Genomic DNA, 288,358 nt, shown 5'->3' with positions numbered 1-288,358 from the left:
TGCTTACACCAGAACTTTACCCAGCATCAAGCAAATATGAATGACTTAAAGAGTGCATGTAGAATTGTAGAAGGATACCACCCCCAAAAAAACCCCACAACCCAACAACTCTTTGAAGATCCGGTTTCTAGCTCTTACTGCTGCTAAAGTTTCAAAGTCTGAGACAAGTGCCTACTAAGGCCAAGAAATAAGATGGTATTGGAGCACAGATGTATTTCACATTCCAAGGTCCTAAGTCCTGTTCCTCTGTCACTATGACTACTACAAAATATACAGGGACTATGAGCCAGATGTTCATTACTATAAATAAAACACTGGTGATTTAAAATGCAGCACTAAAAATCTGAGTAAACCATGTATACAGAATGGCACACCCTGAAACAGAGGGTTAAAAAGTACAAAAATCATAGTATTTCAACACTGAAATTGCCTTCTAATCAAAACTGGAGTTTGGTGGAGGAATAGCAATGGCCTTCAATATAATATGCCTTTGATCTTCCATTTCTACATGAAGGTTTAAGAACATCCTCACTCCACAACTTATTTATTCTCAACTTCTAAGGCCAGTAGGCTGATCATAGGATTCAGTTCATGTGATTCTTTTCTGTCAGAATTAGGGGCAGTTAGATTGCATGGATTACCTGGTTTACAAAAGATGTTATCTGAATGGTGGAAGGGAGGAGGGCTGGCTCACTTCATCAGGTAAGGAGGGTGCCAGCCTCAGTTAATGCACGAACTGGATCCAAGTCAAAAGAGAAAAGAGAAAGCTGTCCTGCCGTAGTTCAGCTGGCAACAGAGAAACCCGAGTTCAGCAAAGTGTGTTGTCTAGAGTGTAAGAATGGACCTGAGGGGGCCCAGATTCAAATTTCCCACTAGGCCATGAAGCTCTCGCTGGATGATATTGGACAAGTCCCTATGTCTCACACTCACCAACCTTGCAGGATTGTAGTGAAGGTGAAACGATGGAAAGAGAACCAGGAACTTCACTTTGAATTAAATTAAATTAATATTAAATTAAAATCAATCATTATCACCACTGACAATCTCTAGGTGACTCTGGGCCAATACATTATCTCTAAGCCTACTTCTGAGTTGGCCTCTTCAAAGTTAACTGCAGGAATAATCCCTATGTAGCCTACACCATCCTGAACTTCTTTAGAGGAAGGGTGTGGGATATAAAATGTAAGAAACAAAACCACGGATAGAACCAAAACAGTGAAGGAGCAACCCAAAAGACACACGCAATAAAAACAAGGAACACCTATATTACAGTCCTCTTTAACTTCATGAAGGATTTATCACCTCCAGCTTATTGTGCAGAAATCTCTTTAGAAAATATGCTGTATGATGACTTGGACTGCAATGTAATCTCGATTTGAGTCTTTTATGAAGTCACACCTATATGACTGGATTTTTTTATGTTTACCTCTGTCGCTTGCCCAGTCATATAAACCACAGCCCCAGAGTTTATACATGCCAAGATCCACCCAAGACGTTTCATTTAACCATATGACCCAGTTCCGCCCTTTCCTCTTAGGCGTGTGGATTGCTGGTCTCTCCCACTCCTGGTGGTGCATTTATTATGCAGGTGAATGCTTTCCATAAGTGACCCAAAGGACTGAGAACTGAAGGGAGACTCAAGTAAACAGAGAGACCCAGAAGACTGTCACATCTAAAATTCCTATAGGCCCTATTTTCCATGGCTGGTTTGAACTAGGATTATACATTTCATACATACAAAGATCAGCACTGGACCTTTCAGCACTCACATTCCATTTCTGCTTGAACATAAACTACTTTGTGGCGGGCTCAAAGACATGAACTGTAGATGAAGTTCCCCTTCATTCATTGCAGGAAGTCTGCTGTCTAAGAAAACTCAAGTGTCTAAAAGCTTAGCTGAACTGTCCTCCTTAAAACACAAAAAGAAAGGAAAATCAGCACTTTGTTCTAAATTTTAAAAGGCAGTTTCCTTTTTTACACTCAGCTATTGGACCTCTCCCCACCAACACCTCATTATCAGCCAGATAATTATTTGATGTGGATATTTACAAGTCTCAAAGAGACCTAATTTATACCACCTTAGAAAAAAATAGCAATGACCTAGTAAACATGTTGTGGATCCAGACTAGCAGTAAAATCCTCTACCCGAAAGTTATTCCTAGGAATGTAGGTATAACCAAGGCTGTTTTTCAGCCGGAACTTGCTGGAACTCAGTTCCAGCACTTCTCAAGTGGGCGCCCATTGCCATTATAAGAGAACATCGGAGGCGTTCGTGATGAGTTCCGGCACCTCTTTTTCTAGAAAAATAGCACTGGTATACCTGATATAGAATTGTAGCCTCTATTTTAATTGAGCTTAGGACCCATGGGAATCAATGGTACAAGTCAAGTCCTAATTTCAATGGAAACCAAGTTCAACTAACTACCATAAGTCTGGATCCAGTCCAATATATTACAGTATTTACAAAAAACCCCGCTTATTTTTAAAAACGAGAAGTGCAGCACTCAGTTCATGCTTGGATGCCATCATGAAAGCTAAAATGGGACCTCTGTGTTCAAAGACCTTCTACATAGCATTTGATGCAAAGAAAACGAGGAGAGAAAAGTTGTTTCCTTCATGCCTTCCTTTACAGGCTTCCTGAAAGCTTCTGGCTGGCCACAGTGGGAAGCAGTATACTGGTCCAGGCAGACTTTTGGTGTGATTCAGCATAGCTCTTCTAAAGTCCTTCTGATGACTCTGATTACCTGCCATGGGCAAGGAGGAATTGTTCCTTGCACAAACAAGTCAAGCTACTGAAGGTCTTGCCACTGAAGCTTGTCAAAGCAAGCTGTGGCTGAGATGACTTGGTTGGGCCCGCCTTGAGTAGCTTCTGTTCCCCTCCCACTCCAACTTCAAGGGAATCTCACAGCCAATGAAAAGGATGCTTAAGTTGTGATGGCCACACTGAAGTAAGAATGCCCACTTGCTTAGCCCCCCACCAATACTAGCAGGAAAAGTCCTTTCCATTACAGTATTTCTAAAGTGGCAGCTGGGGTCGCCAACCTCTTTGGGCCCATATGTACATCTGGGATTTTGAGAGAGCCACCACAGGGTCACTCCCCTCCCACCCCACAGACAGAAAGTATGCACATCCACACACATACTTAGGTCCTATGTAAAAGTCAGATCCAGTGGTACTAAATCTGATCCTTTTGAACTTGCATGCTTCTACACAGCCCCACCCACCCCCATAAAAACCGACCATCATATTAAAGCTTACATCGGTAGACTGCATAGTAAGAAGCTCCCATGCTTGCCAAAGAAATATTGATCCATGATACAGATCCTTGTGCCAGCAAAAGCAGCTACGAATCACAGAATACCTCCATGGATGCAGAGATGACCTATGATTTGGTGGTGCTTTTGCAAGGATCCCTGTTAAAAATTATGAGGCTCCATAAATATCCATGTCTCAGATTCGTGTTCTTGAACCAGATCAATGGAGTCAACATAGATATGTGATCCCCTAGCTGATGGAAGATGGGGTAGAAGGATCCTGTGAAAAGATTGTGCCATTTCAGGAGGATCTGCTTTACTGGATCCAACTAATACACATGCGTACACATACACCTTCTCCCTGGGCTCCATTCTCTTTCTCTCTCCTGTCTCTTGCACCCCTCTTTGTCCTCTATCACAGTTTTCCCACCTCCCCTCCCCTTCTTTCCCTTCTGCCCTCTCTGTCACTCTAGTTTCTGTTCAGATGCTCAAATGCCAATCTGAGCCTTGAAAACCTGTAAAAACTGAAACAGGAAGTGGGAGAGAGCACCACCTCCCACTTCATTTCCGCATATTTTTCAAGAGAAGGAAAAAGAAAAGCCACCTTCTTTACTTCATGATGGCAGGAGCAGGGACCTTCCTGTGGACACCACAGGAAGCCCTCAAGGCTGACACTGTGTCCATGGGTACGACATTGCTAACCCAAGATGTATAAAACCAAGGGCAGAGTGGTTATCCTGGAAGTTGAGTAAAGGGGGAAATGGTGGGGCTGAATAATCAGTCCCGTCTACTCCCCACTGCTGAACAATTGGAAAGGGTTTGGAGAGGGAGGGGCAGGTGATGATGATTATAATTTTTAAGAAACAAACAGAAAACAATACATGCTTCAAGGACTTTTCTTTTGGCATAAGTAAGGAAACCTTCACTAAAGTTGGTAATACTGTACTCCAGTCCCCAGAATCACATAATTCAGTTCCTAGCTAGGATAAAGGAAGCCACTCTTCAGGGCACACTGCCAACCTTGCAAGGATCAACCTGGAACACCTGATTCCGCCTACTCTCATACTACTTCACATGGGACAGATAACTGCAGTTCCCACCCATCATATCTCTTCTCTCTCTCTCTCTCATTCATACACACACACAACACACACCCCTATTCCCAGCACATAACACTCCTTCCTCCTTTCATGACTTTCAGCCCTTCCATGCCCTTTCTCAGGGTCCTGTCCCTCCCCTTTAAGATGCAGAGTTCTTACTTCCAGTCATTTGTCCTTTATTCTGAGGCAGAAGCAAAGTCAAGTTTCCCAATACAGAATTTCAGAGCCTAAAAATAGGAAAGACTGCAGTTTTCTTGAAACCAAAATTGTGCTAGTTCCAGCTACTACCTCGAACTCACATAAACAAGTTTACCTCACTTATGTTAAAAACTAGCCTGGTAACTAAAAACACTTTACATTTGAGGTTATTTACTTTCTAAGCAATGTCAAACTCCTATACCCCAACATCTGTATGATTAAAGCCTTTCCCTGTAGAAAAAGGAATATATAAGAATGTTGATATATATCCCTGAATAATGTTGATATATATCCCTGAAAGACTATAGTTATATTGTCTTTATAGTTATAGTTATAGTTATATAACAACTATAGTTCTATGCAAATGCATGCTTTTAAATCAGTCTATTCCTTCAGCATCTCTAATCCCTTCTTGAACTGAACTGCCTCTCACTTTGCGGCATCCTTTACTGCAATCTGTCCTGTTAAGTCTTTGCAAAAGCAGTTCCCAGTAACCAATTCAGCAGTTAAACTAAGTTAACTACAGCAGTAAAGCAACCCTTTTACATTGGACACAGCTGACTGTCCTTCACTAAATATTATGGCATATTATACAGCATAGGAGATGGAAGGGGGAGGGGGGAGGAGGAAAAGGGACAAGGGGTTTCGTTTGTGCCTTTTGCACAGTATTTCCCCCCCCTCTTCATAAACAACTAAATATAATGGACAAACCTGACCACTCCAAGCGCAATACAGGTTACATATCAAACTCCAGTTGTGGTTGATCATGCAGTCTAAAAGCCTGAACTGGGCCATGAAAGCCTATAGCGCAGACTGCATCTCTTCTCTGACTCAGCTTTTGCCCGTGTAGTACTAGATCTGTGAGCTATGCAGTGAAGAGATTCAGGAAAGAGGACCTCTCTCTCCCTCCCGCATCTGCCTAGTCAGCAAGACAGCTGACTGCAGAGAGCGCTTAAAAATCCAGGTAGGTGGTGCCAAGTTAGGAAAGGGAGAATGGGAAATCCCTGAATATTTTAGGATCATTTGCTACAGCATGTATTCTATACAGCATGCTACTCCCTGTGTTCTTTGCTGCAAATTAAGGAAATTGCATCAGAACTCAGTGCAATGTTAAAGCTGCAATTTCATGCAAACTTAACTTGGATATTCAACTCAAGTGAGGCAGTTTCAAACAAATACCACCTAAGATCTTGCCGTGTATTTTAAATTAAATCAACTGTAGGCTGCTTTCGTAAATTCTGAATTCTCAAACTATTGGGACTCAAAACAACAATCCAGTCGAAAGCACTATGTAAATGCTATTATTATTATTATTATTATTATTATTATTATTATTATTATTATTATTCTATCCCCGGTGGTTCTGCAAATATCCATGCAAAAACCTCCAGTTAGATGGCATATACAGAAGGAGAGATGAACCTTTTGAAGGGTAATCATAATGTTACTCTTCCCAGTTACTATTAGTATAAAAGTGAAAACTGCAAGAGAGAAAATGGGAAAAGGGAAAGACATTGTGAATGAGGCAACAGAAAGACTAAAGGGAAGGGAGTAGCTCAACTGGGACCATGTTTCAGTGCAATTCCCGCCCGCCCCCTCAAAACTACGGTACATAAACTGAAAACGTGTTTTTCCTCAATATAGGAAAGACAATTCTGGTTATCTAGTGATGAAAAATGCCTCGAGAACCGTAAAGCCAACACTGGACTTGTTGCCTGCCTATTCTGGTTTCCCTTCACAACCACAAAGTTAGGATTAAATATGATCTGACCTGGGAAATACAAGTCATGGCATTTTGGCTCTATAACAAGGTCCAGCAGAACTTATGAGCACCGGTAGTATTGGTTCTGTCTATGGTTAAACCATCATAAGACACAGAAAGAAATATGCCAAAGCACAAATGGGGAACCTATCTGTGCGCCCAGGACCATTTCCACCATTAGAATAGAAGCAATATGGACCTGACAGCCTTACGTACAACGAAATCCCTCCTCCTCTTTCCATGAAGTTTTAAAAATAATTTTAACATGGTATGTGGGACAAATCCAATGCTACAAAAAATAACCAATTAAAAAGAGAATATGTCCTATTTAATTCTTTAAAAACAATAAGACATTTTTGTTAATGCCAGTACAATTATTGGACATTGCAGGGTGAGGGGGACAGAGAACTCCTAAGAGATGTTTTTTAAATAGCTTTTTGTTGACTCGCAGCCATAGTCAGGGGTAGGCAACCTAAGGCCCGTGGGCTGGATGCAGCCCAATCGCCTTCTCAATCCGGCCCGCGGACGATCCGGGAATCAGTGTGTTTTTACATTAGAATGTGTCCTTTTATTTAAAATGCATCTCTGGGTTATTTGTGGGGCATAGGAATTCGTTCATTCCTCCCCCCCCCCCCCAAAAAAAATATAGTCCGGCCCACCACATGGTCTGAGGGACGGTGGACCGGCCCACAGATGAAAAAGGTTGCTGACCCCTGGCCTTAGTGGAGGGCAACAAGCTCTAGCCAAGGTTTCTGCACACTACAGGCAAATACTAGGTAAAGGTACCCCTGCCCGTACCAGACTCTAGGGTTGTGCGCTCATCTCACTCTATAGGCCGGGAGCCAGCGCTGTCCGCAGACACTTCCGGGTCACGTGGCCAGCTTGACAAGCTGCATCTGGCGAGCCAGCGCAGCACACGGAACGCCGTTTACCTTCCCGCTGGTAAGCGGTCCCTATTTATCTACTTGCACCCGGGGGTGCTTTCGAACTGCTAGGTTGGCAGGCGCTGGGACCGAACGACGGGAGCGCACCCCGCCACGGGGATTCGAACCACCGACCATACGATCGGCAAGTCCTAGGCACTGAGGTTTTACCCACAGCGCCACCCGCGTCCCCAGGCAAATACTACCCAATATTAATTTGGAGTTGCTTTAGTTTAATTTCCCAGCAGACAAATTGGGGTGGGCTGGGCCTACCTACAAATATATAATCATATTTGTTACTGACTGCAAAGAACAGAGAATTGCCTTTTCCTTTAGGAACAGGAAACCCATGCTCACACAGAAACAGCACATCAGTCATTTCATACCAAGGTCACTGTCACACTGCAGAAACAAGAGGGGAGGGGGAAAGAGAGCGAATGCTCTTATATGCCTGCCAAACTCTTTCTAGGTAATTTTCTCCTACAGAAACGCAGAGTAAACAGTTTTTACATTACTGCCTGCCAATGAATAGAAAGGGAAACAGGCAAATGTCTTCCAATGCCACTACCACTTGTGAACCTTACAGTACTGTAAGCAACAACCTGTGCGACCAGATACAAGCGCCATTATGGGCCACTTATAGACTTTCCAAACTTTTCAGGTTGGTGACATACTTTTTAAACATGCATCACTCTCACATGCCAATTGTGAAAATCCAGTTGTTGCGGAGTGTGCCAGGGATGTGGTACATGCTAGACGGCTGTGCTAGGGAGGAGATGACCGCTGGATCCATATTCAGAAGAGTACTATATGCAGTTGGACACAGCCCATCATAATGATTCTGGAGAATTATTGGCTCTAAGGGCCAAAGTGCAAGGGGAGCCACCAACCCCACAATTTGCACTGTCAATAAAGGTTGCACTGAAACAAAGAGGACCATTTTGAAGATGCAAATTGAAGCCCACTCCCCACGCTACCACCAAAGCTCTGCAATGTAAGATCTTGTTGCTTTGTTGCACTTATTGGCACCACTGTACCAATGATCTTCACACATTACTAAATCATGCGTTACCTCCTCCCATGCAAACCTGACCATGCATTTAAGGTCATTCCTCAGGAAAGCTCTCCTTGATGAGGTTCACCTGGTATCTAACTCGTCTGTCTTTTCAGCACTAGAGGCATTCTAGAATGGTTGAGCCGACTTTTATTTGGCTGCTGTGATTTTTACTGTTAAGCTGCTCTTACTGTTTGCTAAGTTTTTTTATTGTTTTCAACTGCTTCACTAGATTTAAGTAACATAATAATTGGGGTGTAGTATAACATTTTAAGATAAACATACGAGTTGGAGCTCAAAGGATGCAGACTGAAAATGTCAAGGCCCTATCACTTTGCAAAGCAAATTTGGTAAACTGGACAATGTAAAACCACTATTTATGGTTGTCATGTCACACTTTCACATGATGGCAAGACCGTGTTTCAAAATTTAAAAACCCAGGGAAAGCCAAGCTGCTTAGACCTTCCTAAGTACACGGGACACTACTTCCAGGATTGTTTCTGAATTGTCCGACTGTCCCTTGCCATGCTATTATCTTGGACACGGACTTTGTAGAGACAGTTGATGGGAAATCAGAACTGCCTTGTCTTACTGACTGAGACATTTACGCCTCTGCACTTCTGGCCAATGTCTTTCTGCTGAGTCCTTTTGCAATGTTTACTGTGCTAACTGCTCCAGCCTCGAACAAAATGCAAATGTTACCACAAGCTATCTCTACCAGTTATCTATAGCACAGCCTGCAACACTATCCTCAGTGTAACAGATCAACTCCGTTTAAACTTAAGACCTCTGGATGCTCTAATGAAGTCAAGGATTGCTAGAAGAGTGTTGCTGCTTTCATCTGATCTTCACCAGCACCCAGAAACAAAACAGACTGAATAACTGAAACTCATAAAGCAACTGGAGAAATGGTGTTTTTTTAAAATCTCAGGATATTGAATATTCGGTTATGTTAACAGAAAAAAGGGACGCGGGTGGCGCTGTGGGTAAAAGCCTCAGCGCCTAGGGCTTGCCGATCAAAAGGTCGGCAGTTCGAATCCCCGCGGCGGGGTGCGCTCCCGCTGCTCGGTCCCAGCGCCTGCCAACCTAGCAGTTCGAAAGCACCCCCAGGTGCAAGTAGATAAATAGGGACCGCTTACTGCCGGGAAGGTAAACGGCGTTCCGTGTGCTGCGCTGGCTCGCCAGATGCAGCTTTGTCACGCTGGCCACGTGACCCGGAAGTGTCTGCGGACAGCGCTGGCCCCCAGCCTCTTAAGTGAGATGGGCGCACAACCCTAGAGTCTGTCAAGACTGGCCCGTACGGGCAGGGGTACCTTTACCTTTTTAACAGAAAAAAGGAGATCTGAAAGAGCCTTCTGAAATGAGGCATGTCTGTCACATTCTAAACTCACCGAGAACCCTAAGCCACTTTGGAGTAAAGGCAGAATACATGTGTAAGAAATTAATGAACAAGTGTGGCAATCTGAATATTCACCTTATGGTGTAGGTTTCATTGACAGATGCTGGCAAGAGTGCTTCTTTCGCCTTGGCAATTGTGCTGGGATTAGTAAACCATGTTCGGCACGGCTTTCACACAAGAGTGTTGGCTTTGACACCCACAAGTGCCCCAACTGTCAGCACCAAGAGACACTATGGGATAATGGTCTGCACAACAGACTGCTTTTCTCTGCTTAAAGCTGTCATCATGGGCCAGTTCCAACCTAGAAGATCCCCCAGGGGGTGCTTTTGAAACTATTCCGTTTTGCAAAGACTTGCAAAATAATAATAATGTGTACATATTTAAAGGGCATGTGTTTACACAGCGGCAGGTAGACAGAAAGTAGTTAGAATTAAATTAATTATAATAATAATAATGTGAATTATGAAAGAAATATTTTTAATAGATACCAGAAGGTGACCAGAGTGCCTAACTGGGGGGAAAAGACATATTAATTTTGAATACTACCTTGCGTATGCAAAAGGAAGGCTTGGCAAGAATGTATGAGTGTTCTTCTATATTCACGGCACATAAGAAAAAATATACGGTACTTTTCTGAGGACAACAATGGGGAGAGAGCATTAAGAAGTGCTTGATGGTCTTGAAAACCAAAGACTATATATTCAACCCTTTTCCAGTGATATCCTTGAAAAAGATCCAAAACCTGCATTTATTGTATAAAATGCCAGATACTGCCATCAAACCAAGAATGTAGATGTGGCAACTGCAGCTACAAACTATTAATTCAAAGTATGCATAATCTGCAAAAGGAAAATACCAGATACCACTGATGCACACAGCTCTCAAAAACAGTAGATTTGAGCTCTCACTACTAATTGAATTTTACAGGCACACAAGACTCCCAGGAATGCGGGACATCCTCCCCGAGCCATTCTACCACCAGGGAGAGATCAAAAAGGCACTGCCTTGTTAAAAAACACTGGGGTTGTGTTTTATATTCTCTATTTGGATTGTTCTGCACTGGAGCCTGATAAGGACTTCATGATTTTGGTGTTTACCTTCTGAACAAAGAGAAGCTGGTCTTGAACATTACTGGCATTTCATTACACATTACATTTGCTATGGGGAAACTTTCAAGTCTTTCCCAACTTTAGTAACAAGCCACAGAGACTAGCAACGGTGGCACTAGGATTATCCTTCTTTACAGGAGTCACAGTGGATCAGTTTAAAATAAAGTTTCCCATTTTGAAATGTAGGCATTGTATTCAATGTTAGTCAACCCATGGAAATTAATAGATGTGACTAGGTTAGGTCTATAATTTCAACTTGTCTTTTCTAAATAGAACTTAGTTGAATACAATCCTATTCTAAGTAATATTTAAATTATATTACTCTGTAGCTACATAAAGCATTTCTAAAACTTTTGGTCCCATAGCCTGTGCGCCATTTGCACTGCAGAATTAGTTTGTTAAGAGTAGCCTACGTCAAACTCGTGATCTCCACATGTTTGAACTATAACACCCATCAGTCACATCCACTTTAGAGACAAGAGACAGATTTGTTTGGTAATGTACACATTCAAGAATCTTAATTTAACATGATCAGTTACTTGAATGATGCTGCAATTTCTATGCTTGCCCACAACTTATGCGCATTTAATTTGGTGCATTCAGCTTTAAGCGTGTGGCAAAAAAAATTAAAAAAATTAAGGAGCAGAAAGGGGGTAGGGTTAGGGGGGAACTGACTTTGGCAATACCACCCGACATTTAATCCAGTAGGTTTTGACTATACACGATTTTGGCTTTAGACCCGATCCCCAGAACGTAACACCCACTTAAGTTGCTGGCTTAAAGTAAAGATACCTAGGATCAAGCTTTAAGTGTCCAGAACTTTCCACAAACAAGTGCTGGAATTTACTAGACAAATCAATGATATGGAAAGTAGGTATCCATGTTGTTTGGTCAGCAGCCATAAATATTCATTATTTAAGAACTAAGCACGTTATAATATTCAGATACAAGTTTACCCATACAGACCTCCACTGATGATCCTGACAATATACAGAATAAATAACTCTTGTGTCTGAGATCACTAACTAGTCCCTGGACCCAGTAGTCCAAGGTATGGGACAGTTTGCATGAGCTGAACACACATGGCGAACCCTTAAGTTCATGTGCTCCTCTCACAACTCTCTTCATGCACGGCTAGGTAGACAAGTTGTAGCCATCTTTATTCTCAGTTTGCCTTAAACTCAGTTTGTTGTTGCATTGGAATTAATGACCATGGGTTTTTTTGTTTTTTACTAATTCTGGTCAGTTTCAAAACAAGTCCACATAAAACCATGAATTATGAAGGTGACTGGCTTAAACCAAGCATAGTTGGTGTAAACCACAATCTCCAGTTCAGCTCATTTTAATGTTGTGTTTTTATATTTTTCTAACCCTCTCTGGGAATTTATGGTGAAGGGTAGGTAAAAGAAATCCTGTAAGATAGAGAGATAGAGATAGATAGCATAAACAAGAAGCCATGTAGAAAACATGAGTTTTTAAGGAAGAGACTCGAAGGAAGCAATGGACAAATGCTTTCTTAATGGCATACTACAAAATGTTCATTAAGTCAATGTGTGAACCAACAGCTATTAATATCCCACAGCTTGTATTAAATCTTGAACGCAGGACTAAAGCAAAGCATTGCAAAGACTACTAGGTTAAAGAATGATAGGACTGAACTGGATTCTCTCTCCTAATATTATGAAAAACTACTTTTCCAGTCCATCTTTGGTTCAGTTTCTAGTCCTTAGCAAGCTGGCATTAAGCAACTAAGCTCCGAAGTAAACATAAGCTCCCTGGTGTGTGTGTTTGTGCTACCTAGGGAATGCGAACATTACAGTCCAATCTACAAAAACATGGCAAGAAATCCAGCAGATAATAAGCATGGAGTGGCGGGGGGGGGGGGGGGAGGACCCAAACAATGAACTGCAATACATAATCTACAAAGCATGAGAGAGAAAGATCTAAAGGGAGCCTGCAGGAGCCTTTTATTGAAAGAGACATCAGTTGACTTGTCCGCAAATTGATGGCAATCATGTCAATTAACTTACCCAATTGCTTTGCCACTGTTTGAGCAGGAAGCTTTCCTCTCTTCTTCTCCCTGCCCTCCCATGTTCAGAATGCCCCAACATCAAAGCTGACTAGCTTTGTTTCAGAGACCTTTTAAAACTATGTGCATTCCATATGTGAAATGATTCACCTATTCGCAGCTGTGGAACTTGCGGGAGGAGGGAGGAGGGAGCTGGCTGTGGCAGGGAAGTAGGTTGAAAGCAGTAAGGGATCAGTTGAAGCCTACAGGAACAAAGCATTAGAGAAGCCCACAGAGGGTAGGTAACATTGACAAAGCCTGGAATTCAAAGGTAGGTAAATCTCAACTGCTTTATTTTATTCAGACTTGACAATTAGAACTATGGTCTATATGGCTTTAACTGGTTCCAAATGCAAACACTCCATTCAGGAGCATCTATATTTCTGTTATTGAGAGTTGTTTTTTAAGTGAGTACAGTCGTAGCTTGGACCCCGAACACCCTGGAACTCGGACATTTCAGCTCCCGAACGCCCCAAACCCGGAAGTGATTGTTCCGGTTTGCAAACATTATTTTGGAACCTGAATGTTCCAAACATTCCGACAGAGCTTCCGTGGCTTCTGATTGGCTCCAGGAGCTTCCTGCAGCCAATCAGAAGCTGCGATTTGGTTTTCGAACGTTTTGGAAGTCGAGTGGACTTCCGAAACAGATTCCGTTCGACTTCCAAGGTACGACTAGTTATAGGCTTTGCTGAGGATCCCAGACCTACACAAAGTTTAACCTGCAAGTGCCCCCAGCAAGGCCTACCTTACTGTGGTCTCACAGCTACAGACAGCATTGCCTAAGGAGGCCTGCCTGAATATTATGAGGATGAGGATGCCACGGCACTTTACAAAATACAAAAGGGCATACATTGTAAGTCCTTGTGGGCAAGGGTATGATCCAACACACCAGCCAGAACAAAGGGAGGTGTAAAAGGAGAAGAAGTATTATTTTTCAATGGCACTTACTTAAGGATAAATTGCAGAAGGATAAAGCGACTAAAGGAACATAACAAAAGATTTCAGGGGAAAGGAATGTTCTCATGTGTTATAGATAACTGGAAAGGGCCTTGCTGTTCCAACCAAGCTTTCCAGCAAATTACTAGTTAAAATCATTATTCCTGTGACTGGTGTGTGATTTTTACTGCAGTTTTTGCTTAACTTATTGCAAAAAAATATATGCACTTTAAGCACTGTTTTAAACTCACATCTTTTTATTTCAATTTCCGGGTATTTTTATTTTATTAAACAGAATACTAACATCTCTCTTATTTTACATATGCTGGTCTATATTGGACTTGAACACTGTTTTTTAATCTTAAATTGCTTTGGGATGTTTCATAGGAAGCACGCATATACATATATGCAGATAGGGTAGGAAGTTAACCTTAAAGCCAACTACCAATTCACTACTTCTCTTTACAACTGGATAGAGCCATTATAGAACACCCATTGGTGTTCATCAAATAGCCTCACCTGTCTGGCTCACACATCACAGTAAACCAAAGGATGGCTTACCATGAATGAGCAAACATGCTGGTCCCTGTTGCTAAAATCACAAGAGCTCTAGTTTAGTGTTAAGTTTTACATGAATGGTCTACTGATTGGAGAAGCCACATCTTGATAAACTCTGCATTTATACAATCCTTAACAGTGTAGGAGGGTCTGGACTTGACAACCCAAAAGTGTTTAGAATCTCTTTTTTCCAAAGACTTTTTCATGAATAAGGCTACTAGGAGGTAAGCCCCAGTGAAGTCCAGAGGTCTTACCACCGAGTAAGCTGCAAATCTTTGCCTATCAGACAAGGCAACAAGAGCTTGAGGGAAAGAGGTGAAGTCTGCTACAGTTTTTAGACAACCAGTTCTTAAATTCTTTGCATGTGTATTTTCTACCGTTCACATATTTTTTTAAAAGAAAGACACTGGAATTCAAACCACTAATCATATGTCAGAAGTGAACTTTTGAAACTCTTTACAACCCTCTCTCCTCTAATCACCTGCCCAATGTTTTTTGACTTCAAATGCGGCTAGAGTAATTTAAGATATGTGTTTTGTGACAAACATTTCAGTTCAATGAGTAGGAAATATAGCTTGCATTTTGAAAGCAAATTTAAGACCTTGGCTGTCATTGGAATTTATTCCCCTGCCCAACAGGAAGCAGTTTAAAAGTGTATGAAGGGGAAATTCCCACAACCTAGCATTATGTCTCATCATGATCTGCGCCCAAGAGCCAAGTTTTATAGAACCAAAGATGTGTTCTTCAGACTTCTCTAATCATGGCATTTGGGGGTATCTTGTTTTTTGTACACCCAAGCTTCCCTCCCTCCATACACACACACACACACACACACACACACACACACACACACACTGCACTATGGAGAAACACAAAATACACACATACTTTCCCTTAATTTCTGTTAAAGCAAGGGCAAAACTAGGCTTTCTTTCACCCAGGTCAGAGACCCAGTTTGGTACCCCACACGTGCATTTGTGTACACGCAGACACATGCAGGCTGGGAGCCTCAATGGCACCCCTCTGGAGGCTTTGCCCGGGGCAAAAAAACCTGGCTAGCTCCCCTGTAGCCATGGCACTGATTAAAAGGTGCTTGGAAGTCTGCAACTGTAGAAAGTCTGTGACTCAGTGACACGAACCAGGTAAATTTCTTGCCTCTGAGTCCGAAACTTAATGAATTTTCTACATGACTCATCTGCCTATAGCTCACATGTAGCAAGTGCACGTACGGAGAACACTGCTTTCTCAGTTGCAATGATTTCACAAACATTTAATGGGCTAGAAACATTTCTGGGCTTATTTGCAAGGTTGGGGTAGGCTTTTCTTTTAGGAATCTTGTAACATAAAAATGCCCCCAAACTTGCATCCAATTATGCATAAATTATGGCTTCCGCCCTGCGAATTTTAGTATGCAGATAGCTGAAAGTGGGGAGGAAGAGGCTAAACTTCTGCTGGTGGAGAAAAAACATAGGGGTTTTATTCTTTACAGAGGGGTTTATAACCTGCAACAGCTATAGCTGAGCAATGTGCTTTTCTAGATCCTGTTTTTATATTCCCACTTGGTATTGCTGCTTCTTTAAAGGCGAGTAGAAGCTTTCAGCAATCATCAAATCATATTCCTCAGGCAGTGCATCTGGGGACAGGCCTAGCTATGCAAGCTTAGCTAGAGCTGCCCACCTTGATTTCCATCATAGCCTCACTGAACCCAAAGGTACATGCTAGCCAAAACTCTGCATTTATTCACCCTAGTCCTTGCTTGGCATCCTTTTTCTACTGACTTGTTTACACTTCGTAGGAATCTTGCTTCATTCCGCCATAGAGGCTCTTTGTTTAGATTTTTGAGGAGAAACAGTTTTAGTTTTGAAATAATGCATAATGGGAATTATATTTGGTCTTCCGTAAGCTCCAAAGACCCTCCTATTAAAAAAAAACTTGATCTAATGAAGAACCTCTCACCTATGGGGCTTAATTTCTCCTCAGAAGTTTGTACCTTCTAGAATTAACTCCTGCTGCTGTCTGCTACCCTAGGTTATGAAGGCTGCTAAAAATCCACTTGAGGTCCTGAAATTAAAGAAAGGGAGGGGTTGCTATTACCACAGCAACTAAGGAAGCCTATTTACAAAAGCCAGTGAAGATTTGAGAACCGAGGAAGCAGCCACTGTCATCCCAGTGAAACTGACTGCACTAATTGTGGGAGGATGACCTTCCTCAACATCTCTTCTGTAAAGCAAATGGAGTTTTTTCAATGAGATCCTGCAAAGCATGAAGGTAAATGAGAGGAAGAAATCCATTATCAAACTGGCATGCAACAAAGTGTTGAATCTTCAAGGTAATACAATAGGGAAAGGTAAAAGGGTAAAGGACCCCTCAATGGTTAAGTCCAGTCAAAGGCGACTATGGGGTTGTGGCGCTCATCTCGCTTTCAGGCCAAAGGAGCCAGCATTTGTCCACAGACAGCTTTCTGGGCCAGCATGACTAAACTGCTTCTGGCGCAATAGAACACTGTGACGGAAACCAGAGCGCACGGAAACAGAGTTTACCTTCCCGTCACAGTGGTACCTATTTATCTACTTGCACTGGCATGGTTTTGAACTGCTAGGTTGGCAGGAGCTGGGACAGAGCAACGGGAGCTCACTCCATCGTGGGGATTCGAACCGCCGACCTTCTAATCGGCAAGCCCAAGAGGCTCAATGGTTTAGACCACAGCTCCATCTGCATCCCATACGATATAGCTCAGTTGGTAGAACATGAGACTTTTAATCTCAGGGTTGGTTTTGAGCCCATGGACAAAAGATTCTTGCACTTCAGGTGTTGGACTAGATGACCCTCATGGTCCCTTCCAACTCTATGATTCTATTATTCAGTACTTGTAGACCTTTTACTCATTCTGTTTCTATTCTTTAGGTAAAGATGAAGAACTCAAAACTTAATGGTTAGCCTTTGTTTTGCCTTTTACCAAATAATGCAAGCAACATCAAGGTAGCAACAGTTCAGTATACTTTTCCTGAGCAGTGGAGTTTTAGACTCCTATTAATGAGTGTACACAATGTAATAAACTCCCTCACAGTTTATTTCTGCAATTTGCCACCAGTATTAGAAACAGGTTACACATATATGAGGGATGCGGGTGGCACTGTGGATTAAACCACAGAGCCTAGGACTTGCCGATCGGAACATCAGCGGTTCAGATCCCCGCGATGGGGTGAGCTCCCGTTGCTCAGTCCCTGCTCCTGCCCACCTAGCAGTTTGAAAGTACGTCAAAGTGCAAGTAGATAAATAGGTACCGCTCTGGCGGGAAGGTAAACGCCGTTTCCGTGTGCTGCTCTGGTTCGCCAGAAGTGGCTTAGTCATGCTGGCCACATGACCCGGAAGCTGTAAGCCGGCTCCCTCAGCCAATGAAGCGAGATGAGCGCTGCAACCCCAGAGTCAGTCACGACTGGATCTAAAGGGTCAGGGGTCCCTTTACCTTTACACATATATGAAGATTAGCAGGTTTGTTAAAAGGACGTGTATTTCACAGCATTTGCTTAAAGTCTTGGACAAAGAAAGGCAAGCGGCTAATTATGCAGACCAGCATCACTTAAGCTTTATACCAACTGCAACCTCTCCTGATTGGAGATAACCTAGCCACGGCTACCCATGCAATGATAACATCCCATTTGGATTATAGCAATGTATTGTACACAGATCTGCCTTTGAAAATGGTTTGGAAACTTCTGTGTAGAGTGCTAGTATCTGGAGTTTTGACTGGCACAGTGCCTAGGAATCATCTCCCGCCAGAAATTCACAAGCTGTCTCTTTCACTTCTGGACCCAATTCAAAGTGCTTCTGCTCGCCTTTAAAGCCCTAAATGGCTTGGAGCCCAAGTATTTGAAGAAACACTGCCTTCCATACTAGCCAGGCCACACATTGAGGTCAGCAATCAATACCCTTCTCCTGAATTATATATTACAGTGGTACCTCGGGTTAAGTACTTAATTCGTTCCGGAGGTCCGTTCTTAACCTGAAACTGTTCTTAACCTGAAGCACCACTTTAGCTAATGGGGCCTCCTGCTGCTGCCGCGCCGCCGGAGCACGATTTCTGTTCTCATCCTGAAGCAAAGTTCTTAACCTAAAGCACTATTTCTGGGTTAGCGGAGTCTGTAACCTGAAGCGTATGTAACCTGAAGCATATGTAGCCTGAGGTACCACTGTATTTAAAACAGGGGTGAAGAACCTGTGTCCCTCCAGCTGTTGGACTCTAATCCCCATCACCACTGAGCACGGCTGTGACTGATGAGAGTTGGAGCCAACAAAGCAGAGATTTCTCATCCCTAGAACTGGTAACATGCCCTTGATCAGAAGAAAAACATCATTATTATTTTCCTCGCCTTTCTACTTGCATAGGAGCTTATGATGTCTGCATTTGAAAACACCACATTTTAAAGGGGTAAAAGTTATCTATTTATTACATTTATCTTCCATCTTTTTCCCAAGGAGCTCAAGGTGACATACATGGTTCTCTTTCTCCTCATGTTATCCTCACAGCAACCCTGTGAGGAAGGTTAAGCTGAGAGATAGTGACTGGCCCTATGTCACCCATTCATCTTCATGGTCTTCCAGGTCTTATAGTCCAAGACTCTAACCACTACACCAAAGGGACACAAAATATAGGGTCTATATGTACTTTTGCTGGAATTCAGGAGAATCTACCACCACAATATGCTTTCCTAACTCCTTAGTTGTTTCTTTATATGAGATGCTGCACTCAAACAACAGTGCAGCAAGACTGCCACAAAGTTATCTAGTACAGTACAGTAGAAACAGAAGTACAGTACATACAATACCTTTGCGCAAAGAGTAATGAAAATCTAGACAGTGTCATCACTCTGCCAATGTGCAGCTTCAAGGCCTGTCCACACTTAAACAAGCTTTTTCTGAATTCCAAAATATTTACATTTCAAACAGCGATACTGGTACAATTTCCACGTAATAGTGGCTAGCGCTTGTTTTCTTCAGAATTGCAGCCGGCAAAACCTGAGTCCAACCCTACCGTATAAACACAAGTTTCCAGACAAGGACGGCACTGCTCCACTACCTGTCAATACTGGTTTGGATCCAGACTAAGCTGAATTCCACTGAACTCAGTGGGACTTCACATAACGATGGCTGGATTTTCACATTCATTTCAATGGGAAACTAATGGGCAACTAAGGAAAGCTGGATCCCAACCATTACTTTTCCTTGCCGGGATTTATATAAAACTTAGGCTGCAAACATCAGGCTACATGTTATGGAGCAACGTGATCTTCCTCTCATCTGTCCTCTCCTGAATCTGCTGCTCATTTTAAACCATACATTCTGATGGCAGAAGTTACTTGCTTAAAACATGTTTCATGCCACTACCATCTACTCACACCTGTGTTTGCAGGACTTATAAAAACCCCCAGGCAGGAGCAGCAGTCCTTTGGAGTGCAATCCTTTAATGTAAATGTGGAATTGGGAGTCAATGTTTTGCCTACAGAAGTGTGCTGGCAAAATTTTGACTCCCAATTCTATATTCGCATTTGTTTGTCTTCCCACGTGCAGATACCCATCACAGAAAGATTCTAGAAATATAGTCAGGAGGCAGTATCCAATGAAGTAGTTCCATGAGCATACGAATTCTTGTCTGTGCAACAGAATTCTTCCTCCCTTTCCTCTCTCCACACATTCCTCCTATCTGTTCTGGGAGTTCCACCAAGCCCTTGGACAGAGTGTGCACAGGTGTATGGGGAGAGGAGACCAAACAAAAGTGCTGCTGTGCAAATGGGAATCCTTGTCCTAATGGAACTACTTTGCTGGATACAGTCCACAGTGTATCACTCAGGCTCTGTATAAAACAGTAAATGCCAGCCAACCAATTTTTCTTACGTCTCTGCTCATAAATTCAGGTTACAGTACGCCATGTGAATTTCTACAGTTCACCTATTAACTCTCAAACAGGTACAGGGCCTCTTTTGAAGCTGCCCCCCAAATTAATAAGTCTCCCTGGAAAATTTGAACAGTTTCTTCTCTACTTTCTGCAAACAAATAAAAACTCTGCTGTTTTAGTTATGTCCTTTGGGAATTAACCGCTCAGTGTAATGTTTTGGTCGCTGCCGTTTTCAGTTCTATTATGTTTTTAACATTATTGTTCTGTTAATCATTGTAAACTGCTATGGAGATTGGATGAAGAGCTGGATGAAAGAAAGAGAGAGAGTGAGAGAGAATACAATATCTACTTGCCGCATTTAGCTAAGATGTTGGACAAACACACTTTACTGCAGATAACTTCCATCTAAGCATTAGCATGTCCACATGAAAGTTAATGCAAAAGCATTTTCCTGAGCACCACAAAAATTTAAATCAAATCTTGAATGTATGTATGAAGGAGGGAAAGACAGGCAAAATGTAAAAAAAGCACAAAATTACAGCAGCAATAAATGCAACAAAAGCTATCTGCATGCTAACATACCCAAGAGAGGATCAGCTACAGGAGCTCTGGAACCAGATCAGGAATTCTGATTAACTCTCTGCTGTTGGCAAAGCAGAAAGTACCATAGCTGTCATAGATCAGAAGGCTATGGTGAATGCCACCAGCATATGGAACATTTTTGTAATTCATTTCTTTTTGACACAAGAAGTTAACTTCCAAAACAGAGAGTCAATCCAAATTTTCTGAAACACATGTGATGGAGACCCCCAAGACTGCTCACACTGAACAACTTCCAAGAGCACAACAAAACTTGCTCTCCCTCTCCTCTTCCCACACTGACCCTGAAACTGCTCCAGAAAAATTGTGGGAAACCCCAGAGCACATTGGGGGAGGTGCCACATAGGAAGGGAGAAATCTATTGCGCTCCTGGTAGTTGTTCCACATGCATAATTATTTAGCTGGATACAACCCAAGGTCTGAATCAAGCCTGTTTAACAAGTGACAATTTCATTCCTAGCACCTGTCTATCTAGTCAATTAACAAAGAGCTATGGTCTTTGGACATTTTGTTATCACCGTATTGGCCCAAATATAAGGTGCAGGCGGGACAGGAAGGGAGCGATATCGTAAAAGTTTGTAAGGTTTAAGCCGCACTTTAACTTTTCACAGTCGGAATTTCGAAAAAAGTGTGGCTTATATTTAACTTTTCACAGTCAGAATTTGGGGGGAACACTGCAATTACCTCTGTCTTCTGCAGACTCTATTTCAGCTTGTTTGATTTCAGCCTATCAAGCACAGTCATGAGACAATAATTCAGAACAGAGAATGTCCCTGAATGCTTTGATAACACAATGTAGAGTTGAGAGTCATTAGTACAGTGAAAACACCCTACAACAAGGCTCCAGTCCAGATCTTCTGTCCCAGCGGCTTCAGACTGGTGCTAAACAGCCCTGGTGAAATATAGATATAGATACACACACACACACACACACACACACACACACACACCCCTTGCTGAATACAATCAATCCCCAATGGTCCAAACTATCCGTCAGTGAAGGCCCGCTGGAGTACATGCCAAGAGAACTACTCAAGAGCCAGACCCATCGGTTCTCTTAGATCAGTGTTTCCCAACCTTGTGCCTCCAGCTGTTTTTGAACTACAACTCCCATCATCCCTGACTAGCAAGACCAGTGGCAAGGGATGATGGGAATTGTAGGCCAAAAACAGCTGGAGGCACAAGGTTGGGAAACACTGTCTTAGATGTTCAAGGTGGGGGTTGATTCAATTTGAATAGTTAAGAAATCCAGATTATCAGGATGAAGAATTTTTTCCATCAGCTTTCAGATGCAGATCTACCAGGGCCTGACTGAAATGGGTTCTAGAAAAGTGTTATCCAGAAGTGGAGTTACTCTGCAGTTACTCAGCCACCATATGTTCAACTTCCTTCTCTAAGACAGTGGAAGATTCAAAAACAGCCCTAAAGCTGGCTAGCTCATCCCTGTCTTAAGATGATTTTATTAGTGGGTGCATCACTGCTTTTCTTTAAAACATAGGAAGGAGGATATATTACTTCAACCAGCATGCCAACATCCCACAAATCAGGCTCCAGAAGAGCTTGATATATACATTAGGCAATACTTAACTAATTATGCTAGCAACTTGTCCTGTAATATCAAAATGTGTACAGACTTATATTACCGTATAACCCCTTGACCAAAACAATGCAAAAATTATCAAGGAGTGAATGCAACACTCAAAGACTCCATCTGACTGGAAGTACAAACTAAACTAAGACCCTTTGCCATTCTCTTGCATATCAACCACCTTTCATAAGGTCTTAAATAAATGAGCACGCACTAGGGCTGCACTCCTATGTACATTTCCTTGAGAATATGTCCCACTAAACCGAGTAGGACTTACTTCTGGGTAAACATGCACAGACTTCCGCTGCAACCTTTAATTTGCCAAGATCTACTTGAAACCTGCAATCCAGAAATATAATCAGCACCACAGGGGTACAGCCCTCTTTCAGCAAATCCAAGTGAGGAATGTACAATGCAACGCTAGTTTAGAAGTAGAGCCAAGACTTTTACTTGGTTTTTGGAAGACTTATTACTGAAACTATTTAAAGTCATTGCACAATTCCTCCCTTTCAAACTAACGGTAAGGTCACACAGGTAATGTTTTAACCACAAATGAAAATATTATTTGGTTTAGGTTCTAGAGGCATAGTTCCTTGAGTACTTGTAGTTAGAACTGGTATATCATTTACTGTCACAAGCAACAGTGGCTGGGAAAACAGAATAAAGAAATAAGAAGCAATACTATTATATTGAAGGATGTAAACTTGGGACAGCTAGCAAGATTCAGATACTGTGCAGGACTTATTGTCCAAAGTGGTTTACTCACCGCAGTACTGGATTTGCCTCTTGCATCTACTGCAAATTGAATGTTCCCTAGCAGGGAGAAAAGAATGACTATGATAACAGAATGATTCCTCCACACAACTGGAGTCAATGGTGTGAGCAAGGAAGCTCCACCACTGCCTACAGCAGTCAAGGAAAAGGGACACAGTCACTCTGGAAAGTTTCAATCTCCTATCTATCCAGTAGCTGTTGGGGCTAATTCTGCCATTTCATTCACAGGCTACTTGTGAAAGACCAGCAATTTAAGACATGGCATTTAACAAGCTGTGTCTGTGCAATACTTCTGACACTGCCTGGCCTCTAGAAGATGATATTCTATTCTGTACTGGATCTTTATTGGGGTTTTTAATTGCAAAATTGTTCAACATTGCCCCTACATAATTCATTGGGTAGGAAGTTATTAAACAAATAGGACTGAGTCCATGATTGAGCCTATGATTAGGCCCATTTGGAATAAAGGTATGCAAAACTAACCTTAAACTATACTAAGGAGCTCCTAGACGTATGTTCCAACTCAAGGTATGAAAGTCCACATCTTGAGTAAGCCTCTTGCTGACTCGTGGGTACTGTATTTTATCTATTCTAGTGCAAATACATTTGACTCATCACAGTACTCTTTATGTTGAAGGTGAAAGGGCCTCTTCACAGCCTGATATGATACGGATGTGGTCCTGATAACCTCCGGGTGTTCCAACACGAACAATAGCTAGAGTCAGAATAGCCATTCATCCATTGAAATATGTAAGAGAATCTCCTTAGTAGACTGCTTTTAAGCAGAGAAACATTTCTGCAAGAGTTGGGAGATGGGTCTATCCTTGAAGTGCTCAAGACGTAATTGTGCTTAGAACAGAAAGTATACAAGGCTTTTGTTGAATGTACAAAATTGCTAGCAATTTTCATGATAGATGAAGGTCACTGGCCAATACATAATTGTGTTTGTTTTTTTATGTTGCTCTGTTTCACAGAGCCTAAAACAGCTTGTAGTTTTAATTAGTATCAAGTGTTTCCCAGCGTGATCAAGAAACAAAGTGAGCACAGAGTAACATAGGGGTGGGGAAGAGAATAAGTTATTAAACCACTTATAATCACTAAAATGTCCTGATAGCATTGCTGCTTTACGTCAAATCCTGCCAGTTCCACTGGCTTCGCTGGGGTTAAATCAGCTCAAAAGAAAATATTCCAACTGAAATTGATGGTTTGATATGAAGTCCCAGAGGTATTTGCTCAGTGTACTTAGCAAGTCAAGACCTTTGCTGGCATTAGAAAAGAAGTCAATTTTGTATACAGCATTCTAAGTCAGGGATGTGGTCCTACAAATGTTGCTGGACTACATTTCCCATTATCCTCAATCATGGACCTTGAAGGGCTGAGGCTGACGCATGCTGGAGAGTGATAACATCTGAGGACCAAAGGGTCCCTGTCCCCATGATATATACAGCATAAATCCTTTGGGGTGTTATGCATATACTCTCCTATTTCTAGCTTATACTTTCAGTAACTACCGTACTTAGGAAAATGTCCAAGTAAGCAAACTCTCCACAGCAACAAACATTTAAAACTGTTATTTTAGAGTAGCTACATTTGTGTACATAATTTGCTACAGCTTCTTCTAAGTGCAAAATATCACTATTGAAAAGGTAAACACAGAATAAATTGTCAGCTTTGGAGAAGAGCATGAGAAAATTATGGCACACAAAGTTTATGAATAATCCAAACTGCATGCAAACATATTCCAGAGGGGAATTCTAGTCAAGTGATAACATCCATTTATCTTTTTTTTTTTTTAATAGGAAAGGACAAAGTAAACATGAAAAAAATCAAAGTTTTAACACTGGTTTAGTTACTTAAGTATTTTGTTTACTCTTGGGGTTTTTTTTATAGGAAGCGGCAATTTATACTTGCATTTGTCTATATTATTCTTTGTAAATAAAATTATATTTATTTTAAAAAAGAAACTGATAAAAGATGGCAATTGTCACTTTTTTTTTTTTGAGAAAGTAATGCTAGCAGTTTTTAAAACTGGCATCTTTTGCCAAAGCACCATTTAATTTCCACATAGTTGCTCTACAGAAATATACAAATAAATGCACATTGAAACTTACTAATATCAAAGCAGTACAGTATTTAAATGCAAATGAAGACTTAGCTGGCAACACAGATTCTCTATTCTCAAAGGAAATCCTTGTCAGTGTCCAAAATGAACACTAAGGGCCCCCCCCCCCCATGCAGCAGGCTGACCTGAAGTGACATAGCAATTCCATTTGCTAGATTAGTGTCGAGTCTGAGGGGAAGATTGACGAGAGGTAAACATACAGAAAGCTCAGTGGTCCTTCCCCCATTGCCAAGGTGCTATTTCAGTGTCACATAAGTGCTATGAAGCCCTTTCACGACAAGCTACTTTTCTCCTGATAGTCATTGTGACAGTCCTTGGACACACCTGTCTACGTAAACAGCTCGTATGCATAAAAACTACATAATTTTAGATACTGTATTAGTATTATATATTTTAATGTAAGATCCTACAGTAGTAGCATATTACTGAATATGTACAAAGTACACAGTCTAATTTTGCAACTAGGAAAATGAAACCAAGAAAGAGCCATTTATCACAAGAATAGGCCTTTTTGAATCTAACACTGAACTAATATTTAGCATAGCATATCCAAAGATCAAGCTTTCATCTTCCTACCACCTCCTTTCCCTCTCCCTCCTCTGTGGTGGCCTCAAGGAGTCTGAAAACTTTTGCTTCCACTTCTAAACTACCTAGAAGGTAAAAAGGTAAAGGAACCCTGGACGGTTAAGTCCAGTCAAAGGCGAATATGGGGTTGCGGTGCTCATTTCACTTTCAGGCCGAGGGAGCCAGAGTTTGTCCACAGGGAGTTTTCCGGGTCATGTGGCCAGCAGGACTTAACCGCTTCTGGCACAAAGGAACACCGTGACAGAAACCGGAGCGCACAGAAACGCCGTTTACCTTCCCGCCACAGCGGTACCTATATATCTACTTGCACTGGTGTGCTTTCGAACTGCTAGGTTGGCAGGAGCTGGGACAGAGCAACATGAGCTCACTCTGTTGTGTGGATTCGAACTGCCAACCTTCTGACCGGCAAGCCCGAATAGCTCTGTGGTTTAGATCACAACGCCACCCGTGTCCTAGAGCACCTTGTTACACATGAACCCAGAGAAACGGACTAGTTTAGAAGTGGGTGCTTCTGATCTGCTCTTTGCAGCCAAAGGAGAAGAGGAGGAAGCACATGAGTGATCCAACACAACTGTCCAAGTTGGACCACAATGTCTGAAATGCAGCTGAACTCAATACCGTTACAGCCACACAATCTACCATTATAGATGATCGCCCCCAGGAGCAACTAATTACCAACATGTTACAGGAAGTCTCAGACAATGACTGGAAACTTCTGTTGTTGAGTTCCAACCCATCTTCATCCCATTCTTCATACAACACATTATTTCATTTATGCAGGCAGCTAAACAGAAAACAAGACTTGCCTATCATTATTTTCTGAAAAATGTTACAGAGGGTGCATTCAAACAAAGACACTAGCCCTGTATGAAAGTTTGCAGTCCTACATGCATTAACTCATGAATACATCCCACTGAAGTCAATGGGACTTGCTTCTGAATAAACCTGCAAAGAATCAATTTGCATTTGCAAACTCCTAGTTTCAGAGGATGTGCATTTAAAAACCAACAACGTGCATTCCTAAGGTCCAGACAACTTGTGATTTTTATCACATGATGTGTTAGCACCACACCACCACCGCAAAAGTAGCCATGTGAATCAGTCAACATTTGCAAAAACATTCTACACTATCCAACAGCAGTTCCCAAGGGAGTCCTCCTCCCCGCCCCGCCCCCTAAAAAAGCCCAGCAGTAAGAGAACTAATCAATTCCACCAGCCAAGGTGCAGGTATATGGCTAGAATTTTATCTCAGCTGTATTGTGGAGGAAGAGATATGGATTAACTCTCCATCACTCAGTAGTGTTTGGGATGGGAGGGGATAGAAAACCAAGACCAATTAGGTCTGCATGAATAGTGAGCCGCACAGAAATGAAATGGTTCTGAAGTTGGTATATGAATAGTTTCAGTACTAATTAGTCCTCCTGTAATTAAGAATTTAATGTAAACACCTCCTGAGTTTGAATGAGTCACAACATCCATTTTTAAAGACTATTAATGTCTCCTGTCATCACATCACCAGCAATAAAGCCATGAAACTGAGTTTAAAGACAAGTATAACACATACATTATAGTAGTTATCCATATACTTTCGACTGCATGGCTAATTATATTCATAAATGAAATTCCATCTGTTGCTCCATAGTATGTTAGAGATTACCACATTGTGAATGGAATTGCATTATATAACGCCAAAACATTGCACAGTATGTGGGATTGTTCTGAAGTTGTTCTAGATTGTTTTCACATCTGATTCATACACATACAAATGTAACATCCAATGATAAAATGTGAGGATATCCCAGAATTCTCCTCAGCTTTCCAGAAAAAAACACTCACACCATGCCAGACAAAGCCATGCTCCTATCTGTGAAGTAGCTCAAGAGGAACATGTGAAAGGCACCCATGAGGAAAGCGTGAGCTGGTTTGCACTACACACTAAGCCAAACCTTGCCTTAGTTAGACCACACAATGTATGGCCTCTCAGAGGAGCTTGTAGCCACTCTGCTCCTTCTTGGCCCTTGTGGACACTGTGCATGCAAAACTAAGTCCTTAGCTACAGCTCGTGCTTACTGAGGGGTGAGTTTAATCATGTGTCCCAGTTTGGACAACACACACTCAAGCAAATTGTGGCTTGGCACAGCACAACGGCTAAAAAGAATGGGGATGCTGGAAGTGGCTGCAAGCTCCTCTCTAGGAGTCTGCATGTTTACATGGTCTTGCTTAAATTGGTTTGGCTTAGCATGCCCTGCAAAGAAGGACAGTGTATTCAGACTCCCACTTTTAAGTCTGTCTGGTTCACTGTTCCTGGGAAATTTGTTAGAAGAAATTTCAGAAGGCCTCAGACTTGGTCCCTTTTCCTTTTTCCCTCTCACTGTGGGATGAAACAAGATGAAGAGGAGATCCCTTGCCCTGCGCAGAGAGGAACATGGACAACTGCATATAAACTCAAAAGTGGCATACAGTATAGTGAAAAGCAGATGTACACAATATACCTGTCTTCTGTTCTCATATTTAACAAGAAACTCTGAGATGCAACAGCAGCAAACTATAGTATTTGCCAAAATGTATTATTGTCAGCACTGGACTAGTTCACGCATCATGATGCCTAATCACCAAACCGTGGCGGGGCAATCAAGAGCATCCCCCCTTTGGCTCACAGGCATCCTTCGCCAGAAATTTTCCACTCTTCCTATTTCGGTTAGTATTACCAGTGGTTCAGTTATTACATGACAGAACCAGCAAGAGCAGTTGACCTCTAAATTAAGGGACTGAAACAAGAATTAGAAGCTAGTTTCAAACTATGGTTAACAGTAACCAGATTTATGGAGGTTCAGACACAATGCTTAACCATAGTTAGCATTAACCCCAAAGAGAAAGGGGAAGGGAAGGAGTAGTGTGCAAGCCTATGTCTGGCCACCAGAAAGCATGATGCCTGCTCTGCATCATTAAATTTTACTTAAATAAGAAAATATTCAAGTAGAGTTGTCATTTCACAGAAGTATATTGTATGCCTACTCTGTAAATGTCGTGACTATTCAGCGTACAGAGGTGCTAAGGTTCATTCATCCAAACTGTGTTCCAAAATCTGTCACTTATGCCATAAAATATGACCTCAAAGATCAATTCAAACACCATGTTAAACTTGACCATAAAAACACTGAAAGAAGTGTCCATATCTGTTGAAAACTATACACCATTCCCGGTGTTCTCCGGTTAAACCTACCCTACAGTAAGCGATTCCAGTTTTAAACTGAGGTACTGCTAAAAAAAGCTGCATTAAAATTGATATCCCCCCCGCAAATGAAAATAAAAAGTCCAGTAAGTCCACCTTGGAATTGCTCATTTTGAAGAACCAACTAAACAGCCAGCTCCACTGTGAGGGTCCAGCTCCAACTGAGTTTGGTAGAAAGGTGTACTGCTCTATTGGTGCCATAGAATGAGGTACACAGAACAGGAAATGCTGTTTTTGTTAATGAAATGCAATCTTTATTTAGGATATAAAAACTCTGCCAAGGTGGAAAGACAGCCATACTGCTCTCAACAACCTAAAGTGTCTCTATGAACTGTACCGCTTGTATACACTCATAAACAGGAGCTGGTTCAATGAAAAGGTATCATCTTACCTATTTTATATGCCTCAACTCGAAGGGATTCATTATGGTTTACCATGCTAATGATAGGCAGATTATAGGAATGGTCTCAGAGAGCCCAGGCTCCCACATCTTCTATACAGTGCACGAACTACTGAGAAATAATTATCAATCGTAGCTGTTTCTCTTCATTCACTGCTCTGCTTTAATGTTCTCTCTCCCTCCCTCTCTCTCTCTCTCTCTCTCTCTCTCTCTCTCTCACACACACACACACACACACAAACCATTAGGGGAGAGGGGTAGAATCTATTTCTTGCTATCATTTGCAAAGATCACTGAATGCTAAGCCACAAACAATAACCTGTTACAGTTCTCCACCAAGTTTTTCTACTCAGAACTTATCCAACTGCACAGATATATTAGAAGGCACACTTAACAGAGGATTGATCTTACAATACCACGTGGCACTGTTATATCAAAGCACTCGGGTAAGCCAAGGACAGAACAGTAGATTAAAGGCTCCCCTCTTAAATAAACACTATTTTTAAAAAGTGTCAAATTCCATTTCTCAAAAAGGGTATTGACAGCAATGCAGTTACAATTCACTTATATATTAAGCAAGGGTATATATAGCATAAAAAAATGACACAGAGGACACTTCCACCTCACAAGGACTTACACGCATGGGGCATGAAACTTTCACATACCATATGCTCCATATAAACACAGACACAGCACGATACTCCAGCATGCCTCAGTCCATCGGAAACCCTCATAAAAATTTGAATAAGAGGAGTCACCTTTGATGTGTAGTGCAGAACAAACACAGCGCTGGCGGAGATTTAATGCTATTAGTACTATTAATATGGAGCCTGGGATGAAGGGTTGAAACAGGGGCCTTTCTAAGGACACGCTATTAGTCTCGAACGTGCAGTGCCACCCTTAAGGCATTAAAAATATACAACTTTCCAAATTAAAGATGCACATAGGAATATCCCAGGAACAACTCTGGACAGGGGAGCAGAGAGAAGAGGAACACTGTCTATAAAGCCCCTACACACTGGAATCTGCTGGAGCTGGCCTGTAAAAGCGAAATATGTACACACACACACCAGGAGGGGGAAATGGAAGAGTGTCATTCAGGGTCTTAAAACACACACACACACACATATATGCATACACACGAAGACTGCGCCGCCCTCACCCCCCCCCTCAGATCAATGGGACAAAGGGAAGGGGGGGGGAGAAGTAGGGAAAGATTAAGGGCTGTTGTTTCCAAAGGGATTTTTCAAAAGACAGCAAAGATCTCGAGCAGTTGGCTCTCTATGGAAAACAAGTCTCTTTTCAGTGAGGAGGTGCGGCGAGGGAGACTCCCCAAAGTCGTAAATGGGGACGGGCTGGGGGGGGGGGAGAGAGAGAGGAAGAGAAAGGAAGAAAAGAGGGCTTCTTTCTCTTCACACCACGGCCAGGTTGGGGGCGATGGAAGACGCGGGAACAAATCCCACCCTAAACATTGTGAGGGAAGGGGGGAGAGGCGGCAGCGCCAAACTTTCTCTTTTTCCCGCCCCCTTCCCTGCTACCCCCCCCCCTTCCCTCGCTCGAGGGTCGGGGGCGGCCGCCAACTCCTAGCGTCCAACTCCCGGCAACTCCGGGACGGACGGGCAGGAAGGGAAGAGGGAGGCAGGCAGGCAACAGGGATGGGGCGGCCATTAAAGCCGCTCCAATCCAAGCCATTCCCCGCGCGCGGCGGCTACCGCCCCTGGCTGGCTGCTCCAGCTCATAAACACGGGAGCAGCGCTCGCTCGCTCGCCCCCTCTCGCCTCTCCCTCCGCCGCCCCCCGACCCAGCCAACGCCGCTCGGGCCGGACTCGGGACCCGCCCTTGCTCCCCCCCCCTCGGCTTCTCCTTCTTCGCCCCCTGCCTACCTGGCTGCTGCTCCTGGCGACTTCGGGCGGCTGGGTGTCTCCATCTCCCCCGGGTGGCCCCGCTGCCCGACGGGTCGCCATTATTTCATTTCCCAATTACAAAGGAAGCACAGATCCGCCGGAGTCCACATTGGAGGGGGGACGACGCATCAAAATAAAATTTAAAAAATATCTATGGGGAGCGCGGAGAGAAGAGGAGCGGGGAACAGTTTCCACATGCACCGAAGAGAGCAAAGCCTCTCCCTTTTAAGACGAGCAAAAAAACAACACACCACCAACCATATAGAAGTATAGATATATCCGCCTCTTGGTGGGGGAACGGCAACAAAAAAAGAGGAATGTGTACACAGATCCCAGCCAAGCCCCGTCTCCACGGTGGGGTCTTTGGAGAGGGAGGGAGGGAGGAAAGGGATTCCTCCCACTTTTCAAGGAGCTGCGAGGAAGGCGGGAGGAGAAGATCCCGCCGGACTTTTCCAGCCTAACTCCGAAAAGTCCCCCTTCATCGCCCCGGCGAGGAGAAGAGGAAGATGTGTCAGTGGCCCGGGAAAAAGCCGCCGCCGCGCCTCCTGCTGCTGCCGCCGCCGCCACCCGCCCCTTGTTAGGCTAATTGCACTGGCTCGTCATCTTCCTCTTCCTCCTATCCAAAGCCCCAGACACAAGGGAGGAGAGGGCGGAGGAGAAGGGAAGCGCTGGCCGCCTCCGCCTCCTCGGTATAGACACACACACAGGAAAAGTGAAGAGAGGGAGAAAGTTGGCCGGGAAAACGAAGCGGGGCGGGAGGGCGAAAGATCCCTGTCCCCTCCCTACAGCGGCGGTTTTTCCTTCCAGCCACCGAGAGAGAAAACAGGATCCAGTGGATGCTGTCAAGGGGACCGGATGATCGCTTATAAACAAGCCTCAGGAATTGCAGAACTTTTTTCTGCCCGATCCTACGATGCATGTGACACGGAAGTCTGCCTTGTGTGCATACGACTTGCAGGCGTTTGAGTCGGTCGAGCCCAGCCAGCAACCTGAGGCGCCAAGGAGGAAAAGAGCCCAGGCATTTGGGCTTTCCAGGACAAATCGAGGTGCGAAGAAGAAAACCTGTCTTTCCTCCCGTACAAGCTGCTCTCTCCCTTCCCAGGCTTGCTTCCCACATGCCGCGCGTGCTTTTACTTTCTAGAACTGTTCCTTTGGGGCTGCTTTTCGGCGGAGGGCGCGCCTGGCGTTGCAGGGTTGAAACAGGGACCATTTATTTTGAATGCAGACATCTTCCTAGGAAATCGTATCCTGGAATAAGCCCTCGCTCTCCAGAACCAGCTCTGGCGGCATCGCAGCGCCTAATATTATCCCTTTTTTTTCAAACGGAAGCAAAGCGCGCGCTTCTGGAGGTTGTCCACACAATCGTTGGAAAAGCTGGCGTTGGTTGTGCTGAGACACCTACGACGCTAGAAAATTGGTTTATTTATTTTCAGTGAGGAAAATTGAAGAGCACCCCCTCCCTTCGCTCCAATGCACTTTTTTTTAAAAGGACTCTATTACAGTGTCCCACCGCCTCAGGCAATCGCGGTGGTGCCAGCTGCACCCATGTCTGGCTGCCAGCTGGGCGCTGTGTTCCCTTGATGCTGCTTTTGGGAAAGAGCAGAGAGGACGGTTATGCTGCCTTCTGCCAGCACAATGCCTGAGTTCCTCAAGCCGCTGGCCTTCCTGGGAAGGGGGAGTGCTAGAGGTTTGTTTTTTTTTAAATAATAATAGTAATAATAATAAAGCAAAGCCGCAAGCACACACCCTCCCATTGTTTGCTGCACACCACGCATGGTCTCTAGTCAATCTGTTTCCAGGCCGAAACAGCCCAGGCGCGGCTTGTGCAAACTCCCCGGAATTAAACAAACCAATAGGACTCTCTCTCCTCCCAACCCGAGCTTGGCTAGGCACCACCACACAGCGGAGGAAGAGCGAAGTTCCTGCTCTCTCCACTTTTCTTCTCAGCACGCAGTTCCTGCGCCTCCGCGCTAGGAAAACAGCAGGGATGGTCCCCTGGGACGCGGTTGCCGCCCAAAGTCCCCGCAGGCAAACGGCTGGCACAGGACATTATTGGCACAGCAGGCCTCGCCTCTGGGTTCCCTCCTCACTCCCGGCTACAAAAACAAATCTCTCCAGAGGCTGTATAAGGCCAGACCCTCGTGGGGTCTTGACACTCGGAAAATCTGCACAATTCCCCCAGGGCTAAGTGTATAGAGAGGCGATTTTTTTTTATTTTTTTTTTATTTTTTTGCTCCGGATTAATGACTCCAGAGTATGTGCACACCAGCTTCACTTGAACAAGCTCCTGAGGTGCTTTCATATACAGTGGTACCTCAGGTTAAGAATTTAATTCGTTCTGGAGGTCTGTTCTTAACCTGAAACTGTTCTTAACCTGAAGCACCACTTTAGCTAACGGGGCCTCCTGCTGCCGCTGCACTATTTCTGTTATCATCCTGAAGCAAAGTTCTTAACCCAAGGTACTATTTTTGGGTTAGCGGAGTCTGTAACCTGAAGCATATGTAACCCAAGATACCACTGTACAGTGGTACCTCGGTTTAAGAACAGTCCTCTTTACGAACGATTCGGTTTACGAACTCCGCAAAACCGGAAGTAGTGTCCCGGTTTGCGAACTTTACCTCGGTCTAAGAACAGAATCCGAACGGTGGAAGGGCACCGGCGGCAGGAGGCCTCATTAGGGAAAGCGCTCCTCGGTTTAAGAACGGACTTCAGGAACGGATTAAGTTCGTAAACTGAGGTACCACTGTACTCTCAAGGTGGAGAGGGTGTGTGTCTTTATTTGACAGAGAATGACCCTTTGTTTGAAAGGCTGCCCACCCAAGCCAAGTCTGGCTTGAAGACCAGGTTTAAAGAAAAAGACCCCTAAGAAAGAAAAGGGAGGATGGGGCCTTCAAGTCCAACAGCACCTGGGAGCAAAACTGAGCAGGCACACAGGTCTCCTGGGCACAGTCTGCCCTGCTATGGGGAGATGCATTTCTGTTTTAATTATTAAAAAAATCATTTCTAAATGTGCATATATAAGTACATACATGTGTACCTAAGTCTGCATGCAATTAAAAGAAAAAAGAAAATCACTGTCCCCCTATTGTGGGGGGGATGTGTAAGTAGCCACCCTGTCTCAAGGCCAGTCCATGCAATTCTGATTATGGAAGTCATGGGGTAAAGTGGACCAGAGGGAAGACTTCCACCATTTCATATGATGAAAATTGGATGGATATATGTGTCACAGGAGGCCAGAACTCTTCACACACCACTGTGCATAGTTGATACATGTGTGGACTTCCACGATCTTTCCAACCCCTTTTCAGATGTAGAAGGACTGCGGAGATCAGCAAAAGGAGCCTTTCAGCACCTTAAAAGAAATGATGGCATAAGCTTTTGTGGTCCACTTCATCAGATGTATGGAGTGTTATCCTCCTCCTCCACACACATGTGTACAAGAAAATAAATTGTACAAGGCGAGGTTAGATGTAAAGACAAAAACCTGTTAGGTTAGGGAGCTGATATCAGAAAGGGTGTCAGCATCCAGAAACCAGTAGAGGAACATTTCAGTCTACATACTCTGGAAATTGCTATTCAGAGGAAATTCAAAATAGATTCCAGCATGAAATAGTTGTAATGGAACTAGTAACTAAATAGGCTATTATTTTGGGCCTGAGTACAGACAATGGTTTCCTGTCCTACTACAAGTGTTTACATTTACTCAGCTATTATAAGATATTGTGGTCACCAATTACTGGTATTATGAATGGTCACTGCTTATTTTGCTTATGTTTCACCTCCAATGGAATTGTCAGACTATCTTTTGCCTGCTGACAAGCCCTGGCTGTTGGGCTGGGGGTGGGGGTGGGGAGCAGGGGTGATTGAATATTGACATCCTTCCTTAACCAAACGGTGAGGGTGTTGCAGTCCCAATATTCAACCATCCTGAATCAAGAGGTAGAACAGAAAATTAAATTTACGAGACAGAGATATTTCGAGTCGGCCAATAAAATGGGGAAGCTACTTGCTTGGCAGCTTAGGAAAAGAAAGAAACAGAACGCGATCAATAAACTTATCATAGATGAAAGGGTGATAGAAGATCCAGAGGAAATTGAAAAAAGATTTGTCACTTTCTTTGAAAAGCTGTATGAAAAAGGAGAAGAGAGCAGGGCTGAAATAGAGAACTATTTAGACCAAGAAGAAAGGAAATTCCTTTCGGAAGAGGACTGTACACAATTAAATAATGTGGTGTCTGTAAAAGAGGTCCGAGATGCTATTAATAAGATGAAAAGTGGGAAGTCCCCCGGCCCGGACGGTCTACCTGCAAAATACTATAAAAAATTGATAGATTTATTAGCGCCGGTCTTGATGGAGGTAATAAACAATACCCTCCAGGAAGGGAAGATACCTAGCTCCTGGAAGGAGGCGTACATTACATTAGTCCCCAAGAATGAAAATGAAAATGAAAAGACAGATATAAAAAACTACAGGCCAATTTCACTTCTAAACTGCGACTACAAGATTTTTGGTGATATTATGGCAAGTAGACTTAAAAAATTATTGAATAAATACATACATAGAGATCAAGTGGGATTTTTACCGGGGAGGCAACTGAGAGACAATGTCCGGCAAGTACTAAATATCATGGAGTATTTGGAGGCTAGACCAGACGTACCAGCGGCCCTGGTTTTCGTCGACGCGGAAAAAGCCTTCGACCGCGTATCTTGGGAATTCCTACTACAAAAACTTGACAAGGTGGGTATAAGGGGTCCCTACTTGAAGGGTATTAAGGCGATCTATACAGAGCAGCAGGCCAGGCTGATTGTTAATAATAATCTGACTAAATATTTCCCGATTAGGAAAGGCACAAGACAGGGCTGCCCCCTATCACCTTTACTGTTTATCTTAGTGTTAGAAACAGCTGCAAATAAAATAAGAGCGACCCAGAATATCAAGGGAGTAAGAATTGGAGAGAAAGAATATAAGCTAAAAGCCTACGCAGATGATCTGGTCTTCTTTTTTGAGAATCCATTTGAAACCACCAGTAGAGCGATAGAACTTTTAGAAGATTTTGGTAAACTATCCGGATTTAAGCTAAACAGGGGGAAAACAAAAATATTAACAAAGAACTTGACAATCCAAGAAAGATCACAGTTAGAAAAACAGGTGGATATTAAAATAGCAAACAAGGTGAAATATCTGGGAATTTGGTTATCCCCAAAGAATATTAATCTGGTAGAGGACAATTACAATAAATTGTGGAAGGAAATTAAGAAAGATATGAATATCTGGCGTAGACTGAATTTATCCTGGACCGGGAGGATGGAATCGATTAAGATGTGCATTCTCCCGAGACTGCTATTCCTATTTCAAAACTTACCAGTTATAAAAGGTACCACCTGCTTTAAAAACTGGCAAAGGGTCTTAACTAAATATATCTGGCAAGAGAAGAAACCTAGGGTGAAATTTAAATATCTGACAGATGCCAGGGAAAGAGGGGGTTTTGGTATACCAAACTTAAGGCTTTATTATGAGGCGGCATGCCTACTCTGGATAAAGGAATGGGCCACCCTGAATGATACTGACCTATTAGATCTGGAAGGATTTGATTTAAGATTTGGGTGGCATGCCTACCTTTGGCAAGGAAAAGACAAAGTTCATAAAGGATTTTATAACCATATAATTAGAGGATCACTCATAGAAGTTTGGAACAGAAAAAAAAAAGTGATTGAACAAAATACCCCCTGGTGGCTCTCACCCGTGGATATTATTAAAATAAAGAAACCAAATATGACAGGCAAAAGGTGGACATATGAAGATCTATTAACCAAATCAGAAGAGGGGTGGAAATTAAGATCACAGGATGAACTGAAAGAAAAAATTAAAGACTGGTTCCATCTACACCAAGTTAGTGCAATATGGAGGGAACATAAGAGAACAGGCATGGGAGAAAATAAATCTAGATTTCAAGTGGAGATTTTGGAGAGTAATAATAATCTACTGTCTAAAATGTATAGGCAACTGCTGGAAAGTGAAAATAAGGAAGTGCTGATTAAAGAGGTGATGATTAAATGGAATAAAGATCTAGGATATGAGATAGGATACGACAAATGGCAAACATTATGGAAGAGAGGCATGAAATTTACCGTATGTGCTGACCTGCGTGAGAACCTTTACAAGATGATGTACCGTTGGTACCTGACCCCGGTAAGATTAGGGAGAATGTATAGAACAGCAGACAATACCTGCTGGAGGTGCAAGGATAAGGTGGGGAGTTTCCTGCATATTTGGTGGACCTGTGAGGAAGTGAAGGGCTTCTGGGGACAAATTTATGAGGAGTTAAAGAAAATCTTGAAATATAACTTCCCCAAGAGACCAGAAGCGTTCCTCCTAGGGATGATTGGGGAGGAAATAAAAAAGACAGATCAGACTTTTTTCCAATACGCCGCCACTGCCGCGAGAATTCTAATAGCAAAGAATTGGAAATCTTCAGTAATACCCACAATGAGAGAGTGGCAGTTGAAAGTGTATCAATATTTGGAATTGGCGAGGCTTACACAATATATTAGGCGAGAAAATTCTATTAAAAAGGTTGAAGACTGGTCCAAATTCATAAGTTATCTTGAGATTAATTTGAGAATTAATAATTTAACGGTAGATGATGGCTAACTCCTACGACATGTAAAAGAAAAAGAAAGTAACTGCAGAAGAATAATGTAAAATCTTTAATCCAAAGCTGAGGCAAATTGGAAGTCAAATGTGTGTAAGAGTATGATTGGAACTTTTTTTTTCTTCTCTTGAGTCCTTTTTTCTTTTTTAAATTTTTTGATGTATGTGTTTTTTAAAGTGCTGTTTGTATTGTATTTCTGTATTTTTGTATGTTTGTGTAATGTGTATGTGATTTAATAAAGCTTATTAAAAAAAAAAAAAAAAAGAATATTGACATCCTTCCAAGGATGTGAGGTCTGGTGGAGGGCATGTGGGCATGGTTTGGGGGAAACAGCCTGGCAGGCCAGAGATTCCCCACCCATGTTCAAGGCCCATACATAGAGGATAGCACTTCATACATATGATGGACTAGCCCACAAAAGTTTGCAACACAATACATTTAGCATGCCTTTTTGCTGCAATAGATTAATTGTTGGCATCTGTCTACCTCAAGACAATGGAGTGCACTTCTGGAGGTGAAGTCAAACCACTGTTTTAGCAACACTGAAGTGCCTCTCTGGGTAGCAAGCCCGGGCAGTGTATATGGAGGTCCTGGGCTGCCAAGATGACAAGACCCCTGCCCCTCAGCCTCGCTGATACGGCCCAAAGGAAAACAGAGCAATATGTTTGGCACCATCTTAGCTACAGGGGTTGCCAGAAAGAGGCGTACAAGGCACCATCCAACCATCTTAGGGATTCCGTTCCAGATCTGTGTAGCCTTTTCTTCTCCTGAAGATATCCCACAAAGTAGTGGACGTTTAGGATCAGAGTTTTCCTTCTCCTAGAAGAGCTACCTTCCCAGGCTGATGAGCCCCATATGCCCCATAATTTCCCTCTACAGCACATGTAGAAACTGCCTTATTGGCCGTTGGACCTACTATGGGTCTCGCCCACTCAGTCTGCCGGAGCCTGTCTTTGTATGCAAGGGAAGTCTCTAACTCAGAGGGTTTAGGATCCACCAGCTACCCTTGCCTGGTTTAGCCATCTAGTCGAAGCTGTTCCTGGGGCACTTATCCCCCTAGTAACTGTGCTCAGGATCACACACTTCTTCTACAGTAGTGAATTTAAGCCTCACCTCTTCCTGGCCTTGAATTCCTGATCCTATCAGAATTTGGATATACAAAGCAACATAAGACCTACACATTCCCTGTAGCCCCAAAATGTCTTTCCCTTCTATCTGTTGCACAATTATCAATCCGGAATCCTACAACAACTTCCAAATCCTCAGGCAAAAGGAAGGGATTAAATTAAACCTCCACCTTTTCCACACACACTCCTTTCTCTCTTTCACAGCAGCAACGTAAGCCAATTCACCTCAGAAAAGTATATTGGAAGAACGCAGGTGCCACATTCCTCAAGAGATTTTCCCCTTCTCGCCTCAGGCACCTGCAATTTTCAGGTAAATCTGATATCCCTCTCATAATGTAGCTTTAATGAGGCTTGGAGGTCTCTGTTCATTGGTTTCTTCCAAACAGAAAACAAGCCTAGCTTTTGCAGCTCTACCTTCCCAGCGTCTTTGCCAGAAGGAAGCAGCCCACAGTTCCCCTAGACCAGAGATGGCTAACCCGTGACCCTCCAGGTGTTGCCAGATTCCAATCCTGACCCAGAGGTCACGCTAGCTGATGGGACTGATGGGAACTGCAGTCCAGTATTATCTGAGAGAGGCACCAGACAAGCAGGAACAGGGAATTCCTCGACATTTTGCTGCAGGGATTCACCACCAGAACTACCCCCCTGGGATACCACAAACCACTTCTGATTAAGGCAACAACAGAAGCAAAGCAAAGCAACCCTCTCCAGCCATCTAGCATTCAGATTTGTGTTCAGGACTCATGAGACATTCTAAGAAATGTTACCATCTGCCAAACAGCCCTATAGCCTTTTTGAAGCAACGTCTGAGCCACTTAATTTTGCCCTGCCATTGTCCATCTTTCTTCTTCCAAGGTAAACTGTTGCAAAAGGAAACCGGTTATAGAAATACTTTGGAAAGCAGGGCTTGTACAGTGGTGCCCCGCAAGACGAATGCCTCGCAAGACGAAAAACCCGCTAGACGAAAGGGTTTTCCGTTTTTGAGTTGCTTCGCAAGACGAATTTCCCTATGGGCTTGCTTCATCTTGTATTCGTCTTGCGAGTCTTGCGATTTTTTCCCGCTCCCCCCCCCTTTTCTAAGCCGCTAATAGCCGCTAAGCCGCTAAGCCGCTAAGCCTTTAATAGCCGCTAAACCGCTAATAGCGCTAATCCGCTAAGCCGCTAATAGGGTTGCTTCGCAAGACGAAAAAACCGCTAGACGAAGAGACTCGCGGAACGGATTATTTTCGTCTTGCGAGGCACCACTGTATTTGAATAATCTCGGTTACTTTCACTAACCCTGGCAATAATTATTTCCATTTTTCTTCTTGTAAAAAAAACACCCTTAAAAAACAATGACAACAAACAACTCACCTAAGAGTAGGGCATGGCTGATTTGTGGGTCCCAATCCACCAATTGAAGACCAGTGCTATAGTTAGTATAGACTTAAGCAAAAAGCCTCTATTATATGTATTTGTCTGTAGGGACCCTTGGCTCAACATGCATTCACACATACAGAAGTAGTGTTTTGTCAACATCCCTGTTTCTGATTCTGAAGTTTTCATAGGGACATTAATATATGTTATATTTGATCACCCCTGCTTTGAGAAGCCAAATCCTATCTCCAGAGGTAGGAGGGGCTAGTCATTAACACCAGCAAATTTCACGCACTCCATATCTACTTCAAACAGAGTGGCCAGGTAAAAAGCCTTAGAGCATGTCCCTTCTAAAAACTCACATTCAGATGAAAAATATATTCTATTGAAAATGAACCTGTTGCTAACTCTTTCCTCCGGCATCCTGTTGATTTACAGCTATGATTTGATTGCATCTGGACCCTGAGCCTATTAAAACATACACCAAATTGCACTGACTACTGATTGCCCCTTTCGAGTTTGTAGGAAGCCTCCAGCATAAGCAACCTATTAAGCCCAATTTACATTTCTCCCCAAGTTCCTGTGGCAGAAGTTCTGCTGTGTGATGGACAGAAATTCAACAGGGGGAACCTTTGCCTGGTGCATGGAAAACCTGCAGTTCCACTTGCTACAATAGGTGGAAAGAGCAGGTAGAAGAAGTTACTGCAGCAGCATCTACTGATGATATAATTTTTAAAAGGATGGTGTAAACTTACTAGTTCCAATCTGGCCATTCTTCCTGCTCTCACTTCCTGATCAAGATTACACCGTTAACAGCAATGTCCTTAACTCTGTACGTTTTTGCTCAGCTTCTAAGTTGAGTCATATAAGACTGCGTACACACCATATATTTAAAGCATGTGTTTTCTCCACAAAGAATCCTGGGAACTGTAGTTTACCCATCACAGGGCTGCAATTTCCAGCACCCTTAACAGGCAGAGGGCCTTCTCGGTAGTGGCGCCCGCCCTGTGGAACACCCTCCCATCAGATGTCAAGAGAATAAACAACTATCCAACTTTTAGAAGACATCTGAAGGCAGCCCTGCTTAGGGAAGTTTTTAATGTTTGAAGTTTTATTCTGTTTTTAATGTTCTGTTGAAAGCCACCCAGAGTGGCTGGGGAAACCCAGCGAGATGGGCAGGGTAGAAATAATAAACTATTATTACTATTATTAACAAACTATTCTTTGGGTGGGGTGGAGAGTCACAGGTTTTAAATCTTTGGTATGTGTGCAACTTATGAGGAACAGAGATAGGGAACCTGTTTTCCAGTTGTTGGACTCAGGGAGTTACAGCCCAACCACATCCAGAGTGTGAGAGGTTCCCCACCCTGATGCGGATTTTGCAGGTTGAGAGTGAGGCAGCAGCATACATTGTTCAGCATGTCTGAGTGACTCATCTGTCTGTCGAAGAATAAAGTGCCCAGCTGTGTGGATTAGTGTATTTAATGAACAGAAATGGGCCTTCATGTTGGGCTCGCCATCCTTGCACCAGCATTGTTTGGCTATGCAGATTGCAATGTACAAAGATTAAATGTGTGTTTTTAACTGGCACAGATTAAAGAACCAGGCATAATGTGTGGTATTCATACAAGGAATATATTAATGATTAATTACCACTCTGCACCAGTTCTATGTCAATATGCTACAGGCTTTGAATTAAAAAGCCGCAAGCTGCGCACCAGAAGTGCAATCAGCAATCACACAATGACTAGGCCTCTCAAGTGACACCGGTGAACTAAAAGGCAAGTTAATATAATGTTTTCAGCACAACTCCCTGCCTGCTGAAACAAGGCACATTCAGATGTTGGCAGCGCTGATGAATTATTGACACCTAATAGTGCTCAGCATTCTTTAAAGCAGCTTAAGGCTGCAGTTCTGAACATGCTTACGAGAGAATAAACCCCACCGAAAAGAACAGCACTTAGGGACCCACTTCAAAATAATAACAACAACATAAGGATGCTGCTGTTCTGACCCAGCATAAGTCAGCAATAGTGGTCCCAGCAGCTGAAGACCAGTATCATTGGTCCTTGACCTGCAGTAACGTCTCCTGCTTGTCAGATGGAAGGTGCAGGTAGTTGTGTGCAGAAACAAATCTCTTACTTCGGCATGGCTGCAAGGCAGCCTCTTCCACTAAGGTAGTAAAAGTCGCATCTGTTGCTCTGCCTGCTTTTGCCTCTAGCTATAGCCACTTTTGCCTTTGGCTCGGGCTCCAGAAGTTTGTCCTCAAGGTAATGTGGCCCCTAGGCTAAAAATGGTTCAGCCACCACCACTACCTGCCCCTCTCTTAGACTGTTAAATTGTAAACACTGTGTTGTCTCTGAGTGCAAAGTTGGTATTATATAGACGACAGACAGATATGTTAATAGCCTACAGATCCTGGCAGTAATTGGCAATCCTACTTGCTGCTATCAATGGGACATACGTAAAAAAGTGTGCACCATGTTATTTTAGAGTTGGGGTCTTTCTTATTTGAAATTTTCATATTTGTTTCAAATATTTGGGATGTGTGTCTAAAATTCCTGCGCTGTCTAGTAAAAGGTTTATCATCATCATCATCATCATCATCACCAGGCCCTTGCTGCTTATGATCACTGGGATCAGAAGCCAGAACCCTTCATGGCTCCTCCAATGTCTGCATTTAGGAAGACAGTTAACATTTTTGAGTGCTCCTCAATATTTTGGCTGATGCAAGTTTTGTCTGCCGTTTTATGCTGCTTTACTCTTCACTTTATTTCACGTTGCTCTGATCTCCTTATGGAGGAAGAACAGGGCACAAATGATTTTAAATAAATAAAGTGAACTATGATGCACCATCTTATGCAGCAGAATCTCACCAGTGTGTCCAGTGATAAAACGGACAAGGTCTGTGAGACATCAGGAAACCGCTCAGTAACAGACCAGGGTTCCAAAACCACGACATGCAGAACAGCAACAGAGGAACCTTCAGACCCCCAGATGTCACTGGGCTACAACTCTCACCCTCTCTGACCACCGACCATGCTTGCTGGGGCTGGAGTCTAACAACCTTTGGAGGGCCATAGGTTCTCCGTGCCAGATGTAGACGGTGGTACTAGAAACTGGCTCTCATAATATGCCCGCTGTGTTCTACAACCAGGAATTATCCAAATTAGGAGACAATAATTATTTCTGTCCCATATGATGGGCTAGTTGCTGTTGCTGTTGGAAAGTTCACAAGGTGCTGACCCTCCTTTCTAGGCCAGAAGTTTTGGTGTTAATGAAAGCGATCTTATGTGTTTGTTCATCAGATGCTTTCCAAGTTGTGAATACCTCTGTGCTGGCCCTTCCTCTCCCTTCTCTATATCAGCAAGAAAGATACCTGGAAGTCTCTTATTTATGTTGTGCTCAGTTAGTTAGCTGCATTAAACTCACAATGCATAGTTTTGTTATTGTGGGTTTTTATTTTGCCCATTCTTCTTTGTCCTCCTCAGTCGTGACAACTTACTGATAACAACAGTGATGATACAGATGACCATGTTAATCTGGAAGACATAGTTTATGGATGCTTTTTACAAGGTACAGTTTTGATGAGTGCACATTGCTGTTATATGGCAACTAAAATTGTATCTTTTGATATACATGCATATGGCAGGTAGAGTCAGTTGGCCCTACTTGCCCAAGGTGTATTTTCACATTGTTTTTGCATGATGTACACAAGGCTAAACAAAAAATAAAAAAATCCATGCACTTTAAACATTATGGCTAGTGACTAAACAGATTTGTAATTGTCAGCACTTGTAGGGCCACATATTTTCTTCTGAGCTTATTTTTGTTATATTTCAAGTTATATTTCACCATGAGGGCTAGAAACTTCACTTTAATTGAAAATGAAAGTAGGAAATTCTCTCATTAATGTTTTACAAATGATTGGGGTTATTACAACCTCTACTTTTTTGTTTGCTAACACATAAAGTTAACTTCACATTGTACTCTGCCATCTGCAGGACCAGAAGGGATTGATTTTGATTTCCTTTGAATTTTTTTGGCAGCCACCACTTCCTCTCTGGAGTCAGATCATAAACAGCGCAGAAATCTTGATAAATAATTAGCAAATAAGTAAATATTAGTGTTGCTAGCTATCATTTGTGATCCATTTCATTCAGCATGGCAGCTTTTTTCTTTATTTTCTTTTTTAGAAAGGGAAGATACGTACCGGTATATAAAAAGTGTGCTAATGCATGGTTACAAAAAAAGTTTATACAAGCCGTATTTATTTTCGACAATATGTCCCTGACAATTTGTTGAAGGTAGAATATAAATATCTAAATAAATAGCAATGACATAAATAAAATTATCTAGAAGTAAATACAAGAAAAACATAGCATCTTCGCATATGGAAAAGACTTTAAAAACAACAACATGCAACCAAATATTTGGCCAGTTAAATTCCACCCATAAGAGTTCATGGCTACTCAGAAGCCCCATTAAATACAATGGTACATGCTCCCATGTAAGTGAGCAGAGGATTTTAGCCTTCCCCACTGCCATTGCTTGTTCAGCTTGTTGAACCTTGACTCTTTTCAAACACAATATCCAGCCCTCTGAGCTTCTCCAGTCCACTTGGTCCCTGCCCAGGCTGCTCTGCAGAGGCTTTCCCATCAGCCCCTTCTTTTAGGCCTCTTGTTTTCTTAGTTCTGTGTTTCCTTCACGCGCCCTCTCAGGTTCCTCCTTTGGCTCTCTGCCTGCCTGGGACCTTTCCCTGCTCAGCTTCTTAGCATCCAGCTGCTCGGCCGCTTTCCCTTTCCCAATCAGAGTGATGGCACGGAGCCTCACGATGGAAAGGACACAGCTCAGTGAGACAACATCAGAGGTCCCAGGTTCAGTCCCCAGCATCTTCAGTCAGGAGTGGAAATGTCCTCTGTTTGAAACCCTGGGGAGCTGCTGCCAGCCTGTGCAGGCAATCCCAAGCTAGATGGATCAATGGCTTGGCTCAATATAAGGAGCTCCCTACCTTCTTCCTATCTTACATACATGTTATTTGTATGCCGCCTTTCCATAGTTCAAACCATGCTCAATGCAGCTTACAGCATGAAAAAAATTGCAGAATTGCAACGTAACAAAGGTAAAGGGACCCCTGACTGTTAAATCCAGTCGTGACCGTCTCTGGGGTTGCGGCGCTCATCTCGCTTTACTGGCAGAGGGAGCCGGCGTACAGCTTCCGGGTCATGTGGCCAGCATGACTAAGCCACTTCTGGCGAACCAGAGCAGCGCACAGAAACGCCGTTTACCTTCCCGCCGGAGTGGTACCTACAGTATTTATCTACTTGCACTTTGACGTGCTTTCAAACTGCTAGGTGGGCAGGAGCTGGGACCGAGCAACAGGAGCTCACCCCGTCACGGGGATTCGAACCGCCCAACCTTCTGATCGGCAAGTCCTAGGCTCTGTGGTTTAGACCATAGCGCCACCCACGTCCCATAACAAAAGTAGTCATAAACAATAAATAAAATGTCAAAAATACACAACCAAATTAAACAATGTCCACATAAATCACAATTAGATCTAAAATAAAGGTATCTATCATCTATCTATCTACAGTGGTGCCTCGCAAGACGAAAAGAATCCGTTCCGCGATTCTCTTCGTCTAGCCGTTTTTTTCGTCTTGCGAAGCAACCCCATTAGCGGCTAAGAGGATTAGCGCTATTAGCGATTTAGCGGCTTAGCGGCTATTAAAGGATTAGCGGCTAAGCTGCTAAAAGGCTATTAGTGGCTTAGCGGCTTTGAAAAGGGGGGGGGGAGCGGGGGGAAAATGGCGAGACTCGCAAGACGTTTTCGTCTTGCAAACAAGCCCATAGGGAAATTCGTCTTGCGAAGCGCATCGCAAACGGAAAACCCTTTCGTCTAGCGGGTTTTCCGTCTTGCGAGGCATTCGTCTTGCGGGGCACCACTGTATCATCTATCTATCATCTATCTATAACACCAACCCTGCAACACAATCGCCTAAACTAACTCCAGCCCAGAGGGTAGAACAGCCTCAGTTTTTGTAGCTGCAGTCAGTTGTTAGGGGACCTGCCCTCCCAAGTCAGATGGGAAACGGCCTACAAGGTAGGGAGCAAATTTTCCAGGGCTCCCAGAGCTCCTATTTGTTGGGCTCTGGGTAAACATATTCTTAAGATCCCTTTGCTCTTAATTCCTCCTTCCTTCAGGTGTCAGCCTTATTAAAAAAAAACAAAATATAACTTAATATTCACAGAAGGCAAAGGAAGGGTAAAGCCACAATCCCATGCATGCTTATCTGAGAGGAAGCCCCACTGAGCACAGTATAAGGCTAACTTCCACGCATAGGATATGACTGCTAGATGCAGGGCAAGCATTTATTCAACAGGACTAGTGTCAATGAGGCTGTGGCTGAAAGTTACTGATATCTATGAGTAGAATCTCGGGCCAATCGATTACAAATCTCCCAGTGACTTAAATGCAGCCAGGATTTCACCCAGCAGTTATCTAATTACATCTTACATTTGGAACAGACAATACGCTGAAAATCAATATAAGTGCATCAGAAGCATTTGGATGTGCTCATCTGACAGCTGCTTCCGATATACTATATTCCACAATAAGGCAATTTAGCATCATGATTAATGATGTTGTGCTGACAATCAATGTTCTCTTTTTTTCTGAAGCATCAGAGGCCTGTTTGTTCGTGCAGCAGCCTGGGTAGCTGTAAGTAATACTTTCCCTTTCTCTGGCCTCCGCTGCAGTCACAATTCAACTACTTGCTGTTTAAAGCCAATTGATTTGTAGTAACTGTCTTACGATGGAATCCACTTTTGTATTTTATTTTAAGGATTTTATTAAACAGAGTCACTTCATCTGTCTCAGGGATAGGGAATATTCCCCCGCTATGGGGCTGCATTCTCTTGGGGGTGATCTGTAGAGGGTCACATGTTCAGGAGGGGCAGGGGTTGGAGCAGATGGTAGGAGGGGCCAGAACCACCCCACATGCTTTCTCTTTTAATTACACACACCATCCAACCATTTATTCAGACACACACAAGCAGGCACCCCATTCATTTAATTGTTCTCCCCTTTCTCACATACCCTCATCCTTCCATTCACACATGCACATGCCTGCATATCATTGATCCCTCATGTGCACACACAAACACACACATTTTGCCTCCTCCTTTTCTCTCTCTCGTTCCCCCTTCTTTCTCTCATTCTGCCCCTAGCTGCATTGGAACAGCTCCAAAGGAGGAAAGCACATTATGTCCACAAGCAACTGGCTCATTTGTCATAGGAAGTTTGCTTCATTTTCTTAGCAGTTTCAGTCAGTCACTTGTAGATATATTAGTGAAGTTATGATAGACAATACCTTTAACTAGTTATATACCCAGCCAGTTGCAGAGCTACAATTCTCAGAGTTGCCTGGGAAGCGGAATTGACTGCTAAATCACTCTGATAATTGTTGCTTTTTGGAAGGAAACAGGTGTCTCCCAAGAAATTTTCAACGCACTTAACAAATGTCAGTTTCCAGAATTCTTTGGAGGAAGACGTCGCTATTTAAAGTGCTATTATAGTGCTTTCAGTGTAGGGCTGCCATACACCCAGGTTTCCCCAGGAGTTGGCAAAATGCGCAGGAAAACCCGGCTGTATGGCAACTAGGGCAATTTTTATGGTGCAAACAAGGCCTTTGCATCAGGTCCTACTTGAAGATTTTCTACTTTGTACCATCCCTTAACCAGGGACAATTTTGATCGCTGGCTGCTTTGATTCCTTTCTGTTGTCTCCCCACATGCACACATGGGTGAGAAAGACCTTTACCCCAAATTGAAAGAAGAGGGCTTTCCATAAAAGTGGCTCAGCTTGTCTTTGTGAACAGCTTCTTCCAGGCAAGTGAAAGGGTAAGGAAAATGGAGACCCAGGCTGGGCTGAAGGGTAGCAAGCATTCCTCCTCACTCCTTACCGAACCCTCTTAGTTATCTTAGCCACCCAACTTCTCCTGCCATCCAGGCTGCCGCCAAGACCATGCAACCAGGGCCACCATATTCTTCCCTGTTTCTGGGTCATAGTGGCCTGTGATCAAGGACAGCAATGCTTTTAATTATGCAATGGAGATAATTGCAGCCGCCACACTAATTCTCTTGGGATTCTGTGCCTGTCTAATACCATCGGATGCAGGAGGTTTGAAAAGGCAAAACGGGGATGAACAAGATGGGGAACCAAAGGATCTTTCCATCTTTGCGGAAACACGAAGTCCCTTGGCAGGGGACCAGGGGGTGAAGAAACGCATTATCATCCCCTATTGACCAAATATGATTCGGTATTCCAGAAAGCCAAATGGCCTCCTACTCGCTCCCGCCTGCCAAAGTCTACAACTGCCTACACTTTTCTTATTAAAGGCGCTTGTTTCCTATGGCAACACCTCACAATTACTTCTTGTGAATATGAATCCACACTTGCAAGGCAGGGTGCTGGCATTTGAGGTCAGCGTTAAATTGAGCATTTGCTTCTACCAGGAAAGAGCGCACTACCAATGCATGCACCCTACCCCTTATCCCAGCTCAGTGACCAGGGCCAGCATCAGGGGTCAGCATCACTGGGCACCTGCCAAGGCCCATGTCCCCGTAAGGGGCCCAGGGCCAATACCTGGAGCTCCTCCTCTTCCTCACTGTTATTTCCTGTTCACAGCTTCAGCCTAAACAAGTGAGCAGTGGCAAGAGTGGAAAGGGGGCCATTTTCCTCCAATTGGCTTGTCCTTTCCCAGAATGGAGGTGGTGCTGTGGTCTAAACCACTGAGCCTTGGGCTTGCCGATCAGAAAGTTGACGGTTCGAATCCCCGCGATGGGGTGAGCTCCCGTTGCTTGGTCCCTGCTCCTGCCACTAGCAGTTCGAAAGCACGTCAAAGTGCAAGTAGATAAATAGGCACTGCTCCGGCGGGAAGGTAAACGGCATTTCCATGCGCTGCTCTGGTTTCTCCAGAAGCGGCTTAGTCATGCTGGACACATGACCCATCTGTCGGCTCCCTCGGCCAGTAAAGCGAGATGAGCGCTGCAACCCCAGAGTCTTTCACAACTGGACTTAACTGTCAGGGGTCCTTTACCTTTTTACCTCCCTTCTGGGCAGCTGTGACAAATGTGCTCAAGGAGAAGGCAAGTGAATTGGCTGTTGTGACAACACCGAGAAAAACAGAGTTCACTAAGGACAGCTTGCTCCAGAGCCCCACAGACCCAAGAACCAGCATTGTCACGTTATGCACATTTCACCTAGTATCTCCTTCTACTGCTTCTGCTTCTTCCAGGGTGCTGTGATTCTTCTATAAGTGTCACAAGGGCACTCTCACATTACAATCACAGTATCTGCCACTTCCATTTTGTCTTCTTAAGGTGCTTTTTGTTTAAAAGGACACGACAGAGGTGTACAGTGGCACCTTGGTTCTCAAAATTAATCCATTCTGGAAGTCCGTTCCAAAACCAAAACGTTCCAAAAACCAAGGCATGCTTTCCCATAGAAAGTAATGCAAAATGAATTAATCTTTTCCAGTCTTTTAAAAACTACCAGCTGAACATGAACTTTACTATCTAACGAGGCCATTGATCCATAAAATGAAAGTAATAAACAATGTACTGCAGTCACACAATCAGTAGCTGAACTGGGTTCCACACAGTCATAAACGACGACGAAAAAAGAGCTGCAAAAACAAAAACACAAAATAAACAGCAAAAACAAAAAGACCTCAGTGTAACACTCAAAACGAAAGTGTGGCACTCAAATCAGAAGTGTAACATTCAAAACGGATCACGTTTGGCTTCTGAAAAAAGTTCGCAAACCGGTTTGCAGTGTTTGGGTTCCAAGTTGTTTGAGTACCAAGGCATTTGAGAATCAAGGGACCACTGTACATGTATCTGCTGTATGGTGCAAGATACATATACATAATGCTTGAAGCTGTAACTCAATGAAGCTGAATGGTGGACGATTCAGACAAAAGGAAGTACTGAGTCTTGCACGTCTACATGTGTTATAATGAACATTATATGATAAACTGACATAAATACTGAGTCATTCCTTTGTTGAGGTTAATTAGCAACATTGACATTGTGCCAATTAATGCATGCTTGATATTCCTACTCAGTTTCACCTTCATTAACAAATGGCAAGGAACGCTTTGTACATTCACCGTTGCTCCACATTGAGATGGAGGTTGATTTAAACCCTCCCCTCAAATAGCATGTATGGTATTTCTCTCCCACCCTTAATAATATTTATCCCAGAGCAGGGATTATACACATATGTACACTGTTCGGTTTCTCATTACTCGGTGACATAATCATCAGGCTTGGCTCACAAGTGCATATTCACACTTTTTTCTTCTTCTTAACTGATTATCCTACACTTGATGATTCATAATTGAATGTGTGAGCCGACGTCCTTGAAAAGCACCGTCTGAGGTGTTATGAAAGTCGATTATTTATTCAGTGCTCAGTTCATGCCACCCCACACAAATACATATATTACTTGATTGCTTGCAGAACAATCTTATGGCTGGGGATGTGCGGGCACAGAGCTCCGCCTCTGGTCTGCTAGCAATTGCTCTGCAGCCCTAAGCCACCTAGAATTCAGGAAGGGAAGGGGGCCAAACACACACAAAAAGTGGAGCTGGAGGAGCTATCTCCTTCCTTGTTCTCTCCCATTAGAGCCAATGGGAGAAGACTACAAATACCAGGTTTTATGCTGACATAGCTCTTTCATTAGGGACGCGGGTGGCGCTGTGGGTTAAACCACAAAGCCTAGGACTTGCTGATCAGAAGGTGAGCAGTTCGAATCCCCGTGATGGGGTGAGCTCCCATTGCTCGGTCCCTGCTCCTGCCAACCTAGCAGTTTGAAAGCACAAAGTGCAAGTAGATACCGTATTTTTCGCTCTATAACACGCACCCGACCATAACACGCACATAGTTTTTAGAGGAGGAAAATCCGTAGGCATGCCACCCGTAGGCATTCCCTCCATAACACGCACAGACATTTCCCCTTACTTTCTAGGAGGAAAAAAGTGAGTGTTATGGTGCAAAAAATACGGTAAATAGGTAATAATAAATTAATAATAATTTTTATTTATATCCCGCCCTCCCCAGCCAAAGCTGGGCTCAGGGCGGCTAACAGGCGGGAAGGTAAACAGTGTTTTTGTGCGCTGCTCTGGTTTGCCTAAGCGGCTTAGTCATGCTGGACACATGACCCAGAAGCTGTACGCTGGCTCCCTCGGCCAATAAAGCAAGATGAGCGCCACAACCCCAGAGTCGGTCACAACTGGACCTAATGGTCAGGGGTCCCTTTACCTTTACCTAGCTCCTTCATTTATTTATAAAAGTACTTCTGTGCCACTATAATGGCAGTGAACAATGTGCAAAATTAAATACATGAACTCAGCTGTGTGTGTGAGCCTATGGAAATGTTCTGCCTGTGTTGCGTTTGCTCTGTGATGATTCTTACATGCAAATGTTGAGACTCGGTAACACAGTAGTGTGTTGCGACTCGAGAATCACATGTGTGCATGAACCAGTCCATTTAATCAGCTGGGGAAGCACATCAGATGTACTTCAGAATCAAAGCAGCACATTTTCCAGACACCCCTGCTGCGGAGCGACGCAGAAAGTTGTTTCTAAAAATGCTTCTGAGATGTCACTTGGAAACAGGTTGCAGTTGGGGAACATTTGCTGTCCCGGCCAACTCCTTGCATTTAAGCAGGATCACTGATGAGCTACAGCTGCAGGGTGGAGGCCTTTTTAGACGCTCCAGATTCAATTGCCAAATATAATGAAAGAAGGATGACTTCCAGCTGATTGTTGATTTTAATGCGACAGAGGTTTTGCAATGTGAATATTTCAGAGGCCTTGAAACTGGACTGCAGGAGCACCAAAAGCAGAACAGAGGCCGCTAGGAAGGAACAACTTGAGGCAAAAATTCAGGAGGAGGGTAGGGGTGTAACAAACCATAGTCTGCAAAATGCTGACATGAAGATGAACAGCACAGGTATGGACATGTGAGCAGCAGAAGGATAAGGGGGGAGAGGAAGAGAAGAAAGATCAAGTTTACTTTAAATCTGGCTTCTAAAATGGCACATTCTGAATCGGCTTCACTGGATCAGGCAGCTTTCTTTGTGTATCACAAATAGGAAAAGCCAAATCTGTCAACTTTGGTTTCTCTTAGTTTCTCATTTTTCCAATTTTAAATTCACTTCTTATATTCCCACATGTTCGATCTTTGTCTTTTTAAAAGTCCTTCTGAGAATTTATCACCATCTGAGTGAGAATTTCTCTCTCTCTCTCTCTCTCTCTCTCTCTCTCTCTCTCTCTCTGTATATGTATACAATTTATCCTAATACACACATTTTTGCAAAGCAATTTCCCCCAATAAAATGCATTTTTGTAAGTTATTCCACTAATAAATGCATTTTTTATGCACACCTGAATATATGGGTTTTGTACCTTTTTTTTTTTTGCTGGAGAACTGGATTGGAAATTTCAGGGAAGGGCAAATTCTGAAGAATGGCTTTGTTTTGGTTCGGATATTGCTTCAGAAAGTCGATATTAGCTACATTTGTCTTAAAATGAAAATTGAACCAATTTTTCAAAGTAAAAGCTAAGGTTTCCAGGAAGCTGAATTTCATGGTCAAACCATGTTACATCCAACATAACATTCGTACATTGGAAAATGCTATATACTAAGTCAGACCACTGGTCCATGTAGCTCAGCACTTGTCTGCTTTGGCTTGCCCAGCTCTTCAAGGTTTCAGGCAAGGTCTCACCTGGAGATGCTGGGGATTGACCCTAGGACCTTCTGCATTCAAATTCAAGTGTTACTTGAATTTACATCATGCCCTTCCTCCCAAAGGAGATCAGAGCAACAACCAACCAAGTAGTAAAAGTTATGCTTGTTGTTGTTGTTTAGTCATTTAGTTGTTTAGTAGTGTCCGACTCTTCGTGGCTCCATGGACCAGAGCACACCAGGCATTCCTGTCTTCCACTGCCTCCTGCAGTTTCATCAAATTCATGTTGGTAGTTTCGAGAACATTGTCCAGCCATCTAGTCCTCTGTTGTCCCTTTCTCCTTGTGCCCTCCATCTTTCTCAACATCAGGGTCTTTTCCAGGGAGTCTTCTCTTCTTATGAGGTAGCCAAAGTATTGGAGCCTCAGCTTCAGGATCTGTCCTTCCAGTGAGCACTCAGGGCTGATTTCCTTAAGAATGGATAGGTTTGATCTTCTTGCAATCCATGGGACTCTCAAGAGTCTCTTCCAGCACCATAATTCAAAAGCATCAATTCTTCGGCGATCAGCCTTCTTTATGGTCCAGCTCTCACTTCCATACATTACCACTGGGAAAACCACAGCTTTAACTATACAGATTTTTGTCCACAAGGTGATATCTCTGCTTTTTAAGATGCTGTCTAGGTTTATCATTGCTTTTCTCCCAAGAAGCAGGCATCTTTTAATTTCGTGACTGCTGTCACCATCTGCAGTGATCATGGAGCCCAAGAAGGCAAAATCTCTCACTGCCTCCATTTCTTCCCCTTCTATTTCCCAGGAGGTGATGGGACCAGTGGCCATGATCTTAGTTTTTTTGATATTGAGCTTCAGACCATATTTTGCACTCTCCTCTAACACTGAAAAACAGGAACATCTAAAAACTAGAAGAGCAGATCTGATGAACAATTCAAAAACAATTTTTTTGCTTTAGGGTGGACACTACTTTGACAATGTCCAAAGCGGTTTCTCCCTTTAAAAAAAGAAGCTCTTTCTGCAAGGAAGTCAGCATTCAGGCCAGAGTGCCAAGACAAGGTAAACCAATACCACACAAGGAACAGAAGGCAGTTGCTACTGACTGCCAGCTTGAGTCTTGCTGAAGGAAACAGACAAAACATAAAGGGCTCCTATTATTCCTTTTCATTCCTTCGCTTCTTCCACAATCTGATCCTAGCTTAGTAAATGAGGCCCTGCGCACCTGGCATGGTGGTCAGATAACGGCTTCCCTTTCCACATATTAAATCTAGGTTGGCGAAACACACACACCCACACAACTCAAGACCAGCTTTAATCCATAGTTTCAGATCTGGGTTTGGTGCCTGATTGCAAACCATGGTTTATCAATCTGGATATCATGACAAACTGTGGTTGCCCTTTGCAGATCATGATTAGGCATTATGATGGAACTGGCCCTATGTCAGAGACAACAAACAGCACCTAATGTTGCACTGTGTAGCCTGACATTTTATTATGGGGCAATGTGCACATACATATTCATGACTTGACTGTGGAAAACACTGTTGACTTGTATATGCCACTGACTGAAGTGCTGCTGGGATCTGCAGTTGAATCTTACTTCAATACTGCTTGCTCTTATCTGTTCCAGCATCTGCCGCATGAGGCAGTCACCTCACTCTGCCTAACAGTAGGGCCATTCTTGGGGATGATGATCCCTTATCCCATTGCTACCTCCTTTTCCATAATTCCCTTTGTAGTCTGTCACTCAAGGCAATTTCTCCTCAGCCAGGCTCTAATACTATATTAATGGGTCATGGTAGAGTAATAATAATAATTTAATAATAATTTATTATTTATACCCCACCCATCTGGCTGGGCTTCTCCAGCCACTCTGGGCAGCTAAGTTAAGCTTTGTCTCCAGTTATTATCGGTTAGAGCGAGGACTCCACACTTTAGCTTATGAAGGCTACATTCACTTTCCAATACAGTTGTAGGTTAACCTATTTGAGGATAAATGGCCTCTTCTTCTGAGCCTACAAAAGTGAGTAATCCTGCCTTATATTAAAGAAGAACTTAACAGATACCAAAAATGAGCAGAGCTGGAAGAAAAACATCTGGGAGGGGGTGGTTGAGGACAAATGCACAGGGTGCAGTGGCAGGCAGAGGGAGGATTCAACTTCCCACATGCCTTGTAGTTGCTGCTGCTGCTTATTTTACATTATCCAGCGACCATTTTTCAGGTGATTCATGCTTTCTCACATTTAGAAGCCCAGCCCTTTTTAGTAAAAAAAAGATTTGCATCTTATACTCAAAACACTGTACAACAAAATCTTTCAATGTTACAATTGAACTGCAGTTCTCCTATGTTTTTGGGCCCTAAGATGACATTTTCACTCAATGCTGTATGCTGTGCCATGAATGTTCCAGAAGCTTTTTATCATAGAACAGCCGCTTCATTAAAACCCTAGACTTGCTGGTTCCTTTCTTCTCAATGCTAGGCAGCCAAATCTTATATAATATATCACACAAACTTTCACTATGGCATGACTGCCTCATAGCTGTCCTAGACTAAGCAAGAGGGCCAATTTCCTAATTCATTTATTTTCTGGCACTTGACGATTGCAATTTTGGGGGAGGTGTCATGGGTGTCTAGGAAGGTCCCAGCTCCTTCCTTCTTCTAATTCCAGACTCACCTGCTGGGCTCCATGGTGTGCTTTGAAAACACGGGACAATCTCCTGATTTCTGGAGCAGGTTTGCATTTATTTCCACTGAGGCTGCTATCAATCAGCGTGAAGCAGAAGACCCTATTGCAGAACACACAATACTGGGGCTTGATCAGTAAGCATCATATTAGCATTTCAACCTATCCCTGGAGGGATGAGCACTTTTGCAGCTGCAGGTTTGGCAGCCCGTTCTCAACTGGCCCTTGAATGAGGCATATTATTTCATTTCGGAATAAAGGAAATTGCGACTGAAAGGAGCTTTTACATCATCAAGCAGTCGAGCTCGCATGCTCCCTGCTCGCTCCCCCGCCATGACCTCCCCAGGTCCAATCACTTCAAAACTGCCCTCCACTTTCTTAATTCTCCCGTTCTTTGTCTCATCCAGTTGAAATGACTCGGGCTATGGATCCCCCACCATTTCCCTCGGGAAATTAGTTCACAGTCTAGTAGTCCTCACTGTCAGGATTTTTTCTTTCTTTCTTCCAGATATTTGGCCTCCCAACACATTTTTCCTTTGTCCATATTCAGCTCATTATTTCTGCTGAATCCTCCTGGTACTGTATCCTCAACCATTCCTGTCTCTCTCCTTTATAGCTCCCCCATTCACTTGCTCTTCATAAAAACCTGCCAGCTTTGGTGTTTATTTATCATTCTTACCATTTACGTGAAGAATTGACATGGGGGGACAGACATATAGGATAGCTGGGTCCTTTGTCTGGAAAGATTTCCTAGTCTGAGCCACTGATGGGAAAGGGGAAATCTTACGATTGTTCAGTCATTAAATCCAGGCCCACTTAAATGGGCAAATGTCATCCCTTGCCACCTCCAGAGTGATTATAGAGGATTTCTGGGCAGCTGTCCCACTATCTGAACCCTCCCCTGTAGTTGCTTCCTGAGTACTCCCGCAATTGGATGCTGTTTCCTGTACCTTTCGCCTAGGCCCCATCTGCACTATAAATCTAAAGCATCATCATACCACTTTTAAACAGTCACAGCTTTCCCTAAATAATCCTGGGAGTTTATTAAAGATGCTGAGAGTTGCTAAGAGCCTCTCCCCCCCCAACCCCCCCTCTCAGAACCACAATTCCCAGAGTTCCCTAGAAATAGGTATTAATTGTTGCAGCACTCTGGAAATTGTACCTCTGTGAGGGGGACCCCTCACAACACGCAGGATCCTGAACAGACTACAGTTCCCAGTATTCTTTGCAGGGAAGCCATGACTGTTTCAAGTGGTGTGATGCTGATTTAAACATATTAAAGTGTGCAGATGGGGCCTTGGGTGAAGAAATCTTCCACATGAGTTTTAATCAGTTTATAAATATCAATCAAGATAAAAGATGCGGCAGAGCCCTGTCAGGTTTCACATGCACTTGGCCCTTGCCGACAGAAAGCGATGGCTTGTTTGTGTGAATTTGAACAGGTCAGAATCTTAGCATCTGAGGCAGAGCTTTAATTATCCTCCCAGGCTCCGTAACAGACGTTCTTTGCTGGTCATCAGCTGTAGACTGATCAGAGGTGCAAATGCCAAGGTTGATTCTATTCGGGAAGGGATGGTAGTAGAATGGATCTGAAGCATGTGAGAGCACAGAGGACAGAAGGGGCTCAGCCAGGGATTGTGAAAGCACCATGGGTTATTTCCCTCGCCTTCCATTCCCCTGTCACTGTGCCACTATGTGTCATGTACATAATCTTCTATAAATTGCCCCCAGATGCCTTCATAATCCCCCAGCCAATCTCTGGGTTTAAAGACCATCCTTTCACTATTGTGAAACTCTTTCATTTCTTCAATCCACATTTGGTTTATTTTCCCTTCTAGATAGAAGTATCCCAGCAGTTCCCAATTTACACTTTCCACGATTTTCACATGTGGAGCACCCATATAATATGAAAGGGGGAGGGTGCGTTTTCTGGGATAACTTTTTAACGTCCTATCTCTTTACTGAAAATCAGAGAAAGCAGTGTATGTTAAAGGGAACTCACAGTACTGTATATACTCATTCCAACCTCAAATTTGCCATATGTACCACATTTCTTGAAAAAGGATTAGACCAGGGATGAGGAACCAGTGACCACTGGTCAGGATGATGGGAGTTGGAGACCAACAATATCAGGTTGCCCTTCCCTGCATTAGCAGGTTTTCTATCAACCTGGTGGACTCTTAGATGGTAGATTATGGGCAGCTGTGGCCACTTTCCCCCCTCCTTCCTGAAGTGGGGGAAGAATGGATTCACAGCCTAGGCTGTGCCTTGGACCAGGTGCATTATCAGTGCTTCCTCGATATTTTGCATGGGCATGGGTTTTTCCAATCTAACCTGGAATGCTACATTAATAAAATAGTTAATTTCTACCTGCAGAAGGGAAAATGTTTATTATGTGATCATGACACAAAGTGTGGGATAGTTGCATGAAGACCCAAGAGTCCCTGCATTTCTCAAAAGTTGATTATAGAGTCATCATGTTACTGTGGAAGGAGCTGCCTTATGTATTTAGAGTTCACTATAGGAGGTGTGAAATCCCAGACACTTCAGGTGGTGCTGTGAAGCTACATCAGAATATAGGGGTTCATAATTGGCGAGTACATGCAGGTCCTGATATCTACCTGCTTGTTATGTGAAAATTCACTTATCCAAACAAAGAATTATGCCCAAACCTCACTATACATTCTACAGATATCTGAACAGCCTGCATTTCACTCACCTCTTTAATTCTTGTTTGTTTGTGCTTCGCCGGTTGGTGGCAGCCATTTGGGGGCAGAAACCAGGCAAGGAGGGAGGAAGCAAGATCAGAAGAATCAGAGAGCAGGAGAGATTGGACAAATCACGGAGCAGGAGACATCAGACAAATCAGGTTTTTCCTTTGTCTCTCCTTGGCTAATTGGCTGTCACTGTTTCAGGAAGAAACCATTGGAAAAGTGGGGTGATAAATCAGAAAAATCCCGGATTGAAAATGTCCCCATAGAAATCAATGAAAATCCTAGACTCTTTATGTGAACACTTGCCTGATGAACAATTTCCAGGGAACACATTGTGTTTGGTAAGCGGGACCCCTAGCGTGTTCCATTTTTACTTTGTGCTTGTTCTTTGATCTTGTTGTAAACCACCATGAAATCAATTTGGATGAAAGATAGCGTATAAATACCAAGCAGACTAATTTTGTTGTTTGTGCTCAAAGAGAGGCCTTAATTCAGCTGCCTTTACCCTCTTGCCTACTCATGTGGCATGCCGGCCTCGTTGGCTGCCAATTTCTCTGGTAACAGCTTGCAAGGTTTAGAGAGAGTACCTTGCAGATGGCACTGCGCAAGGATCCTAGAGTGGCTCCTTTTCCAGAGCGGCTTTCATTTGCCCAATATGGCAATTGTCACCAAGAAAAAGCTGCTCCAGACCAACACTGTTTTGGAGACATATTTGCAATCAGTGCCTTTTTAGTGATAGATTAGCATATGCTCTTGCAGCTTTAAATCAACAAAGAAACAGAATCCTTGCAGTAGTGGCCCTGGAGTTGAAAGTGCGTCTGTGATCATCCCACACTATATTTCTCCTAGGTCTGCTTGTTCTCCTATCTGGAAAGAATGCATTTGCTAGGAAACCCTTCTCTCTGACACTGCTGCCACCCCCACTGTCATGGTCCGGTTCACGGGCGATTGAAGTCCTGGCAGGGTACGTCAGGACCAGGGGCAAGATGGCGGGGTGGGAGCAGGAACTGGGGTCCAGGAGTCAGGAAGCCAGGAGTCCGAGGGTCAGAGAGCTGGGAGTCAAGAAGCCAGGGGTCCGAGGATCAAGAAGCAAGGAGTCACGTAGTCAGGGGTCCAAGGATCAAGAAGCAAGGAGTCAAGAAGCCGAGGTTCAAGGATCAGGAAGCAAGAAACCAAACATAGCAAGGCAGGAAGCGTTTTGCTGTGGCAAAGAGCTGATGGGAAATGCTGACCTTATATCCCTTCCCAGCTCTTGCCGCCAGGTGCTATGAGTTACCAATTGGTCTCACCTGTGAAGCCATGCCTTGCCTCTTCAGAACAAACTTAGGAAGGCCCCAGTCCTGCAAAGTCCTATTGGTCACAGGGCCTGGCTCCTGCACGCACACCTACACCCACCCCTGGGGAGAGGTCCATAGGCAGCTGCCTTATTCTGAGTAGACCATTGTCCCAGATATCTCAGTATAGTTTTCACCGACCGGCAGCAGCTTTCCAGGGTTTCAGGCAGGCCCTACCTGGCCTTACCTGGAGATATCAGGTATTGAACCTGGGACATCCTGCGTAACACTGAGCTATGGTCACAAGGCAACATCTTTGGGACAAACTTTGCCCGGAGTTTTCTGGTCATAAAACTCCCTGCCAGAAAGAGTGACTTCACCTTGCCTCAGGACAAGGTTGGAGAGCCGCCACGGGAGTCTAGGCAGTGCCAGAGAGTGAACTCATTGAATATTTCTGCATCTCTCTGGATCTCTCAGGTATCTGAAGAAGTGTGCATGCACACGAAAGCTCATACCAAGAACTAACTTAGTTGGTCTTTAAGGTGCTACTGGAAGGAATTTTTTTTGTTTTGTCTCTGGAGAGAGACAGCTTGGGCTATTTTGCGGCGGCAGCTCCACGAATGTACCCAGACTTCCTTCTCCCTTTCTGTGCAGGAAACACGTTCTTACTTCTGGTTCCGTTTACACAAATAGAAGTAAACACCCACCAATTTGAGACTTTGGCTCGTCTCCTTTTTGGATGTGGAGCCAGGTGTCTGCTATATTAGGATTGGGCTAATATTCTGTGCTTGGATGTCCCAAGTCAAGCCCAAGTTAGGTCAAGCAGCCATTCCCTCTCGTGTCAAGAACGCACTGGGCTACTGGATCAAGACATGTGCTTGATGCTGGTAGCGTTGCTCATCTGCGTGTCCAATAGCCAGGGAAGGCTTTCCAACCGAAGGCTCTATTTCATAGCAGATCTGTTGTCTCAGCTTTGGGAACAAAGCGTTTGGGCACGCTGGTGGGTACAAAGAGTTCCTTGCTTTGCGCTCAGCATGCCAGCAAGCCTTTCCACTCTGATCAAGCTGGACACAAACCAGAAGCCTCTTTTAAAATAATGAAAATTAAATTTCCATCTGCTTTCTCTGCTTCTGTCAGTCTGTAAAGTAGGTAAGAGAGCTGATAACTGTGTAAGGGTGGATCCACACCACACATTCAAAAGCACACCCAATGCACATTTAAAGCACATGGTGACTTCCTGGGAATGTCCCCCCCCCCCCCGCTCACAAAGCTAAAACTTGTTGTTGTTTAGTTGTGTCCGACTCTTCGTGACCCCATGGACCAAACCAGCACCCTTAACAAACTACAGTTCCCACAGAGTTCAGGGAAAGGCTGTAGCTCAGTGGCAAAGCATCGGCTTGGCGTGCAGAAGGTTCCAATTTTCTTTTTCTTTTCTTTTTTAATTTTTAATAAGTTTTTATTGTTAAAATAGTTCATCATTAATACACATATACAAGCATACAAACATACATTTCATACAATCCTTAAAAGTGTTCAAACATACTTACACTCAATCCCACAAATAGAAGGTTCCAATTTTCAATCCTGGCATCTCCAAGGAGGGCAGGGAGAGAACCCCGTCTGGAATCCTGGACATCCTTGGCCTATCAGTGTAGACCAGCGGTTCTCAACCTGTGGGTCCCCAGATGTTGTTGGACTACAACTCCCATCATCCCTGAGCTCTGGCCTTGCTAGCTAGGGGTGATGGGAGTTGTAGTTCAACAACATCTGGGGACCTACAGGTTGGGAAAGCCTGGTGCAGAGAGTACTGTGCTGGATGAACCAATCACCTGACTCAATATAAAGGCAGCTTCCTATGTTCACTGGATTCTTTGGGGGAAGTTGTGTGCTTTTAAGTGTGTGGTGCAGATGTCAGGGAAGATAACTTGGCAGGGAAGGACTAACAGCCACCAGCCCTGCTCCAGTTTATCCCCCTCCTATGCTGCCGTTACCAGTAAGGGTTGTCCGCTCATCAGACTCCAAGGCATCCTCCTCTTAGACCAATCTCCTCCTCCTAAATGATTGCCCCTTCTTTATTCTTTTAACAACTCTGGGTTAGATAGTTAGATACTGACGGGTCCAAGGTCACTGAGGTTGCTTTTATGCTAGAGCCCTTGGGGGAAGAGAAGAACCTAGGAAGCCCCGATGAATCAGAGCAAAGGCCTATCAAGCATCCTGCTCTGACAGATGCCAACTAGATGCCTATCAGAAGCTCACAGGCAGGATAGGAGTGCAACAGCACTCTCCCATTCATGAGCCCCACAACCGGCATTCAGAGGCATCCTTGCTCTGACACTGGATGCAACATACAGCCATCATGACTCGCAGCCATTGGTAGTCATCTCCATGGATTGGTCTAATTCCATTTTAAATCATTATTATTATTATTATTATTATTATTATTATTATTGCTACTATTATTAATGCTGGCTATAGTAATTTCTGCTACTGCTATTAATGCTCTTGTTGATAATAACGATGGTAATAATAATAATTAATAAATTGCATGCTACCGTTTGCACACCAAAGGAAAACGATGCAATTTCCCCAGAGTACCTTGCAGTGCTCTAATAACAGCAGTGGCTTGAATTCAGAGTTTGATCTTCTTCACACATGCCGTATGTGCTCTTCTGCCCTGTTATTCGCACAGTGGGAACTAGTACAGGAGCATTTGTGCGTTGGGGTGGGGAGGCTCCTTCCAAGACTCCAATTGGCGGTACTTTCCTTCGGCTGCAAACACCCCCGCACTAGGATGCAACAGCCGAGGAGGAGGAGGCGGAATCAGGAAAGGAAACAGCATAGCCAAAGGGAAGTGCTTCCATTTGCCAAGTTTCTCATTCATGTTCTTCCTTCTGTGGGGCACCTGCCATCATGCAGTTCCCTACTCTGCCTTCTGAGCTGCGGCAGACCCATGAATAAGGTTCACTAGCAGAGCAATCCTGAGGTTGGATTCCTGGCTGCGATGGGGATGCAGGCAAAAGGCACAGGAACAGAAACTTTACACCGTGCCAATGTAGTGATAACAGTGGCACTGACAGCAGGCTGTGCTGGCCAAATGCCGATGTTAGGCAGCGTTGATGGCATGGAGAGGAGCACAACTTAATTGCTTTTGCCATGCATGTTTTCATCATACATGCTGTCTGGGTTGGCAACATGCATGCACACGCTGTGTTGCGCATCTCTCAGCATTGTGGACAAGAGTCACCCGTGTGTATTTATGCAAGACTTGCGGTGCCTATATGTTCTTATTGCGAAAGCTGCATGTATCCTATTGTGTTTGCAGTTATTTATTTATTGACTATTACTCTTTTTAGAGCACCCTTCACCCCAGAAGATTCCATCATGTGCATGATTTGCATGCAAGCCCTATATGTTGAGGAGCATGTTATCATCATTTATGAAAGACACCAATCAAAGTATTTTTTTTATCAGAATTGCAAGGCAGAATCATGGGGAAAGGATACTTGGGACACAACATACAACAATAGATCTGGACTGCTTTGTAGATTGAAGCTTCCCATTAAAAATATAGCCCTTAAACGAGTTATAGATATAGCTGTTTTGGATAGTGTTTGTTTTGTCATCCTCAGTCATTTTCTCCCAGATAGCTTTGGGATCCAGCCAACTGAAGGATGAATGAGTTGAATTAATTGTCGAAAGGGAGCACTCCAAAATGCTGATGTCACTTTCGTAGATGCAACAATCCTGCTTTTATCTTTGGGGGCAGGGTGTGGAAGGATGTCAGCTATTAGAGAGCAAAAGAGGGAAATCAGAGAAAATTGGATGGCTGCAAAAAACAGAGAAACATGTTGTCCATGACGGTTTATAAAGAACATCCTCTCGCCTTATATAATCTGCCAGATGTTGTTAAATTGATTGGAAGAATAAACACCCTCCGACTAGTTCATGAGTCAAGAGATGCAACCATGATTGAAAAAGATCACTTGGCTCTGATGGTGACAGCATTTGGTAGGTCACTGGATACAAGTGACTCAAAGAGATCACGGGGACTAGGAATAAAATGTATAAACAGTTGTGATCTCCCCCACTTCACTTTATTTATTTTTTCCCATATTTTCTAAAACAACCATTAAAATAATTGTATGCAGTGCATCAGACTAAAATGCAAGATGAAAATAAAAATATATATACAAACAAAGCAAAGATAGATTCCTGAATCAGTATTATCTGTACCATTAATCCAGTTGCTTGGCCCAGAGTCTGTGTCAGAGCTGGGTCATCACTCCTAAAACCCCACATGGTTTAGAACCTAAATACCTCTTAGGTCACCTTCTCCTGCATCAATTTGGCTAGTCCACTGAGATCACCACCCTGTGGTCTTTCTCAGGATGCCTGGGGTTGGGTGATAACAAGAGAAACTTTTCAGCGTTAGCGCCTTGCTTTTGAAATGTCCTCCCTAAGGAGGCTTGTCTGGTACCCTCATTGCTTTCATTTAGCTGTCAAGCAAAAACATTACTTTTCTCAGGCTTTTAAGAACCAATAATGCAAATGTTTTTTTTATTTTGTGTTAAAATAAATTTGAATTATTTTTAAAGCCTGAGAATTTCTGCATGGTGGAGAAACTGCCACCCTGTGAGGCGAGTAGCATTTCTTCCTTTTTCCTGCCGCAGTCAGGTTTTCAAAAATACAGTACAGTGGTACCTCAGGTTACATACGCTTCAGGTTACATGCGCTTCAGGTTACAGACTCCGCTAACCCAGAAATATTACCTCAGGTTAAGAACTTTGCTTCAGGATGAGAAGAGAAATTGCATGATGGCGGTGCAGCAGCAGCAGGAGGCCCCGTTAGCTAAAGTGGTGCTTCAGGTTAAGAACAGACCTCCAGAACAAATTAAGTACTTAACCTGTGGTACCACTGTATGTCCCTCCCACTAACTGCAACGGGGGGGGGGACTATGTCAGCTCCAGGGCTGGTGTAGCTCTTGCAGTTGGTCTGGGGAACAAGGATGCGTAGATTTCTGTGAGTCATCGCCTTCCCCAACGTGCCCTTGGAACACACCACTTCAGGTTCCATCATGGGCAGTGTTTCTACCTACAGAACAGCAGTGGAGCTTGCTGCCACCACACCAGGGCATTCCTGACATTCCTCCTTTGCACTGAGATCTCCCTCTGCTCATTCATGGAGGAGGTGGCTATCCATGCTTACTAGCTATGATGGTTATCCTCTGCCTCCACAGTTGGAGGCAGGAATGCTTCTTGAATACCAGTTGCAGGAAGCCCAAGAGGGGAGAAGGCTCTTATGCTCATGTCCTGCTTGCAGGTTTCCCATAGGCATCTGGGTATCTGTGAGAGCAGGAAGCTGGACTTGCTGGACCATTGGCATGAACTTACATGCTCCTCCTATGTGAGGGAGACCTGTAGGATCCAATGAACCCAATGCCACCCTTCCAGAGAGTTTAGGATTGCTCTCTTAGACCAGGCATCCCCAAACTCGGCCCTCCAGTTGTTTTGGGACTACAATTCACATCATCCCTGACCACTGGTCCTGTTAGGTGGGGATGATGGGAGTTGTAGTCCCAAAACAGCTGGAGGGCCGAGTTTGGGGATGCCTGTCTTAGACAGATAGCTGAGTGGAAATTGTTTTCTCTCACAAAGGAAACGTGCAGAAAAATCTATCCTCAACCTCCCGCCCCGCCCCCCATCTGTATATGCATAAACATGGGGCACTGAGAGCAATTAATTACACAATGGTGGAAATCCCGTAGTTACTTCAGTTTATTTTATTCAGCTAGGAAAAATGTACAGGCCACAGCAGAGGTACACAGGAAATGTTTACATTGGTTTTCCCCAAAACACTTGTGTACATTGTAAAGGCTTCTATGGGGTGTGCAAATCTGTGCTGAAGAAGAGGCGAATCTCTAATATAGCAAAGCGCCCTTACTGTTTATTAGTGTAAAGGAAACTGCAGTCTAACAACAATAGGCCCCATGCTGTTCTGAACAAAGCTGCTTGCATTCGATTTTTATATTTTTGCACTGGCTTCCTTTAGGAAGTTATTGAGAGCAGTTTGTATATAGCACATAATGGCCTTCTTCCAATGAGTGCAACAGGTAAATGAGAAAAATATATTTTGCAGATGATTTTGCAAAGGAAACGGGAAACCTCAAAAGCCCGGAAAGCTGAAGATGCTTTTAATATGGATTTGAGTTTTGATACATGAAATGTTTCCTATCTTCAGAATATTCTATATTCTATATTCATAGATAGATTAATTGCTTGTGAAAAAAACAGGATCATTAAGAGAGAGAAAAACATTTGAGAAAGAATATACGCCATCTAAGCAACTCTTTGTACATGATTAGTTTCGGTTATGGAAATGTGCACTCATAGAGGGTCTTGGTTTTTTTGTCTCATCTATGACTTTCCTATGTTGTACACAAAGGATGCCGTTTGGGAACCCAAGCTTGGCTGCTATTGTTTGGTTCCAATTAAAATTCAGTGTATTAAACACAGTTGAGTACATCCATGCATTCATGACACACCATCATCTCCCCTTGAAAGGTCAAATCAAAAGTGTCTCGCAAAGATTCATTAAGATTCAATGTTATTATACTGGAGCTCCATATGATTTTGGATGAATGGGTAACAAAGGCTCATCAGAAACACACCCATAAATACATTTATTGAAACCGACCCACTGGGGACTTTATAGATTCACATGCTCACATGCCTCTGCAGTGTGGGACTAGATATGAATTAAAACCAGTTACCTTCCTAGGGAACATATTCCTAGGAAACACAAATGGCTTAAAGCATGCTTACTCAAAAAAATAAGTCCTTCCATGCGCAATGAAATTTACTCCCTAGCAAGTTGTGCTTAGGACTGTAGCCCTAGAACAATGAATCACATATGAGTGACTCTACACAACTCAATCCTTATTTCGGACATTGTGACATACCGGTATATTGCGATGTTTCGCTGGCGATATATCATGATGTTGAAAACCAGATATCACCCTAGTCCTAGTCACTGGGTGACTTAGGGGCAGTCTATATTGTTCAGCCTAGTCTACCTCACAGGGTCACTGTGAGGATTAATGGGAGTAGAGGAGAACCATTTACACTAGTTCCTGCTCCACGGGCAGCATCAGCTTTTGGGATGTCAACTGATAAGGGATCAATCAATGTGTACCCCTGGGGGAACCAGCACACCATTAACATAATGTATACAGTGGTACCTCGGGTTACATATGCTTCAGGTTACATATGCTTCAGGTTACAGACTCCGCTAACCCAGAAGTATTACCTCGGGTTAAGAACTTTGCTTCAGGATGAGAACAGAAATTGTGCTCTAGCGGCGCGGCAGCAGCAGGAGGCCCCATTAGCTAAAGTGGTGCTTCAGGTTAAGAACAGTTTCAGGTTAAGAATGGACCTCTGGAACGAATTACGGTAAGTACTTAACCCGAGGTACCACTGTTTTTGATGTTTTTGATGTATGATTCAAGAATCTTGTTATACCGCAAAACAGAACCTTACTGACAACAAAACTCAAGATACAGTAAATGAGCCAAGCTACCTTTTATAGGTTTGCCCAGGGCAACTGCGTGTGGCCATGATGAACAGACGGATTAATTTAGAGCACGATTATTATATAGTCTGCACTTTTGCATGCCACTGTAAGCCTCCTGAAAGCCAGTGTGGCATAGTGGTTAGAGTGTTGTCCTAAGACCTAGGAGACCAGGGTTCAAATCCCCACTCAGCCTCTAAGTTTGCTGGGTGAGTCTGAGGCCAGTACATTCTCCCTGAGCCTTAGCTACTTCACAAGGTTCTTGTGAGGATAATGGGGAACATTTTTCAGCCTACTAGGGGCCTTATTCCCTTTTGGGGGAACCTTTCAAGGTCCACATGCTTGTGATGGGTGGAGCCAGAAGCCGAACTGAACGGAGCAACAAACGTGCATTTTACTTCTGTAGAGCAGACTAGTTCTTTATGCACACTCACACTCCCCCCTTGTTTTCCATCCAGGCAAACATGAAGCATTATCAGAGTTCAAGGGCACATTCCAGGCAGGCGAAAACATTTGGGTGCAAAGAAGTGCTAATACATTTGCAAAGCTAAGCAGGGTCAGGCATGGCTCCAAACTGGATGGGAGACGGCGTGTTGAGATTCCTGTGTTGTATGGGGTTGGACTAGATGACCCTCGGGGTACCTTCCAACTCTATAATTCTATGATTCTAAGAGCTAGTGAGGGGGGTGAACTGCGGAAAGAGGGTGTGGCTTGCAGAAAGTCCCAAGGAGCCGACAAAGGTGTCTGGGGCTATGCTTGGTCCCAGGGCCTGCAGTTCCCCATCTCTGAGGTACACTAAGCTTCTTCAAGAAAGCTTTAAAAGAAGGGCTCAGAAGAAGGCACAGATAGGTTACTGGAGAGATCTGGAAGCAACAAGATGCACAACTGAGAGGCACAAAGCTACGGATCCTTGCAGAATGGCTTTGTGACTAGCGCAGCTGCCCTCACTATGTTCACAAAGAAGATTGGAGCAAGGTAAGGGACAAGCAAGCCAACAAATAAATGCCATCTCACTTACTATCTCATAGTAACTAATTATAGTCCTAACTAATTATAATGAATTAACTAATTAGTTGCTAGCTTATAACACTAAATTATATGTATATATAAAAAGATCATGACTTCTCGGTCTTTGCCTTGTCCAAGTTCTGCTACAAAGGAGATGAGGGTGGCAAAGGCTCCCCCCCCCCCTTAGAAAGAAGGGGCCACTTTTTAGTCCAGGCTGAATGGGACGGATGTCTTCAGGAGATGCTTCAAGGGGACTGTCAGTTTTCCAGTTCAGGCCAGCCGGTTATTCCTTAGACTCTGTATTTGGCTTTGCCATGGTTATTGATAACACATATGTGCTGAAACGAAAAGTTTTAACATCACAACCCACAAAGTCAACCAACAGCGTTTATGGAGGAGCCACATTCTGCACTCTGGTTGCTCCAGTGTGCTGTGTCGAGTGACAGAAATAAATCACATTCTCCCACTGACAGAAATAACGCTGCAAGTATGAGTGCTGGAAAAGGTGTTTATCTTATGTAATGGATATTTCCATTCTCCTCAGAGCTGCGTGAAGAGGAGAGGGTGAGCCCAAGGCTTCCCGCAGCTAAACTATGGTTTAGCATTATTCGTGAAGCAAACTATTGTACATGAAGGCAGGCAGGAGAAGGATTAAAAAGCACCATGCGCTGCAGAAGTAGGGTACAAATTTTTACTGTTAGCCACAGAAGAGGAAACCCAGTTCTAGTTTGGCTGGGTTCGAAAGTCATAGTTTATAAAACTGTTTGTTTTTGTCAGGAGGCAAAGAGCGGGAGACACTTACATTTAGATCTCTGAAGTACTCATTGTAGTCTAAAGCATAGCCCACCACAAATAAATTTGGAATTTCAAATCCATAATCTGGAAGAGAGAGAGGGCAAAATGTCTGTATTGTTAAAAATGCAAACCCTGACACTTCCTTTATGTAATAGTTCACTGACCTGGAAATTGTATACAAGAGCCAAATCCCAGTGACTGTGAGTTTGGGGCTCTGAGATGGGAACACTTTACTGAAGCTGAATCAGAGCTGTCTAGATGTACCCAATTAGGCTATATAAAGGACCACAATTCTGTATAAAAGGAATCCTGTTAGCTAATATTGAGGGGGCAAAGAAATATAGAGCTTGCTAACTACAGCTCTTACCCAAACAGAAATGTGTCCCCAGGGAAGTTAACTCCCAAATGATTTTTCTGACAGCTTCAAGGAACAATCTGCAGTTGTCTGCAGCTGGGATACAGTTGGACAACGTAGGACTTTGAAGCCACAGTGTGTTGTATCTTGGCCAACAGACATGCTAAGGGCATTTTTAAAAAAAATAGATTTATATACTGTCCTTCATTATAAGATCTCAGATCTCAGAATAAAATGCAGGGTGTTGCAAGGAACACCCGCTGGGCAGCTTTTAAACTTATCTGAAGCTGGTGTTAAACTGCCACAATTTAACCCCAAACACTCTTGGAAACAGAAATGTTGTGAAGGTTTCTTTCTCAGCCTATAAGCAGAGTTGCAAGGTCAAGCTTGTGATTCTTGACAGTGGCACAACTCTGAAATCGGTTTTAAAAGGTGGTCATTTCCCACGCCGTCTCTCATACATGTCTACAATGAAATAGGGACAGTGGAGGGGAAGCTTTTGTCCCTCCACCCCCCAATTGATAGTTCTGATCAAGATGGCACTTCCATTGTTTAGACGCTATTCCTAGCATCACTTTTGAACAACACCCCAAGGACCGGGTGTGTTACGTCTTGCCTATTTAATGAAAACAGGAACAATGGAACATTTTAGCTACTTCACAATCAGGAAGCAAAGAAAATCCACAGGAGAGCACTTACAGTCCGGTCTGTATCCATTAGGCTGAGATGTTCTTTTCACCAGCAAACTATCATTAAATAAATAACAAAAATGTGTGTGTTTTTTTATTGTAAACATTTTTAAAATGGGTTTGTTCACATAACTCCTAAACATTTTGGCTTGGTTGGATGTATTCTTCTGTCCCCGTCTCTCATTTCCTTAAAGCCTGTACAACTTGCAACCTGCTAAGCCTGGTGCCCCTCTAAAATGTTGTTGGACACCAACTCCCAACAGCCTTAGTCAGCCTTGGCCAATGGACAAGGATGATGGGAGTTGTAGTCTAACAACATCTGGAGGGTACCATGTCCTAACATTAAGCTGAACCACAGCCCAACAGCCATATATTATGGCCTCCCAGGTCAGATAATTGTCCATCAAGCTCAATATTATCCACTATTTTGATTATGGTCCTTGCTCAAGAACCAACCCCATTCCCTGTTTTGACACTCCAAAGACAGGTAGCAAAAACAAGAGATACATTGAGCCTCTGATGGGTAACCATGCATGGCTGGTGAGTTCTGTTTAGCTTGGCAAACTCCCCACCTCACGCCAATTTCAGCAGAAGAGTAAATGAGTGCACTTCCCCTCCATCGGAGATGTCTGAAGACTCATCAAGGGCAAACCCAAAAGGATTTCCTTTCTCTTTCCCTTAGCAGCTGAGTCAGCTGCCTCTGCCATCCTCCCATAGATAAAGAGACAAGCTTCTGAGCAGTGGCCTGCACAGTAGCCTCTACATGCTGTTGGGACTACCATTCCCATCATTCCCAACCACTGGCTGTGCTGGCTGTGGTTGATGGGACTAGTAGTCCAAAACATCTGGAGGGCATCATGCTATCAAAGGCTGCTCCACCCAGAGATGTGGTCCCTCCCAAATACTACACTTACCTTGCCACCTTGACCATCTTGGGTTTGCATTTTTCAATTTTGCTGAGCAGAGCTCTCATCGTTCTTCCAGTTCCAATGATATCCTTTGGAAAGCATAGAAGCATAGAGCTGTAGAGTTGGAAGGGACCCCTGAGAGTCATCTAGTCTAACCCCCTGCAAATGAAGGAATCCTGCCCACAGCCCCTGAGTGGGCTCGAACCACCATCCTTCTGGTTAACAGCCAGACGCACAGACCCATTGCACCACAGGAGCACGAAAGGTAAAAGGAGGCTGGTGTGTGTGTGTGTGTGTGTGTGTGTGTGTGTGTGTGTGTGGAGTTAGGGCATTTATTTATTTATTTATAAAAAATATTTATATGCTGTTTACTCATATAAAATATCAAGGTGGTACACAACAATATGTGCAAGTATAATAAAACACCATTAAAGATAATGCAAAATAATTTTCACAGGAAGTTGACAGTGTAGTAAGAAGGAAGAAAGTTTAAACCAGCTAAGCCTTTGTAAGATGGAGGACAACTTAAAGTCTTCCGAATGATCTCAGTGCTCAAGCTGGGATATAAGCCTTAAGGCATCCTGGACCCAAGTTTTTCAGGGTCTTCGTATATTATTAACACAAGAGCCTTGAAACTGACCTGGTTAGCTAATAGCAGAAAAGTTCTGCAACATCAACACCATTTTATTATTTTAATTTCTGGGGGGAGAAGGGGGGAATTAGCCTCTTTTGGGTCTTTTTCATAGTCCAAAAAAAAAAAAAAAAAAGTTGTCACAGCCTTTAGCTAAACGGCTTTCGAAAAGCACTAGCAAGGTTTTTGTTGACTTCACGGGATTCTTTGTATATCTGCACCTACATACATTAAGTGGTACAAGACATACTGTACCCAAAAGGACCACCCCCCATTTTAGTCAATCCAAATAGATGAACTTACCTCCACAATTAATACATTCTGAAACACAAACAAACAAGGGGGAGAAAAAGAAATTTGGTTAGGCAGGAGAACAAAGTGAATCGACAGCAAACCACTAGCAGAACGGGAGTCCATGTTCTCTGGGTCTTCTCCAGGAGGAGGAAAAGGGAGATCTGATGATGGAGAGCTGCAAGGGTGGCCCCAGCTAAGCCAACCAACCAAGTACTGGGAGCAAGGAGAGTCCCTGTCCCCAGCAGACAGCAAGGGGACGCTCCCTGCTTCTGGCCTATACCTGCAGCGCTGACCCAGTTCTATCTTTCTTGCAGTGAGAGTTGACATAGTCTCCTACCAGGGAAGGGGAGAGGAAAGAAAATGGGAATAGTTTCATTCCCACCAGCACAGCACACACACTCTGTATGGAGAACGTTGAAGGCCCAACCCCTGGCCTCTCCAGCTAAGAAACAACGTAGCTGGGAAAGCTCCACGGCTGGAAACCTTAGAGCTGTGTCATGAAAGAGCAGCCAACACGTAGGGCTAGGTAGACCAATAGCTCAGTTCAGTATAACTGTTTCATATATAGGTCTGCCAACTGGCAAGCATTAAGAACGATGGTCTGGCAAGTGTGTGTGTGTTATTTACAGGGATTGGCAGGGGGTGAGAAACCTGTGGCCAACCAGATATTATTGGACTTCAACTCCCCTCCTTCCTGGCCATTGGCCATGCTGACTGGGGCTGATGGGAACTGGAGTTCAACAACATCAGGAGGGCCACAGGTCCATCATCTCTGCCAGCAGGAAGATACACAGCTTTTAGGCAGGGCTCTGCTCCCTGAACCGCCAAATTCTTCTAGACTCTGTCTACGTTCCTGCTCCAATGTAAGCTACCAGGTTCTTGCACATTGTATTTTTGGACTGACAGGCTTTTCCCAACGAGGTCCACCTGAGATCTTTCACTTTCCTCGGGAAGTTTTCAATAATTTTCAGGGTGCCAGAACACAAGTACTGCTGAACCTGCTGTTATGCTGAGTCTCCATTCGCCTCTTCATCTTCTCAGCCCTTCTCTCATGTAATCTTGGCGGTAAGTCCTAGAAGATCTGCTCCCAGCCTTGCAGGCTTTTCCCATCTGGCTTAGGAGGGTGGGGCCCGGACTGACTCCAGCTGCAGAAGCTGAGACTGCTGAACAGACTCTTGGGTTGAGGAATTGTTTAGAGGTTTGGGGGAGGGGGTGCTGTTATTGATATTATTTTTTTGATGCCTTTATTTTAATCTTATTATGATTTATGTGGAAATTGTTCAATTTGGTTGTGAACTTTTTGAGGTTTCATTTATTGCTTATTAGTAATTTTGTTATGCTTGTAATGATGTACGTTTTTTCATGTTGTAAGCAAGCTTGAACTATGGAAAGGTTGCATACAAATAAAATTAGGTATGTATGTATGCCTGGACTTCTGATCTAACTTTGCACACCTAAACTCTCTTAAAGGAAATGCCTCATCTACAACAGTTCAGTTTTATTTCTGTACTTGCCAAAGGCCAGAGCAGGAATGCAAAAATACAATACATTAAGCAATTAATAACGGAACCTGTTATCTTGCAAGTGTTTTACAATGGACAAGAGACAAGCCAACTCAAAATAGCATCACGAGATTTAGATAATGCTAAGGCATAAGTTGCTGAGCAGAGTAATATTCTTGACATCTGTTTGCTAACCCCCCAAAAATCTATCTTTTGAAGGTCTGGCCACTATTTCCTTACTTGACAGCAGCTGGGGAAGAATTTTGTTTCTTATTTGATATGAGAACTGGGCAATTGAAAAGAGAATATACAAAATCCTCAAGATCCTGATGTACTCTGATTGACAATAGGCTTGTATTAGTCTTGCTAGTATGTCTCCAAGCAACTAGCTTCAGAACCTAACTGTGTACTTGAGATCTCCCAAATCCTACTTAAGCAATATTGAATAAATATTTAAATGCATTACTACTGCCTTGGATGAGTGGGCAAAGTTAAGTCTTTGCTATTGCAAATTCTTAGGTGAACCATTTTCATCCCAATGTCTGCAGTTTTCTGAATCCTCCCTGTTTTACTTCTGTGGCTCTCCAGATGTTGGGCCGACAACCTCAACTACCCCTGACCACGGGCTCTGCTGGCTGATGGGAGTTGGTGCCCAACATCTGGAGGCTCCAGGTTACCCACCCCTGCTTGACCCACTCTATATCTCAAATTCAACAGCCCTATAACGTAAGCCAGCAATACCACCTCTATATTACTGGTGGGGGTTTAAGAATGGCTCGTCAATGCGTTCTTCAAATGGTGCAAGCCCCTAAGCTTCTCAAGGCCAGGTAGTATGAGACATCCCTGGAAAGGAAGACCTCACATCACGAACAGTCCCAATGAAACCAGCACACACTTGCAGTGTATGGCATCAGATAATGTAAATTGTGACCTTGGAATGGCACAGTCCAACTTTCCATCGCTAACAGCCAGGAACCATCAGCACAAGGGTTATTTTGGTGGATCATCATCTTATCTATCATGCAATATGGAAGTCTTCAATTAACTACAGCTTCATCTCAATATGGTTTCCAGCTCCATAACAAACCAGATTTTCATTCTGATGTTATTTAGATCCTTGCTAGTTTTAAACCTGATAATCCTGAAAATGGGAAACTATGGCTAACTCCTCCCTGGTTTAACTGCAGCATCCCAGGAAAGGCAGAAGGGTCTGTGATCATACGTACAAGTTTATTCAATTCAGTATCTTGGCTCGTTAAACCGAGATAGGATCATCTAAATTAGGTCATTACCTTCCAAACCTGTTTACATGCTACTGATGTGACTTACACGGTGAAATGTGACCTGTAATTAGCTGCAAATACTCAAGCCATGAGATAATAATACTGCAATATTAGCAAATGGGGGAGGATAAGCTAATGAAATATTTCTAAAGAGAAACAAAAAACTGTAGAGTTGGAAAGGACCACAAGGGTAGAGGCATTAATACATAGCAGTGAATACTTCAGAAGTGGTTTTCTGTCTTCCAGATGGCCAGACATATATTTTCTATTCGCTTCAAGCTTCTTTCCACAGGAAATCAACCTGCAGCCAATGACAGGCTCATGTGCAGCTGGTGATAATTCTTCTGCCATGTTGATAAACTAGAACTCTATTTCGGTAGTCCTGTAATAAATCTAATAACATGGCGCGTCCACGCTGTAAAGTTACACAATCTTAACTCGCCTGCCTTAACAGGTTTTACAGCAGATCGCTGCTGTTGACTTTGGTGAAAGAATTATATCCAAAGTCCTCTTCTCAACTCCACCCTGATGCCTGGCGTAGGCACCACTTGTTGGGACTCCTTGGGCTCCAAATGCCAGAAATCCTTGCAAAAGGAGGCTGGAAGGTCCTGCTCTTGGCCAAGCTTACAAGCAGTTCCTTGCTGGAGCACAGGAAAATGGTCTGATTCAGACATAACAACAAGCCATGGTTTGGTACGGCAAGAACAAGAAGTGCAAGGTAAAGCCTCTGGCTGCAACTTGTAACATGAAGGGCTGCCTTCTTCCATACAAGCCGCCTTGGATGTTGAGAAGCAGCAGCTTGTGGGGAGCGGGCAGCTGTAATGCTGGTTCTCCAGAAAGTGGATCACTGATGCTTACCAGGAGGGAGAGAGAGAAGGGTGAGGCATCAGAGAGATCAGGGCAGTACAAATTGAATTATTCTGCAGAGGTCCTTTTCTCTGTCCCAACAACTTCTGATGCATGTTTGGTGGGAACTCGAGAAAGCGCCTTCTTAGTAGCTGCAAACCAACACTTTAGGAGACCAGGCTTTGTAATCATGAAGAGTGAACACCAACCATCTCTGTGTTAATCATTATATGGTATTAATTGTGCCCGCATCTGAACCTTACAAATCTAGTTTTGCATTTACCTAGAGGGGTGTTACTCTAATACTGCTTCATGAACAGCAAATCTGCTTGTGCTAGATTTGTGCCTGTTAAATGTAACTGGTTGCAACTTCTTTTCCCCTAAAGCATTCAATATTTGCACAATAGACAGAAATCTCTTTTCTACTGTGGCATCTCTACCCTCGGAAAAGATGCACCCATTGAATTTTTATCTACCATTAAACTGTTAAATGTGCAGGGTGCTGGTGGGCAAAAAGTGGTAGTCCTACCTATATCTGAGAAGGCTATGTTGTTGAGGCTATAAGATATATCCAAGAAGGCTGTGATGTTGAAGCTGGGGGCTAGCAAAATGAGAATATTTCCCTTTCTATAAGGACAATGAAGGAGCAGAACTGACTTATTCATAATACAATACCAAGGCAATGGAACTGGAGTTGTTGCAGTTCCCGACATCCAAACTGTGGCCAGGGATCAGGCAGTTCAGCCATAACCATTTAATGGAGGATATACTTTCAATGAGATTAATATATATATGTTTATAAAGTAATCAAGAGTGGCACCATGGAAAATATACTGGCTTTGCTCCAGCCGAAGTTAGTTGCACTTTTCCCAATGAAATCTATCTGCAAACTTCAGTAGGACCCAAGTGTGACTAACTTAAGTCAGGATTGATCATAACATGTACAACTGTAAACATGTACAACCACAGGCTCTCAAAGCCAATTTTATATACATAAATTAATCTGTGATGTGACAGCAGTATGTTTTGGGGAAATGATTATGGAGGTTATCAGTATAATATTTAAGCTGCAACGTACACCTAAATCTTCCTTATATTGACTTTAATTACACTGAAAGCAAATCACCAATAAGGTTTCATGCAGCAGCACCTTATCAGTGAACATCAGCAAAATAGTCTGAAACTGAACACAGATAAAAGGGCAGTGAATAGCTGGATAACGTTTGAGATTTGATAGCTTTTGTGTAATCAGCCGTGTACCAAAAACCAGGCTCAAAATAAAGCTTTGGAACTATGAGTCTGGTAATGAGCAATATAACCAACTTACTGAATACAACCAAAATGGTTTTTGCCAAATGGATTTCATTTACAATTGTGTGGGGTGTCTTCACAGTTTCTGGTCTTGCCTCTGCATTTTATTTTTGCTGTTCATGTTCAAGCCAGGCATTTTGTTTAATCATTCCAGAGCCATTCAGATAATTCCATGTTCGTTTTTACAAAAATCTGTGCACCATGTTGTGTTGGGAGGTGGCTGGTGTTTTTTTAAATCGCAGAATCAAGAGACCAGGTGCAAGCCATGCCACCTCCTCGCTCACAGCTCATCCTCGCACTGCAGTGCTACTAATAAACGAAAATGAGTCAGCAGATGAATCAACAGAGTGGGATGATACAGTCAAACACACACCAAAACTCACATCAGATATGGCTAGTTATATAAATCAGAAGATTTCACTTGATTGAATCTTCACAAATTGCAGTTCCGGAAAGGTTTTAGTGGGGTGGAAAGTTTCTAATAGTAGGTGGAGTTCAGCATTGGAACAAAGAGCTACTCTGCATCACCTGCAGGTCCTACAGAGGTTAAAGGTAAAGGTAAAGATACCCCTGCCCGTACGGGCCAGTCTTGACAGACTCTAGGGTTGTGCGCCCATCTCACTCAAGAGGCCGGGGGCCAGCGCTGTCCGGAGACACTTCCGGGTCACGTGGCCAGCGTGACATCGCTGCTCTGGCAAGCCAGAGCCGCACATGGATAACGCCGTTTACCTTCCCGCTAGTAAGCGGTCCCTATTTATCTACTTGCACCCGGGGGTGCTTTCGAACTGCTAGGTTGGCAGGCGCTGGGACCGAGCAGCGGGAGCGCACCCCGCCGCGGGGATTCGAACCGCCGACCTTTCGATCGGCAAGCCCTAGGCGCTCAGGCTTTTACCCACAGCGCCACCCATGTCCCTGATGTTGCTACAGATGTTGCTGGACCCCAATTCCTGTCATCCCTGACAACTGGCCATGCTGGCTGGGCTGCTGGGAGTTGCAGTCTAATAACACCTGGAGGGTTCCCTACCTCATTCTACCCTTAGGCAGAATGGGGCAATTGTCTCAGGTGGCAGATGCTGAGAGCTGCCCTGACCTCTCCCTGCAAGCTAGCAGGTGCAGTGGTGGATCTGTCCCGTCACCAAAATTGAAGTAAAATTCAGCTGCCTGTTTCTTTGGCTTCCCTGTACGTGTGGATGGCCACCCTGCCCTTGGCCTCGGGTGGCAGAATGTCTTGGGCTGCACCTGAGTACCAACTGAACATCTTTTGGGACTGGGATATCTGAAGGTCTGACTTCGTCTCCCATACAATTCTACTCTCTTTCTGAGATCATCTTCAGAAGCCCTCTATTGTATCCCAGCAGCCCCTGAAATACACTTCATTGGGACCCGTGACAGGTCCTTTTCTGTGGCCGCTCCTAGGCTGCTGACCTCTCTCCCCAAGTAGGTGTGCTTTGCCCTCTCCTTAAATCGCTTCCAGAAGCTAGTAAAAGATTCCTTTTGGTTTGTAAGGTATATTAGTTTTTATGTGCATCTGGTTTTTTTTCTTTTTAAACAACCTTTGCTGCTGCTAGTGTATTGCTTTTTTTTTTTTTACTGTTGTCTTAGCGTTTTGATGTTTTTAGCTTGCTAATTTATGGTGTGAGCTTTGAGTTGCCTTGAGCGAGCACAGATGGGAGATAACGGTTTCAAATAAAAGAACAGGAGATTTGCTGCACAGTACTATACACCCATTTGCCTGGGGCAAGCCCTATTGGACTCTGTGGCAGTTACTTCAGAGTAGACATGGTTACATTTGCACGGTGAGGCTGCAATCCTGCACACGCATATCAAAGAGTAAGCTCTGTTGAATATAGGCGACTTCTAAGTAAACAAAGGAACATTGGAAGATGCCTTATACTGGGTCAGACCATTGGGTCCATGGAGATCAGTACTGTCTGCATCGATTGGCAGTGGCTCTCAATAATTTCACACTGGGTACTCTCGCAGTTCTACCTGGCGATGCCAGGATTGAACCAAAGACCTTGGCCATCCTCTGCTGCTAAGACACAGCCCTTCACACAAAGAACAGCACTCATGTATTCTGTATGTTCTACAACTGTGAGCTAAGGGTCCTGCTAGCGCTGCTTTAATGGTGTGTAGTAAATATCAGATTAAGCTGTTTCCCCCCAACCCCTCATGCCACTCTCTTAGGTATGGCAGAGTTCAATTTGCAATAAACCCCCCACCACCAACCCTATATTTATCTCCTAATTCAAGAACATATGTCTATGCAGCCTAGATTGGTAAGAAGGATTAAAAAAGAGATAGAGAAAGAAATCTGAATCAGAACATCCAGCTCCATTGTGACAGCTCCAATAAGATCAGTAACCTTCATGCTGCTAATGATGAACAGAAGGCAGATGCTCCATGATGAAAGATGATACATGTGGGCCCTGCTGGCTACACCTCAAATTGATTCTCCCTTTTCCCAGTAGCATCCCTTTTTTTCCTTTTTCTTTTTTGGTTCTGCTTCAGAAGGTGTTGAGTCATCTCATCTGCTGCAGAAAATGTAACAATGCTAATTATATCTGCTGAGGGTGGGCAGGTACTTGTCAGCTGCATGACAATAAGAGAGCCAGGCAAGGTGGGCTTTCGAGAGGTGGAAGAATTCCGTCAGGAAACAGATTCCCTGCAATCAGAGCAGCCAGATGAAGCTGCCAACTTTCTCTCTCCTGGGCAATTGCACAGGGAAGTGAGGTTTATTTTATTTTTTTACAGACCCTTCCTAAAATCTGACATGCCTAATGGTGTCCTTCTCGTGCTCTTTGTTTGGGCACAGACTGGGCTCTTTTCTCCCCAAATAAGAACCATGTTTGCAGGCACTATTGTCATGGACTGGTTGGATGCAGAGGAATGGTAGGAGGAACAAGCTGGGGAACCACCAAGGGAAGAAGGCTCAGATCCCGAGGAGGAGTGGTGGGAGAACAATGAGAGGAGACTGGGAAGAGGAGGAGTCAGAAGATGAGGAGGGAACAGGGCTCAGTGAGCTGGCAGAGTCTGTGGCAGAGAGCAGTCCAGGATCAGCGGCAGAAGCTGAAGCAGGAGGGTGGGAGGAGAGAGGCCAAGAGGCAGAGATGAGTCAGGTTGGTGAAGAGTCATGGGTGTCTCCCTCTCCTACTGCAACAAGCTCCCCTCCCCGCTTGTCTCCCAGAATCAGAAGAGGCATGAAAAGGGCAGAGGAGAGGTTGGTGACATGCAGACACACTCTCTGGTTGCTTGGAAAAAAGCAATAGATTGCTGGTGAGGAACAGCACTTAGGCAGCTGCAGGGAGGTGAAGACCTTCAGTCTCAGCAACTGCTTCATGCGAGCAAGACCTACCAGAGATGAGTTGCTGGGCTCATTAGGCCTGACACTCCTGTTTCTGCTAATGAAGCGTTAACTCCAACTTGCACAGTGTGATTTACTGCTGGCTCACTCCAGACAACTAAACTGCATAGGTGGTTTTCATAGTTTAAAGGTTCACACTCCCTAAGTAGGATTCTCAAAAGGAGTCTGAATCCCTGGGTTCATATCAAATATTGGGAAAGCAGACAACTGGCTATCTGGCCAGGAACTGGCTGGGAGGAACTAGGATCCAGGATAGCTTGAGTCACTGACTAACCTTTGGAGGGGGTATTGTATATAAATGATGGCTGCAGATCTGGCACAGGAGGCCAGGAGCTCAAGCTAAAAGCTCTGCAAGTTGGAGTTCTGAGGCAGGGGTGGGGAACCTGTGGCCTTCCAGATGTTGTTGGGCTCCAAATTTAATCCCTAACCAATCCCTGGCTAGGGTTGTAAATTAAGAGTCCAACTATTTCTAGAGGGCCAGAAATTTCTGGAGGGCCAAAAAATCCCTGTGGCTGCCCTAAGGTTCACAGGGTGCTGGACTCCCAATTCCCATCAGTCCCAGCCGGCATGGCCAGCAGTCATGGATGATGGGAGTTGTAGTCTAGCAACATCTGGAAGGCCGCAGCTTTCCCACTGCCACTCTTGCTGAGAATATTTCTTGCTGAGACTTTACTAATGCTAAATCTACATGTCAAGTAGTTTCACGCACATAAAAAGTGTGTTTTCTATGACTGTGCTCTACACAGGACATGTTTTTCCTTCATCAAATATAGCCACAAAGGGGCTGGGAGGCTGACTCAGCAAATAACACCTTCAGGGACAAATAACAGTGTTGGGGAGACAATTTAATGCAAGTACATGGCATGAGAGGAAAGAACTAAAGCAGATCCCAGGGGATGCTTCTGTTAAAAAATGTGCTATCTCCTAAGTGTGGTAGCTGAAACATACTACTAACCTAACTGTAGTTTGACCTCCAGCTTGGGCAGGTAGTTACAGGTGAGGGGAACCTGTGACCTTTTGGATGTTGTCGGACTCCAACTTCAACCAACGCCACCCAGCATGGTCAGTGGTCAGGGATCATAGGAACTGCAGTCCATCCCTATCTTTCATATTTGTATATCCCACTGTTGTTTGAGGGCATTTGGCTGGCACACTAGGAATGCCCCAGGGGGTCTCTTTCTCCACACTGTGGCAGTATACTTTTGAAGTCTTGTTGACACCGAAGCTTTCTCGCTAACTGCTGACAACAAAACCCAGCAGGGTCCTTTTTTTTGTACCAAGTAGATCTTCAAAATTAACCTTTCAGGCACAAAACACCATAGAGGTAGTTAATATTTAGCTCCATGCAGCTTTTGATTCCTTAATATATCTCAAAAGTTGGCTTAAAGCCTCTTTTTAGAAAATGGGGGAAAAAGGAAAGGTTTTCTGAAAAAGGATATTAAGCTTTATCTAATCCTGTCAGCTGGCATTATTCAAGTCATCTGTAAGCAAGGATGAAAATAAACACGTCGAGTTTATGAACCGCGTTCTGTTTGTGGCAGATTTTCAAAGGTTGCTCAATGTTGAACAACGAGGATATTTATAATAAACCTGGTACATTTACATAATCTTTGTAAGGAACACACGTAATGTCCTTAGTAAGACTGGTAGGCAGATGTGATGGGGGACTGGTGAGAACCTGCTAATTCAGCCTTGCAAGAAATTGCAACCTATGCTCTGTTTGCCAGCACTGCTAATGAACATATGAAGCAAGTTTATAAAATGGGGGGTGGTTCACCTGTGGACCTCTAAATGTCAATCCTTGACTACTGGCTACACTGGCTGAGGATGATGGGAATTCATCAACATCTGGAGACCACAGGTTAGCCACCCCTGGGCCAAATGGAGAGAACTGCTGTGGGTGTAGATTGCATAACAAGCTACAGCTGCTGAAATTCCCCTCTTTTAGATCCAGAAAGCCTTGCCTCTTTTAACACTCAACACTGCAAATCTAATCACTGGTTCTGGTACTAACATACTAATCATGTAACAACTGACATAATACTGATGCGCAATAATTCTCACAAACCATTTCTTATACCACCCAGCAACATATAAAAGAAAATCAGTTTGAGTTGCATTTCGCTATTTTAGACAGTACTGGCGACAATGGATGGCAGATACCGTATTTTTCGCCCTATAGGACGCACTTTTCCCCCTCCAAAAATGAAGGGGAAATGTGTGTGCGTCCTATGGGGCGAATGCAGGCTTTCGCTGAAGCCTGGAGAGCGAGAGTGGTCAGTGCGCACCGACCCCTCTTGCTCTCCAGGCTTCGCGGACCTCTCCGCAAGCAGCGGGAGCCCATCGCTGGGCTCCCGCCGCTTGCGGAGAATTGCCTGCATGCTGAAGCCTGCGCGCGCTGAGCTCAGCGCGTCCAGGCTTTGTGGACCTCTCCGCAAGCAGCGGGAGCCCGTCGCTGGGCTCCCGCTGCTTGCGGAGAGTTGCCTGCATGCTGAAGCCTGCGTGCGCTGAGCTCAGCGCGTCCAGGCTTCACGGACCTCTCCGCAAGCAGCGGGAGCCCGTCGCTGGGCTCCCATGGCTTGCAGAGAGCTACCTGTTTGGGGGCTGGGGTCGGGGGAAGCTCGGGCTTCCCCTTCCCCTGCCCCGCGCCTGGGGGAAAAATAATTCCCCCCCTTTATTTCCCCCCCTAAAAACTAGGTGCGCCTTATGGGATGGTACGTCCTATAGGGTGAAAAATACGGTAGCTTTTGTTAAATAAATCATGAAGTTATCATGCAGTTCCTTCAATAAGAGAAAAAGACACTGAGATTTTGGTAATAGGACAATTTATTAAAATGTAATTGATTAATCTGTTAAAAGCCAGATGATTAATTAACTAAAAGTCTTTAATCAGTTACCAGTCCTACTATTAACACAAGAGTAATTTCACTTGGAGTGTGAATTAATTTTAGTGGTTTCCTGCCCAAATTCATCCCGAGGCTTGCCGTTTTGATCACTTTCCCACACAGACCATCTGCCTAATGAAATAAAGTCATCCTTCCTCCTCAAGTGATTCAGCGTATAACTAGGCCTGGATTAAAAGAGTCTTGTCCTTGAACAAAAATATTTTATTTCCCCCTTTTTTAAACATCAGTATGTGCATGCAGAATGGGGGAAAATGAAAATAAATTGCTTATCAGCCTTCCAGCACATAAAAAAATTCAAACCATTGACAAGTCCCATGATTTACCATTGTCAAAACCAAGGTGCTATTAAAATATTCAGGGCCAAAACAAGAGAATTGCATTCAATTTGCCTTCGCCTTTGAAAACAGAAGCTGTGGGAGAGCAGAAGCAGGATATGGACGATGGTGTATTTTTTTTTGGGGGGGGGGGGTTTAACCCTTCCCTCCTATGCTGTAGTCTCCTCAAACGTGAACCATCTCATGTTGCCATTTGTGCTGGGTGAAAAGCTGTAATTGATGGTAGATTTACTCATGGGGAGAATAGCATGACTGCAGGATGGTTGGAAAGGGTTAACCTATTATAGTTAATAGAAGGCGGGGGGGGGGGCGCCTCCAGGCATATTAAATGCAATCATGCATTCCACATATTGTCTTTTTTTGGCCCTCTGAAACACAGGATTATATCTAGGCAAAACAATATTTCTAGCTGCCCCTTTTCTAGAAGCAGCTATTTTGCCAGCTTGAGAAAAGCAAAAGAAAAAAGAAAAGGCTGTTGTTTAAATTAAATTAAGTGGACATAAGTACAGTACTTGAAAGAACTGGCTGAAATGGCCTTTATGCATGTGTTGAATCGAACATTTACTTTTCAAAAGCAGCTTCTCAGTTATCTAGTGACAGTTTATGACAATGTTCATGCTGGGTTATGCTGAAGCAAGGCACATAATTGTTTAACAGGTGCAGGAAGGTCTGTTGGGGTGGCAGGGAAGAATGCTCCAACTTACCTGGGTGTGAGCACTACAGAATGCAATGGCACTTAGACATGCACCGGACTGAGCTGTGAACACTCTGTGACAGGTGAGGCACCTGTAGTCCTCCAGATTTTATTGGACTGCAACTCCCATCATCACCAACCTGCTGTCAGGGATCAGGGGAGGTGTAGTCCAACAGTATCTGGAGGGCCACAGACTAGCCAACCCTGGGTTAGCACTTCAGTTTTGCTTCTGCAGAATCCTGGCTTGCTCTGATATACAAACCGGAGATTGTGGTTGATCACAAACCCCATAACCCATGGCTTGGAACTGGCTTGTGTAGAAGCTCATCAGAGCTTGTGGTAAACTCTTATCTCTGGTTAGTATGCCATGGCGAGCCAGGATTCTCTGAAAACGAAACTAAACGCTACCAAATTTCTCCACCTGGCTGTGCAAGTCCACTTCAGGCATGTAGTGCTAATGACAATTTACTATTATGTGTAGACAATGCCTTTTCCTCCAGGATGCGGGGCTAGAATCCTTTTCGGGATATTTATCAGTAGCTCACATGTTCACTGTCAATAATATCCAGTTACAAAAGAGTACGTATTTAGCTCTGATAGTAGTTGTGGACCCAGCTGCGATTCTGCACCCTTGGTCATGCTGAAACCAAGGTGACTGTTTCTCTTTGCCCTGCCTTTCTCGGAGAAGGTAATTATTAGCATCTTGCTTCTTTTGCTTGTCTCTAGGTTTTGTTATTGCCCTAATCATGCTATCTTTGAATCTCAGTGTTAGTCCGATCCTGGTGTCATAATGGCCTCGTTTTATTTAAAAATCTTACAAACCTTTCCAGCCAGCTTTGAGAAGTCATCTCCCCCTATGATCTGTGTATCTTGCATAGACTGGTCATTCTGAAAAATAAAAGTAGATCACATTTTACTTGCACTCTTAACTTTGACAAATATCTTCATCCCTAATGAGTTGACTGTGAGCTAGTACCCAAAAAGGGCACACAGACCAATCTCAGTGAAACCTATTTCTATAGAACTATTTATTGTCTGTTGTTATATCTTGCTCAGGGCAACTAACAACTATCCTTAAGACCTGATAAATATACAAACCCATGAAATAGAAATAAAGGTTACAATAAATCCATACCAGCAATATACTCTCAGTATCAGTGTGCAATTAATCACCAAATGCCTGGCAAAATACTTTTTATTTTTTAAAGGAGGCACCTAAATACTATGACTGCAGTGCATGGTCTAATATCAGGGAAACTTTTTGGGGGGGAGGGTGTTTTCAGGTTACTATTGGAATATTGATTACTGTATTATGTAAATCACCCTAGAAGTTTTATTGAACAGAGGACAATAACTGAAATTTATAAGAAGAGTGAGGAAAACAGAACATCTTACTGCTGCAGAAAAATATGTGTTTTCTCTAACGTTTCCAAACTAGAGAAAGTGTGTGTGTGTGTGTGTGTGTGTGTGTGTCCCCCCAGGTAAAACCACCAATAAGACATCTGTTTTGGGAACAAGACTCTTCTAGACCTACAGAGTAATTAATAGTTGTAATAAACAAACAAGCAAAGGGTCTTTTGTTTACTTTAAAAAAATAAAATGATAAAATCCCTTTCAAAGACTTTGAAGTATACTTCCTTTGCATTTTAACACTCTTGGCTGCGGCAAGAACTCTGCTGCTGGCAAAGAACTGCAAAAGTGAATCCAAGAGTCTTTCAAAGCACAGGATTATACTATCCAATAAGAGAAGTTAAGGATTGTATAGCTGTGAACTGGCAGCTACTGGGGAAACTGCTATGTAATTCTTGTGACCATATTTGCAATTCCTGCCAAAGCAGAAGAATATTTTGCCACAATGGAAGGAACAGATGTGCAAATGAAATCAAAGCAAATGCCTGTGTATTGCATTAGCTGCCTTTCATAAGTGACATTATATGAGTAGCTTTAATATGTTGTTGCATATCATCCTTAAGTCCACCAGCGCTGGTTGATACTCTCTTTTCTTGTGTGATTTCAATGGGTGAAATCCAAGGTTGCTGTTCTGCTTGTCTTATAATCCAGTGGAGGCGTATGAATAAGAGAAAGAGGTAATTTTCTGCAATTCCCTCTCTCCCCTGAAGCCCCCACCCTACCTTCCATGTTCTCCCCTGAAGCCCCCAACCCTCTGGAGCAGATTTTCATGGAGCTGAGAGGGCTGCAGCAAGAACTGGGGGTGGGGGTGGGAAATGTCTCCCTTTCTCACATGTTAGTGGGCACCTCCACTGGATCAAAAGTAGCAACACTGAATTCCACTCTCTATATTAATATTTTTTTCTTGAAGGGCCTTTTCAGTGGTGACCCGCTGGTTAAAGAATTCCCTCCCCAGTGAACTGAGCCACGCCTCTTCTATGCAAAGCTTTAAGCATACCTTAAAGTGTTCCAAATTGGTTTTTCCTTAAATGTTTTAAATTTGAAACTGCTAATTTCGTTTACAGTTGTCTTATGCTATGTTTTTGAACTATTTCTGCTTGTGCCTTAACTCAGTTTCAATATTTTTTTGCTGAGCCTCCTCCGTTTTTATTGTTACTGATGCAACAAATACAAACAAAATTTATTAAATTTATAAACAAAAATAAAACAATCTCAGTAGAAACTAAAAAGCCCTTGGATAGATTACAAGGATACAATAAAGTTAGTCATCTTAACATCAATGATAGTTAAATGAACCGCATTTTCATCTTCCAGGCACTGTACGGATGTTGTTTGGTGATTTCAAGTGCATTTTATATTGTGTTATGTAAACTGCCTTAGAGGGCTGAAAATACAATAAATAAAAAGTTTAGCAACCTAAAATTGGGATTTTATTCCATCATATTTAAAGGTCAACTTGGACTCACAACTGTCTTCTAATGGTATCAGCGAGGGAGATTCAATTTACTGCCTCCCTGATGTCCTGGACTCTAGCTCCCATCAGCATAAACAATAGTCCAACACTGATTGGGAGAGCACTGCGCTAGCTTCCTTCTGAGCTAGACAGTTCATTCCCATGCTTTTTCAGAACTTTAAAGACGATATTGAAAAAAAGCAGTTCTTATCACCAATTTTGTATTCCAGTTAAATTCAACATATTGCCATGAATCATTATGTACTGCTCTCAAGCCACTTCACAGTATTTTGCTCCACAATTCATCACAGCTCCCCGTGACAAATTGAAGAAATTGCCATCAGGAAACATCTTTTAAATCTGTTCTGAAAACTTTATAGAGGGCAGACATCTAACAATGGCTGACCTATGAAGATGAGTGGAACCCAGGCGATGGAGAGGCGGGAAAGGAATCAATCTTTATCTAAGCAAACCTTCATCTATGCTCTCTGACGTTGCCAGAACTCAGGAATATCTGGAGGCGCCGTGGATGACTTCAGGCTTCCCTCTGAAGACGGTGGATGCATTCTCACCATCAAATCCTGGCTTATAAACTGTGATACGCACAACCTACATGCTCCCTTTGCACAGGCAAGTATACGAACCAGGAAGCTTAAGCTACTTCAGCTTCCCGTTACGTCTGAACTGGCAACTAGGGTAAATAGCTTCCAAAGAAACCAGGATCTAGAAGCCATATTTTATCTGTTAACCTTGGTTTCCTGATTCAGACATCATAGGAATATGGTTACCTGTAGCTTCGTAGCTTACACAAACAAAGTGGCTGTGAAGCTCGTGCATGTCTTGGCTTACTCAACTGACATTTCATCATGCAAATGTAGCCACCACAGCAAGCTGGCTGGGAAAATTTAGTGAGCTTGAATCCAAGTTTCCAGCAGCAAGTCTCCTGTGCCTTATCATCTATACCATCAACACTCTGCTTCATCAGCAAATTAAACTCTGTGGCTCAGTTATATCCTCTAGATTTCAGTACCCACATGGAAACTGTCCGTTGACCCTTCAAACCAATCAAGACGCTACAAGACTTAATAAAACAGTAATATCCCAAGTCAGGTGCTCAGTTGGTCCTTGGCAGATGCTGCTAAGTGGACTTGCTCCATCCCTCTCATTTTCCATGCCTTTGTGCTCTACAGCCTGATCCACCATAGACCACACCCTCTGCCTCTGAATCTTAAGCCTGCTTGCCTGGGATCCCCAACTGCAGCCTGTCTGTGAACTTAGCTGAGGCCTCACAGATACAGTCATACTTTGGAAGTCGAACGCCTTGCTAGTAGAACGTTTTGGCTCCCGAACATCGCAAACCCAGAAGTGACTGTTCCGGTTTGTGAATTATTTTTGGAAGCAGAATGTCCGATGGGGATTCCATGGCTTCCAATTGGTTGCAGAAGCTTCCTACAGCCAATCAGAAGCCGTGCGTTGGTTTCTGAAGGTTTTGGAAGTCGAACGGACTTCCAGAACGGATTCCGTTCGACTTCTAAGTTATGACTGTATTCTGCAGGAATGCATCCATGGCAGAGACCTGTGGCAGGGATAAATGGACTGCCTCTCCAGCTGCAATCATGAGAAACATCACCAGAAGGTTGGTTGAAGCCTTATCCCCTTATCCTGTACTTAATAAACCTCCCAGATAAATGGAATTTCGAAGAACAAAACCCAAAAGCAATGTTTAAAGCTTTCTGTATATGCTCCTTTAAGTACCGTAGAGAGAAATTCCCAGCATGTTTCTTGAGCCACCTTCTCAAAGCTTCCATAACAGCAGCGACTTTTAGGTTGCCAATTCTTCCAGTATTAGATCATGTCTTTTGAACTGGGTGGGTTAGTCTATTATTACAGTCTTCCTTTTCTTTTCTGGAGGCCAGAGGGATCTTGAATCCATCTGAAGCTACATGTGCAATGAATTGGGTGGTCTCAGGAAAGAGAGGAGTCCCACAAACAGGGCTGCCGATGTGAAAGTTGCACAAAGCAGCACACATCTGCCGGCTTGCAGTAGCTGAGCAGAAAATGGAATCTTTTAAAAACGGTTCTGGCAGAACAAAGGCTAACTTAATAATGGCACAAATGCGGCTGCAATAAATTTCCAGCACTCCGCCTCGTTAAAACTATGGACGGGCCCTTTACTACATCCCTAGTTGCCTATCATCCGAGCTGTTATACTCGCGCCCTTCCTCCCTCAGAAGAAACCTGTTGATATGGTGCTCCTAGAAAGTGCAAAAGTGTGTGTGTGTTTTAAAGTACATCAGGTTTGGGATGTGTCAACAATATAGATTTTTATAGACCAGCTTTTATTCATCTTCACTGCATCACAATCAGTCCAAAGCACAGCAGCTGTCAGACACTCTTGGACAAGGCCTAAATTAGAAGAAGACCATCTCCTCCTTTCCTTGTGAACCTGCCCATCCATTGTATTCAGCACTGCCTTCTTGCATCCATGCCTTCTTGCCTTCAGAGTTGTGGCTGGATGGGACATGGGGCAGGGCCTTCTCAGCTGCTGCACCCATGTCATGGAACTCTCACCCTAAAGAGATTTGATTGGCCCCCTCCCTTTAAAAGGCAAGCTGAAAAGCCTTTTAACATTTTCACCATTAAAAATTGGTTCGGGCTAAGTTACTGTTGTTGTGATCCATCCTATTTTGCTCGTCTTTAATTATATTTTTTAAACCTAGGGTTGTTGTTTTTTGGTTTTTGATTGTATTAAAAGCTTGTTTGCACAATCCAAAGGATAACTGTGTCTGCTCCACATACAGTTGTACCTTGGATCCCGTGCGCCTTGGTACTCGGATGTTTTGGCTCCCAAACCTGGGAAGTGGCTGTTCCAGCTTGAGAACATTCTTTGGAACCCAAACGTCAGACGGTGCTTCTGCGGCTTCCGATTGGCTGCAGGGGCTTCATGCAGCCAATCAGAAGCTGTGCTTTGGTTTCCGAACATTTTGGAAGTTGAACGGACTTCCGGAACGGATTCCGTTTGACTTCCAAGGTACGACTGTATTCTGCTGAAGAGCACGTGTTAGGTTAGTTTGCTTAAAAGCATGGACCGAATGAATTTCTCCAGCACCACTGGTTGTGACTCACATATTAGCCTCCAGTCAATGCTGGAAGAATGACAACAATGTGCCCAGACTTATGCTTGCTCCTTGCAGAAAAGTCTTAAGTGTCCCTAAGTGTGTACACACCTTCATTTATTTTTAGCATGTTGGGAAGCGTTTACAGCAAATTCCGGATGAAACATTTCATGAAAATGGAATTTGTATACTCATCATGCTTCAAACAGGAAATCTCCTTCCCTTGAACCGGACCCCAAGAAAAGATCTGGCGTAATGGACAATGTGCCATGATTAATAGGTGTTTGTAAAGGATGCAGCCCTTTTTTTTTTCTTTGGAATTTTTTTTGTTGGACGACTGAGAACACAACAATGAAAGTGCAGCTCCCAGAATGCCCTGGTGGCATCCTAATTCTAACAGAACTCCAGAGCTGTTTTGTCTGAGCTGTGACATTTCGTTGGCCTTATCTGTTCTTAAACACTTGAAATAAATAAAGGAATCAAGCAGCAGGGTGCATTTCAATTTGGTTTGTGTTGCTGATTTCATGATAGCCTCCAAAGTTAAGTTATCAATAGCTAAGTGAGTTGGGTTTTTAATTGTTCTGGTTAAGCGTGGAAGATTGTCTAAGGGGGGGGGGCTGCAAGTGTGGGTCTTTAAACTGAATGTTTCAAAGTGCATAATGCACTCGAACAATGCATGGAGGGGAAATAGAAGCTGTGGTACAGCAAGAAGTTTCTTTTCAGCAAACCCCCCTCTGCTTAAGATGTGAAGCTTCTCCTTTATATTGGCAAGTATTACAAACAACTGTCATAAGGGCTAGTTTATCAAATGGGGGTGGACCCCAGAGCAGGGAAAGCACAAATAACTATGCATACTTGGTTCTGCTCAGCCTTGAAATAGCCAAATTATAGGTTAGAGTTACCCTGTTTTTGTTTCCTGTCCTTTATATCTGATTTTTATTTTTGCGGTGTAAGTCACTGCAAAAAAAAAAAGCAATTGCCATATTTTTCGCTCTATAAGACGCACCAGACCATAAGACGCACCTAGTTTTTGGAGGAGGAAAACAAGAAAAAATAATATTCTGAATCTCAGAAGCCAGAACAGCAAGAGGGATCGCTGCGCAGTGATCCCTCTTGCTGTTCTGGCTTCTGGGGTAGCTGCACAGCCTATATTCGCTCCATAAGACGCACACACATTTCCCCTTACTTTTTGGGAGGGAAAAAGTGAGTCTTATAGAGCAAAAAATACGGTAATTAAATCTAACGGTAGTAGTAGTAGTAACAACAACAACAACAACAACAACAACAACAACAACAACAACAGTACCGCAGGTGCCAATCTACTCTATCGGCTAATATTGCACTCTTATCAAAATGCTCATCCCAGTGCCAATCCAACTTGCTGCCCGTCTATGCATAGATGGAAAGAGTGTTAATAGCAGATTTGCAGAACGAAGGCCTGGCTGATCTTGTGCGGCTTTTCAACCGCAAGCAGAAATTATTTCCATCCTTGATTCTGGGTGACTACAGCTGAATGGCGCTTGCAGATGGCCGGCCGTAACGCTGCACAAGGCGACTGGGCCAGTGCAACTCCAACAAAGTGAGATGTTTTCTAATGATGAGTTCTTTCAGAGCACAGAAACAATGTGATATATTGTGTTTCTCCACTCTGCTGTAGATTAACCTTCCACCCAATGGCGTCACTGCGTGAGCAGTTTCAGCCGGGGTGGGGAAGGAGACAGAAGACAGACAGTTTTTTAATGCTGTTCAACCACTAGCAGAGAAGATTTAACCTCCAAATTTAATTACATGAATGAAAAGGAGGATGAGCAGGATTATCTGCCAGATAGAGCAGCTCAGTAACCCTGTGCCGTGAACCAAGCACATCTGATAAATCCAAACTCCCTGAAAAGTACAGTTTTCTCAGATGTCTACCAATAAAAACATCTGTCTCGAATGGGGGGGATTGAGAGCCCCCGCTTCTTAATTTGCAGCTGAACATGCCTTTCCACTTGATGACAGCTCTATTTTTGCAGTATAATGTGCTCCTATTGATATGGGTTGGCCAGATCAGTTGTTTTTTCTCCTGTTAGGTCAGGGAGGTTTCTGCAAAATGATGTTCATGACGGCATAAGAAGTTGGACAGTAACACTGAGATCCAGTGCTGAGGGCCTTCTGGAGGCTTCCTCGTTGCGAGAAGCCAAGTTACAGAGAACCAGGCAGAGGGCCTTCTCGGTAGTGGCACCCGCCCTGTGGAACGCCCTCCCACCGAATGTCAGAGAGAAAAACAACTACTAAACTTTTAGAAGACATCTAAAGGCAGCCCTGTTTAGGGAAGCTTTTAATGTTTAATAGGTTATTATTGTATTTTAATATTCTGTTGGAAGCCGCCCAGAGTGGCTGGGGAAACCAAATGGGTGGGGTATAAATAATAAATTTATTATTATTATTATTATTATTATTATTATTATTATTATTATTATTATTATTATTATTATTTAGCAGAAGGTGTGCCTAAGGCAGGAGTAGGAAACCTGTGGCCCTTCAAAAGTTGTTGGACTCTGACTCCCATCAGCCCTGCCAACATGGCCAGTGGTCAGAGGCAATGACAACTCAGCAACAGCTGGCGTGCCACAGGGTTGGAGAAACTTCTTCAGCCCAAGTGTGATCTTCTTTGGGCTGCACAACAGAGGTGGGGGTGTCACCAGACTCATGTCACTGTCCGGCCTCGCATGCAAGAGGTACGATTGCAGTTCAAGGTCGCAGTCCATGCAACTGGAAGAAGGTGCAGAACAAGGCTGGTGACGGGCGTGGCCTTGGGAGCATGACCTGGGAAGAGTTCTGAGGGCCATACAGAGAGGATCAGAGGGCCACATTTAGTCTCTGGGCCCGAAGTTCCTCACCCCCAACCTACAAAATATTCAGATACAGACCATTTGCCTCCTAGGGCAAATGGATAGCAGGTTTCCCTCCAGGATAAACATCCATTAACAAACATGCAAATCTGGGTGATTGTCAAGGCAACACTTTTTTTAAGAGCAGGGAATACTTCTGTCACAGCAGAAAGCAGAAGGTACCATAGTTCCTGTTGTGAATGTGCTCCCCCCCCCCCCCGACATAGGAACAGAAGCATCTGTAGAGAATAGTAGGAGAATTGTGTACTAATGAAAATGAATATATATTGTTTAAAATTCACGCTCTGCGAACATTAGCATACTTGAAATTATTTTGCCAGAAGACTAAAATCATTAAGTTCATGGCTTCCCCTTTCCGGAAATTCATATACTGCAGACAACACATGGGGGTTATTTTAATCCCACAAATAACTTCTTGAGGGGGGGGGGGGAAGCTAGTGGAAAAACAAAGTAAGCACACAGTTATATTCTGTCACACACACCCATCAACAGTATCACCACTTTCAGCTTGACCTCAAAGCCCCTTTGCAGAGACACAAACCTACAGTTTACAGTGCAATTCTATGCATATTTACTCAAAAATAAGTCTCAATGAGACCAGTGAGGCTTAATCCCAGGTAAGCATGTAAATGACGGCAGCTTCTCAGGAGAAATGTAGAGAACTGTACTGCTAATGTCACATAAGATGCATGGCAAAATATATATTTTTTTTTGTTACTGAAAATGCTAACTCTAAGGTTGCTTATAAATACAGTAATTCTTTTAGAAATCGCAAGAACAGCTCTGTTGGATCAAGCGGCAGCCAAGCAGGTGTCTCTGGGAAGTCCACAAAAACAGGGCCTGCAGGCAAAAGCTTCCTAACACAGAAACTGGTATTCAGTGGCCTGCTGCTCCTGAATAAGGCATTTAATTATTACCACTTATGAATATACAGATATGAATGAGCCTTGGGTGAGTTTGGAAATAAACAACCATCCTACTTGGGGAATTCAGGTACTGGAACCATTCGAGGACTGAAGTGGAGTCAGGTACTGAATCTAATCCTGGCGTAAACCGTCTCAGGGGAATGACGAACGGTGGTGGACAGCAATTAAGATACCTGAGCAGAAAGACCTTCTAGTTTACCACAGGTGGAGGAGGTGCATCAGCATATAGGCCATGCATCATCCACATACCCACTGAATCAATAAATATGTAATTGCATCTTTTCAATAGAAAGTTTAAAATGTTGGTACTAAGGACAAGCTGATACTGAAAGTTAGCAATTTTACATTTATATCCCGCCCTATATCCTTTTGCCATACAACCCAAAGCAGTGTTTATGTGGTTCCCAGATGATACCCATCAAGGTGCTGGCCAGACCCACATCTGCTTAGCTTCAAACCATACCCTGGGTCAGTTGCAAAAGCCGGGGTTCAAGGAGCAAGGAATGCTTGAGATCTAGGTTTGTGAAGAATGGGCCATGGACTGGAGAGGAGACCTAAACTCCAAAATAATGGAACCAGAAGCATGGGGACAGTCAGCAGATGGAGACATGAATACTACAAAGTGCATTTGTTCTCTGAAAGCATGAGGCCCTCTGCCTTCTGACCACACTGTTCAAGGTCCTTTTCAGTTCCTGGACATCTGAAGGCTCTGCTATCCCAACTCAAACTAGCTCAGTGTTTAATCACAAGAACCACTTATGGATGAGGCACATGAAAGAACATGGAATTGGATATGTCGTGCTGAAATAGGCCTCCTTGCTGCTGCCGCATTCTTGAACTAGACTGAATAGGCTCTTTCTGGCTTATGCCTTGCAAGGCGGGGTCCCCATCTGATCTATTTTAAATAACAAGGCCTGAGAGATGCCAGCAGAGGATGTCATAAAATTCCTTGGGAGAAATTATAATGCTTCTGGGCTTGCTCCAATTAACAATGTTCCTTTTCCAGAGCTAAATGAAAGGAAATGCTCTCTAAGCATTGTCATTCATATAGGAACAAAAACAAACAAACCAACCACTATATACTTTGGAAAACTGTTTCTTTTCTTAGTCTGTTCTCTGAGCATTTGGATCCTTAAGATATACCAGTTGCTGGAAATGACAGGAGGGGAGAATACCCTTGTTTTCAGGTCCTGCTTGCAGGTTTCCCAAAGGCCTCCGGTTGGCCACTCTGAGAGCAGCATGCTGGACTATATGGGCCCATTGTCCTGATTCATTTGCATGATGGATGCTGAGATCAAGAAGCAGGTATCTGACTATATTTGGATACAAGTGGATGCCATTTTGAATCAAGACGGCAGGCTGAACCTTCTAAAACTGCAGTGATTTTAACCACTGGTTTCAGAACTACCTTGATTTTTTCCTCCTTCTTCTTAGAATTCCCAAGCAACACTTTCACTAGTTAATATTTACGGCTGCGTGAACATATTGGGATCCTCTGAAACATCCTCTGGGTCTTGCATTCCCAAAGGGATTGCTGCTATTCCTTCAGTGAAATAGCCATAGGCTATAGACAGGGTTACGCGTGTTAAAATTAGAGCATCTACACCAAGGGGACTTTATTCTTATTGTTTGAATGTATACCCTGCCCATCCTCCCACAGGGTGGCAAAAGGAACTTGTACTATGGGAACAAACTATAAAGAAAAACAACGGGATCCTATGGCCTGTGAGCCAACCACCCCATTTGAAAGGGTACTAGAATGAAGGCCTGGTCTACATATACACTGAAAGGTATTATGCATATTTATTCTGATTCTTCTAAGATGGGGGAGGGACTTTATGCAGAACACTGAATTCTCACTCTCCAATGAAACCTGTAGGAACACTCCCACAAACATTCAAGCACACTTTTGCAGTCATATAGCTTAGTGTGGGGTTAAGCAAACATTAGTGCACACCAAATGTTGTTGGGACTCCCAACTTCCATCAGCCCTAGCCAACACGGGCAATGGTCAGGGATGATGGGACTTGTATTCCAACAACTTCAGAAGAGCATCATGTTGGGTTACCCCAGGCTTAGCAACTTCATGTTTTTAAATGGAAAACTAAGAATCTTAGGATGCTGAATGCTCTTTGCCTAATACGTAATACACACAGCCCAAAATACAGAATCATGGGCTTAGAATGGCTCATGCTTTTCTCCTGCCATATTGCAGCACTTGTGGAAATTGATAAACTGAGAGTCTAATTAGAAAACCATGCCCATCGCATATTTTGGTCTAGCCAGCCATAGCTGAAATCCAACATAGCAGTAACAACTTGGTCAAGAACCACCTGGCGTATCTTCCAGATCCACCTGTGGATGTAGATCCACTGGCTGAAGACCTAAGTGAGCTTGTCTGCTTTTCTCTTCCTCCCAAGGGAGATTGCCCCCAAAAGAATCTGTGCCAATAGTCTGGTTTAAACATCACATTCCCAGCCCAACAAGCCATGATCAGGAATGAACAAGTGCTTGTGTTTATCCCAAGGACCTGACTTCACTGAAGACTTCCTGATTTGTTAAACCACAGTTTGCCATAGCACCCAAACTAGGAAACTGTGGTTCAAGCACATCCAACATACCAGGGCTGCAAGCAGTGGTTAAAAAGAAAATAAAAAAACACACACACACATGAATAACAAGTGCAGTTTGGTCCCCATCCTCCCCTCCATTAAAAAAAATAATAATCAGATCCATGCCTTTCCCTCAAACCGCAGGGCACCTCTCAGTTCTTCCCAACCCCTAACAGTAACCTTGCCCAGTTCAAAAATCCCCAATATGTTATAATAATAGTCTTGTTTGGCTCTTCTTACTAATGCTGAAGCAGCTCCTACCAAAACTGAGAAAAGGAAGGTTTCCTTGCCAAGAACCCCTTGCCAAGGCTTGTACTGCAGGGCCAAATTCTGCGCTAACTGGCTTCTTCTACTTGGCCCTCCCACCCATTTAAAAAAACTCATCTTAAATTAGTGCAAACATTGGCTTCAGGGGTGATGGGAATTCACTCCACCAGGCAGGCGCCAATATGTAATTAATCCACGACCGCATACTGTGAATGAAGACAATACAAATCACCACTTTGACCGCAGATATGAAAGCACAGGGAACAGAATGCTTGACCTCGTCTTCTTCCAAGGAAAAGCCTTTAACCAACTGAAATAGTGGAGATTCTCCTGTAACCCACAGAGCAGGGTGAAAAACACACACACCCATGTGTGCGTTTTCCTACAAGGAGAGTCATGAGTTCAATTTTCCATGCCAATTAGGTATAGATAACTGGCAAAATGCACTGAGCATACTGACTGAATGCCACTAAAGGTTAGCAAGCCTTTTAAGTTTCTCTTTTTCTTTTTCCTACTGGCCACGAATTAAGTGAGGTTTCCATAGGCTGCATTTTAGAAAATTTGCTGCCGATCTGCTTTTAGTGCGGTTATCTCGCTTGGGAAACGTCCTTCAGCCTGAAAAGAGCACACACTTACTCCCATTATAAATGAAACACTGAAACTCGTCTAAATTAGCAGTGGAACATCTAGCAGTAATCAAGTGTCCCTTTGGATTGTGCTTCCGTGCCAGGAAACCACAATGGATGGGCTCCCGGTAGGAAGTCATTACTTCATTCATAGCTGCAGCATCTGATTCCTCATAATGCCAAAAGTACAAAAACAACAATAACCAACAACCAAAACCAAGCACAGCAACAAATCCCAGCAGCCTGAGCCTATAAATATTTATTCCAAAGTTAGGTGGGAATACTGGGTGGACAAGGACCCTGGAGGCAGAGCGGAGGTAGGAAGCAGGGTGAGAAGCGAATAACAAAAAGGGAATTCCAAACAGAACAGAGAAGCGTATTAAAGAAAGAGTTGGAAATGGGGAAAGTGGAGCATGGGGACTGGCAGTGGGGGAGGGTAGACACATCGCAGGCAAGACCAAGGGACAGGAGGACTGTGTACCCTTGGCAAGAAGTGTGGAGACAAAGGACCTTTGTAGGTTTGGTGACTGAGAGCCAGAGAGGGAGCTCAGAGGAAGGGCAGGATTACATATATTGACTTGAGCTCATCACTTTTGAAAAGGAAAACTTGATCTGCAGAGTTCTAGCGTAGCCCACAAATTTATTAGGAGTTTAAAAATGGCCGAGTGTCTTATCAGTCTACAGCACGGAGAGCCAACATGGTGCCCTCCAGATGTTGTCAAACTGCAACTCCCATCAGCCAATGGTCATGGATGAAGGGTGTTGCAGTCCAGCCACATCTGGAAACCACGACCTTGGCTACCCCGATCTCAGTTTACCAAAATCTGAACTATTAGCTGAATGTAATCAGATTCCCTAAAAGGTTCAGGCACAAAGCCCGTATTGTTGTATGTTTTTCTCAAGTGTTTTCAGGCATGGATCCTTCTGTCTGAGACAACATACCGCCGAAAATGAAAAACTGTAAAATAAATTGCAAATAATGGAATGTAGGAAAAAAACCCAAGCATATAATATCAATGTATTTGGTTGTGTGCACGTATCAATGCACCCATTGTGTATCTTGGTTGTTATTCAGTAGGGAGGTCACATTTTTAAAATTAGTTTTGTTCTGGATACCATAAATAATTGTGATGAGTTTCAAAGGATTAAGCAAGCTAGCTCAAACCACATATCTTCAACACTTTCTACCACATGATTTAGACATCAGCAAAGCAACTTTCTTTTGAAGATTTCCTATAAACACAGGAATGAACAAAGAGTTACTTTATTGATAACAGAAGTTGAAAATGCCATTTTCAAAGCTGAAACACATATTCGACAGTCACTACTAAAAATATTCTTCTAGGAGACCATATAACCATTTTTTTCAAATTGCCTGCATCACTTCTGTAGAAATACAGTGAAAATTTATTTAAAATACCCAGTCACATTTAGCAACTTTTAGACGAGGGCTTCTCTCTAATATTTTTTAAAATATGTAACAATGAGGGACCTGGAGCCCTCCAGATCTTCTTAAACTCCAACTCCCATCAGCCCCAGCCAGGATAGCAAATGGATGATAGGAGTTGTAGTCCAACAACATTTGGGCAGCTACAGGTTCTTCGTGTCTGCCTTAGTTGGTGAGAGACTGGCTGAATTCAGACATGCATGCCAGAATGAAATGCAGAAGTCTTCAGTAAACCATAGCGGTTACCAGGTTTTGGAAAAAAGCCCAGATCGTCACCTAACTTCAAACCATGGTTTAAAATCCTGACTCATTCTGAAGCCTAAACCACAGTGGCTTGTTTGGTCCAAACAGGAAAACTATGGTTAACTGAAAACTCTTGCAATTTGTTCAGGGCTGCTGAGAAGAAGGGGTGGGGTGGGGAGGGCTGCATGACCAGGAAAAGGCTCCTGTATATTGGGCTTATTAAGCAAATTATTCCCAAGCCCCACTGACAGAAGTAAGAATGCAAGTGTCTTCTGGATCAAGCCAGAGCCCACCTCGCCCAGTAGCCTGTTCTTACGGTGGTCAGTCAGATGGCTATGAGAAGCCTGCAAACAAGACCTGAGTGCAACAACACTCTTCCCCTGCTGTGGTTTCCAGCAACTACTATCAGAACCATAGTGCCCCTTACAGTTTTAATGTAATTTTAATCTTTTGTTGGAAGCCACCCAGAGTGGCTGGGGAAACCCAGCCAGATGGGCAGGGTATGTATAAATAAATTATTATTCTTATTATTCTTATTATTCTTATTATTATTATTGAGGCAGAACATAGCCATTGGGGTTAGCAGCCAAACAGGAGCTGCACAAGAGCTGTAGTGAGTTCTTGTGCAAACTCCCATTCAATTCAATGGAGCTTGCGAGGAAGTTGCAGCTGACTGGAAGCTGCAAAGAAAGCCCTGGTTTCACCAAGTTCCAGGCCGAGTGTCTGAGTATAAACGAGCGAGAAATCCACGATGATGCTTGAGGATGGAACTGCAACAAGTATTTCCCAGTTTTGATTTCTAGTTTTCACCTTGCAGTACTAGCTGTGTAGACATTTTCTCTCAAAACTTTTATATCGTATACTCTGTGGTTCTTCCTCCTTCCCGGGCGATTCTAGCCCATCAGGGATCACACAGTGAATGAGGAAAATGTCACAATCTACGTAACCAATCAGATTGAGCTATATAAAGATGTCACTGAGGGCAAGTGAAGGCACTTGAGATTAAAAACAATACAAGCCTGGCACCAGAGCCATAGCATCACAATACAGAGCTAGGTCAAATAGATACACATAATGATTGCCCCCTTCCCTCGTCTTCTCACTATGGGTCACATTGAAAGGTGGGGCTGAAGAAAGGCAGGAGAATATATGGTTCGTCTGATCATATTTTCAAAAATCAATTTTAAAAAATAGGCAAAGAAAGTGGAGGGTTTCACAAATGAACATGAACAAAGGAGTGCTGAAAATCTTTTCAAGGGTTATGGGCTTTTTGTGGGGGGGTGTTTTTCAACTGAAATTCTTTGCAAAACCACCATCCATGAGCAGTTTTGGCTCTAGCTGGAATTTTTATATACTTGTGAAGGCAGATGGAACCTCCATCGGCTCAGGCGGTACCTGCCATCCAAAAGGACTCCATTTGCATGCACACAAAGAAATTATATTCAAACTGCCTGCCCCCCTGCACGGCTTTTGAAACTGTCCAGCGCTTGCCTTTGTGTCCGGTATTGAGAAAGCAGGAGAAAGCCTGGCCGAGTTGCGTTGTTCTGATGTGTTTGCTTGCTGTGGGTTGCAGCCAAGGCTTTCTGTCAGGCTGTGTTGGTAAGGTAGCAAGCGTTGGCAGTTTCCAAAAACCTCTCCTTGCACACAGGAAGAAAAAAGAAGGCGGGGGGGGGGGGGGCTGCACTAAAACTTTGTAGCGTATTTCCTAAGCGGTTAAATCCAGATTATCTCCCCCACCCTGCTTCCATTTACCATTGTCTACGATGAACTAACCTGTTAGCCATGAATGCTGAACGTGGAGCAAGAAAAGACATCAGAATCCCACCAGTGTTTACAAGACTTGGACATGGCTCTCCGAGACAAACAGTTGGAGACAGAAGAGAGCACAGCTGCATGGAAAGGGAACAGAAAGCAGCAGGACTCCCTTAAGGAAAAGAGAGAGAGAGAAAGAGAGAGAAACAGGAAATGGTTAGTAAGGGGGAAGCTGGAAGAGAATGGCGGGGTTGGGGAGTAAATGCGTTCAAGGAAAACCACTACCTGGCCCCAGAAAGCGAATTAGATAAAAATAAAACTGAGATGTTAAAATGCAATGGAAAAACAGAGCAAGGAAAGCAAGGAGGTTTGATCCCACACAGAAAAATAATGAAAAGCAACTGAAAGGGATATCCATAACCAGGCTGATACCAGCATTGTTTCTGGTTGATAATAAATGTGTCCATACAACCATTGGTGCAGAAACTGAACACAGTCCTCCACCACCCTGGAGTTGGCAGAAAATAGGATGCATTCCTGGGGAGTGTAAGATTGCTATCTTCACCTCCTGCCCAGTGTTGGGTGCAGGGCAGGATTTATGAGGTGGTGACCCAGGTGACCCCTGAGAAGACAAGGGGAAGAATCTGTCTCCAGCTATCTAGTTAACCAGTTGTCTCATTAACCATAGAAACCATGAGCCTGGATTTCGAATGCAACACTAAGCCAAACTGTGATATAGCACTCTGCAGTGCAGCAGCACTGGGGAGGAACGGCCATGATTTTGACAGCAAGTTCCTCCTTCGCGCTTAGCCATAGTTTGGCTTGGCGTTAGATGTGAACTGCAAGACCTACATTGGCTCCCAGTATGTTTCCAAGCACAATTCAAAGTGTTGGTGCTGACCTTTAAAGCCCTAAATGGCATCGGCCCAGTATACCTGAAGGAGCGTCTCCACCCCCATCGTTCAGCCTTAGGTTCAGCTCTGAGGGCCTTCTGGCAGTTCCCTCACTGCGAGAAGTGAGGTTACAGGAAACCAGGCAGAGGGCCTTCTCAGTGGTGGCGCCCGCCCTGTGGAACGCCCTCCCATCTGATGTCAAGGAAATAAACAACTATCTGACTTTTAGAAGACATCTGAAGGCAGCCCTGTTTAGGGAAGCATTTAATATTTGATTTTTTATCGTGCCTTTAATATTCTGTTGGGAGTCGCCCAGAGTACTGGGGGAAACCCAGCCAGATGGGCAGGGTAATATTAATATTAATATTAATGTTTTATTATTATCATTTACTGGGACAGTGAATGTGAGTGTGGGGTGTGTGTGTAAACAACTGGAATCAGATTCATATGTGCAACTTTCTAACCCTATTATGACAGAGATAAGCATAAGAAGAGGCTACTGGAAGAGGTCAATACCCCATCTAGTCCAGAATGCTGTTCTCACAGCAGCCAATCAGATGCTTGCGTGAAGCCTGAAACCAAGACCTGAGCACAAGAGCCTTCTCCCCGACTGCAGTTTCCAAAAACTGGCATTTAGGAACATCCTGGCTAGAAGCCACTGATCATAGCTGCCAACTTTTCCCTTTTCTTGCAAGGAATCCTATTCGGAATAAGGGAATTTCCTTAAAAAAAGGGAAAAGTTGACAGCTATGCCACTGATAGTCTTTACCACCATGAATTTGTCTAATTCTCTTTTAAAGCCATGCACATTGGTAGCCATCACTGTCTCCTGTGGGAGTGAATCCCATAGTTTAACTATGCACTGGGTGAGTAAATGTACTTTTTTTTTTTGCCTGTTCTTAATCTCTCGACATTCAGCTTCCATTGGGTGTCCACGCATTCCAGTGTTATGAGAGGGAGAACAAGTTTTCTCCAGCCACTTTCTCTCCATCGTGCATAATTTTATGCTCTTCTATCATGTCACCCCTTATTTGCCTTTCCCCTAAACTAAAAAAGGCCCCAATGCCGCAACCGTTCCTCCTAGAGGACTTGCTCCATCCATCATTTGGGTTACCCACTTCTGACCCTTTCCCAACTTTCCCATTTCTCTTTTGATGAGGTGAGGCAGCCAGAATGGTACACAGCATTCCAAATGTGGCTGCACCCCATAACAGCATTAATGATGTCAGGAATCTTATTCTCAGTTCCTTTCAATATGATCCCTCAGCATAGAATCTGCCTTTTTTTCCACAGCTACTGCATGGTGCGTTGACATCTCCCCTGACCTATTTGCTACAGCTCCAAAGTCTTGCTCCTAGTCAATTGCTGCCAGTTAACACCTCGTGAATGTACCATATATGTGAATTTAATATTTTTTGACATGCATCACTTTACACTTGTTTACAATGAATTGTGTTTGCTATTTTAAAGCCCATTCACCATTTGGACAGGTCCTTTCAGAGTTCTTCAGAATCCTTTTTCTTTTCTTTTAACAACCCTGAACAACTTAGTATCATCAGCAAACTTGTTCACATCACTGCTTAAAAAGCACAGGTTCGAATACAGATCTTTCTCACCTCTTCTTCCCTTTGGCAAATGACTGTACTGTTGAAATGGCGACGAGATCGCACTGGCCTATTTATTCTGAATGTTTGTATGTGATGCCAATACAGTGGTACCTTTGGTTACGTACTTAATTCGTTCCGGAGGTCCGTTCTTAACCTGAAACTGTTCTTAACCTGAAGCACCACTTTAGCTAATGGGGCCTCCTGCTGCTGCCGCGCCGCCGGAACATGATTTCTGTTCTCATCCTGAAGCAAAGTTCTTAACCCGAGGTAGTATTTTTGGGTTAGCGGAGTCTGTAACCTGAAGTGTATGTAACCTGAGGTACCACTGTAAAGGTTTGATGATGATGATGATGATGATGAATACAGATCCTTGGGGGGAGGGGGGAACACTTCATTTTCTGTGCTCTATCCTACTCTTTGCTCCCTGCTAACTTAACTAGTTCCTGATCCACAAGAACTGTGGATGCAAATTGCATGGTTGCAAATTGTGCCGAGTCGTGAAATGGACTATGAATCCAATAAAAAACAAGACATCCCAAAACCTGAACACAGAGAGGGGGCTGGTGGGGATGTTCCCTGCATTTGGTCTGGGGCCAGCCCTGTGGGTGGGATGCTTCTACCTTCCTGTTCCTTCTATTATAAGGATTCACGACAAAAACAAATAGTTCGCTGTAAAAAATGGCAAAGATCCAAAAGTGCTGCTCTGGTTTGCCCAAGGGGCTTGTGCTAGCATGGTAGAATTGCTCACATTGTTTCTCCAAACATCTGTGGAACCACATGTCATATCACAAACTGCTTTAGAAACTCCTCCCTGTTCCTTAGCCATTTGCTACTGGGTGTGTGGATGGTGCTGTGTAAGAGAAACAAGTGTCAGATCTCAGTCCCACCTCCACCACTCATGGACCCAGTTCCACGCTTTCTTTGGATTTTGGCTTGAGTCTTGCTTCAAACCTAAGGCACATCTATGCTGTGGTCTTAAATAGGCTTAAACAGAACTAATTGACCCAAGGGACTCTGGGGATAGTTTCCCCTCTTTCTCTCTCTATAAAGCCAACATTAAAATTCTGCAATGATGGGTGGGGTATACATAATAAATTATTATTATTATTATTATTACTATTATTATTATTATTATTATTATTATTATTATTATTATTATTATTATTATTAAAAATGGAACTTTGTGTTGGCTGGTTCAGTTTCACTGAGAGAGAAGGAATAATGGATGCAATAAAGCTGTAGTGGAGTAAATCATTTAGGATCCTTAAAAAATCAACCAGACCTTAAGTTGAGTGTGTCATCTCCCAAATTCCTGTTCTGTTCACGAAAGGAGAAAAGTTAATTCATTACATTACATCAGTTTATTCATTGAAGCCTGCAACAGCAAAAACTGGGAAGGTTGGACTTTGATGCTTGCCTTTTAAAAAAAATAAAAATCCATGTATACAAACTGTAATCAGACCACATTCAACTCACAATGTTTTTTTTTTCTTTTTCTTTAAGTAAGCAAAATCATTACTTACCAGGTAACTTTTCAGTCTGACAAAGTCAACTTTCATGGAGATGAACCTTTCTGAATTTCTACTGAGGTTCTTAATATGCTCCACAAGGTCAGCACAGAATTTGTAGCCACCTTTAAGTACACAGAGAACTACAATGTCATTGTATCCAATGTCTTGCATGATATCTTTGGCCAAACATTCTGTCCTAAAGCAAAAATTAAGGATAAATATATGGTAAGACTTGGGATTTTTCAATGCAAGTATATTCTATGGTGCAATAAAAAAATAGTAAAGTTCAAGGTCTCATTTCAGGATTCAACTTCAGGATCGGTTGCACCAGAATGTGGGTGGAGATGGGCGTCTGAATGTGCATCCCATTTAAAGTAATTTGGTGCAAATAGACTACATCGGTATTCAAATGAGCATCGCCACCCAAATTCTGGTGCAACTGGATTTTTTTAATGTACAAATATTAGCAACATATCAAGGCACATGTAAGGAAAAAAACCAAGTTCCATGTGTGCAGGACAAGCAAAATAGCCAGAAAGCCTAGCAACAAAGTTCTTGGGATCTTCTGTACTTATTTTATTTATTGCTGAATTTATATGACTTCCCTTCGGCATAAGCAACAGAATAAACACACACACACAAACACAAAATTAATTAAAATATAGTGGAAACCATAGAAAGTAGCACAACACTTTCCTTCCAAACCAACCAGTTTGGAGTAGAAAATAGAACAGAACTCAACCCAGTCACTGGAAGACCAGGTTTACAACACTCTCTCTTTAAATGCAAGTTGCTTCTAAAAGACCTGGGTGAATGAAGAGGTCTGCACTTGGGCACCAAAAGGAGACCATAGGGATGGCATCAGGTGAGCCTCTCTGGGGTAACTATTTCACGATAGGGGTGGCACCACAGATACGTCCTTCTCTCTAGTTGCAAACCCTACTCAGCACATAGAGGAGGGTCTCTACAGAGGATCTGAAGGTCCAGGTGGACATAACCCAGGTGAAGGTTATCCTTCTGGTGTCCTGATCCAAAAGATCCAGAACTCAGTAGAATGCTCACACATATTTCACACACAGGCAATCATTTCATGAAGGGTGTGTGGCGATTTCTTGGCAGCTTGTTAATTTTTTTTGCTGCGGAAATTACAATTGCTCGCTCACAGCTGAAGTTCTTTTCCCACACCTGCTAATTCAGGCATTTAAAATATGTTGATTACCCAGTAAGGGGATTAGTGACCTCTGGTTGCTGTTATTTTTATGCAGAAGGAGGTGCTGAATTGTCTTTTAAGATCTCCTCATTTTCCTAACCCTTTTGCTATTCTGAGGACTACAATGTGCACCTTGAATGATTTCCAGTGACATTCTAGCCCTGAAGCTATTTCAGCTTTAGCATTCAAAACATCTCGGAAATTAAGTATTTAAACTTTATTCTAGGTGACAGCTTAGCAGTTAACAATCCCCAGCTACGAATAACAAAGATATAATTTGCCAGAGCTTCTCATTAAAGCTCGTATTTATATTTAAAGGTAGCTGGCTAGAGTGTTGGGTATGGATGCGGAAAATGCAGGTACAAATCCATATTCAGCTATAAAACTCAGCTCTATGCCTTTGGAATATAATAGTCTCTCTGAACAGCCTACTTCACAGGGCTGTTGGATGGGTATAATTGCTGTTCTTCCTTGGACGAAGAAGAAAATACAGATTAAATTATATATATATATTTATTTATTTTCTATTCCACATTTCCTCCAAGGAGCTCAAGGCAGCATATATGCCCCCACTGCACCCCAACATTTTATCCTCGCAACAATCCAGCTTAGAGACAGTGACTGGTGATGTGTCATTCAGTGTACTGAATGGCTGAATGTCTTCCGGTCCCTAGTCCTACATTCTGTCCCCTAAACCAACTTTGAAGAAGTCTCAGTTAAGAACTTAAGAACTTATCAAGCTGAGTGCTGAAAGGGTGAAAAATGAAAGTGGGCAAGCCACTCTAAACCATGGTTTGCCTGTTGTACATCTAGAAGCTCCAACCATGGTTAGCACAGGCCACATAAAAATAGCCATAACATCTGAATGTTAGCTTGATGCAGAATAGTAACCGTCTCATTAAGAAAAAGGGTTACATTTTCTTCCCAAGGGGTACTCAAGGGCACATAGTACCAGCACCTTTCTCTCTTTTGGTTAAAAATGTGACACTTACTGTAACAACATCATGGTGAGTACCGGCACCTATTTTTCTAGAAAAAAAAGCACTGGTTACAGGTATCTAGTTTAAACAAGTCACAACTTGTACTTATTGAGCACAGGAAATGAGAAAAGCTTGGAAGCCTACTTTTGGCATTAATTAGTATATAAATAAAACAAGATGTATATGAATAAATGAAATAATCAAAGAACCAAGACTTAAAAATCTGTACCCATCCATGCAATACCAGGAAAGTACCCTGTCTTTACCAGAGCTGCATAAATGTGTCACTGAGTCCACCTTCTTGAATGGGTATTCAGCATCTCCACCCTAAAGAGTTATGTGGAAAACACATCTCCCCAATTTCAACTGAGCTTACATACCAGTAACTGTGGTAACCATGGTGCAGTTGTGGCCTACTCCCAGCCTGTCTGTTTAAACACTTCCAGGTCGCTCAGCTTCCATTTCCTAGCAGTTGGCAGTATAATTATCCCTTTGAATGTTGGCCATAGTCCGTTGTCTCTCACTGTTCTCTTGACCAGCCATGATACTACTCATGAGGAGACCAGAAGCTTGTTTGTAAATAATTGCATTGGGTTACACAAACATGGACTGTTTCTTCAGCGTATTCCATATGCCCTTCTGCTTTCTCCTTTTGGCTCCCTAAAGCCTGGTTTTTAATGAATCCTCTTAAAATTAGCTGCCAGGGGGCAATGTGCATTTGCGACTGCACCATGCCTAGATGTCTTTAATTTCATGCTGCTCATTCATGCTGAGGGGGAATTGGAGGAAAGCAAGAAGGCCCTGCTCCCTTAGGGGCAGGTCTGGGGCTGGATGCTCCCTCATCTTTATACTCCTAACAACATAAAGAAGAGCCTGCTGGATCAGGCCCAAGGCCCATCTAGTCTAGCACTCTGTTCTCACAGTGGCCAATCAGATGTCCTCTCCCCACCTGCAACTTCCAGCAACTGGTATTTAGGAGTGTGCTTCCTTGACTGTCTGACAGCACCCTAAAAAAGCAGAGACATCACCTTGCCAACAAAGGTCCATATAGCTAAAGCTATGGTTTTCCCAGTAGTGATGTATGGAAGTGAGAGCTGGACCATAAAGAAGGCTGGTCGCCGAAGAATTGGTGCTTTTGAATTATGGTGCTGGAGGAGACTCTTGAGAGTCCCATGGACTGCAAGAAGATCAAACCTCTCCATTCTTAAGGAAATCAGCCCTGAGTGCTCACTAGAAGGATAGATTGTGAAGCTGAGGCTCCAATACTTTGGCCACCTCATGAGAAGAGAAGACTCCCTGGAAAAGACCCTGATGTTGGGAAAGATGGAGGGTAGAAGGAGAAGGGGATGACAGAGGATGAAGAAGAGAAGAAGAGTTTGGATTTGATATCCCGCCTTTCACTCCCTTTTAAGGAGTCTCAAAGCGGCTAACATTCTCCTTTCCCTTCCTCCCCCACAACAAACACTCTGTGAGGTGAGTGGGGCTAAGAGACTTCAAAGAAGTGTGACTGGCCCAAGGTCACCCAGCAGCTGCATGTGGAGGAGCGGAGACGCGAACCCGGATTCCCCAGATTACGAGACTACCGCTCTTAACCACTACACCATACATGAGATGGTTGGACAGTGTTCTTGAAGCTACCAGCATGACTCTGACCAAACTGCGGGAGGCAGTGGAAAACAGGAGTGCCTGGCATGCTCTGGTCCATGGGGTCACGAAGAGTCGGACACGACTAAACGACAACAATTCCTTGACGGTGGAACACAGCCGTTGTGGCTAGCAGCCATGAATGGCCCCATCCTCTGTGAATTCGTCCAATCCTCTTTTAAAGCCACCCAAGGTGCTGGCCACCACTACCTCTTGTGGGAGAGAATTCCACAATTTAACTACATCCTGTGTGAAAAGGTATTTCTGTTTGTTTGTCCTGAATCTTGCAGACCTTGCCTCAAGGTCAGAGGGGAAAGCAGAGCTGGTAATAGCATAGTCCAGCTGAGAGAGAGACGGGAACTTATTCCTGGTCCCAGGCTAGGAAGAGAGCAAGCTTTTAGGCTTCCTGTTACAATAAGCATTACAGCTTAAATTGGGGTGTCAATATTTTAGCAAGCGTTATGTTCCTACCTTGGGAGGAACTGAACATGTAGCTTTCATAAACATCATACTCTCAGACCCTCACCTGTCCACAATGATCCCATGTGGTATGAGCACATAGTCAAGATCTCCATAGTAGTGTTGTGGATATGTAAACAGTTCCAAACTATACCCAGGCCAATCATCTGAAATCTGTAAAAGAGATAAAATGTTCATTAGAAACTTAATTTTGATTGCATCATCTGTGTTTAAACACCATTTGGCAATCGGTTTAGCAGAAGCAGTCATGTAAACCTTAGCAAGGCTTGATCCTTCAGCACAGAGGTGGGGAACTTGCAACAATCACCCTAATTTCATGTTGGGAGGGAAGCCCAGAAAGGGGGGGAGACAAAAAACACTGAAACTAATGGAACCCCTATGCAAGTGATTAGGGACATGGGTGGCGCTGTGGTCTAAACCACTGAGCCTCTTGGGCTTGCCGATCAGAAGGTCGGCGGTTCAAATCCCCGCAACAGGGTGAGCGCCCGTTTCTCGGTCCCAGCTCCTGCCAACCTAGCAGTTCAAAACCATCCCAAAAAGTGCAAGTAGATAAATAGGTACTGCTTCGGTGGGAAGGTAAATGGCATTTCCGTGTGCTGCTCTGGTTCCCCAGAAGCGGCTTAGTCATGCTGGCCACATGACCCAGAAAAACTGTCCGCAGACAAACGCCGGCTCCCTCAGCCTGTAAACCGAGATGAGCGCCACAACCCCAGAGTCAACTGTGACTGGACTTAACTGTCAGGGGTCCATTTACCTTTTTTTATGCAAGCAACTGATTCACATTTCTGGCAAACTGATTTGCTGCTCTCCTGTTGGTTTGCTGGGCAAGGAGAACAAAGAAGATTTGAAGTGGGGGGTGGGCAGGGAGTGAAAGAGGAGAAAGGGGTGGCCTTGCCCATCCCTGTCCCTCCTCCAACCCACTGCCAGCAGTGGCGTTTTGTGGCATTCTCAGGGCTAAACACATTTCTTACGGCTTAAGCTTTTGTAGACGACAGCCCTCTCCCATCAGATGCAACCTGATTCACCTCTTGAAGTGGGCTGTAGCCCACAAAAAATTATGCCGTAGCAAACGTGTTTGGTCTTGACGGAGCCATAAAACTCTTTGTTGTTTCTGCTACCCCTCTTCTAAAAAAAAAAATACGAGAGTGAAAAGTTCTCTCTGGCTTCAAGTCCTAGCAAATTAGTCTTTGGGCATGCAGCGACAATCTATCTCTCTGCAGGAATCTACTTGGGTTGTGCTTGGAAGAGGGCCTTTGGCTCGCTCAAACATTCTTCTTCACCTCAGACAGAAGGTAGCGAGTGAACCAGAAGATCACATGGGGATCACATGGTGCTTCTTGGGCCTTTTCAGTATTCTAGCAAGAACAGGGAGGACTACTTCTGGCCTCCAAGCATCAGTATGTGCTCTGTTCTGAATGCATTCTGAACTAGCGCTGGAACATCCAGCCTTGGCTGAGTTTCCCTTGGACAGCTTTCACAAGAGGATACTGGAAAGGATCATTTCACGGTTCATCTGGGCAAAAGTTGAAAGTTAAAATGTCATTTTGTCCGTAACTGCATGACTGCGGAAAACAACCCTGCAAAAGTCTATGGGTTAGTCCCTTATTGCTCGTCCTCGTTTTAGAGTGAGCCAGTTGTAGGAAAGCTTCTCCTTTCCACATGTTCCAAAGATCTCAGAAGCCCAGTCTGCAGTAACTCACAGGAGAGCTTTTAGTGTGGCTGCCCATGTTCTGTGCAAGCAGCATTCTTGCCAAAATGTGACAGGCGTCCCACATTCTGCCCTTTCCGGAAACAAGTGAATACATTTTTGTTCTGACAAGCCTTCCCAGCAGGATGAAAGGATCTTTGCCACAGGTGTCTATTTGGGGTGTGTGTGTGTGTGTGTGTGTGTGTGTGTTTTACTTTGCAGCTATTTTCTATATTGTTTAAAACTGTTTTTATTGCATTTTGTACACTGCCTTGAGATGAGCATGGAAGGCAATGCATAAATAAAAGATTGACATTTGTCTGGTAAATCAAATGCAGTAAAAAAACAACATTACAGTGGTACCTCGGGTTAAGTACTTAATTCGTTCCGGAGGTCTGTTCTTAACCTGAAACTGTTCTTAACCTGAAGCACCACTTTAGCTAATGGGGCCTCCTGCTGCTGCCATGCCGCCGGAGCACGATTTCTGTTCTCATCCTGAAGCAAAGTTCTTAACCTGAGGTACTATTTCTGGGTTAGCGGAGTGTGTAACCTGCAGCATATGTAACCTGAAGCGTCTGTAACTCGAGGTACCACTGTATTCTTTTTTTGGAATGGTAACATAATCACCATAACAGAGTTTTCTACAATGTGCCAAGACATGTGGAAAGGAGCAACATATCCTTGCACTCTAGGCAGCTCTTGTGGGGAAATACATCTCATTCCCCTAACACAAATCTTCCATTCTGTATCAAGTACCGTAAGATCTTTGCTATATGTGCCCAAATTCCAGGACTCTTGGACAGTTTAAAGCAAAGGTAGCCAACATGGTGCCCTCCAGATGTTGCCAGGCTTCCCAAATCGTGTCAGCTCCAGCCACCACAGCCTATGATGAGGTTTGGTGGGAGCTGCAGTCTAACAACATCTGGAAGGAACAACACTGGCTAGCTCTGGTTTAAGGAAATGAACAGAAGTGTCATAAAACACTGTGGGCATGTATAGAATACTGCCAAAGCAGAGGTTTGCTTCCTCCTTCTGTGACCCAAACACTTCTGTCAATCTAAGACAAGGCAAACACGGGAGACAGGGGTTCAAGGGAAGCCCTTCAGAAAGGCAGAGAAAGCACATAAGAGCAGGCTTGCTAGATCAGAACAAAGGCCTATTTTGCCCAGCATAATTTCCCTATAGTAAGTGGTATCTATACCAGGTGCAGAAGAAGGGCACAGTCCCTCACGTACATGTAACTCCTTTTTGTCTAGGTCTGCCAGGTGGGTGCTTAGGGTCAAGACTGTCTTAGGCTATTAACAACCAGTAAACTGGAGACATGAGTAACAGTAAAATCCTATGCATATGTGCCTGGGAGTAAGCAACATTGTCCAAAGTAACACTTTTACTTCAGAGTAAACATGCCTAGGACTGGGCTTAACGATTTATTTATTCAGAAGGCAGCTGTGCTTGTTACCTGCACCCTGAAGAGTACATAGGAATAGAAAACAGTTAATGTTTGATAAGAATGCACACCTTAAGATTGCCTAGCTGTATCTTAACATTCTTTTAAGCACACCTGTTGTGAACCTGCTAATCCGGGAGGCTAAGCAATACCAAAACCTTTCCCCCCCCATGCCGTAATTATGGCTGCAGGTGAGGTAATACATTCTGCTGGCTGCAATTAGGGATTGCTATGCACAAACATGAACATTTTCATATACAGCACCTAGTGCTAGGACGACGCGTTGCTGTTTTTTGGGTGGCGGTGGCTGCACTGAATGGATTTCTACTAAGCCAAGACTATTTTAGATGAAATTACGAAGTTGCAGCTGCGGCATTTCACTCTTAACGTGACAAGGAATCTAGAGGGAACAACTCTCCTCTAACCAAAACTCGTATCAGAAGCCCCAACGAAATCGCATCCAAAATATTTGTGTGTGTGTGTGCTAGCAATAAGGCTGCTTTCCTACACATACTTACCAGGGGGAAATCCCAATGGAAAACAGTGATAACAACATGCATCATATTTCAATGTACCGGAATGCATACTCGCGCAGCCCAGTTCCTATCTATGCACGTTGACTCGGATGTAAACCCTAACTGGGTTCAATGGGGGGGGGGGCGGTATTCTCCCAGATAAGCGGGCTCAGCACAGCAGACAGGGAGTGAGCCCCATCGAGCGCAATGAATGACTAACCCGCTTGCAATTCAAATATTCTTTTGGGGGGGCGGGCGGGGAGCGTTTCATAACAGGAGGGGGGGAGCCGCCATAAAGGGCAGGGATTGGATAGATGAAAGGGAGGGAAAGGGGTTAGCTGACGGAAGCGGATGCTTTAACTGCAGAAGGGAGGCAGCAAAGCTTAGGATGCGGGAGCAGGGGAGGGGGAGAAGGGATTTTTATTTTTATTTCATTTTATTGCATTTACCACGACCCCTCGGCCGCTGCTTCTCGGCGCCTCCGCTGCGTGGGTCTTGCTGTTTAGCCCGGCCATCTTCCGAAAGGAGGTTGGCGAGAGCCTTGAGACGGAGGAGGAGGAGGAGGGAAAAGAGGCGGCGCCTCGCTCGGGAAAGAAAAGGAGCCTCCGGCCGCTGCCGCGAGAAGTTGAGCCTCTGCAGCCTCGTCTAGATGCGGCCCGCGCCGTCGTGGCTTCGGCAGAACTGCTCCCAGACATCCACACCCGCCCTTAGGGGGGTTTCTTCCAGCTGGCGCAGAGAGGGGGTGATGCCTCTCAAACCACCTGCCTTTGGGCAGGGCTTGCTTTTACCTCGACGGACCAAAAGAGCTGTCTGTCCTCGGTTTCAGCCCCGGAACCTTTTTTCCCCTAATGCCCGCGCTCGGGCCTGTTAAGGAGCCTCTCCGTCAAGGATATGGTGGCTCCCTCTCCGCTTAAAATCTGCTACACTAGGGTAAAATCTGCGCGTTAGGGTAGTAGGCTGAGAGAGGAGGCACTTCTCTGTGGGAGCGCAGTATTTGAACCTGGGTCTAAGGAAGCCTAAAGCCTGGGAGACCGCTGCCTTGGTTCTAGGTTGAAAGGAAGAAGAGTGGGGTATAAATGTAAGGAAATGAGTATGTAATATGATACGCTTACACGCTAACCTAGTTATGCCCATGTGGCCCTCCAAACCCCTCTCAGCTGGCTACACCTCAGCCACACCTCACCAGCCCTGCCCTGTGTGTTTTTGCCTGTCTGGAATTCGCCCTTGAACTGGCTTTCACAGTGCATAGCCTCTTAGATGCATGCTTATTGGGCATTGATTTCACTGGGACTTAAAGGTGTCTCTGAGTCTGCAATCTTAGACACATGAGGTTGGATCCAGGCTGATTTAACTGGGGAATGAGTTTTATTGTACTTAATGGGGCTTCTGAGCAGACGCAGGATACTGTGTGCAGATGGTTCCCACTGACATCAGTGGGACTTAAGTCATGACTAATTTGTCCCATTAAGTATATTAGGACCTTAGTTCATGTAATAATATTAATGCCTGCTTAGAACTCATTGGGTTTAACAGCACTTTCTCCCAGATTGCAGCCTTTGTCTAAATCTAGCCCATAGATTTCAGGTGAGTGTTGCACAACATAAACCAGGGAGGGAGTGGGAGAGACCCTGTGGTACCCTAAAGGCTAGCAAATATAGGATTAACCTCCGTGGACCAAAGACCACTTCATCACCTACATAATGCACTGATGGCAACCGAAGACAGCCTTCCATGCACTTGATGAAATAATCTCTTGTCCGCAGAAGCTTATGCCAAATCAAATGTGGTAGTATTTATTTATTTGAAGCATTTATACTCTACTCTTCAGCCAGAAAGTTTCCGGAGTGGTTTACTGATAAATGAAAACAGCACATCTGCTGCCCTCAGGTTTACAGTCTGAAAAGATGGGACACAAAATGGAGGGGGGGGAGGTTTGGGGAGAAAAGACGAAAACAAACAAATTCTTAATGTTACAACTTCTTTAGACATAACAGCTGGGATGGAAACTAGCTGTTTCCTAAAAGCCTAGTGACCAGGCAGTGGTTTGCCCTAGATCACCCATTGATTTTATTGGCTGGGTGGGCATTTGAACCTGGCTTCCCAGATCCTAGCCCAGTGCCCTAACCACTGCACCACACTGGTTTTAATTTTAGCATTACACCACTTTCTGCTTATCAGTTAAAAGCAAACAGTGTTTTGGGGTGGAAGAACTAAAGCCAAGGGAAAGGAATTAAGCCTTTCCCTGTGTGCTGCCTATGGCATTTTTGAAACAAACAATAGTTGTGCATTGAATGTAACATGTAGCTTGCCCCTCGACCTCAGGTTTACCATTTCAGAGCAAGTAAGGTCTGCCATTGGCTCAGTTAACACATCATAGGTAAAAGGTAAAGGGACCCCAGACTATTAGGTCTACTCGCGAACGACTCTGGGGTTGCGGCGCTCATCTCGCTTTACTGGCCAAGGGAGTGGGTGTACAGCTTCCGGGTCATGTGGCCAGCATGCCGAAGCCGCTTCTGGCGAACCAGAGCCGCGCACGGAAACGCCGTTTACCTTCCTGCCGGAGCGGTACCTATTTATCTACTTGCACTGCCTGCTTTCGAACTGCTAGGTTGGCAGGAGCAGGGACCAAGCAACGGTAGTTCACCCCTTCGCGGGGATTTGAACCGCCAACCAAGCCCTAGGCTCTTTGGTTTAACCCACAGCGCCACCCACGGCCCTTAACACATCATGCCAATATATAATTATTAGTGGTTTACTGTGAACAAACCAATAAGCTGCTCTAGCTCCTCCCTGCTAGCACAAGGAAGAAACAAATCATTATGCCTGGGTGAGTATTATGTCTGAACCAGGGGCCACAGTTTATTTCACCCATAGAAACCACAATCAGTAAGCCAAGATCAAACCTTCACAACAGACTGTGGTTTGTTGGGAGTGAAATACCCCCTCTGCTCCTACCCTACACACTGTTAACACTGAGATTGTGGTTTATTTCCTTTGCGCTACTAAATTATGGTTTATTGTGACATGCAAACTGGGCCATAGGTTACATGTAGAAAGTCCCAGGTTCTAAAGAGCTCACATAGCTTTGGGCCTGAAATATTGGGAGACTGACACAGGTTAGAGAGAACAAGGATCTCGAGCACCTTCATATGTTCATAATTGGTGCAAGTCAAGATATACCAAACAGCAATGAGAACAGATTGTCCTATAAAAACAACTTGACATTTCTTCTTAGTATTCTAATGAAAGAAAGTATTCTAATGAAATCTCAATTGTGTTTATTCACCTTTGTTCCTTTTGCTATACTGGCAAGGGCACACAAGCCAATTGAAAAACGCTGCCAATCCCATCGCTGGCAGTTCTTTTACATATACATAAAGATAGAACAACATTCCTAGGATTCTCTAAATGCATTTTGTCAAACTTCCTGGAGAGAGAGAGAATTGAATAAGAATGTTTTCCATGTGTCTGTAGCTTGAATGTTTTTCATTACAGCAATTCCCCCCACCCCCCAGTAATCAGCCATGCTGATGACCTTTATGAAAAGTACACATCTGTTTTAAATGGAAAGAGATATGTCCGTTCCATATGTTGACTTGATAGATGCTTCCATGTGCATCAAGTAGCAAAGAGCATCCTGTTCCACTGTGGTGTTCAAAGACTGGCAGGGCACAACACTGGCAGCATAAGAAGAGGGAAAGAGCAGCACCATTAACACTTGGATGCAGAATGAAGGGGAAACAAACCATAGAGCAGCTGTCCTACTATTATTTCTGAACCAGCAGCTTGTGGTTGCTAACAAACCATGGCAGTGAAGACTAGGACAAGCTCGCCAATCACAATTTGCTTAGAAGAAACAAATGAGCACGGCTTTGGATGTAACACTAAGCCAGCCTTTTCATTGTTTGCTTCCTCACTGAAAGGTGCAAGTGTGTGGGCTAAATACAATGGCACATAGCTCATGCACAAATTAATTTGCCTAGCCTTGGTTAATAGTCAGTGTTATAGCTGAATGTATCCTATGCATCTTTCGGCAGTAGCGCTGCAAGTCATTTTTATTCAGCTTGGATTTTGGTGAAGTATAAATGGGACGCGGGTGGCGCTGTGGGTTAAACCACAGAGCCTAGGACTTGCTGATCAGAAGGTTGGCGGTTTGAATCCCCACGACGGGGTGAGCTCCCGTTGCTCGGTCCCTGCTTCTGCCAACCTAGCAGTTCCAAAGCACGTCAAAGTACAAGTAGATAAATACGTACCGCTCCGGTGGGAAGGTAAACGGCGTTTCCGTGCGCTGCTCTGGTTCACCAGAAGTGGCTTAGTCATGCTGGCCACATGACCCGGAAGCTGTACGCCGACTCCCTTGGCCAAAAGCGAGATGAGCGCCGCAACCCCGGAGTCGGTCACGACTGGACCTAATGGTCAGGGGTCCTTTTATCCTTTACCTTTAAGGGTACAAACAGCCCGTGGGATGAATTGACCTATATCTAATTACTTTTTAAAAATCCATTACAGTATTCTGATAAATGACAGAGAATTATTTAACAAGGCATTGATTCTTATTCACTGCCCAGTTCCCACCCTGAAGTGAAAGTAGGAACAATCTGCCTTGTCCCAAGCTGCTGAGACACATGTAACACTAAACTATGGCATAACTATGGTTTGTTGAACCATGGCTTAGCGCTATGCCTGAGCCCTGCCCAGCAGCTTACGTATGGTTTTACTGCCAAGACCATGATCTGAAGCCATGATTACAAATCTTCACTTGTTTTAACTATAGCTTGACATTATGCGGTATTGCTTCTTTAACCGTGGTTTGTTTGACCATCCCACACCAGGAGCTCACTAAAAGACAAAGGCATGAGACAAAAACAGCTAGAAAACAAAAAAACCTTTGGAGAAATAAACCATGGTTTGCTTGATCATTTGCAGTGCAGGTTGTGTGATTTGTTAAACAAACCGTCCTATGCTGGTGTATATGAACCAGACAATTAACAGGAATATTTGCAATTCCAGGGACTTTCTGTGAAGTTTGGTGAGGATGTCCTGTATGTGATTTAGGACACAATCTAAACACCATTGGCAGGGCTTTGCAGGGGGGGTGGAACCGCTGTCATTTCCACAGCCCAGCTGTTCGTGGTAGTTGCAGTGGAAGGTGGGAGAGGACTGAGCCCAATTGCTGCTCCAGCTCCAGGCTCTCTCAGCAACTGAATCTGATCAGGATTGATGCTGTTACGTGATGGCAGTGGGATTAGCTTGGGATGCAATGGATCCCAGACTGTCTCATCCCCTCACTGTTTGGGGGCTTTCTGCTAGCTTTCCACAAGCAGGCTTTCCACTCATCCACACATTCAGAAGCCACTGGGAGGCAGGTTGAGAAGGCAGAGCTGAGTGGAAGGATACCGTAATTCAATCCAACCCTGGCAGAAGGGAAATTTAGAATGCTCTGCAAGTCTGGAAAATGCACAGCCTAGTACAATGCCATTTGCATTGTATACAGTGCAGTTAATGTGTGAAGCAGAGTTCATGCCTCACTTCTAACCCACAAAAAACCTTAATGTTTTGGACTTGTGATGACAAAGCTTGCTCACATTCCCATGACCTTAAATGCAAATGTGGTTTGGGAGTGCTGTAAAGCTAGACAATTTGGCAAGATGTAGGAGCTGCAATGGGTCTAACTTTGTCTTGTTCACTAAATCTTGTAATACTTTAATCCTGGAATATACCTGTTCTTTGAGCATGCCTTAAACATCAAGTGCTTTGGATTTATAGAGCTGCTTTGGTGAGCATCACATTCCATTTACTGCCCCTATTTTCACCTTTAAAGGAAGATTACACTGTTTCCTGGCTGTTGGGTAATGTAGAATCCAAGCCACAAATAGAAGGAACTTGGAGCTTTGGTTAGCAACTCTTTATTATACATTTATTTCCCATACTCTCTTAATTTATCATCTTATTTGAATTATTGCTGTACAGCATGTTACATGAACAATGAAACTTTCGGGGTGTTTTTTAAAAATAAAGTATAGGTCACTGAACAATCAGGAAATAAATAAATAGATATATTTATTTGGGGAAAAAATAGATATTTTAAAACTTTCAAAAATAAAATATAGCTAAAGTTCTACCTAACTTGTCAAAACCTAAGTATTCATCTACAGATGAATATATGGGCATATAGTGAAAGTAGTATTTGTTTTCATCTCAGAGGATTCCCCCCCCGCAAGGATGCCCTGATCATTTGTTTGCAATATAAATAATTCTGTGTTTCTCAATTGTCTGAATGTCATGTTCCAGCTGTTTCATCTCTGCTTCCAGCCTTTCTTTGTGAAGTTTCTTTGGTAGTGTATCTATTTCAACGGAAAGGCTTTGGAATTGGTGATGCACGTCTTCCCAATTCTTCTTGAGACCCTATTTGGAGTATAGAAAGAGACGAATTAGTATACGGCAGCATTATACAGTAACACAACAAGGCTGCAATCTTATACAAGCCCTCTGGGAAGCCACCCTATATTCCTACATGCATTTGCACACCATATATACACGCATACAGGTACATACATCAGAGCACACATACAAATGCAGGTACACATAAATACATGACTAGAAGACACATACTAGGGACCTCTCTGCCCAGTTTAGCATCAGAGAGGGGTGGGGGAACTGAGCCCCCTCTGCCTCTTCACACTATTGATCTGAAGAGTGGGGAAGTTGGTGCTTCCCTTCCCATTAAGAGGCTGGGCTTATCTCTCTGCCCAGCCCAATGCTGTGTTGTTACTTGATGCAGATTCTGCTACTGCTGCAGGAAAAAATTGGTACATGTTGGAGGGACAAAAAAATAATAATAATTGCTTAACAGTTCAGCCTGCAGGGTAGCAGTTCACCACCCTGCAATGCATACTTAACACTGGAATAAGCCCCATTGATCTCCATGCAATTTTCTTCTGAGTAGATATACATATATATAGGACTGCAATCCTATACTCCAACTTGGAGACCTCCAGATGTTTTGGACATCTCGTATTATCCCTATCCACTGGCCATGATGGTTGAGACTCCAGAAACAGCTGGAGGTCACAAGTTTGAGAAAGGCTGCTATACTCAGCTGAGTGTAAGCTAAGCTCCACTGAACTCAGTAAGGTTTTCCTCTGAGTAAACATTTATAGGCTCACAGTCCTATATACATTTTCCTGGGAGTGAGGTGCACTGAACACCATGGGATTTACTTCATATTAAACATGCACAGATTGCTTTGCACAACTGTATTTTCCGCACACTGTAACTTAAAAAAAACACAACTCAAGACGTTGGCTACCGATTATTCTTTAAAGTGGGACAAAACCTTCTGACATGCCGTTAACTGCATTTGGGCTCCACAGTGGTCCACTACTGCTGATGCAATGAAGTGTGTGATGATATGGAATCTAGCTTCCAGAAAAGACTTTGTAAACATTTCTGTCACATCCAACTTGCTCAGTCCTGCAGATAACTATTCTAGAGCTCCATCTAGTGAAAATCTACCCTTCTTAGTTGCAATGCTATTCATAAAGCCTTTCCCATTCGTGCCTGTACAAATGTATCTTTTATGCCTCAGTCTGTCTAATTCAAGTCAACCCACATACCTCAAGAAGACTGTCCCTGTCTTCATCAGAGAGCCGTTTCATGGCTTTTTGTCTGAGAGTTTCCTTGACATAGGCATCATACTCTTCCTGGGCTCTCTTTACTTCTTCATTTCGCCTAGTTACATATTTCGGAGTAATGCCGTAATCCTACAAGAAAAATGCACCTTCCAGATATTCATATACTTTTGTTGTTGTTGTTGTTGTCGTCATCAACAACAAAGACCCTTATGTAATATAACTTTTTTTGCTTTTCTTTTCTTTTTTTAGAAAGAAAAAGACTACTTTGAACTTTTTCTCATTAATCCTAGTATATACTAATAGTGCACTCATTCATTTGGGTATGAATCCTTATGTAGCCAACAGCAGCATCTACATGCAAGTGGTACATATCAACAGGCATGAGGTTTTGCAAAAGTACCAAAACACCTTTAGAAAATAAATACAAAAATGGAGAAACACACACTAAGCCTATAAAATTTATGGAAATGTTGGCTAGGGACCCTTAGACTTCAGAACTATAGATTCACAGTGCAATCCTCCTATGCATACCAACTCAGACATAAGCCCCACATAATTCAATGCTGCTAATTCCTAGGTAAGTAGATACAGGATTGCAGCCTTAGCAGAAAAATTATTCCATTTCCTATGAATAATGAAGCATGCAGAAGGGGGGTGTAGCTGGTACCCTTGTGGGCAAAGGGACTGATCTGGAGATGGATGGGATTCTCCAGTTGATCTGTTGTTGCTTTTAAATACATGTGACTTCAGTTATGATATTAAACATCTAACACCTTTTATAAAATACTCAAAAATATCCCTACTTCTCATTAATGTCCACTACTTCACTTTGGCTAAAAATACTAAGATTCCCAACAAAGATATTCAGGGTCAGGCACTTCTGGTTTCTAAAAATTTTGCCTGTGCCCTAAGAACATCAGAGGAGCCTTCTGGATCACACCAATGGCTCGTTTGGCTCACTCAGTATTGCAAATAAGTGAGCCTTATGTTGCAGTCCTATGCTTGGGAGTTGATATTGGCACCTGTCTGTCTTGGGAGACAATGGAGGAGTGCGCCTTTGGGGGCGAGGTCAAGCTGCTGAAAGGTTGCAGTGCCTGCTGTGACTGTAGAGAACAATGTGGGAGAGACATGTCTTGTTGCAGATGAAGGTGTCTAGTTGTGCTGCTGCAGATGTACCACTGCGTTTCTTCTCTCTGTGCTCCTTCAAGCAGTCTTTTCTCTTTTGGTCACTGCTATGGATACACAACTTGACTGCCTGTCTCCAGGCACTGTGGTCGTCCACAAGGGATTCCCACAAGGCAAATGGGTTGATGTTGCCTGGGAGTAAGCCCCATTTAAGTCAACAGAACTTATGTCTATGGAGGCATGTATAGCATTTCACTGTTAGTAAATGCACCACATCATTTTGATAAGGCATACCTTTTTCTTGAGATATTTTGGAACGAGTCCTGAAGTTTCAAGGACGTATTTGTCGCCTTGCCGCCGGTCAACACAAGCTGGTAGAGGTTTCTTAGGCACTCCCATGATGACATTAGCTGCATTTGTGCTTATGAAATTCTTTGAACTCTGAATTCCCATGAGTGGGTGATCTGACAATTTAGGCACACCTGGTTTCACTTTCTTACCTCCTTGATGTTTATTTCCTGTTTTTTAAAAAAAATAAAAAGCCACAAAATGAATTACATTTTTTAAAATGTTCATCTACGTGGCACAGGATTCTGCTAAGTCTATGCCTTTAATTCAACCTTCACCTTTGCCTCCAATTTTCTGGATTCTGATCTTTCAGCCCTAGACAGCTCGTTTCCTTATGACACTTTGCATCATACGGAGGATTATTTTGGGGAGCAGCAAGTATAAAAAGTGATGTGTAAGAAGGGAGAGGTGACAGCTCACGAAGGACTGGGTAGAGAGGGACTTGTCATGTCCTGGATGATAAATGAATAAAGTAACTGCTGTAAACTATCAAGATCAACAATATTTAAGCCATTGCCCAAGACATCCCAGTGAAGGGCAAAAGATACATTTCAAAATAGTTGCGGAAAGAAACAAAACAACTTGATGACATATTGCCATAAAGGCTTAAAAAGCTAACTAAATGTACATTTAAAAACCAAACTATATTGTGCTTCAGGAAAATACCCACACTCATTATTTTGAAAAGTTTCATACCTTTTTTTGTGTCGTGTGTAGTTGGAGGGAGGTGAGTTCTTGTCTGCTGCTTTTATAATTAGTCTATGAACATTTTAAGTGTTTCTTGTTCTTGTTAATTTTTTTGTTTTTTTGTTTTGTTTTCCCTAACCCTATTTTTCATATTGCATGTCACACTGAAACTTTTTTTGTAGTAGGTATCTAACAAATAATAATATTAGAAAAACATTTGGAGTCAGCAACACTGAGGCTCCTGATTACTTGGGATCCAACTGTAATGCTCCTGGACTTGTCACAATTCCCAAAATCTATTTGTGAAAACAAAATGTCACATTCTATAACCACTCTTTCTGACAATATATACATTTATAAGCAAACACTTCCATTTTAAGCACTATAAGGGGACTTCAGTGGAGATCTCTATTGAATAGCTGAGCTTTCCCAAGCATGGTGTGGATTGGCCAACTTAAGGCAGTGTTTCCCAACCGGTGTTCCGCGGCACACTAGTGTGCCGCGAGACGTTGCCTGGTGTGCCGTGGGAGGGAGGCGGGCGAGTCGGGCGGCGAGAGGCGGGGCGGCGGCGGCGAGGATCCGCGTCGAGCCGGGGGCGGCTCCGCGGTGGTGGTGCCGAGGTTACTCTCTCCATTCTCCCCTCACACACACACACACAGGAAATAACACAGGATCAGCTGACAGGACCCGGCCAATGGGGCGGCGGCGGGGCAGCGCGCGCAAAAGGGAGGAGCGCGAGACAGCGGACGAGGAGGAGGCCGGCATGTCCGGGCAGCAGCAGCAACAACAGCAGCAGCAACTCCCGGCGACGGCTCCTCAAGCCCCGGGCAACCCTACTCCCTCACCGGCCTCGGCCGCCCTCCTGCTCCACCCGCCGCCGCCTCCCCCGCCGCCGCCGGCCACCTCGGCCCCGCCGCCGCCCCCTCCTCCGCCCGCTATCGCCGCCACCACAACAGCCGCCGACGCCTCAGCTGGGCCCATGCGTGCCGGGAGTGGCGGCGGCAGCAGCAGCAGCAGCAGCGCCCCGGCGCCCTTCCCTCCCAGCATGACGCTGCGCACTGACGTCACGGGGTGCCTCAAGATTTTTTTCATCAAACAAGTGTGCCTTTGCCCAAAAAAGGTTGGGAAACACTGACTTAAGGCTTCCTTAAAATATGCAGACTTGGCATGATTAACAAAAGCCTTGATGTCTAGCCTTGCACATCCAGATCAGAGGCAAAAACCAAACAACCAGCCAACTAACATATGGTCCTTAAAATCACTAGAACAGAAGTGCCCATGTGTCCAAGAGAATACAGAAGATATTACTGGATGTTAACCTGGGTAAAATTGTAGTGAAGTTTTACGTGGCCTGGGATACTCATCAATGTGGTATAGTCAGAATATTACACTAGGCTTAGGAAGACTGGGATACAAATAACTACTTAGCAATGGTACTGACTTTGGGCAAGTCTTTATATCTTCCGGGGTAGCCATTAGAATAAAAAAATGGGGGGAGGGGGAGAACAACGCTGAGTACTCCTCAGATAAAGGATGAGATTAAAATGAAATAAATATCTAGGTTTAGGTTTGGCAGGCTTTCATTATATCAGCTCCCTGCTCCCTGTGTTTAGCAGTGACCATCTCTGCAGGCAATCCTTATATCTGCTGCTAGAAGTAGGGCTTTTACAGCAGTGGCCCCAAGTCTGTGGGATGATCTCACTCTAGAACTGAATACTTTTTACTTCTGGTGGAAACTTCCTAGTGGAAGTTAATACCACACATCCTTTCTCACGAGGCTTTGGAGATTTCTTCTGAGAATGAATTGGAATGGCTGATTTCTGTTCTTGGCTGCTTTGTTTGGCTGCACAGTTTTTATCTTGCATTTACAGATATTTTTACATGATTTGTTCTTTCGCTTTGTACCAAGCCTTATGAGGAGTGGCTGAAGGTACTGGGTATGTTTAGCCTGGAAAAGAGGAGACTAAGAGGAGATACGATAGCCAGCTTCAAATATCTTAAGGGCTGTCACGTGGAACATGGAGCAAGCTTGTTTTCTCCTGGCTTGGAGGGTAGAACTTGAACCAATAGCTTCAAGTTACAAGAAAGGAGATTACAGCTAAACATCAGGAAGAACTTTCTGACAGTAAGAGCTGTTCAGCAGTGGAGCGGTCTCCTTTGGGAGGTTGTGGACTCTCCTTCATTGGAGGTTTTTAAGCAGGCATTGGATGGCCATTTGTCATGGATGCTTTTGTTTAGATTCCTGCACTGCAGGGAGTTGGGATTATATTCTACGATTCTATGCACTGGAAAAAGAGACATACAAATGGTATACATTTAATAAACATATACAAATTAATGAAACATACTCTGTGGTAACTTTGGTTCCTTTGAATGTTTCTGAAGGAAGTCTTTTGGATTTGGCACCTGGACTTTTGGTGGTCCTATGGTTTTCCACGGTGCTTTACTTTGCTGTATTGTATTTTTTACATACGTTTTCAATGTCGATACATATCTTTAGTGAAGAGAAAATATACACACAATAATTAGAGCTGAAAGAGAAGCTACAGGCTATTCCCCCCCCCAACAGACCACTGTCTTCTTGAGCACTATCCCTTAATGACTGTTGTCTATCAAAGTAAAAAAATGAACTATTTGAAAAGAAATAATATTGTTCTGATCTCATTTGTGCCTGAAATCAGCAACACCCATTGACCTGGTTCACATGACACAGTAAGCCAAACTATGGCTCACCAGACCATGCAAATGGGTCTCAAGAGGAGGTTGTAGTCACCTTGCTCTGCCCCAGTCTTCCCAACTCCCGTGCAAAGTTTGTTCTTGGCTGTAGCAAGGAATCATAGAATTGTACAACTGGAAGGAACCCCAAGTGTCACCTGGTCCAGCTCCCCACAATACACGAATCACAGCTAAGGAGAGTTTATAACTACAAGCCCAGGTTCAGGTGACATGCTAAGTCAAAACTGGGCTTAGTTGAGCACAGTGTGGGAGTAATAAAGACTGGGAAGGAAATAAGTGACTGTGATACCTTCACATGGTCCCATTAAGCCATAGCTTGGTATTATACACTGCACACCTATCCAGAGTTAAATCAACAGTGGAATAAAAGTCAGCAAAAATAGGGAATTGCTGTTCCAAAGTGATTCTCTTTACTGGCTTTGAAAACACTGTTTCTCATTCATTTTATCACTTTATAGTGATTATATTGAATTTCTCTCTTGGTCTACCATGACTTCAAGTGGTTTGGGTCACATGAATGAGAAAGGCCTAACATTTGCCTGAGCTGGTGAAATTAAATTGCCGTATATTCAAAAAGACGTGTCCATTGTATAATTCTGCCATTAGTGGTTCACGCAATAAAAATCCTAACCACATAAGACAGAGCTGGGGAGTGTTCTCTTTGACTGCAATTTGCAGCAATTCCTTATATATCAGCCACACTAGTATGCTATGAGAGGATACGAAGCATATCTTGAAAAATTAAAAAGATGGAAAAGAAAGGAGAACAGCATTAAATACTAGGAAGCAAAAAAGAAAAAGGCAAAATCTCAAAATTATATTTGAGCTTTCACACGATGTAAAAGTCACTTCCAGAAGTATAGTGGATTACAGTGAAACTATAGTGGAATATAATGCAAGTTTAGCACTCATTTCCATATTATTTGCTAACAGATTTTTTTCGGGAAGTAAATAACATAGAAATGAATAATAAACTTGCACTATATTCCACTGTAGTTCCAGAAGTATTCTGTCGTAAAAACAGAATAAACTGCCATGTGAATGCACCCAAATGTCCCTTCTCAATTCCAAGGATGTAGTATGATAAAAGGTAAAGGTAAATGGACCCCTGACCATTAGGTCCAGTCGTGGTTGACTCTGGGGTTGCGGCGCTCATCTCGCTTTACTGGCCGAGGGAGCTGGTGTACAGCTTCCAGGTCATGTGGCAAGCATGACTAAGCCACTTCTGGTGAATCAGAGCAGTGCATGGAAACACCGTTTACCTTCCCGCTGGAGCGGTACCTATTTATCTACTTGCACTTTGACGTGCTTTCGAACTGCTAGGTTGGCAGAAGCAGGGACCGAGCAACGGGAGCTCACACCGTCACGGGGAATTGAACCGCCGACCTTCTGATCGGCAAGTCCTAGGCTCTGTGGTTTAACCCACAGTGCCACCATTATAGGAGACACAAAATTCATTTGAGCAGAAAAATTATTACAACACTTTCCATAGGAACAGGTCAATCACTGATTGACAAGTATAAAAGGTTTGTCAGAATGAGTCCCAAGTGTCCTTACCCACATACCTAGGTGCCTTGCAAGACTTATCCAGATTGTAAGGTAGAAGGTTGTAAATGCTCTCCTCCATGCACATTGCTGCCATCTTCACAGTGATACAGTGATACAGTCTGCAGATAATTCAAATTGCCAGACTTCTAAAGTGAACTGTCTTAAAATATCTGTGTCTGTGGAGGGGATACATTGATTGAAAATGTATTGTAACTGTATTGTAACTTTTGAATATTTTTTTTTAATTTAAAAAAAATCTTTTAAAAAGTGAACTGCCTGTCACATTTTGTCTGATAAACACCATTCCACCTCTCCTTTTGGTTTTTCTCCCCGTATCCCGTCCCCCAGGCACATACTTCTTACCCTCCCCTTCCTTCTTTTACACTCTATATTCTTCTCGTTTGCACATTCCTCCTTGGCTGGTCACTATTAGCCTTTGACCTCAACATTTCAACCATCCCAGTTCCACGGTTTGCCCTAGTATTGCTCACATTATCACTCCCAGCCTCCTCTCTAGGTCTGCACAGAGTTGACCCTGGGCCAGAAGTTGTTGGGACAGCCTCCACCAGCACGACCAGTGATCAGGACCGCAGAGAATCGTCCAACCACATCTGCAGCACCACGGGTTTCTCACCCATTTTTCCAAGTAACGACATCACATGCCGAGTCTCTACAACCTAACACCTGAATTGTCCTGCCAAGTGGGTGAGGAAGGTCTTATTGTACTTCTGCACTTGGCTGAGGAAACCCATGTATGACTTCCCCAGAGTTATGTTAAACCTCACCCTACGGTAGCTTGGATAGTTTTAACACCATCCTGCCAAGTGATCGGGCGATGTGCTTTGCCACACGTCAGCTGCCATATGTGCAAGATGTATGCTGCACAAGTTAAAAGCAGCTATCGGAATAGGCTTCAGAAATGCTAGAATGCAATGTCAAAGCGCGTACAATTTTTTTATATATATTACGGGTCATGGTTCCCAAAAATACACAAATGCTTTTCGTTCAGGGTCTGGGTTTAAAAAAACCCTTCAGTTAAAAGGCTGTCAAGGTGACAGATCTGGGAAAGGCGAGGCTTTGGGGAGCTGCTGCTACTGCTGCTTATCTGAACAGGCAGAGATGAGATTGATGATAATGATGATGATGATGATGATATCTTAGCCTTTGAGATGTTGTTGGATTACAAAACCCCACTTCGCCAAGAAGCTCACTGGGTGACTTCGGGCCAGCCACTCTCTCAAGTTGACCTACCTCGCAGGGCTGTTGTGAAGTTAAAAATGTGTGAGATTTGGACCGCCCCCCCCCAAAAAAAAGCGTGTGAGAGAAGCACGTGCGGCGCTCTGAGCTCCTTATGAGAGAAGGCGGTGTATCAATCTACCAACACGCAAGGAGTCCAGGGCGAACGACCTGCCTGCCTCGCATTCCCACGCGCGCCGTCTGCACCCGCTCAGAGCCCCTCTTGCTTTCCCTGCTCCCTGCCCGCCCTTCCCATCCCTTCCCCGCCTCCCTCTCTTCGCCTTACCCCGCTCTCCTTTCTCTCCTCCGAGCCCTTTTCCGCTCCCGTTCGAAGCCTCCTCGGCTGCCGCGCATTAGAACGAGCGGCACTGTTTGGTCGCCCTTGGAAACCACCGCTTAGCAACGCGCGCGCCTGTTTGTGTGTGTGTGGAACGGGAGAGAGGCTTTGTGACGCCATTTCCGGGACTGTGCCGTGAACAATGAGCGAAGCCGGGGAGGAAAGGAATGGCGCGCAGGCGCAGCAGGGGCTGGGTGGGAGGACGCCGCCGTAGAGATACTGCACAGAGATAGGAAGGAGGACGCCGCCGGCGTGGGAGTTCGCGCACGCGTAGTAGCAGGTAGGTCTGCCTGCATGTGGTTAGAGAGGGGCTGGGTTGAGCAATGGCGGAGAGGCGCTTTATGGGAGGGCAGGGCTTTTAATTTTTAATTTTTTTTCGCGTGCCTTGAAACGGATTCCTTCCTTCCTTTTCGGATCCATGCTACGTGCATGGATCCTTTCCCTGCTCACGAGGAGCAGCCGCCCCTCTGCTCTTGGCAGCGTTGGCAGGGAATGGGGGGAACGGGTGGGTCGCCCTCTGGTTGCCCTGAAGGGAGAGACTCGGTCCCCATCCTGCTCGAGGCGCTGCATTGGAGCAGGAGCCTCGCTCCCCACCCACTGACGAGACCGGGGGACGCCCCATATCTTGAAGAAGAAGGGGTACTCTTCGTTGCTTTGTTTCTGCTGCAGCGGAGAGAAGAGTCGCTGGCGGGCAGGGAGCAGGGTCGCTGAATAAAGTTTAAAGGGTGTCAAAATTGTGGCATGCATGAGGTCTGGTGGGCCCGCCGGCATCAGATGCACCACGCGAGTAGGCTGACATTTGCACACATGGGAAGAAAGGAGGGGGAAAGCAGCAGAACCCCAAAGCAGTAAAGTGCAAGAGGCGCAACCCGTGGGTTTCTTACGCAGAGCTCGAGATGTATACATGAATGCATTCACAACTGCAGCCCAGTAAATTGGCAATACAATAAATTTGCTCAGCAGAGCTAGGCAGATCCCAGTGGTGGTTTTTTTTTTTTTTAAGAATCAAAAAGGTGCTGGTACACAGTTCTTGAAGTAAGTGCCACGCTTTTATCATTTGGTGTGGGGGATGTTGGAGGCAATAGTCCTCTGAATACCATTTGTGCTCAAATTCTGCTTGTAGGCTTCACCTAGGTATCTGGTTGATCAGTATGAGAATAGAGTAATGTACAGTGGTACCTCGGGTTACATATGCTTCAGGTTACATACACTTCAGGTTACAGACTCTGCTAACCCAGAAATAGTGCTTCAGGTTAAGAACTTTGCTTCAGGATGAGAACAGAAATCATGTTCCGGCGGCACGGTAGTAGCGGGAGGCCCCATTAGCTAAAGTGGTGCTTCAGGTTAAGAACAGGTTAAATACGGACCTCCGGAACGAATTAAGTACTTAACCCAACATACCACTGTATTGGACTAGGTCGTTTGTCTGATCCAGCAGACTCTTCTTATGCTGCTTGATGTCCTTTGTAGAAGTGTGGGATGTAAATGTAATAATAACTAAAACGACATTTGAGAAGATTCACATGTGTTGCCTATGGAAGAAAGCTGGCCACTGCTGGGTGAGAAGCAGTGATAACTAAGACAATTCATATTGGTTATGATCACATTTGAATTAATACATTGACCCTTCACTTCATTCTTGCCATACTTCTGTTCTTCCAGCCTTCTTAGAAGTCGGATTCTGCTTTGAATTGGGGTCATTGCTACTGGCATTGCTAGGTGCAAGTTATAGAAAATGCTTTGCAATTGCATTCTGATTGTTTAATATAGTAACTGATGCCTGCACAGGAAGAGGAAGAGAATTGCAAGGCAATTCTCAAATCACTGGATATTTTTAAAATTTTAATAAATGAGTGCTATTTAAAGCTTATCCACAAATTCTGTTTTCTCTTTTATGTTGTACAACAGCTAATGGCACAAAGAAGTATTGGAAATACCAACTTACTGCTTCCATGTTACATCATAGTTATTGTAATCATCTATGCTGCATGGCTAAAATATGTATTGAATTGCTCATGGCAATCTTATTTTTGGATGTTATTTGCCAGTTTAAAGAGGGGAAGCAATTGGTTGCTACTAAAGAACTGGACTCGGGTGGCGCTGTGGGTTAAACCACAGAACCTAGGACTTGCCGATCAGAAGGTTGGCGGTTTGAATCCCCGCAATGGGGTGAGCCAACCTGGCAGTTCGAAAGCACGTCAAAGTTCAAGTAGATAAATAGGCGGGAAGGTAAACGGCATTTAATAATAACAATAACAACACCCTAGTGGTCCCAGGCCCTAAGGAAGTTAGATTGGCTTCAACCAGAGCCAGGGCCTTTTCAACTCTGGCTCCGGCCTGGTGGAACGCTCTGCCTCATGAGACCAGGGCCCTGCAGGATCTGATTTCTTTCCGCAGGGCCTGTAAGACAGAGTTGTTCCGCCTGGCCTTTGGCTTGGAGCCAATTTGATTCCCTCCCTCCCTCTCTTTCTTTTTTCTTTTCCTTCTCCTCCTGCAATGAGGCTACATTTTAATATTTTAATGTTCCATTATTTTAATGTTGTATTTTATTTTTGTTTTTAAGTTGTAATCATTCTTCTTGTTTTTATTATTGCTTGTAAGCCGCTCTGAGCCCGGCCTTGGCTGGGGAGGGCGGGGTATAAAAAAAAATATTATTATTATTATTATTTCCGTGCGCTGCTCTGGTTCGCCAGAAGCGGCTTAGTCATGCTGGCCACATGACCTGGAAGCTGTATGCCGGCTCCCTTGGCCAATAAAGTGAGATGAGCGCCGCAACCCCAGAGTCGGTCACGACTTGACCTCATGGTCAGGGGTCCCTTTAACTTTACCTATGTCTGACCTGAGACCGATAGATATTCAAATTTTTCTTCAACAGTTTTGTTGCAATGATAATGTAATGGGAAAAAACCGTTTGGGGTTTCCAAGAGGACATCACTCAGATCTATGGTATTTTAAGGGCAAATCCTTGGGATAGATTTGAATTCTTTGGAATCAGAGCTGTAGAAATATTATTCAATTCATTGCTTTCTGGTTAAAGTAGGTCAGCACACATTACTGGAAGTGGGGTAGCAGTGCCTTTACGGGAGCTTTATGTGTACCTACATTAGTATTCATGGGCGTAGCCAAGGGGGAGCAGCTGCCCCGCAATCAACAAAAATACATAGCAAACTGAGGTTCTGCCCCCCCCCCCACAAAAGGCTTGCCCCCCCCCCCCCAATCCTGGCTACGCCCATGTTAGTATTCATCAAATTTCAGCCTGGATCTATTTCAGCGGGGCCACATTGGGTGTGTGACAATAACTGTATAAAATATAATACTTTTAGTGTACAGTAGTTCAGAAAACCAGCCATGTCCCAGAAGGCCAGTGTTCTACATAGATGGTGAATTGCAGCCATGTTTTTCAGCCAGGGAAGGGCAAAGAACTGTGAGTTAAATATTTGCACTGGCACAATCACAGTCATGGCCCCACACCGCCGAAGGACTCTGCTGATTTCTGGCCCAGTCACCACTTTTCGTCTGTTTCTCGCATGTAAATCTAGGTTTCCCAAAGGAATCAGCACATATTCCTGTAGAGAGACAAGCTGCTGCTGAAGAAGTATAAGCTCTGTGGCCTGCATTCATTTGTATACATCAGCTAAATTTTCTAAATAAAAGAAAGTAAGCAACTTAAAAAGAATAAAGTTACAGTTAAAGCACATTGGAGGTATTCTAGTAATGCAGTAGAACAAACAAAATCACTACAAATATTAAATGTAGAGGTCACCATGGAAATGTAATTAAAAAAATATGTTTTTATGCCTTTATACCCCACCTTTCTTTCATCCAAGTAGTGACCAGCCCAGCACTGCTTCAACAAATTGTTTCATTTGCCTTCAAACCATAACCTGGGACTCATTGCAATTACTTATCCATCAGGAAATGCACCTGAATTTTTATTTTATTTTTTAAAAAAAGCTTTAGCTGGATGATGGAATAGAGTTGGGGAGAAGATTCCTGCTCCAAGCCCCAGAAGACTTGGAAAATTACAGAAAAAGTGGGAGCATGGAATATGGAAAACAATTGCTGTGTGAATGTCGTACTTCTCTGTTATGCTAGTTGACTATAACTAGCAGGCTTCCATCCCTGCAGATGCTGTTGGCCTACAACTCCTTAGCCATTGGCTGTGCTGGCTGCAAGTGATAGTTGTAGTCCAACAACCACTGGAGGACCACAGATATCCCTGCCCCTGTGCTATGACTAGAATGGAGGAGTCCCTTCAGGACATTTATGCCCTCTTGTCTTACAGGCTGCATACAGTGGTACCTCGGTTTAAGAACAGTCCGGTTAAAGAACAATTTGGTTTATAAACTCCGCAAAACCAGAAAGAGTGTCTTGGTTTGAGAACTTTACCTCAGTCTAAGAACGGAATCCGAATGGTGGAAGGGCACCGGCGACGGGAGGCCTCGTTAGGGAAACCGTGCCTCGCTTTAAGAATGGTTTTGGTTTAAGAATGGACTTCCGGAATGGATTAAGTTCGTAAACCGAGGTACCACTGTACTTCTTATTATGGAATAAACATGTCAAAAGATGCCAAGGGGCAAAAATGAACAGTATAAGATGGTGAATGAGAATGGTTCTTCTGGCACCATTAAAGTAGCTCAGCAAGTGAAGGAAGCTTAGTTTGTCTAGAACAAAGTGGGAAACTTGCCCTGCTCCAGATGTTGAGCCCCAACTCCCATCAGCCCCAGCCAGCAAGGCCAGTGATTAGGGATGATGGGAGTTTCCCAAAGCATCTGGAAGGTACCAGATTAGCAAAGGCTACATTAAACTCTGCTTTCACCAAAAATATTTTACTTGCAAGAGCTAAGCATCTAGCATTACCAGAATGCAGGATTATAGTGGTACCTCGGGTTACATATGCTTCAGGTTACATACGCTTCAGGTTAGAGACTCCGCTAACTCAGCAATAGTATCTCGGGTTAAGAACTTTGCTTCAGGATGAGAACAGAAATCGTGCTCTAGCTGTGCAGCAACACCGGGAGGCCCCATTAGCTAAAGTGGTGCTTCAGGTTAAGAACAGTTTCAGGTTAAGAACGGACCTCCGGAATGAATTAAGTACTTAACACGAGGTACCACTGTATATTCAAATTCAAATATCTTTAATACGGTCAGTGACCAGAAAGCAATTTATAAAAAAGAAATATGACATTAAAAGTAGTATTGTGCTACAAATAACAGTAGAAATATGGCCAATTCACAGAATTGGTGCTTATATTTATGGCCAGGTTTCGACTTTTAAGGTTTTAAAAATTCAATTCAGGTGTCACTACTGTTTATTATCGTTCCTTCGATGTTTACAATTTGAACTCCGTTGTTGACGTCATTGCTCGTCTTATTCTTGTTGCAATGTAACAGTACTTTGCCACGGACGTACCACTGTATATTGTTTTCAGGGCCAAATTGTTTTAATTTTGAAAAGGCAAAGCATACGAGGTTTTCCTAGTCTCCTGACTTGAAGTGTGCGCACTGTTTGCTTTGTGGTACGTGTTGACGTCGCTGTTGATTTCCCTGAGCAAACAAAACGAATCCACTCTTGGCAACGTGTTCATGTTCTGGGGCTGGAGAGAGCCCTCTTTGCCCGGTGCTTGTTCTTCTGTTGCCTCTGGAGAGCAATTGCTTGTGCGGCATTTGCTTCACTCTGATCTTTCTCTTTTATTCTCCTCCATCTAGATTGAGGCTTACAAAAAGAAAAGAAAGCCGTACGTGGTTGCTGCACAAGAGCACGTCACAGATGCCATTTGCCTGGGCTTATTATTATTTTTTTGCAATGCCTGCTCAGACGATAACGGGACAGAAGTGATCTACTCTTGCAACCGTAAGTTATGTAACAAAACGATTGGTTGGTTGGTTTCAGAGGAAGAAAATATATTTGGATGCAAAGAAAGGATTTTATATAAATGCCTAAAGTGCACTCTGGCTCCATTTAAACGACTGGAGAAGTCTTGACATTCCAGTGGGAGTTGAATTGCACTCTTGGGTGCTTTTGTTTGTGCGTTTTATTCATTGTAATCAGCTGTCACCTTCTATAGGTTTGCCATCCTCTGGTAGTTAGGGTTAATGCGCCCCTAATATTTCATTACATGTGCAAATAAAGGCAAGGGGAGGGCAGGGGTGGTACAGTATGTCTAAGAAATGGAGTACACACTGGTGTTTCTAGCAGCCAGTTTTGGGAGCTCCATTGAGGATTTTTTATTGATTCTGAGAACATTCCCTGCCTACAGCCAGTGCCTCTATTGAGTATTCATTGTAGGTGTTAGAGGTGGTTCTGTCCTGTTCTGCTTGTGGCTCTTAGCCAAGGAAACAGTTAAGCTATCCTACGCACAGAAAATGAACTAAGTGTAAGGATTTTATGCAGGAAGGCACAGAGGCTTGTTTTTTTAAGCATGTGGCTTCTTTTCAGAGTAGAAATTTCACAACAAACACGCATGCTTTAAAGGGAAAACCTTTCCCCTCTGCACAGATTTCACAGAAGGTGGAATTCAATAAAATCCTCACCCATTTATTTGTCATGATCAGGTCACAGAATGGGTGAGTGATCTTGTTTAAAAAAAACCCCAAAACGTGCTCCCCTAAGATGGGAATGGAGCAGTCAGAAGTGTCTTCACATTCTAGTAATTATTTTAAATGTCAAGTGGCTAAGGTTTAAAGTATTTCTGGCTCACTGGATTTTCCCTTCCTCTTCCTTTAAAGCGTTTCCTTTCCTTGTGAAATTGGCTCGAGAGAAAAGAAGAAGATGTTTCATGTGGTCTGGAATCGGCATCTAAAGCTAATGACTCGCATCGTGGTTTCTGATGTGTATTTAAAGTTGATTTTTTCAAGAAGCTTTGCCCTTGCACGGACACCATGGATGTCTAGGCATTCTCTTGTCGGGGACAAGAATATTGTCCTGATGGGACCCCCTGGAGCTGGTAAAACGACAGTGGGGAGAATAGTAGGGCAGAAACTAGGCTCCTGCTTCATAGATGTGGACGACGATGTCCTTGAAACAACCTGGAACATGAGTGTGGCAGAAAAATTGAAGGATGTTGGCAACGAGCAATTTTTAGAAGAGGAAGGAAAAGCCTTGTTAAATCTTTCAGCATCCGGAAGTGTCGTTTCCCTTACTGGCTCCAACCCAATGAATGCTGCCAGCATGGAGCACGTGAAGAAAAACGGGGTTGTGGTCTATCTGGACGTACCGACACAAAGCATCATGGATCGGTTGCAGTTGATGAAAGTAGACCGTATTGTGGGGCAGGGGCCCGGAACCTCACTGAGAGACATCCTCCAGTTCCGCAAGCAGTTTTATAAGAAGTGGTACGATGTCCGTGTGCTTTGTGAGAACGGAATTACAGCCGACGCTGTTGCCGAGAAAGTGCTTCATGCAGTGAAGCGGTACCAAGACTCTGACTCAGATGGCTTCATTTCCACCAGGAGTCTAAGATGCAATAAGAAGGTTGAGCTAAAAGGCTCTGTGAAATATTTCAGCGATGTTCTTGTTGAGGGACTGGCGCCTGATGGTGGGCTTTTTGTTCCTGAGATGGGGCTTCCAGTATTCACTGCAGGAGAATGGCAACATCTACTAGGGGCAAGCTATGCTGAAAGAGCTCAGGTTATACTGGAAAGGTGCATACATCCTGCTGATGTGCCTGCTTCCAAGTTATGGGAAATAGTTCAGACTGCCTATGGACAAAATTTTACCTGTTCTAAAATTGCCCCCGTTAGGCACCTGGCAGGCAATCAGTTTCTTCTGGAGCTGTTTCATGGACCAACGGCTTCATTTAAGGATTTGGCATTGCAGTTGATGCCCCACCTGTTTGCATATTGCATCCCCCAAAGCTGTAACTATCTGATCTTGGTAGCTACTTCCGGCGACACAGGAAGTGCCGTCCTGGATGGTTTTAGTCGGCTTAAGGAGACGGATAAACAAAGGATTGCTATGGTCACCCTCTTTCCCCAGGATGGAGTTAGCCAGATTCAGAAATCACAGATGGTCGGCTACCAGGAAGCAAACACAAAAGTAATAGGTGTCAGATCGGATTTTGATTTTTGCCAGTCTGCCATCAAGCAGATGTTTACCGATTCAGATTTTACCGGCTTTCTCACTGTGGAATACGGGACAGCGTTAAGTGCAGCAAATTCTATAAACTGGGCTCGCTTGCTTCCCCAGGTGGTCTATCATGCCTCTGCCTACCTTGACCTTGTAGAGCAAGGCATCATTTCCTTTGGGAACCCCGTCGATGTCTGTATTCCCACAGGGAACTTTGGCAACATACTAGCCGCTAAGTATGCGCAAATAATGGGGATCCCTATACGGAAATGTATCTGTGCTTCCAATCAAAACAACGTCTTGACGGAGTTCATAAAAACAGGCCTGTACAATATAAAGGAGAGGCGATTAATGCAAAGTCTGTCACCGGCAGTGGACATTTTGAAGTCTTCCAACCTTGAACGACATTTGCACTTGATTGCTAATGGGGACGGGCAGCTGGTGACGCAACTGTTTAGCAGTCTGGAGAATCAGCGCTGCTTCCAGTTGCAGGAACACTTCCTGGACAGGCTTCAGCAGGATTTGGTGGCTGATTGGTGCTCTGAGGACGACTGCCTGGGTGCCATTCGCTCTGTGTTCGATACCACAGGCTACATCTTAGATACGCACACAGCTCTCGCAAAGGTGGTTGCCGATCGACTGCAAGATAAAACTTGCCCGGTGATCATTTCTTCTACGGCTCATTATTCCAAATTTGCACCTGCTGTCCTACAGGCATTGAGGATTGGAGAAATCAAGCAGACTCCGTTAAGTCAGCTTCACTTGTTAAACTCTTATAACCCTTTGCCTCCGGTCCACAGGGGCCTATTAGAGACTCTGAAAAAGAACGAGAAGCAGCAGTACCAGGTTTGTGCTGCTGACATGAACGTCCTCATGGAACACGTTGAATCCTTAATACAAAACCACTTCATGAAGGTTTTCTAACTGTAGGCTTATTTGACATTTGCCTCCTATGGCGCTTTGAATATTTCCCCTCCTCCTCCTCACGCATTCACCCAAACGCATGTTTTAATAAATGCTTAGTAAACACAGTAGCTGCCTTTTAGTGACTATATACTGCCAGATATTTACATGCATGAGCACTGAATGCGGTGTAAGAAACAAAACAAGTATTGTTGAAAAATAATAATGTCATATTCCCAAAGGTGAGATCATTGTTTGGAAGAGAAATAGAAAAGGTTAGCATGTGGTTCCCAGGGAAGTCCTGTTTTGGATGCTCAGTATTGCTCACACGGTCTTGCAGCAATTCTCCAGGGTTTCTTCCTGCCCTATCATAGAATCGTAGGGTTGGAAGGGGCCATGAGGGTCCTTGTAATGCAGGAATCTTTCACCCAACTTGGGGCTCGGACCCGTGACTCTGGGATTAAGAGTCTCATGCTATACCGACTGAGCTAATGAGAGGAGGAAGAAGAACCTAGGACCTTCTGCATGCAAATGAGATGTTCGAAAGCACATCAAAGTGCAAGTAGATAAATAGGTACCGCTCCAGCAGGAAGGTAAACAGCGTTTCTGTGTGCTGCTCTTGTTCGCCAGAAGCAGCTTAGTCATGCTGGCCACATGACCCGGAAGCTGTACACCAGCTCCTTCGGCCCATAGAGCGAGATGAGTGTCGCAACCCCAGAGTCGTCTGTGACTTAACCTAATGGTCAGGGGTCCCTTTACCACTGAGCTACAGCCCTTCCTCAGATGTTTCTGGTTGGCAGTGGCGTAGCGTGGGGGGTGCAGGGGGGGCCGGCCGCACCGGGCGCAACATCTGGGGTTAGGGCAAATCCACAGGTTAGGGGGCGCAAATCCACGGGTTAGGGGGCGCAAATCCACGGGTTAGGGGGCGCAAATCCACGGGTTAGGGGGCGCAAATCCACGGGTTAGGGGGCGCAGATTACTTGCCTTGCCCCGGGTGCTGACAACCCACGCTACGCCACTGCTGGTTGGCCAGGGAAGGAATAACAAATAGTTTTGGGGAGATACTTTGTGCAACACTATTTAGCCGTTAGCCACAAGATGGCATCCTTAACAGTTTGCTAACAGTAGTTTACTAATAATAGGGTTGCCATATTTCAAAGTTGTTTAGCTTTTTTGGGGAATCCTCCCCCCAAAATAGTGTTTTTGCTGCTTTTTACATCATGTTGCCATACATTACATCATCCAGGTTTCCCCCTGACATTTTGCCAATTTGGCAAAATTGCCCCCTGACGCCATTTTTACAACTGGAAACCAGGACACGTCAGGAACTTTCCTGACGTATGGCAAGCCTACTAATAGCATTTCAAAGTCTGGACTTGCATTAAAGGAATCTTTGAGTTATCCATAATAGCTAAAAGAAATACTTATAAATTGGGGGTGGGGAAATTCATCCCAATTCCTTAAAAAGTGGGAAGAAGAGAATGCAGAGAAGTACCACACACGTAAAATATTGTTGGGCAAAATCCTTTGGGCCAGCTTTAACACTGGGAAGCTCTTCCTCAGAGCAAACAAAGGTCTCTCAGATGGGTTGTTATGCCATTATAGTGGGGTCTGAGTCACTGGTGCCATCTCCCAGCGACCCGAGCACCCACAACATTTTTGCAGTGGGTGCCTATGGGTGCCCGACCTCTGCCATGACCACTGCCTCTGCGGGCTGCCTGCAACATAGCATAATACCCAATTTAGCATCAGCTGACAGCCATAGAATTGTAAGCTGTTCTCATTCTCTAACTTCCTCCGTGTTATGAAAGGAGCTTGAAAGCCTCATTATTGCCTCATCCAATTGTGCGGTGCTCCTACAGACGATGCCATTTCTTTTGCTCTGAACAAAGTCCTAGAGCAGCAGTCGCTTGTGTTCCCCTCTGCATTACACCATGGGCACACACACCGGAGCAGCTGCCTGGGGGAGACAGTCTCTTCCAAATGTCTGCATTGCCACTGCGGTCTTAATGAAATAGAAAATATTAAAACTGCCATGCAAGAAGCCACCTAAGCAGCCGTCGTGCTTTGCTTTATTCAAATAAGCCTAGGTAGCATATTATGCTCCTCCCCTGCCCTGTCTGCTTGGGCTGTGCCTGCTCTTGGGAGTCCAGGGAGCAATGAAATGGATAAGGGTTTTTTGCTCTTGCTTGAGAGAGCAGGAGGCCTGTCAGTTCCAATCCCCCTGCCAGCTTCCCAGAGCCAAGGTGGCGGCAGGAGTGACGGATGTGCTGACACATCCGTGGAGCCGCAGAGCTCTGATCTCCTTGGATCATCCGAGCTCAGAATGTAGGCCTTTTAAGCTGTTAGGAACGTCTTCGGCGATTAGTGGCATCTAAAGAGATAGGGAGGGATTTTTAAACTTGCTAGAGAACTATTTTCAATCGGGGTTTGTTAGATGGATTGTAAATGGGGAGATGGTCGTCTATTGCTCAGTCTATTCCTCTCTTTGCCTTGTTAATCAGTCAACAGACATGAAGCATTTGGTACATAAATAGTTGGTTAAGTCCAGCCAGAGGGGGGGAAAGAGGGGAAGCAATTGGTTGCTACTAAAGAACTGGACGCGGGTGGCGCTGTGGGTTAAACCACAGAGGCTAGGACTTGCCGATCAGAAGGTTGGTGGTTTGAATCCCCACGATGGGGTGAGCTCCCGTTGCTTGGTCCCAGCTTCTGCCAACCTAGCAGTTCGAAAGCACATCAAAAGTGCAAGTAGATAAATAGGTACCACTCCGGCGGGAAGGTAAATGGCATTTCCGCGCGCTGCTCTGGTTTGCCAGAAGCGGCTTAGTCATGCTGGCCACATGACCTGGAAGCTGTACGCTGGCTCCCTCGGCCAATAAAGCGAGATGAGTGCCGCAACCCCAGAGTAGGTCACGACTGGACGTAATGGTCAGGGGTCCCTTTACCTTTACCTTTAAAGAACTGGGGGGTGTATCTGCTATAGATTTGAAGCAGTATCATAAGACTTCAAATAGTCATGGCTTCACCCAAAGAATCTTGGGAATTGTAGCTTGTTATGGATGCTGAGCATTGTTAGGGTACCCCTATTCCTCACAGAACTACAGTTCCCAGGGTTCCCTGGGAACAGGGATTGATTGTTATGCCATTCTGGGAAATGGAGCTCCTAACAACTCTTTGCACTCTTAGCAAACTATGGTTCTCATGATTCTTTAGGGGAAGCCAAAACTATTTACCAGTAATAGTATGATGTTATTTTAAATGCATAGTGTGGGTGAGGTCTATTGAAATTAATGGGTCTAGGTCAGTCATGTCCGTTATCTTCAGCGGGTCTGATCTGACTAGGAGGAACATTGGATACGGCAATAAAGTTTCAATGCTCATACCAGGTAATAGCATGGAAAAGTTCTTGCTTGTATGCTGGCTATTGGGCCTCACTTTCTCTGAGTCTAACTTCTATGTGAAGCCTCATTCTTTGCCTCTGAAGTCTGCTGGTATAGCTATGGGTTGGCTTTTTCATTTCTTTCAATTCCACATGGCTTCCCTTTTCTCCTTAAAATGTTTTCTGTACCATTTCACATTTATTTTTCTTCCCCCCCTGGTCTTGGAAACTGCATTTATATGTTTAGTCTAAGTTGACTTTGTATGTGTGTGTATATACCTATATATCTGTATCTATGCACACTTCTTTTCTCAGTGGGGAGATGGTTAAAAAGGGGAAAAATCATTCTCATAACTTGAATGTTTGGAGTGTCATTGAAACCACCTTGGCAATTTTTTTCTGTTTGCAGAGCAGCTGTCTGGGTAATACGCTCAAATCTTTCACTGTCACGTATTATCATAAAGTCATTTTAGCAGAACCATTTTTAATTCACTCTAGTCTGCTCCTCCTACAAAGGAATGTAAAACCATCCTTTGTAGGGTAAATTTAGTGCCATATTAATTCAAAGAATTAGAATAATAAACTTTAAAAAATGGAAATTAATAGGAGCTTTGGGGTTAATGCATTAAGTTCCTTTCAGGTTAATTGTGTGTAGACTAGGATTTGGGAGAGTGAGTTTTTATTTTATCTTTTGGCTCGCTTAACTGGCATAACACGAACTACCCATATTTCAGCTTGTAGGCAGGAAAAGCAATTCCTCACAGGAAGGTGGGACAACCTTTGCCTCTTACTATGGTATGAAGGCCTCTTCCTATGGCATTACCTGTGTGCATTGGCAAAGCAACCACCTTGAGAGGGAGTGGTTAGGGTGACATGTATGTGAAATGTAGTAGGGGGATGCTCAATAAACAGGTGATGTCATGTAACCTCTAAGCAAGTTATGCAAACGTATAGGCACAAATTCCCATTAAAGAGCTGGTTCCAAAACTCCCGTGGTGCCAGGGTGTGGGGTCTGAAGGGCATTAAGGCTACCACCTTGTTGAAGCTAAGGAGATTTGGGGTCTGCTCAGTGCCTGAATGGATGATTGCCTGCAAACTGTATGTTGATTTTGGGCTCCGTGATGGGGAGAAATGGGGGGGGGGGAGGATTTAACTGTAATAAAATAAATATCTGTAGTGCTACAGTCTAAACCCTTCAAAGATGTTCCAGGGTTCCTTACTGAATGTTAAAAAAAGGTTTTCAAAATGGTGTGTGTGGTTTAAGAATACAGAACCAAAAGGACAAATAAATGAATCCCCCAGGAGTACAGTTTCGTGGTGGGCAGAACATTACTGAATTTTCAGCATGTTTCCCCCTCCAATTCATTTTGGTTTTAACATAGGAGTGATATCCAATTAACTCATACTTAAAGATAAAGGGACCCCTGACCATTAGGTCCAGTCGTGGCCGACTCTGGGGTTGCGGCGCTCATCTCGCTTTATTGGCCGATGGAGCCAGCGTACAGCTTCTGGGTCATGTGGCCAGCATGACTAAGCCGCTTCTGGCGAACCAGAGCAGCACACGGAAACGCCGTTTACCTTCCTGACAGAGCGGTACCTTTTTATCTACTTGTACTTTGACGTGCTTTCGACTTGCTAGGTTGGCAGGAGCAGGGACCGAGCAACGGGAGTTCACCCCGTCACGGGGATTCGAACCGCCGACCTTCTGATCGGCAAGCCCTAGGCTCTGTGGTTTAACCCACAGCACCACCTGCGTCCCTCTAACTCATACTTAGAGTGGGCCAATGGCACTGAAATCAATGGACTTAAGATACTCTGTTGATTTCAGCCGGTCTACTCTTGAATATGACTAATGTTGTCTATCACCCTATGACATAGCTTTTTCTACTTGGGGAGATAAATGGGGGGGGGGGACAACCCCCCCACCCACGCTGCACTATTCTGCCTTAATGCTCAGCCAAAAGCCAGCCTTCTCCAAACTGGCGAGAGCTCAGTGCCTGGCACTTTTTGAGGATTGCGGCTTTAGTTTGTACTTCCTGTAGTTACAAAGCAATAGATGTGCAGCATCGCACAAATGCACTGGGGAGCTGCACAATGAATAACCCTGTGTTTGCAGATATGGAAAGAAAGACATTTGCTTGAATATGCCTTTCCACTGATATGTAAACTTATTTCTCATCAGACTGGCTCCTGGTATGGGCCCAACACTCAAAAACGTTTGGTTCGCATGTGATGATACTGTGAGAAGTGAAAGGATTAAGGGGGTACTGAAGCTTTATTGTACATTACACAACATTTCTCTTTCTTTTCTGATTGTGGAAACCATAACCAACCACCGGAAGACTGACTGTGCTGACTTTCCTTGGGAAGAGGCTTGCAATAGTTTACATGGCATATCAGTTGTCACAGGAATGCCTCCTGTCTGGCTGTCAGATCTCAGCTGTGCTTAATGTAAAGCAGCTCAGGGTTGCAAAGACTTGTTTATTGTGCCCTGGAGACTGCAAACACCGCGGCCTAACAACAGAGTCCTAGAGGATTCTCTTAACAACTGGACACAGACACCAGGGCATGCACACATCATTATAAGTGCAACTTGCAAAACAAATGAACAATGAGGTGATCATTTTACTCAAATTTGTTTTGCTTTTGGCAATAGCTTATAAGTGATTACATAGGAAATGGATCTATGGCAGTGATTCTTAAATTTTTTGGGGGGGGGGGGTTGTGGACCTCTTTAAGAGTGTCTTGAAAGCTATGGACCCCCTCCCCAGAAAAAATGTACACAAAGATATATACACACAATTATGCATGCAGTTCATTTTATTGCATTGTTAAAAACAACAACACCCAGATCACAGATTCCCTAAAGCCCACACATGGATCCCTGGTTAAGAACACCTGATTTGTGAATTTGTGATAAAGACTGGGGGTGAGGAAGGTGAGGAAAGATATAATAAATAAATAATTGAAGTTTTCTTCTGGTACCTTGAATACAGTTTAAGTGGAGGGTAGCGTGACTCCCCACAAGATGTGAAGACCATTATTGGATATACTAAAAGTTAAATTGCTAAAACATTGTTTATCTTTAGAGCATTTTGGGGGTATGTATTTTTAATATCACACAGTAACCAGAGCAATATGTAAACAATGAAGACTGACAGTGCAATCCTAACCCCCCCCCTTCCCCCATGCAAGTGGGGCGGTGCCCGAGGGGGCGAGGGCTGCTGAATGGCATGTAGCTGTCTCTCTGCTGGCCTCCAGTGGTGGAAAGGAGCACTGCCAGTTGGGGGGGGGGGGCAGAGCAGCCATACTCTGTTCATCAGCCTGGGAAATATTGGAAAGCAGACCCATGAATAACAAAAAGGATTTGCATTCACTGACAAAAGAGAGCCATTATGTGTTTTAGCAGGTATTTCATTATCTCGGAATGAGCACCATATGGCACACAGGCTCCTGGCTTGTGATAAATTTCCTGGGGGTTCTTCGCATATATATATGCGAAGCCAGTTAAAATATAATGGAAAACGATCAGCCTATGTAAGTGAGAGATATGGATCTTTTAAACAAACAACAACAATATAGTAGGGTAAGTTAAATGACGTTCAACAGCTTCATAATGAAATTAATCTTTCCAGCTCTTTGGTGACATGTCGTTATAATTCCCTCCATAGCTGAAATGCTGTGCTTTCTTAAGTCTCTACTCTGTCCTGGTTTGCACCTCACACTCGGCCAGATGATTGCTTGCTGTGGCTCAGAGGCGCCAGCTTGTGAACAAAGTGAGAAGGGAACCATCATGCATGTGATGTTATGATGTTGCCCGTGAGATGACATCCGGATGTCGCACCAGGTTGCAGGAGCCAGGAATGTGGCGGCAGTGGCATGGCTTTAATGGTGGGTGGCTCCGCCCCCTCCTGCTGCCACTGCCACAAGGCAGAGACTCCTTCCCTGTTGTTAGCCGCCTTGAGCATGGATTAAAGTGTGGAGAGGTGGCAAACAATGTATGTATTTTCGTCACAGAGCAGTTGTGACTTGATTTATGAGTGCAGCAGAGGAGCCACAGGGTGATGACCTGTATTGCTGTTCTGTGTGGTGGCGGTTCTAACCACAAAGCAGCACGTAAGCAGCAAAGATCTTGTCCATTATTGGAGTATGAATGGAATCCTTAACACCTTAACCTGGACGGTCAAGAAAAGAGAGAACTTTATAAAAAACAGTGGAATCCAAAGTGTGTCCTTCTGGTGCCTCTATCACATGGTCCTACTACGATGGCTCTGCGACGTGTTAACTCTGCTAGTGTCTAGGTCCAACTGAATCCTTATATACATTGGGTAGACCATAGTTCAGTAAACCCCACCTCCCAGAGAACCTCACACAATTCTTCAGCGTTAGGCTCCTGAAGACTGCAGAGGCAAGTGAAGCTACAGGGAACCAGGCAGAGGACCTTCTTGGTAGTGGAGACCACCCTGTGGAACGCCCTCCCATCAGATGTCAAGGAGATAAATAACTATACAACTTTTAGAAGGCACCTGAAGGCAGTCTTGAATGGGGAAGTTTGATGTTTTATTAGGCCTTTATATTTGCTGGAAACCACCCAGAGTGGCTGGGGCTACCCAGTGAAATGGGCAGGGTACAAATGATAAATATATATATATATATATATATATATATATATATATATATATGAGAGATTATTATTACTGGGAAGGGTGTGGTGGCAGGGAGAGCAGCCCTGTGCAGACCCACCGACAGGAATGTTAAATTGGCTGTGCTAGTGTGCTTGCACTTGCTGACTTGACCACTGCTTCGCCCTTCCTCTCCCAGTAAGCTGCAGCAACGCACCTGCTGGGAGCTCCCCCATGCAGGTTCCTTTTCTGAATTGAGGGGGGCCAGCAAGAATATAGGTCCTCTGGTTGGCCCTGTCCAAAGCCTATGGAGGTGAGGGCCAAAGGCACGCCCCAGAGCGGTGACCCGGGGGAGCTCCTAGTCGATGTGCCTCGGCAGGAGACTCCCCTGATATAAGGTTAACCCTTCCCCGTGTCTCCAGCAAATGGGCTGGAGCCGGATAGTCGTTAGGACCAATGCCTAAGCCAATGCCTCTCATTCCTGAATTCAATAAAGTTGTGGCCTAATTCGCCCAATTAACCTTAAATTATGGTGTCTCGTGTCTTTATTTATCTTGGTGGGGGGCGGGAACTCGCCACGCAACGCACCTGCTGGGAGCTCCCCCATGCAGGCTCCTTTTCTGAATTGAGGGGGGCCAGCAAGAATATAGGTCCTCTGGTTGGTCAGGAGGCTCCTCTTGAAGATGCCCTTGCTACAGTTTCCTAATACTAAAAGGAATAGAGTGTGGATTGTCAGCGGCTCTCCCCTCCTGTTCATCACCACCTAACGGAGTCGTCTTCTGTTCCTTTGGGAAATCTGAGGCATTCACGGAAGCACAGGCACACACTTGCCTCTGAAATGTTTTGGTCTCTGAGGACTCCTGTAGGCCAGCCATGATTTCGGATGGAACCGTTCACATTCTTTGTGTCGAAATATCAGCAACCTGGTTCCCCCATCGTGTCTCTCTTATCCTGCGTTTTCCAGGCATTATGTCATTCCCCTGTAGCCATCTGTCAGCTGCCTGTGGCTCTTCTGTTGAGGGTATAATGTTTCCCAGGAGGAAGTGTCTGAGTCGTTTGCTCAGAAATGATATTATATTGCATATATACCGTATATGTACAAAAAGGTGACTGAGCACTCTCATGCCTAATGGCTGTTTTGTTCATTTGCTCTCTTGTGTTTACATGATCTCCTTGAGGGAACAGTCTCAAGTCCCTTTGGAGATTACATTGCTTTGACTCTGTTTCATGCTAATGGAGATGGATAATATTTTCTTTCAAAGGATGGATCATATTCCTTTACAGGAGAAGATCAAAATGCCTCCTGAACACAAGCAGCCTTATTGTCAGCACGATGTTCTCCCCTCCTGCCGGAGTGATTTTGATTGCTTAAAATAGTTTCAAGTATTCTTGTAAACAGGTTTTTTTTTTAAAGGGCTTAAATGTTTTAAAATCGCATTGTCTTGCTGTTTTGTTGTTTACTGTCCTGGGCTCCTTTTGGGAGGAAAGTCAGAATACAAAAAAAATAATAAGGAAATGATGCCTATATGAACTTAGTAAGACAGGAAAAGAGGAGGTGCCTTATTTGAAGAGGAGAAGTCCATGTAATGAGAATATTTGAGGGCATTAAGTGATATATAATGAGAGCCATGAGTGAGATAACAGCTACCAGTCAGCCTCAGTTCCCCAGCTGTACACTTGTGATTCCCAGAAGCTGGTCTTCAGGACTATATTGCCTCTGACAATGGAGGTAGAACAGAGACATCGTGGCTAGTAGCCACTGATGGCTTTCCCCTCCATGAATTTGTCTAATCTTTTATTAAAGCCATACAAGTTGTCTTGGCTGCCACTACAATATTATTTAGCAAGAGAAAGCCTTGGTTGCTCGATTCCACAGTAGTCCTTACAGTCATTATTCTGAAGGAGGAGGCAAAGCTGTGTTTCCCTAGTACTGAGGTCCATTCATTTCCCATCAAGCTCTGGGCTGCTTCAACCACTAAGATCTTTCAAAAATTAGACTGTGAATATGGCAAACATCTACTTGATAATGTGTATCATAGAGCCTCTCTGGGAGGTTTGATTGTCTTCAGCTCCCTGTTGAACGTACCATTAAATGGAAAAGCCACGACTGCTGCTGCATATTGGGCAAAACATGTGCCAGTTTCAGCGTTCTGTTTGCTGTGATCCTTCACATTTAATAAAAACACCATGGTGCTTCCAGGTCTTATTTTTCAACCTGAGTGCTTGTTATATTCAGTTCATTCACATGCTCACCACCATATGAATGGATCATTGGACTCCAACCATAGGAATCTACTCATAGAGAATGTCTTACATTGCCTAATGTGTATGAGACCATCTGTTGCCTTCTCTACCACATTCAGTTTACTTCACTTAATCTACTTCCTTTTGGTTATTGGCTACAGGTAAGATAAAGGACCCCTGAATGGTTAAGTCAAAGGTGACTATGGGGTGTAGCACTCATCTCGCTTTCAGGCCGAGGGAGCCGGCATTCGTCCACAGACAGCTTTCCAGGTATTGTGGCCAACATGACTTAACCGCTTCTGGTGCAATGGGACACCGTGACAAATGCCGGAGCATACGGAAACACCGTTTACTTCCCAGCCACAGTGGTATCTATTTATCTACTTGCACTTGTATGCTTTTGAACTGCTAGTTTGGCTGGAACTGGGACAGAGCAACGGGAGCTCACCCCGTCATAGGGATTCAAACCGCCAACCTTCCAATCAGCAAGCCCAAGAGGCTCAGTGGTTTAGACCACAGCACCACTCGCTCCTGGTATTGGCTACAGCTATCCCCTAGGACCTAAGCCTTGAAAATGAGAGTGAGTATTTTGGGGGGGTCAGTTTTGCCAGTTCCAACTCCTCCTTCCTGAATTATAAATAATATCTGGTGTGAGAGGGATCTTCCTTTAATGGGGAATGCCACGGGTTCCTCAAGATGACCTGTTTATTTAGCATTCATCCTGATTTCCTCACACAAAACTTAAAACAGTGGTTGGACGATGTCTGGCCTTTATCGAGCGTGGGTTCTGATTTTTTATAGGGTGGTTATAAAACATTGAGCATTCATCCTGATTTCCTTGTGAGATGTTTACACATTTTCTTATTGACCGTTGGTTCACCCCACACTTTTCAATGACTTTACCTATTGCTTCTGTAACCACAAAAAGTGGTTTGTTCTGCTAGGGTGACAGAGCATTTCAATCCACTTTGATTGTGCAAACTTTTGGCGTGCATTTGAACCCCTCCCACAAAACAGTGACAGTCTGGGCACTCCATATCTCATGGCCAAGCCCTGTCTACTGTTCTGATATAATTTGTTTAAACAGGAGCCCCCTTTGCCACACATGGATACTGGTTTGGAAGCCATTGCCCCAATTCCTCTGTGATGCTCCCCAGTTGCAAACCTCTTCCCCATGCTGACCAGTAAGAAATGCCCCTGCAGATTCTATCTACCTTGGTTTCCTTCTTTGGCTCATTAATCTTCGTTACAGTTAAGTTAATTGAGATTAATACTTTGCTGGGAGGAAAATCTCCCATTCCCTAAACCTTTGAAGTGTGTAGCTTTGGGGTGGGGGAGGAACCTGAAAATGAGCTTATTAATATCCGGGAAAAGCAGCTTGCTCTCTCTTTTTTCTCTCCCCATCAACCGTTTTAAGATAAACCCTTCCAGTGCCCTCTTTTTTCTCTTGGATAAAAATCTCCCCCACCTTATCTGTCCCCTTCAGAGTGGCTTTTTACAGTGTCCCAGTTCCTGTTCTTTTTGCCTAAAGAGAGCAGATGCAGTTCAGCTTTAATTGCAAGACTGACATGATTTTGCCTTGTCGGAAACCATCCACTACAGTGAGGGAAGCTCTTCTTTGTTTCCAGGCTGTAACTTTAGTCTGAAAAAGAATTTAGGGTTTTGTTTTCTAAGCGAAAAGACTGCTAAAGCAAACCTCTGCTTTTGCTTTCTACCATGTTATTGCAAATGCTGTTGTTACAATTCACAGCCCCCTCATCTGGCCACCCGCACTGTAAATATGCCTTTTTAATAAGTACAAGTATGCTGGTATATGCGAGTTATAGTTAATCCTTTAGCTTTCCCATGGGAAAGCAGCTCGCTGACTTTCACTACCAATTAGAGAGAAAAGGAGGGAAAAGTGCAATTGAGGTTTAGTTATTTATTGAGGCTGGCAAATCAACCGATCCACAAGGACTCAGGGGAGAAAGCAACTCCCATGAAACCAGAAATTCTAAAACAAATCAGTGAATTTTTATATACCATTCTCTCTCTCTCTCATCTACTTATCTAAGGGTATTGGTCACTGTCTAGTAAAGAGTGTCGCCAACTCTTTGGGGTCCATGTAGGCATATATGCAAAACAGAGAAACTCTTGTGGGCACCACAAGAGTTCTATTGGCTACGAAAGGATTCTTATTTCCAGTCTAATTTCAGTGGGGAGGGGAGACACTGGAGAAGACCTTTGCGGGTCTCATTTTTTCCAGTTGGTATTCTACATTTCCACATCAGTTTTATATATAGAGAGGGGGGGGGGTTGTCATTGTGAAAATCCATGCCTCAGATCCCCCCATCTGTAATATGAGAGATGGGGTTTCCAAGAAACACAGGTGCCCTAGCATTCTATACTAGTCCTCCTGCATCCAATACTTTCTGTGAATCTGTTTCAAAACTGGTGCATGCATTTTGAGCCAGGATGCTACTGGGGCTAGAAGCAAAATGAGGCAAAATGTGTTTCAGGGCCCTACCAAGCACACTAGGTGGCCTTGGGCAAGCCAGAGGAATTTGGTCCTTTTTTGAAACAACAGCATACAATCAGTGCTTTAGACTGAAATTGTGTGGTTTCTTCCTTTCCTCCTTTTTTGTTATTAGTTTCAGCTTTCAGCATTGTGTTTGAAGAGCTGCTATTTATGGCTTTTCAAACAATGTGCTGCAGGAAAGGAATTTAAAGAATGTCCTTGAGTGAATTGAGGGGGCTCTTCAGCATGTGAGCAAAACGAAGGTTAATCCTCCAAGTTGTTCGGGATCACATTCCAGGAGACAAAATCATGCAGACACCGGAAGAGAAAGGAGAAAGGCTAATAGAGTCAGCTGGAGGGTGTTATTACGCACTTAACAGGGGTCTTCACTGATCTAAACTTGTCTCTAGAACCCAGATAACTTCAGTCGCTTGGGACACATTCTACCAACTGAGGCTGACGTTGCAATTGCGACTCCTTCCTGAAATCGATTCTGATACCCTCCAGAATAAACTACTGCAATGATGAGGATGATTCACATTTTATGTGATTTTTCAAAATTAAAGAATGAAACCTTACAAATTAAAACAAAATAAAAGCTTAAAAACACGCAGGCAATTGTAAATTTAACACAGGGCCACATATTGTTACCTATTTCTGCAACATATTTCCATCACGGCCCAATTAAAACATTGTAAAGCAAAACGGTGTGTTATAGATATCACTTTTGCAAAAGTGGCAACCAGCTTGGAGGAGGTTGAGCTCATCTTTAGCTCATTCCCTCCTTTGTCTTTCAGTCAGCGCACTTGTCTGAACACGCAACTGCAGGATTCATAGGTGTATAGAGCAGCGTCTCTCAAATGTTTCAACTTTCTCCTCCCCTTCTTCTGCCTCACAAGCCATCAAACCATCTCTTAATGAAATTACCTTATACCAAGTCAAACCTTTGGTCCATCCAGCCCAGAAATGTCTCCTCTGATGGGCAGCAGGGCTCCAGGGCAGCAGTCCTCCCTCCACCTTCTCTGATCCTTTAATCACTGGAAAGGCCAAGGATTGAATGTGGGACCTTCTGGGTGCTTTGCCTGCACTCTGCACCACCCAGCAATGGCCCCTCTTTGGCAGGCAAATGCACAGAATCTCCCCACACAGCCAAATGCCTGCAGCCTACCAACATGTATGCGCAGGGACATGTCAATCAGGGAACTAATCTGACATCAGTGGTGTCTGGGGCCCTGTGGAACTGGTGGGACGGAAGGCAGGGAAGCCCAACAGTAGGTCTTTTTTTAAAAACCAAACATTTAGAGCACACATGCACCATCCCAAGAAACATGGGAACTGCAGTTTGTTGTGGGTGCTGAGAATTGTAGCTCTATGAGGGGTAAATTACAGTTTCCAGGATTCAGGAGGTGGCAGGGGGAATGTGCTTTAAATGTATGATGTGTGCACAGCCATAGGAGGTAGAAAAAGCTAGGGCCGGGGGGGGGGCATAGGGGGCAGCTGCCCCCTTCCCCGATCAAATAAGACAATACAGTGGTACCTCTAGTTACGAACTTAACTCGTTCCGGAGGTCTGTTCTTAACTTGAAACTGTTCTTAACTAGAGGCGTGCTTTCGTTAATGGGGCCTCTTGCTGCCGCTGTGCTGCCGGCACATGGTTTCTGTTCTCATCCTGGGGCAAAGTTCAACTTGAGGTAACTCTTCCAGGTTAGCGGAGTTTGTAACCTGAAGCATTTGTAACCTGAGGCGTTTGTAACTCAAGGTACCACTGTATAAATACTTCACTAACTGACCAATCACATTGTCTACACCTATGGGGTTGCCGTATGTCAGGATTTTCCCGGACATTACCAGCATTACAAAGGTGGAATTGACTTTGGGGTTTTCCTTTAAAAATGAAAATTTTGGGGGTCTTCCTAAAAAGAGTTCAACAACTTTTGGGGTGCCTTGGTTTTTACTTTCTGGAATATGGCAACCCTTAAAAAGCTGACCAACAGTGCCACCCCCTGGATGGGCTGCAGGCAGGCAGGCAGGCAGGCAGGCAGACAGACAAGTGGGGACTAGCTGAGGTCAGGGCAAGACTGGTGGCAGGCCCATGCAGAGCTTGCCTGAGGCCCAGGGCGGGAGTCTTGTTAGAGTAAAGTTATAAACTCAAACAATAAAGCAGCCAGTCCCTGGCAGAGGCCCCTGGCCAGTTTAGCTCTCTGAGGCCTCCCAGGGCAAGTGTACCCACCTGCCTCCCATACATAGGCCTGGCTGGTTGGGCAAGACCCCTTCATCTTCATGTATCAGCCTCCCACATCTTATAAAAGTGTATCTCAGACCTCCCTCCTAAAACCAGCCAGGTGAAGAAGGTGAGGAGCTGTTGAGCCAAGAACATTGCATACCTTCCATGGATAGCCCAACAATACCTTCGACACAATTTGCTTCACCAGGTGAAAAAGCAACATTTCAGGGCCCAGCTGCCTGTGGGTTTGCAAATTCCCCTGATCAATAAATGACAGTCTTTCCAGAGAAAAGCATTTGGAGCAAAGCCCTATTGTTGTTATTTGTGAATCTGTTCTCTTTGGAGTCCTTTATGTCGGGTTCCTCATTGTATTCTTTCTGCCTGGCTCCAGAGAAGAGGTTTTGGGAGGGGGGGGAGTGGAGAGAGAGAAAAAGAGGCTGCATGCAGAGAGAAACATCTCCTGCTGCTTTCTTTTGAAGACTCTGCACAGCAAATCCGCATTTCTCCATAGTCTTCTTTTTCACAGTGTCTTCATTCCATCCCCACCACCCACCCTACCATCTATAAAAATAAAGATCACCTGTGGCTGGTGTTTTCAGCAGCTATTAAAAGAAAAGAGAATGCCCCTCTTTGCCACTGAATCCAGGACGTTCAGTCCTTGCTGCTTGCTGGCCCTTAGAGCAGCTGAATGAGCTTTACCTCCGACATTTGAAAATAACCATTGGCACGATGGGATGGAATCTTTGACATTTTACTGTACAGCCACCACACGTCTGAAGAGCATTTATTGATGCCTGTTTAAAAACTCACCATCTCCATTTGGTTTCTCTGAACTGTAAAGCATGGGGTGACCATATCTCTGCTAATTTTTTATATATATTTTTTGCTCTGGTTAGCTTCAGCAGAGACCAGTCTAAAAAAAGAATAACGCTAGTTCTGCCAAGGCTTAATTTTTGCTTTTTTGTGGCAAAAATAGAATAATTGGTAACATAAAATAATAATCACAAGCTTGTCTGGATTTTGCTAAATGTTCATTCAAGGTGAATCAGAATACCTCAATCCAAAAAAGGGCGAAATCACATTTTCCTTCTTGCATAGCCTCAGAGGAGAGCTGCTAAAAAATCAGAGAAGGTAAATGCCTCAGATGGGCTTTTCGAATTTTTGCAACCTTTCTAGAGCATGCAGTTTACATATGTTGTCCCTGGATTTGTTTTGAAAAGATTCTTTGCCTTCCCTTTGAACTCAAGCTGCATTCAGCTTCAGAATCACCTGGATTGATAGCAGATGGTTGGTTATGTTAACGAAATACTGCTTTTAATTTCTACTGCTTGGGAGGACCTAAGTATTTAGTATTTAGACCAAATAGCAAAGTATTTGGAGGCAGTTTTGTCCTTTTAACATGATAAAAGTCTGCTTGATGCAGTGGGTGTTCGTTCATTGCCACAGACTAGCCAGCTTCCCTGCACTCTCCCTAAGTGGCCGAGTTACCTTTCTGCCCTCTGATCCAGATAAACATGACTCTGCATTTTTAAAATATAGGAACCAGAATCTGCATTCATCCCTATTTTATGTTCCTTATGATATGCCTGAAATTGTGATGAATAAATATTAATTTTGTTTAACAGCTATTTTGCACTGAATTGTCAAAGCTCTTGCCACCCGCCATGCAATCCCATTCTAAAGCCCATACAGTCCATAGGAGAGCTAGCAAAGGATTGAAATCCAGCCAGAGTGACAAATATGTGTACACAGACCCATATTATCTGACTCCCAACCATTGCGGTGGCAGAAACAGACTCCAGAGTGAAATCAGCTGTCCCCCTTGAACTTGGTTTCTTGGGTCCTGGTCTACTGGTCTCACAACCCTGGCTAGCTTACAACTTCAGGGTTTTGTACATATAAATCCCCAGCAGCTAATGTTAAGTCTTTGTCTACCAATTTCCTTTCAGTTCTTTTCCATCCCCTCTACCAATTAGCAAACAAAGGCACCCTGGGGATCACATGGCAGGATTTTGCCTGCCCAAAGGAACAGAATTCTTGCCAGTCTGTCCATCTTGTGCCTGCGTCGCGTCATGTACCCTATGAGAGCGTACAACTAATAAAGCAACGTTGTTGGGGAAATGACAGCCAGCTTTTGCTCTGGCAGTAATTTGACAGGATCTTACCCCCTTCTCCCCCTCTCTCCTGCCACAGTTTTTGTTCCATTAGGAGGCTGAAAACAGAGCCCTCTTGGCTTTTATCGCAGAGGTACTTGTCGCGAAGTACAAAGTCTCCACAGCACCTTGGGAAGAAATCACAGGCTCATCAGCCATACTGCTTGTGCAAATGTCAATTACTGCTCTCTAGAGAGCCTCCAAGCTTCCTGATCAACGAAGTCTCCAAGTTGCTAGGATGAAGTACTGTAGCTTCTCTGCAAAGAGGCAGAGGCTATTCAAAGAAAAAAGAAAGAAAGAAAGAAAGAAAGAAAGAAAGAAAGAAAGAAAGAAAGAAACAAGCTGCTTCTGCAATCCCGACCCCTCAACTGCCTCTTTTCAAACATCCCCTTTTGTATAACCAAACACTTTTGTATAATCTTCTACTAGTGCATGTGTTCTGGTTTGTTTTGAGTACTATATTTATTTATTGTGTTTGCCTTCTTCTTTTTGCAGAGAATGTCCAGGGCTCTTGCAACCACTTTAGGATGTGTGTGTATTTTAATCAATCAAATGGTGTATAAATTTTATGAAATAAATAAATGAATGAATGAATGGGGGGGGGGGAATATGGGAAGGCCTCTGGAAGGAATAGAGTGGCCATTTGTCCACCTTTACAGAAGGCAGTCATCTTGCTGAAGGGCTGTCCAGTTGTGCAAATTGGTATCAACTTTGACCCCCTCTTTTGGGTGATGCACAATTATTCACCCTAATAAAGAAATAGATAAATATTTGTATACATGTGTTTTTGTATGTCAGTGCTGGTGTCTTAAATAAAGCCACAGGGGTGCTGTGAATTTGGAGTGTGTGCAAAGGAGGGACATTCAGTGAGGCGATCATCTATTAGATGAGAAGTTCAATTTCCAACGTTATTTATAACTCTGAGGTTCTCCTGCAAAGCAAATGCATTACAAGGGAGATTTCCCACTCTAATGACAAAAGAGCTGCTTGACAGAAAGATAAGCCATCTGCCTGATACAATAAGGTTTGTCAAGGATATGACAGCAGCGCGGCGGGAGGGAATATCTTCTCTTTGCCAGTGGAATTCTCTCTGCCAAACTCGTAGGTGGCTGACTGACATCTTGTTGAAAATGAGGATGGGGAAATGCATGCATGTTCTGTACCACTGGTGATGCTAAGCGCAGGCCAGTGCTGCTATAATGAATCCAATTAAGTGCCACTGTCTACAAAAAAATCAATGCCAAACTATCTGGTTCAGGAAGGGATAGCTGGCGAACTGGAAGCTGATTGAGGGGCTGGAAGGAAAGACGAATATTTTATTTTCGATTGCCAAATCTGTTACAGTGGTACTTCGGGTTACATACGCTTCAGGTTACATATGCTTCAGGTTACAGACTCTGCTAACCCAGAAATAGTGCTTCAGGCTAAGAACTTTGCTTCAGGATGAGAACAGAAATCGGGCTCCGGCGGCGTGGCGGCAGCAGAAGGCCCCATTAGCTAAAGTGGTGCTTCAGGTTAAGAACAGTTTCAGGTTAAGTACGGACCTCTGGAACGAATTAAGTACTTAACCTGAGGTACCACTGTGGTGCACTCATTCATTTGGGTATGAATCCTTATGGACCTCCGGAATGAATTAAGTACTTAACCTGAGGTACCACTGTATTTGAATATGTCACCTTAAAGAGCTCAGGGTGGGATCTTTTTGGCCTTATAATGAACATGCTAGCTAAGTTAGCTAGCATGGCTACGTAGGGTAGCCAGGTGAGTATCTCTGGTCTTCCTGACGTGTTGGGACTTCCAACAGCTCCCATCAAGGGTGTTGGGAGCTGTAGTCTAGCAATGGCTGAACAGTATCACATGACTATGTCAAGATGAGTCTAGGAAAGAGGGTGCACCTGCAAACTGGTTTAACAGCAATTCCACTTTTCATGGAACCCAGGAAAGGGTAGCCCTGTTGCTGAAATTCACAAACCAAGGGATGCGCGTGGCGCTGTGGTCTATACCACTGAGCCTCTTGGGCTTCCCGATGAGAAGGTTGGTGGTTCAAATCCCCATGACAGGGTGAGTTCCTGTTGCTCTGTTCCAGCTCCTGCCAACCTAGCAGTTCGAAAGCACAACAGTGCAAGTAGATAAATAGGTACTGCTGCGGCGGGAAGGTAAATGGCATTTCTGCGCGCTCTGGTTTCTGTCACGGTGTTCCGTTGTGCCAGAAGCGGTTTAGTCATGCTGGCCACATGATCCAGAAAGCTGTCTGTGTAGAAATGCCATCTCCCTTGGCCTGAAAGCGAGATGAGCACCACAACCCCATAGACACCTTTGACTGGACTTAACCATCCAGGGGTCCTTTACCTTTATCTATTCACAAACCTGATCTTGTCACACCCTGGGCATTATTCTCTGTGACTGCTATGTAATTCTCCTATTTTCTTTCTTCCCTTCCTAGAGAGAAATTTTTACACCCCCCCCCCTTTTTAGAAATGCACAATCTTTCATTTCTGAAAACTCCAGTGAGATGCTGCTGCTGCTAATGAAGATAAATGGAGGAAAGAGAATGTGAGCCCAGAGTATGAAATAGAGCTCATCTACTTCATCTTCCAATTGGCTGCTTGATATTACTTTGATTACGGCGGTGTAATTAATGACAGAAAGTAATGAAAGGGTGTAAGAATGATATGGGACGCTGTGTAGGAAATCCAGTTTTGTTATTCTGATCCTCCATGTTATTAATATAATCTGTTTGGGAGGAATCTTTCCACTTTTGCCTTCTGACAAGCCAGTGGCGTAGCGTGGGTTGTCAGCACCCGGGGCAAGGCAAGTAATTTGCGCCCCCTAACCCGTGGATTTTAGCACTGATTTTAGCACTGCGAGTGCGAGCGCCCCCCCCAGATGTTGCGCCCGGTGCAGCCGGCCCCCCCTGCACCCCCACGCTACGCCACTGTGGCAAGCATCCTTTTCAGAAGCTTAAGATATGAGGAAATTCAGACGCTGAACCTTTCACCAACATGATGAGGAAAACTTCGCCCGCTGAATTTCTGCCTGATAGGCAGGCATTAAAGGACCAGTAGCTTTGCCAGGAAAAACAGTTGTCAAACTCCAGTTGTAGCCCAGTTAAGTGAGTATGTATGAACCCTCCCTCCCCTCTGAATTTTCGTGACATTGTGATTTTGTACCTTAACTCTCAGAGTGCATTGTAGCCATGGTGACCTAGCCAAATTGGAAGTGGAATGATTGCAGAAAATCCCCCTACATAGGAAGCTCTTGCTGATTCCATGTGGCATGTGAGGGTTGCGTAGCTTGTGATTCACCACACCCTTTCCTTGCCACCCAACTTGTTCCCGGTTCCCTGCCAGCCACTCAAATTGGCCCAGAGATGGAGGAATGAAGACCACTCGTGTCAGGAGACAGTGGGGTGTATGGGCACAGAGCAGTGGCCTGGCTACTCTCCCAACAAGGGAGATCCCGATTCTCCATTCCTGTGTGCTCTTCTTCCAGGGCTGTTGAAGTACGCAAGACAGTGCCTGCTTTGGGAGGCGGGACTTCCTGCTCACTCAGTTGAGCGGGCAACTCCAGTCTTCTTCCCCAATCTTCCCCTAACAGTTCCACTGATGTTGAAAGTTGCTGCTGGCACTGAAAAGAGCTGCCATAGGTGTCACCATAAAGGGAGCGGGGAATAATTGGGAAAGTCTGCAATTGTTGACTGAACTGCAGTTTGTTCAAAGACTTTGGTTAGAACAAGCCGCAGTGTCCTGAGTTCATCAGTAATGCAGAACTGTGGTTTGCTGGAATGTAAATGCAGGGGTCTCCACTCTCCTCAGGTGCATCACAGAGGAAAGGGAGCATGCAAGCCCAAGGCTCACTGCACTTTGTTCCTGATAATCTAAAGCAGGGTTTAGATAAGGCATGGGTGTAGCCAGGGGGTGCAGGGGGAAGCTGCCCCCCCCAATCTAGTAAATAAAGAAGCATACTTAACTAACTGACCAATTGCATCACAGATAGCTCGGTTCTGCCCCCGCCCCCCAAACAAGAGTCCTGCTCCCCCTAACATAAATCCTGGCTACGCCCATGGATAAGGTAAGGGGAAGAAGCATTTTCGTTATGTTATCAGAGTGTATGATATTCAAGAGGGGGAAAGTTGCCAATAGGAGAAATGGATCCAGGAATAAGCCAGGGAAAAATAGGTATACAAAATGTGCTCTGCCACTGAACCAGGTATACTTTTAACTGAAGAACCTGATACCATTTTCTTGACAGGCAGTTGTTATGAGAGTAACACCTCTTTATGTACATATTCAAGAGGGAGAAGGGAGAGAGAAGGCAATTTTTCTTTCCTTAGCTTCCTATGAAGAGCAAATAACCCTCCTAGCAGTTAATAAAATAATGCGATGATTATGAAAATTAAACTTGGCAGCCTCTTTTATGAAGTAATAATCTCCATCTGAAGTGGAAATTTATCCTGGTGGAAAATGGCAATAAGGCTGAAAAGCAGCTGAGATTTTTTTTTTTTTAATGTTGCAAGTAAGAAAAAAAATGCACAAAAATATTAAATTCTAATATGCTGAAGGTATGCCAAAAGACTATCCCTTTGATGGGCTGTTTGGCCTCCTCCAGATATCCTTCTTATTGCATTTTTGTGATGATTTGTGCTCATGATGCTGTTGGGGCATTTAAGTATGATCCTGCTTGCAATACGCTTTGCACCTGCCAAAATTTGGGGCAGCCATCCATCTTCATTTCCAGTCAGTGCATAGACACGGTGACCTTTCATATGACAAATGTTCTAGTATATTTTTAGCCTGTTGCATGGTAGCCCCTCCAGAGAGCAGTGATGTAGTAGCAGTGGGGAAGCATTGCGGAACAAACTAAAGCAGAATAAATCTACCACGAATGCCCCATTAGTATGTCAATAACATGTTGCAGCACATGCTCGCAATAGAACACACCAACTTGGAGCAGCCAAACCCTTCTAGACGGCCCTGCTCTCCTCTCTTTGATCTTTGCAGTCTCCTTCACCTCTTTACCCGCCTTACTTCCCCTCCTGACATTGGATTATTTTGCTCTGAAATCACAGAGGGGCGAAGTTACTTATGGTTTAGCCCTTGTAGTACTGCTGGAAAGCTGTGCGGCCTAGGAGCTATGTGTTTGGGAAAGTCACTGGAGCCCTCTTAGAATTTTATGCCTGAAGTCCTGGAACAAAATTTGGTAACCATAACAGACTATTCCAGTACGTTGTAGGAAGAAGCCACGCAGAATCCCTGTTATCTTTTTGCAATGAAGGAACTGATTAATGATAGCTTGTAATCACTGAATATAATCTGTGATCTCTGTTTGTTCTGGTTTTAGAACTTCCATTTTATTGGTTTGAATGAATCAGACAGGGTCATTGGTGTCACCCATTGTGGCGATCACACAGGGTCCCCGGACGTTTGATGGTCCATTGACCCTGTGTCACCACTGTGATTGCTTTCTTTGCTGCCACCAACCCATTTCTCACGGGTACACATGGAGTCTAGACAGTTGTTAACATTAACAAATAATCAAGTTTATTTATAGGCATGAACAAGCTTATGATTTCAGTTAATTTTTCTTGGCAGTTTCTTAATCTTAGTTCCTTAACTGTCCTATGCGTTCCTAACAACTTCAGACTGATTATTCCAACTATCTATCTGACTCCACCTAACAATTCTTCTCACACCCTCACCACACAACTCGACCAGCCCACACACTTAACCTCCCTCTTCCTTCTTCAACTCCCAACACTCAACTGACTTCCACACAACTCCAACTCTAACTCTAACTCCTCCCCTCGGGTTCCCACTGGCCTATCATCTTCACACACATTTAACCCTTTCCTTATGACCCACCTAGGAGGCAAACGCCACACCCATGTACATTTAAAGCACATGGCTTCTTCGAAAGAATCCAAGTTTGGGAATTGTAGCTCTGTGAGGGGTAAATGGCAATTCCCAGACTGGTGGCGGGGGGTTCTTTTTTTGGGTGGGTGGGTGGGTGGAGAGTATTCTGCAACATGTCTTTGACATAATCATTATGCATTAGTAGTGGATTTACACAGGACTGTCTTTACCTAGTTCTCTCCCATCCCCGTTTTATCACTTCAACAACCCTGTGAGGTAGGTTAGGCTGAGAGAACGTGACTAGGCCACCCAGTGAGCTTTATGACTGAGTGGGGATTTGAACCTCCACCTTCCAGATCCAGCACTTTAGCCACTACACCTCGCTGGCTCTCTGGGTTGTTTGGGATGCCTCTACCATTCAGTGGAGAAGACTGCCATGTGTGTGTGTGTGTGTGTGTGTGTGTGTAGGAGAATTTCACTCTCTAACAGACTGCATGGGAAGCTCTATTATGCAGGAGCTCCAGGTGTGCTAATATGGAGAATCCAATGGATGCTCACGATCTTGCTTCTTAGGACTTCTGTGCAGATCTGACAGTAAAGCAGTTTGGGTTGTATCCAATGGCAGACTCAGAGTGGACCCACTGAAATTAATGAACGTGACTAACTTAGCTGCATTCATGCCAGGTGGTCTACTCCGAGTAGGGCTTAGTTGGATACATGCTTGCATGCTGAAAAGGCTACGAAGGGTGGCACCTGAATGCTCAATTACTTTTATTGCTATTTTAATGAAAAGGAAAGATGTGAATTCATTTGTATATTTTGGTCACCCGCCCTCAGAAGGATCTGCCTTGATCATATGAGCTCAGGTTCTACAGTGCTGACTTCTGACACATTTCCTGGCCCTCATATGGGTTCCATTCTGGGGGAATGTTGTGAAACAGAATTCCTTGCTCTCTCTCTCTCTTGCTCTGAGTGTCTCCACATTTTTGCTTCTTCCTTTTATGAGCTGCAGCGAGAGAGTTCTTCGATGCTGCTTCCTTTCATCTCCCTTATGTGTGTGTGTGTGTATATATATATATATATAGAGAGAGAGAGAGAGAGAGAAGGCCCCTTTCTTTAATTAGCGGTTCACAAATTTAGCTGCTGTTAGAAAAGGAGAGAACGGTGACAGGGAAGAGACAAATCCAAAGCACAACATCTCAGAGAAACAGTTTAATTTGCTGCATCTGGCAGAAAAGCATCACTGCCGTCTTCAAGGTGTATAATCATTAGCTTCTGTTACTTACCAGGTAGTTAAAATGGGCTGGATAGAGGAAGGCAGATGCTGTTATCTAGAGACATTTGCTATTTCCCCCCACCCCCACCCCACTTCTTAGTCGCTCAAAATAAAACTGCGCTTGGGGAAGAAAAAAAAAGGTATTTTGAAATGGCCATTTCTCCCTCAATTAAGTTTAATTGCCTTAAATAAGTGCACTGTCATCTTCTCCACTCCCCTTCTGTTCTTTGTAACTTCATTTCTTGAGTTTCACATCTGCAACTTTTTCAGATCATCAACAGCATGTTTTTTTCTGGAAGCATATTTCATGAGGGTTTTGAAACCGGCAACCTAAGCAACACATCTCTTCCCCTCTGTGTACAGTCAGTCAGTCAGTCTGTCCATCTGATGTTTTTTTGCACTGTGTGGGTGCATCCTAGTCTAGTGTTTGAATGCAGGATGGGTTATAATGAGGAGTGGAAATTGAATCCAATGCTCTCAGTGTCAGTAGGCAGAGGGAGCAGCTACTTATGGGTGCTGCAGAAACCCATCTCCGAAACAACATCTGGGACAGACAGCCCTTCCAAGAGAACCACAAAAAGGCAGGCGAAACATCCCTGCAAAACAAACAACTGCTGACAAAATAACCCCATCCAACAAAAGCATATTGAGATATCCCACCAAAATATATTCAACAGGGAAAATACCACACGTCTGCACATCTTTGGCAAAGACTTCAGCCGACGGCTGCTAGCCAGCCAGCAACAAATTTGTATACCAACCAGCAGGTGGCGCAAAGAGGCTCCAGTCGCTGCTTCTGGTCTCTTTGGCATCAACAAACTGGAAGCATCAACAAGATCCCAACTGCTAGTGTGGCCGGCAAACATCCTCTTCTAGGAGCGATTTCAAACAAGAAGGGCAAATCTGTTGTTTAGTCATTTAGTCGTGTCCGACTTTTCGTGACCCCATGGACCAGAGCACGCCAGGCACTCCTGTCTTCCACTGCCTCCCACAGTTTGGTCAAACTCATGCTGGTAGCTTCAAGAACACTGTCCAACCATCTCGTCCTCTGTCGTCCCCTTCTCCTTGTGCCCTCCATCTTCCCCAACATCAGGGTCTTTTCCAGGGAGTCTTCTCTTCTCATGAGGTGGCCAAAGTATTGGAGCCTCAGCTTCAGGATCTGTCCTTCCAGTGAGCACTCAGGGCTGATTTCCTTAAGAATGGATAGGTTTGTTCTTCTTGCAGTCCATGGGACTCTCAAGAGTCTCCCCCAGCACCATAATTCAAAAGCACCATAATTCAAAAGCAATCTACTTGTTTGTAATTTCAGTGGGTAGGGCTTGCACCAGAGGGCTTGCTAAGCACTCAAGCAGCTCTTCGGTCTTCACAAGGAAAGTGATAAGAGAATTGCAGATTTGGAAGGGACCATGAGGGCTATCCAGTCCAACCCCCTGCAATGCAGGGACCTTTCACCCAACATGAGGCTCGGACCCATGCCCCTGAGATGAAGAGCCTCATGCTCTACCAACAGAGCTATTACTAGTCTTTCCCAACCAGAAGACCTCTGGGCTCCCAGAGCTCAGGGCCCTTAGTTCCTTATTTTCTGAGGGTGGCCGGGGAAGAGGCATAAATAAGCACCGTTTGTCAGTTCACATAGCACAGCAGTTAAGCATTTGTCGCAGGCCCACCCAACATGCTATTTGGGCTCCTTCACAGAGGTGCACCTCTGGGTTCCTAAAAACAAGATGGAGCCTCCACCTTTGCTTTTCTCTACAACCCAAATGCTACAAAATAGCACACGCATTTTCAGGTCCTCCTGAGCTCTTAAAGCAAGGGGAGGGGGCAGGAACAAAACATTGGCTGGTGGTGAAGCCAGATGCAGACATAAGGAGATAAGAAGACCCTGCTGGGTCAGGCCAATGGCCCATGTAGTTCTTCATCCTGTTCTCACAGCAGCCAGCCAGATGCCTGTGGAAAACCCACAAGCAGGAACCCACAAGCACTGTCCCCTTCTGTGGTTTCTAGCAACTGGTATTCAGAAACATTACTGCTTCCAACTTGCTTAACCACCAGCCACTTTTCTATCTTTTACTGCATTAAGCAATGTCTAGCATCTGCTATTTTCTGGTCCACTAGCATGTGTTGACTGTCTTGTGAAGGTAAGCATTCATCTTTCATAGAAGTCCTGATGATGAATGGCAGTTACGTAATAGCAGAGCTTGATCCTCTCTTCTTTGTCCTTGGTGCATGCGTGACTTTGAAAACCTTATTTGCTATGTGCTCTATTACAGAGGGGAAATATTATTCCCTTACGATGATCCTTCCCTTCCCCCCCACAAGGAAGTTCTTTCGTTCTTTACTGCTTAATAAAAATGAAATGTGCTGGAGCCCATAGCTGTTGTCCTTTGAGTCGTCTTAGGTTGGGAATGAAAAACATCTCATTTGGGATGATAGCGAATGTTAAAGAATCAGTGAAAGATTAGTGTTGACCAATTGTTTGAGTCACCTAGTTCAGTAGAAAAAATTAACACATCAGTTAGCGTCATGACTATTTTTGTCTGGTTTCTTGCTTTAGGTGGATGTTCCCTTTGTGCTGATGGTAAAGGTAAAAAGATAAAGGTAAAGGACTTCTGGATGGTTAAGTCCAGTTGAATTTGACTATGGGGTTGTGGCGCTCATCTTACTTTCAGGCCGAGGGAGCTGGCATTTGGCCACAGACAGCTTTCAAGGTCATGTGGCCAGCATGACTAAACAGCTTCTGGTGCAACGGAAGCCAGAGAACACAGAAATGCTGTTTACCTTCCCACTGCAGCGGTACCTATTTATCTACTTGCACTGGCATGCTTTCGAACTGCTAGGTTGGCAGAAGCTGGGACAGAGCACTGGGAGCTCACCCCATCACATGGATTTGAACTGCCAACCTTACGTTCAGCAAGCCCAAGAGGCTTGGTGGTTGATGGATAGATTTGTGAGTAAGCCATGTTCATCCCTTGAAGCAGAAAGATGGGGGGGGGGGGGCGGAATCCGGCTCAGACAAAAGGAAAGACACCTTCCCACAGTGCAGAGTTAAACTGTAGAACTCACCACAGCAAGTTGCCACAATGGGTGCAAATGGGGAGCATCTAGTATAAATATTGGTGAATTTGTACATTTTGCTACTCCTATTGAGTAGCTAAACAAACTCATTCGCTTTCACTTTTGTTGACACCAGCATCCAATTCACAAGAATTTCTGATTTTGAGAATTTCATAGGAAGGACAATAAATTGAATTTTCAGTGTTGGGGTGCTCATGTTCTGCTTGCGGACTTCCCAGGGGCACCTGTTTCACCATCATGAGAATAGGATGCTGGACTGGAAGGGCCTTTAGTCTGATCTAGCAATGGAGAGGATAACTGGAAAAGTTCCTGTGCTTTTCAGGAAACCATTGCAAATAGAGAGTACCAAAAATGTTACATTGCTGGGTTTTCTTTTCCCTTCATGGAAGTATCATTTGTTGCTATTCCCCAGTATAGAGTTAACGATTATTTCGACACTGATAATGTATCAGTTAGATGCCATTATGGAAGAAGTAGAAGATGCTAATTTAGATGGTAAGCAATTAAGGCAGTGTCCTTCCACTTTTGCTCTCTGCAGGCTGCATATGGAATAACAGTCCAATGTTTGCATGGAAATAAGCTGCTTTTTCTAAAGCACACAGAGTAATGACATGGTAAATGGGGTTCAGTTTCATGTGGGTTGTACAGGGACTTGGTTCAGGGAAATATCTGGAAAGCTTGCCTGAGCACTCAAGGTTGCTTCCACAAAACCTGTTTCCTAAGCATTCATTCCAATTTCATTGTGGAGAGGTTAGACAACAGTGAGTCAAAGCAAGTCTTATCACAAATGTTTCAGTGCATTTTCTGGACACTTTCCTTATCACAAAAAGTCTGATCTTTTGAGGGAAGTGAGTTGGTTGTGCAAATCCTCCCCCGTTAACCTGAATTTGTAAACTCAGGTGAGTTTACTTGTGTGTGATGGAATCCCACCTGAAAATGGAGAGAGTCTGGAAGTGCTTTTAGTTGTCTCTAGTCATGACTGGCAAGTCACTTTATGATGTCAGAGCAAGTAAGCCAATAGCAGCAGAAGGCCCATTAAGAATCTGCACAGCCAAGAGGCATTGCGACATTAGAGAGCAGATCAGTCTTCAAGACAGAGACTAGACAGAGACGGTGATTGTAGAAGTGGCAAGCAATTTCACTCACACTCACTGTCGCTTAGCCACGATATGACTCTTTGGCTTATACTGCACTATCAGCACAGTTATATTTACCAGCCAATTAAACAAATGCTAGTCCATTTTTTCTAGGTGCCATCCATGGAAAAATGTGTATTGGTCTCAATGAGCCAGACCAAGATCACTGGTACTACTGCTGCCCTCCTATAATCTACGTAGCATCACATGCTATCAAACAAAGGCTATAACTGAACACTGTTTGGTTGTTTTATTTCCATCATCAACAATGGGACATAAAAGTATGCATAACTGCACCTTGGATCAAGGCCAAAACACATAGTAATTATTATAATGCATAACCACAATCATTACAGGAGACATCAAATATTTATTCTATGAAGAGATGTAGATAGAGAGATATAATTGCCATGGTCTTCAGAGTTTAACAAAAAGACTGCAAATTTGCTTCAAACCTTGTGAAGCTTTGTGAAGTGGATTTCCAGTGAATCTGCTGCTCGCCCAGGGATATTTCCACTGTGATGTGGAAATCTCCCATGTACTTACACAGAAAGACACCCACATTTCCATGCATCCCAACGAAAAGCCAGGAAAACCTTGGATTCTTCCCTGGCGCTGAGCACATTTCCTCCTCTGCTATTCCTGTCTTCCCGCCTCCCTGCTCAGCTTTTAACATCTTTCCGAGAGAAGTTTTAAAAACTTCAGCCAGTAGGTGTCTCCGTTTCCCTGATCTCCGATCATCTCCGCCTAGTTCCGTTATTAATCCATTCATTAATACCATTAAATATATATACAGTATATATAAAGATACCGAACCTAACATCCCTTCGGGGCAGGCATTCACACCCAGCCCTGCCCTCCAGGCCTCTCTTATCACCTTTAAACAAGTGCAAGGATAAGCAATGCATCCCAGCCGATCTGGGCTGCCTCCCTCCCCGCCGCTGGGCCCGACCCGAGGAGGCGGCGGAGGGTCCCTGCAAAGGCGGCCTCTGCAGGCGCCCGGCGAGCCCGCCTCTCCCGGGGAGCGCCCGCGCTCTGCACCCCCCCCCCACCTCCCCGCCGGCGCCCTGCCCACCGCCAGGCAACCTGGAGATTGACGCGCTACGCAGCCACCCGGAGCTGCGAAGGCGTCCTGAGCGCACCTATGAGAAGGGCCGCATCCCAAAGGGGGCTGGCCGTGGGCGCAGCAGCCGGGAGAGCGCAGCCGCCTCCTTCAGGCAGGCAGGCGGGGCTGCTGCTGCTGCTGCTGCGGAGCCGGGGAAGCCGAGCGCCCCAGTCGACGGGCGCCTGCCGGAGGGGAAGCATCTCCTGGCCCCTCCCTGCTGCGCGTCTCTCCCTCGCCCCGCCTCCCGCTCGCCGGGCGCCTCGGGCGGGGATGGCAGCCGCGCGGAGCGAGCGCGCGATGGAGGCGCCGCGGCGGCCGCACCTGCCGAGCCGGGAGGAGGAGGAGGACGCCGCCGCCGCCTCGTAGGCAGCGCTGCCCGGATCCCGCCCTGCCTGCCAGCGCTGCCAGCGGCGGACGGGGGAAGAAGCCAGACGTAAGCAGGCTAACTATAGCATCTCCCCGGAGCCGGGAGGGAGGCAACCTGGGCGGGCAGCCTGCGCCATTCCCGGGCGAGGAGCGGCGTCGCTACAGGTGACTCGGGTTCTCCACAGCATCCCACCCCCCGCTCGGACATGGGGCTGCCTTGGCGTCTCCTCCTCGCGCTCCTGCTCTTGGCTCACCTGGGCTCGGCCGCCGAGGGCAGCCCGGGGCAGGCGGCGCCTGGCAAAGGGAAAGCGGCCAGAGAGAAGCAGGCGCCTTACCCCAGCGCCAAGAGCGCGGCGGCGGCTCCTCCCTGGAGCGGTTCCCCGGAGAAGAGCCCCGTCTTGGCCCAGAGGCTCTCCCTGGAGGTGCCCGCCAAGGTGGCCTCGTTCCTCCACACGGGCGACCCTCGGGAGCTGAGGCACGCCAACTGCTCCGGGAGGTACGAGCTGGCTCCCCCCTGGGCCGGGAAGTCCCGCCTGGCCGCCTCGCCCCCGTCGCTGCACGGCGCCCTCGACACGCTCCTGCACGCCACCAACTTCCTCAACACCATCCTGCAGAGCAACCGGAGCCGCGAGCAGAACTTGCAGGAGGACCTGGAGTGGTACCAGATCCTCATCAAGAGCCTGCTGGAAGGGGACCCCAACATCTCCCGGGCGGCCATCACCTTCAACCTGGAGCCCTGGTCCTCCGCCCCGCAGGTCTTCCTCCAGGCCATCCGGCAGGACAGCCACATCCTCCTGCAGGACCTGTCTTCCGGGGCTCACCACCTGGCCAACGCCTCCAGCGAGACCGAGTGGTTCCACGCCTGGAAGCGCAAGGGGAGGCCCCACCAGCACCGCAAGGGCTTGAGTCCTCCCGGTGCCAAGGCTTTGGAGGGCAGCCTGAAGAGGAGGGATGGGCACCCGGTGGCCTCCGAGAGGAGCCACATCAAGTGGTCCTCCCCCTACCTGGAGTGTGAGAATGGGAATTACAAGCCGGCCTGGCTGGTCACTCTCTCTGCAGCTTTTTATGGGCTTCAGCCGAACCTCCTTCCTGAATTCAGGTAGGAGATCTGAAGTTTGACGAGTCTCTTGGTTCTTTTTTTGTAGCAAAATGTGAACAAGGGATTCTTTGCTTTTAAGAAGCCAAAGCTTTGTGAGTGAGGAGTGAGAATATGCTTGCATAGAACATTGGAATCCCTCTAGCTCCTTGCACAGGCTTCCCAAATAATATTAGTTAAGCCCTTTAACTTCAGCGCAGTCTGAGAAGTTAGTCTCCACACTGAATTCAGTGGGGTTTCCTCCCATGTAAGCTTGCATGAGATTGCAGCTTTTTGTTTTGTTTTGCATCCTATAAAACTGGAATGCTGTTCTCCAACCTGATAGGAAAGTTAGAGAGGTTTTATTTTTATTTAAAAGAGAGAAAGGTATTTGTAGCATGAGTAGGGCCATAGGAACATCTGTTTGCAGCCCAGTCCTATGTGTATTTATTCAGAAGTAAGTCCCTCTGTGTTCAGGCACCCTTATTTCCAATTTCATAGCACCAGTACCTTAATATAAAGCAGCAGCTGCAAGTAGGAAACAGGTTTTTTTTCTTTTTCAAAACCATCTGGGTTGAGATTAGCATGCCTCCTCTAAATGGAAGCAAAAATTCTGTGAAAAGGTTTCCTTTAGCCATTTGACTTGAGAGCGAAAGTGTGTGTGTGTGTGGGGGGGAGAGGGAATCACATTCATGAGGAGATGGATTGCCCCTTGTGAAAACTTCTAGCTCCAGTGAGAATGCAAAGTAGTTTGGTACTGTTGCTAGGATCAACAGAACACCGTGACTTTGTTCCAGCTAAAGTAAGTTGTGCCTAACTATGATCTAAAGCAATGGGGGGTTTTAAATTAATTTGAACTCGTTTACATGACTGGTTTCAATGGGACAGACAGTGCAAACCTGCACAGGTTTACTTGAAAGCCAGCCCTGCTGTGTTGAGTGGCAGTTGCATCTATTAAGTGTGTTTGGAACTTCAGCCTCCTTTGGGGCTAACTTCTGCAGGATTGGGCCCTATTAAATACTTTGGTCAATATAGCCCCCCCCCCCATTCCCAGTTATTGTCACCTTACTTAATCTGGGGGGGTGTGTGTGTGTGTCTTAACAGTTGCAGATCTCTTTCAGCATTAGTGTGTATGTGCATAATAAAAATAGTTTCTGGTACCCACCACATTATAGCAGTAGAGCAATAGAACCAGAGGCAGAGCGGCGAATGATGGATTCAGCTGTAGTAGTTACAGATCATGCACAGTTATCATTATGTACACAGCAGTGCTAATGATAGACCTTTTCTAGTCTGAGGAGTATGTGCACATCACACATTTAAAGCACATCCCCCCTCCCCAAAGAATCCTGGGGATCCTTCACAGGTAGTTTACCCTTCAGAGAGCTGTAGTTCCTAAGCACCCTTAAACAAACTTCAGTTCTCAAGATTTTTTTGCAGGAAAATGTACTATTCAACATATTCCAAAGCCTTAGACTGCTGAGACAGTTCAGCTGTGGGAAGTAACTTGCTGCTCTTGGTATATGAATGGGAGAATTTGGACTAGAAGTGTTATCCTTTTGTTTGTTCTTGAGCTGGGATCTGGCAACCCTGGTTCTCCATCCGTTTTGGGTCCATTCCTTGTTCCTTCATCCACATTTCTGTCTGCTTGTTGGTCCAGTGCTTTTCAGGCTCTCCTGCTAGATGAGTGTTTCAGTTGCACAGTGTCTGGTTGAGCCAAGTAACAGTTACCTTGAGAAAATGTGTGCAGTTTCCTTTGGTTACCAAAGCAGGTGTCTGGGTTGATTTTTTTGGGAGGCAGGGTACCGACTGATTCCTGCTTTCTGCCACTTCTGATTTGAGAAGGAGCTTGTAAGCCCAGAGAACATAACAGAGAAAGATTTGCTTAAATAATTTATTGTTGGCAGCATTAAAACACACACACACACACACACACACACACACACACACAGACACACACAGAGTGCAACTCAAGGCCAATTCAAACGATGGTTTCCTGCATTTTTACTTTGAGAACTATTGAAACAAATACTATTTTTTTTAAAAAAAAGGCTGAAGGTGGACTTTTCAAATTGCTGTGCATTGTTAGACTGAATTGTCATTAAATAATGTGTAGGAGAAGCACATTACAAAATCAAGCAATTTCTGATGGAGGTCCTAAGAATTAAATATTTTTTATTAAGGGCTGCTGGCAAGCTTTGGTGGTACAGTATCATAGCCGCCCTGGGATCCACCCTTGGTTTTCTGTCTGCCTTTGGTAGTAGTGTTGTGGAATTCCTTTTGTAAAGCGACCTTTTGAAAATGAATAAATAAGACTGGTGACTATAACTTTGATGACACTGACAGGCCGTTGGACTCTCTAGGGTGGGTACTGGTCCAGCACTTCAAACAATGGCTAGATGTGCTAGCCTTTCCCCCTTGTCCATTGAGGCTGTTCTTTGCCTGTCTCCCTCTAATCTGGGTTAACCCACATCTCCCTCTAGCTACTAAATGCCCTTTTGGTTGACTCCCCAAGTAAACTAGGGACTCCCTTGGCTTATTCCACTGAGGTTCCTGTCTGGTTATGCAATTGGCTGGTGGGAATCTGGGATTGCCAGAGTACTTGACCAACCTCAGAGCTTCCAAGTTGGATTAGAAAGGAAATAAGCCCAGCTGTAAAGCTGATTTGTGGTGTGTGTGTGTGTGTGTGTGTGTGTGTGTGTGTGTGTGAGAGAGAGAGAGAGAGAGAGAGAGAGAGGTGTGTGGAGGGGGTGTTCGCTTGAGTTTTTCCAGACAATCAGAAGTCAACTGGGTCAGTCTCAATGGTAACAAAGGAATAGGTTTCCAAGAAACTGGCTGCAGCTCTTTAAAATCTCTTCCAATAAGTCCTACCTTTATTCACACAAGAATACTCTGCTTGGAGCATGCACTATTGCAGTTCATGTTAGCTTTTCTCTGTGCTGTGAAGCATCATGTTTCATTATCTAAAGTTAAAACTAACTTGGAAGAAAATTGCTCCTGGTCAATGGGGCGACACTGTTGCAGAATTTAATGATATTATTAGATGCCATCCAGCCTAACCCTGGACAGAAAAGGGCCCAGGTCTTGGTTACAGGTGATACTTACCACATAAAATGTCCAGTAGAGGTCATCATGGTAGCAGTTAAACTATACTTTCCTACCTACAAAGACTAATGCTGGTCATTGCACACGTATTTAACATATATCTTCCACGAACCTGCAAAGGTTAGGTTGCTACAATAGTGCCATGACACTTTTTGTACCTACTGCCAGTAAATATAAATAATAAATAAATTTTTATTTATACCCCGCCCTCCCCGGCCAGAACTGGGCTCAGGGTGGCTAACACCAGTAAAATTACAATAAAAACATAATAGGGGGGAAAACCAATTTAAAATACAGGTTAAAAATACAATTTAAAATTCAGCCTCATTTTAATAAAAGCCCATAGATCAAAACCATAAGGGGAGGGAAACATAAGGGTCAGACTGAGTCCAAACCAAAGGCCAGACGGAACAGGTATGTCTTGCAGGCCCTGCAGAAAGATGTCCCCTCTTGCATTTACCCCACTCAAGCGTATTGGAGGGATAGACATGTTGGCATGCAGCCAACGAAACGGGGGCAATTGGCAGGACCCCAGCTGGCTCCAGCCCACCGGACGGTGTGCCGGGTGAACTCCAGTCCTTGGTGCAGCATGAATCTGCGACCCGAGCTTCAGAAGCTAGGGCACGCTACTCAGCGGAGTAAACGCTGTGCAACAGAAGTAGCAGGAGAGGCTGTCTGAGCATATTTACAAGCAGTTTATTCAGCGTACATCAAGACAAAAGGAAACATGTCTGCTCTCCTTCGTGTCCAAAGCAAACAGCATAAGCAAAAGCTATACACAAACGGAAGTTCCCAGCAAGCTGTGCTGGAGTGTAAACAGGCATGTGACACACAACAATCATGCCTGTTCCTTAAAGTGGAACGGAACATCCCAACGAGTCATAGGTTTAAGTCGGTTTTTGCCTCATGGGAAAGTTGGCATTCAATAGATCTTTTCCAACTTAGATGGCGGTAAAAAGGGATTAGGCAAATTCATGGAGGAAAAAGGCTCACTATGGAAGCTATAAGCTGCCTCCAGGATCAGAGACACCATGCCACTGACTGCCAGTTGCTGGGGAACATCAGGAGAAAGTTATTGCCTTCATGCCCTACTTTTGGATATTCCATAAGCATACGGTTTGCCGTTGTGAAAAACCAGGTGCTGGACTAAGTAAGCCGTTGGTCTGATTCAGCAAGGCTCTTCTTAGGTTCGCCTTATCGCATCACATCTATGCTGAATATTTTCATACCATGTTATAGACTGCATTTTCTATGAGAGCCAGTGTGGTGTAGTGGTTAAGAGCGGTAGTCTCGTAATCTGGTGAACTGGGTTCGCGTCTCTGCTCCTCCACATGCAGCTGCTGGGTGACCTTGGGCCAGTCACACTTCTCTGAAGTCTCTCAGCCCCACTCACCTCACAGAGTGTTTGTTGTGGGGGAGGAAGGGAAAGGAGAATGTTAGCCGCTTTGAGACTCCTTCGGGTAGTGATAAAGCGGGATATCAAATCCAAACTCTTCTTCTTCTTTCTATGAACCTGGGCCTTGTAATGGACTAGATCCCTTTTTTTGGGGGGGGGGGAGGTGTTGCTCATGCCGCCCTGCCAGAGCCAGCCCTGCAGCACTTTGCAAGGTTGGGATCTGATCAGAGTCTTTGCAAGGCAGCTCAGGGAGGGCAGCATGAGAAGGACGCAACAACCATGCACTGTTCGATCCCAGCTCCTCAAGGGTGAGGCTGGGATCGAAGGGTCCATGGCGTCCTGCTCAAAATTAGCCAGGGGGGGAGGTGCATCTTGCTGCTGGTGTGGGTCCAGTTGCAACTACATGTCTTTCTCCTTCTTGCACTGGGACAGGTACATTGTTGTAAGAGCAAGCTAGAGTCAAGCAATGTAGCTGAGATAATAATTGCAGAATTGTCGGGTTGGAAGGGACTGTGAGGGTCATTTAGTCCAAGCCCCTAGCGAATAGACATTCTGACATTCTGACCGCAAGCTAGATTCAAGGTGCCATTTGGCGCCCAGCTTATATACCAAAGTTTTTAACACTGTTTTCACGCTGCCCTCCCCGGGCAGCTTTGCAGGGCTAGAATCTGGTCAGATCCCAGCCTCCCAGAAACTAATTCATCTGACTTCAGTGGCTCTATGAAATTTTAAACAAGGTGTGGTTTAAAAAAAAAACACATGAAGGAAAAACATAGAGTTTACATGAGCCTTTAGTGTCATAGGCCCAGTCCTGTGGAACTCTCTCCCAATAGAGGTTCAGTATGCGTTTTCTGTGCCAACTTTTAAACGCCTCAACCATGGTTTACTTGTCTTCGTTTTTAACTTGGTATGCTTTTGTTGCATAGCTTTTTGTTTTCTGTTTTAAACTGCTTTCTGTGATACAGTGGAATATAAATCCTTTTCTAAATAAATTTTATTTAGTTGCTGCCTCACATACATTAAGGCCAAGAAGCACTAGGAGTTCTCCAATCCACAGCCTAATATTATCTCCTCACACCTATGGAGTTCATGGGTGTAATTCAATGCCAGTCCTTCTCAGAGTAGACCCAATGAAGTTAATGGGCAGGGTTAACTTATTTTTGATTAGGACTTAGTTGAATATAAGCCCATATTTCTAGTTGAGGCAATATCTGCATGCTTTATTGGAGAGCTGAACCACTTATCTGGTTGCCTGTTTAGTGACTGGAGGGACAGAACTTCCCAGAGAATGATGTTTGGCTGTACTTGATTTGTTTCAATATAATATTTCTATACTGCTTTTCCAGCAACCAAGCTGAGCTCAAGGTGGCCTTCTACAATAGCAAAGAATTAACAAATAAAAACAGCACTTCCTAGTACAAAAGAAACATGCAACTAAGGTACAATGAATGGATCAAAGCCACACAAAACAGCAAAATCACGAAATTCTTGTTCTAAGCACCTTTTCCATGTGTGTGTTAGCAAATCATACAACGGAAACATAATTTTCATTTAAATCCATTCACAATCTGAAATGGTAAAAAAAAACAACCAGTGGGAAAAATTATACCTGTGTCATTATATTATTACGATTAATCACCACACATGCCTCTCAAAATAGGCTTTTAAATTTCCCTTCTCTGTGTCATTGAGTGATAATGAGGCTTTTAAAAATTCCAAACTCCTCTTGTTGAGTCCCTTAAGAGTAAAAGGATGAAATATTCATCTTTCTCTCCTTAAAATGCTGCACTGAGTCTTCCCCCAGCAAAATGCCTCTTGTGAGCCATCTGTTAGGGACATATTAATGTTCTGGTTTGCCTGCTCCTTCCCATTTCACCGCTTGGAATGAGAGAAATAACCTTTCAGTACATTTTCTCACCAGACAAGCCTTCAACATTTGATATCCTTTCCAGCTTATCTTGGGGTGCAACACTCAAAGCAAAATGTGCTACACAGATTTTTTTTTTTTTTAAAGGACAGGCATTCTTCCCATTTAGGAAATGGATTGAATAGGCTGTATTTATTTCATATTCTTCAAATGTTCCTATTTTCTAGAACCAGCCCTTGGTAAATCACTGTCTCTCCTTTATCCCTAGATTTATTTATTTGTTGCTTTTTGAGGATGCCTTGTTTTAAACTGGGTGTGGGGAACCTTTGGTCCTCCAACTGTTGCTGAACTATAACTCCCACCATACCTTTGCCTGTGCTTGCTGGGGGCTGGTGGGAGTTGTAGTTCTGCAACATCTGGAGAGCCAACGGTTCCTCAAACCAGTTTTGAACATTTGTTCCTCACTCCCGCTTCCGATCTCTGTAAATTAATACTGCAATCCTATGCATGTCTGTTCAGAAGCAAGCTCCTTTAAGTTCAGTGGGGCACATTCCCAGCTAAGTGAGAATAGGATTGCTCACCATCTCTGAATAGGAGAAAGATGTTTAATTCCCTCTGTTTGTAATGTTCAGGCAGTGAGAGCATTAGTTGCTGGAGCTCACAGGAGCTGATGTTGGTACCTGTCTATCTTGGGAAGCAATGGAGGAGTGCACCTTTGTGGGTGAAGTCAAGCTGTTGGCAGGTTGCAGCGCCTGCTGTGGCTGTAGAGACCGATGTGGGAGAGACAAGTTTTATTGCAGCTGGGGCAGATGAAGGCGTCCAGTTGTGCTGCTACAGATACACCATGGCATCTCCCCCCCTCTCCGCTCTCCTCCCAGCGGTCATTCCTCCTCTGGTTGCTGATATGGACTTGACTGACTGTCTCCATGCGCTGCGGTTGTCCGCAAGGGATTCCCACATGGCAATGTGGGATGTTGTTAGCCTTCATGTAACGTTTGCAGACATCTTGTAGCACAGAGTTGGTCTGCCAATGGGCCCGGTGCCTGAAGCCCGCTCCCTGTCCTTGGGGATCCTGCCATCTTCCATTCTGTGGACACGACCAATCCAGCATAGATATCGCTGAGACAGGGCTGGGAGAGCACATATTTGTCTGGAATTCTGTCCTGCCATGTGGCGCTGTGGGTTAAACCACAGAGCCTAGGACTTGCCGATCAGAAGGTCGGCGGTTCGAATCACCACAACGGGGTGAGCTCCCGGTGCTCGGTCCCTGCTCCTGCCAACCTAGAAGTTTGAAAGCATGCCAAAGTGCAAGTAGATAAAGACGTACTGCTCTGGTGGGAAGGAAAACGGCATTTCCGCGCGCTGCTCTGGTTCGCCAGAAGCGGCTTAGTCATGCTCGCCACATGACCCGGAAGCTGTACACCAGCTCCCTCGGCCAGTAAAGCGAGATGAGCGCCACAACCCCAGAGTCGGCCACGACTGGACCTAATGGTCAGGGGTCCCTTTACCTTTACATGCCATGTGATACCTCAAATCTTCCTGATGCATCACATGTGGAAGGCGTCGAGGCTCCTCATGGTTGCCGGTTGCCCACGACTCACTTCTATAAGGCAGCATACTCAAGACACAGGCCTGGGTTATAGTTCAGCAACCTCTGGAGGTCTTTTGAGCTAGATGGACCCAATGGTCTTCCTAAGCTCCTGCAATGATTCAGTGGGGTTATTTTTTTGGTGCGGAGGTGGGGAGAATCAGACTCCCTCTCTGTCCTCCCTTCCTTCTAAACATTGCGTTTTTGCATATAGAAAGCTTCATCCTGTGCTGTGTTTCCTCTGCTGGCAGAATTCAGCCAAGCAGTAATTGAAGCGAGAAAAGACTATTTAACGAGCTCTTTTGATTAAATTACCGGGAACTCCCCAGATATGCCGTGATCTATGCCATATATCTGAAGGCGCATTAGAAACTGCCATAATCTCATTGACAAGATAGATTTCAGATCTGACTCTTGCAAACTGCTCCAAATGGTCCAGAGGGATTTCCCTTTGCAGGTGGATCTAATTCATATGCCCACATTGCTGTGCCCAGTTTTCTGATTAAATTTATTTTTAGTGAAGGCTGCTGTCCTCTTCGAAATGCACGCCGGAGGAAAAAAATATATGGTAGTAGTACATCTGCTCAGTTCTGGGAGAGAAAGCTGCCCGCATTTATGAAAGATGAACCGTAGGGAGGGGATGTGTGTTCATTACATAGAATCATAGAACTGTAGAGCTGGAAGGGACCACAAGTGTCATCTAGTCCAACCCCCTGCAGTGCATGGATATTTTGCCCTAACATGGGGCTGAAACCCAAAATCCTGAGATTAATAGTCTCTACCGACTGAGCTATCCCATCCATAATGTGACTTGATCTAGTCTTAATGCAGATGTGGACCAGATCATAGGGTGTTGCATGGGAAAACATTTGCCGATTGGAGTTCGGATTTCTGCACTGACGTTGACTTAGAGCATGTGTACACACATGCATTCCCAAGTCTTTTCTTTCTTTCTCAAATGTTTAATATTTTTATTTAGATCCCACCTTTCCTCCAATGAGTTTGAGGTGGTGTATTTGGTTCTCCCCCTTCTCGTTTTGTCCACAAAACAACCCTGTGAGGTGGCTTAGGCTGTAAGAGAGTGTGTATGGCTGGTCCAAGGTCACACAGTGGCTGAATGGGGATTTGAACCCTAGTTGTCCACATCTCAGCCCAGTAAGTCCCCAATCTTTACTTAACCACTGATTTGCACATACAGGGCTGTTTCTGAAGCACACAACCACTTTACTTGGGACAGGAGAAATCTCAGCTTCTTACTGGTAGAGAGAAAGTCATGTGTCATAATTTACATGGCGTGGGTGTGTAATTTTTCTGCTTGTGTTCTTCTGCACTGCAGTATGCTATACCTCTGAATTAAATCATAGTTCTCCTTCATCTTGCACCATACTCTTAAGAGGATCTTTGTTTCTACGATACAATAAAACAAATGTTTCAGATTTCTTATGGCATCCAAAACAACTGTTTAAAACACCCATAAATAAATAAATAAAACTAATAAGCAAAATCAAACCCAAAACAAGATTAAAGTACATGCCAGCATTCTGCATATGTCAGTAGGCTTGCCTAAACAAAAAAATGTTTTTAACAGGCACTTAAAAGAATTTCTTCACATGCTGTGGTAGAAGGAAGTGCATACCTTCCAGATGCCCTGTGAAAAACAGGACATCCTGTTTCTTTGTGCAGTATCTCGGTGGCCATTTTTGGTGCTGTGATCTCGTGTGCACTTGCCCCAAGAATGTTCTGGGGGGACGGCGGCGGCAAGAGCGAGGCTGGCTATGTGTCTCGGCCATGAGACACCCTGGAAGACATGGGTTCCGGTTTTGCATTGGAAATACAGTGGTACCTTGGGTTAAGAACTTACAGTAATTCGTTCTGGAGGTCCATTCTTAACCTGAAACTGTCCTTAAGCTGAGATACCACTTTAGCTAATGGGGGTTCCTGTTGCCGCCGCGCTGCTGCTGTGCAATTTCTGTTCTCATCCTGAAGCAAAGTTCTTAACCCAAGGTACTATTTCTGGGTTAGCGGAGTCTGTAACCTGAAGCGTCTGTAACCTGAAGAGTCTGTAACCCGAGGTACCACTGTAGTTGGATGGTATGGAAGTGAGGGAGAAGGAAAACTCTGACCCTAAGATGGTTGGATGGTGCCTTGCATGCCTCTTTCCGGCAACTCCTACAACCAAGCTGGCGCCAAATGTATTGCTTTCCTTTCCTTTTGACCACATCAGTGAGGCTGAGGGGTTTTTTGTTGTCTGGGCAGCCCAGGACCCCCATATACACTGCCCAGGTTTGCACCCCAAAGAGGGCCCCTTTGGAGCTGCTAACACAGCAGTTTGACTTCACCCCTGGAGGCATGCTCCATTGAGTTTAGGGGGCCTAATTCTAACCATGGATACCCAAAAGTAGGTCTCATTGGTTCCAGTGAGATTTGGTAAACTTGCAGCACTGGGCGCTGCGAGAGGAGGGCCCCTTTGAGTGCCTTTTCAATCAAGAACGACTCCTGACATTTATGGACTTCCTCCCCTGTCATGGTTGTAGAGGGGTTAGCTGTGTGAGTCTTTTGCAGCAAACACAGCAAGAAATCCTCTTAAGGACAAATAGATTAATTCTGGCAGGAGCTTTCGTGGTTTAGACCTGGATGCATGAAGTGTTTGTCTCAGTGGGTTGACATATATACATACAGACACATGGATAAAGAGAGAGACAGTGTGAATAGCGAGGCCAAATGAAATGTAAGCGCTCTAGCCTTTATGACATATCTGTGCAAAGCTCAAATGTGCACAAGATAAGCATGGCGGCCATACACAACAGCCGTAATTGGAGGTAACACAATCTTCCTAGCTCTGCTGAGCAACCTTATTGTATTGCCAAGCAGCCAATTACTGCTGTTGTGCTTCTAGCTGAGTCTAGCTGTTCTAGATGGAATCTACAACAAGGAGAAAGATGATTTTCCACCCAGAGATTTTTGCATTCTGCAAGTGTTTCATGCCCTCCAACCATCAGTGTGGCATAGTGCCCGGGCTGGTGTAGTGGTTAGAGTGCTGGACTAGGACCTGGAAGACCAGGGTTTGAATCCCCACTTCAGCCACAAAGCTCACTAGGTTACCTTGAGCCAATCACTCACTCTCAGCTTAAACTACCTCATGCAGACCTTCCAAGTGTTGCTATTTTCCAGGAACAGTCCTGGATTTACAGAAGCTGTCCCGGTTTCTGATTTAATCCCAGAATGTCCCACTTTTCCTTAGGACATCCCTATTTTCATCGGAGAAATGTTGAAAGGTATGCCTCATGGGGTTGTTGTGAGTATAAAATGTGGAGGAGACGTATGTCATATATAAATAATGTAATATAAAAAATAACTAATAATACGATAGGTCAGTGGTTCCCAAACTTCTTTTCCCTCACAGAGGACTTGAAAATTGCTCAGGGTCTTGGTGGACCTCTTAATGATTGTTCTGCCTGTTGTAGCAATTGTGATGCACTGTGCTAGATACTAAACTATTTTTAATTGTATTTTCATTGCTTCTTTTATTTCTTATATTGTATTCTATTGCATTTCAAGTTGCATGCTACAGATTTTAGATTGCAATGCAATAAAATACAATATAAGAAGCAAAAAAGGAAATAAAGCAATATAATACAATTAGAAATCGGAACGAACATTTAATGCGCACATGCTGCGGACCACATGAATGAAGCTTGCAGACCACTAGTGGCCCATGGACCACAGTTTGGGAGTCTTTGAATCCCACACCACAAAGGGAACTGCCTTATGCTGCGTCAGAGCTGTGTAGTGTTTACACTGACTGGCAGTGGCTTTCCAGGGTTTTCCCTACCTGGAGATGCCAGAGTTTGAACCTGGGACCTTCTGCCTCCAAGGGGGCTGCTCCGCCCCTGAGCTATGGCCCTTCCCCCTGTGTTTCATTTAGCACCTGCTCCTCTGTCTCACCTTTCTCCCAAACGATGCTACCTGCCCTGCAACACGGGGTTTGTAATAGCAGGCTTGTCTTTCTGGCCTCTTGTATGGATTTCTCTGATTTAATGAATTTGAATTGCTCTGGACACTTGAACATGCTATAGTTTATTCTCAGCCTGGGATAGCTCAGCTGGTAGAGCCCCAGACTCTTAATCTCAGGGCCAGGGGTTCAAGCCCCACGTTGGGCAAAAGATATGTGCATTGCAGGGGGTTGGACCGCATGACCCAGAATTCTACGATTCTGGGATCAATGTGCATAGCTGCAACATATCTGTTGATGGGCATTCAAACTACTAAGTTTGTAGTACTTCATGCTAGCACTGTAAATAATAATAACAATGATGATGATAGACATTGGGGAGCTAGCTTTCTGTGGGCAAAATGTGCTATACGAATGTCAGATGGTCTTCAATTACCTTCGTTGGTTCGTTTTGAATACTGAATTCTGAAAAGCGCCACTGCCAGTCTCAGTGAATATCAGGCTGATCTAATGCTGCTGACAAGCCAAATTGTACTTATCGTGCATTTAACGTCTTATGTCCTGATCAAACATCTGGACAGCACAGTTAATACGGCGCCTGCTTAGTAGGTTAATAGATAATTCATGTTTAGGTTTTTAATTCTATTTGGTCATGGAGGTTTCAAGATAAGCTGTGATGCATTATTATTATTATTTCTTCTCTCAAAAGTAAAAAAAGAATAACAGTGCAAGGTAAAAATCTCAATACAAACTCAAATAAATCCACTACCCATCCTGGGCAAACTGCAGCCAACACTAAATATTTTCCTATTTCACCTCCTTTGGCTACTTCTGCCCACTGTGTTTTACATCCAGTATTCTGTTGAATACCCAGCCTCCTTCATGTACTAAAGTGGTACCCCTCTTTTTGTTTCTGATGCTACTGTCTCTCTACCTTGTTCCTGATCCTCCCTCTCTAATTTAAGCTCCTCAATTCCCACCTCCTTTAAATACACTGAAGGAAGTAATCTTCAAATACGTGAACAGGCTTTTTTGGCCGCGTTACTGGCTTAAAACGCAGTGAGGTTGTTCTTTTCTTTTGGCTGCGTTTCAAAACTGTGTTTGTACATGGTTGTACAGATCAGCACGGTCTTCTGTGTATCTTAAGCTGCCTGCTGTATGTCCACATCAGGAAGGAGGGATGTATTCAGCCAATGAGCAGGTCTCGATTGGGATCAAAACTGGTTTGGTGCATCAGAATGTAGTATTTCACAAGAAACAACAGGGTGGATGTGGATTGGGGTTGTTGTCATGTGCACACGGCTTCCCAACCCAGTGGTGGGGAGAGCACTAGATGTAGAGTAAATGGGAGTGTGTAGACAGCCTTACTCTGCTGCTTCAGAAGCCTAGGGATTGATCAAATCGGCTTCATTTACAGGAGGATAGGAGAAATATGTTGACAGTAAGAGGAATTCGACAATGGAGTCAATTACCTAGAGCAGGGGTAGCCAACATGGTGCCGTCCAGTTGATGTTGTACTATAGTTCCCATCAGCAAAGATGGCCAATGGTCAGGTATGGTGAGAGTTGTAGCCCAGTTGGAGAGCACCATGTTGGCTATCCCTGACTGGAGGTTTTCAGCCACCTGCCAGCAATGCTCTACTGAAGGATTTCCAGCATTGAGCCAGGGGGTTTAGTGGCCCACTTCCAGGAGTCACCTGGAGCAGCTGAAATTCTCCACACCTGTTCCTCAGGTGTGCCATCATTTCTTGGCTCCTGGTCCTGTGCCTTCACAGTCGCAACTTGAACTGCAGATATTACCAAACCTTTCTTACCATGAGAAGCCTCAAATCATTCTTGATATCTTTATTTATTAAATTTGTATATCACCCTTCACTCAAAGATCCCAGGTTCACAACAGAAAAAATACAAAACCAGGACATAAAATATTTAATAAAACAAAAAAACCCACGAATAACCCCCCTCTTCATCTCAGGGCAGTTCACAAGAATATAATAAATGAAATTCCACCTAACTGCATGAAAATGTCCCTGGTCTTCCTGACCTTAGAAATGTGTAATTTGTGAGTTATGTTATGTTGAAGCCCTGTAGTGTCCTCCATTTCTGAGCCAAAGAAATTATTGTTGCAGCCAGCATCCATGTCAAAAGTTCCTTAGTTTGGTAAAATTGTTGTTGGATCATCCCACAAGTTCAAAAGGGCAGCCTGTGGGGAGGCTTGGATGGGGCATTTAACTTTTTTTAAATATTTCTCCGAAAACATTGGCCCGAAATTCAGATGCCAGAAGTACCTGAGTTGTATTCAAGGGCAGCCCTGTATAGAGCAGGGAGTTATGAAAGCATGAGTCAGCATTGAAAAATCCTTTCTATTCAAGAAGGGATGAGTCTACACAATAAACACAGAAGATAAAAAGCACTTCTGGCCCCCACAGCAAACCTGTTTATTGAAAAGCAGGTCAAGCAGGACTCTTAGGCTCTGTACCTGTAGTTGGTTAAGTAATTCTAAGCCTTCCGATTCAATCAAGAACATTCTGCAAAGGGAGCCAATTCCACAAATGGCTCATAAATCTAATTGACTAATATTGGAATTCCATCCGGTGTTTGTCATACGCAGAGTAGGTATGCCCACTGAAATCAATGGGCACAAGAAGTCCTGTGGATAGCTCAGTTGGTAAAGCATTCATAATCTCAGGGTTGTGGGTTTGAGCCCCACATTGGGCAAAAGATTCCTACATTGCAGGGGGTTGTACTAGATCAGTGTTTCCCAACCGGTGTTCCGCGGCACACTACTGTGCCGCGAGACGTTGCCTGGTGTGCTGTGGGAGGGAGGCGGGCGAGTCGCACGGCGTCTCGGCGTCGGGCGGCAGCGAGCCCAGGAAGCGGCCCAGCCGGCCGGGGTCGCCCGCCTGCAGCAGCGCCTCGCACCCGCACGAGACCTGCTCCGCCGAGAAGCAGGCGAGCGCGGAGGATCGGGCGCGGCGGAGGCCAGCCCCGCGCTTCGAGAGGACGCAGCAGCCGTCGCCAAACCCGATCCTCCTCCTCCTGCTCCGCCGCCGTCCTCTGGCTCTCGGCCGGGAGGAGCCTGCGGCGACGGGGCGGGCGCCGAAGTTGGCAGAAGTTGGCGCGCCTCCTCGGCAGCGCCTTCGTCCTCCTCCTCCTGCCTCTGCTCTCCTCCGGCGGCGGGGGCGCGCTGCCCTCCCCGGCCGGGGGGCTCGGCGGGGCCCGCGGGGAAGGAGGCCATGTTCGCGGCGCGCGGGATCGCGGCCCCCCTCGCCCGCCTCCGGCCCGCTCCCCTCCCCCTGCGCGCTGCCCTAGCCGTGCGGGTCTCCTCCCCCTGCGCCGCCGTCCCCTTTCCACATCCTAGGAGCCGCGGTCCGCCTACCGCCCCCGGGCCGCGGCGCGGCTCCCAGCCCGGGCTGGCCTCCGCCTCCTGGGACGCGCGCCCACCCCCGCGGCCCCCCAAACTTCGGAGCAACTCTCCAGACGCTTCTCCCCCGCCTCGGTCTCCCTCCTTTCCACTTCTCTTCCCCCCTTCCTTCCCTCTTTCTTTCTCTTTCTCTCCCACCCGCCTTTCCTTCTATTAACTTTCCTTTCCCCTCCCTTCGTCCTTCCTACTTTTACTCCTGGGCTCCTCCCCCCTTTGCGCAGCCACAAATCAATCTCTCTCTCTTTTTTCCCCTCTCTCTCTTCTTTGCTCAGACCCAAAAAAGCGCCGCTTTTTGGAAATCCGGACTGCTGTCCCCGCTGAAACGATACTTTAAAAAAGGAAGAACCCACTGGCTCTTATTTCTGTTTAAAGCAGTAGATCCCGAACTCTTTTGGCCCACTGCCCCCTTGGTTCCACATCCCCCAGTGTCCCCTATGCTTACTCTATAGAAAGCATTACAGGGGTTAACGCGGCTCGCTAAGGAAGATATTAATAGAATTCTGCATTTGGGGGGAGACCCTAACAGTCATCTACCATTACCTTCTATGCTGTTACTATTTTTTTATTTTATTTTACATAAGTAAAAAGTGACCTTTCCCCATCTGGCATGGTGGTGTGCCTCGAGATTTTTTTCATGACACAAGTGTGCCTTTGCCCAAAAAAGGTTGGGAAACACTGTACTAGATGACCCTCGTGGTCCCTTCCAACTCTACAGTTCTATGATTCTATGACTAACCAAAGTCCATTGATTTCAATGGGTCTGTTCAGAGGAGATCTTAGCTGATTACAACTCCTATTAGAGTACTGTGAAAATTGTGAAATCTGCTTGATGTGATTCTTTATGTGATACTGGCAGCTATTGACAATGGCAGAAACAAAACGGAATGGCTCTCTTCCAGCTTAACATCTCATGTCGAGCAACACATGAGCTGACGATGATTCAGAGAAGGCTTAAGAGTCGACTGGGAGCTTGTTGTGATGTTGTTTTCAGACTGTAATGGAGAGACTGAATAGGTTAGACTGGGCCAACATCTGTGGGATGGGTAGGAGTACACAAGCTTTTGAAATGAAGAACGGCACAAAACATAAAGCATTTGCAGCTATCCACTAATGTATAACAGCCCACTAAAAAGCTATCCTTTTTACTCCTGGTACTAATAACCAGAGCAAGTTTGGCACTCGTTATCAGAACCAACTTAGTGAGATGGTTGGTGTGTATGGATTTAACAGTGTTTAGCTGAATTTTTTTTTTAGGTGCTATTTTGTTAATGTTGTTAACATCACTTTATAGAAATGCTATATTGATTTGTTAATCATATTATATGACCCATGCTGTAAATGTCTTGTTTAGCTTATTTTATGGTTGCCGTTTTGTTACTAGTGTTTTATAGATTGCAGTTGTTTTATTCATGCTTTGTTAACTATTTTATATGATTTATGCTGTATTTGTGATGTTCTATTACGTTTCTGTTATTTACTGTTTGTTAGTATCCTAGAAATACAGTACATCAAATCAAATAACTATAGCTTTTCATAAATGCAATTAAGATTCAGCACTACATTCCTGCCATTTTTAACAGTGAAAGGAAAAGTGTTGAATCTATGTGAATTAATGGCATTTCTTATTCTTCTTCCAGGGGTGTTGTGAAAGTGGACATAAACTTACAAAAAGTGGACATTGACCAATGTTCAAATGAGGGCTGGTTTTCAGGAACTCACACATGCCACTTAAATAGCTCCGAGGTAAGGAAACGTACCTTAATCTCAACGAATGATGTGTTCTACCATGTTTCACTTTGATTTCCACATTGCAAGTCTTAACCTTATTTTCCTGCTTTTTAAATGGGAATAAGCTTCCCACACAAGATGGACCGTACAAGCTTTCAGTGGCAGTGAACTGTAGAACAAGGTAACTTTGTGGTTGGCAACTGCTGTTCCTTCACCCAAGCCATAGAAGGCTCTTGTAATAAATGGGCTGAACTTTCTGTTTTGGGCATATATCTAGTAATCACTTTCAAATGCATGGGCACAAATATATGTGCATGCACACCCACCCACATGATTCATGTACAGCCAGCCTTGTGGCCCTTTATTTCAGTGCTAAACATACAAGCAAATGCATATAAAAAACCCCCAACAACATACGTAGGAAAATAATAGCTTGGTTTAATGTAACGCTAAGCCAAACTACGGCTTAGTGAGAACAAGCAAGTACGCTGGTACACATTGGGAAAATTGTGGCTACTTTGCTCCTCGCATACTCTTGCTGCTGCTCTATCAGGAGCTAAGTCATGATTTGGCTTAGTGTTATGTGTGAACCCAGGCTTGTGTTGTTTTAAGCAAACCTCGTAATCGAGGTTTGTTCTTGGCTTACTGGTCGTGGTTTGTTGGGGGAGACAAACCATGAGCTCTGATTTGCATGTAATGCTGAGACAAACCATGGTTTAGCTCCTGGTAGCAGTGCATTTAATTGCATGATTATATACATATTTGATCATAACTAAACCCTACTGAATTCAATGAGATTTTCTCCCCTGGGGCCAACATGGTACCTCCAGATGTCGATGGACTGCCACCTCCATCATCCCTGACCATTTACTACCAGGCGTGGGCTGCTGGGAGCTGTATTTAGACAACATCTGGGGTGGTACCTTGTTGACTGCTCCTGATCTACAGGATTCTAACCACGTGCCTGGGTTGGACCTTGAATGTAGTAGGCATGTATTTAAGTTACGACTTTGGATGCATGTCTCGTTTTCAGGAGTATGCTTGTAGCATGTAGCCTGATTCTGCTTACTTGGAAGTAGACATTGTGTTCAAGAGTACTCCCTTCCTAAGCAAGAGTGTAGCGTACTCAGTGGTATTCAGCCTATTTGGACTGGTAGGGTGGAAGACAGGGAGATCAACTGTAGGTGGTGCTAGAGCCAGTGACAGGCAGAGCCAACAAATTCTAGTGTTGTCCCCATCCTCCTCCCTACCAGGTTCTACAACGGCAACACTGAGAGTGACGAGGATGAAGCTGACAGACAGGGCCACCCCCTGAACTTGCTGTTAAGTAAGAAGGCAGGGAAGTGAGGGCTGGCTGAGGGTAGACTGAGGGCCTCATTTGCTCAAATGGATCAACCTCCAGTGGAAATAGCGTATTTTTCACTCCATAAGATGCACTTCCCCCCCCCTAAAAAGTAAGGGAAAATGTCTGTGCGTCTTATGGAGTGAATGTGTGGTCGATCGCTGGCTCCCTTTCCAGTCCCGCCCAGGCCTCCATTGTTGAATGTTCTGCAGATGGAGGCTGTTTGTTTCCCCAGCAACATGTGACTGGCTGATTAGATTATCTGTCTTGAAACTGTAGAAATGGTTTCCTTTCCTCTCTTAAAGAAGCTGCAGAACTGTGAGCTGGACCCCATAAAAACAGGATTTCCCCCCTTTGCAAAGGAAGCTGCACAACTTTGAGATGATCCTCAAAAAAAACAGGGCTCCCTTTCCTCCTCTAAAAACTAGGTGCGTCTTATGGTCAGGTGCGTCTTATGGAGCATAAATACAGTATTTCAGCTGTAGAAAAGAAAGACCAGGAGGGAGGTGTCCATAACGTAGCAGAATGAAGAAAGAACAGCAAGGCAAATTCTGTGGGGAAGGCCCTTAGCATCTGCTTTGCACCAGAAGGTCCCAGGTTCAATCCCTAGCATCTCCAGGTAGGGCTGGGAGGGACCCTTCCTGAAATCCTGGAGAGATTCTCCCAGTGTAGTCAGTCCCGTGCCATCAAGTCAACTCAGTATAAGGCAGCTTCCTATGCTCTTTCACCCTGATCAGTCACTTATCAACCATTTGTTGTAACTCTTTGCTTTTGGCTAGCTGCACATTAAGGAGTTTGGGTTCACGTAAGGATCAGCATCTTTCAGAGACTTCTGAAATCCTGCCTCCTATTTTGGTTTTAAGAAAAACAACAACTAAGCAAAAGCCTGTTACTTGTGAACGATCTGAACGCTATAAATAGCTGTAATTATCTTCCGCATACAGCCTGAGTGATGGAGAACATAAGAAATACAATTAATTATAGCAGAAACAAATCAACCCTCATATTTTTTTTATTTTTTAAGTTGACAATACAGTAGTACCTCGGGTTACATACGCTTCAGGTTACATACGCTTCAAGTTACAGACCCCGCTAATCCAGAAATAGTGCTTCAGGTTAAGAACTTTGCTTCAGGATGAGAACAGAAATTGTGCAGCGGCAGTGGGAGGCCCCATTAGCTAAAGTGGTGCTTCAGGTTAAGAACAGTTTCAGGTTAAGTACGGACCTCTGGAACGAATTAAGTACTTAACCTGAGGTGCCACTGTACTGTCATCCTGGTTCATGGCCACCAGAGACTCTGTTTGCCCTTCTCTTCCTGCATATTTGTAAGTATAGTGAATATTGCAAAAAAATAAAAAATATAAAAAATCCATATGTCTCTAGTGATTTACACCTTCAAAAGAAGTCGGAATCTAGGTGACATTGTCCAGTACTCAACTCAGTGGTGGGGGGGCCAGGGCCCTCCAGTCCCAATACATTTTATAGTGGTCTCCTTTTTTAGGGGGTATGGGAAGCGTGATTTGTATACAATTGAGGGGAGTCAGGCAGTTGGAGCTTGTGAGTCTTCCTAAGTCCTTCCAAGCTTTCCTCCGTACTCGGATTGTTGCCATTCCCAAGGGCATTCTCAATGGTGACAATATTATTATTATTATTATTATTATTATTATTATTATTATTATTATTTTATTCATTTTTATTTATTATTAAATTTGTATACCTTCATCCAGGTATCACAGGGTGGTTCACGACATAAAAATACAAAATGGGAACACAAAATACACAATAAAACGAAAACAAACCAATAACCCCCCTCTCTCCACAAACACATTTAAAAGACCATAGAATAGTCAATTCCTTTCACGAGCTGCAGAAAAGGGTTTCTTTTGAATTTCTCATTTCCCTAGAGTTGACCTCTATCGGGGGATGCCTTTGCCAGGGGAAAAGATAAGAGGTGGCAAACTTTAAAAATGCGATGCCAAAATGAAATCCTTCTCCTGGAGCTGACATTTAGATTTGGGCCTGGAATTCCATTCGGGAGCATCTGAAGAGTGAATCTGCTCTTGGCTCTTAATTGTTTTGCGTGCAGAATAAATTCCAGTGCAGGTCTGCTGCTTGAGTTGTTTTTAGATCTCAGGAGCATGATGGAAAGCATGACAGGATGTAAGAAAGCAGGAGATCATGAATGATGCATAAGGATGTCTGCAGTTCCTGAGCATTTCACCCTTAAAACTAGAACTCAGCTTTGTTTATTTCTCTGGGCCAAGCTAGACTGCAGTTGCCTTTTTTTAAGGTGCTTTTTTGCATACTTGAATGGTGTGACCCAGTGGATGTTGTAAAACAGATTAAAACACCTTTAATGAGGTAGGAAGGGATGCGGGTGGCGCTGTGGGTTAAACCACAGAGCCTAGAACTTGCCGATCAGAAGGTCGGCGGTTCGAATCCCCGCGACGGGGTGAGCTCCCGTTGTTCGGTCCCTGCTCCTGCCAACCTAGCAGTTCGAAAGCAGGTCAAAGTGCAAGTAGATAAATAGGTACCACTCTAGCAGGAAGGTAAACGGCGTTTCCATGCACTGCTCTGGTTCGCCAGAAGCGGCTTAGTCATGCTGGTCACACGACCCGGAAGCTGTACGCCAGCTCCCTCGGCCAGTAAAGCGAGATGAGCGCCACAACCCCAGAGTCGGTCACGACTGGACCTAATGGTCAGGGGCCCCTTTACCTTTACTTTAATGAGGTAGGGTCTATCTGAAGCATAGCAAAAGCTGGGACCCAGGTTGGGTTGCAGTGCTGGGTGGGGGAACTTGGGGAGTAAGGATCAGTTTAACTTCTCTTGCAGCCAAACCAGGCATGGCACCACTCAAGCAATTTGCCATGGCATGAATGGTTTTCAAAGTAAATAGCAGCCACTTGGGGCTGGGGCTGTAGCCCTCCAGATGATGATGGACTACAGCCCTGCTGTCTGGAGCTGATGGGAGTTGGAGCCTAGCAGCCTCCAGGTTGGGGGTGTGTGTAGGTGTGTGTGTGTCACAGGCTCCCTATTGCTTCCATTGGAGGAGGAGATCTAGGCAACCCCATCTTACAGACTTGGTTAACGATGAGAGGGGCTCGGAATTAAAAATAAAACAAAATATAGAATTCTTTCTTCATTGGCGAGGCTGAATCCAGAACATTTTCCACCCTCTCTCACCTTTTCCTCTGCCTTTATCTTAAGGTTGTGAGCTCATAGTGTTTAGCACTCAAAGAGTCCACCTCCATTAGAACCATAGAATCACAGAATTGTAGAGTTGGAAGGGACCCAAATGGTCATCTAGTTCAAACACCTGTAATGCAGGAATCTCAGCTAAAGCGTCCATGACAGATGGCCACCCAACCTCTGCTTAAAAGCCTCCAAGGAAGGAGAGTCCTCCACCTCCAAAAGGAGTCCATTCCACTGTCAAACACCTCTGTCAAAAACCTTTTCCTGGTGTTTAGCTGGAATCTCCTTTCTTGTAACTTGAAGCCATTGGTTCAAGTCCTACCCTCCACAACAGGAGAAAACAAGCTTGTTCCATCTTCCATACAACAGCTCTTGAGATATCTGAAGATGGCTATCACATCTCCTCTCAGTCTCCTCTTTTCCAGTAGTTAAAATGCCATTATTATGATTATTTTGCTATTATGCTTTGTATTATGTTTTTATTATTATGCTGCATAGACTATGTTTTTAATGTTGTACACCGCCCTGGGGTCTTTGGATAAAGGGTGGTATATAAATTGAATTAAGAAAAACAACAACAAAGTAGTGCTTCCTTTCTTCCATTATTTAGGAACTGGGTTGCTGCAAATTCTAGTGGAACTCTCAATAGGAATGTTGCATTGGTACCTTAGGAATGGATGTTTCACCTGGAAGTAGCCTTTAACCAGGTGTGAGGAACCTTTGGCCCTTCAGAATCTGCTGAAGTACATCTCCCATCATCCCTGACCAGTGGCCATGGTTGCTGGGGCTGATGAGAGTTGTAGTTCAGCAACATCTGGAAGGACCCAGGTTCCCCCACAGCTTCTTAAACCAGTTTTCATTGGCCTGGTGGTTCTCTCCACATGTTTTGGACTACAATGACCTGGGGGTTGATGGGAATTGTAGCCCAAAGCATCTGGAGGGCACCAGGTTGGAGAAGGCTCCTTTTAACTGCTTAACAGAAACTTGACATTGCTTAAGCCTGGCCAGCTACCAGCTTTCTAAAATGAAAGGACACGAGTAAATAGGAATAATGGCATGAAAAACGAACTGGAAACAGCAAGGATTTGACATTTAGTTTGCTTAATGAATGGTGGTGTAGCCAGTATTCTGCTCACATTTGGGACTGCCTTATGAAAGGCAGATCGAGGGTGCCAAGGGGCCGGGTTTCTATTTACACTCTTTTCAGAAAGAGCAAAGCGAGAATAAGTAGGTCATGGTGACGGGAAGATTTTGTGTGTTGCAGCTCTGGAGAATGTACTGCATACTGAACAGAGAAGGGCAGCTCAACTGATAAAGAGGGATGGAGCATTTCACACAAGAAGAACAGTGTACATTAGGGCTTTTTTGCATTTAGAAGGACTGATTACTTTAAAGGTACAGTAGAGATTTACCAAATGGTATGGAGGTATTAAGTAGAGATAAGTTATTTCTTGCAAAACATTTGAAGTTTGGCTCATGCACAGGAATTGATGAGCAGTAGTGACAGGACTCTTTCAAACCATGCACAATTCTCAGTCCAAATGCCAAGCTAGACATGGAACAATTCACACAATTAGCAAGTGCGTGGATGATTTTTAAATATGCAAATAGCAAGCATGGGGGGGGCTGGTCTAAACTTGGACTTTGATGAGGTAGGGCAAAAAGGAGTGTTACATCTTTTGCCCACCACACTGGAAGGCAAACTCCCATTTGCACCTCTAGAAGCCTATTTTCCAGCACTAATAGCAGATACAGTGTACGTGAACTGGATTGTGACCCCCATTAGGGGATTCTACCTGTTATTTGTGCCAGAAGGAAAGCTGCCATTGGTGCCAATGGGAGCTTTCCTTCCTGTGCAAATAGCAGACACAAAGAACTGGGGTGGGGACAACGATACAGATCTGGATTGGGACCACAGTGGGAGGCAAAGGGTTAAATCTCTGCATCTTCACCAGGTCCCTGATCCAAACTGGGGGTACCTCAGCAGATTTACTTAAACACAAGCATGCATGAACCCAGGTAATCACACACCCAGCAGCTGAGAACTGTATAAATGGTTTCACACCTGCTTTGGCCATGAGAGCTGGTGTACTGCAACGAATGGAGTGCTGGGCTCAGACCAGGGAGGTCTCTGCTCAAGTCCTAAAGCTCTGTATAAACATTCCCTTATACTCATATTCATCTAATAGATTCAGCTTGCATTTAAAGGGCACTTTTGAAACAATACGCAAGCTGAAACACACCTGTCCTTCAAAAGACACGTCTCTGCATTTTGCAGTGCTGTTTTCCAGCCGAGTAATGGGTACAAAGTCATTGTTGTTGTTTAGTCGTGTCCGACTCTTCGTGACCCCATGGACCACAGCACGCCAGGCACTCCTGTCTTCCGCTCCCTCCCGCAGTTTGGTCAAACTCATGTTCGTAGCTTCGAGAACACTGTCCAACCATCTCGTCCTCTATCGTCCCCTTCTCCTTGTGCCCTCCATCTTTCCCAACATCAGGGTCTTTTCCAGGGAGTCTTCTCTTCTCATGAGGTGGCCAAAGTATTGGAGCCTCAGCTTCACGATCTGTCCTTCCAGTGAGCACTCAGGGCTGATTTCCTTAAGAATGGAGAGGTTTGGTCTTCTTGCAGTCCATGGGACTCTCAAGAGTCTCCTCCAGCACCATAATTCAAAAGCATCAATTCTTCGGCGATCAGCCTTCTTTATGGTCCAAGCTTTCACTTCCATACATCACTACTGGGAAAACCATAGCTTTTACTATACGGACCTTTGTTGGCAAGGTGATGTCTCTACTTTTTAAGATGCTGTCTAGGTTTGTCACTGCTTTTCTCCCAAGAAGCAGGCGTCTTTTAATTTCGTGGCTGCTGTCACCATCTGCAGTGATCATGGAGCCCAAGAAGGTAAAACCTCTCACTGCCTCCATTTCTTCCCCTTCTATTTGCCAGGAGGAGATGGGACCAATTGCCATGATCTTCGTTTTTTGATGTTGAGCTTCAGACCATATTTTGCGCTCATCTCTTCACCCTCAATAAAAGGTTCTTTAATTCCTCCTCACTTTCTGTCATTGTTAGTGGCCCCCTATGGTTTGAATGTGTGGCTTGTATCTACCATAAGCTGTGCATTCAGTATTGTGGGCCAAATTTTATGGAGCTTCCTTTCAGTTGAGGTCAGATGGGCTCCCTCAGTGTTGAACTTCTAGCACCTACTCAAGACTTTTTTCTTTTGGTTTTGTTATGATTTCAGTAGGGCCTTTAGCTGAATTCTGATTTTTATAGTTTAAATTATTTTTTATCTTCCTTGTACTGAGCTTCTGTATGTCAGAGACCTTAAGCTTTATATAAACTGTCGAAATGATAATGATAGATTAGAAGACGGCATGCAGGGGGCGACAGGAGACTGCGGGGGCAATAGCAAATAGGCAAAAAATAAAATAAAATGGCTCCCTTCCCTTAGTTTTGCTTGAGATAGCTGCTGGTTTTAAAGCGCTTCTGTCAATGCACCAACTGGATTCCGCCTAACAATAGTATATTTATTCAATTTCTAACCCTCCTTTTTCTCCAAGGAGCTGTACACAACAACCCTGTGAGATATGTTAGGCTGTAAGGCAGTGACTGGCCCAAGGCTGCCCAGTGAGCTTCATGGCAGAATGGGGATTTGAACCCTGGTCTTCCAGGTCCTAGTCCAACACTCTAACCACTACACCACATCTCTGGCCCACTGTGTCCAATCTTAAAGAGCAGTTTGGATCTCTCCTTTTTAATTGTCTCATTGCACCATTTTGAATTGCGCATGGCTCTTTGTCTCAGGTTGTTGGCGAAGCACCCCAGATGATAATCTATACTTAGCAAGTGTGATAGTGACTCATTAAAGTTTGAGCCTTAAGTTATTTGTGAGAGCACAAGAATGCAGGTGGAAAATATAGGTGTTGTGACGTGAAATAAATAAATAGAACTGCGCGCCACCTTCTGTTCTTTCTTAATTTGGGCAGTGAAATTCTGTATGTTAAAAAGCTGTCACATTCCCTTTTTGCACACAAATGGATTAACATCTTCTAGTATGGGCGAGTCTCAAGTTGAACAAAATGTATGATGTGGCAATACACCCTCTAAGGGCTAAGAAGAATTCATGCACCTGATGTCTACGTCATTATGAGTAATAGGATAGTAAGAAAAATGAGTTCTCTTAGGAAACCTGACAGCTTAAATTAGGTCCCAGGAGCGCAATATCCATCTTGAAATGCCACCAACCCTTGGGAAGCAGAAGAAATACAAAGGCTAGCCAAATGAATATTTTGTTGCTGTTGGCGTGTGTGTGTGTGTGTGTGTGTGTGTAAATGCAATCCTTTTACTCTAACTTCTGATGGTGCTGACTTATTGCCAGTGTTTCATCTCAAACTGTAATATCAGAATCTTATGCTAGATGTCATAAAAGAGAGAGAAGAAAGAAAAAGAAAGAAAGAAAGAAAGAAAGAAAGAAAGAAAGAAAGAAAGAAAGTTGAGTCTCCTGGGAGATTCTCTGCAAGCAATATAGGGTTTGATCTCTAGCTATACTATCAAAATACTATTTTTTCCATACCACATGTCCTAAAAAGAAGAGTTGTAGTGGCATACAACCTGATCTTAGGATATGAATTGTGAGTACCACCTCTCCGTGGCAGAACTATGCTGATTCTTGATACGGGGTGGGGGAAGAGCTTTAATTTAAGACATTAATATGCCACTTAACTAAGGGACATGGGTGGCGCTGTGGGTTAAACCACAGAGCCTAGGACAGAAGGTTGGTGGTTCGAATCCCCGCAACGGGGTGAGCTCCCGTTGCTTGGTCCCTGCTCCTGCCAACCTAGCAGTTTGGAAGCACATCAAGTGCAAGTAGATAAATAGGTACCGTTCCCGCAGGAAGGTAAACAACTTTTCCGTGCGCTGCTCTGGTTTGCCAGAAGCGGCTTAGTCATGCTGGCCACATGACCCAGAAGCTGTATGCCGGCTCCCTCGGCCAATAAAGCGAGATGAGCGCCGCAACCCCAGAGTCGGTCATGACTAGACCTAATGGTCAGGCCCTTTACCTTTACGCCACTTAACTATCCACATTTCTATGCAGCATTTCAATTTCAGTGTCTGTATATATTGGGCATGTTATTGCACACTGTCAAACGATGCTACTGTTCTGTCCCTTTTCCTATGCAGTCATACATCTGGCCAGCAATTCACTTTAACCCCCCCCCCCCCCAATATGTGCTGCATGGAAATGATCTCAGGTGTCTTGAGTAGGTCTGCATTAAGCCAATTTAGAAAAGGAAAGGAAAAAAGGAAGAGTTCAGTCTCCAGGAAGATTGCCTCCATTCGTACAAACAGTATAGGAAAGGAGGTAGTTGTGTGTGTCTTTTGTAAGCTACAGGGTGGTTCATTAGATGTGCTAAAAAAGTAAATTCTAATCCAGTGGGAGGGGCAGCTTGTGTTGCTTAGCTTGAGTTCATGCAGACGACAAGGAAGGGGGAAGATACGAAAGGGTGTGTTGAGAGAGAAAGAGAGAGAGAAAGGGGGTTGGAGAGAGTGAGCAAGGGGTGTGTGTCCTGTTTGATGTAATGTTCTTTCAGCCCTGGTGCTCTTGAAGGTAGCTGTCTGCATGAGACAGACAGACAGACAGACAGACAGACAGACAGACATTTGGAATTACAAGGATGAGATCCAGGCTCGCTGATAGATGGTGCAGCTCCCACTAACAGTTCACATAGATTTGGAGGCTGGCAAACAGGAGGCTTGCTGATAGCTTTAGTAAAGCCGTTCAGAACTTGCTAACAATGAGTCACTTTCTTTGATTGCCAGGTGGTAGTTAGGCAGTGCTGGGGTAGAAATGGGACACACATTGTTCTATGCTAGTAGACACTTCACTTTGACGGAGGACGTTTCCTCTAGGTAGGATAGGAGCTTGGTGGGTGCTACAGTCAGCTACACATAGAATCAAAGATGGAATCATAGAATCATATGACTTTTGCATGCAGAAGGTCCCAGGTTCAGTTCCCAGCATCTCCAGGTGGACCTGGGAAAGATTCCCTGCCTGAAACCCTGGACGGCCACTGCCGGTCAGTGTAGGAAATACTAGATGGTCAGTGGTCTAACTTGGTGTAAGGCATGTCCGTGCTTCTCTTCCTACCAAATACTCTCCACAGGGAGGCTTATCAGGTGTTGAACTTGATGGCATTTTGGAACCAGCTGAAGATTTAGCTATTTATTTTAAATTTGCCTGGGCTGCCTCTGTATCCTTTCTGCTGAATGTAATGCTTGGCTTCTTAAAACTGCCCTTCCTTTTCACTCTCTTTGGCCCAGTTGTTGTTATCCTTCTGGTTTCATGTTTATGTGTCTATCGTTCTGCTGTAAGCCACCCTGGGAGTTATGAAGAGCAGCATAAAAATATTTGCAATAAATCCTGGAAGAAGGGGCAGAGTGATGCACAATAGCACACTGTGACGGCACATATTTTGTGTCCTAATAGCGGCTGTTGCTGACATGGCTTGTTCTTCAGAAGTTAGTAGTCCCTTTAGAGTTCTGTAGTCTGTCCCCCAGAAGGAGACTTTCCGAGTGCTTAGGAAATGAGACAAAGATGTAAAAAAAGTAGACATAGAGAAACTGGATGGAAGCAGTCATTTTATTGTCTTGTTTTGATAGATCAATTGTTGTTCTTGTTTGTGTGTGGTTTTAAAAAAATGTAATATGCTGTTCGCTTGGGGACCCCTTGGAGTCGAGAAGAGGTATACAAATAAACTGTAATGATAAAAACCCCTCGTTTTATAAATAACATTGCTGCAAAAGCCAGTGGGATGTGTTAGAGACACTTGTGAAAAATACTGTGGAAACGAGAGCCTTCCACCGTTAACATTCTCTGGGCTTGTTTGGGTTGCCATTTGGCGTTTGCAGGGCTGTTTGCCTAGAACAGAGCGTGGGACCACTTTGCTTTATTGTCGCCTCATGGTTCTAGGAGACAGCAGGGCAGGGGATGGGGGGGGGGGATTTGACTGGCCTGCCCCTTGCCTGAACAGCTTCTTTCCCCACTTCCAACATTTCTTGTGCCTCCTCCTCCGCCTCTGACTGCTAAGACCCTTCCCTTCTCCTGCCTCGCAGGTGGCACCAAACCCTATAAATTGCTGGCCCCTTCTCCTGGGTCAGCCTCTCCCCCCCCCCCCCCCCCAGTTACCAGAACCCTGCCAGTCCCTGACACTAAGGGTGGGAGTTACTGAGAAACCAGAACCTCAGAGGTCCCCACAAAATTCTTCTTCAGGTGTTCAGGGCAAATGCACAGGGGATTTTGAGAAGGGGGAGGTTCAATTAGTCATCCCCGTAAACCACATTGAAGTCTTTCTTTCTTTCTTTCTTTTTCCAATCAAGCGGTATATATGCATTTTATGAAATAAATGAAATAAGTAAAATGCTTTGGCTTCCTTGTGAAAATAAACACTTCACTACATATCTCAAGGCTCTAATTTCTAAAATGTTTCTCAGCGTCAATTCTCTGTCTCTGTGTGGGTTGCAACAATTTCATTTATCAAATGTATTTTTGTCTTGGCTTGTTTCGTTCTGGCTTTTTACACCAGGGTTGGCAAAACCAATAGGTTTTTCCTCGATAAATGTTCATTTGTTGAGAAAGCACCAGGTGCCTGGAGATGTGTGCAGTTTTAATGCAGTGAACAGGACTGTACTTGGCACTGAATGATGATGGCAATCCCATGATAGTCATTTAGTTTGTTTGTTATTTTTTAAAAAACAAAAAGCTATGTTTAAGTCCTTGACTGTCTCTTAAAAAACTTAAGAGAAGTCCTTTTTTAAAAATAAAAAATAGGTGCATTTTATCAATTGCTGAAAGCTTCCCAAATGAAGAAGATTTGCATCATTGTGCTTTATAGGAAAAGCCCATATAGGAGAGCAACTTGGTGGTGTTTAGGCCTTCCTCCAACAACAGTTATATATAAAGAAAGACAGAGGCTTGTCAAAGCTTTCAGTGAAAAGTGGAGCTTTGCAAAATACGTTTTTCAACATAAAGGAAAAGTGGGTTGCTTAGCTACAGCTCTTCAGCCGCCACCACCACTCTTTAAAAATAATAAACAATTAACAATATGGCCTAGTTCATACTTTTCATAGCTCCAGTGCAACTGCTGAAAGGGAGCAGTATATGAAGCCACTCTTGGCTCTGCACCCAGTGCAGAGTGCATGGAGTCGCTAATGGGTGTTGTGAGAACTGGCATCTCCAGATGGACTATCCCCATGTTGATGCCAAATTAGCATAGTCACAAAGGTTGAACAGTGAGGGCCTAGGCTCCTGCACAAGGGACATTCATTGAATGTTGAATGTTGGAAGTTTCTGGACAGAGTTAAGAAAGTACTTCTTCACACAGTGCCTAGTTAAAATATGGAATGTGCTCCTACAAGAAATAGTGATGGCCACCAATTTTGATGGCTTTAAAAGAGGATTAGACAGATTCATGGATCAAGATAGCTCAGTTGGTAGAGCATGAGACTCTTAATCTCAGGGTTGTGGGTTGGAGTCCCACGTTTGGCCTTAGACAGTGGCAATATGGTTTTATATTCCAATTTTATCCTGTGAACTACCCTGAGACCTGCAGGTATAGGGCAGTTTATAAATTCAATGAATAATAATAATAATAATAATAATCCATCTTGGCAGAATTACCCAGTAACTTATGCCCACACAAGTCTTAAAAATTGGGATATTGTTTATTGCACACAGACACAACCAAAATTTGCACATTTTACATTTCAAAGGGAAATAGCTCAGCACCAATGCATATTCGTTAACATCAGTGAGGATAGCTAAGAGTTGAGCATCATCAGTTCACACAGGTGGACTATGGACTTTGGACTGTGCACACAAGGTACTTTAAAAGAGTAGAAGCAAAAAAGAGACTGCTCTAAGCAGAGCTGTAGCTATGGGGGTAGGCTGGGGTGGGCTGGGGGCTAGCCAGGTGTTTCGCTCCCAGTGAAGACTCCAGAACGGGAGCCATTGAAGCTCTCAGCCTGTGTGTGTGTGTGTGCAAATGTATGTGGGTGTGGGTGTGCCAAACTGAGTCTTTGACCTGGGTGAAATAAAGCCTAATTCTGCCCCTACCCCTACCATCTGAATTTCAAAAGTTGAGAAGGAGAAAGCCTAGATTTTGTTTCATTTTTAGGTGGGACTCCCAAAAGGTTTCCACCCTGGGTCGCCCTTGTGATGCCACTATCTCATCTCCCCTGCCCCCTCCCCAAGTCAATTGGTATCAACTTCGATTTCATTGTAAAAACCAGCCCATAAAATGGTTATTTATATATGAGTCGGCTCTCGGTTCTTTTCCATAAATACGTTTCTACCCTTAGGGGTTTTGCTTTGCAATTTCACCAGCGCTTGTCCGTGTGTATTCAGCCGGTTCCCTTTATGACATTTCTCTCCTGCTCACTTAGCCCCACGGAGGGGAAGCCGGGCTCTGTGTCAGAACGTGTGGCTGTCATCACGCCGAACCTCAAGGCCCTTGCTGGTGCCATCGTTAGAAGGCCCCCTTGGTAATGCTGTAATTTAAATTTTGGAGGAAGAGACAAATGGGATGTGCTCATCTTTCTCAACAATGGCTAATAGGCTTCCCATTCAGCAGATCAATCTTCCTTTATCACTTTCATTGATCCTGTCCTCCTGAGCTCTTTGTTCAATTTATTGTACTGTGCAAGCAGCACATTTTTATAAAGTGGCTTTATGGATGCGGTCCAGATAGTGGAGGTCAAATGAGTTTATGCGAAGGTATAGATTCTAACCTTTTGAAACACAGCTTTGTATAGTCTGAGGAAAAGAAAATACCTATTTATTTCTCCTCTCTCTCTCTCTCTCAGAATATTAACTACAAAGAAAAAAATGTGTCCAATAATAAGATCCATCAGTTCCCCTTATTTGTCAGAATTCCCACTGCTGCAAGTGCTTTACAATGTGTTCTTCTTCTTTCTTTTTTAATCCTCCCCTTCTTACATCAACCATATTTTCAAAATGTGCTATTACTGTATTTCCTTAGCATGTGGCATCTAGTTATTTCCATGGATCAGCCTCATCTGCTGGGAAAATTGAGAGCAGTACTTATATTTAAGTAATAAAATTAATTCAGGCTGCCAGGTTACACCGGCTCAGAAGATAATCTCGGAGCACCCAATTATGAATTATTTTTGAAGCTATGCAAATGGAAAAATGAGCAAGAGTAAACGGCTTTGAGCTTTCAAAGGAAGAGTTATATATATTTCGTGAACTTGATTTTTCTGAATCCTGGTTCTTATGTAACCCAAATGGCCCCATCTGCACAGGAAAGGCAGATTTGGACCAGCTCAAGGAAATCCCAAGGTTGGCAGAAGTATTGGGCAGTATTCAGCTAAGTTTCATTTGGGGTAGACCCATTGCAATGAATGAACACAACTAAAAACACAATCCTATACAGTGGTACCTCGGGTTACATATGCTTCAGGTTACATACGGTTCAGGTTACATACGGTTCAGGTTACACACTCCACTAACCCAGAAATAGTGCTTCAGGTTAAGAACTTTGCTTCAGGATAAGAACAGAAATTGTGCTCTGGCGGTGCGGCGGCAGCAGGAGGCCCCATTAGCTAAAGTGGTGCTTCAGGTTAAGAACGGACCTCCGGAACGTACTTAACCCGAGGTACCACTGTACAATAAGCCTGCAGCTTACGCACATTGAACTTGTGTGCATTCAGTTTTATGTGCATGGCTGTATATATGTATGTGTGTATATATACATAGAGAGAGAAATACCACCTAATTTTTAAAAGAAAAACACACTGGAGAGGGCGGAGGCTAAAAGACAGAGTGAATAAATTTTGTGTGTGTGTGTGTGTGTGTGTGTGTGTGTGTGTGTGTGTAATGGAGAAGCTGGAACTCTTGCAGAGAAGCACTCCATGCTTGGTTGTGGGTCCCACATGTGGGATACAAGGCCAATACACAGCAGGAAGCGAAATTAAAGACCAAGCACTTTTCAGCTTGCCAGCTTATTGCTCATAACTGGATGGCCTTAAAGGGAGCGAGTGAGCTGTGCTAGCAGTTTTATGTGCTCGTACAAAATTGTGGTTTGTACCAGGTGCAGTGCTGCTTTAGAACAGCAAAGTGGAAACTTCCTTGAAGTATAAGGGTCTCTAGGGTGTGCCCAATTACAAGCTCATCTCTCTGCTCTGTTTACTTGTATTTGCTTGCTTTCACTCTCCTCTTCCCCTCCTCTCTTGCTTCTCCTGGTGACTAGGCTTCTCTTTTCCCTTCTGCCTTCCTCAGCTCTTTCTTGCTTCTTTGACAATATTCCCCATCCTTGGACTATGTGTGTGTGTGTGTGTGTGTGCGCGCGCACTTGGCAGGTTTCTATCCATTGAGGAAGTATCCTAACAAATCTGATTCACCGGTGAGGCAATCAATCTGGCTCAAGCATTTATTTATTTTAAATGTGCCTTGGAAATTATGGGTGGCTCTCTGATTTTACTTTCACTTAAGAGCAACCCTTCTTGATTTTGACCAGGGATGGGGAACCTTGGCCCTCCAGATGTTGTGGAACTACAGTTCCTATCATCCCCGACTGTTTGCTGGTGGGTGCTCATGGGAGTTTTAGTCCATCGAACTAAAACTCCTTGGTTTAGACCCAATACTCCATCTCCCACATGACTTGGTTTCTCTTTCCCCAAAATTCCCATGCTTTATAAGTTATGTATTTTGCAAATTCTTATTTCCTATTCCTTCTTCCCCACCCCTCCTCTTACTGTGTCTTATAGATATTTAGGTTGTGAAGTCTTCAAACTGAGGCTTGTCCCGTTTAAAGATTTGTGTGAAGTGTGCAGTTTATTTTAGACTGCAATACCTATCCACACTTATCAGGAAGTATGCCCCATTTAACTCATGGGGACTTAGCTTTCAGTAAGCAATATTCTGTTGAATGACTTGAGTTATTGTCATCCTTCAGATGCTGCTAAACTACAGCTTCCATCATCTTTGGCCCCTGGCTGGGGACTGATGGGAATTGGAACCCAACAAAACCTGGAGGTCCACAAGTTCCCCATCCTTGTTCTATGGAATAGCTACGTAACTGTTTTGAATCATGCACAACTTCTTTTGTGTGTTGCATTGTATAGGTTGCACAGCTGGTTATGTACTTCTACAGAAACAAGGTAAATGGGAGATCGCTGATAACACTTCCCCGCTCCAGTCCAATAATGTTCTTCTCCTACATGACTCTAAAGAAAAAGATACCATGGAACCTAATGCCTCTATTAAAATTAAGACAAATGGCACTATTTTAATATGGGTATGAGGAGACGCATGACCTTCCTTGACTTTCCATTGGCCTTAAATCACCCATCTCTCCTGTACCATCCTCTTTGACAACTAATGGAAAAATTCAGAAGGTGTATGGAATGGATGGCTTGTGGTCCTCTTTCTAGGGGTAGAAACAGGTGCAAACCTTTTTTCTAGGGATTTAGTTTAGTCCTGGAGATGACCTTAGTAAATGAAGCCAGATTCCCTTGGTGATGCTATTTCTCTGTAATCTCCAATTTATTCATTTATTTTAAAGCACCTAATAGGATGCAAGTATGAGTCAGACCACTCAGGGTGGCTAACAAGATAGTGCATTAAATACAAATAGAACAATATCAACATAGTGAAATAAATAATCATAAAACAGACAGTAAAGGTGGCAATGATTCATAAATCCCCGGCCTTCAGTAAAACTTAACTTCAGCAGTCCATCAGCTCCAAGGGGAGCACAGTGACAGTATTCATGCTACATCATGGATAGGCCACCAGAAAGAGCACGGTGTGGTTGTTTTATGGAGGTTGGCTGGTAAGGAAGCCCAGAGTTGTGGGACCTCCATGGAGAATGGACTCTCCCTCCTGCTTGGCAATTGCGCTGTTCATAAAGATGGGCAAGTGTGAAGAGTCTCTGCTGTCAGTCTTAACGTGTGGACAGGTTGATGTGGATGCAAGCAGTCCTCCAAATAACTTGGACCCAAACAATTTAAGGTGTTAAAGGTTAAAACCAGCACTTTTTAATTGGGCTTGGAAATAGACAGTGTAGCTTCTACAACAATGGTATTGCATGCTCTCGCCACCGTGCTGCTATCAGTACCATTGGAGGCATCTGGTTGGTCACTGTGAGAACAGGGTGCTGGACTAGATGAGCCATTAGCCTGATCTGGCAGGTTCAACTCAGCATATAGAAAAGGGCCATAGCTCAGAGGTAGAACATATGATTTGCATGCAGGAGGTTCCAAGTTTAATTCCCAGCATCTCCAGTTAGGGCCAGGAAAAAGCTTGATTGAAATCCTGGAAAGCTGCTGCCAGTCTGTGTTGACAGCATTGAGCTCGATGGACCAACTGGTCTGACTTTCATAGAATGTTCCTAAAACCATCAACTTCCCTACCTGTAACAAGTCTAAGTAGAAGAGCCATACTGAAAGTTTTTTTTGGCTGTGATAGCTATATGAGCAATATAGTTGTAGACATCACCAACTGCAACAGCCAAGGAGGAACACAATAATGTTGCTATGTTTTATTTTAGACTATGTAAAGTGGCTTGGAGGGGAGATATAGACAGTTGCCATGTGTTCTTTAGTCAACATAATCTCGAAACTCATTTGGCATATGGAAACAATCAAAATTTGTTGTACTGACCAATGACAATACACAGATCCCTTGCCAACACCCATTCTTCAGTGAGTGTAAGGAATTATGGGGTAGGAAGGCATCTGCATTACCCATTCATCACAATTGCTTGGAGATTTACCATCCTGACTGTAGACTTCTCCAAGTATCTCATACCTGGACTTGGATTCTAGAGTCTTTCTGAGTCAGCCAAGTTAACAAGTTATTTGATCGAGACTGACTTCAGAACCATGAATTGTGGACAGCTCCCTGCTCCTTTTCTGCACTCTTTGACTTGGGCTTATGCAATTTCTAAGTGTCACTCCTCTCCCTTTCAAAGGGCTATTTCTTATGAACAGAGGTTTCATATATTTGTTTTAAATTATGCTGGAATTTTCAATGTAAATTATGCAGAAGAAAAGAGTTGTGTGAGAATTGAATTATTCTTTCCCCCCTAAATGCCTGTTGCCTGCTTCACTTACTTCATATCCTTGTTGCCTTCATTCTCTATGCAGACAGTGCCTGGGACAATGCAATGCCACTTTAAAACCACTCTGCTCTTCAAAAGGAATATACAAAAATAACAGCATCTTGCTCAACAGTTTCTATTGGAATCACATCTGCTTCCTTTAGCGGCAGCTGAACTTCCTGTTAAAGCTGTAGAGTCAACTTGTTCTGAGAGGAGAAGCAATATAGGATGCACAGATCTGGAGAATAAAATTAAGTAGCAATGAATGCAGTTAAGGATTGGGGAAAAATTCTAAAAGGGGAGGAAGGGAAAAGAATGAAATGCAGGTGTGGACCCTGTAAAATAGCTTGAGTGAGGTTCTATCCACACAACTGCTTCCCCCCTCCCACTGTGAGCAAGTTGTGATTGCAGCCAACCTACATATTGTGTATATATTGTTTTATGTATATATTGTTTATATGTTTGGAAGGTTTGGATAGGAATAGTCAAAATGTCTGCAGATGCCCCTTAATAATTAGTGGCAAAGCTGTCAGGCTCCTTTTCTGTATAAAATTATCCACAGTCTGGAGAAAGTGAGAGGAGAACAGTTGTCCTACCTCTTTCATAACACCAGAACTCTGGGACATCCAATTAAGCTTAACATTGGAATATTAAGAACAGAGAAAAGGAAATATTTATTCATGCAGAGCGTAGTTAAACTGTGCAGTTCATTCCCACAAGACACAGTGGCGCCCATGGCCCCCAACCTGGATGGCTTTAAAAGAGGTTTAGATGAATTCATGGAAGGATAAGGCCATCAGTGGCTCCTAACCTTGATGACTATGCTTGACCTCCACTGCTGGAGGCACAATGTTTCTGAATTCCAGTTGCCAGAAACCACAGAAAAGAGAGACTGCAGTTGCACTCAGGTCCTGTTTGCTGGGCTTTCCATAGGCGTATCATTGACGCAGGATGCGGCGTCCAACTAGGACCTGGGAGACCAGGGTTCCACCACGACCCCTCAGCCATGAAGTTCACTGGGTGGCCTCCGGCCAATCACTGCCTCTCAGTCTAGCCTACCTCACAGGGTTGTTGTAGATGAAATGGGGGTGTATTCCACCTTGAGCTCCTTGGAGAAAGGGGGGGGGATATAAATGTGCAAGATTACAAGGATCACATTTCTGGGATCATTCCAGTAAAACCAATTACCCTTTCCAATAAACAGAAATAAAGAGTGATTGATCATAAAATGTTGAGTCATTCTTGGAACACTTCCACCCCTCCCCTCACTTTGGCTCATGATAACATAGCAATCTGAAAGGACGATTTCTCTTATCCAAATCTGAAGGGCAGTCATCCTACTAATGTTGTACATATAGATTATTTATAAAACGTTTTAGCCTTTCAGACTCTATGGCTAGAAACAGCCCAGCAGGCATTTATCCCAACCCCTCATGCTGAGGCAGCCTCAGACCAATGCAACTCTGCTATCAAATTCACCTCAGTTCTTCTGCACCGCAAACAGCAGAGTCTGGGATTACTTAAGGATTTCTGTGAGGTGGCCAAGGAGCTTTCCTTGCATGAGATTTGGCTTACCTCTTTCCTCAACTCAGAGCAAGTTCCTGCAAAATGTTTCAATTCATTTGCAGTGCTCTGTCTAGCACGCCAATTTATGCTCCTCTTTGTGCCTCGAAAAGGCTACAGGATTTTGCAATTTGGTGGTTGTGTTTTGAGTTAATTCTTGTGTTTCTCACTGTACAATGATGATTTCTAGTCCTGTTGATTTAGATAGGATTGCCTTCTCGCCATCTCCTTATCCACCCACATCTAACCCTTGCAGGGCCTCATACAATGGAGTCATCCCATCCTGAGTCGCTGCACTCAATCAACATGATGACTTTGGGTGTTGCACTAGTACAGCAACCTTTGTGGCCCATCATACCCAGTTTTTTGCCTTGTGCAGCAGACCATAGTTCTCTCTGTATCCATGGCAACACATCACCCTTAATGAGCTATAGCTATGAACAAGGGGAAAAAAACCTCATTTCTACCCAAAGAATGTGGCATGTTTCCCATGAAAATGATTCAATTATATACCAGGAATGTGATAATTACTATTTTTAGCCTGTTTCTGTCTAAACACTCTCTAATTTCTGTTCTGTTTCTTCCCTCTGTCTGCTTGTTTTTGTTTTTCCTGCTGGGAAATGATTTCCAGCTTGAATTACTGTTGCTATGCTAATTAAGTTTGGTAGATGGAGGCATGTGGGGGAAGTTCATATAAGATCAATGGAAGCCACTTAGTCCAGAAATATTTTGGAGGGGGGGAGGGGCAATTCAATGCTCGCTCACATTGCTGCACTATTACTGCGGTCAATGGGTTTACCAGCTCCACATGGTCAATAGATTGCTTCCTTACTCTCCGTTGTTCCAATGATGGGGACCACCAAGCAGGGCTGTGGATATTCTCTGATTCCGCAGAATACGGAAAGTGGGGTGCAGCATTTATTGGGAATCTAAACTTTAAACACATTAGGACCAGACCACCTGAAAGATTCTGTCATCCCCTACATACTCAACCAATCACTGTGTCCCTCAGGAGTGGACATCCTCTTGTAAGGACATTCCACATGTGTAAGAAGTTGATATTTTAGCATGGCAGCACCTACACTTGGGAACTAGCAGCCTATTGACACCAGGCAGGTGCCGTTTCTGTATTCTTTTCAGCACATGCTTAGAATATTTTTGTTTAGGGAAAGCATGTCTAGACATGTAAAAGTTAACATGTGTTTTATCTCTTTTTAGCTATTGTTGATTTTGATTCATATTTTATATGCTTGTTTTTAACTGATAATGTTTATGTTTTATTTTATATTTTTGTAAACCTTTTAGAAGGTTATATCCTACCCTTGCTGGCAGTGACTCTCCAGGGTCTTTGGTAGAGGGTCTTTCACATCACTTGCTACCTCATTCTTTTCAATGGGAGATGTTGTGGGTTGAACTTGGGGCACAAATCCCCAGCCTTTCTCTCCACAAGAAGAGGAGTTGCTGAATAAGATTTCCATGGTCTCCAGTGGTCTCCATATCTTCTTGACCCTCCCAATGATTGCCAGAAGCCAAAATGTATTATGCACCACCACCACCACACCAACTTTTATTAATACCCCGCCCTCCCCGGCCAGAGTCGGGCTCAGGGCAGCTAACACCAGTAAAATCACAATAAAAGCATAATAGGGGAGGGGGAAAAAACACCAATTTAAAATACGGGTTAAAATACAATTTAAAATTCATCCTTATTTTAATAGTAGCCCATAGTTCAAAACCATAAGGGAAGGGAAACATAAGGGTCAGACTGAGTCCAAACCAAAGGCCAGGAGGAACAGCTCTGTCTGAGCAGGCCCTGCGGAAAGATGTCAAGTCCCACAAGGCCCTCGTCTCTTGTGACAGAGCGTTCCACCAAGTCGGGGCCAGTACTGAAAAGGCCCTGGCCCTAGCTGAGACCAATCTAACCACCTTGCAACTTGGGACCTCCAAAGTGTTGTCATTTGTGGACCTTAAGATCCTCCGTGGGGCATACCGGAGAGGCAGTCCCGTAGTTACGGGGGTCCTAGGCCACATAGGGCTTTAAAGATCAAAACCAGCACCTTAAACCTGACCCTGTACTCCACCAGGAGCCAGTGCAGTTGGTAAAGCACTGGATGAATGTGATCCCGTGGCAAGGACCTTGTAAGGAGCCTCACCGCAGCATTCTGCACCCACTGGAGTTTCTGGGTCAGCTTCAAGGGCAGCCCCGCATAGAGTGAGTTACAGTAATCAAGCCTGGAGGTGACCGTTGCATGCATCACTGTGGCCAGATCAGGGCGAGAAAGGTAAGGGACCAACTGCTTAATATGGCAGAGATGGAAAAATGCTTTGATATAAACCCATAGAGTTCATTCCATGGAAGGCTGGAGTTTGCTCTTGGTAGGGCACTTCGGCCACTTTGAATCAAGATTCAACAGCAACAGAAGCATGTGTGTGATTATGACTGTAGTGCCCAGTTTGCTCTTCTATCTAGGTTAACCCATCAGCTCTGCCAGCTGGAAAGTTACACATATTTGGTCTCCCCAACCAAAAGGTAGTAGCAATAACAGCATGTTCTTCTCCTTTCCTAAAGGCGAGACCTTGGAGTTGGGTGTTAATCAATGTGTGTGCTCTGACCCACTGCCTGGGACTAGATTGGCCAATCTAGTTGACGACCAGGAGCCCACATTCTGTAACTCACTTACACCCTCCCACCCTGGAACTGATTTTGGATTGAAAGAAAACGAGTGCCTAACCCTCCCAGGCTTCTGTGTCATAGAAGTGCTGACTGGGATACCACCCATAATGATATTCCATCCCAAGTAGACCCAGGCTGTTATGACACTTTTATTATTGCGTGTGACTTAACTCAGAAATATTATACTTCAAAAATAGCATGTTAGGAGGGGGGGAACACATTTTTCCCCAGATAAATGAGTCAGAGGCTTTTTAAAGCTTTCAGCATTGCTGTTTTGATCTGCTGCTCATTTGTAATCTTGGGACTCTATTGGATGGTTGAACAGCAAACAGGATCACGCTGGTCCATGAAATTAACAGAGGGGGTGGATAAACTCCAACACGCAGTCTGGAAATAATTTGGGCGTGATGGATTATGTGGAGAAGCCATTGTAAGATCTTCTAATATTTGCTGACCAGATCTGTCCTCTCCCATAACGGCTATGATAGCCACCTTCAGATACCTCAAGAGCTGTCACATGGAAGACTGAACAAGCTTGTTTTCTCCTGCTCGAACCAATGGCTTCGAGTTTCAAGAAAGGAGATTCCAACTAAACATCAGGAAAAAGTTTCTGACGGTTAGAGTTGTTTGACAGTGGAATGGACTCCCTTGGGAGGTTGTGGACTCTTCTTCCTTTTTACGCAGAGGTTGGGTGGCCATCTTTCACGGATGCTTTATTTTAGACGCCTGCATTGCAGGGGTTTGGACTTAGATGACTATTGGGGTCCCTTCCAACTCTACAATTCTGTGATTCCATGATAAAGTTGGCCAATGATGTTATCAGTACACCAGTCTTTGACCTAGCAAAGCCTGGCCATTGACACTATGGTTGCCAAGGGAAAAGTAGAAGTGAGTACTCCCTTCTTCCATAAGGCAGAGAATGCACCAAACCCACACCAGATGCCATCATCCTCAATTTCTAATGGTGTCCTAAGCTGAGGCACAAGCATGCTTTGCAAAGACTTGATGCAGTGGAGAGGACCCAGCTCATTTTGCTGCAGCTCTAGAATAAAGTCCAGTGAACCTTCCCAAATCTGGAAACAACTGCACAACTCATCATCAGTTCCAATTATTTTTGGAAGCTTGGAAGAGATGAGAAGAATTGTCCATGTTGTTCTCTTTGTGCATGAGTTTTCCATTGACTCCTTTCGCACGTACATTGGATTTATCAAGGATATGGATAGTGAACCTGTGCCCCCCTCCCCTGCTCCCATCAGGCCTAGCCAGCAGATGGCAGGGCAGATGAGAGTTGTAGTCCAGAAACATCTGGAGATTCCCCATCTAGGAGGAAGACTCTCAGCATATTTTGTTCCCAGAGCAATTCTTGAGCCCATTCCCTCTCTTGGTTTGACAGAGCTGGGAGAGCTCAAAGCACAAAATTTGTATTTGGGATTTCCCCTCCCCCAGTATAATATTAATATAAGGTTGCCAGATTTTTTTTCAATGAATCCGAGGACACTTTTCAACTTCCTACTAAATAGATGGATTTTGTCAAGGAACTGATTTGTAAATCCAGGGACTGTCCCCGGGAAATGAGGACGTCTGGTAACCTTATATTAGTAATAATAAAAATGGAAGTATATCATCGCTCAGTTTGAAAAGAAATCCTGAGAATTTCCCCAAGTTTCATTTGAGTTGCACATTTCGGCAGTTCTCCAACGGTAGATAGTAGGTGTTTCTTCAGTAACGGGGAAGCTGTTGATAATGTCCTTCACAATCTGGTGCATGGGTTCTATGGTTTAAAGTGGAGACAGGGAAGGTGTCGCCCTCCATATGCTGTTGGACTGCAACTTCAATCATCGCTGGACTTTAGTGTGTTCAGACAGTCACTGTTTCAGTCCTCATCCTCTTCAGGTAGGGCTGGGAAATACCCTTCTCTGAGATCCTAGAGATCTACTGGGTGGGGTGTACCAATGGTCTGATTTGGTATGAAGCCAATTCTTGTGTCCTTTCCTCAGCTTGTAGCACTGTATTTGGTTAGAAAACTAGGGGCAGCTCTACTGACTGTGCCATGGCAAATCTGTCTCCCACTTGGTCAACAACCAGAGCTGACCAGAAGGGGCTTAGCTTTATCCTCTTATTGAGTAGGCTATAAATAGATGCATAATTAGAAGCTAGATAACACTACATATTGTATCAGCTAGAATTTTGAAATAAAGTTCATTCGCAGGCATGGCAATGCCTTGCACTGCAGCTTACGAAGTTTGCAGAATGGTTTGTCACACAACTGAATGCTGGTGTAAAAGCAATGCTGGAGAAACCGGGATGCAAACATAGGTTATATCCCTAGTGTGTGTATGTGTCTATGCCAGATGGCAGTGGCTCTTATGCAGAATACATCCCCTGTGCTTGATCTTTGAATGCTATGTGTTTCTGATACAGCTTAGTGGTGTAATTTGGCAGTTTGCTTCCAAACACAGTTGTGTGTTGTTGTTGTGTTTTTTTAAAAAAAGCTTAGCAGATTCATCTTTGCTGAGTGAGCTACTTGGGGCCATGGACTTTGGATAAGGGTGGGGAGAAATTTGATACAGCTCAAATCTATCAAATTCTCACTTCCTGAAACAATATGAGAACCAAAACACAGCCATCCTTCAAAATTCACACTTAAGAATTTTGTGGTCCAGTTCCCCAGCAAAACAATATTTACAAAAATGCATATATTAGAAGAAAGTGTATATCAAAAGGAGCATGTTAGTGAAAATAACATACAAAAAAATGCAGTGCTGTATTAGTAGAAATTGCTTGCAAAAATGTGTAATCTGCATACAAAAATGTGTTTATTGGGGGGAAATTCACAATAAAAAGCTGAAGAACCACAGAGTTGGAAGGGACTCAAAAAGTTCTCCTTGCAATTCTGGAATCACAGCTATTCACAGAATTTTCACGTGCCTCTCACTCTTTTCAATGCATTTCCCCATTGCTTTCCAAACTTTGAATAGTCGGTATTTTAAAAAAGTGAGTTCCCTCACAGTGTTACAGTCAGTGCCACACTTTTAACATCTGAAAAAATGTGATGGTACTTCAGTACCCCCCCAAAAAAGCACTGTTCCCCCATCTGTCACACTTCCTTTATCTTTCTCAGTTTTTCTCTCCCTCCCTCTTCGTTATTTAAAACAATAAATAAAAATTCTGGAATCACAGCTATTCACAGAATTTTCACGTGCCTCTCACTCTTTTCAATGCATTTCCCCATTGCTTTCCAAACTTTGAATAGTCGGTATTTTAAAAAAGTGAGTTCCCTCACAGTGTTACAGTCAGTGCCACACTTTTAACATCTGAAAAAATGTGATGGTACTTCAGTACCCCCCCAAAAAAGCACTGTTCCCCCATCTGTCACACTTCCTTTATCTTTCTCAGTTTTTCTCTCCCTCCCTCTTCGTTATTTAAAACAATAAATAAAAAGTGGTTTTCCTGCACCACTGGTTTTATTGTGCAGACCTAAATACCCAGTATGAATTTGAATCCCTGCTGCAAAACAGTGACGGTCTGGGGGCCCCCCCTTGCGCTTCTCTTCCCTCCCTTTTGCATATGCAATTTTACAGCCCTTTACAGTTTTGCCTGAAGAGCATCTTGAACCCCTCCCACAAAATAGCAACAGTCTGGAGGCAGCCGTGAAGACTTGGCAGTGAGGTAGCGTTGTGCAAGTGGAGAGGTTGACACAGGTCTCTTCCGTGGACACACACTCTCTCCTTTTCTTTTGCACCACATAAGGCTGAGAGATGACATCCTTGCCACCCCTTCTACTGCTGTCACCACAGGTACCCCCCCTCAGACTTCAGCTCCAGGATTGTCACTCAGACCAAATGTCCCATTTGTCTAACGGTAGGGCAGGCGAGCTCTGTGCACTCAGAAATAGCAACTTGGAATTGCTTTTGTTCTTCCTTTCCATCAGCGATGGCTGCAGATAATGAACAGCCACGGGCTGTTCATTACACTTGTACAGTCAAGCTTTTAGAATAAAAATAACCCACCGTGATTTCACTTATGAGAGAACAAAAGGAGGGCTAGCTCCGTTGTATCCAGCAAATTGGGCCACTAAGGGGTGATGTGCAGTGAGTCACAGTTTAATCGGCCTTTTCTTCTGCCCTGTTAAAGCCAAACCACATCTCTCTGTTTGTTTATTTATTTATTTAACCATTGTCGTCGTCTTCTTTTTTAAGAAGTGGAAAACCCCCTCTTTAAATCAGTACCCTCGATTGTCAGTGGGGCACTTAAAAAAACCACACACAACCCTTTATATTTCCAGCCAGATACCTCTTTGCTCTGCTTCTGAGTCATCACGCTGACTGTGTGATTCACGCAGCTTGCTTTTCATGGAGATGAGTCAGTCCCAAGTTTTTTGGGCAATAAGATTGCCCAGCTATCTCTTACTGCTTTATCTCCAGTAGATTGAGAAAATGTTCTGAGCCATATAGTTGTAGGAAGAGCAACTGAAATAGCTAATAAGAGGGAAGGAGATGGTAATCCACGAGTGAGTGACAAGGCAGTTAGCTTGATCCTCTAGGGGAGGGGACCGTGGGGGGCAGGTGTGGGTGAGCAAGGAAGATCTCTGGGCTTATCAAATGCAGATTATCGGAGACAGATTCAGAGCAGAACCACAGTTTGAGTAACACAGGCAGCCCTGTGTTTGTTCAATTTTTAGCTTGCTCCAAGGAGCATGTGGTTCTTCCTCTGCTTGGTCTGTCCTCATAATAACCTTGTGATGTAGGTTAGGCTGAGAGACTGGCCCAAGGTCACCCAGTGAGATTCATGGCTAAGTGGTGATTTGAATGCTCCCAGTTCAACACTCTTCTGTTGGCAAGAGCAGCATTTTCCAGGCCTGGTACATGATTTGTGGATAGTGTAGGGCTTGGGAAGAGGAGGAAAACATAAGCAACATTGAACTAGAAAAGCAAGAAACAAATATATGTTACACATATGTTGAAATATATATTCAACTATAGGATACATTCCCACAGGAGGCAGTGTTGGTCACGAACTTGGATGGTTTTCAAAAAACGATTATACAAATTCATGGAGAAAAAGGCTATCAGTGGCTACTAGCCATAAAATTCATATTTGTTGCTCCACCCACTTTTGCCTTTGACCCCGCCCACTAGCACATGGCCCTTGGAAGATTTCCCAGAAGGGAATGTAGCCCTCCAGCTGGAAAAGGTTCTGCATCCCTTATATAATGGATGACTTAGGTCTCAGTTTGCCTCTTGGAGGCTCATTTATGTGAAAAGGAAGATCAGGAGGAATTGTGATTCTCTTCCGCATATAATTCAGTGCGCATGGGATCTCAAAAGGAAAATACTCTGTGGGTTTCCTTATTTTTTATTGAGATAATGACTGATATGGCTAGTAGGTGGTAGACCCAACCTAGAGAAAGTTGTGTAGGTAAAACCCAGTTGGAACCAGGGTGGTCCAAATGCCCTCAATCATATGCTTGCCCCATTTACTTGTATTAGAAATCCGCCATGCCTACTTTCCCCCCTCTTGATTGACCTGGTGGTGAAATTCAGTATCAATACTGCCAACTTGGAGATAACCAGCAGCTGCCACAACTCCCACTATTTTCACTGGATACCTTGGGTAAAGGACTCCCCATGAGCCAAAGGGACTACTTCCACACTTGTGAATTCTTCCAGTGCAAAACTGTTGTTAAAACAGAGCTTTAGGAGCAGCGCATCAACCACCTCTTTTGTTTCTTGGAGCTGATGTGCTCCCTGCCACTCCTGTTCTGTTTTTCGTAGAGAGGGGACTTAATCTTCGGGTATCAGTCTGTTATTACTTGCGTGGCCCACTGCCTAAGTCATCCAAATAGTTCATCATTTCTGGAGAGCAAGAGTGTTTCCAGCACTAAGCTATTATTTATTGCCTGGCAGAAAAATTTACCCAGGGAAGGCTTAAGAAGGTTGAGCTATTTCTGGGATAGCTCAGTAGATAGAGTCTGAGACTCGTCATTTCAGTGTCGTGAGTTTGAGCCCCACATTGGGCAAAAGATTCCTGCATTGCAGAGGGTTGGACTAGATGACCCTCATGATCCCTTCCAGGTCTACAGTTCTATGATTCTATGATCTCTCTTTTTACCTAATATATTTCTTTGCATGTTCTGAAGGAAATAGTGGGGCACCCTTGTCCCTTGCTCACACTTTGGATGTAAAATAACAGTCATTGAAACCCTCAGCTTTTTCTGAAAGTTCTATGTCACTGTCCGAGCCGAACAATGGGGGTGAAGACGCTCCTTCAGGTATACTGGGCTGAGGCTGTTTTGGGCATTAAAGGTCAGCACAAACACTTTGAATCGTGCTTGGAAGCTGGGAGCCAATGTAGGTCTTTCAAGACCGGTGTTATATGGTCTTGGCGGCCACTCCCAGCCACCAGTCTAGCAGCCGCATTCTGGGTTAGTTGTAGTTTCCAGGTCAATGCATCCCTCTTGATTCATGGCTGCTTGAGGTCCTTCATTGCAGTTCTCTGGAATATATATATATATATATATATATATATATATATATATATATTTGCTTTCGTAGATTTTCACGGGTACAAGAATGCAATACAAGAGGCTATACACCACACCTTCAACAGTATTTATAGGAACTCAAACACTGAGATCCTGCTCTGTTCCAGTAACAAGAAGCCGAAAGCACCAGCCTGAAGATGACGAGTGAGACCTCGTCGAAACGTCGCCTAGACACCCCAACTTTTACACGGGAAGACACCCGAGGACACCAAAACCTGCATATATATATATATATATATATAGTCCTCTGTGGCCTTTTAACTCTTTTCTACGGCTTTGCCTGAGCAAATGGATAATAAAGTGTTACACAAAGCAACAATTCCAGTTGTCAGCTCCACCCCGGCTATGGATTCTGCTCACCAGGGGAGGCGTTGAATGAAATGCAGCCCAGTCAGACTGGCTCTCCCTCTCACCCTCCGCTTTCTCTCACGGAGTGATTTCACCTTATTACCTGATAAATGGAGCTTTCTGTATCAGCAGCCTTGTAAGGATTTCAAAAGGGGAAGTTGGGATTTATGATTATTGAATGCCGAAGGAGAGCAATGAAGCACAGGAGCTATTTCTGATGAGCCATGCCAGCTTTTGATCACTGTTGCTATCAATGCCAGGAATAATGGCCTAGATGTCCTAGCAGAGGGTGCATTTCTTGATGACTTCAGTGGAAACCTTTCTGCGGGGGTGGTTGGGGGAAGGACACACCAAATAAGAGTGGAATCCATATCCAGTTTGGGGGCCGAATGAAGACTTCCATCCCTTTCTGTCTGGCCATTTGGATTCTTCCAAGGCATCACCCACTCCCTGGCCCTACTTTGTCCCCCTCCCCCTAAGTGCCCGTTTGTGGTTGGAATTTGCCCTTGAACTATGAGAAACAAGTCCACCGTGAGCCTCATCTTTGTGTGTGTGTGTGTGTGTGTGTGTGTGTGTGTGTCTGCAAAAATATCTGAGTTTTGTGCAGTTGGATAAACCGCTACAGTGTGGTATAGTGGTAGACCTGGGAGAACTGGGTTCAAATCCCCACTCTGCCATGAAACTCACTGACCTTGGGCCAGTCATTTCCTCTCAGCCTAACCTACCTCACAATGATGTTGTGAGGAGCTCCTTTGAGGGGAAAAAGAGGGATAGAAATTAAACAATTTCTTCTTTGTATAGTTGGAAATAAGCCCAGATATTACAGCAATGTCTTTAGTCGCTAGTAATTTCTCATCCCATGGAAGTCAAACAGGCAAAGGTGCTGACATTGGAACTTCTCACTGATGAGATAAGTCTTTAAACATGGCAGTATAGATTTCTACTGTTCAGGATACTAGCCACTCTCCTCCAACAGTTCCTAAGTAGTCAATGGCTTCTCATCATCAGGCTAGTTGGAGAGTGTCCCCTTAGGGGTTTTTTCCCCTAAAGATTTTTTTACTTCCACAAACCTTGGAGTTTCCTTGAGCCTGTTGTGTATGGGTGCTTCTGCTAGCCATTGTTGCAGCAATGGCCCTCTCACCCTGAACATTGGAAATGGAATATTTCCCTGCTGTGAATGGGTATTACAGGTTACTATTTGCTCTCTGAGAGAGGTAGAGAGAGGTAGATTAATTAAAGCACCATATATCTAGGATCTTTTCATTCCAAAGTAACTTTTAATTTTTTTTTGCTGTGCTTAATACTGTTTTAGCCTCCTTTTGGCAGAAAATCATGATTCACTAATGGCACCCTCTCCGTCAAATGTTGTACAACTACATTGGCGTGATTAATATTTGAACAAGCCCTAATAGCACTTTGCACAGAGTTCAGAAATGCTGCTGAGACTTTCCAAGGAGCTAAACTTTCCAACTCCAGCCTCCAGAGAGCTGTGTTTGTGCTTATAGTAAAAATAATGCATTAGTGGGCAGTTTTTCTTCTCTGAATGCAATACGTTTGGATCTGTGAGTTGAAGACATGGGGATTGAGAACAGATCTATATGTTAAGTGTAGAAACACGCATTATTTTGGATTTGGGTTTTTCTTTTGCCCAGCAGCCTACACTGTTTGCATTCCAAGAGACCTGAATTTGTCTATGGAGATGAACTGGCATCTACTGCAATTAACCTATTTAATAGCCTGTGAGTTTGGGGTTGCAATCCATCAACTGGGAATACTAGGCATTCTGTGTATGTGTGTGTGCTATTTTAATCAGGACTGCAGCATATAGGGATGGCAGGTTTAATCTTTCCTTCCCCAGCTGTGATCCTGTGCTATAATTAGCCTTGCCAGGGGTGAGGGGAAGAAGCTCCCTTTGGTGCCAATGGGAGCTTTCCCCATACAATTTATTTTTATTTTATTATTTCCATTTCTGGCCTACCTTGCATCAGCTGTGTTCCCGGGACAGGCTACAACAATGAGTCAATCAGTCAATCAATCAATCAATCAATCAGTCAGTCAAATGATTATTAGAGACAGCTCACCATTAAACTTCTGTTTTGTAAGAGGTTTTTTTACAATCAATCAGTATATGCACTTAGTTAAATATAAACAAAGCAAAGCAAAGTACAAAATATAAAGCAGTACAAAATCTCAGCCTCAGTGGAATTAATGATTAATGTTTAAAGCTGACGAACTAGGAACTGACAGAGGGACAACAATGAGGGATTGAGAAGAGCTATATATATAATGCCCCCAAAAGCAGAATCCAGCAGATGATTGGGTTTGACCCTGTAATATACTGGATGGGAGATTTGTCAGAGCTCCCTTAGGGAGAGGTGCTGTGCTTGGAACCACTTTAGAGTTTGAAACATTCTCTCATCTGTTCTCCTACTGTAGATTTTATCAGGAGGTTTGCGAATGCATCACTTATCCCCTTGTGAGGTGGTTTCCTGGTTGAACCTTAGAAATCCTTCTGAGTATCTTCCTTGAGGGAAGGAATAAATCTATTATGAAGCACGTGGCAATGCATCTGAACGTTGTAAACTCTCTGAATGATAGAAGATCTAGGGCAGACAAAAGAAAGTACTTCTTCATACAGTTCAGGAGCGATGGAATTTGCTCCCACAGCAGCAGTGACGACTACCATCTTTGATGGCGTTAAAATTGGATTACACAGATTCATGGGAAAGTGGACTATCAATGACTGCAAGCCATGATGGCTATGTTCTGCCTCCACTGTCAGAGCCAGTATGCTGATTATCTATTGGTAGGAATCACAAGAAAGCACTGTTTGCCCACAGATTACGCTTGTGGGATTCCCATGGGCATATGGGTGGCCTTTTAATTCCTTACTGCTCGTGTTTATGTCAATCCTCCTAAGGTGTTTAATTGTTTACAATTTGTTTTCATGTATTCAATAATTTCCCCCCATTCTAGTAAAAAAAGGGCTCTCGTCTTGATCTTTTAAACTTCCAGTGAGTTTCGCCATCTCTGCATATTCCATCAGTTTTAATTGCCAATTGTCTCTTTTTTGGAGCCAGTTTCTCTTTCCAATTTTGGGCATATATCATTCAGGCAACTGTGGTTGCATACATGAATAGTTTTTTTTTCCTGGTCTTTCGGCACCTCTTCTCCCAGTATTCCTAAAAGAAAAGCTTCTGGTTTCTTAACAAGAGTTATTTTCAACATTTTTTTCAATTCATTATGAATCATTTCCCAGAAAACATGCATATTCGAGGCAGGTGAAGCATCCATGATACAGGGCTCTTCAGAATGCCTTTGGGTGCTGTAGACTCCTCCTAGTCTATAGCTGGAGTGGGTTTCTTCATCTGAATGGGTCCCTCCAGGATCTGGGTTGGACAAGGTCCGGACACTTTGCCATATGGATTCCCAATGGCCACAGCACACGATCAAATTCAAAGTGAAGACACTTAAGATAGAACAGAATGGCACTAGGTGATGAGTGAATTGAAGCATCTTTTTGATAGGTAGCTAGAGGAGATGGTAGCTTGTTTTAATTACAGAGAATAGGAAAGCAGGTAAGTTCTGTTGCTATCACCACAAGGCATTCATGGTTTTAAAGGAGTTTTTGTCTGATCCCTGAGTTAATGACATCCCCAAAGTCCAGAGCTGAGCTGGAATCAAAATAATAAATCACTAGTCTTGTTGGTTCCTATTTAAAGAATGGGAGAGATGTTCCTTCTTTTGAACTGTTGGGAATAATCCAAGTGGAGGTTGTTCACACACGGCCCAGGCACAGGTGGATAATGTGTGCTTTAGCTTACTATAAAAAGATTGTGAATCACTTCTTTTTTTGCAGAAGTGGATAGCTACAATATAGCCTAGCTTTTATTTTACTCTGCCTAGACCAGTGGTTTTCATACTGTATTCCTAGGGTGAGAAAAACAAGAAGGGGAGCTGGGACAGAGCAGACACAAATGTCCTTAATAAGCAGATTGGCCTGAGTTACTGATATTATTATTTTTTTGCAATGTGCTGCTGCAGAGTAGTGTTGCCTATGTTCTAGGGCCCAGTCTCAAATTTCACAGGACAAAGGAAATACTGAAGAAGAATGGATGGCAACTTGCAAGAACCCTAGGTTCCAGCTTAGAATATACTCCAGAATTCCCTGCAACATGTTAGTATTTTTTTAGCACACAAATCAATCCACATGGAAGTGCTGTTGACAGTGCATAGCCACTGACCTTCAGATCACATAGTGCTTTGAGAAAGAAGAGAGTAAGGTTCAGGTTATCCTCCCCCCCCCGAGAGTACCTTCTTCTGTGCCCCCCAAGCCCTACCACTACCCTCAGATTCAAAGGGTGAGTCCTCAGAGCAGTTGCTCCATCTTTAGACCATGAGTGGTCAACCTGTGGCTCTCCAGCTATTGTTGACTTTCATCCCCAGCCAGGATGGGCAATGGCCAGGGATAATCCAACAAAATATAGAGAGCTCTTACATAGATAGTCATCCCATCTTATACCTCACAGAAGGATACAGAATCAAACAAGGATATAGGCACTTCCTTCAAGGAGGTGGAACCTAATGCAGAACAGGCTTTGCTTGCCTTCATTAAGGGTTCAGCTTGCTTCAGTTTCCTATTGGGTCAAGAACTTTGCATCAAGATGCATCTTTGCGTTAAGGGCTATGTAACTAATTTCTGGTTTGGGCTGCCTGGTAGAAACTTCATTGGAGTGTGTCCATTGCAAGGCTCAAATCTCCGCAGAATAACACTGGCTGAAAGTTTGAAAATCATTGCTCTAGTGTTTAGCTAACTCAAGGGTAGAATAATGATTTATGTTCAGTTCACAACTTGATCATTCTGTGTGGAAGCTCTTCTAGATTTTTCTCTCTCTTCAGTGAGCTAAATTCAAAATGTAAGACCCTTGATTGTGTTCATATATGGTTTTCAGGCATTCAGGAATTTTTCTTATCTTAGAGGTGAAGTGGTTAACCTCAAGGTGAAGTGGACAAATGTAATTCCAAGCTGTGAAATTTAAAAAAATAAATAAATCTGGATATCAGCATTCTCCAGCATTATTGTAGATATGAAGAGGATAAACAGATGGAAGCTAACAGAAAGTAATTAAAAAGTAATTAACCTCTCATAGAATTAAAGCAATAAAAAAAATCTCCCAATAAAAACCAGTGCAGGTGTGCTAGCAGTGGGGTGACATGCTTTTGATACCTGGCTCTAGTTCACAACCAGGCGTGTTTCAAAGCACTGTTCCCCTGGAACATTGTGGGAAATTTAAATGGTGGTCTCCAGGCTCAGCTTGTTCCAATCGGAACACAGCTGTTTCCCATTGTTGCTCTTACCAGGTAAGCTCGTCAAAGCTGGGGCTTCTTCCAACATTAAGGAACCCTCTCTTAAGAGAGGGTCCACCAGAGAACACCCCTACCTGGAGCTAGCCCTGCTGCCCACTCCAGTTAGCCTTGCATGGATCCAGCTAATGGCAGAGGGACAGAATTAGAGTTTTGTGAGAGATGTCAGAATCTTCCCCCCTGGGTTCCTTATCCTCCTTAAATCTAAACACATCCTTAGCATAAGGGCCATGGGAATAGGGACTGTCATTTGTTGACTCTAACAGCCATTTCCTGGAGGGGGAGTCAGCTTAGATAAGCTGGTCCACACAGCCCAACTCCCCTGTGGCTGCTTTTTATTGTGGTGACATAGAAAATAGGCCTGCATATCAAATGCCAAAGCTATGTAGCACAGCTAAAATAAATCAGCATTTATAATAGGGGAAACTAGGTTTCTAGGTTATTGTGAGGAAGCAAGAATTCTTGGAACAGAAAAATGTATGGAGTGTTTCGTCTCTGCTTGCTCTTCTCTCCCACCAGCCTGACTATTCTCTTGTGCCTTCAGACTTGTCTTTTAAAAGGCCACCTGTAATTTCTGCCCTCATAAGCACACAATACAGTGGTACCTTGGGTTAAGAACTTAATTCGTTCTGGAGGTCCGTTCTTAACCTGAAACTGTTCATAATCTGAGGTACCACTTTAGCTAATGGAGCCTCCTGCTGCTGCTGCCGCCGCGCCGCCGCCACGCAATTTCTGTTCTCATCCTGAAGCAAAGTTCTTAACCTGAGGTACTATTTCTGGGTTAGCAGAGTCTGTAAGCTGAAGCGTCTGTAACCTGAAGTACCACTGTACTTAGCCAAACCATGGCTCACTCCCTAGGTGCTGTGGATGGGCTACCGCAAGACCCCCGTCCTCTCTCCCTTCTTATTGTTCTTTACCTTAAAATCAGACTTGGACCATACAGGCTGGGGCCCTTCCAGTAGAGGATTGAATTCTGTAAAGCAAGGCACAAGGCTACTCTGCCTTCAAAGGTTTGGTGACCCAAGAACACTGCCCTTTTATGATGCCCTCCCCCAGCTACAGAACAACTTCCTGAAGCATGTTTGCCCAGCAGCTACTTAAATTTAGGCACCAGACAAATGCTACTTCATTTGCTTGATCTTTTAACGGGGGGAGAAAATGCTTTTCTGCATCTGATTTCAACTGGCTAATTTGCTTTGTATTCAGTTCTTGCTGTATTGTTTTAATCAGTTGTAAACTGCCCAGCATGTCATTTGATCCCTTGTTCCATACACATCCATTCCTGTTCTGCTGGCCACCTCCACATTCATATTCCTGCGTTCCACCTCCTCCTCCTCCTCCACTGAACACAACTGAGGCAGGTTTCCAGGCCCATTCTGGTCCAGCCATAGCAGCTGCACACCTGCGATAGTTTCTATGCCTATATTTTGTCTTACATTGTATTTAGCTTTGAGAATGATGCTATTTATCTGATGTAAGTTAGAAGGAAGGGAAGAAAACCTTACTGTATTGATTTTTATTCAGGATTTCTTTTGTGTGTGTGTTCCAAGTTGAAATTCACTTGAACTACATGATTACATGATTATGCATTTAAAGTGCTGTTAATCTAGAAGGAGGCTTTCAGAACACTTCCTCATTATTTAGAGATGCAGTGGCAGGATTGAAATGATTAAGTTTGAACCAATGCAATTCTGCCTCTTCCTTAGATCATTTTACTGACTGTATTTGTTGTAATTCCTGATGATGGCACTGTTTTGTGTATGAGAATGTTGTCATTTTCGATCCCCAGTTTGTGTCCATTTATACTCATGTGTGGAGACTGACCTGCTTCCCCTGTGCAGGCTGCAAAAGGGCATTGCTGGCAAGGGATGACATATACCACTTTGGAGAATGAGCAGGGGTTTATTTAATTACAAATAGCTGATAACACTGGATCCAGTAATAGCTCAGTAAGAGAATAAATGGACGCAAATCTGTCATAAAAAGTGCCAGCATCCATAAATCAGGACATACTGCTGCTGACTTCAAAGCCAACATATTTCAATGAAAAGGTTTCAAAAGGAAGCTATAATATGAAATTGCTGAAATAGAATTTAGCAATAGATTTGATTCTGCTTGGTCCTTACTTAATTGTGACTCTGGGTTGTGACTCTGGGTTTCTTTCCCATCACAGATGTTAATTTAGGACTGCACAGCCAATAAGTCAGGGCTACCACAGTGACTGCTGTTATGAATGGATCATTCTCTTGTTACCGCTAATATACTTGGGTTATGTGCAGAAATGTTACAGACCTGCTGTTTTTTTCCCGTTTTTTTCTCCACTTGTCTGTTTTGAGGCAGTGGAGCCCAAGTATGACCTTGAAGGCAGAGGGGTCCAGCCAGCACTCTCTAGGATAGTACTGTACTGAAAATTTGAGAAAATGAGGAACTCAGTTTGATATCTGCAAGCAGAGATGGGTAGGTCAAGAAGGCCAGAGACAAGACTTTCAGTACCATGGACAGATCACTGGGTGCATTTGCTCTGCCAGCTGCTGGCTGTTACTGCTGGCTGTTGCAACTGAAAACACCTGGAGGTCATCCACTGGTTGAAGGTTGCTCTAATTCAGGGGTCGTCAACCTAAGGCCATGGGCCACAAGCGGCCCACGTGGGTCATTAAACCAGCCCACGAGCCGCCCCCAAACCGAGCTACCCGCTCAGTGAGTCCCCGTCTGCTGCACTAAACCGACGCGGCGCAGGAACTCATGTCAGCGATGCTGGAAATCGCGTCTGAGCAGATGCTGACACCGAAAATCATGCGCACTCACGCACACACGCGATCTGGCCCACAGAGGGATCTCTGCTGGATTGAACCGGCCCAGGCGAGGTAAACCTTGCCAACCCCTGCTCTAATTAATTCCTCTTCTCCCAGGCCTTGACCATCCTTCCTATGCTCCACCCACCATTGCTGAGGAATGAGTATCATTAAAAGGAAAGCCCTTTGACCCATAGCCCAGAAATTGGGTGCTTTTCCTTTTCTACCTGCCTGGTATGTCATCTGCACCAATGAGCAGGTATTGGTGAGCAAATGGTGTCTTGCATGATGGAACTTCATTCTCCAGGTGGTTCAGGCTAAGGAGGAACTGCCTGTAGGGGCGCTGGGGCAAAGCCTCAGGTGCAGGTCACTAGCCTCAAGTTCAAGGACTCAGTCTTGTTCCTCAGCCAGCTCTTTCCCCTCTTTATTTGAGTTCTAACTCCTGCTGTGGTCCAGGACACTGCTGTCTCTTAGCTTTTAAGGTGTCATAAGATTCTTCACTGTTTCTGAAATGGATTAACAAGGCTGCCTCTCTGGATAGATTCAGTTTATATTCCTGAAGTAGCCCAGGCAGTTGGGGAGGCTGAAACTAGCACAGTAGATGTGTTTGCATGAAAACTACTGATGGTAAGTTGCAATTGGCAGGCTTAATCAGGCTGTTTGGATGGATGCCCCTTAACTTTTTAACTGAGCTTTAAATTGAATATGTCAGTCGAAGAATCTTGCAGCTGAGGTTAATAGGGAAATATGATTTTTGAAGCACTGGATTCATAGACGGCATTGTCAGGCTTCTTGCCCCAAATAATTTAATCACTAATCATTGGTCCATGAGTTGATAATTTGTTTCCTTCAAGCTCATGTATGTACTTTGAATATGTAGCCAGAAAGCTGATTAATTTTAACAATACAAAATAGCCTGCCCAGAATGCCTGGCATTCCATTATTCATTTTCTTCTCTCTTTGCAGTGATGAATCACATTGATTAAAGTTAACCAAGCTGAACCACCAACAATCTATCTGTAGGCTTGTCTTCATGTGTGACCTTTCTTTCATAAGGAGCTGACTTGATAGGGTGGATGTGTGAAATTTGGGCAGCCTGAAATCCTTAAGCTGTGAAACTGCAACATGTTTAGGCAAACCCAACAACCCAGCAGCAAGCTTTTTGATTAAGAGCCTGCCTCATTGCTATTGGGCCCTTGAAGGCATCTCTGCTTCGTGGTCTAGAACATGGCAGCGCTGTGTTTCCAGCGCGTAGCCTGGAGGTGAGCCAATCCGCCTGGAGTTAAAGAGATTTAAGGCCCAGCGCAGCTGCGGCAGGCGAAGGCTGCGAAGGAACCCCAGCTCTCCTCTCTCTCCTTGGGGCTTCAGAGCTTCAGGCCAAAAAAAAAAAAGGAAAAAAAAAGAAGAAGAAAAAAGAAAAGGGGGAAAGAAACTGCCCTCAGAGAAGGATCAGTCAGGTTCTAGGAATGGGCGCAAGTGCCAGGTCACAAGTGGAACCAGAGAAGAGCAGGCTCGGGAATAGGGAAGAGCCCTCCTCATTGTGATGCACTGATTTATGATACTGGAAAATATTTGCTTTAAAACATACATGGAAGAGCGGTGGCGGGCTGTGTGTTCTGTTTGCTATTGCGTTATGTATTTTTGTGGTCCTGTGGACGGCCACCCTATGATGCTCGCATGATGGGCAGTATATATAAATGTAAATAAATAAATGAGTATTGATAACGTGGGGGGGGGGGAGAGCCTGGCTACTTCTAAATGGTATATTATAGGGTATTTATATATTGCTTTTTCACCCAAAGCGCACCAGCCCATCTCTCCTTGGTGTATACTATAGAGGATGTGCCTCTCACAATTTCTTAGAGGCCATTTTGATTCTTATTTTATACAAGAATATAGGACACAATTAATCCACCTACAATTGCACTATGTTCAGAGCTCGGTAAATTTTCTGACTAGCATTATAGTCACACAACAGATGCAAAATTGCTTCTAAGATTTGAAAATTTTGGCTGGAATGAAATAAAAGGTATCCGCTAGTCCAGAATGGTGTCACGTTTGATTGCATCCCTGGTGAGTCTGCATTGTTGAGTGAGTTTATCAGCAAGTGGCAATTGCATATTTTGTCATACCATCTACTCACAGCAAATGCCTCATCGCTTTTCCAATAGGCTTGGATAAGTATTTATGCATATGCTGTGAAATTGGGAGTGGGTTTTTGGGAGGGGGAAGAGTTACTGTAAGGTTACTTTTGACAGCTTTAAAGTTTGCTCTGGCTTTGGTAGAAAACTTGGGGAGGATACATCCCGTCTCCTTTCCCGTGAGACTGCCAACAGTCTGGAAGCCCTGGAATGTAAACAGAGTCCTGTGACTCCACGCAGCTGCACAGTGATAACAGAAACTAACAATTCTCACAGCTCAAACTAACTAAATGTTTAAAAATCAACCTTAAAATATCTTCAAAATGCAAAATAAGGAGAGAGTAGGGACAATGATGTACCTTTGGAGCTCCCTCCCATCGTATATCACCTTCCATCAACTGCTAAATGCATTCCTCTTTCAACAAGCCTTCCAAAGGGGGATCGTTATCACAGTGGTGTCTATATTGGATTTGAGTTTATTTCATGTATGTGCTGTAGCTGTTTTAATCAGTCTCTCTCTGTGTTTTTAATATATGCAATTCTTTGACCTGTTTAATACCGTATTGGCCTGAATATAAGCCTCACTTTCCCCCCAAATTCCGACTGTGGAAAGTTAAAGTGTGGCTTATATTCGCAACCTCACGGTATGCAGGCAGGAGCGTGGGGCAAACAGCGCCAGGAGCACTGCAAAGCGGTGCCCACCCCATGCATAGTCCCCCTTCCTCTCCCTCAAGGCCGCGAAGGGAGAGAGCGAGGAAGTGGAAAGGCCGCCGGCGACGCAGCATGGCTCCCCCCTCCCCCCCCTGCAGCCAGGAGCAGCAAGGAAGGGAGTGGGTATTTTTTCTTTTTCTCCCTCCCCTTCAATTTTAAGGTGTGGCTTATATTTGGGTGCAGCTTATATTCGGACCAATACTGTATATGTAACTGTTTTGTAGATGCTTTTGTTTCACTGTAAATCATTTTGAGATGCGTCATGGGAAGCAATTCATTGATGATGATGATGATGATGATGATGATGATGATGTATGTATGTATGTCTCTGGTCAATGTGGAACACCAGTGAATGTGGGTTATCCCATTATATTGTTTCATTTTACCATTATGTATAAAGTTAGACTGCCCTCAGATTGCTCTCTTTTGGTCATGTTTATCTGAAACTGGAGATCAGTTGTCCAACTCAACATTTTACTGTAAATCTCCATTTTCTGTGCTGTGATTCGCTACCTCATTTTTGTCTCTACGATCACAGAAAGTGTCATAAAGCTATTATCCACAGGTGGCTGTGACTTCACAAGTAGATATATATGCATAGATATGTTGTTCCAGTTAAATATTCATGGCCTGCATGCTAATTAGAGCCTGCTGTGATGCTTATTGTAACATTGTGGTCTGGTGATCTGCTAATACTGATAAATCTAAATGACTGGAATAAGTTTATCTAGCCTGGTTTTTTACCCTAAATATTTTCATTTTTATGCCAGCCTGCATATGTTGTTGTTTTAATGCAATTCAGCTGTGCCATGTCAATACAAAGTATTCATGCAGTGAAGATGCCCTGGCCTAGAATCACAGAACGTGGGAGTTGGAAGGGACGTTTGGAGTTCGCCTAGTTAGACCACTTCTCTCAGTGCAGGGATTTACGATCTTCCCCCTGACTGTCCAGCTTCTGCTTTGAATACCTCCAGTGAAGGCGAGCCCAAGGCATTCAGTCCCACTGCTGGATAGCTGTTATTGTTGTCACTTCCTACTATCACTGCCACAGCTACATTAATTACCTTATTTTTTGCTCTATAAGACTCACTTTTTCCCTCCTAAAAAGTAAGGGGAAATGTGTGTGCGTCTTATGGAGCGAATGCAGGCTGCGCAGCTATCCCAGAAGCCAGAACCGCAAGAGGGATTGCTGCTTTCACTGCGCAGCGATCCCTCTTGCTGTTCTGGCTTCTGAGATTCAGAATATTTTTTTTCTTGTTTTCCTCCTAAAAAACTAGGTGCGTCTTGTGGTCTGGTGCGTCTTATAGAGCGAAAAATACATTATCTTATTGTTCACCAGCAGGTTCCAGCTTGGGTTGCAATATTTTAAAATTCAGAATGAAAAACAGTTAGAACAAATCACAGTTGTTGTTTGAGCCTTAGAAAACAAACAAAAAACCCTGTTTTGCTTTTTGTAAAGGAAAGCCCCCTGCTGTATTGTCAGGCTCAAGGTGAAGATGTTCAGCATCTCTGGGAAAGTGAGTGGGCACCTCTTTCATCTTCTCCCTTTCTCCTTCCTTCCTTCCTTCCAGTGTGTGCCAGTGAAGGGCCATGGATTTGTACTCGGAGCCTACAAGTGCGTTTGTAAGGCTGGATTCTATCGTCCCAAAATGTTTTCAATGAACGGCTTTCACAGTAAGTTCCTTTGCTTTGGTTTGAAAGAGAGATGGGGAGAGAGAGAGAGAGAGCGTATTAATAATGCAGGGTTCCTTTTTATCCTTGTCAGGGCTATACAGTATATTCCCAATGGCCTGCAACGGAGGGATTATATAATCACTTAAGGAATTTTAGCCCTGTGGTTTGTCATCTGTGATACTCTGGAGAATCCTGTAAAACATACCTACTTTTAAGTGTATTTGATTTGTAAATAAATATAATTCCCACCCCACCCCCTTTAAAAACCCTTTGCTGCTGGGCAGCAGCAATTTGTGGTATCATCATTAGAGCAGAAGTGTGCTGCGTTCCCATTTATAAGCGCTTTAGTTTTGCTGATTTTCCTTTTGAAATTTCATTGTTCTATTATCTGTATAAACCAGCTGCTGGTTTTTCCAGTGTGCATAACTTCAAATGGAGGTTCTGGGTAATTGAGGTGCAGGTGGTGGTTTTTTTGGCTCTGCATTTAAGGGTTTATTCTGGGACGTGGGTGGCGCTGTGGGTTAAACCACAGAGCCTAGGACTTGCCGATTAGAAGGTCGGCAGTTTGAATCCCCGCGACGGGGTGAGCTCCCGTTGCTCGGTCCCTGCTCCTGCCAACCTAGCAGTTCGAAAGCACATCAAAGTGCAAGTAGATAAATAGGTACCACTCCGGTGGGAAGGTAAACGGCATTTCCGTGCGCTGCTCTGGTTCACCAGAAGCAGCTTAGTCATGCTGGCCACATGACCCGGAAGCTGTATGTCAGCTCCCTCGGCCCATAGAGCGAGATGAGCGCCGCAACCCCAGAGTCGGCCACGACTGGACCTAATGGTCAGGGGTGCCTTTACCCTTTAAGGGTTTAAGCCCTTCTCACCTTGCATCATTTCCTGGAAGAGGGTGTTTATACTCTCCATTGCTAGTACATAAGAGGAACCCTGCTGTATCATGCCAGAGGCTCATCAAGTCCACTATCCTATTCTCACAGTGGCCAACCAGATGTCCCTGGGAAGCCAGCAGACAGGACCTGAGTGCAACAGCACCCTGTTCACATGTGGTTTCCAGCAACTGGTAGTCAGAAACATATCGCCTCCAATAGTGGAGGCAGAACATAGCCATCATGGCTAGTACAATGATTAGTTTAACTTGATCAGCCAATTACCTCCCGCTATTGCATTTAACATCGGGACGCAGGTGGCGTTGTGGGTAAAACCTCAGTGCCTAGGACTTGCTGATCGCAAGGTCGGCGGTTCGAATCCCTGCGGCGGGGTGAGCTCCCGTCGTTCGGTCCCAGCTCCTGCCCACCTAGCAGTTCGAAAGCACCCCTAAGTGCAAGTATAGCGGGAAGGTAAACGGCGTTTCCATGTGTGGCGCTGTTGCTGGTTCGCCAGATGCCACTTAGTCACGCTGGCCACGTGACCCGGAAGTGTCTCCGGACAGCGCTGGCTCCCGGCCTCTTGAGCGAGATGAGCACGCAACCCTAGAGTCGGACACGACTGGCCCGTACGGGCAGGGGTACCTTTACCTGATTTATTGCATTTAACATAAATCAGACTTGTGGACATCAAAGGAAATTCTGGCTTCTAAGGAAGTTTGGGGATAAGGAATTCTAGCCCCACAGACCAATGTACAAGAGCATCGTTCTGTCCTTGCTATGTCTTAGCCAAATATTTTTGACGATTGCAAAAGTTGGGTTAGAATTATGTCTTGAGGGGTATGCAGGGTTCAGTTTTTATCCTTCCTTTATACCAGGCTTCCTCAACCTTGGCCCTCCAGATGTTTTTGGCCTATAACTCCCATGATCCCAAGCTAGCAGGACCAGTGGTCAGGGATGCTGGGAATTGTAGTCTCAAAACATCTGGAGGGCCAAGGTTGAGGAAGCCTGCTTTATACACTGAAAGGCTGCTCAAGTTTATCATGTGATCTAGTGTGGTAAATCTCTGAAAAATTCTGGTGGGGGTTATCTCAGGAGTCCCAGACCTGGAACCCAGTTTTTGAAATCTTGGCATGCCATAGTTAGCGCAGGCCATATTGACCCCTCCAGGGAGATGTTGATGGGGTAATCTAGCTACAGTTCCACTAGCTAGGGTAGAGTCAGTCCCTAGGTAAGTGAGCAGCATTGAGTTTGGGCGGTCTGGTGGAGGAGATTGATGATCATCTGTTCATGAATGCTCAAAGACATTTCCTGTGCATCTAGTGCTTTCTGCTATTTCTGAGTTTCTGTGCAGACCCCTGACTCTTGCAGCTGGAAAAATGGCAAGATGAAGGGGAAACTACATTACTTTGAGAGAGCTGACAACATGCGGTTCTTTCCCCATTGACTTTTTAGCCATGGACAGAAGGTATCACGATGACTCCTATTCTCTTGCAATGATTCAAGGCAGAACCATATGTTACAATGAAGACATAGGGTTCTGAGCCATCCCATGTTTTCTGTGTTACCCAGCTGGGCTCCCGGAATAGAAGCAAACCCAGGGAAGAATCAATAGGCGCAGGAGGTGTTTCTTCCTTCCAGTTCTCTGCTTCAAATGCTTCCTTCATTTCCATGTTTGTATTACCTGCTTGGGAACCCATGTTTATAAGTGTAATATGTAGTACCAGCCTACAGGCAAGGGGGAAATGGCATTGCCAGTCATTCACATAGGCTTTCTGTCACACACGGCATTCCGTAGCATGGCTCTAGCTTACTAGAGGTTCCTTTGATTTAGATAGATACAAACTTTATTAGCATTTGCCGCTAGATTTAAAGGTCTGGTGCAAACAGAGAGATTTAAAAGTGTTACCCAGGCATTTGATGGCTGAAAGTCCTGTGCCTGGCAACCCCAAAATTATTAGTTTGAGGGTAGGTGGTTCCTTTCAGGAGTTCTTAACTCTTTTTAGAAGTTTAAATTTTACTGTTTTAGTACATATTGACATATTTGCCACCCTTTGAAGGAGGGCTGGCATATAAATTTAGTAAACAAATAATGATTCTTTTTATAAAAGACTTTAAGTGTTTTCTCACTTGAAATCAAATGGCCCACACACCAAAAACAAAAAATTAAATTAAGCAAAATACTATTGATTAAATAGTACTTATATGCAAGTAAATTTAAGGCCTTTAAAAAAAAAAAAAAAGCAAAACCCTCTTTGGCATAATGTGACACCTTCAGAAATTCCCTTCATCCTTGGAGATGTAGCTGTTTGATGTGACTCTCAGCCTGCCAGACGGAATATATGTGTCTTATCAAAACCAAAGGGCGAGACAGCGAGTGTCAAGAGTGGTGAAGGTTGTCAAACGATGAAAGAAAAGCTACTAATTCAAAATGTAAAATGTAGCCTGTCGCCTCCACTGCAACATAAAAAGGGCTGTTACTGTGGGAATCCAAGAGGTGATTTTGTGGAAATGAATGCAAGATGAGGAACTGGTGGAGGCCGGTGGTTGCTGCAAAAGAAACAGCATGACCTGGAGGTCTGTTTGCATAGCTTTTGGGGAGGGCTTTCTCTTTTTTTTGGCTGAAGTCTGACAAGAAGAGAGAGATGACTCTGGACAGAAGTATTAGAATGTAAAATGTTCCTGGAGCAAGAAAACCCAGCTGTGAGGAGGGATGGCGGGACTGTAGATTCAAAATAAGGGCAAAATGTATAAAGCTGGGAGCAGCGCAGAAGCTTGCGCAGGATTAATTTGTCTTAACAACTTGGGCCCAAAGTACCGCAAGGACTTTGTGATTCCTTATGTTCCACCTCAGTCACTGAGATCTTCTGATGGGGCAGTTTTGGTGGAGGTTTGTTCAGCCTTTATCAGGGACCAGGTCTTGAGTGTGGCAGGCCCTGCCTTCTTATGGACATTTTTAAATGCTGTAATTCATTGACAGGCCTTTGGAATATGGAATGTGATTTTTAGAATTATTTTACCAACCAGTCTTTATTAGTGCTTTTTTTTTAATTTATGCCATCGTAGTATTCTGTTTTTTAATATTATACACTGCCTTGCTGCATTTTAAATAAAATAAAATAAATAAATAAATAAATAAATAAATAGGTAGGTCAGTCCATTTATGAGTGTGTGTATCTCAGATGTCAGCACCACTGTTTCAACAGGACTTCTTGCCTGGTAAGCATGTTTTGGATTGCAGCCTCTGTGGGTCATGTTTTACCTTAGCTATCTGCTAACTGAGCAGAATTTTGCTTAATTACTACAGTTATACGGTTGCTCCCCAGATGGGGAGCAGCGATTCAGTGGGAAAAACTGGGTTAGAGGGTGCCAGAAGTGCTGTTACCTTTATATATGCACACATTTTTCATTTCTACTCTAGAAGGCAATGTTGCTGGAGCGAAATTTGTGGAGATATTTTTTTGTTTGTGCAGCCTCTGACGCTCTGTGAAATTTCCTCAGCACATTAGTTTTAAAAAGATTGTTTATCTAAACTGCCAGCTCTGCAGACCCAGCAAGGAACCTGAAAGTCAAGCTGTGGTCTTGCTTGCTCACCATCATTAATAATCAAGATTTTGCCGGCCAGATGCTTTTCCCACTGAAAACTTTGCCATCCTTCTGCTTTCGGTGAGGCTGCACGGTTGTAGGTTGAGACAGAACCGGGAGGCTGAAGTGGGTTGCTGAGATGGCAGGGCAGATGGATTTCCATTTGGGGTTCTGCGCCTGATGCGAACACCAGAAAAACAGCCCAGTTCATTCTTTTTTGAAGGACCAGCGAAGGCTCAGTAGGAGGACTGACTCCAGCTGAAGGCAGGTAGAGGAAAATTGTCCTGTTCAAGGCCAAGGCCTGCAGAGGGAACTCACTGCCCAATTTGATCAGGGTCTTGAAAGGATACTTGCAGCCTAGATGGACGTCAGTAGGTAGGCAGTAGGGTCAGGCATTTCCTACAGGAGTGAGGAATCAGAAGCGAAGGGCAAATATTAAGGAAATCGCAATCTTAAAGCCAGGGATCATGCTAGTCCAGCCTGCAGCTGGCCAGTGCCAGGAGTGGTGGAAGGTGCCAGGCGTGGAACCCCCAAAGGAAATCCCAGAGGATAAAGGCCCTGAGCCCAGGGATTGGTGGTGGGACACCGATGAGATGTCAGAAGGGAAAGATTGTGAGGAGGTGCTGCATACTGGAGAGACAGGGTTTAGTGAGCAGGAGGACCCTGTGACAGGGAGCAGTTCAGACTTCGAGGCTGAAGCTGGGGTGTGTGTGTGTCAAGAGGCTGCTGAAGAATCCAGGGAGTCCCCCTCTCCTGCTGTGACAAGCTCCCCCTTTGTCTCCAAGAACATGCAGGATAGTGGGGAGAGCAGAACAGAGACCAGAGGTGAACAGATGCAGTTTTAGACTGCTTGGGAGACATCCAGAAGAGAGGGAGCCACAGAATAATAATAATAATAATAATAATAATAATAATAATAATAATAATAATAATAATAATTTATTATTTGTACCCCGCCTATCTGGCTGGGTTTCCCCAGCCACTCTGGGCGGCTTCCAACAAAGACCAAAAATACACTAAAGGGTGGAAGGCCCCTTCAGTCCGGGCAACTGCTCTACAGGGGCAAGAGCTACTGGGAAGTGTAGCTCAGTTCGTATGTCATTTTCTCGAATAAAGAGCTAACAGTGACCGACAGCTAACTCTGCTTCTTTGTGCTGACCTGCATCTGACTCCAGCCCTGACAGCCAGTCTAGGCAGGCACACACAAACTGGGCTGGCACACTTCCATAGTGAGCCTTGGGACCTCATACTTTGAGAAATGCTGAGAAATTCATGGAGGATATGGCTATCAGTGGCTACTAGACAGGAAGGCTCTGCTCTGCCTCCATAGTTGGAGGCAGCATACTTCTGAATATAATTTGCTGCAAACCATATGGTGGGATAGCCCTATTTTGTTTGGGCATTTCTTGTCGGTTTCCCACAGGTATCTGATGTTAGAATTCCTGCTCCATGGTTGCAGTCATGGGATTGTTGTCTATCCCATGACGGTGTATGTTTTGACTCCACAGGGTGGGAAGTGACGGAAACAGGATGTTTGTGTTACTGTGTTCCATGAAGTGGGACTATTGTCCTCTGTCCTCTCTCTTTGCTGTCTGATGCTAGAGAGAGAGGGAGCCATGCTGCAGGGCCCATGTGTATTTATAAGTAAATAAAATAGATTAGCCAAAATGCAAAGTTGCTGAGGTCTGTTACGCAAGCTGCAAAGACTCTGCGGATCCCTAAGTGTGCCAATGTCTGTTGGCATCGGTCGCTGTGATGTTCGGGCAGAAGAAAGCTTTTGAAGCTCCCAAACAATCGACCAGGAGGGAGGGAACATGCCAGTCAGGCATGTGTCTCTGCCAGGGTCCTACTCGAGAGTAGGACGGGCTTCTGCTACTACCTCCAAAATGGCAGCTTTGTCTCAAAGGTTTATATGGTTCAGAAAAAGGGGAGGGTGGAACATGGGTCACCGGGAAGGCAAGCAAATTCCCCCCCCCCCCCATTTTATCTCTCTCTCTCTCCTGCCCTCCCTATATCTGATACTTTTAGGAAAGGTTGCAGAGAGCCATTTTCCTGGAGGCGAGATGTCGGAGAAAATCTACAGCTGCTTACCCTGCAGGGAAGGATGTTCTTACTGCACGGATGATACTCCCTGCTATGCACAGGAGGACAAGTATTTACGGCTTGCTATCATCTCATTCCAAACTCTCTGTATGCTGCTGGACTTCATAAGCATGCTCGTGGTCTACCGGTTTCGCAAAGCAAAGGTAAACTTGGAAACATTTCCCCTCTTCTAATCTTCCTGCCTGTTTTCTTACGTGTCGTAAGTGTACTTTGCCCATAAGGGAGTGACCCAAATTTGTCACAGTCAAAATCGAAGGCTCTGGTGTACAGGCAGAGGAGAAATTTGTTTGGTCCACGTTTTGAAGCAAACCAACCTAATTTTTCATTCCTGGACTTAGATGCCAATCAGATTGTAGCTATCGATTGGATTATGCACTTGGTTGGATTTTGCAATGCGGTTTTGGTTCAAATATGTTCACACAAGTTTGTGTTTTAGGGGGGAATTGAAAAGCCTACAAACATGCTTATTTTAGAGGAAGAATGCATATAGAATGCATATGGAATTAGTACAATTTATATGTGTGGGGTTTTTTTCATGCAGCTCTCTCCCCACTGAATGGAATGGGCCTATGATTGGGTGCATGTGAAAATGACACAAAATGGAAACAGGCTGGTCTATCCATCCCTGGTCCATCTCTAGTCAGAAGTTAATTGCCCAGATCTGCAAAGTGCTGAATTCCAAGCTAGTTGCAGGAAGCACTGTGTTAGGTATGTCACTATGACCCTAACTGGGTGGATTTGAATGCTTCTAACCCCTACTACCTGCTTGAGGTCTATGGCACAGTGGAGCCACCCAAACTTGCAATCACAGTCCTCTAAAGGCCATCCGAACCTGCTCTATGTGTCTTCCTCCTACCCGCTTCCCCAGCCATTGACTTTGAAGGATTTGGATTGCAGCCTCAGACTTCTTGAAATAAATAAATAAAATATGCAAAATAACTACACAGGTATTAGAAATCACCTCAGAACTGGCCCTACTGAATAATCTTCCAAGATCATAATGACCATTCACATTATACAGAGCTTATAACCCACCTGCTCTCAGCAGTCAGCCAGACAATGGAGAGACCTTTCAGGAGTAAGCATGGACCAGTGGTATCAAGTAGTATAGGAAACAGCCTTACAGTGGTACCTCGGGTTAAGAACTTAATTTGTTCTAGAGGTCTGTTCTTAACCTGAAACTGTTCTTAACCTGAGGTACCACTTTAGCTAATGGGGCCTCCCGCTGCCGCCGGCTTCATCCTGAAGCAAAGTTCTTAGCCCGAGGTACTGTTTCTGGGTTAGTGGAGTCTGTAACCTGAAGCGTCTGTAACCCGAGTACCACTGTACTAGAAAAACTAACCAATAAACTGAAACTGACATGAGGACAAATAGAAGAAGACGCCTTCACCCCAGTATGGCTCCTGTTTATCACATACACTAACAACACAGCAACAAGAATCGGCTGACAGCATACAGATCAGTCTGGCTTACCTGACCCAACAAGCCCTCCACAAATGCAAACAAACCCCACTGCAGTCAACCACAGACAACCAGCCACACCCTGGCCCCCCTATACCTCTCACTACCAAGGAAATGTAATAAACGAATAGAAAGAGAACCTACCCAGTTGACACTGACACGAAACCACACACGTACACTATGTAAAAGTAATCTAAGCCTCACCACCCCACCCTTCCTCTCCCCCAACCTTCTACTGTACTCAACACTAATGTCTCACAACAAATGTAGCTGATTTGTAAGAAAGACTGTACAACCTGGAAGAAGAGACAACGCATGTACTTTTGTAAACCAAGAAAATCTTTAATACAGAAGAAAATGCTGTGACAGCTCTGTGCAGAACGATTCAGCCTTAAAATAGCCTTCCAGTTTACTCAGAAGCCAGCGAAATCAAATGCACATAAAATACTTGAATCCCACTGCTCAAATTAATAGCTGCAATCACCTCTTTCTATAAATAGACAGGCATTTCTGTTTAGCTTTCCTAAGCAATCATTGCAGAAGCAACTGCCTCTATCTAACAGATTCTGTATTGGATAACTTCCTGTCAGTTCCCCCAATTAAATGCCTGGCAGGAAACCTCAGAACTGGCTTCAACAATTTTGCTGCCTCCCTGTTTTGTTTCCAACCCCCCCTCCCAATTTAATTCTTTCTTTCCATGGCAAATCCTTTGTGTTCGCCGTGATCATGAGACATGTGTTTGCTACAATTGTGATTTATGTTACAGAGAGAGTTGCCTGTACATCAGTCCTGTAATCCCATTACAGAGAAAAGGCATCTGTTTAACAGCCTGGTGGTAACTTATCTGAAGAGCTCTGTTCTAACTCTCTAAAGTTTTGCTTCATTATGGTAATATCATAGGCTTTTAATGGCTGTCTTAAATAACTGATACTGTTAAGGAGACATGCATCATGAATGGAAATTAGCCTCCCAAGTGTTCAGTGGAAAAACAAAGGCAGAATGCTTTTAATTCAGGGAACATAGTTTTGCGTTGGCCTTTGATCAATGAATATGCATGTCTGTGAATGTACGTAATATTCTGTTGTATTATGTATATATACATAAGCATACACAAATGAGATGAGTGTCAGTTGACATTTTAAATGATCCTGATATGTCAATAAGGTAATTGTCTTGTGGCGGTGCACGCACTGGTAACTTTAAGACGGGGTTATGGTTATTATATTCTCAATCACCTTCTGCATCTCTCAAGGTGATGTACATAATATCATAAAAAATAGCTAAAAGGAGTTATAAAACAGCACAAATAATAGTGGCAAATGAATTTAGCAAACTATTCAGCGGAGGCCTCTGTGGCAGAGACCTATTCATCTAGCTTGGAAAGCTTGACAGAAAAAAAAAAGTATTCAGTTGTTTCTGGAAGGTGCAGATAGCTGGCACCTCTACAGGAATGCTGTTCCACAGAACAGGGCCAGCCGCAAGCCAGATATCTGTGGATGCGGCACCCAGGCAAAGACAATTCCCGTAAGTGCAGGAGAACCTGGCTTCCCCACCTATGCTCACACAAAGCCCATAGGCACACAGCAACTCTAGGAGAGGCTGTGTGTAACTCCCATATCCCCCAACTAGTCCAGAGGTCCCCAGAGTGGGGAGTACCGCCCCCTGGGGGGGGGGCAAAGGGATTACTTAAGAGGCAAGGTAGGGGGCACTGGAGTTACAGTGAACGACTATCCCACTTTGGAAACCTGGTATCACTGGATCAAATTCAACCATTTTGTTGAATTAATTAAACGAAATAGTTTTAATTGGCTTTTGAATAAATGTGCAATTAATTGTTACGGGTTTGAATTATATTGTGTTGTTGTCTTCCTCAGTGGGTTGTGCAAACCATTACAGTCATACCTCATGTTATGTTTGCTTCATGTTATGTTTTTTCAGGTTGCGTCCCGCGGTGACCCGGAAGTACCGGAAAGTGTTACTTCCGGGTTTCGCCACTCATGCATGCGCAGAAGCACTAAATTGTGCTTAGTGCATGTGCACAAGCCCCAAATCACGCTGTGCACATGCGCAGATATGGCACTTCAGGTTGCAGGTTTTTCATGTTGTGAACGGGCCTCTGGAACGGATCCCGTTTGCAACCAGAGGTACCAATGTATTCTGAATAATGCTTTTTACACGGTAGGGTAGGGGTCGCTGGGGATGAGTTTATGGAACCAAGGGGGCAATGGCCTGAAAAGGTCTTGGAGCCGCTGATCTTTCTCCAGCCTTCTTTGTGTTGCTTGCATCTGAAGGATAAGCGACTTGTATTCGAGGCTGGATGGCATTGTGGGAGTCACACCTATGTACCTGTGCATATGCACTGGGTGGGGAGAGGATTCTGTTGAATTCTCAGGGACCCTTCGTCCCTGAGCACCTTTCATAGTGCAGTGGAAGGTCCTTGCGGTCTCTATGCCTAAAAGCTTCTTTCTTCATATTTACGTTTTCTTCCTTCATAACTAGATTAAGCACATTGGACAGCTCCTGGATAGCCCAGTCAGTAGAGCATGGGACTCTTAATCTCAAGGTTCTGGGTTTAAGCCCCAGGTTGGGCAAATGATTCCTGCATTGCAGGGGGTTGGAGAAGAAGAAGAAGAAGAAGAAGAAGAAGAAGAAGAAGAAGAAGAAGAAGAAGAAGAAGAAGAAGTAGTTTGGATTTGCTATCCCGCTTTATCACTACCCTAAGGAGTCTCAAAGTGGCTAACAATCTCCTTTCTCTTCCTCCCCCACAACAAACACTCTGTGAGGTGAATGAGACTGAGAGACTACAAGTGTGACTGGCCCAAGGTCACCCAGCAGCTGCATGTGGAAGAGCGGGGAAGCGAACCCGGTTCCCCAGATTATGAGTCCACCGCTCTTAACCACTAAGTTCCCTCCCAACTCTACAATTCTGTGTTCCTCCACCGAAGGTTCTGGTTGAACACTCCACAGAACTACGTCATTTAAACGATTTAATTACATACAATCCACAGGTTGTTGGTTAACAGCAGCAACAAAATCTGGTGTCAGCAAATACCGCCAGCATCTGCATGGAGGGATGTCTGACCAGTGAGCAAACACAAAGGAAACAGAGAATTCCACATCTGCATTAGCAAACCCTAGTTAGAGGACTGTTTTAAGCAGCTTTCCACAACCTAATGCCCTCCAGGTGTTTGGGGCTACAACTCCTGGCTGTTGGCCATGATGAAACATCTGGAATGCACCCATTTGGGAAGGCGGATCTTAAAGAATATGTACTTGGCCACCTTGGCTGCAGGATTCCTTTCGTATCAGCCTGCAGTGTTGTATTTTTAGACCTCAAGCCTTCAAAGGATCATGTATATGGTGCGGAACAGAGTCTCTATACCAGAAGACACAGAGCAACTTATCTTCATCATAACATACCTTGACAGATTTACATTTCTTGTGTTAGAGAAAAAGATCAGGAGGTGGGTGAACTGAAGAATTGCTTGGGGAACACTAATACTCTTTCTTCCTGGATGCGATTCATTTGTGATTGATGACTTCTTGTTCTTTCCTTCCTCTTCTGCCTTTTCAAGGAAAACACACACACACACACACACACACACGCACACACACACACCTCAGTTTTAAAGTAGTATCCACAGTATAGCTGGGCAGTTAGAGATAAACCTGGCCTTTGGCATAAGCATTTTTGACAAATATATGGCTTGGAGATAATGAAGCATACTTTCCCAAATCAGAAGAAAAATGCACTTGCAGAGCTTTATATATCTACGAGGAATTGCAGAAGCACTACAAGGCTTCCAAAGTTCTTTGTGTGTGTGTGTGGTAGAAATTCTAGCAAAGTTGTTACTCCAGAGTATGCACACTCCAAATGCTTGAAGTTGATTTTGAAGGCTCAGTTTACACCTTCAAAGAGAATACATGGGAGTTTTCCTTTGGCTCATGGGTGGGCAGTCCATAACTTATGGGCCATGCATGGCCCTCAAAGGTTTACTGCAGCCTGCGGGGACCCCCTGGCATTTCACTGCAGCAAAACCGAAGGCTTAAAACAATGCAAATAAATTAAATAAAGATCCCTATTTTCCCCGTCCTTTTTCATGGTTTTTTTTTTAAACATCCTCAGAGCTTCTCCAAGCACTTTCCAGTTTAAATCAGTCAGGTTCCACTTCTGCAGTTCCCCAAACAGCCCAGTCTTTCCTTGTTTCTGATTCCTTGTTGTTATAGCAGTCCTAGAGAGTTAATTTCTTGTGGTCCTATTAATAGCCGTGCTCAGTGGCTGCTTGCAATGCTGTCAGTGGCTAAAGACACAACAGTCACCGGCAGTCTGTCCCAAGTGCTGCCCACGTGCATCAAAATGGGGCAAGCAGAGTAGCCAGCAGCAACACTTTATTGCTTAATAATAAAAGCATGGGTGTGCAAATGGTGTCTTGATTTGGTTTGGTGGCAGAGAGGGAATGCAGTTGGTTGGAAGACAAAGGAATGACTTTGGGAGAAAGGAGGGGAAAGTTAATTAAATGAATTGAGTGGGTGGGAAAGGGAGATTCACTTGGAAAACATTCATTTACTGATTCTACCATGTCCATGTTCCCATCTTGGTCACACCTACTTTTCCACGTCCGCCACACCTACTTTACCATGTGGCCCCCAGAGAGTTGCCAATGGGTCAATATGGCCCTCAATCGAAAACCCTCCCCCACCCTTATTCTACCTCTATGGAATTCTTTTTCTGAAATGCCTTTCCCAGTGAGGCTTGCCTGTCTTTCTTCTCCTTCTTCTCCCTCTTTTTCTACTTCCCTCCAGCAAATCAGTCGGCTGGTTTTTACTCTGATGATTTTATTGCTCTCTGCTGGTTTCTATTGCTGAATTTTGCTGCATTGTTAGGCTTGCTTTATCTTGATTGTTATTTTATAGGTTGTGTAATAATCTGCCCCCGGAGCATGCTAGCTCGAGGGTGGTGTGTGCATTTTTTTAATGCGCAACATGCACCAAAAAAGGCAACTGCCTACAAAACTACATACTGCAGGAGAGAGGCATGAGCACATATTGTCACCAACTCTTAAACTTGGACAGTTCGACCACTGTGCAGTTGTGCCTCTTCCTCTCTTTGTTGCACATAGTCCTTTTTGTCTTCTTGCTATTGTATGTCTTGTGCTTTCTATGAAAGCATTTCCTTTTGCATTGTGGTGAAGTGACTATATTGAGTGCATCATTAAAGACGGCCTTCATATATTTAAATGCATAACTGCCCCAGTCATGTAAGCGGGTCATCAGCATGTTGTCCATGAATGCCAGTGTGCCTCTTAGCACTTGTGAAAGGTCTCAGTAAATGTCCTTTTAAAAATCCACATTGTATGAAAGATGGTTTGCTCTTCCTGCCCACTTCCTGTTTGTACTGGTACATGACCGGCATTTCTGTTAGGAAATATCCTAACAGCACATCCCCTTAAACATGCCCATATTTCATTTGGGACCGGTCACCCACCCACCCTTCTGTTCTGAACAGAAGAGATGTTTTTGCTCTGTGAGTGAGCATCCTGGTGGGTGACAGAGGTGCCATTCTTTTCATTGATGGAGAGGCTCACCTGCGCCATTTTGTGGTCCTGCCTCTTAAAACTCTTCTTGTGTCCGACAGCCATTTTAGTGTTCTGCCACATCCCCAAGGCCCACTCAAAATGGGAAGCATCCAATGGAAAAGAAAAAAGGGAGAGTTTCAAGATCCCGAAGGGTAATGTACGCAGAACTGCCACCATCACATTTCCTTTAATCTGAGACAAGTCAAAACCCAGGAATGTAAATGCTGAAATATTGGCATTTTTGTGCTTGATATTTTCTCTTATCGACTGAGTAGGAATGGTAGGATTATTCTATTTCCATTCTGCATCTATTTCACATGTGCTCATTCGTAAGTCTGTTCTGTCTTATTTTTGCCATAATCTGTGATCCGTATGGAAATTCATATTTTAAAATGCATTTAAATGCTTATTTTGTCGCACAGCGCTTATATCATTGCATATATTATCTTGCATATTTCTAAAAAATACTTTATTCTAAAATTTGCATTTTTGCATTTTTATTATTATTCTTTTTAGTCGAGAACTCTGAAATTCAGGGAAGTGTGCAATCCAAAGAATAATTATGTTATGATCCATGCTTTATTATCCATCCCTGGGGTGTGTGTGTGTGAATTAGGCTAGTTTGTTAAAAAACGTGGACTAAATGAAATCCTCCTCCATCCCCAAAGAGTGACAGCCAAAGAGCCTCTGCCAGCACCTTCTATAGTGCTATATCTGTTCTACATAGACTGCAGTCTTAAAGATATTCACTTGTACTGAAATCAATGTAATGTACTTCCAAAAGAATACACTTATCACTGGGTCTTAAATAGCTTATTCCCCCTGTGTATGCATGAACAGTCCATGGATAGGCATTAAAAACTAACCATACAGGCAAGCTAGAGTTTATAAAAGAAGGTCCAGTAGCTGATGGTGTGGTGGGACAGTGGTGCTTACTTGGCCTCCCAGCAGTTGAGTTGCTGCTGCGATGGAGTGAGGAGGCAGGGAGGTCAGCAGAGTGCAAAGGCACTGGCAGGAAGACCATATTGGCTTGGCTGGTGTGTTTGCACTGTGCTGACCTCCCTTTCACTTTCCCCATCTCTTTCCTGGTAAGCAGCTGCTGACTCAGCTGTTGAGAGGTCAGGAGTACCGCTGCCTCACCATACGATCTGCTACTGAGCAGGACACTTTCATGCCTCTCTCTCCTTCCTTCTTCTTCTGTTCCATCTTTACAAACATCACAGCGACATTTGGGAGGCACACGGCCATTGCATAACCATAACCATCACCAGGCACTACTGCTTAGGATGCGTTTAGATTCATCTATCAGCCGACCACCATCCATTATGGAAATTAATATTCTACACCAACTGAAAGTTCCTAGCGCTGGATTTTGATATCTGGTGCTCCGGCACATTAGCTTGAGCTGTTACAGGAAATTATGCTGGTGTTTCCCTGGTCATTTTCCTATATGTACACTACATGTGCAGTCATTAATGCGGGTTTGCTATCAAAAGTGTAGCCATTGCAGAGGGCAGCATGGCAATGTTTTGACATTTGATGACAACCTTCATTATGCCAAAGAAGCTGCCTGGTTTGTCGGCCTGTGGGAAACGGCAATGCCCAAAGACAGCTGCATCATTTTGGCAAAGAGATATTTAATGATTCTCTAGGGTGGAGGAACAACAGATTCCCTCCTAGCACAATGAGCAGTTGAGTGGTCCCAGCAGAAATGATTGAATGGCAGCAAGAGTGTATTACTGATTGGGGAATGCCTAAACTCCTCCAGGTTCTGTTTTCCCTTGACCACTGCTTTATGCATTGCTGAAGGCTGTTCTGATGGCCCTGGTGGTATAGGAGAAGAGGCAAGAGAAAAGAAGCAATGGGAACGAATAGCCTTCCAATTTACCTTCTGAGTATTACGTACATTCCAAAATGCCAGTAGCCATGAATTGCATGTACTCTGATTCTGCAAGCCAAAATAGTTGAAATTATTAAAGGCAGTGCCAAAGAGATAATTAGGCCACCGTAAAGCAGCAAGCAGTTTTGCTCCCCAGAAGAAGTCTGGGGGCATTTAAAAAAGTAAGGCTTTCCCCCTTGGAAAATTACATTCTAGGGTTTCAGTTTCCTAGATTTTCAGCTGTGGTGGACTGCTTATACCTGATACTGGGCGACTGCTTTGTCTCAAGAAGCCCTTGGATAGCCCTTACTTGATAGCAGTAGCAGAGCTGACTGTGAAAAGCAAACATACACAACTGATTAGAATAGCTCTAAAATCATATATCATGTACATTACAGTCATTTTTGGTATCCATCTCTCAGCCTCGATATGTATATATTATAATTAAATTCCCCTTAAGTTCAGATAATGATCTAAGGGTCCGGGGAGGTTCATTTATATGTCGCAAAGCCCTGTCTAGTGAGGTGCATCCGTCTCCAACATTTTTAGCTTTCAGGAGAAATTTGAAACCTCAAACGTTTGGTGGCTGAAGAATATGTTCCTGGCAGTCCTGAGATCACTGGATGAAATAATATTTTTAACTGTAGCTGTTTCATAATTTATTTATTTTTGTTTATTATTGTGGGTGTGCTTGCTGGCTGGGGGTGGGGTGGTGAAGAAAGGATGGGATATAAATTCAATCAACCATTAAAAGAAAATAGCTTGGGGTGAGGTAAATGGTGTTTCCCTCTAGGAAAGTGAAGCTACAGAAAATGCCCAGCCCATGTGAATATTTGCCATCTGTTTAAATCATATAGGAGAAATGGATGTGATTATGCCTGTCTGAGCACACTCCAAGCATCTGTACTAAACTATTTAAAATGGACTGCTTCAGTTTACACTGACTTGTATTATATTGATCTCAATAGAGCTAATGTTGCAACCTTATTTGCTAGGAAGTAAATCCTGATGAGGGGAACCTGCTTACAAGCAAACATATTAACAGGTATTGAAAGCAGTTTAAACACCAGTATTCTGTGTTTGGGTTAATTAATTTACCAATCTGGTTGTTAGGTGGTCAGTCTTCTCTGTCTTGTGCTAAAATCGGTAACATTTATTCACCTTGATTATAACCCACCAATATGACATTTCATCTGCAAGCCTCTGAATGTTTCTGCTATAAATATTTTAAATATAATGTGAAACGAATAATGCAATGTCTGTGTCAGTCTAATTTCTTGTACTCGTTTGTTTTCTTTTCTAGAGCATTAAGGCATCTGGTCTCATTCTCTTGGAGACTATCCTGTTTGGGTCACTGCTTCTTTACTTCCCGGTGAGTTACACTGTTTTGTTCTTAAGGAGTATAAAAGACGATGCTGTGAGCTGTGCATTAGATGCAGTGCTTCCCTTCAATGTTTCGCAGATGAGCATCTTCACACATCCCTGTCCTCACATGAACGATCATTGCCTGAAGGGCCCTCGTCTTAGAGGTGCACTTAGGCAATTTGAGACTCTGGGCTTAAAAGGTCTCATTGGAGGTTAGGCAGAGATCTTTAGACCAGGGATGAGGAACCTGTGATCCTCCAGGTACTGTTGGACTCCAGTTCCCATCAGCCCATTGGTCAGGGAAGATGGGATTTGCAGCCCAATGCATCTGGAAGGCCGCAGGTTTCCCATTCCTGCTTTAGATGGTAGTGCGTATTTACTTCACCCACTTTAAAGTATGATAAGATAGCCCTGCCAAGTTTGGGATCCGCTGCAGCTCATTCCTGCTAAGTAGAGTCCGAAGTCCTTCTCTCATGGCACCACTGCCTCCCCTTTATACATTGCTGAAATCTCTTAGATGTGGGCTGCTCATAGTAGCAATTTACGCTGCAACAGCCTGTCCTACACCATCCTCCGAAGAATTGTGGAGTTGCCACAACCATTTCCTTTTCTTCTTTTTAACTTAAGGGTGTTACACGATGTACCCAGATCCATTGTAGACAAGCAGCACCTCATAAACAGGAGCTGGATCACCGCAGAGCTGTATCGAAGGAAAGAAACACAGGGGCACACTTAGGAAAATACTGAGCTTCCGTGGCTCCCAGTCTTATTTATTAGCCAACAGGTTGTGAAAAATAGCTTGTGGACTTTGTGCATCCCCTCTCCCTTCCCCTTTAAACAAAGCTATTGATGCCTAAACTAAGCTACAAAATCTGTCTACTGTTCTTTCAATATGTCTTCTATATAGAAGGGAAACCCAAATAATCTGTTGCCCTTCTGGCATTTGTTATAAAACAGGGAAATTGACTCAATTCCCCCGCCCAACATTCAAAATCAAGCAACATATATAGACACTGGATTTTTCAGAAAACATACTGCTATTTTTGTTGTACGTGGGTACATTGTGGAACAATACAAGAAAAGAAAGACACTGATTTGTTTTGCTTAGAACACCTACCTTAGGGAACAGATGGCCATTATAGAACATGTAAAGGAAAGATGCTAACTACCTTCGCCTATTTCTAGCCTCTTACATTTCTGAGATGAGAAAAGTGGCATAGAAAAACAGGAAGAGGAATAAAGACACATAGTTTGTTTAACAAACCATGAGTAAACCATCGGTGGTTCCACGGTAATCAAGCAAACCATGGTTTCTACAAAGTTTGGTTTCTTTTTTCCAACATCTCTTGCCTCGTGCCTTTGTAGTCTGTGGAATGTCTTGGCTAAGGTGTTCAGAGTAACCATGGTTAAGGAGAAGGTACTGGATTCACATGTAATGCCAAGCAATAGTTAAAACAAATCAAGGTTTGTAAGCAAACAACAAACCATGGCTTCAGATCTTGGTTTGTTGGCTGTAGACAAAGCTGTAACTATAGTTAAACTGCTGTGCAGGGTTCATACATAACACTAAGCCATGGTTTCGTGTTACGTTTGATCCAGGCCACTCACAGTATATATGTTAGGAAAAGTATGGGAAGAAGGAAAACTAAGGATAGTTGTACAGTTCTTCTCGAGTTTGTTCATGTGGAAACATGCTGAGGCGACACTTTTCTGTTAGATAACTCTGTTTTCATCTCCTTGATTGAAATAAACATTTGATCTTGCCATCCAAGATTTATGCACCAGCTTGTGGAGCTTTGTGTATAAAGCCTATAATGAGGCCTAGATGAAAAGCTTCTTGTATTTAGTTTCTGTCACCCCTTTATTATCTTTTGATGCTTTTTCTCTCCAACCGTCTGTTGCCAGTTGTTTCAGTTTGCATAATAACTACCACTTCTAGTGCCCAATACATCCCTGTGAAGTCTGTTGTGTTGTTGTTTTTTTAAAAAAGAAAAGAAACCAAAATTCCAAAAGTTAATTAATTTTAGAATGAATGATTTTAGAGTGTTGTTTATGCTGTACTTTTGTACTGTTTTATTGTTGTTAGCCGCCCTGAGCCCGGCTAAGGCTGGGGAGGGCGGGATATAAATAAAATTTATTATTATTATTATTATTATTATTATTATTATTATTATTATTATTATGTAACCCCCTGCACGCTCCTAATACCATAGCTCTGTTAAGATGACTGGAAACAGAGCGCACTATTGCCCTGTGTTATGTCTTCTTGTTCTGAAATCTCCCCTAGATGAGAGCACCCAACTCAGGAGTTCTCTCAGAGCCCCCAAAGCCTTGTCTTTCCTTCAGAGAGATCTTGGGGGGTGGAGGTCGTTGGCTCCTAGTCTAAGAGGCCTAGGATGCTTCTGAAGTCTCCCTGGGCAAACTTCCTTCTCCCTTCCCTCCTCCCCCAATTACTGTTCCTGCAAGGCAGGGGTGAGGACCCCTCTGCTTGTTTGGAAGAGGGATTCCTTGTTAAACCACTTGGGAAGGGGTAGCTCTGTGAGAGGAATGGGGTCCCTTAACAACTCTCAGCTCCCATAACAAAATATACTTGGTGGGGGGCAGAGCCATGACAACTTGCAGTGTTATGATGCTGCTTGGAATGTATAGTGCAGATGGGGCCTATGTGTGTGCAAGCTGTACATGAGTATATTGGGGTGGGAACTGTGGCCTTCCAGATGTTGTTCACCTCCAGCTTCCATTGGCTCAATCCAGCATGGCAAATAATCTGGGATATCAGGAGCTGTAGTCCAGCAACATCTGGAAGGTCAACAGGTTCCCCACCCCTGCTGTATATATGCGTGAATGGGGACTCTCCATTTTGCATACCGCATGCACACACGGCCAATAAAGCTTCTTATCTGGTCTTTCCAAAGGTGAACCAAAGCCCCAGGGATAAACATTTTAGTGCAATAACCCCTCTTGGGTTTCAGGAATCATCTCCTAGGGCTGCATTACTTCTTTTAATAAAACAAAACAGTGCACATTTCATTGCATTTAGCAAAATTCACATGCCACTTAATTGTAAACAAAAACCTCCAAGTGCTTTACAAAGAATGTAAAAAATATACATTGTAAGTGTCAATAAAAATCAAAGCAGAAAAACTAAATCGAAACACGAATAAAAGCGACTTTTAAAAATATACATTATAAGCTAAATGTACAGTTTAAAATTGACATCAAATTTACATGTTCATTGCATCCATCCATCCCTGAATGGAACTAGTTTCTTGCGTGCATTGCTGTTCAAGCACATGGAAGGAAATGCCACTGAAGTAATAGAATCATAGAATTGGAAAGTTGGAAGGGGCCACAAGGGCCATCCAGCCCTCCATCAATCTTTTTGCCCAACGTGGGACTAGAACCCGCAGCGCTTAGCTATCCCAAGTCTATGAGACTTCCTTCCTCGTCACTTGTTTAGGATGAGTGTGCAGAGAACATAAAGCATGTTGGCCCTAATTAAAGCGAATGCCACTTGGCATGTCACCAGGATGCTTTTGAAAATTTCATTTAGTGGCTTTATTTAGAATTTAAAAGAACTGACCTTAAGCAACTTTGCTCAGAGAGCCATTAATTATTATGATACTTATTAGCTGAGGGATGACATTTAAGAACACCGGTTTCCCTTTAATACCTGCTCCACAGAACAGCTAGAAAAGTAATTAGAGTTGCACACTTTGATTTCCCCTCCCCTCCCACAGTTTATTGTCCTGTAATTAACTTTATACATCTGAAGTAACTAGAAGCTTATTTGAACACCAGAAAATGTCTTAACATTAACCAACTCTCTTATTGTAGAGCAGGCATAGGCAAACTCTGGCCCTCCAGATGTTTTGGAACTACAATTCCCATCATCCCTAGCTAGCAGGACCAGTGGTCAGGAATGATGAGAATTGTAGTCTCAAAAATCTCAAGGGCCGGAGTTTGCCCATGCCTGTTGTAGAGAAACTAAACTGGAAATGCTTGTTGTTATTCTCCTTTTGGCATATTGTAGCTGTGTTCATTCATCTATCCTCTTCATATGTTATATACTTGTTATATCCACTTGTATAGACAACTTTCCAATCCCCCCACAATAAAAACCCCCAGAAAACAAATTCTGCTTACATTTATATCCCACCTTGTCTTCAAAGAGCTCAAGGTGTGGCATTCACAATTCTCCCTTGTCCCATTTTATCCCTGTGTGGTGGGTTGGGCTGAGAGAGGCAGTGTCTGCCCCAAGGTCACCCAGGAGGCTATATGGCTGAGTGGGGATTTGAATCCTGCTCTCCCAGGTCCTAGTCTGACATTCTAAAAAATAAATAAACCTTGCTCTACATCTTTAACTCTTACTTTTACATAATACAATCATACTTGTAATGTATAGTCTACTTTGGCCCATCAAACAGCTACTGCTAGAGTGAGCTATTGGTCAGGACCAATATAGCTAGCCCAGGCTTCCTCAAACTTAGCCCTCCAGATGTTTTGAGACTACAGTTCCCATCATCCATGACCACTGGCCCTGCTAGCTAAGGATCATGGGAGTTGTAGGCCAAAATCATCTGGAGGGCCGAGTTTGAGGAAGCCTGAGCTAGCCCATCAAAATATGGACACCGGTTTTAATTTTTTTAAAAAGAGAAATACCTTTGTTAGAAAAGTACAACTCTTGAGTATGAAGAGGTGAGTGCACCTCAGGTGTGGGGAACCTGTGGTGGTTCTCCAGGTGTTGCTGTACTCCAAGTCCCGTCTTTCCTAGCCAGCATGGGCAATGGTCAGGGATGATGGGAGCTGTATCCAACACACTTATTCAAGCTGAGTTCTGGGTTGATTGGTTGGTTGGTTGGTTCTTTCAGCCCAGGTTATTGGCTTGTTTGAGGAGTAAACCCTACACAAATCTGGAGTGGAGACCCTAAAATGGTTAGATGGCCTTTTATGCCTCCTTCTGGAGCTAAGCTGGTGCCAAACACATTGCTCTGCTTTCCTCTGGGTGACATCAGTGAGGCCAAGGGGGGAGGGTCTTGTCATTTGGCAGCCCAGGGCCTCCATACATACTGCTCCGGCTTGTGCCCTGAGGTCACTTTGGTTCTGCTAGCTCATTGGTTTGAGTTAACCCCTGGAGGCAAGCTCTGTTATCCCTCAAGACAGACAGATGCCAACAACAACTTGAGAAGCTTTCCCTCTGCCTTGCCTGCCTTGCATTGCTCTGCCCTGCATTGTCTCTCAAACCCTTCCTTACTGAATTCAGCCTCCGCTGAGACATTGGTAACTTAACAGAGTTGTTAGCTGGGTCTATACAGATCCATGGTGGGGCCTCTTAACTCATGGCTGCAGCAGGGTTTCCCCAGCAAAAGGGAAGAGAGTCGTGCTTGGCTGTAGTTAAGCAGTCAGATCTGAGAAATCTGAGAAGCTGCAAAGGTTGGATTCGGGTGCTCCTGGCGAAGTAGAGTGACCAGGTGAAAAAGAGGACAGGACTCCTGAACCTTCTGCAGTTGTACAGAACAGGGGATTTTGGCAGGCGTAATTGCATGACAAGCTGCACGTGCTGAAATTCATCTCTGCAGCTTTGAAAGGTGCAGGAATCCTGACTTTTCTGCCACCTTGCTGGAGAGCTTCCGGCCTAAGCAAATCAAAAATCCCAAGTAAGACTCTTAGTACTAAGAGCTTTTGTTCTTTATTGTTCCATTCAGAGGCAAATTCACTAACAGCGCAGCATCACGCTCCATAGGGGAAATGAAAGGAAAGTGATGTGTAGCCTGAAAGCCAAAAAGCGATGATTAAAAATTATCAAGGAGGGGAGATGCTATGCTATAACTTTTCCTTCAAGACACTTTATTAAAACATTCATTTTTAGTTAAGCAGGCACATACCACTTAATTGAACCACTCTGGCAGCAAGTTTGTTTATTGCTATTATCTACACATCAGCATGGGTGCTTATTTCACGTTATAAATAGTGGGCTTTTATTTCTTCATTAAATATTACTGTATAGTCAGCTGCAACTGAATGGGCTAGACTGCTCTTTACACTCCTTCAATTTAGGCTGAGAAAGATAAGTAAGCAGCAAACGCAGAAAGATAAAGTAGCAGCAAACTCAGAAATCACTCAGGAATACTGGAAAAAGTGCAGCTCCCAGTGTCCAACCCTCGTTCTGTTTATGAACCAGGAAGGGCTTCTGTGATTCACCTGAAGTTGCTACATATCTTCTGCATGTCTTTTGTTTTGTTTTCTAGGTTATCATTTTGTACTTTGAGCCAAGCACATTTCGCTGTGTTCTCCTAAGATGGGTTCGCCTTTTGGGATTTACTACTGTTTACGGAACTGTTACACTCAAGCTGCACAGGTACTACATATGTTATCATTTTTGTTTCTGGGTGAAGTGTAATTTCTGTGTAATTTTGTTTTGCGTGTGCGCGCGCACATGTACAGAGGAGATTGCAGTGATGATCTGTGATTTTTATATTTTTGGGGGGCACGGAAAACAGACTTCTTCAAAGTTTTCATCTGCCTTCGGAAGCCTATGCTTAATTTCCCCAGTAGTCTAGAACCCAATAGCATAATCTTACCGATGGAGGGGAGTGCTTTGGCTGCGGTGGTTTCTGCCCTAAGAGAAACTCTAGCTTGCTGTCACCTGTTTTCCCACCAGCAGAAACTCCTAAAGCATTTAGGGGGCATTTTGGGATTGGCTGGGGATGCTGGAGGTCTTATATCCACAGGTTCCGAAGCCCTTCAGATCTCTTGAGTAGGGGTCTAATCCTTGGGTTTCTCCCTTGTACTGCCCTGGAATGGTGCAGGAGAAACAACTGTGTAAAAAATAATGCCTCTCCCTCCTTACCTGGCTGCTGCAAGCGGCAGTGCTTTTGATGTAACCGTGGATCCTTTGATCCAGACATAGGCAAACTCGGCCCTCCAGATGTTTTGGGACTACAACTCCCATCATCCCTAGCTAACAGGACCAGTGATCAGGGATGATGGGAGTTGTAGTCCCAAAAACATCTGGAGGGCCGAGTTTGCCTATGCCTGCAGTTTGATCCATCTTGGGCAGGAACTGATTTGCTCCGCAAGAATGTGTGTTTATGAGAGATATTTAATTATACACTGGACGAAACTATTGGAAAAGTTGCCCTTGGAGGAAATACTTTAATAATGTACGTTCTGCAGTGAAGTAGAAATTTCAGGAGCAGTAACAGTGCCTAATCCACTGGGAGTCAACTTTGCATTAATCCACCTGGCTGCTGTCAATAAATTCCCTGGTAAGATGTGATTGGCGATTAAAGCTTTATCTAGAAATGGTTGCCTAATAAGGCAAAAATAATAATGACGATGATGCTATCAAGGTCCCATTTGAGCATAACCATGTCGATCTCATTTGAATGTTTCACAAAAGCTGGCCTCTTCTACGGGCTTTTGGAATACCGCTTACCTTTCTGTGTTGTGGAATGGGGCCAGCCTGCTGCCGTGGCAGCCTTGGTTTTGAATCTTCCAGCTGCAGGGAGATGTAACAGCCCTCTCCCCACAGCTGGAAAATTTGCCCTCTAAGGCAGGGGCAAATTCATGGAGAATATATCCGTCAATGGCTACTAGCCATAATGGTTGTGCTCTTCCTCCACTGCTGAGAATCAGAGGTAGGGCAAATATTGTTGTACTCAGGTCCTTCTAGCAGAGACATCTGGTTGACCACTGTGAGAACATGATGCTGGAGTGGATGGGAGATAGGCCAGATTTATTTTATTTACTAAATTTGTATACCGCCCTATACCCGCAGGGCTCAGGGTGGTTCACAAGATAAAAGTGCAACATAAAAGCGCAAAATACACAATCAAAAGAAAAAGAAAAACCAACCCAATACCCTCACAAACATTTTAAAAGGGCACTGGATGTCAATCAGCCAAAGGCCTGGTTAAAGAGGAATGCTTTTGTCTGGCACCTAAAAGTGTATAATGAAGGTGCCAGGCAAACATTCCTGGGAGAGCATTCCACAAACAGGGAGCCACTCCAGAAAAGGCCCATTCTTGTGTTGCCACCCTCCTCTCATGGAGGATGCACACAAAGAAGGGCCTCAGTGCCAGGTGTGCGTGCAGGAGCCAGGCCCTGTGACCAGTAGGGCTTCGCAGGACTGGGGTCTTCCTAAGTTTGTTCAGGAGAGGCAAGGCATGGCCGCACAGGTGAGGCCGCTTGGTAACTCACTGCACCTGGTGGCTAGAGCCCGGAAGGGATATAAGGTCAGCATTTCCCTTCAGCTCTTTGCCACAGCAACATGTTTCCTGCCTTGCTGTGTTTGGCTTCTTGCTTCCTGATCCTCGGACCTCGGCTTCTTGACTGCTTGCTTCTTGACCCCTGGACCCTTGACTTCATGACCCCCTGCTTCCTGACCCTCAGATCCCTGGCTTCTGGACTCTCGTTCCTGCTCCCACCCCACCATCTTGCCTCCGGTCCCGACATCCTCAGCCAGAACTTCAGTTGCCCATAGACCAGACTGTGACACTCAGAAGATGACCTCAGGTTCATATGGAAAGAGGCAGTCCTTGAGGCAGATCCAGCAGGGCTCCTCTGATGTTATTACAACAACACATTGTAGTAGTCCAAACTACAGGTTACTAGAGCATAGACAGCCAAAGCCAGACTACCCCTGTCCAGAAAGTGCTACCATCTTTGAGCTACCCACTGAAGCTAGCAGAAGGCACCTTGTGCCACCGAGAGCGCTTGTGCCTTCAATGGCAGTGTTGTCTCCAACAGTGTCTCCAGGCTGGGCACCTGCCTCTTCATGGGGAGAATAATCCTATCCAAAACAGGATATATCCCACACTTCTGGACAGAAGAGCAACTCACAGTATCCCTGTCTTATTTTGATAGTATTTCAGTATGTTCTTTCAGTCCAGATTTTCCTGAATACTTCTTTTAATTGCAAACTGAAGTGGGAATGGGGAGAACTGTATTTAAGACTGGAGAAATGATAAACGAAGAGGTATTGAAACTGGCAGCTTCATCCATCCTTAGCTGCAGCTTGACCCTGTGCCCAAACCACACTGTGTAAAAAAATATATATCCCATCATTTCCCTGTGGATTATTTGTGCACAGCTTGGAGTTGTACTGTTGCCCTCTCATTCCATTTCTGCATTTGAAAACAGAACTACACAAATTATATTTACTTTGGTAGTAATGCCTATACTTGCCACGCTATGATCTTTGCTGCTATATCACTTGTAGCATTCCAAGCAAAGAGAGCTGCCAGGCTTACATCAGGCTTCAAAGCAAGACTAAACGGTTTACAGAAGTGTTAATGGGATGTATCACTGCACAGCTTGAGGTCACTGGTTATGCTACAGAAGCAGCAGCTGAAGGCTTGGAGGCTTTTTGTGGGAGCCTGGGAAATGACAACGGAGCTCTGCTTTGGGCAGACATATGAAGTGGCTTAATGCTGGATTGGGGCCAGACATTGAGGACCTGATTAGACTTTGCATGATTTGTGTGCGCGCGCGTGCGTCCTCTTTTGTTGCTGCTATTGTTAAATTGCGGTTGTGCAAGGGAGCAACTTGATTCCATAGCATGTGGGGAGAGGAAACGTAACCCTTTCCCCCTGGTGCAATCCTGATCTGCATCAGGGCCCCCTGTACCACCTATTTGTCCCAGGATCCACCACAGCCACTGTTTGCTATTAGTGCTAATGACAATGATCCCCTTGGGGCAAACAGCAGCACCCGCCTGCCCCGTGTGTGTTTGTGTGTCCAGATCAAGATCATGGTGGAGTTAAAGGATTAAATGCTTGTCTCCACCCACATCATGGCCTTGATCCAGAATGGATGCGAAACTCCATTCTGAACAGCCAAAGGCCAGTCACATCTACTTTGGAATTCAGAGCACTCGTCCATTTAGCTCAGGATTGTTGATTCTGACTGGAAGCTGCAGCAGCTGTCTAATCTCTCAGGAGAGATTTTCCTCAACCCTGCTATTTTTTAACCTGGAGAGTCTCAGGAACAACCTGGGGGCTTCATTGACGCAAAAGATGTGCCCTGCCAATAACTTCTAGCCTGTTGATTGTTTTACTTGTTTACAGATCATAAGAACACACAGGCGAGTTGTATTTTTGTCCTCTCTTTGATGGGCTTGGCTCCTGAGGCTGCAGTCCTGAAACCCACAAACTTAGATGTAAATGCTAGGGAGTTACTTTTGAGTAGATATGTGTAGGATTGCACAGCAAGATAAGGAAGTTCATGAAAAGAAAGTTCTTCCTGATGTTTAGTCAGAATCTCCTTTCTTGTAATTTGAATCCAGTGGTTTGGGTCTTAGCCCTCGGAAGCAGTAGAAAACAAGTTTGCTCCGTGTTCCATGTGACAGCCCTTTTCAGGGGTCAGCAAACTTTTTCAGAAGGGGGCCAGTTCACTGTCCCTCAGACCCTATGGGGGCCGGACTATTTTTTTTTGGGGGGGGGGGAATGAACGATTCTTATGCCCCACAAATAAGCCAGAGATGCATTTTAAAGAAAAGCACATATTCTACTCAAGTAAAAACACCAGGCCCCACACATTGGCAGAGGAAGAGGAGTGCAGGGGGAATGCACTGCCCCGGCAGCGTGATCCCCAGGGTGCCATCGTGGCTGCCCCCCCCCCGCACTGGGCGGCCTGCCCCTGCAGGCAGCGCGCCCCACCCCCAGGACGTGTGCCAGTCCTGCCCCTGCCTGCTCTCCGTCCCTGGTGCTGGAGCATGAAGCTCCACCACTGGCCCCACAAATAACCCAGAGATGCATTTTAAAATAAAAGGTCACATTCTACTCATGTAAAAACAGGCTGATTCCTGGACCATCTGTGGGCTGGATTTAGAAGGCGATTGGGCTGGATCAACCCCCAGACCTTAGTTTGCCTACCCATGCTTTAGATATTTGAAGAGGGCTGTCATGTTACTTCTCAGTCTCCTCCTCTCCAGGCTAAACATACCCAGTTTCCTCAACCGTTCCTCATAAGGCTTGGTTTCCAGACCTTTTGTCATCTTGGGTGTCCTCCTCTGCACACGTTCCAGCTTGTCAACATCCTTCTTAAACTGTGGTCCCTGAACTGAACACAGTACTCTAACCAAGGAAGAATAAAGTGTAACTATGACTTCTCTTGATCAGGATATTGTACTTCTGTTGACAGCCTAGAATAGCATTAGCTTTTTTTTTGCTGCTGCATCACACTGTTGTCTTATATTAAAACTTACAGTCTACCAAGACCCCTAGATCCTTTCTGCTTGTACTGCTGTCAAGTCTGTCCCTCCCCTAAAAAAATCCTATATTTGTGCATCTGATCATTCCTGCTTAAGTTCAGAAACTTACATATACCCTTATTGAAATGAATCCCCTCCCTTTGGAATAAAAAAGGTGAACGAGGGTAGTATCCGGGAAATTGTAAATCTCCCTTTTCCACTAGAAAAAGGATATGCCCTTCTATTTGAAGCACGGAGTATAATTAAAGGAACTCATCTCCACTAGAGCTTGAAGTTAATTGATCTGTTTAAGTGACAATAATCAATAGCATGCATAATATATGCAGAGGTAAAGACTGGTCTCATGCAGGAGCACTCCACAGCTGGGTACCTTTTTGCTTGCAGAGCCTCTTGCCAAAGTGAGCTTAATCAGAGCAGAAAGAATCTTTCCTTCTGCCATAGCTTTTCAGAGGTTGGCAGTGCACATTATTTTCCTATCAATTTACCTTTGTTTTTTGCCTTTTTGAAAGAGATGGGTCATTTCCATCTCCATCCCGTAGGAATAGTCCTTTAGCTGTCAATCTTTCTCAGCAGTAAGTCTCACTGAACATACTTGGACACGCTTCGGTGTAAACGTGCCACAGGATTGCAGTGTTCCAAAATGTCTTACAAGACTTTTCATGCAACGGCACATGCATAGAAGTTAGCTTTGTTGTTGCTATATTCAGAATCAACTTTCCACCAGGCTCATGAAAGCCCATTGGTCTTTTTGTGGAGAAAACCTTGACTTTAGTAATAAGTGGCAGTTATCTAATTAATTTACTTGGAAAACCCACTAGAAAAATTGCATAGTGTCATATTAAATGGCACTGTTAGTATTCTTCCAGCACGACTTCTCAAAGTGCCTACTAAATCAGAGCGGAACAAGTGGCCGGGGTGAGGGGACTTTCTTGAAGCAATGGCTTTCATTTACTAGAGAAAACCCTTCCATATCAAAGCAGAAAAAGTGAATAAATTGGCAGCCAATAAGAACAAAAATAGGAAATATTTTTAAATTTATTTTGTGTTGTGTGCATGGTACCCCCCAGCAGACTTTTGTGACGGGTGCCCACAACATTTCCTCAAAATTCAAGATGTGCCCACTTTGTTCAAAAAGGTTCACGATCCCTTTTTCTAAACCATTTATTAGTCTTGGAGATTATTAGGAGCCTTCGCTATGCACAACTATACTACTGACTAAACATGCACAGCTAAGAAGGTAAATTTTATTTTTCGGCTCTGATACATTTTTAAAACATATCTGTGTTTTTGTTTTTTAAAAGAGAGCCACTATAAAAATATATTCCCTGCATGTGAAGAAATTTGTCGTGAAACTCCTGTTGGTTTTTAAACAGCAAAAGAAGTTATCTAGGGAGCAAGCACTGCCTGAATTTTGAACGGTGCCACATCTAATAGCTCTGTTCCCTCAAGCCTAGTCAGAACTGGCAGGTTGCTTGGTTCCACAAGGTTTTGCTATAAGAGGTGCAAATTCAGCTGAAACAGTTGACTCCAATTTGGACCCGGTGGTTATAAAGGAAGTTTTGAATGCATTGTGCAGGAGAGGATTACTAGAGACCATGACTCAGATCTATTTTCATGTGTAAGCTTCCTGATAAATATTGACCTTGAAATCTTTTGTACTCCTTGTTCTGGAAAACTTTGATAAGGGAAAAAGTAGGCAAATGGCTGATGGGTGAGATAGTGATCTCTCAGTGCTTTTTAGAAGCAAATAATTAGCTTGCCCCAGCACCAATACAATATGAAGGATTTTATAATTGTTTAAGAAGAACACTGTGACAAAGACATTGACCCATCTGTAATGTAGGGTGTATTAATATTTGGATGTACACTTTGACGGCATCCCACAAGATGTGACCTGCACAAGCTCCTGTCCAGGTGGGCTTTGTCTGCGATTGTTTTGAAGGCCCTGCTGAGTTCAGCTCTGGAGTTGTCACAGCCCCTCATCATCCCAAGGGCCACATTGCTCATTAGACAACTTTCTGGGGGCCACAGGCAGTGCCTGACAAGCTCATTTTTAAAAGCAACTTGTTTTAGTTCTAGTTTATCCTGTCCAAAATGGAACTAATATCAGTATGTCCTTTTACAGAATGAACTAGTTAAGTTCAAGTTCCTCCAAATGATGCTTTTAGTTTGTTAAGAAGTTTGTCCTCAGCAAATATAAAAATAAAATAAACCAGCATTCTTAATATTACAAGCTGCGGTGCTAAAGTATGGGGCCCGAAAGCAAATAAGGGGCCACGCACAAGTAATAAGATGTCTGACAGACAGACTGTCCACAGGTGAAGCTTTCCCTATGATAGTATTTCCATACTAGAAAAGGCTTACCCTGTTTAATTTGTGCCAGACACACAACTGTTAAAGGCACAGTGCATCATTTACTGTGTTCGTGGACCTACGTTTATTGCTGTAAGATGCTCCTGTTGGAAGAGAGTGAATCTCCGCAGCAGGGAAGATGCCAAGTGCCCTTAGCAACAGCAGCACCTCCGTATCCACCTAATAAGCCTTATAATGTTGTTTTGCAAACAATTCAGATAGTGTATGTTGAATAATTGATGGGTGGCAGGGATTAATGGCTGCCCCTCCCCCAAATAATTCTTCCATTTGATTCTGATGAAGCATGAAGCTAGATCTAATCCTGGAGATGTCATCAGTTATTATTTGTATTGTCTGGAAGACTTCTTTGTTTTTTGTATAGCTGCTATAGCTTGCAGAATTTATAACTGTAATTTGTAGTTTTGCATTTGATGCACATATACCCACATTTGCTTACATGCATAGTTGTTCAGCTTCAAATAATCATTCTTTTTGGCATCATTTCATTGTCACTTTGGTTCCTGAGACTTTGTTTTTCCTAGCCAAGAAAACAGTTGTTCCATAGATCCCTCAGGGCACATATGCGTGAGAGCTTTGGCTTCCTGTCCAGCACATTTATACAAAGCAAGGGACGTTACCTAATCTGGCAAAGAATAAAAATTCTGGCTGGCTCTCCCGTCAGCCCCATCTGCTGTATAGATGGGTTGCAAATCAGCGTCAGCTGGTCTTGGAGCACACTTGGAACTATGGAAAGCGAATGACACTTAGCAAGTCTATCCAGCTCTCTTAAAAAACCCTGGGCGGACAGGCAGACAGGTTCACAATCAGGTGGTAGAAAAGAGGCATACACCTAAAGCATGGGGACTAACCAGTTTTCCTCCAGATGTTGCTGAGCTACAACCCCTGTCATCTCTGACCATTGGTCATGCTGGCTGGAGCTGGTGGGCAAGTTTAGCCACCTTCTTAGGTTCTTATCCAGCCACCTGCAATGCATCATCCATCAGTAAGGTAAAGGTAAAGGACCCCTGACAGTTAAGTCCAGTCGCGAATGACTCTGGGGTTGCGGTGCTCATCTTGCTTTACTGGCCAAGGGAGCCGGCATTTGTCTGCAGACAGTTTTTCCGGGTCATGTGGCCAGCATGACTAAGCTGCTTCTGGCAAAACCAGAGCAGTGCACGGAAACGCTGTTTACTTTCCCGCCGGAGCAGTACCTATTTATCTATTTGCACTTTGACGTGCTTTAGAACTGCTAGGTTGACAGGAGCTGGGACCGAGCAATGGGAGCTCACCCCATCGCGGGGATTTGAACCACCGACCTTCTGTTCGGCAAGCCCTAGGCTCAGTGGTTTAGACCACAGCGCCACCTGCGTCCCAATATCACCCATCAGTAGCTTCAGCCATATTGCAAAGCCATATATTTTTGCCCTGACCCATAAGCTGGAACCTCGCTATTGCTGAGCTTCTTTCTTTGTAATTCTGTTTTCTGTTTTTATAATACTATTTCACTGTTCTTTTGTTTCTGTTTTATTGTACTATTTTATGTTGTGTTTTTTGTATCTATACTGCTAAGAGTTTTTTTTTTAATTAAGCAGTTTAGAAATACTTGGGCCAATCACTGCCTCTCAGCCTAACCTACCCCTCATGGTTGTTGTGGTAATTAAATAAGGCAGGGTAGGGACCAGATACGACACATTGAGCTTCTTGGAGAAGAAGGTGGGGTGGAGAGGGGCAGTACCTCTAGCAAGGGGGCACATCGTGCTCCTTCTGGTTTAGTTTGTCTACCTTTGGTCCCCACCCTGCATTCAGCTCTCACCTGTGGCTCCCAGGAGATGCCAGCATGCGACCGTGGCCACACCCTGGGGAACAGCTTCGACTGGCCAGCTCAACCAGGTGGGGGTAGCCGATGGGTCTCAAACCCTCGTTGAGTTGGGGACTCCCCCTGCATTGAAATACAGTCATACCTCACGTTACGTTTGCTTCATGTTATCTCTTTTCAGGTTGCGTCCCGCGGTGACCCAGAAGTACCGGATAGGGTTACTTCCGGGTTTCACCAATTGCGCTTTGTGTATTTGCACAAGTGCCAAATCACACCGCGCACCTGCGCAGATACGGTGCTTCAGGTTGCGGGCTTTTCATGTTGTGAATGGGCCTCCAAAATGGATCCCGTTTGCAACCAGAGGTACCACTGTACAGACTCCAGCGAATTGAGCAGACGAGACCAAGTGTGGGTCTAGTGATCAAGAAGGGGGTTTCTGCACATGCTATAGAGGGAAGTGAGGCTCGTCAACCTGGAAAGGCAGACCTTCAAGAGAAGGAAAACTCTGATCCTAAAAGAAAAGGCAAAGCAGTAAACCCTACACAAATCCAGAGTAGAGTCCTTGTACTCCTTCTTCCAGCAGCTCCAGCAGTCCTGCTGGTGCCAAGCATATTGCTTTCCTTTGGACCCAAGGACCTCCATACACACTGCCTAGAGAGGTCACTTTGGTGCTGCTAACACAGCAGTTTGGCTTCATTCTCCGGAAGTGAACTCTCTCAAGGCAGTCAGATGCCAACAACAACAACAACAACAACAACAACAACAATAAAATTTTATTTATATCCCGCCCTCCCCAGCCGAAGCCGGGCTCAGGGCGGCTAACAACAATAAAATAAGACAACATTTTAAAATCATTTCATTAAAAAAATTACTTCAAATCAAATTGATGGCAACCATTGGGTAGAGTTCTGTGAAGATTGCCAAAGGAGGGAGTCAGGCTGTGCCCTGGCCAAAGGCTTGGTGGAATAGCTCTGTCTTGCAGGCCCTGCGGAAAGATGTCAAGTCCTGCAGGGCCCTAATCTCTTGTGGCAGAGCGTTCCACCAGATCGGAGCCACAGCCAAAAAAGCCCTGGCTCTGGTTGAGGCCAGCCTAACCTCCAAAATGTTTTTGTTTGAAGATCGTAAGTTCCTCTGTGGGACATACCAGGAGAGGCGGTCCCGTAGGTACGAGAGTCCTAGGCTGTATAGGGCTTTAAAGGTTAAAACCAGCACCTTAAACCTGATCCTGTACTCCACTGGGAGCCAGTGCAGCTGGTATAGCACCGGGTGAATGTGATCTCGCAGCGAGGACCCCGTAAGGAGTCTCGCTGCAGCATTCTGCACCCGCTGGAGTTTCTGGGTCAGTCTCAAGGGCAGCCCCACGTAGAGCGAGTTACAATAATCCAGTCTGGAGGTGACCGTCGCATGGATGACAACAATCACATATAAATAAAATAAATAAATAAATAAAATAAAATAAACCTTGCTGTTGGCACTGGAGATTTTTGGGCCTAGCTGGGCAAGGGAGCAGATTGATTTGGGCTGTGTAATTTTCAACTCCTCTGCTCTTTCCTTGACTCGCCCAAAGTTCAGGCTGGTGCAGTTCATCATTTTCTGTCTGACTGCAAGCCAAGGCCCCCCAGTCAGAGCAGTGTGTGAGCACAGCCTGTTAGGAAGCCAAGTGACAGCAGAAAAGGAGGAGGAGGAGAAGGGAAAACACTGCCCTGGCCAATCTGTTCCCCTCTTTCCTGAGCCATCTTTCTCTCTCTCTCTCCTCCTTCAGACTGCCAAGCGCAGCTAAGCAGCAAGCCCCACTGGGAAGGGAGACAAATAACAGGGAGGAGAAGGGAATGCATTGCCAAGCTGCCACGGCCCTTTCTAGGGATGGGGGAGAAATATGACTTAGTTCCCATCTAAAGGTGAACGTACCCAATCCGCACTTTCCAAAACGAGATGTGAACCAAAATACAACCATCCTTTGAACTTCTCCGAATTTTGCAAAGAAGTTCTCTAGTCAAGTAATGTGTGGGAAAAACCATATATCTTAAAGTGTGCACATTGTGTGTGTGTAAATAACATAGAAAAAAGTGTGTTAGGGAAGATTTTGCTTTGCAAAATTGTTCCTGCTGGGCAAGATTGCACAAAAAAGTGTATATTTGGAGAAATTTGCACTGAAATGCTGGTGAATTTTCATTATTACTTTCTTTAAAATAAAAAATTGCAAACTGATGTGGAAATGTGGAGAGCTGAAATTAAGACGGAAAAAAGGAGAGAATCTAAAAGATGTGGCACTCAAAGAAAAAGTGATGGGGAGAGAGGAGGGGGAAAGCAAGGTCGGGTACCAGTTCTTAAAGTTATGAGAGCCATTGGGGCTAGGAGCCATTCAAAGCCTTACTCTCCTGCCAGTTTCTTTTTCCTGCCCCACCACTTGGCTGGGAGGGAGGAAAGGGCATCAAGCCTTGCTTGCAGCACTCAGACTTCACCGTCTGTCTGCTTATCCAGGTACCAGTCAGACCCAGCCCTGCCTAGCTTCCCAGATAAGTTGGGGTGGGGCTTACCTCCTGCCCACCATAGAAACAAGTGAGCAGTGAGGTCAAGGTTCTATAATGGGGTAGCGATGATGACAACATCCAAAAGCCAGAAGAAAGATCCAAAATGCAGAATGTATTGCGGCGGGGGGAGGGGGAAAATTTGTGGGCGTGAATAATTTACATTGTTGTAAATAGTAGGTGTGACTTTTCTTCCGGCTCAGCGGTTCGCTAGATTTTTATCTCAATTCTCCCAGGCTCTTTTGTTGATGACATGGGTAAGAAACAGGACACCCAGGTTGTTCTAAAAATAATTGGTGTAACTGATATTTATTTGATCCTTACATACTGCACACTTTCTAGATACAGAATTCTGTAAAGAAGCCCTTGGCTTTTATGGTATGTTTGTTTTCTCTGGTGCATGTAGCTGATAGGCAGCAGCAATAATTCAGTGCTATGGTGGGGTAACTGGGGGTTTTACCAATCATGCAGCGCTCTGCTCTTCCCCAAACACACATTTATGTGCTATTGGCAGGGCAGATCCAAGACATTTTGCTGCCCGAGGCAACAGACAAAACGGTTCATGCACACCCCGAACCCATGTCCCAAAAACCAGTAGTTGACTGTTCATCACTGGCAAATAGACAGTGTCTTCCACTACACTTGAGGGCTGCAGACTAGCTTAGTGAGTATGGAGCGGGCACACAGAGTTCTGTTCTCTCCCTGACCCTCAGAATCTACCGCCTGAAGCGTTCACCTCACCCTGACTAATGGTAGAGCCAGCCCTAGCCCTCTTAAGTACTGAGAAGCAGGGAAGGCACTTTAATTTAAAGAGCCAGTTCACTAGAATGGTGGCTTGAAATACATTTCTTTGGCTGCCTTGATTTCATTGTGCTTGCCTTGGTGCACATTGCTGCTTGCCAGCAGAAGCAGCTGGGAAGAGAGGAGTTCAGGGCAATTTTTAAAAAATCATTTTATAAGTTGTATGTCCTTGTTTCTCAATTTGATCCTTTTACATGGTTTTGTATGTTTTGTGGTATTTTATGTATTGTGAGCTGCTGTTATTTATTTACTGATTATAGATTAGTATTTATTTATTGTAATTTATCTGCTTGCTGGCGTTTAATTTTAAACTTTTAAATTTATTGTTTGCTGGCCTTTAATTTTACTGATTACTATTAGATTTTAATGGATTATTGAAAATTGCTTTATTTGATACAAATCGTTTATTTTAAAGTTATTGTGACTTTTAAAATATTGGATCAGATTGTTACTATTAATGTTTGATGTTTTCTTATGTTTTTATATGTGTTGGAGGCCACATGGGTGGGGTATAAATTTAAAAATATTATTGCGATATTTGTAAACATAATAATAAGAAAATGTTTTGAAGGAAGCTGTGTGGCTAATCTGTGGCCCTCCAGAGATTAATGGATCACAGCTCCCATTGTCCCAAACTATTGACCTTGCCAAGGTGATGAGCATGGAGTTTATCAAAGCTCTGGAGTCCAACATAGCTTGATGGTACGGCAGATGAAGATCTCAGTGATCGGGCAGGGGTATAAGGGATCGGGTGATCCTTAAGCTGTTCTGGACCCAAGTTGTCAAGCGCCTTGTGAATTACTGCAAGCACCTTGAATTTGAACCGCCAACCGTATTGTGACGTTGTGTCTATTTGATTGCGCAGGGTTTTGAAAGTGTTCCTGTCACGGACTGTTCAGCGAATGCCGTACATGACAGGTGGGCGCGTGATGAAGATGCTGGCTGTGATATTCCTGGTGGTGCTTTGGTTCCTAATAGGCTGGACTGCTGCCGTCTGCCAAAACCTGGAGCGAAACATTTCTCTCGTTGGCCAAGGACAAACCTCAGATCATCTGATCTTCAGCATGTGCCTCATAGACCGGTGGGATTATATGATGGCTATTGGTAAGTTGCCTTTGCTACTGCTGTTTTGCTTTGGTCATTATTTTGCTTGTTTAAGACATTTATAACACACCTTTCCTTATAAAAAGCGTAATAATAAAATCACATCACAACCTGACAATTTAAATATATCAGTTACAAAAGGAATACACTGCAAATGATAACAGTGCTACATCCATAGAAGCTGTTCAGCAAATTAAAACAAATTCCTCATGTACTTGTTCTTCACTCTCCAATCCTACAGTTTCTCCTGCCTTTGTCTCTCATCTCCTGGTTTTTCCAGGCTCTCCCAGATCCCTTCTCCCAACCCCCCTTTCCCTAGTGCTCACTCCTCATTGTCCAGCCAGTCCCTGACACTGAGTCTACAATAATTTGTAATTTTTTATTTTTTTAAAAAAAACAACAACCTATGGTCTATTGGCTTCCAGATGTCAGCTCAAGCAGTGGAATGGAGCAAATAACCAGTTTTCCAGACCTGTGGCTCAGTTAATAGCTGCAAAAAGGCTTGAAGTCAGATTTCAAACAGAAAACTACTGAAAAGTTTCAGCTAGCAATTCAGAAACGAGCTCTCTAGGCAGGCTATGTGTTAGATTTAATTAGCAGTGCAATCTGTCACTGGGGTCAACTGACTGGGAGAAAGGTGACCTGAGTTGTAACTCTGCAGTTCCAGCCTCTCCCCGCTCAGCATGTTTTGCAAACATTACATATGTTCTGTAATTGCCATGTAAATTTAGGGTTTGCTCCAGTGGCTTAGTAGTAGAGCCGAAAGCATTAATCAATTAATTGGTGCAATTATCCAATTACTGGCTTGAGAGTCAACTGAAAATGCATCTCTGATTAATTAGCAGGATCCAGCTGAGTTCTGTTCCCTACCAGCACTGGGGCATGCCTGAGTCCAGTTGCGGTCTGGGTTATCCTTCCAACTTTTGCAAGAATCCATTGAGGGGAAGAAGGTCATCAGGATTGTTCCTGCAGGATGGTGGGTCTAGAGTTAGCAGGTGGTGTTCTTATTTGATTGCATCTCATGTCAGCATCCTTTGCTGACAGAAGGCTCTTTGATCCAGCAAAGGCTTCAGTCAGGAGATGAGGGAAGGAGCCCCACTGAATATTTGAGGGAAGGGTTGTAGCTCAGTGGTAGAGCATCTGCCTCGCCCTCAGAAGGTTCCATGCTCAATCCTGGGCATCTCACAGGAAGGCTAGGACTGTCCCCTGCCTGAAACTCTGGAGAGCTTCTTCCGGTCAGTATAAATAATACTGAGCTAGATGGACCAACGTTCTGACTTATTATAAGGCAGCCTCCTACATTCCTTCCTTCAGCAGAGAGACATCTTTTGGAGGCAGCCTGTTGATGGAGACTAAGTGGTCCTCTGTGTGCCTATAAGGCTGCACGAATTTTGAAATGAAAAGCAACCTCCAAACTCTAAACACGCAGCAATTGCATGCATCTTAAACGCAGTGATGTAACGCGGCGGAAAGGGTTGGGTTTCACCTTTCTCCTCCCCACACCCCCTTTCTGTGTGTTGACACCTTTGCAAACCGCTTGGAGGATTTCTTTACAGTTGTGCAATATGCAAAATATTGTTAAATGAATTAAATAACTAAATAATGCACACGCTTAGGATCTGCAAAATTGCACTGCAAATTATTATGAGTAAGAAGGGTGCTACTGATTGCAGTCATTCATCACTTTCTACCAAAAAAGAAAAAAGTCTCAAAGGAACCTACAGATACGTCAATTTCAGTTTAAATATCCAAAGAATGTATCTAGGAATGGCAGAAAGGGAAGGAGTGATAATGGGCAGTTTGCGTTGCCATTCCGCCATGCTGAATTTCAGTTTGGCCAGTTAATCAATAAACTGGTGAACTGCATAATTAGATTGACGCAATCTCTGCGAGTGGCAGAAAACCAAACTGCTTTAAAAAGCCAAGCTGAAATATAAAGTCATTTGGAAAGGCAGCTCTGGAGAACAGCTGTGAGATTTGGTGTGCATGTTAAATGGCACCTTTATTATTTCATTTTTGTCGAATGCTGAAGACACACATCTTTCCCCTGGGCTGCAACTGCTGCGATATATGTCTTCAGGACCCACCTTTATCCTTTGACTGTAATTTGCTTTCAACTGTTCTTAATACTCAATTTTATATTGCTGTAGCCCACTGTGGGAGCAGATTGTGAAGGGCTGGTAATAAATTGAATAAATAATAGCCATAAAATAAGAAGAAGATTGTAATAGAGATAAAAGCAGTAGCTTACACGATGCATTTTTAAAAAATGTGCATGTTGTTGTTGATTTATAAAGGAACCGACATTTATGATTCACACATTTTGTATGTCCCATGAGCTATTTCCTCCTCCTTAGACTAATATGTCTTCCAAATCTGTGCTCAAACTGAACATTTAATTGTGTTCCTTACTGTAGAAATGCCCAGAGTGTGTTTGTGCATACTGGTGTAAGAAGGAGTTGGGCTTTCCATGACAGAACGCAAACAGCTGAAGTAGAAATTGTGGGGAAGGAGAGAGATGTTAAATACATCCATTTATGCCAATTTAATTACAGTTTAATGTTCAACTTCATATTGGAAGCCAAAATACTTATCTGCCTGACCAGGCAGGAAGAATCTCAGCCAGGCCAGAGCTAATGTAATATAATTTGCTTAGCTACTGAATTTCACACCCTGTTCCAATAAATATGTTGTTGTAGCAGTCCTCTGGTATCCTAAACAAGCATTTATGTGGATATCTAAGACAATTAATCTTTTAAATTTATATATTTGCAAAGATTCCAGAGGACAAGACTTCGTCAAGTGTAGGATGGGCAAATCTCTCAGTTTTTGTTCTCTCATTTTCTCCCCTATCTTCAATTCAGTTCTCCACATATCCTGAACAATTTGCATCCCCCCCAAAAAAACCCCCACTCATGATAATTCATCAACAGTTCAGGTTGAACTTCTCCCAATATACACATTTTTATGGCGTTTTGACTAAAGTGCACACTTTTGTTTGCAATTACCCCAAACATAATGCATTTTTTTGATTTTAAACTAATATATGCATTTTTGTGCACATTATTTGACTGGAGAGCTGCATTAAAAAAATCAGGAAAGTGTGATTTTCAAGCTGCTGTTTGGTTCTCATATTGTTACAGAAAGTGTGAATTTGATAGATTCAGCTTTGAATGCTAACTGAAGCAAATTCCTTCCCCACAGTCCATGGCCCCAAGTCGTTCACTCAGTAAAGGTGAATTTCGGGTTCACTTTGGTTCAAGAAGTGTACATCAGAGAGCTTCTCATTAAAAAGTAAGAGGCAACGAATTTCCTCCCCTGCCCTAACCTCTCTCTGCCTTCTGAAAGCCTCAGAAGCTCTCAAGGAGGAGGAGCTTCTGCCATGGCTATGTCCCATTCTCCTCCCCATCTATTCACTTATCTCTGCCCAGAATCAGCACTGTTTTCTTCCATATCAGCATCCTTTTCAGGCCAGTGCTTGGAGTGCTGCCAAAAGGTGCTTTAAAAGACAGGACCGCTTAAACATTGACCTGGGATTGGAGATCTGGCTTCACTGTGTAATGTAGGGAATCATCATGCCCTGGGGAGTCCAAACAGAATGACCAGACTGAAAAGAAAACAGGGAGTTTCAGCAGATACACCCCATTTTCTCATTTGGCAATTGGATCATAATACTGAGCACTGTTAAAGGTACAGGAGCCCTACAGCTATGCAACTATTAAAGGTACAGGGTACCCAACCGGCATGGCCAATGTACAAGGATGGCGGGAGTTGTGGCAACATCTGTAGAGCACTGCGTTAGCTACCCTTGCATTAGCAGAAGCTTACACCATGAGAGGTTGGAATGATTCTGTTGTTTCTCGCTGCAAAGTGTATCTTGCCTGCCTGACGCCTCTCTTGCTTTTACATGCACTTTTCTTCATAAGGTCACCCTTTTTTCTTTTTTCTTTTTGCAAGAGACAAGAGGAAACTTTCATTTCCTGCCTTGCAGTTTGTATTGTTACCCAAAGGTTGCAGCTATGATTAATTGCATCGGAAGCAAAGCTTGGCTATGCTTCTGCAAGCTTCCCATCTCCTGATGGCGACATTTGTGTGGCATGCTTCGAATGGGGGTTCATACAAAGTGACCTGCTGCTTTCCTGAATTTTCTGACTGCAGAGCCAACACACACACACACACACACACACACACAGCGCACCTTTGCGTTGTTCATGTGCTAGCTTGTAAGGTGGGTTTGTGGGTGGGTAAATGGAAAAGAGATGCTAGAAGCATCAAAGCATATTTAATGTTATTTAAGATTCACCCATTCCTTAAATATCATTCCTTAAATGATATTTTAAAATGAGAGCATTACCGTGACCAAACAGCGACACAATAGAAATAAACTAAGAGCAATACAACAGCTCGCAAAGTATTAGAAGGAAAACGGTCACACATTTATAAGTTTGCATTGATCGGTACTTACACAAATACCTTGAACAATCAGATGCATCCAAATGTCTGAGTTAACAGGTGAGTTTTTACCTGGCACTCGAAGCCCGGTAATGTAGGGACCATCTATCCATGCCTTGGGCGGGGGAGATTCCACAATCTGGGTACCATGTAATGACCCCATTTCACCACACAATGGGCAACATCCATCAGCAGAACAGCGTTCAGGACCTCCCCAGTTGATCCAAGTGTCCAGTCAACCTGTATAGGGCCAGGGGCACACTCCTTATAGGACTTGCATTTCTGTGTGCTCCCTGCATAGACTACTTCACACACAACCAAATTCATTTTTTCCAGGGGTAGGGATGGACAAATCTCTCAATTTCATTTCCATTGTTCCAATCTTAAGTTCAGTTCTCTTCATTTCTGCATCAGTTTGCTTCCCCCCTTTAAGTCTTTAGTGAAAAACTATCCTAATATAGACACATTTTTTGCAATTTTCCCAGATACACACAGTTTTGCAAAGTGTCCTTTCCCCCTAATTGTAATGGGTTTTTTTGCTAATATGTGCATTTTTATCCACACACACATTTCTGTACGTGAAATTTGGTGGAAGAACAGTAACTGCTCAACGTTTGGAAAAGTGCACATTCCGAACAATAGCAGCATTTCCTTTTGCTTGTCATTTGGGAAAGTGAAAATTTACATAGGTTCATATTAAAATACAGATAAAACCAAATTTCTACCCACCCCTGCTCCAGGTGTGTAGAACCTTTGGCCTCCAGATGTCATGGAATAAACCGGTCCTGGCAAGCATGGACAGTGTTCAGGGATGATGGGACCTGTAATTCAGCATCATCTGGAGGGCCAAAGGTTCCACACACAATTTTCTGGCAGCCAGAAGCGTATATTGCCATAGAAACTCTATCCTGTGTCAGATCTGTCCATATCCTGTTTTCAGATACATTGGTCACGGTAGAGAGTAGCATTGGGAGAACAATGACTTCATTTTTTAAAAAGTGGCAGCATAGGCAACTGGAATATTTGGGACATATTAGTTGGGATCCATAAACTTGTGAAACTTCCAGGAGACTAATGAGTCGCCCCCCCCCTTTTTTTTAAATTCCCACTGAGTTACATACTTCATGGAAAACTGCTTTTGCAAGCAATGGCTGTTTCAGAAGCTATTTGAAATTTTGGCACAGGGGCCAGTTGTTCAAAGGTGGAAGGAAAAGTCAAACGTTCCACTGGGCAAACACAAGCTCTTTTGTGTTCGTGCCAAAATATATTTGGAAGGAGTGTTTGTAAATATTGTGGCATTAGCATGCAAAAGATTCTTCCCCGTTGATCTTTAAACACACTGCTTTTTAGTTTCATCAGGATAACTGTTATCTTTAAATGCCCATGTTCTTATTGTGTAATCAGAATTGCGGAATGCGGCTCCCACATTTAAAAGTGCAGTAAATTTTGGTAACATCTGCAGATTTCTCTGTGCCAATTGTGGCATTAGTCTAGAGTTAATTATATGAACCTGATTCGCCCCCCCCCCAAACCCTCCAGCACAATTCTGCATGATACATTTAAACTGTGTAATTGGTGCTTTGGGTAATAAATTGTTTTCCAAGCAGAATGATATATTTGTTATTGCTAATTAAATAATGTTAATGTTAGGCGTAGCTGGGAGATGTATTATCGTAATCTTCCTTGCATTGCGAAAGAATTCCATTTTTGTAGGATTCAAGATGTAACGCTAATTGGTTTCCTGTAGCTAAAACATCTCTACCTTTGAACTATAAACTGTTATAAATCTTATCTGAGTTCCACCGTATAAGCATAGAGCATGGGATCACGGCACTACTAAGGGCTATCTCAAAAGCTTTGTGATGATTACAAATATGAATATATTTGGCATAGATTAACTGTTGTGGGGTCAGAATTTTACAAATATGCTGAAACACAGTTCAGTTTCAGAGTGTGGTTTCAGCAACATTTGCTGACTGGCACATTTGTGGAGATTCTACAACGTTGTGACTATGAAGGTTAAACTGCCACTTCCTCAACTATTTAACATTTATTTAGACCGAATTAGTAGATGGCTTGTACAGAATAGCTCAGTTCACACATAATGCTAAACTGCAATTTTTTGTTATGTGTACATAACATTCTTGTGTTCCTCAGACTCGCATCACAAGGATCTTTTACTTCTGTTTTCAACCAGCTGTGGTTGCTTGTTATGTTTGAGCTGGGAATTGTGGATAGCGTTACCTATGGTTTGGTGTAACTAGCAAGATAATCAACTACAGTTGTCTCACTAATGACATAACAAGGAACTCAGAAGTTCCAAATATCCTCCAGTCAGCCACTCGAGGGGAGTAGAGGACATGGAAGAAGCCACATGAGTGTTGTTTGCGTATATCATATTGAACTATGGTTTAGCATTACATTTGAACACAGCCAATACAGAGGCTGAACAGTGGCAGATTGGAATAGTGGTAGACACAGAACAGATATTAAGCAGAACCAGGGGTGGGGGCATGTAAGAAGCAAAACAGATTTCCGGTTTGGATATAACAAGAAACAAGAAATTTCCGATTTCTTGCTTGTGGCTGCGCTAGAGGAGGAGAGGGCATAGGAGAAGCACATGAGCCTGCAATTCAAGCATGCAACACTAAACGGTAGTTGAACATTACATGTGAACCCAGCCAGTTCACATGTAACATTGTCACTTCCACTGGACTGTGGATTGCGACAAACAAATATTAAGACGAACAAGTTTTTTTGTGGGTGGTCTTTTAAGAAGGACAACATTTGTAGGTTGCATGAAGGCGATAATTCTGCAGCTCAATTTTACTGAAGAAATGGGTTTCGGAGAGAGATATGAAGGAGAAAGTGTTGTTAAGCCAAACTCCTGCAGATGTTTTGTCTTGCAACCTCGGGCTGCAACAACTAATTGTTTAATTTATGTAAAATAGTTACTGTATGTTAAATTTAGAGCTAGTGGCACAAAGGAAATAGACATGAGCCTGTGCATATTCAGAAAGGTTCTGGTTTGCTTGCATGAAGTTGATGGTCGGGTTATCATTGAAGTACAGATTAGGGTTTTTAATTGGTTTATTGAATTTGTTGTTTTAACTATATTGTTGTATAATGCCCCAAATCCTAACTGATGAAGGACAGTTAACAAATCAAAGACAAGACAGACGAAAGAAAGAAAGAAAGAAAGAAAGAAAGAAAGAAAGAAAGAGGGAGGTAGGAAAATATCTCACAGACCCTGCCATTTCTAAGGATTGATTGCCTCATTAAGGGATTTGTCCCTGAGGGGGGCAATCTGTGGCCCTACACATGATATTGAACATGGCCAGTGGTTGGGGGTGCTGGGAACTGCAGTCCAACCACATCTGGAGGGTCACAGGTCAGCCACCACTGTGCTAGAGTAAACAAAACTTAATTTGCCCAAGGATTCTTGTTTACAACAGAAGTTTTCTTTTTTCCTCATGCTAGTACAGTGGTACCTCGGGTCACATATGCTTCAGGTTACATACGCTTCAGGTTACAGACTCTGCTAACCCAGAAATAGTGCTTCAGGTTAAGAACTTTGCTTCAGGATGAGAACAGAAATCATGCTCCGGTGGCGCAGCAGCAGCAGGAGGCCCCATTAGCTAAAATGGTGCTTCAGGTTAAGAACAGTTTCAGGTTAAGAACGGACCTCCGGAACGAATTAAGTACTTAACCCGAGGTACCACTGTACAAGCCTTACCTCCTAGAACTCAGAGAGGAGATACTGGTATTTTCTCCGGTATGATTTGCATATAAAGAAGAGAGAACATGAGGGGTAGGCTCTGTTTTTTAAATAAAAAAATGGTTATATTTTTTGTTTGGCTGTTTTTATTGCAAGATTGCCCTGAAGTCGTTGTTCTCAAAGTGTGGTGTGGGCGTCACATAGGAGGCCTGGACATCTGCTATGAGAGACATGAAGAAAGGCAGAAAGAGGCTGAAATAAAAAGGGAGGAAATAAAAAGAGAAGAACAAGTGGAAAAACAAAATCAGTGGCATAATAATTGCTACATATATTGTCTTGGGGAACCTCATGATTAAAACAGCACACAAACTCTCCTGTGGTTCAGGACAGACAAACATTTCTTCACTATCAAACCAGATTCTTATTTTGCATACTGATGAAAACAAAATGCTGAACTCAACATCCTAATCCTAACCTTTTGGAGAGATTATTCATGAGGCTAAAACTTAAATGCTGCCAGTATCTTGTCTGTTCTGCCATGTAACAGTTTTTGACAACACACTCCGTGTGTGACAAGCTAAAATTTGTTATGTAGGAAATCAAAATTTAGCAAGTCTTCCACCCACTAACAGGTTGAATTCCCAAGTATTATTTCTCTGGGTCCAGAACAAATTTGTAGCATGGGCTCAATTTCCACACCGCATGGCCCCAATTCACCTGTTTCAAAAAACAAGAAAATTGATTAGTGTCCTTTAGCCTTTAGACATATTTGCTTTTGCGCCTTATATTTCACGTTGAGTGAAAGATTCCAGCATTGCATGGAGTTGGACTAGATGATGCCTGTGGTCCCTTCCAACTCTACAAATCTATGATTCTGTGATTGGCGTTTATAGCCTTACTAATGTATGTATATGAATTCCCAACGGTGACAAGTGACAGAGGCACTTTAGACCTTGTTTCTTGCCCCGGGATCTAGGGTTAGCAGGTCCATTTTGAATTTTGAGAAAGTGCTGTCAGCACCAGTCACAAAATGGCTGCCATGGGGGCATGGCACTACACAACGTGGCTGTTATTTGGGGGTTGGGGAACAGCAGAACACAAAATTAGAGGGAGTATCTACATTTGTGATGGAGCTGTAAATCCCATCAACAGCATTGGTTCCCTGAATACTTGGTGCCGATGATTGTTATGGGGCTTGACCTTCCCTCCTATGTGTTCCTGTGTGGCACAAGAAATGCCTACAGGACTCAGGGAACTCTGGAGAGAGCACGCCACATGCAGTTGTGTGCCCTTCTCTCTCCTGCAAACTCCAGGGTTTTTTGTATAAGCACTCTCTCTCCAAAAGAAGGGGCTGAGCCAGAATGCTGCTTGATCTGTTCCAACACTTAAGAGATATTAGGAGAAATTCCAATATCTGTACACTCTGTGTAGTTTAAGGGACAGATATAGGAAGCAGCCTTTTACCAACCAATCAGCCTAGTGTCTCTCCAGGTTTTTAGCCAGGGCCTCTTCCAACCCTACATGGAACTGCCAGGGATTAGGACTGGGACATTCTGAATACAAAGCATGTACTCTACCACTAAATTATAACTCTTCCTCATAGATACATTGCCCCCTCATAGTAATTAGCTTGCAGCCTGGGCTACTGCTCCCCCCAGTTCCCTAGAACCCTAGCAAAGTGCATACCCTCCAACACTTTCCCAATAAAAATAGAGACATCCTATTCAACAACAACAACAACAACAACAACAACAACAACAACAACATTTATACCCCACCCATCTGACTGGGTTGCCTCAGCCACTCTGGGTGGCTTTCAACATATATAAAAACATAATACAACAGTAAACATAAAAAACTTACCTATACAGGGCTGCCTTCAGATGTCTTGTAAAGATTTACTTATCTCCTTGGCTCGGGGGGGGGGGGGTCGCATAACTCCATACCCTCCAACATTTCTCCGATGAAAACAGGGACATCCTAAGGAAAAGCGGGACATTCTGGGATCAAATCAGAAACCAGGATGGCTTCTGTAAATCCAGGACTGTCCCTGGAAAATAGGGACACTTGGGGGGGTCTGAAAGTGTTCCCTTCCTCCCACAATTGGGCCCAAGTTAATTTAACATCAGATGTGATTGCACGTTAAGATAATGGAGCTCAGGTAAGCTAACGTATAGATAGTTCCATATTGTGAGGAGGGGAATGTGATGATATTGTGAACTTTAAAGTTTCTGATCTGTGAACAGGAGGAGAAGATGCAAGTATTTTTTTCCTCAGTGACAACAAGAAACCGTTAGCAAAATTCTGCCTGGGGCAAGATCCATTAGATGCAGGGCTATTTTTTCCCCCAGCCAGAGCTCACCTCTCAGGTGGGCGCCATTGCCATTCTAAGAGAACAAAGGAGAAGTTGTTCTTGGTGAGTTCTGGCACCTATTTTTCCATAAAAATAGCACTGATCAGATGCCACTACTCAGCCTTGTCCCATAAAGAAGTGTTTGCAAAAGTATCTGCTTATCAGCTGTGATAGTCTTTTAACACATCTCCATGTTCTGTCAGATCCTGCATAGGTAGGTTGACTGCATGATGGACAAAAAAACCCCTTGAAGATGGTGCATTAACTCAGTCTTTTCCAGATTAATCACCCCGCACTTCTCCATCTGTTGTGTTTGTGTGTGAAGTAATGATTTTGTGCACCTGCGCCTAATGTTGGCATCAGCAAGTGTTGCTGTTCTGGGTCAACATCTTGAGTTGGCCGGGGTCAGTCAGCAGTGCAGGGACCCATGCTGTGGTGATGTGCTGGCAGGCCGTGTTTGTGCTACACTTTCATTTGCTGAACCAGTGAGTCAAAGGATCAGACTGCAAAGTATATTTGGGATCACAGCTTGAAAGGATTCTTCGGGGATTTCTAGCCTGGAGCTTTTAGACTTCAAGGACTGCTTGCTGCCAACAAGCCCAATTCCTTCCAAAATGCTACATATTTAGGTCACCAGCTTGCTCACCTAAGATATGGCCAATGCCAGGGAAACTGCGCTTTTATGCTAACAGATTTGTAATGAAAAATAGCTGCCAACAGAAAAACACCCTTTGCCTTCTCCCTGGAGAATAACTTTACTAACCCATGAAATGGATGTGATAAAATTGCCTATGAAAGCTCATATCAGAATACACCTGTTAGGCTGAAGTCTAAGTATGCTTCTTACCAGTAGATAGTTGCAGTCTACAGGAGAGTTAGCCCTGAGTGCTCACTGGAAGGACAGATCGTGAAGCTGAGGCTCCAATACTTTGGCCACCTCATGAGAGGAGAAAACTCCCTGGAAAAGACCCTGATGTTGGGAAAGATGGAGGGCACAAGGATAAGGGGATGACAGAGGACAAGATAGTTAGACAGTGTTCTCGAAGCTACCAGCATGAATTTGACCAAACTGCGGCAGGCAGTGGAAGACAGGAGTGCCTGGCGTGCTCTGGTCCATGGGGTCATGAAGAGTCGGACACGACTAAACGACTAAACAATAACAACAACAGGAGACTTTCTCTTAGAAGCCCACTCTGTAATAACTCAGAGCAGGGCTTTTAATGCGGCTGCCCCTGCTCTCTGGGTCGAGATACAGCAGCCACCCAATATCTGCACTTTCTGGAAATAATCGAAGACGTTTTTGTTCTGACTGGCTTTCCCGGCGTGATAAATGGGTCTTTCCCATGAGTAGCTATTTTGTTAGGGTTTCAGTCTTGTTTTAAATGTATTTAATAAATCATTTTAATTTCACCGGTGTTGTTTCCTTTTTAAACTTCTCTCTCCCTCTCCGTTAGTGATTGTTTTTAATTGTTAGCTGTTGCTTTTAAAGCAGAAAAGTAAAAATATATGAATGAATATTAAATGAAATGAATAGATCAGTCTGATAGTTAACAACTCTTTTTTAAAATATTTTTTATTAATTTTCCAACATATATTAAACACAATACAATACACAATACACAAACAAACACATAAACACGTATAATTTCGAAAACCTTTTTTTCATAAATCTTACTTCTCTGACTTCCCCATGCCTCCCCTTTCTGCATCCCTATTTCAAAATTTCTTCAGCAAATCCTCACTTAATTTAACTAATTTCTCATTCCCCCCCTCTCTTACCTAATCATTTACAGCTGTAATCCTCTTTTTTCATTACCCTTGACATTTTAGCACTCATTAATTTTATAACAGTTCTTGAGATAGACTTTGAATTTCTTCCAATCTTCTTCCACCGTCTCTTTTCCTTGGTCACGGATTCTGCCAGTCATCTCAGCCAGTCCCATGGGACTGATAGTTAACAACTCAACTGGAAACCATGGGTTACAAGAAATTCATTGCAGAGGGACCCTTTTCTACCTACCCATTACATTTGGGATGGGATGGGATGGAGGAGAGATCCATGTGCACCATCTTAAGCTCATTGGAGATGAGTAACTTTTCCGGCCTTACTTACAAAACAAATACAGTAGTGTACATTGATTCCATTAAGTGCATGACACCTTCCCCTCCATTGGAATGAATGGGGGAGCTAACACATGCAGGCTTGCAGGGACATTAGGTGATGTATCTACCATTCTGTTACCTGAAAGCATACTGGCACACGCATAAATTCCGGTTGTTGAATTTGTATATATATTCACACCAAGATTCGAACTGATAATTTCAAGTTTGCTCTCTCATTTTTAATGTATAAATACTAATGTACTTCTTACGTTGTTTCTCTTGCAGCTGAATTTTTATTCCTCTTGTGGGGCGTTTATCTCTGCTATGCAGTGCGGACCGTGCCCTCGGCGTTTCACGAGCCACGTTATTTGGCTGTTGCGGTTCACATTGAGCTCATTATCTCTGCGATATTCCATGCAATTAGGCAAGTGAGCTGTAGCCTGGTTCTTAACTGTTTACTTTCAACATGGTACAATTTGAAATGGGTCATCAGGCTAAGATGCACATCAGAAAGCCCCCCAAATGAAAGCGTTCCTCCTGCAAAGCGCAGAATTCTTTAAAGACGTTCTCTTAGATGGCTGAAGAGATGAGCTTCCTATCTATTAATTAGGCAGGCAGGGTTTTCAGTACATGCATCAAAGGAAATGGTCTCTCAACAGCATTTTATGCATTTATTATTTCCAAAAGCTCTGTACAACTATATAAATCTTAATTCAAGAAGCTTTAAAATAACACTTAAAATCCAGGGTTTAAAATAACCAAGAAAACTATCCGGCAGCAGGCAGTGGGACATGAAAATGTCTAGCTAGAGTTGCCCCCTTTGGGACTGGTAGGGCGGAATCCTGGGAGGCCAACAGTAGGTGGAGCTAGAGCCTGTGTAGGTAGAGCCAACTCTTTATAGCTTTGTCCTCATTCTCCTGCTGAGTTCTGCAAAGGCAAAACTGAGACTAAAGAGGAGGAAGGGAACAGCCAGTGTCAGCATCGCCCTTGAGCCAGTGCCACCAACTGGACTCATACACTTCAGCACTGGGCTAGGCGAGCTGGGTAGCACTTCCAGAGACCACCTTCTGCACAGGAACAGGTCAAAGTGCTGTGGACTCACAGCTTAGAGTTGTGAGCACCGGATTCACTTCTGCAAGATGACAGTTGTCGCACAGCAGAGTATAGCAGAGTATAGCAGAGCATAAATGACTCGTAGAGCACCTCTGTTGAATATCTTCTTTATTCTATCTACAACTATAGTACATAACTATATACAGAGCTAAATGAGGTCTAAACGAAAATGCTGAACTGCACTGAGTGTCTGCAGCCGCTCTTAGCAGCAACCTTATCTATACACACGATCTCTCTCTAACACTCAGTCTCTCTCTCTCTCTTTGATGTGAGGCTGGAGTGGAATAAGTAGAGAGCAGAAACCGCCCCCTCCTCTCTGGAGAATCAGCAGAGAACATCAGCAGATTCTTGGATATGGGAGGGGTGAAATCTCCTCAGCCAGAGCCACTCCCTTTAAGGCAGGCAGGTAACAGGTGGCAGTTGACTGAGGGCAGACTGAGGGTGGCGGGGCAGTGCCCCATTTGCCCCAATGGACCAGTCTCCTCTTGCTGCTAGTCCCATTTGAAATCATGCATAGAAATCTAAGCCTAGGCATCAATGTTGAAAAGAAACCAGGGAAATAGCTCCCTAGTCATGCAGCCTTACAAAATCCCTACAGAGGCAGAATTGAAATCTGTCAAAAGCCTAGCAGAATAATAATTTCAAAAAGCATCTTACCTACCTGCTTCAGGCTGACCTTCCTCAGGAAGAGTTCCATAACTTGGGGGTGGGGGCACCACCGAGAAGGCACTGGCCCGCATCCCCACCAGCCATACCTCTGTTGGTGTCAGGACACAGATTAAGGCCTCCCAAGATGCTCCTATTTGATGGGCAAATTTTATGGCCTTTCAAACAGTGTGTAGAGGGCTATTGGTTTCGTTTGTTATTATGGTACGTATTTTTGTGTTTGTATATTGTAAACCACCCCGTGATCTTCAGGTGAAGGGTGGTATAGAAATTTAAATAATGATGGTGATGATGATGATGATGGAGGAAGCAGTTTTCTTCTAGCAATCCTGGTCCCAAGCCATTTAAGTTAATATTAACTGGGCTCAGAAACAAAATGGAAGCCAGGGCAATTGGAAGAAGATTAGTGTGATATGATCCATATCAAGATAAGTGCCTGTTAAGTATTTTGCCTGGTGCTTTTTGCTGCAACTGCAGCTTCTGCTTACTCTTCAAGGGAAGTGCCCTTGAAGAATGCTTTGCAATAATTTGGTCTGGCTATGTGACCAAGGCATGTGTCATAATGACCAGCACCCTTTGGCATCGATGCCAGGTGTTCTGCACCCTCTACGATGCTCCAGTCACAGATCTCCAAGGCTCTGGCTTACAGAGCAGTAGCAGGCAGGTAGGAGGTCACCACCATTTTAAATTGCCCACAATGCCCCACAAGGGACTCTAGATTCCAGTGCATGGTCTGAAGGCACACGAGAGCACCACTTTGGTGAAGCTGGCTAGCCCCCTGGATGGATGACTATCTGGCAGCCACATGTACACCCCCCGTGGGTCCCATAATATAGAGCAGGATATAATTGTGTAAGGAAATGAACAATGGATAGATGAGTGGGTAGTTCACATCCACCCACTGCAAGAGGGTATTAGTAGTGCTGCGGTCCTCCAGTGGTAGCCCCACCAATGCCAGAGGGATTCCACCACAGTGTGCTTTGTCAAGAATCCTCCCACTTAGAGCCATCCCTGCAAGTTTTCACTTTATTGCAAATAGAACATTGGGGTGGCTTTCCTTATATAATGGGGCTCGTGCACATGAACCCTGCATGTGCATTGCTGCTCTGATGTGCACACAAGGAGGCTGTGTATCAGAGGATGTGTGCTGAGGGAGAGACAGGCAACAATGTCATATTCGATCATGTAGTGCATTGTTATATTCGGGTTTTTGCTCTGTAAGAGTCGTCAGGAATATTAAGGATCTAGCATTTAATGTGGGGGGGGGGGGGGAGGAAAGTGGAGGAAGATGTATTTGCCAACCCTGTGGATTCTATTTTTAGGTTCAGTCTTGCCTCAAGACTTCAGTCTGATTGGATGCTGATGTTGTTCTTTGCGCACACACACTTGACTGTGACAGTCACCGTTGGGTTACTTCTGATCCCGAAGGTATTCTTTCTCTACTCTTTTCCCCATGTCAGAACTCAGGGACAAATGCACAGTACGCAGGAGATCTCTTACTGGGTCTCTTCATGTTTGGGCTTTGTTTGTTTTTTTTAGATTTTGCAGAGGGTTCCAAATTAAATTGGAATGTCGACCTTTCCTCTCAATCTAAATTGCTGCTCTGAGCTCCATGGCTGGATGTAAGAGAGAGGCACCCCCTCAGTGCCACTGCCCTGACCTAATTTGGATACCTTAAGGCAGCTTTAGAAACATCAGGAGTTCTCATCACAGATCTTCCGCCTAACATGCATCTTAGCCCTCTGATAGATCAATATAACTTGGTGGCAACTGTTGTTTGTTGAATTAGGAAATAGCCTGAGAAATCTCATGTTTTGAGGAGACATCTAAAGATATATTTCTCTCTAGAACTGCAAAGTATCCTGCAGTTGCTCCCGGCAAGTATCTTTCCATACCAGGGATGGTGAACCAGTGGTCCTCCAAAGGCTGGTGGACTCCAACTCCCCATCAGTCCCAGCCAGCAAAGCCGATGCTCAGGGATGATGTTGGGGGGATGATGAGCAGGGATAATAGAAACTAGAGTCCAGCAACAGCTGTAGGACCACAGGTTCCCCAACCCTGTTCTATATGAAGCTAGCAGGGCAAAGGTTTCTATGCACATATGAAGGCTATGCTCATACTTTAAAAGAACAGCAAAAAAGTTGAATATTCAGGGGGAGGCGTGCATGACAGCCACAATGGAAGAGCCAATTGTAGTGTCCGGGAATGTCGAACTAAAGAACAAGGGCATGTTCTTTGATCTTACTTGTTATATTGACCAGGGCATTTATTTTGACATCTCACGTATGTTTTCAGTTTTCCCGTTCAAGCAATAACCCAAGAGATGACATAGCTACTGAGGCTTATGAAGATGAACTCGACATGGGAAGATCTGGATCTTACCTGAACAGCAGTATCAATTCAGCTTGGAGCGAGCATAGCTTGGATCCGGACGATATTAGGGTACATGCCAACCTTGTGAATTTTCTCTCTGTGGGTGTTTTTTGTGGGTGTTTTTTTGAAAGCCAGGTGGGAAATCTTCAGTAATAAGATGAAATAAATAAATGATGAAAATGATGGCCTGCTCAGTCCTAATAAAATCTTTGGCATGGTAAATTCAGTCTGACATAAGCAGCCTCTCTGATTGCTGGAGAGTTACTGCAGACTGTTAAAACTGAAGAATCCAATACAAGGACAACTTAGTTTCTTGCCCGAATAGATTCTTCCAATGGCTTCAGGTTACTCTCACAATATTCTCGTATTGTCGTATGTTAAACTCAGTGAAGTGTAACTGAAATGATGGCCATTTTGTGCTGCTCTTTGGTTGTCTTCTGCATGTGTAACTCAGTCCAGTTGGAACTCTGTGTGCAAGTGGGGAAAGGGCTCTGTACACATTTTTTTTCCTGGGCTCATTCAATTCTGCTGATCATCTGTTGGGGAAGAAGGAGTTGAGAATAGAGGGCTGGATTCAGTCCTCCTTTTTATGCTCTCTGACAGCAGACGATTTGCTGAATTTGACCCAATCTGATTGGATCTTCATGCAAGCTCAGCTACTTCATCAGGTTTCAACTCAGGGAAATGTACACCTGGGTCCCTATTGGTCCATGTGTTTCCTTCTATTGCAGGGATAGGGAACCAAGACCCAGATATCTGATCCCTAGGCCCTTCAGGTTAAGAAAAGCTACACTACATTTATTTTGACTCAATATATACCTTCCTGACAAGTATTGTCTGATTTACAGGATGAATTGAAGAAGCTGTATGCCCAGCTGGAGATTTATAAGAGGAAAAAGATGATCACCAACAACCCACACCTCCAGAAGAAGAGGTGCTCCAAAAAGGGCTTGGGTCGTTCAATCATGCGAAGAATCACGGAGATCCCTGAGACAGTCACCAGGCAGTGCTCCCGGGAGGAAAAGGACTTTCTGGAGCATGGGGTTTCGAAGAATACTCCTGCGACAAAGAAGAACCCACCGGATTCTGGGGGACACATCAAACCGAAGGAAGAATCCTTGAGGAACCGAGTCTTCTCGTTGAAGAAGTCTCACAGCACTTACGACCACGTCCGGGAGCCGGCCGCAGAGCCTAACAGCTTAACAACAGAAAGCGTGGAGGTCATCACAGCTACTGAGAATTCCTTGCTGGATTCTGCCCCTGGGAAAAAGACCGCAGACAAAACTGAAGCAACGTCCACTGAAAACGTCCCTTTGGTGTGCAAATCCGTGAGCGCTCACAATTTGAGCGCAGATAAGAAGCCCCTTCACCCCAGAACGTCAGTGTTGCAGAAATCGCTCAGTGTTATTGCCAGTGCCAAGGAGAAAACGCTGGGGCTGGCTGGGAAAATGCAAAGCGAAGAGGGCGGCAAGTCGCACAAGTCTCAACAGAAGGGCAAAGAGGGGAGCAAGAAGCACTCGGGCACCGATAAAAGCGAGCATAAGGATTCTCACCGGAAAAACTCTGCCCATGCAGACGAGGCGAAGAAGACCCATAAATCTGGGATAATGAAGCAACAAAAGTCCACTCAGGCAGCTGGGAACCCTGAGGCGGCAGCAGCAGCAGCAGCAGCAGATAAGACCCTGCCAAAGGGCAAAGTTGACATCGGAGAGGTTTGCCCCTGGGAAATCTATGACCAGAGCCCGGGGTCTGGGCATTCTGATTCCAAAGCTCAAAAGCACGTCTCCATTGCTTCCTCTGAATCAGAGAAGCAACCCTCTTCCCCGGCCAAGGGCAAAACGCCCCACAAGACTGCGGAAGGCAATCAGCTCCCCAATCAAAAGAGCACAGATAGATGTGAAGTGTGCCCTTGGGAGACCCAAGAAGAAGAACTGCCAAGTTTGAAGGCTCAGCGGGGCGAGAATGCTAATAAACAGTGTGCCCCCAGCGTTTCTGCTGGAGAGCCCAAGGAGCTGCTCCAAAAGACAACAGCACAAACCACAGATAAACAGGGAGGCCAGACAAAAAATTCCTCCTCCTCTCCAGTGGGGAATGCGCTTCCCTCTGATTCTGCCAAGCCGGCAGCTAGTAACTTACAGCAACCTTTAAGGTCTCGTGTGGAAATCTGCCCTTGGGAGTACGAGGCGCCAGAGTTACCCAAAGGGGAGAAAAGTATAGCTTTATCGAACGCTACCAGTTTAAGCTCGAATAAAACGGCGGCGCATCCGAAATAAAGAGGGCTTCTTAGACTGCTGGGAAGAGAAGCGAACACCTGAATGAGAAAGGGCTGAAAAGAGGGAGGGGGGAAAGGTCCCGAGGATCTGGAAATTCCAAAGGAGCATCACTTAAGCAGGCGGCGAGCACCTTGAATACGTAGGAACTAGGCAAAGTGAATTGTCTCTTGTTTGTTTGTTTATTGTTGAGTGCCAATGGGGTTATCAGTGCGATCCAGAACATGAGGAACTGTGGCCCTTCCCTGTCCCCCCAAAAAGAGTTTACATTCCAAATGAGCGAAAACATGCCTTTAGAAATAATTTAATTTTTTTTTGTAATAATGTGCGGGGTTGGTAAGTAAGCGACATCAAAGTAATGAAGATCAAATGTAATTATTCCTAAAGGCCCTGTAGTGGCATAACGTGGGTTACAAATTCATTAAATGTCATAAAATCTAATGGAGTTGTTGTGAAAGGCCTCGGATCAGATGCAGGATACCACCGAGACTCGAAGCAAATGGATGCAGAGATAAAAATTGTGTGCTGTGGGAGCAACTCCAGAAACGAAAACGAAACAAAGAAAATCATGACTTTTCACTTTCATGGGATCATAGAATTGCAGAGTTGGAACCCAACCCCCTCCTTATCTCTGCCCTTGATAGCACTGCTAACTTAACGCATCCCCCTCCCCAATTATATTTTTATATGATTGCTCTCATTTTTCTTATAAATGTATGTACTCTGTGTCTCATATTTAAGCATTCCAGTTTGTATAATGTTTGCAAATAACTTTGATATGATTATGTGACACAACACATTTATGCAATCTGCAGGTAAAATCGAATGTGTGCAATTCTGAAAGCAAAACTTGCTCTAGAAATTGGTTGATTTCTAGGACTTACGGCAAAGCTCCCAAAGGCTCGTTGAAGCTGTAAGAAAAAACACACTGGGGATTTTATTTGGCTGTTCTTTTTTATTTTTTTTATTTTTGGTCGTGGTTTGTATTGTGGGCTTGTTGTTTCTCTCTGTTATTTCCGATTATGATTTGATGCTGTACGATTCAGGGTTTTTATACGAGGTACGTTCCGTCTCTTGCACTTGTCCGTTGATGGTCTTTACTAGCGGAAGCCGTCTCACCTTAGGGAGTTGCACAGCTTGGTAAATAATCATAATGATATTTATTGTTTCTGTAGCGCTTAGAAAGCAAGCACTGTTTAAAAATAAATCTGAGGACAATGTTTCTTAGAAAACGGGCAAAATGTTATTTATCATTCCAGAAACTCTACTTTAATAATTCTTCATCGGTATCTTGCTCAGTACTTTATATTGAGCCAGTTGAAGGAAAACGGGGAAATGTAGAAGATGTCTTCTGCAGAGTGGGAATTCTGGAATGCTGTCTGGATTCATGTTTCAGGAGAGGAATTAGGTTTGAAAGGCCTTGTTCATCATACTGTTAAACTTGAGAGAATCAGAAAGTGAGGATCCTTCCTGCCCTGCACCTATTAAGTAAATGACAGGACAAATAAAACAGTTATCCCCCATTTGTTTCTCTCCTGCAAAGCACTTGTACAGCCAGATCCTGTGCATGTTTACTCAGAAATAAGCAACACTGAGTTCAGTGGGGTTTACTTTCCAGGTAAATGTGCAGGTTATGGATTGCAGCCTTAATCTGCAAGGTGTTATTGTGATCATTAATTGTTCTATAGCACTTTTACCAAATTAGGTTATGATATCATTTCTCTCCGTGACCCACCCACCTACTGACCACGGTTGCCAGCTCCTGTCCTGGATACCGCGATGATTGCTTTAATGACGCCAGCTCAGTAAAACAGCATTTGGGAAGGGTGCCTCCACCCCAGCAGTGCAATGGCCCGGTTCCTTGTCTTTTGCTCCTGATGCAAGCAGGACTCCGATTTTGCCTTAGACTAGAGCATGTAGGGGAATTAGTTGAGTGGAGGGATGAGCACTGAGATGTATGCAAGTCCCTGCTCCTAATCACTGTTTCTCTCTGTAGCAAGGGGGCGGGACCAGTTTCTCTCTGGATGGAATTGGGCTCTCAGCTGCCACTGGCCCCACCCAGCGTGGCTGCTGGCAATGAATGCTGTGAGTTGGAGCCCCGCGACATCTGGAGGGCCACAGGTTTCACATCTGTACTCTGCATATTTCAGACATGGCCTCCACAATTGCCCCAGCAGTGGGACATTTTAGGGGTGGCACTGCCAGGTTTGGATGGGAGAGCATTGGGGAGTTCAGAACTTTCAAGTATATAAAGCAGAGACTCAGTAGGAGCAAGAAAGCAGTCCTACTTGGCAGCACCAGGGAGCAATGTGGGCAACTCCCACCCCCACCGAAGACTGCACTGACACTTCCAGGCAAGTCTAACTAGACATTTTTCATGCCCCCCTCTCTCTGCTCTGTGTCTTCAACGCACATAGTTGTTCATCTGCCTCCTCCCTTTAGCTGGAGAAATGTCATATTCTAAAAAAAAACTGATGGGTATCTCATACAAATCCACAGAGGGAATCCCTCACCTATCGGGACAATATGTCCTAACAGTTAACTCTCTTTGATGGAATATGGGAAATATAATTCTGGGCTTTCATTAAAGAGCTTTCCGCCCAACAAAAGACAGCTCAGGCAGCAGTGCTGCCACCACTCCCTATCACTTTGCTGCTACTTCCTTGCAAGGTTCCTTGCATTGCACATGACATTGTTGCTCTTGAACACTGCCCAGCCCCGTATATCCAAGACTCAGTGATGTGAGCCAGGAATGGAGTGAAGTGTCACGCATCACACATTGCGTCATTATGAGGAAGGGGTGGAAAGTGACCAAGAGTAATGATGGTCAACTCTGAGTCTCTCATGTTGTCTATTTGAGTTGATGTCCAACTTAGAGCAGTTGAAGCAACCACCGCGATATCTGAGTCAGGAGATGGCTACCCTGCTCATAACATACCAAATATTGATATATATATAGAGAGAGAAATCTATGCACTAGCCAATGCTGGCTTTTCAGCCGTATCTCATTCATCTTCAGTACACCAGGTGAAGTTGGTGGCATTTTTGTAAGCTGAGAGTGTGATCTGAAAGCATATGATGCAGTTCTACTGCTGAAGCTAAACAGGTCTGGTCATGGAAGCTACCTGGATGGGAGATAACCACTTGTAGGACACTCTGAGCTTTGGATGAAGAGCAGTGCATAATTTTTTTTTTTTAAAGCAAGCACTTTTTAATCTCCCTTCTACCAGTGATGGTTGAGAGATAGTCATTCACCTAAAGCTATCATTCATTTCTAGCTGAGCAAAAATTTGAACCTAGTTTCAAGGGATCCCAAGGATGAACTATGCACTAGTCCAGCCAAGATGTGGACAATTGCTTAAGGCTGTGTCTATAACAGTCCCAGCTGAAGCCAATGGTGTCTTTGATGGGCAAAAATGAATAAATCTTTGTTAAGGATGTCATGGAATTTTGGATAACACAGAGGCTGAAGACTAAACAGTAGCAGTTCAGCCTCTTAAATATAGCCCTAGGTTATAGTCTACATCTCCACCTAGGTACCAAAATGCCCCGTGAGTTTAATTTATTGGGTTAATACGCCTGCCTCCTGGTGTGTGCACCATGTGTGTTCTCAAATGAACACATGGATCTCTTGCATGCACAGAGGTCTCAATATATCCCCTTTAAATGAAGCTGTCTTTCACTTGTGAACTCAGATCAACCACCTTTATTGAAACGAATGGAGACCCCATTCTGGCCTGGATAACTTCATGCATGCATGAAGATACGGTGGTGACTCCTAACTCCCACCTTACTGAATCTTCTGACTAAAGTGGTGGGCACACCACTTTAGAATCCCAGATAGCATATGAAGACAATTCATCTCACTGAGATGAGCTCTGTACTATGTAAGGATATATGCAGTGTCTTCTTCTGCACTATGTAAGGATGATGGGGACGGTGTCAGACAGGATAGGCAACCAGCCACAAGTGCTCTGCATCCACATCGGGGGGTCTGGGTGGCTAGGATGCTTTATCTGCATGTAGTGTTGGGATGGGGAACCTTTGGACCTCCTGAAGTTGCTGGACTCCAACTCACATCAGGATGGCTGGTGATCAGAGACAATGGACATTGGAGTCCAACATCTGGAGGACTACAGGCTTCCCACTCCCAGTGCAGTTAGTGGCTTTTACTGCCAAGGTACATCAAATGAGGAAAACACCTGGAACTGCCCTCCCCATCTATATTCAAATCCTTGGCAGGTTTTTATGTGGGACAGCAGCCA

At 44.1% G+C, this 288,358-nt stretch overlaps 5 protein-coding genes and 1 non-coding gene across 15 annotated transcripts in view; 2 read left to right on the top strand and 4 right to left on the bottom strand.

The window, feature by feature from the left end:
• ARHGAP21 (Rho GTPase activating protein 21) overlaps positions 1–32,047 on the bottom strand; it is a 102,928-nt gene extending 70,881 nt beyond the window's left edge. Inside the window, exon 1 of one of the 2 annotated variants that reach the window (XM_077936839.1) lies at positions 31,440–32,047. In XM_077936839.1, the coding sequence (XP_077792965.1) occupies positions 31,440–31,520 (81 nt within the window). In that variant the 5' untranslated portion in view covers positions 31,521–32,047. The remainder of the gene's footprint in view (positions 1–31,439) is intronic. The other variant, XM_077936841.1, reaches the window with a different exon arrangement.
• Positions 32,048–63,484: 31,437 nt separating this feature from the next.
• On the bottom strand, positions 63,485–113,951 carry PRTFDC1 (phosphoribosyl transferase domain containing 1). Of its 6 annotated transcripts, none has more exons than XR_003709052.2 (10): positions 113,691–113,951; positions 109,639–109,745; positions 105,291–105,474; positions 85,344–85,409; positions 72,290–72,307; positions 71,362–71,444; positions 70,458–70,504; positions 69,411–69,487; positions 64,268–64,426; positions 63,485–63,818 (listed from the first exon to the last, which is right to left on the bottom strand). XR_003709052.2 is itself a non-coding variant. In XM_028749802.2 (9 exons), exons 1-9 carry the CDS (start codon positions 113,934–113,936, stop codon positions 63,843–63,845), a joined length of 846 nt encoding a protein of 281 aa, XP_028605635.2. In that variant the 5' UTR covers positions 113,937–113,951; the 3' UTR covers positions 63,485–63,842. The 6 variants fall into 6 exon arrangements, 3 of the variants coding, with proteins under 3 accessions (XP_028605635.2, XP_028605633.2, XP_028605634.2); XR_003709053.2 differs by having other exon boundaries at positions 64,352–64,426; XR_003709051.2 differs by having other exon boundaries at positions 63,782–63,860; positions 64,352–64,426.
• Positions 71,540–71,613, bottom strand: TRNAN-GUU (transfer RNA asparagine (anticodon GUU)). Its single transcript has one exon. It is a non-coding gene; the product is annotated as a tRNA-Asn (tRNA).
• A 5,180-nt stretch (positions 113,952–119,131) lies between the features above and the next one.
• ENKUR (enkurin, TRPC channel interacting protein) lies at positions 119,132–128,991 on the bottom strand. 2 transcript variants are annotated; one of them, XM_028750545.2, is made up of 6 exons: positions 128,842–128,991; positions 127,337–127,495; positions 125,384–125,529; positions 122,295–122,518; positions 120,858–121,004; positions 119,132–119,646 (listed from the first exon to the last, which is right to left on the bottom strand). In XM_028750545.2, exons 2-6 carry the CDS (start codon positions 127,411–127,413, stop codon positions 119,473–119,475), a joined length of 768 nt encoding a protein of 255 aa, XP_028606378.2. In that variant the 5' UTR covers positions 127,414–127,495; positions 128,842–128,991; the 3' UTR covers positions 119,132–119,472. The 2 variants fall into 2 exon arrangements, with proteins under 2 accessions (XP_028606378.2, XP_077792962.1); XM_077936836.1 differs by having other exon boundaries at positions 127,337–127,430; positions 128,842–128,982.
• A 91-nt stretch (positions 128,992–129,082) lies between these two features.
• On the top strand, positions 129,083–137,991 carry THNSL1 (threonine synthase like 1). 3 transcript variants are annotated; one of them, XM_028750539.2, is made up of 4 exons: positions 129,088–129,172; positions 132,432–132,487; positions 134,602–134,746; positions 135,622–137,991. In XM_028750539.2, the coding sequence occupies exon 4, from the start codon at positions 135,665–135,667 to the stop codon at positions 137,882–137,884; it is 2,220 nt and encodes a 739-aa protein (XP_028606372.2). In that variant the 5' UTR covers positions 129,088–129,172; positions 132,432–132,487; positions 134,602–134,746; positions 135,622–135,664; the 3' UTR covers positions 137,885–137,991. The 3 variants fall into 3 exon arrangements, with proteins under 3 accessions (XP_028606376.2, XP_028606372.2, XP_028606373.2); XM_028750543.2 differs by lacking the exon at positions 132,432–132,487 and having other exon boundaries at positions 129,083–129,172; XM_028750540.2 differs by lacking the exon at positions 129,088–129,172 and having other exon boundaries at positions 132,132–132,487.
• Positions 137,992–167,567: 29,576 nt separating this feature from the next.
• On the top strand, positions 167,568–288,090 carry GPR158 (G protein-coupled receptor 158). The gene is made up of 11 exons (XM_028750558.2): positions 167,568–168,890; positions 185,835–185,940; positions 228,289–228,391; positions 234,874–235,091; positions 245,168–245,236; positions 251,478–251,587; positions 264,807–265,045; positions 277,957–278,095; positions 280,773–280,878; positions 281,746–281,892; positions 282,672–288,090. The coding sequence occupies exons 1-11, from the start codon at positions 167,998–168,000 to the stop codon at positions 284,094–284,096; spliced, it is 3,555 nt and encodes a 1,184-aa protein (XP_028606391.2). The 5' UTR covers positions 167,568–167,997; the 3' UTR covers positions 284,097–288,090.
• The last annotated feature ends 268 nt before the right edge of the window (positions 288,091–288,358 follow it).

This window comes from Podarcis muralis, chromosome 12, assembly GCF_964188315.1.
Source record: "Podarcis muralis chromosome 12, rPodMur119.hap1.1, whole genome shotgun sequence".
Taxonomy (NCBI): domain Eukaryota; kingdom Metazoa; phylum Chordata; class Lepidosauria; order Squamata; family Lacertidae; genus Podarcis; species Podarcis muralis.
This window is presented reverse-complemented; position numbering and strand designations above follow the sequence as displayed.

What these genes read in the sequence shown, in the direction of transcription:
- PRTFDC1 (XM_028749800.2), bottom strand. Translation starts at nt 113,936, where the DNA reads ATGTCTGGGAGCAGTTCTGCCGAAGCCACGACGGCGCGGGCCGCATCT. An exon ending in AAGATGGTCAAGGTGGCAAG is followed by an intron (nt 70,505 to 71,361) that starts GTAAGTGTAGTA and finishes ATTTAATGATAG; the next exon opens with TTTGCTGGTGAAAAGAACAT. An exon ending in TAATGGATACAGACCGGACT is followed by an intron (nt 69,488 to 70,457) that starts GTAAGTGCTCTC and finishes TCTCTCTTCCAG; the next exon opens with ATTATGGATTTGAAATTCCA.
- ENKUR (XM_028750545.2), bottom strand. Translation starts at nt 127,413, where the DNA reads ATGGCAGCAATGTGCATGGAGGAGAGCATTTACAACCTTCTACCTTAC. An exon ending in GGAACCAAAGTTACCACAGA is followed by an intron (nt 122,519 to 125,383) that starts GTATGTTTCATT and finishes TTTAAAAAACAG; the next exon opens with GAAATAAACATCAAGGAGGT. An exon ending in ACAGGGACAGTCTTCTTGAG is followed by an intron (nt 119,647 to 120,857) that starts GTATGTGGGTTG and finishes TACTCCAAATAG; the next exon opens with GGTCTCAAGAAGAATTGGGA.
- THNSL1 (XM_028750543.2), top strand. Translation starts at nt 135,665, where the DNA reads ATGTTTCATGTGGTCTGGAATCGGCATCTAAAGCTAATGACTCGCATC.
- GPR158 (XM_028750558.2), top strand. Translation starts at nt 167,998, where the DNA reads ATGGGGCTGCCTTGGCGTCTCCTCCTCGCGCTCCTGCTCTTGGCTCAC. An exon ending in GCCACTTAAATAGCTCCGAG is followed by an intron (nt 185,941 to 228,288) that starts GTAAGGAAACGT and finishes CCTTCCTTCCAG; the next exon opens with TGTGTGCCAGTGAAGGGCCA. An exon ending in ACCGGTTTCGCAAAGCAAAG is followed by an intron (nt 235,092 to 245,167) that starts GTAAACTTGGAA and finishes TTTCTTTTCTAG; the next exon opens with AGCATTAAGGCATCTGGTCT.